Below are 212,350 nucleotides of genomic sequence, written 5' to 3'. Positions count from 1 at the left end.
AGATTATTCCCTACTCCTGCTCTTTCACGTGGGTACCAACAAAGTTGCAGCAAGAAGTCTGCGTTCAATCAAAATAAATTTCAGGGCCCTGGGAAGATAGCTAAAGGATTCAGAAGCACGGGTTATCGTCTAGCATTTTGGGATATATTAAACACAGCGTAGCCAGCTGGTCAAAAGAGGTGATTCTCCCACTGTATTTAGCGTTGGCGAAGCCTCTCCTTCAATATTGTGTGCGATTCTGGGCTCTACAATATAAAAAGAACGTTAAGATCCCTGAAAGCGTACAGAGGAGGGCAACAAAGCCGGTAAAAGGACTGGAAGGCACGCCCTGTGTGGACGCTACGGTACTTCTGCTAGCTCCTCGGAATTGTATATAGTCATGAGTAACACTCCTGATTCTAAATAGATAGTCTTTCCCTGCATATAAGCCGAACGCTATTCTACAATCGTTTGCTTCTTCCGGCAGTGGATTCTGTCTTTCAGTGATTTATGGGTACTTTACATGTCCTGGATATTGCTTTCCAGATACCTGGAGCTTGCTAGCTTTTCTGTCTCCCAGACGTGTGGCTGATAGTGGTCTAGTCTTGTGAGCTGTGCTGCCGTGAAGTCTGTCACCTGTTGATGCTGAAGGTACTTTTCTAGAAAGAGGAAGGTGGTAGGTACAGTTTCACACCAGGCCATCAACAAAATCACGTACTCTTTTTATCATCTCCAGACGTGTTTCCTTCGGTGGCTTCTGGACTTTGGTCCGTATTGTAGGCCCCGAGAAGGAAGGAGGAGGTTGGCTTTTCATAACCACAGTTTCTTCCAGCTGTTTCAGATGGATTTCATGGTTGATTCTAGTTGAAATGACTGCCTCAGGAAAAAAAACAACAAAAATGATAGAAACTGTTCCAAAAGTTTGGCGATCCCTGTTTCTCTTGGCTGAAACTGTTTTTATTCTACTGTGACCTTTTTAAGATAGGCAAAAATAAAATTCTGTGTAGCATCCAAGATGCAAATGAACCTTCAGTTTATGAGATAGCAAGGCTAACTTTGAGTTTTGATCAGACTGGTGATGTTTCTTGTTGCCTTTCCTAGGCCTTTTCCAAAAGCTTAAACGTGTAAGTTGCTCTTCGACGCTGATGAGCATTGGGGTGATGTTTTCATAGGATTATGTGCAGTACCGAGGCCTGATTTCCCCTTTTGCCTCTGCATTTCTTCACGTTTATCTGCTTTGAATTGTGCTTGCTATTTGGTTGCATAGCGGCTGCAAAGGAATCACAGGCTGGTTGAGGTCGGAAGGACCTCCAGAGGTCACCCGGTCCAACACCCCTGCTCAAGCAGAGCCACCCAGATCTGGTTTTCCAGGACCACGTCCAGACAGGTTTTGAAACCTCACAAAGACCGTGACTCCACGACCTCCCTGGGCAGCCTACGCTAGTGCTCAGTCACCCTCACAGCGAAAAAGTATTTACTGATGTTCAGGAAACCACAGGAGGGGAACATCCTATGTTTCGGCCTGTGTCTGTTGCCTCCTTTTTTTGTTCCTTGGGTACCAGTTAGAAAAGTCTGGCTTTGTCTTCCTTCCACCCTCCCTTCGTGTATTTACAGACATCGATGAGATCCCCTCCAAGCCTCCTCTTCTCCAGGCCGAACGGTCCCAGCTCTCCCAGCCTGTCCTCATAGGAAAGGTGCTTCAGTCCCTTACCGTCCTCGTGGCCCTCCGTTGGACTCTTCGCAGTGTGTCCAGGTCCCTCCTGTACTGGGAGGCCCAGGCCCAGCACTCCAGGTGCGGCCTCACCGTTCCTGAGCAGAGGCGGAGGATCGCCTTTCTTGACCTGCTGGCAATACTTTGCCTAATGCCACCCAGGATACCCTCAGCTGCTTTTGCAGCAAAGGCACATTGCTGTTTCGTGTTCAAGTTGGCGTCCACCAGGAAACTTAGCTCCTTTTCCGAGAAGTTCCTTTCTGGGAAAAAGTGCGATATCAGCGCTTTTCACTTTGTCCTACTGCAATAAATTTGTATCAGCTATAAAGCTTTTCATCTTGTAACCCCACGTCTCAGACGATTACAAATATGGTGAACAGCAAAAGTAAAGGTGAAATCTTACTGCGACCCTTCCTCTACCATGGAACGTGGTTACTCCCATTCTTTCTTTTGTCTTCTGTCTTCCAAAACACGCTTGAAATAGTCAGGTAACTTTTTAAAATGAACTCTTATCTCCTCGCGTGTGTCACTTTTTTTCGAAGAACACGAAAATACGCTCTACTTTATAAAGTATGACCTCGCTTTAAAAAGCTGTTTTAACGCTCCTTAATTAAGTCTTCTTAATCAAGTGTCCGCTAGTTCTTTTCTTACTTCCTGTTATTTTCCTTAATGTGGGAATTCCTGCTCTGGCAATTTCTGTAGGACGCTTCTGAAATAGAAGTCCGGGCCTATTAGTCACATTTCAAGTCATCTGTCCTACAGACAATTTCAAGAGAGTTAAAAATGAAAACGTAGCTTATCCGTGAGCTACTTGAGAACTCCTTAGTGAAATGCTGCGTGAGCCTTTTGACTTGTTACTTCTGCTTCTGTTTCAAAACTTGTTCTGTATCGTTTCAGTTTGAGACAGGTTCTTTGATATCCACGCCAAGAAGAAAACCTTTCTTCCGTAGGAACCCTTCAGTGTGCACAGGGAGAGGCGTGGAGAGAGCAGCTATTCTGCAAGCTGTTACTCAGGCCGCTTTTGGCTTCCAGCGCTGTTTGTACATTCCCGTGTTGTTTTGCAATCTTTTCTCTTTTCGTTAGTTGTCTAATTAAACTTTTTCAAAGGATGCCTCCCTGTTTTCAGTTTTCTCCTACGCCCTGAGATTTAGCCGTCCTTGTATTCTTTTGCTCTTTGTCAAGTCTCTTTGATACAAGCTGTGTGCAGCTTTGATACGAGCTTGTTTGTCCCCTATGACCTGGATGATCTTGCTGAATCTCCGTGATGCCTTGAAAAGGGCTGTGCTCGGGGACCGTGGCAGCATTTTGGTATCTGATACAGATTTTCCTGTTCTGGCATACAGTGAATTTCTTTGATATGTCTATTAGGACCGTACCTGTTTTCCTGCTTTGAGTAAAGAGTTGGAAGATGAAAGGTTAGCGTTCGTTTCCTCCCACATGGGCTGTAACCTTTGTCTGCGTGTCTTGTGGTTGTGTTTTGTTTGTTTGTTTGTTTTGGCAGGCCCTCCAGCAGAGCAGCAGGGTGAAAGGGCTCGAGCTGGTGGCAGGACCCTGGCAGCTCTGCAGCCTGAGCAGGTGAGAGAACAGTATGTGCTCACTCTTTAAGGTTGGGAACACGTGGCAAGCCTTAAAATACAGGTTTATAACACAAATGGGTCCTGGAAAAAATCAGCTGGCTCCAAGCATCCAGGGAGTCAAGACGGCGAGAAGATGTGTCAGTAGAAATGAGCTGAAGTGAGCCAGATGTCAAACACCACGGACTTCATATAAGGATGCAGTTGAGAAACTTTTCTCTTTCAGAGAGCGGAGATTGATTGTTGTCTTGCTGACTTGTTACGTGATCAGAGAGAAGAAATTCTCTTGGCAAACGAGAAGGACTTAGAAGAAGCTGAAAATAAAGGTAATATTATGGGTCCTTTCATGGTACTCCTGTTGTCATGAGCTTTTCTGGGCCTCAAAGGAAATGAGCAGAACTAGAATATTCCGTCACCTGCAATTGGATATTGCGGCTGTCACAGGTTAGTGAGCCCAGGACTTTGAGAGCTTGTCAGTGGAAACAGCTGCAGCTTCCATAATTACATGAGAGATGTCTTCATCAGAGAAGACAGAGAGGCCTTTGAAAACAGCAACCCACGGCATTGTTTAAAAAAAAATAATAAAAAAATCTAAATAAATAAATAAATAGCGTTTTCTTTTGCCAAAGGAGGCTCGCTTTAGGAATTGAATATAGCAAGTATCTGCCCTGTTATCGTCATGTATGAAATAGCATGAGTATCTCCTGGGCTGGTTAACGTGATGTTTGGCCCCTGTGGGGAAGGTTGTTACTGAAAAATGATGCTTTCCGGAACGAACCATATTACCTTCTGACTGAGGAAAGTACAGTTCAGGCAGCATAGACTAAATCCGTTCTCTTGCGTTCGAGGGGTGCATCGAGAAGCTGGTCTTGGGTTAGAAAATGTGTGAAACTGGCACGTCGCAAACTGTAATGCAGAGAGGTCTTTGATAACAAAAGCGTATTTCTGTTGGTGAGTTACTGGAAGGCTGCAAGAAGTCTTGCCTCAAAAGACTCTTCTGAAATGAATTCTGTTGCCATCCCAATTTTTTTTCCTCTACGGGCACATTCTTGGGACTTGCTTCTGCAATGTCGAGAGTTATTCAGGGTTGGTTTTTGATACCCAGCGTAGAGAAGGAGTTAGCTTACGTTCAGGTGCTGCGGTTTCTGCACGTGTCTTATAACGTAGGTTCCCTGCTTAACTTGCAATTTATGAGGTTCCTACCAATGAGCACTTTCCTGTCCATGCCGAACGCAGCTGAGTTGCAGGCTACCATTAAACATCAAATGTTTGATATAGATTGCTAATAGCAAATCGCAACTGTTAAGAATATATGCTAAAAAAAAAAATTAGCACAGAAAGTAGAAGCTCTAGGCTGTGAGTGGTCTGTCCCATACTGATACTGCATGTTTGCACCGAGGCAGAATGATTGCTTTCACTCGCTTGTGGAGCGATGAGTCTAGGCTCTCACTGCTAGTATTTTTAGCAAGACTGATTGAGCATTTCTCTAACGTATGAGCAAGTGTTTGAGGAGCAAGTGATGGGTATGGGCACTTAGAAAGAGACTGCCAAAGGGCAGCTTCCTATTTTATAACTGAATTTTGTGAGCGTTGGTCCTCGTTTCATACTGAAGGGGAGTAGGCTCTAGTGAAGGGAGTATGTTCACGTGAAAGGAAAAGGCACTAGTCTCCCTCGTCTGCCATTATTACTTCCTTGCTGCTAGCTCTGTTCTTCATAGAAAGCCAGCATGTTTCCTCGTCACATTCTAGTCTGCCTGCCTAGACTTCAGCCTTTGCCTCCTGGGTCTCTTGCCTTGCATAGACAATCTCTCCCCTTCTCCTCTTCTTCTTCATCTCATTTGTAAACCTTTTATCAGGCTGATTCTTACTGCCTTCCCACCCCCACCCTCCGACCTTTTTCTATTTTTTCCTTTTTTTCTATTTTTTTTTACAGACTTAGGATGGCTTGTCTTGTTAGTTACTTTTTTTCCTGCCAGCCCCCAGCCTCAAGTTCTCCGATGCGACTTCAGAGGATCATCTTTGATACCTCCGCATCTGAATAATACGGTTTCTGTCCCATGCTGTAGCTGACGGCAGGACGGACTCTGAGTGCAGAGGAGAGGTTGCTTCCTCCCTGGTTTCCTATTGCGTCCCATACTGGTTTGGGTAAGCAATTTCAGAGGAAATTTGACTTCTCCGTGGAGCAGCGTGCGCCTGACAGCTAGCTGGAGACAGCACACACGGCATTGAGTCAGCGCTCCGAGTGCGGTCCTGAGTTGCAGTAAAGGTAAAACAATTGCAGACTGACAGTTTAGCTTCTAAGGAGCACATACAAATAGCAGGTTTGCCTCTAATGCTTAAAAGGCGAGGTTCCGAGATCATATTTCACGGACTGCTTCCTATAGATTTCAAGAAATGCAATCGTTCTGAAGCACAGCCGCCCTCTGTTATTGTTTAAAGGGAACAAACTACCTTGAGACCCGTTACCTGCGAGGGAACCGAGGGCGGAAGTGACGTCAGGGCGTGCCTTCCCTGAGGGCCAAAACGGCTCCGTGATTGGCTGGACCGTGAGGGCGGATGTGGTGTCCTGGCGAGCCGTCATTGAGGGCGGATACGCTTCATGATTGGCTGGGAACCCAGGGCGGAAGCGGCGTCACGGCTAGCCTTAACTCAGGGCGGAAACGCTCCGTGATTGGCTCGGAGGAACCCAGGGCGGAGGTGCCGTGCAGGGCTTGCCGGCACTATGGGCGGAAGCTGTCGGGCCGGGCCGCGCCGGGCTCAGCTCGGGTCGGGCCGCCGCGGCGCGGTGCCGCAACGAGGTTGGTGGTCGGCGCCGGGCCGGGAGGGGGCCAGGCGGCGGGCGGTTGGGGCGCCACGCGGTCGGCGGCTTCTGCGGAAACGGCCCTTGTGCGGGGCGGGGGCGGCGTCGGAGCGGAGCGGAGCGGACCGGGCGTGCGGCGGGGTCTGCACTGCGCGGGGCTTCGGAGGGCTGGGGGAGAGGGGGGCGAAGCGGCGCGGGGGGGGGGCGGTTGCGTGCGCTTGGCCGACTCCCCTCTGGGTCGGATGGACTGCTCCGTCCCGCGGCATGCTGGGAGCTGTAGTTCTGTGGCGCGCGGCCGGTCTTTCCCCGAGCCGGGGCCGGGGCCGGGGCCGGGCCGTGCGCGCCGGGAGGCGCAGGTTGCCGCTGGCTGCGAGCGCGGCTGCCGGCGGTGAGGCGAGCGAGAGCCTTCGGGGGCGCTTCCCCGGAGCGTCGGGCCGGGAGGGGTGGGGGCTGCGGCGGCCGGGCGCGGGTCCTCGCTGCGCTCGATCGTCGGGCTGCGCCTCGGAGGTTTTCCTCCCCCCGCGCGCTGACGGCCGGCTCTCTCCTTTCCCTGCGGCTCACCAGGGCAGAAGCAGCTCCCCGCCGCTGGGACCCCCGCGGGGTTTGTCGCCGAGCGAAGGTGGCGCGGCAGCTGAAGGGAGGAAAGCTGCAGCTGGCGTGCTGCAGTCGCAGGTTTCCCAGGAGAAAGAGCAGCCCGTCTGTCCCAGCTGTCCGGGTAAGTCGCAGCGACCTCCGGGTGAAATCCAGGCGTGAAGGGGATTTTGGTGGCTCTCTTAGACGGCTAGCCCTACCAAAGGTCGCATCGGTTACAAAAGGTAGTAGTAACCTTGCAGTTTGTGTGTTCTGTAACGTCTGTAGCACAATAAACTGGCAGGTGAAGAAATGAGCGGGTACAAATACACGTGACTCTACAGCTGAGATTAAATAACGTGCAGGTTCTTCTGCGTTTTGTCTTTCAAAGCGCGTTGTTTGACTCGGTGGTCCTTAACGATGATCCTCGGTGGTCCCTTCCAACTCAGGATATTCTACGATTCTGTTGTTGCCGAGCGCCTGAACTTTTTGCTCACATTACTGAGGAAAGGAATGGCTGTGCTTCTTCCCCACCCCCCTCTCTTTTTCTTTTTTTTTCCTCTCCTCTTCTCCCTCGATGACGGGGACTCGAAATGTTTTTCTCAGATGTCCATGTGGAAATTTTAAAAAAAAAAAAAAAAAAAAAGAAGCTGATGGTGAACACTGACAGAATTGGGTGACACTTTCAAGGTAGAGGGCAAAGAACGTGGAAATTCCTAGTACGTTAGTGTTACTCTGTTAGCAAAACCGACGTACACGCCGCTTGCTGTTCCTAGTTTTTTGGTTTGGCCTGGTTTTCCTTTCAGAAGTCTCCCCGAAGGCCTTTGTGGACAAAACTTTGTCCCGCTTCAGCTTTAAGAATTATCCTAGAAGTAATGAACAAGTGCTTGCAGGGCTTTATGGAACGCTAGTTGCGGTCAGTCAAGAACGACTTGGGAGGCAATTCCTTTCGTGGAATTGTAGAGTGATCGAGAGATCAAGGCCAGCGTTGTGAAGAAATAGTGCCAGGTTATAGTCACAGGTGACTGCCTTCTGAAGGGAACAGAGGCTCCCATCTGCAGACCAGACCATCTTTACCGAGAGCTTTTCTACCTGCCTGGGGCTTGGATCAGGGACATTGCTAGCGAGCTTACGAGCTTAGTTCAAACTTCAGATTATTCCCTACTCCTGCTCTTTCACGTGGGTACCAACAAGTTTGCAGCAAGAAGTCTGTGTTCAATCAAAATAAATTTCAGGGCCCTGGGAAGATAGCTAGAGGATTCAGAAGCACGGGTTATCGTCTAGCATTTTGGGATACATTAAACACAGTGTAGCCAGCTGGTCAAAAGAGGTGATTCTCCCACTGTATTTAGCGTTGGCGAAGCCTCTCCTTCAATATTGTGTGCGATTCTGGGCTCTACAATATAAAAAGAACGTTAAGATCCCTGAAAGCGTACAGAGGAGGGCAACAAAGCCGGTAAAAGGATTGGAAGGCACGCCCTGTGTGGACGCTACGGTACTTTTGCTAGCTCCTCGGAATTGTATATAGTCATGAGTAACGCTCCTGATTCTAAATACATAGTCTTTCCCTGCATATAAGCCGAACGCTATTCTACAATCGTTTGCTTCTTCCGGCAGTGGATTCTGTCTTTCAGTGATTTATGGGTACTTTACATGTCCTGGATATTGCTTTCCAGATACCTGGAGCTTGCTAGCTTTTCTGTCTCCCAGACGTGTGGCTGGTAGTGGTCTAGTCTTGTGAGCTGTGCTGCCGTGAAGTCTGTCACCTGTTGATGTTGAAGGTACTTTTCTGGAAAGAGGAAGGTGGTTGGTACAGTTTCACACCAGGCCATCAACAAAATCACGTACTCTTTTTATCATCTCCAGACGTGTTTCCTTCGGTGGCTTCTGGACTTTGGTCCATATTGTAGGCCCCGAGAAGGAAGGAGGTTGGCTTTTCATAACCACAGTTTCTTCCAGCTGTTTCAGATGGATTTCATGGTTGATTCTAGTTGAAATGACTGCCTCAGGAAAAAAAAATAACAAAAATGGTAGTCCAAACAACTTATAAAAAAATAAAAATAAAAAACAAACGAAAACACCGCTCCCATTTCCTCACAGCTTATTCATTTGCTGTGGTATCTTCTTTATGGAAAGAAGTGTCCTTTCCTTCCCAAGCTGTAAAGGAAGAGTTCAGGTACTCTTCACTTGTGCGCTTTAATCTGTGACGTGTTTGTTCGCATAGAACTTCTGGGAAGTTTGGCGGTAGAGTTTAGGGTTTACATGTTAGGTAAACAGAAGTATCGCTCAACTCAGAACATAGTTAAATAAAAGTACAATATTTATTTAAAATGAATAAGTGTGTGTCTATAGTCTTGTGTCCTTTCTTTGCAGAACTCAATAGTTAGCCTTTATACATATTTCTAAGTTGCCCGGTTTATCAGTGTACAACACAGCATTCGGGAATATCATCTGAGATTTTAGGTGAAGAGGACTGTCCTTTGTTCAGTTGTGCACTCTTGTGTGTCAGCCCTGATTCTGAACCGTATAAAAGCTGGAAACTTCTTTCCGGTTTTCTCTCTAACCTCACTGAAGTGTGGGTACTTCCCAGCGTACGTGATGCTATTCAGCATGTGGATATTCTGTTTCCTCACACTAGCTACAATTCCGGTGAAGTTACGCATCTTGAGCCTGCATGTTAGTGTTTCATCCTTTCAGTTCCACAAAAGGAGGGTTCAGTGGAAGTTTTGAATCCTGTAGAGTGGAATACAGGATTTTAGCCTCAAAGGCTTTAGTTATTTTTCCCTGGTGAGCTTTGGAACAGAAGATATGTAACATTAACAATTTTTTATTATTCATTTCAGGACTCTTTGACAGCCCTCCTGGATCCGATGATGCAAAGCTCACTGACATATCCTACCCAGGAGACCAACAATCGGTGACGTTTGGAACCAAATCCCAGGTGGGAAACATAAGTGATCAAAGTGGAGCAAGAATTCGTGTTGAGCATGGGGATTCAAATAACAAGTGCATTTTCGGGAACTGGCTCTATCCTTCATCGCAGGTGAAAGCAGCTCTGTGGGCCCTCCAAGGAGGCACCTCTGCAGTGATTGCAAGTGGAACCCACCCAAAGATCTCGGGTCGTGTCATCACAGGTGTTGTGGAAGGGAAGAAAGTTGGAACTTTTTTTTCAGAGGTAAAACCTGCAGGTGAGTACGGAAGTAACATGTACATTGGGAGCTGTAGAGATTTCCTGGAAGTTTAGGGTCAAAATTTGGCTAGGCCTGCCTGTTCAACAAATGGGAAACTACGCTCTGCTTGACAAACGGCTTTTGAAAGGTAACTTTTAATGTTGGAATAGAACATCTTGAATCCTCTGCTCGGGTTCCTTCCAGCTGATGACTTGCTGCATCAGACTTGCATTCAAAGAACTAGGTAGAATTTGTATTGCTTTTAGTCTTAGAGGTTATCATCTATTATTGAAGATTCCAGGGTGAAAGCGTGCATATAGAATGTACGGCTGAACTAAGATAGTGTGTAGTTTGGGTTTTTGTCGTAAGTTCTTTTAATGACTCGGTCTTTTGTTACCGTATGCAGGAATGTTTTCCTGCCTCTGTGTTGCTGTGACAATGTAACAAGGGCCGCAGAAAGTCAGACCAAAGATCGGTGGTCTTAGCAGAATGGAACGAGTATAGAGCGATACTTGTGACTTGCACTTTAAGACAAGCCAATGCCTTTGAGTATAAAAACGCTTAATGTGTTTCTTGTAAAAATCGGCCATATCCTTTGAACCCATGTAAACACTTAGCATCCGTGGGTCACAGCAGTCACGAGCCTTAACTAGGTATTGTGCGTAAACTCTGGAGCTAGCACTATGTGGAGAACTGCTTCCTTTATTTTGTGTGTGTTTGTGGGCAGGAGGAGCGTTGAAGTTTGCTTCCTGCTAGCTTTTGATGCCCCCGCCTTCTGTATGGAAAGAGAACACGGGTGATCGATCTCTGTTCAACTTCTATGATATGAGACATCGTCTTTTCCCTCATCGTCTCTTTGTCACATGAAAAAGGTTTTTTCTTAGTCCTTTTCTACAGAAACTGTTCCAAAAGTTTGGTGATCCCTGTTTCTCTTGGCTGAAACTGTTTTTATTCTACTGTGACCTTTTTAAGATAGGCAAAAATAAAATTCTGTGTAGCATCCAAGATGCAAATGAACCTTCAGTTTATGAGATAGCAAGGCTAACTTTGAGTTTTGATTAGACTGGTGATGTTTCTTGTTGCCTTTCCTAGGCCTTTTCCAAAAGCTTAAACGTGTAAGTTGCTCTTCGACGCTGATGAGCATTGGGGTGATGTTTTCATAGGATTATGTGCAGTACCGAGGCCTGATTTCCCCTTTTGCCTCTGCATTTCTTCACGTTTATCTGCTTTGAATTGTGCTTGCTATTTGGTTGCATAGCGGCTGCAAAGGAATCACAGGCTGGTTGAGGTCGGAAGGACCTCCAGAGGTCACCCGGTCCAACACCCCTGCTCAAGCAGAGCCACCCAGATCTGGTTTTCCAGGACCACGTCCAGACAGGTTTTGAAACCTCACAAAGACCGTGACTCCACGACCTCCCTGGGCAGCCTACGCTAGTGCTCAGTCACCCTCACAGCGAAAAAGTATTTACTGATGTTCAGGAAACCACAGGAGGGGAACATCCTATGTTTCGGCCTGTGTCTGTTGCCTCCTTTTTTGTTCCTTGGGTACCAGTTAGAAAAGTCTGGCTTTGTCTTCCTTCCACCCTCCCTTCGTGTATTTACAGACATCGATGAGATCCCCTCCAAGCCTCCTCTTCTCCAGGCCGAGCGGTCCCAGCTCTCCCAGCCTGTCCTCATAGGAAAGGTGCTTCAGTCCCTTACCGTCCTCGTGGCCCTCCGTTGGACTCTTCGCAGTGTGTCCAGGTCTCTCCTGTACTGGGAGGCCCAGGCCCAGCACTCCAGGTGCGGCCTCACCGTTCCTGAGCAGAGGCGGAGGATCGCCTTTCTTGACCTGCTGGCAATACTTTGCCTAATGCCACCCAGGATACCCTCAGCTGCTTTTGCAGCAAAGGCACATTGCTGTTTCGTGTTCAAGTTGGCGTCCACCAGGAAACTTAGCTCCTTTTCCGAGAAGTTCCTTTCTGGGAAAAAGTGCGATATCAGCGCTTTTCACTTTGTCCTACTGCAATAAATTTGTATCAGCTATAAAGCTTTTCATCTTGTAACCCCACGTCTCAGACTATTACAAGTATGGTGAACAGCAAAAGTAAAGGTGAAATCTTACTGCGACCCTTCCTCTACCATGGAACGTGGTTACTCCCATTCTTTCTTTTGTCTTCTGTCTTCCAAAACACACTTGAAATAGTCAGGTAACTTTTTAAAATGAACTCTTATCTCCTCGCGTGTGTCACTTTTTTTCAAAGAACACGAAAATACGCTCTACTTTATAAAGTATGACCTCGCTTTAAAAAGCTGTTTTAACGCTCCTTAATTAAGTCTTCTTAATCAAGTGTCCGCTAGTTCTTTTCTTACTTCCTGTTATTTTCCTTAATGTGGGAATTCCTGCTCTGGCAATTTCTGTAGGACGCTTCTGAAATAGAAGTCCGGGCCTATTAGTCACATTTCAAGTCATCTGTCCTACAGACAATTTCAAGAGAGTTAAAAATGAAAACGTAGCTTATCCGTGAGCTACTTGAGAACTCCTTAGTGAAATGCTGCGTGAGCCTTTTGACTTGTTACTTCTGCTTCTGTTTCAAAACTTGTTCTGTATCGTTTCAGTTTGAGACAGGTTCTTTGATATCCACGCCAAGAAGAAAACCTTTCTTCCGTAGGAACCCTTCAGTGTGCACAGGGAGAGGCGTGGAGAGAGCAGCTATTCTGCAAGCTGTTACTCAGGCCGCTTTCGGCTTCCAGCGCTGTTTGTACATTCCCGTGTTGTTTTGCAATCTTTTCTCTTTTCGTTAGTTGTCTAATTAAACTTTTTCAAAGGATGCCTCCCTGTTTTCAGTTTTCTCCTACGCCCTGAGATTTAGCCGTCCTTGTATTCTTTTGCTCTTTGTCAAGTCTCTTTGATACAAGCTGTGTGCAGCTTTGATACGAGCTTGTTTGTCCCCTATGACCTGGATGATCTTGCTGAATCTCCGTGATGCCTTGAAAAGGGCTGTGCTCGGGGACCGTGGCAGCATTTTGGTATCTGATACAGATTTTCCTGTTCTGGCATACAGTGAATTTCTTTGATATGTCTATTAGGACCGTACCTGTTTTCCTGCTTTGAGTAAAGAGTTGGAAGATGAAAGGTTAGCGTTCGTTTCCTCCCACATGGGCTGTAACCTTTGTCTGCGTGTCTTGTGGTTGTGTTTTGTTTGTTTGTTTGTTTTGGCAGGCCCTCCAGCAGAGCAGCAGGGTGAAAGGGCTCGAGCTGGTGGCAGGACCCTGGCAGCTCTGCAGCCTGAGCAGGTGAGAGAACAGTATGTGCTCACTCTTTAAGGTTGGGAACACGTGGCAAGCCTTAAAATACAGGTTTATAACACAAATGGGTCCTGGAAAAAATCAGCTGGCTCCAAGCATCCAGGGAGTCAAGACGGCGAGAAGATGTGTCAGTAGAAATGAGCTGAAGTGAGCCAGATGTCAAACACCACGGACTTCATATAAGGATGCAGTTGAGAAACTTTTCTCTTTCAGAGAGCGGAGATTGATTGTTGTCTTGCTGACTTGTTACGTGATCAGAGAGAAGAAATTCTCTTGGCAAACGAGAAGGACTTAGAAGAAGCTGAAAATAAAGGTAATATTATGGGTCCTTTCATGGTACTCCTGTTGTCATGAGCTTTTCTGGGCCTCAAAGGAAATGAGCAGAACTAGAATATTCCGTCACCTGCAATTGGATATTGCGGCTGTCACAGGTTAGTGAGCCCAGGACTTTGAGAGCTTGTCAGTGGAAACAGCTGCAGCTTCCATAATTACATGAGAGATGTCTTCATCAGAGAAGACAGAGAGGCCTTTGAAAACAGCAACCCACGGCATTGTTTAAAAAAAAATAATAAAAAAATCTAAATAAATAAATAAATAGCGTTTTCTTTTGCCAAAGGAGGCTCGCTTTAGGAATTGAATATAGCAAGTATCTGCCCTGTTATCGTCATGTATGAAATAGCATGAGTATCTCCTGGGCTGGTTAACGTGATGTTTGGCCCCTGTGGGGAAGGTTGTTACTGAAAAATGATGCTTTCCGGAACGAACCATATTACCTTCTGACCGAGGAAAGTACAGTTCAGGCAGCATAGACTAAATCCGTTCTCTTGCGTTCGAGGGGTGCATCGAGAAGCTGGTCTTGGGTTAGAAAATGTGTGAAACTGGCACGTCGCAAACTGTAATGCAGAGAGGTCTTTGATAACAAAAGCGTATTTCTGTTGGTGAGTTACTGGAAGGCTGCAAGAAGTCTTGCCTCAAAAGACTCTTCTGAAATGAATTCTGTTGCCATCCCAATTTTTTTTCCTCTACGGGCACATTCTTGGGACTTGCTTCTGCAATGTCGAGAGTTATTCAGGGTTGGTTTTTGATACCCAGCGTAGAGAAGGAGTTAGCTTACGTTCAGGTGCTGCGGTTTCTGCACGTGTCTTATAACGTAGGTTCCCTGCTTAACTTGCAATTTATGAGGTTCCTACCAATGAGCACTTTCCTGTCCATGCCGAACGCAGCTGAGTTGCAGGCTACCATTAAACATCAAATGTTTGATATAGATTGCTAATAGCAAATCGCAACTGTTAAGAATATATGCTAAAAAAAAATTAGCACAGAAAGTAGAAGCTCTAGGCTGTGAGTGGTCTGTCCCATACTGATACTGCATGTTTGCACCGAGGCAGAATGATTGCTTTCACTCGCTTGTGGAGCGATGAGTCTAGGCTCTCACTGCTAGTATTTTTAGCAAGACTGATTGAGCATTTCTCTAACATATGAGCAAGTGTTTGAGGAGCAAGTGATGGGTATGGGCACTTAGAAAGAGACTGCCAAAGGGCAGCTTCCTATTTTATAACTGAATTTTGTGAGCGTTGGTCCTCGTTTCATACTGAAGGGGAGTAGGCTCTAGTGAAGGGAGTATGTTCACGTGAAAGGAAAAGGCACTAGTCTCCCTCGTCTGCCATTATTACTTCCTTGCTGCTAGCTCTGTTCTTCATAGAAAGCCAGCATGTTTCCTCGTCACATTCTAGTCTGCCTGCCTAGACTTCAGCCTTTGCCTCCTGGGTCTCTTGCCTTGCATAGACAATCTCTCCCCTTGTCCTCTTCTTCTTCATCTCATTTGTAAACCTTTTATCAGGCTGATTCTTACTGCCTTCCCACCCCCACCCTCCGACCTTTTTCTATTTTTTCCTTTTTTTCTATTTTTTTTTACAGACTTAGGATGGCTTGTCTTGTTAGTTACTTTTTTTCCTGCCAGCCCCCAGCCTCAAGTTCTCCGATGCGACTTCAGAGGATCATCTTTGATACCTCCGCATCTGAATAATACGGTTTCTGTCCCATGCTGTAGCTGACGGCAGGACGGACTCTGAGTGCAGAGGAGAGGTTGCTTCCTCCCTGGTTTCCTATTGCGTCCCATACTGGTTTGGGTAAGCAATTTCAGAGGAAATTTGACTTCTCCGTGGAGCAGCGTGCGCCTGACAGCTAGCTGGAGACAGCACACACGGCATTGAGTCAGCGCTCCGAGTGCGGTCCTGAGTTGCAGTAAAGGTAAAACAATTGCAGACTGACAGTTTAGCTTCTAAGGAGCACATACAAATAGCAGGTTTGCCTCTAATGCTTAAAAGGCGAGGTTCCGAGATCATATTTCACGGACTGCTTCCTATAGATTTCAAGAAATGCAATCGTTCTGAAGCACAGCCGCCCTCTGTTATTGTTTAAAGGGAACAAACTACCTTGAGACCCGTTACCTGCGAGGGAACCGAGGGCGGAAGTGACGTCAGGGCGTGCCTTCCCTGAGGGCCAAAACGGCTCCGTGATTGGCTGGACCGTGAGGGCGGATGTGGTGTCCTGGCGAGCCGTCATTGAGGGCGGATACGCTTCATGATTGGCTGGGAACCCAGGGCGGAAGCGGCGTCACGGCTAGCCTTAACTCAGGGCGGAAACGCTCCGTGATTGGCTCGGAGGAACCCAGGGCGGAGGTGCCGTGCAGGGCTTGCCGGCACTATGGGCGGAAGCTGTCGGGCCGGGCCGCGCCGGGCTCAGCTCGGGTCGGGCCGCCGCGGCGCGGTGCCGCAACGAGGTTGGTGGTCGGCGCCGCCCCGGGCCGGGCTGGGCCGGGAGGGGGCCAGGCGGCGGGCGGTTGGGGCGCCACGCGGTCGGCGGCTTCTGCGGAAACGGCCCTTGTGCGGGGCGGGGGCGGCGTCGGAGCGGAGCGGAGCGGACCGGGCGTGCGGCGGGGTCTGCACTGCGCGGGGCTTCGGAGGGCTGGGGGAGAGGGGGGCGAAGCGGCGCGGGGGGGGGCGGCTGCGTGCGCTTGGCCGACTCCCCTCTGGGTCGGATGGACTGCTCCGTCCCGCGGCATGCTGGGAGCTGTAGTTCTGTGGCGCGCGGCCGGTCTTTCCCCGAGCCGGGGCCGGGGCCGGGGCCGGGCCGTGCGCGCCGGGAGGCGCAGGTTGCCGCTGGCTGCGAGCGCGGCTGCCGGCGGTGAGGCGAGCGAGAGCCTTCGGGGGCGCTTCCCCGGAGCGTCGGGCCGGGAGGGGTGGGGGCTGCGGCGGCCGGGCGCGGGTCCTCGCTGCGCTCGATCGTCGGGCTGCGCCTCGGAGGTTTTCCTCCCCCCGCGCGCTGACGGCCGGCTCTCTCCTTTCCCTGCGGCTCACCAGGGCAGAAGCAGCTCCCCGCCGCTGGGACCCCCGCGGGGTTTGTCGCCGAGCGAAGGTGGCGCGGCAGCTGAAGGGAGGAAAGCTGCAGCTGGCGTGCTGCAGTCGCAGGTTTCCCAGGAGAAAGAGCAGCCCGTCTGTCCCAGCTGTCCGGGTAAGTCGCAGCAACCTTTGGGTGAAACCGAGGCGTGCTCATAAACTTCCTGCAGCCCAGGCTCAAAGGCTTAATCAAATTTGCAGAAGCGCGAACTGCTCGGCGTGGGAAGCGCAAAGGAAAGCCACGTAGTGCCTGCCAAGCTGTAGTAGCTTCTTAGACCTAGAACGAATTGGCCTGTTGAGCTCTGTCTCTTTGTTGCTCAGTCTGTGGTACAAGAGGCTAACCTTTGTCCCGCCTCAGCTTTCAGAGTTGTCCTAGAAATACACCGGTGCTTGCGGGGCTTTCCAGAACGCTGGTTGTGGTCGGTCAAGACAGACGTGAGAGGTGATTTCTGCCTGTCTGTCTGTCTGTTGGTTATGTCCCGAGAGTTTTGCTTGAACTGTGTGCAACAAAAGAGGCCTTGAGCCCGTACTGAGCAGCGAGAGAAAGCAAAACTCCAGGTAAGCGCTGGCCGTGGCAAAGTTGCTTGGGAATTGAGCGGCTGGGGGCTTTCCAGCAGAACTCGGTACGCAGACAGAAACGTGACCTTCGAGGTCTGCCTTGCGTTGAAGCTGTGGTATTTGACCCATAACTGTATGGAGCTGCTAAATCCTAGAGGGGATGATAGAGACGTCCCTGGTTCAGCCTTTTTTGCCACAGTCATTGCAGAAATGTTGGAAAAGTGAGTATCATCCCTCTCTTTAAATTCATCTTTTAAAGCGTTCTTTCTGCAGACTCCTGTCTGTGGTTAGGTACTTGATTTGCGTGAAACAGAGCCAGACTTTCCTATTAACTAGCGCCCCGATTGAAATTCCCTGTCATCGGAGGACAGGAACTATAAATGGTGCTTGGCAGTTTAAAATCTCTTGGCTTCTATGGAGGCTAACTTGCCAAAGCGAATAGGAAGTAGCCTAAAGTTCGGTAAAGACGCTGAATAGAAAAGGTCCTCTTCTTGACGGGAAAAGAGCTTTGCAGAACACAAGCTCTGTTTCCCGTAGGGCTCCCTACTTACCCACCCGCTCAGCGATTATTGCAGGCTTTGACTGGTCCCCTCAGGTCCAATATCGCACAAGCGTTGTGCCGCAGACGGTACCTTAGCTTACTTTCCATCTCGTGCTGCGTTACTTATACCCACAGAAGACTTACTTCAGCGTCAAATAAACCCCGTGCGAAGCGTCCCTGACTCATGCCAGTGGGACCATCCTGTTGTGGCTGGTAAAATCCAGGAACAGGACGATGCTTGGAAGAATGTAACCTGTGGAGGAGCAGGCAACAGTCTCCTGTTAGGCAACAGGTTTTCGAGACTGGTTTTCCCACCGCCCTGTGCGTTTTGAAGGAGGCAGTCCCTAAGCTGATGCAATCCAACTGCATCTAAGCTGTAGGTTGGTACTTCCATAAGCTATAAAGGAACTTAACGTGTTGGGTTTTTTTGTTTGTTTGTTTGTTTTTTAATCGAGGCTCGTGTGCGTGCGTTTGGCTTGTCCCAATGGCTGGTGTAGATGATCACTCACATGCCCCAAAGCTCCTTGTGCTGATGTTGGATCTGCCCCTTGGCAAAGGACTGCATCCCGTGTGTTCAGCTTTTCTTCCTTACCGTCTCGTATGTATGTATGTATTTATTTACTTTTCTGAAAGAAAGGGTGGATTTTTCATGGGTCTCTCTGTGAGCGTATCGAACCAGGCTGTTCAGATGGCTGTCGACGAAGGGGATTTTGTTGGCTCTTTTAGATAGCTATTCCTACCAAAGATTGCATCGGTTACAAAAGGTTGTAGTAACCTCGCAGTCTCTACGTTCTGTAGCGTCTGTAGCAAAATAAACTGGCAGATGAATAAATGAGCAGGTACAAATACACGTGACTCTACAGCTGAGATTAAATAACGTGCTGTTTCTTCTGTGTTTTGTCTTTCAAAGCGCATTGTTGCCGAGCGCCTGAGCTTTTTGCTCGTGTTACCGAGGCAAGGAATGGCTGTGCTTCTTCCCCCCTCATCCCTCTCTTTTTTTTTTCTCCTCCTCTCCCTTGATGACAGGGACTCAAAATGTTTTCCTCGGATGTCCACGTGAAAATTTAAAAAAAAAAAAAAAAAAAAAGGCGACGGTGAACACTGACAGAATTGGGTGACTTTTTTAAGGCAGAGGGCAAAGAACGTGGAAATTTCTAGTATGTTAGTGTCACTCTGTTAACAGAACCAACGTACACGCCGCTTGCTGTCCCTGGTTTTTTGGTTTGGTTTTCCTTTCAGTAGTCTCCCCAAAGGCTCCACAAAGGACACCTTGTGTATCTTTTCTGTTCTTCCAGGATTCATTTGTCAGGAAAGACAACCATGAAATCCAAGGGCTGTGGACAACCATCTACCAGATGGTTGTTGCAGTTGCCTTTGGTCACGTCATTCGTCCTTTTAGCTCGCCCTTTCCTTTACCTTGAGTGGAATTTTTCTTGCCGCGCTGTTTGCAGTGGTAACATTGCTGCCGAGGTGTTTTTTGACTAAAAATGATCTTAACTGTAGTAGTGAATTCACAGATTGTGGCTTTGTGTAATGACTCCCATGATCGCAACTTTTTTTTTTTCCTTTGTCACAGATAGGAGAAAAGCTCTTTCCAGAGAGATGGAGAAGGAATTAATTATACCTCTGCCTCATTCTGTGAGACCGGAAGACAGTGAGTGACTAACTGTAAGCTGCGATTCTCAGGAGTTGCATAGCTAAGAGTCTCGGGTTCCTTCTCTGCCTGACCCCTAGGGCCTTAGGCATGGGAAATCTTAGGCTTAATGTTTTTCCCTATGAAATACTGTCACGTTAAGGGGCATAGCTGAGTAACTGTTACAGTTGCGGTCGGATTCAGGGTACTGACCTATCATGGTCACGGATTCACCTAAATAATGTAGCACGCCCTTGGTCTAGTCACGTTTAATGAGAACTGTCACGGCTGGGAACAATGCAATGAAGGGCAGTGTTCAAATGTTACCCCACAGAGTCCCAGTGCGGAGGGTGGCAGGGGGAAGAGAGGCTCAGCCCGTCGACTGATCCCAGAAGTCAGAAAGGTATCCTTCGTGATGGTATCTTCCCTAACATCCCCTTTCACTTCAGACAGTTTACATTATTTTCTCTCCTTTAGGTGGGGCTTGAGTGACTCTCGTCAGGCATACCTTGGTTATGATTGGTGAAAAGTTTTCTTGCTTTTGTTTAAAGGTAAGGGGTCTGAGAAATTCATAGCACGCCCTCAGTGAGGGGTGGTCGTCCCTTGGAGGCACGGACCTTTTGGGATGGAGGTGTGTTTTGGTATTATGACGATACTAGAATGAGCAAAAGTTCCCTAGAGTACAGTGTTTTGTTAAAAACATGACAGGTCCTTGGCTCAGGGTAGCAAAGGTGCAGCTTATCAGTGTGTCTCAGCTTATCAGTGGGTCTCAGTGTGCACGAGAGCATCGGATCCCCATCTGGTTGCAGAGCCTATCCGTGGTGTTTCCACTCCGCTTTACGCTCCCTCCCCTTCCTTGGAGTCAGCACACCGAGTTCCCCTAGTGCGATAGCACGTAAAGTTGGAGGCCTAGGGAACGCTTAGGTAGCGCAGCTGCCCTCCACCCTGAAAGCTTCGATGCTGTACGCTTTCTTTAAAAGGTGAATATGAGTTTAATTTGCCTAGTTACTTCAGGCAATTACTCTGCAACTACCCAAAGCAGCGACAGTGAGAAGCCCACTTCCAGCATCCGCTCCCCACGCAGGGACGGACAGACGGACGCCGCTCTTTGCCTTGCCCGCCAGGGGAAGGGGAGAACGACCGGGCAGGGAGCCCCACCGCAGCCCCCCTCCCCGGAGTCCTGCACAGCAGTTTAATAAAGTTTGCTTTCTGGCCCGTGCCCCCTTTGGTGGTTGCCATCCCAGGAAGTGGCTTTCGCCGTCTGTGTGTGGGTGCAGGTTCCGTAGCGGGGTGGGTATGGAGGGGGGGTGGCCCCGTGTCTGTCGGCCGGAGTGCGGGGCCAGCCCTGCCAGGTGGGGGGGCAGCTGCCTATTGTGGGACGGGGAGGGCAGCTCGCTGCTGTCTTTGCTCCCTGGGGTGGGGAGACTGCTCTGTGGGGTGGGGGCTGCTTGCAGAGGCGCAAGTGGGGAGGGGGCTGGGGGTTCCCGGCAGGACCCCCAGGGCAGGCGATGGCGTTGTGGAGGCCGGGTCCCGGGGGATTGCCGGCTGGGGCAAGGAAAGCCCAGGCGGGGGTGGCATGGGGTGGCAGGCACAGGTCTGCGGGTGCTGGGCTGCAGGTGGGGAAGCCTGGGGCTGGCTCCATGGTGTCTGCAGTGTCAAGCCGCCAGGAGCACCATTCCCCCAGCAAGCCGGGAGTTGTGGTCGTTGGGCTCAGAGCATCCCGTTGCCCGCGTTGGGTTCGTTGTTATTATCTCCCTGCCTTTTTTGTCCCGATAAAAAAGGTACTGTTACAGCTTGCCGCCGCTCAGCTTCCCAGCCGTGAGCGGCACGTTGCTCAAGGCAGACCCTTCCTCCCTGAGGCGGCGCGGGGTGCAAATTTCTGCTGTTTTCGTTTGTGCTTTCTCTGGGAAAATGGTCTGGGAAGCCGTCCCTGCTGCCCTCAGGACGCATCCTGCCGGCGAGAAGCGGGTACTGCAGGCGGCGGGGCCACGCATGCGCGGTGGCGCCTTTGGATGCCCCCTTCCGCCACCTGCTGGTGAAAATCCGGTACTGCAGGCGCCTTGGGTCAGCGCATACGCTGTGGTGCCCCCTGGCGCCCTCTGCGCCACCTGGTGGCCAAAAGTGGGTACTGCAGGCGCCTCGGGGCCGCGCATACGCTGTGGCGCCCTCTGCCGCCGCCTGGTGGCGAAAAGTGGGTACTGCAGGCGCCCCGGGGCCGCGCATGCGCGGTGGCGCCCCCCGGCGCCCTCTGCCGCCGCCTGGTGGCCAAAAGTGGGTACTGCAGGCGCCCCGGGGCCGCGCATGCGCGGTGGCGCCCCCTGGCGCCCTCTGCCGCCGCCTGGTGGCGAAAAGTGGGTACTGCAGGCGCCCCGGGGCCGCGCATGCGCGGTGGCGCCCCCTGGCGCCCTCTGCCGCCGCCTGGTGGCGAAAAGTGGGTACTGCAGGCGCCCCGGGGCCGCGCATGCGCGGTGGCGCCCCCTGGCGCCCTCTGCCGCCGCCTGGTGGCGAAAAGTGGGTACTGCAGGCGCCCCGGGGCCGCGCATGCGCGGTGGCGCCCCCTGGCGCCCTCTGCCGCCGCCTGGTGGCGAAAAGTGGGTACTGCAGGCGCCCCGGGGCCGCGCATGCGCGGTGGCGCCCCCTTGCGCCCTCTGCCGCCGCCTGGTGGCGAAAAGTGGGTACTGCAGGCGCCCCGGGGCCGCGCATGCGCGGTGGCGCCCCCTGGCGCCCTCTGCCGCCGCCTGGTGGCGAAAAGTGGGTACTGCAGGCGCCCCGGGGCCGCGCATGCGCGGTGGCGCCCCCTGGCGCCCTCTGCCGCCGCCTGGTGGCGAAAAGTGGGTACTGCAGGCGCCCCGGGGCCGCGCATGCGCGGTGGCGCCCCCTGGCGCCCTCTGCCGCCGCCTGGTGGCGAAAAGTGGGTACTGCAGGCGCCCCGGGGCCGCGCATGCGCGGTGGCGCCCCCTGGCGCCCTCTGCCGCCGCCTGGTGGCGAAAAGTGGGTACTGCAGGCGCCCCGGGGCCGCGCATGCGCGGTGGCGCCCCCCGGCGCCCTCTGCCGCCGCCTGGTGGCGAAAAGTGGGTACTGCAGGCGCCCCGGGGCCGCGCATGCGCGGTGGCGCCCCCTTGCGCCCTCTGCCGCCGCCTGGTGGCGAAAAGTGGGTACTGCAGGCGCCCCGGCGCCGCGCATGCGCGGTGCCGGCTTTCAATGCCCTCTTCCGCCACCTGCTGGTGAAAATCCGGTACTGCAGGCGCCTTCGGTCAGCGCATACCCTGTGGCGCCCCCTGGCGCCCTCTTCGCCACCTGGTGGCGAAAAGTGGGTACTGCAGGCGCCTCGGGGCCACGAGTGATGTTACTACATCATTTACTACATTTTTTCCTGCGAGTGATGTTACTACATTGATTTTGGTTTTGGGGTGTAATCTGTTATGCTGCTAGATTTTTCTTCCTGTGCAGAAGAAAAGTTGAGCTAATTCCAGTTAGCTTCAGTAACTTGCTTTCTCATATTGTCATTTCAATATTCAAAGCTGAAGCAAAAGCATTGGTATTGTTGCTTCTAGAGAGACGCCAGTTCTCCGGTCTGCACTCTGCATGCTGTTCAGATAAGCTAGAAAAAAATAAAGGAAAAGAAAAACAGCTGCTGCTTCTCCTGCTCTCTTTCTGCTTTCTACTTTCTTGTGCTTTGCCCCTCCCCTTTCCCAGGTGATTGGCTTTGGGTTCCAGGCAGGGCCTAATGGTAATTGAGTCACAGGCATCCCATCAGAGAGCTCATTCTGCCTGGGCTGCAGTTTGGGGTAAGTGCTTTGTTTTTGCTTCAGTCAGTTGCAGGGGTCTTTAGGTGGGTCAGAGTCTATGGACTGATGCGTTTCCAAGTAGAGATCGGTACGTCCTTCTTTGTGAGGTAACAACTAGTAGGATCCTTGCTGATCCTGGCTGGAATAATAATAATGCACAACACAGAAATCATATGAGAGATTTGGGGTCAGAATGGGAAAGTACTCGTGGATGAATCCCAAGGACCTGGTATCCCAAGGTCTCTTGAAAGTTCATTTTGTGATTAAAGCCTGGCAAGATACACAGAAAAAGCTCCAGAAGGTGGGGGTTGTAGTGAACAGTCACTGTGGGGGGCCCTCCTGCGGGAGGCCCTGGAGGTGTATATCGGGAGGGGAGATGAGAAGGAAAAGCAGAGAGCGAAACTAATGGTATTGACAGTGTAGCAGGTAGTGAGGCAGAGGGTTAGAGAGAGAGGAAGAAAATCATCTGGGGGAGTCAGGGCCAGGATGGAAAGGAGAGGAAGAGAGATGAAGGAATAGCAGGCAAGGAAAGACAGGCTTTGAAGTGTGGCCAGGCTGGCCGTTTCAAATAGGAATATCCAGAGTGGAAGAAGGAGGAGAGAAGGAAAATGGGAAAGTACAGGCTGGAGAAAGATAGAAGTGTTAAAAAGGGTTATTGAAGGTGTTAAAGGTGGGGTATGTAGTGTTTGACAGAGCTGTTTGAAGTTGAATGAGCAGGGAAAGAGGATGAAGGCATTATCTAAGTAACAGTCTAGAAGTTTTGGTATATTTGCTGTGATGTTTGGTCAGTTTCCCAAGTATGGGGGGGGGGGGGGGGGGGGGCAGCCTGCTCCACCCCCCCTCTCCCCCCCCAAACCTTGGTATGTGAACCCAATACACTGGGGCAGCTAGATCATTACTGGCTTGTAAAGTATCAGGGATTAAATTAACTAATGAAACCCTAAAAGTGATGGGGGTAGAAGGGGCTGGGATAACAGCCCCACTTTTGGGGGATACCAGGCTGAGAGTAGGGGATAAAATGATTACTGGGCAATTACTGTATGTACCAAAGGCAGGGACTAACTTGTAGGGAAGGGATTTGATGATGAAATTGGGCATTCAAATAGCAAATTGTTAGACTGGAATAACAGTGTTATTAATGGAGTGCTCTCAGGTCCTGAGAGCAAAGATCTATTCACCTCTGACTGGAAAGACCCTGAAATGGGGGCGGAAGCAACAATACAGATGGACAGTTTTACCTCAGGGGTTTACAGGGCCACCAATTTATTTGGGCAAGTTCTAGAACAGATTTTGGAGCAATTACAACCTCCCGAGGAGGTATTACTGTTACAAATATGTAGATGATCATTTATTGTCAGGACAGGAGAAAAGAGTTGTGAAGGAAGCTACTGACAAGCTATTCGGCTCGGGAGTATTGAAAAAGAAATTACAATATGTAGAAGGAGAAGTCAGGTATTTAAGGCATCTAATGTCTGAGGGAAAACAAAGAATAAATCCAGAGAGGATTCAGGGAATTGTTGAAAACTAAGAAAGAATTAAAAAGTTTTGAGAGATTTTTTTTTTTTTTTAAGGAATCAGGCACCACGAAGTCTGAGGGAAAATGGATACTCCCTGATGGGAGAGAAATGCTGAATAAAGCACCAATGAGGCAAATATTAACTGTTTTACATCAAGAGAGTCACTGGGAGGTGCAAGCAATGTGTGATGTTGTGCTAAGAAAGTATGTCTGTGTAGGAGTATACACTGTAGCGAAGCAAATATGCAGAGGATGTACCGTATGTCAAAAGGTAAATAAAAAGGTCATCCGTAACCCATCTAGAGGGGGACGGGAGCCAGGGATTTGACCTTTCCAAAGCATACAGGTAGACTTTACCGAGTTACCTAAAGTAGGGAGACTAAAGTACTTGTTTGTCCTAGTTGACCGGATGGGTGTAAGCTTTCCCCTCGGTATCTGCCACTGCGAACACGGTGGCTAAGGTATCACCGGAGCAAATAGTCCCTAGATATGGGATAGTTGAAAACATTGATTCAGGTCACGGAAGTCATCTCGCTTCACGAGTACTGCAAGGGCTAATGCAGGCCTTAGAGATTCAATGGAATTTTCACACCCCCTGGCACCCCTCCTCTTCTGGGAAGGTAGAGTGAATGAACCAGACATTAAAGAAGCAATTAACTAAGTTAGTGTTAGAAACCCAACTTCCTTGGGTAGAATGATTACCTTTAGCACTCCTCCAGGTTCAAACAGCACCAAGAAACGATATAGGAATTTCACCGTATGAGATGCTGTTCGGATTCCCCTATCTGGGCAGAAGGGATGAGATACCACAATTCAAAACAAGAGAAGTTTCCTAAGAACTGTATTCTGGGGTTGTCCTCTTCTTTGTCATCTCTCAGGACCCGTGGGTTGTTGGCTCAAACCCCACCTTTGGAATTCCCCATTCTCCACCATCAACCAGGAAATTGGGTCCTGATTCGGACCTGGAAAGAATCAAAACTCCAGCCTGAATGGGAAGGACTATTCCAAGTACTACTAACCACTGAAACAGCCGTAAGAACTGCACAAAAAGGCTGGACTCACTATACTCGAGTGAAGGCATCCGTCGACCCTAGTACCTGGGAAGCTGTTCCTACAGAAGACTTGTTGGAAGTTGAAATCGAAGAGAAAAATCTTGTAGTGGACTGTGAGCAGGATAAAAGCTTACAGTTGTAAACTAACCTTTTATTTTCACAGGTAACTAATGAGTGTGACTTGTGATTGAGAGAAGGGACTGGCCTATAGCGAATCAAAGTGCTCCCAAGGGGTTTTTGTTCTAGTAGTAGGGTACATATATCTTACTCTTTGTATTGGTAATTATTTGGAAACCTAAGGGTTAAAAATAATGACCGGGAAAAATCAACTATTAATTTTGTTTCTAGTGACTGTAGGCCTCAGAGAAGGCCTTGGTCAATTGGCAACTTGGAAAAGGCATGACCAGATAATAGTAAGATGGGATACCCCGTCAAAATAGGGGTGAATGTGACAGAGGGTTATGTACCACAATCTGTCATGTTTGATGCTTGTGAGGTGTTAGCTTGTGGAGATTTAAATGCCCAATGACAACTGAGCAGAGAGAACAAGTAACTGGGAGACACCCAACAGCCAGATTGAGAGCAGCTGTATGGAAACGATCCTCTATTGCCATCAGAGAAAGGGAGAAACTCAAGGAGAAAACAGGAGAGAAAACAGGAGGCTCTCTTTGAAATGTGGCAGTTCAAACATTTGAGATTGAAACAGGGTATGGGGATGTGAATGCCTGGATAGAATGGGTCAAATATGCTGTCCAGAGTCTCAACCGTAGCACTTGCTATGCTTGTGCCTCGGGACGACGGATTGCCCGGATAGTGCCCTTCCCATTGGGGTGGACCAGGGATTCCCAGGGGATGCGATGTATGATTGCATTGTACCAAGAAAAGACTGCCTGGGGAAATGAGGCCTGTAAGTCTCTCTCTTTGCTGTTCCCTTCCTTGCGTGATAGCAATATCAGGGTTCCCCCTGCATTCTCTACAGCTACAGGTGACCATGCAGCTTGCCTCTCACGGCAGGGTGTGAGCGCTACCCGGCATCTGGGAGAATTTGCCTTGTGCACAAGGACCTTGAATGCTACCAAGGACCTGATGGGAAACTGCTCAAGACTTGAGATCCCCAGGGCAGATCTGTGGTGGTACTGCAGAGGGAAGATCTTATGGTCCACCCTACCATCTAATTGGGGAGGCACTTTTGCACTTGTTCAATTAGCTATACCCTTCACCCTGGCATTTGAAAGAGAAACATCACAAATACACAGAAGAAGTAAAAGAGGCTCAGGAATGTCATTTGATGATAGAGTGTACATAGATTCTGTTGGGGTGCCTAGAGGAGTTCCCGATGAACAGAAAGCCAGGAATCACATTGCTGCAGGGTTTGAGTCGCTGTTCTGGTGGGTAACAATCAATAAGAGTATTTATTATAGTCAGCAGATATTCATAAATCATACAAGGGATGTGATAAGAGAAATCGCTGAACAACTAGATGCCACCAGCAAAATGGCTTGGGAAAACAGAATAGCATTAGATATGTTGATCGCGGAGAAAGGAGGGGTGTGTGTGTGTGTGATACTGAGCAACCATTGTTGCACTTTTATACCCAACAATACTGCCCCAGATGGCACAGTAACTAGAGCGTTGCAAGGGCTTCCCGCCCTTGCCAGTGAATTGGCAGAGTAATTAGGAACCGGCCCTTCCTTCGCGGGATGTTCGGAATCTTGGTTTGGTAAATGGAAAGGGATCCTAGCGTCCGTATCTGCGTCCTTGATCGTAGTATCAGGAGTTTTGACGGCCCTTGGTTGTTGCATTATCCCCTGTGTAAAAGGACTAGTACAGCGGCTCACTGAAACTGCACTATCGAAAGAAATGACCGTGGAGCCACCACCTTACTCACGTAAGGCGATGATATTAGAGGGGATGGAAAGCAAAGAAGGTGAAGAAGAGGAAGAGATCTACCAAATTACACCGCAGAGAAAAGTTTTGCAAAAATCAACAGTTTATAAAGAAGAAAAGGGGGGAATTGTGGGAATAAAAATGTTGTTTTTGCAGAGTTACGTTGTTTAGAGGGAAGGAATGCGGTGTTGAGATAGGCTCGCAGTGATAAGAAAGCTTAACGGACAACCTTGTAAAATGCAGACAACCGGACCCCTCAGAGCAGCTAGGTGAAAATCACGGCGTCAAGTCAGATCAGTGAAGAAACATTACCGCTTCAAACAGTAAAAAAGTCAAAAGAAATTTGAAATTGAACAGGCCGGCAACTGAAGGCCACGTAGTGTCTGTGAAGCGTCGGATAGGTTGTGAACCTGGAATACCCAGTCAGTGGGGAAACAGGGGAGGGTCCCGGTCGTCGAGAAAGAAAGTACATAAACCGTACTGTGTGACTAGTAGGCGCGCTCCTGCTTGTTGGACGCGTGCCATTGCGATCGCGAATAAATTACTACTTCACTGAGATCCTCGCCTGAGCCTAAGCTACTGGCTACGGAGTGTTTCTCACGCTCCCTGCGCGTAATCCTGGCTACAATATACCGCGTTATCGAAGGTGCCTTTTAAACAACAGTGATAGAAACTCAGGGGGCGATAGTACTGACCCTGGGTGTGGAATTATCCACGCAGGGAATAATCCACGCTGCACCAAATATGGTAGCCACAGGAGCGCTAATATACATAGCGCGTGCCAGATGCGACGTGAGAATCCTGCACCTGGATGGCCTGTCCCAAATGGCGAGAGGTGGTACTGGCTACGTGGCAATAAAGCCAGGAAGGTGTTGCCCCTGGGATGGAAGGGAGCTTGCACCCTGGAGGCAGTAATTCCAAACGTGACTATTATTGAAGACCCACAAAGCCAAAGCCCCCTTGAGACCACACGCAGGATTAAGCGGACTCCAGACAATTCTCTAGTAAAATTCTCTAGTATTTCACAGCTTTGCAAGGTGGTTTTTACCTCGGTGAGGGGTGGGTGAATTAGAAAAAGCTATTGTAAATATCTCCGCTATAACTGAAGAACTAGAAAATAAGTTTGATAAGTTTGCAAAAATAGCACCGTAGAATCGAATAGTATTCGATTCATTAATAACCTCATAAGGAGGAGCGTGCACTGTAATTAATGCTAGTTGCTGTATAGATGTAGATCAAACGGGACGGATTTGACTGATATTTGGGGGGAAAAAAAGGTATACTGGGGGGCGTGGGGGGGGAAAGATCCTACATAGAGTAGCTCAAGATGACAGTTCCTGGGCATTTAGAAACATGTGGGAGAAACTAACTTCGTGGTTACCTGAACAGAATTGGCTCAAACAACTATTTGTTGGTATTGTAAAAATAATGGCGTTGTACGCCTCCCATCCCCCGTGACATCCGAAGAAGACTATTGCGCCTTAACGTTGGAGAAACTCAAGAGCGCGGTACGTGAAGAGGTGCAAAAACAACAGTAGGAGTAAGGAAAGGAGAGGAGGGAGCTGTGAGAAACTAAGTTGTGTTTTTGCAGTAGAGAACTAATTTTCTGTATTCCGAGGTAGTTGTGCAGTCATAATGAGGAGAAACGCCACGTGGGTAAGCGGACAGTAGGCGGCCTCACTGTTCCGAAATAAGGCAGAAGCTTGAGGAAAAACAGGTTGAGCAGCGTGGGCACGGTAAAACAAAGATCACAGGTTCCTGAAACATAAGAAAGGGGAAAAAAAAAAAAAAGGAAATAAGAAGGGAGAAATTAAAGGGTTGAAAAAGAAGTAAAATTGTACATACATGGTACATACAGGGGAGGGGATCAGGTGTCGGGGAACAGGGACTAAAAGTTGATGCTGTGCTTACTGCAATGCGCTCCTGATCGGCAGGACGCCCGCCACTGCAACCGCGAATAAAATAGCCTCAGAGAAGATCGCGTGTCAAGAAAATTATTTGAGATGTTTCTCGCAGACAGACTTGACGAGAGAGGACCAAGAACACCCGCGCCTTCTTTAAAAATAAATAAATAAATAAATAAATAAAAAGGCAGCACGGGGGCAGCCTCAGGGTCGCCTTCCCACAGGGAAGCGGCGCCGTGATTGGCTGGACCGTGAGGGCGGATGTGGCGTCACGGCTAGCCTTAACTCAGGGCGGAAACGCTCCGTGATCGGCTCGGAGGAACGCAGGGCGGAGGTGCCGTGCAGGGCTTGCCGGCACTATGGGCGGAAGCTGTCGGGCCGGGCCGGGCCGCCGCGGCGCGGTGCCGCAACGAGGTTGGTGGTCGGCGCCGCCCCGGGCCGGGCCGGGCCGGGCCGGGAGGGGGCGAGGCGGCGGGCGGTTGGGGCGCCACGCGGTCGGCGGCTTCTGCGGAAACGGCCCTTGTGCGGGGCGGGGGCGGCGCCGGAGCGGAGCGGAGCGGGCCGGGCGTGCGGCGGGGTCTGCACTGCGCGGGGCTTCGGAGGGCTGGGGGAGAGGGGGGCGAAGCGGCGCGGGGGGGGGCGGCTGCGTGCGCTTGGCCGACTCCCCTCTGGGTCGGATGGACTGCTCCGTCCCGCGGCATGCTGGGAGCTGTAGTTCTGTGGCGCGCGGCCGGTCTTTCCCCGAGCCGGGGCCGGGGCCGGGGCCGGGCCGTGCGCGCCGGGAGGCGCAGGTTGCCGCTGGCTGCGAGCGCGGCTGCCGGCGGTGAGGCGAGCGAGAGCCTTCGGGGGCGCTTCCCCGGAGCGTCGGGCCGGGAGGGGTGGGGGCTGCGGCGGCCGGGCGCGGGTCCTCGCTGCGCTCGATCGTCGGGCTGCGCCTCGGAGGTTTTCCTCCCCCCGCGCGCTGACGGCCGGCTCTCTCCTTTCCCTGCGGCTCACCAGGGCAGAAGCAGCTCCCCGCCGCTGGGACCCCCGCGGGGTTTGTCGCCGAGCGAAGGTGGCGCGGCAGCTGAAGGGAGGAAAGCTGCAGCTGGCGTGCTGCAGTCGCAGGTTTCCCAGGAGAAAGAGCAGCCCGTCTGTCCCAGCTGTCCGGGTAAGTCGCAGCGACCTCCGGGTGAAATCCAGGCGTGAAGGGGATTTTGGTGGCTCTCTTAGACGGCTAGCCCTACCAAAGGTCGCATCGGTTACAAAAGGTAGTAGTAACCTTGCAGTTTGTGTGTTCTGTAACGTCTGTAGCACAATAAACTGGCAGGTGAAGGAATGAGCGGGTACAAATACACGTGACTCTACAGCTGAGATTAAATAACGTGCAGGTTCTTCTGTGTTTTGTCTTTCAAAGCGCGTTGTTTGACTCGGTGGTCCTTAACGATGATCCTCGGTGGTCCCTTCCAACTCAGGATATTCTACGATTCTGTTGTTGCCGAGCGCCTGAGCTTTTTGCTCACATTACTGAAGAAAGGAATGGCTGTGCTTCTTCCCCACCCCCCTCTCTTTTTCTTTTTTTTTCCTCTCCTCTTCTCCCTCGATGACGGGGACTCGAAATGTTTTTCTCAGATGTCCATGTGGAAATTTTAAAAAAAAAAAAAAAAAGAAGCTGATGGTGAACACTGACAGAATTGGGTGACACTTTCAAGGTAGAGGGCAAAGAACGTGGAAATTCCTAGTACGTTAGTGTTACTCTGTTAGCAAAACCGACGTACACGCCGCTTGCTGTTCCTAGTTTTTTGGTTTGGCCTGGTTTTCCTTTCAGAAGTCTCCCCGAAGGCCTTTGTGGACAAAACTTTGTCCCGCTTCAGCTTTAAGAATTATCCTAGAAACAATGAACAAGTGCTTGCAGGGCTTTATGGAACGCTAGTTGCGGTCAGTCAAGAACGACTTGGGAGGCAATTCCTTTCGTGGAATTGTAGAGTGATCGAGAGATCAAGGCCAGCGTTGTGAAGAAATAGTGCCAGGTTATAGTCACAGGTGACTGCCTTCTGAAGGGAACAGAGGCTCCCATCTGCAGACCAGACCATCTTTACCGAGAGCTTTTCTACCTGCCTGGGGCTTGGATCAGGGACATTGCTAGCGAGCTTACGAGCTTAGTTCAAACTTCAGATTATTCCCTACTCCTGCTCTTTCACGTGGGTACCAACAAGTTTGCAGCAAGAAGTCTGCGTTCAATCAAAATAAATTTCAGGGCCCTGGGAAGATAGCTAGAGGATTCAGAAGCACGGGTTATCGTCTAGCATTTTGGGATATATTAAACACAGTGTAGGCAGCTGGTCAAAAGAGGTGATTCTCCCACTGTATTTAGCGTTGGCGAAGCCTCTCCTTCAATATTGTGTGCGATTCTGGGCTCTACAATATAAAAAGAACGTTAAGATCCCTGAAAGCGTACAGAGGAGGGCAACAAAGCCGGTAAAAGGATTGGAAGGCACGCCCTGTGTGGACGCTACGGTACTTCTGCTAGCTCCTCGGAATTGTATATAGTCATGAGTAACGCTCCTGATTCTAAATACATAGTCTTTCCCTGCATATAAGCCGAACGCTATTCTACAATCGTTTGCTTCTTCCGGCAGTGGATTCTGTCTTTCAGTGATTTATGGGTACTTTACATGTCCTGGATATTGCTTTCCAGATACCTGGAGCTTGCTAGCTTTTCTGTCTCCCAGACGTGTGGCTGATAGTGGTCTAGTCTTGTGAGCTGTGCTGCCGTGAAGTCTGTCACCTGTTGATGTTGAAGGTACTTTTCTGGAAAGAGGAAGGTGGTAGGTACAGTTTCACACCAGGCCATCAACAAAATCACTTACTCTTTTTATCATCTCCAGACGTGTTTCCTTCGGTGGCTTCTGGACTTTGGTCCATATTGTAGGCCCCGAGAAGGAAGGAGGTTGGCTTTTCATAACCACAATTTCTTCCAGCTGTTTCAGATGGATTTCATGGTTGATTCTAGTTGAAATGACTGCCTCAGGAAAAAAAAATAACAAAAATGGTAGTCCAAACAACTTATAAAAAAATAAAAATAAAAAACAAACGAAAACACCGCTCCCATTTCCTCACAGCTTATTCATTTGCTGTGGTATCTTCTTTATGGAAAGAAGTGTCCTTTCCTTCCCAAGCTGTAAAGGAAGAGTTCAGGTACTCTTCACTTGTGCGCTTTAATCTGTGACGTGTTTGTTCGCATAGAACTTCTGGGAAGTTTGGCGGTAGAGTTTAGGGTTTACATGTTAGGTAAACAGAAGTATCGCTCAACTCAGAACATAGTTAAATAAAAGTACAATATTTATTTAAAATGAATAAGTGTGTGTCTATAGTCTTGTGTCCTTTCTTTGCAGAACTCAATAGTTAGCCTTTATACATATTTCTAAGTTGCCTGGTTTATCAGTGTACAACACAGCATTCGGGAATATCATCTGAGATTTTAGGTGAAGAGGACTGTCCTTTGTTCAGTTGTGCACTCTTGTGTGTCAGCCCTGATTCTGAACCGTATAAAAGCTGGAAACTTCTTTCCGGTTTTCTCTCTAACCTCACTGAAGTGTGGGTACTTCCCAGCGTACGTGATACTATTCAGCATGTGGATATTCTGTTTCCTCACACTAGCTACAATTCCGGTGAAGTTACGCATCTTGAGCCTGCATGTTAGTGTTTCATCCTTTCAGTTCCACAAAAGGAGGGTTCAGTGGAAGTTTTGAATCCTGTAGAGTGGAATACAGGTTTTTAGCCTCAAAGGCTTTAGTTATTTTTCCCTGGTGAGCTTTGGAACAGAAGATATGTAACATTAACAATTTTTTATTATTCATTTCAGGACTCTTTGACAGCCCTCCTGGATCCGATGATGCAAAGCTCACTGACATATCCTACCCAGGAGACCAACAATCGGTGACGTTTGGAACCAAATCCCAGGTGGGAAACATAAGTGATCAAAGTGGAGCAAGAATTCGTGTTGAGCATGGGGATTCAAATAACAAATGCATTTTCGGGAACTGGCTCTATCCTTCATCGCAGGTGAAAGCAGCTCTGTGGGCCCTCCAAGGAGGCACCTCTGCAGTGATTGCAAGTGGAACCCACCCAAAGATCTCGGGTCGTGTCATCACAGGTGTTGTGGAAGGGAAGAAAGTTGGAACTTTTTTTTCAGAGGTAAAACCTGCAGGTGAGTACGGAAGTAACATGTACATTGGGAGCTGTAGAGATTTCCTGGAAGTTTAGGGTCAAAATTTGGCTAGGCCTGCCTGTTCAACAAATGGGAAACTACGCTCTGCTTGACAAACGGCTTTTGAAAGGTAACTTTTAATGTTGGAATAGAACATCTTGAATCCTCTGCTCGGGTTCCTTCCAGCTGATGACTTGCTGCATCAGACTTGCATTCAAAGAACTGGGTAGAATTTGTATTGCTTTTAGTCTTAGAGGTTATCATCTATTATTGAAGATTCCAGGGTGAAAGCGTGCATATAGAATGTACGGCTGAACTAAGATAGTGTGTAGTTTGGGTTTTTGTCGTAAGTTCTTTTAATGACTCGGTCTTTTGTTACCGTATGCAGGAATGTTTTCCTGCCTCTGTGTTGCTGTGACAATGTAACAAGGGCCGCAGAAAGTCAGACCAAAGATCGGTGGTCTTAGCAGAATGGAACGAGTATAGAGCGATACTTGTGACTTGCACTTTAAGACAAGCCAATGCCTTTGAGTATAAAAACGCTTAATGTGTTTCTTGTAAAAATCGGCCATATCCTTTGAACCCATGTAAACACTTAGCATCCGTGGGTCACAGCAGTCACGAGCCTTAACTAGGTATTGTGCGTAAACTCTGGAGCTAGCACTATGTGGAGAACTGCTTCCTTTATTTTGTGTGTGTTTGTGGGCAGGAGGAGCGTTGAAGTTTGCTTCCTGCTAGCTTTTGATGCCCCCGCCTTCTGTATGGAAAGAGAACACGGGTGATCGATCTCTGTTCAACTTCTATGATATGAGACATCGTCTTTTCCCTCATCGTCTCTTTGTCACATGAAAAAGGTTTTTTCTTAGTCCTTTTCTACAGAAACTGTTCCAAAAGTTTGGCGATCCCTGTTTCTCTTGGCTGAAACTGTTTTTATTCTACTGTGACCTTTTTAAGATAGGCAAAAATAAAATTCTGTGTAGCATCCAAGATGCAAATGAACCTTCAGTTTATGAGATAGCAAGGCTAACTTTGAGTTTTGATTAGACTGGTGATGTTTCTTGTTGCCTTTCCTAGGCCTTTTCCAAAAGCTTAAACGTGTAAGTTGCTCTTCGACGCTGATGAGCATTGGGGTGATGTTTTCATAGGATTATGTGCAGTACCGAGGCCTGATTTCCCCTTTTGCCTCTGCATTTCTTCACGTTTATCTGCTTTGAATTGTGCTTGCTATTTGGTTGCATAGCGGCTGCAAAGGAATCACAGGCTGGTTGAGGTCGGAAGGACCTCCAGAGGTCACCCGGTCCAACACCCCTGCTCAAGCAGAGCCACCCAGATCTGGTTTTCCAGGACCACGTCCAGACAGGTTTTGAAACCTCACAAAGACCGTGACTCCACGACCTCCCTGGGCAGCCTACGCTAGTGCTCAGTCACCCTCACAGCGAAAAAGTATTTACTGATGTTCAGGAAACCACAGGAGGGGAACATCCTATGTTTCGGCCTGTGTCTGTTGCCTCCTTTTTTGTTCCTTGGGTACCAGTTAGAAAAGTCTGGCTTTGTCTTCCTTCCACCCTCCCTTCGTGTATTTACAGACATCGATGAGATCCCCTCCAAGCCTCCTCTTCTCCAGGCCGAGCGGTCCCAGCTCTCCCAGCCTGTCCTCATAGGAAAGGTGCTTCAGTCCCTTACCGTCCTCGTGGCCCTCCGTTGGACTCTTCGCAGTGTGTCCAGGTCTCTCCTGTACTGGGAGGCCCAGGCCCAGCACTCCAGGTGCGGCCTCACCGTTCCTGAGCAGAGGCGGAGGATCGCCTTTCTTGACCTGCTGGCAATACTTTGCCTAATGCCACCCAGGATACCCTCAGCTGCTTTTGCAGCAAAGGCACATTGCTGTTTCGTGTTCAAGTTGGCGTCCACCAGGAAACTTAGCTCCTTTTCCGAGAAGTTCCTTTCTGGGAAAAAGTGCGATATCAGCGCTTTTCACTTTGTCCTACTGCAATAAATTTGTATCAGCTATAAAGCTTTTCATCTTGTAACCCCACGTCTCAGACTATTACAAGTATGGTGAACAGCAAAAGTAAAGGTGAAATCTTACTGCGACCCTTCCTCTACCATGGAACGTGGTTACTCCCATTCTTTCTTTTGTCTTCTGTCTTCCAAAACACACTTGAAATAGTCAGGTAACTTTTTAAAATGAACTCTTATCTCCTCGCGTGTGTCACTTTTTTTCAAAGAACACGAAAATACGCTCTACTTTATAAAGTATGACCTCGCTTTAAAAAGCTGTTTTAACGCTCCTTAATTAAGCCTTCTTAATCAAGTGTCCGCTAGTTCTTTTCTTACTTCCTGTTATTTTCCTTAATGTGGGAATTCCTGCTCTGGCAATTTCTGTAGGACGCTTCTGAAATAGAAGTCCGGGCCTATTAGTCACATTTCAAGTCATCTGTCCTACAGACAATTTCAAGAGAGTTAAAAATGAAAACGTAGCCTATCCGTGAGCTACTTGAGAACTCCTTAGTGAAATGCTGCGTGAGCCTTTTGACTTGTTACTTCTGCTTCTGTTTCAAAACTTGTTCTGTATCGTTTCAGTTTGAGACAGGTTCTTTGATATCCACGCCAAGAAGAAAACCTTTCTTCCGTAGGAACCCTTCAGTGTGCACAGGGAGAGGCGTGGAGAGAGCAGCTATTCTGCAAGCTGTTACTCAGGCCGCTTTTGGCTTCCAGCGCTGTTTGTATATTCCCGTGTTGTTTTGCAATCTTTTCTCTTTTCGTTAGTTGTCTAATTAAACTTTTTCAAAGGATGCCTCCCTGTTTTCAGTTTTCTCCTAAATCTCTCCTGAGATTTAGCCGTCCTTGTATTCTTTTGCTCTTTGTCAAGTCTCTTTGATACAAGCTGTGTGCAGCTTTGATACGAGCTTGTTTGTCCCCTATGACCTGGATGATCTTGCTGAATCTCCGTGATGCCTTGAAAAGGGCTGTGCTCGGGGACCGTGGCAGCATTTTGGTATCTGATACAGATTTTCCTGTTCTGGCATACAGTGAATTTCTTTGATATGTCTGTTAGGACCGTACCTGTTTTCCTGCTTTGAGTAAAGAGTTGGAAGATGAAAGGTTAGCGTTCGTTTCCTCCCACATGGGCTGTAACCTTTGTCTGCGTGTCTTGTGGTTGTGTTTTGTTTGTTTGTTTGTTTTGGCAGGCCCTCCAGCAGAGCAGCAGGGTGAAAGGGCTCGAGCTGGTGGCAGGACCCTGGCAGCTCTGCAGCCTGAGCAGGTGAGAGAACAGTATGTGCTCACTCTTTAAGGTTGGGAACACGTGGCAAGCCTTAAAATACAGGTTTATAACACAAATGGGTCCTGGAAAAAATCAGCTGGCTCCAAGCATCCAGGGAGTCAAGACGGCGAGAAGATGTGTCAGTAGAAATGAGCTGAAGTGAGCCAGATGTCAAACACCACGGACTTCATATAAGGATGCAGTTGAGAAACTTTTCTCTTTCAGAGAGCGGAGATTGATTGTTGTCTTGCTGACTTGTTACGTGATCAGAGAGAAGAAATTCTCTTGGCAAACGAGAAGGACTTAGAAGAAGCTGAAAATAAAGGTAATATTATGGGTCCTTTCATGGTACTCCTGTTGTCATGAGCTTTTCTGGGCCTCAAAGGAAATGAGCAGAACTAGAATATTCCGTCACCTGCAATTGGATATTGCGGCTGTCACAGGTTAGTGAGCCCAGGACTTTGAGAGCTTGTCAGTGGAAACAGCTGCAGCTTCCATAATTACATGAGAGATGTCTTCATCAGAGAAGACAGAGAGGCCTTTGAAAACAGCAACCCACGGCATTGTTTAAAAAAAAAAAATAAAAAAATCTAAATAAATAAATAAATAGCGTTTTCTTTTGCCAAAGGAGGCTCGCTTTAGGAATTGAATATAGCAAGTATCTGCCCTGTTATCGTCATGTATGAAATAGCATGAGTATCTCCTGGGCTGGTTAACGTGATGTTTGGCCCCTGTGGGGAAGGTTGTTACTGAAAAATGATGCTTTCCGGAACGAACCATATTACCTTCTGACCGAGGAAAGTACAGTTCAGGCAGCATAGACTAAATCCGTTCTCTTGCGTTCGAGGGGTGCATCGAGAAGCTGGTCTTGGGTTAGAAAATGTGTGAAACTGGCACGTCGCAAACTGTAATGCAGAGAGGTCTTTGATAACAAAAGCGTATTTCTGTTGGTGAGTTACTGGAAGGCTGCAAGAAGTCTTGCCTCAAAAGACTCTTCTGAAATGAATTCTGTTGCCATCCCAATTTTTTTTCCTCTACGGGCACATTCTTGGGACTTGCTTCTGCAATGTCGAGAGTTATTCAGGGTTGGTTTTTGATACCCAGCGTAGAGAAGGAGTTAGCTTACGTTCAGGTGCTGCGGTTTCTGCACGTGTCTTATAACGTAGGTTCCCTGCTTAACTTGCAATTTATGAGGTTCCTACCAATGAGCACTTTCCTGTCCATGCCGAACGCAGCTGAGTTGCAGGCTACCATTAAACATCAAATGTTTGATATAGATTGCTAATAGCAAATCGCAACTGTTAAGAATATATGCTAAAAAAAAATTAGCACAGAAAGTAGAAGCTCTAGGCTGTGAGTGGTCTGTCCCATACTGATACTGCATGTTTGCACCGAGGCAGAATGATTGCTTTCACTCGCTTGTGGAGCGATGAGTCTAGGCTCTCACTGCTAGTATTTTTAGCAAGACTGATTGAGCATTTCTCTAACGTATGAGCAAGTGTTTGAGGAGCAAGTGATGGGTATGGGCACTTAGAAAGAGACTGCCAAAGGGCAGCTTCCTATTTTATAACTGAATTTTGTGAGCGTTGGTCCTCGTTTCATACTGAAGGGGAGTAGGCTCTAGTGAAGGGAGTATGTTCACGTGAAAGGAAAAGGCACTAGTCTCCCTCGTCTGCCATTATTACTTCCTTGCTGCTAGCTCTGTTCTTCATAGAAAGCCAGCATGTTTCCTCGTCACATTCTAGTCTGCCTGCCTAGACTTCAGCCTTTGCCTCCTGGGTCTCTTGCCTTGCATAGACAATCTCTCCCCTTCTCCTCTTCTTCTTCATCTCATTTGTAAACCTTTTATCAGGCTGATTCTTACTGCCTTCCCACCCCCACCCTCCGACCTTTTTCTATTTTTTCCTTTTTTTCTATTTTTTTTACAGACTTAGGATGGCTTGTCTTGTTAGTTACTTTTTTTCCTGCCAGCCCCCAGCCTCAAGTTCTCCGATGCGACTTCAGAGGATCATCTTTGATACCTCCGCATCTGAATAATACGGTTTCTGTCCCATGCTGTAGCTGACGGCAGGACGGACTCTGAGTGCAGAGGAGAGGTTGCTTCCTCCCTGGTTTCCTATTGCGTCCCATACTGGTTTGGGTAAGCAATTTCAGAGGAAATTTGACTTCTCCGTGGAGCAGCGTGCGCCTGACAGCTAGCTGGAGACAGCACACACGGCATTGAGTCAGCGCTCCGAGTGCGGTCCTGAGTTGCAGTAAAGGTAAAACAATTGCAGACTGACAGTTTAGCTTCTAAGGAGCACATACAAATAGCAGGTTTGCCTCTAATGCTTAAAAGGCGAGGTTCCGAGATCATATTTCACGGACTGCTTCCTATAGATTTCAAGAAATGCCATCGTTCTGAAGCACAGCCGCCCTCTGTTATTGTTTAAAGGGAACAAACTGCCTTGAGACCCGTTACCTGCGAGGGAACCGAGGGCGGAAGTGACGTCAGGGCGTGCCTTCCCTGAGGGCCAAAACGGCTCCGTGATTGGCTGGACCGTGAGGGCGGATGTGGTGTCCTGGCGAGCCGTCATTGAGGGCGGATACGCTTCATGATTGGCTGGGAACCCAGGGCGGAAGCGGCGTCACGGCTAGCCTTAACTCAGGGCGGAAACGCTCCGTGATTGGCTCGGAGGAACCCAGGGCGGAGGTGCCGTGCAGGGCCTGCCGGCACTATGGGCGGAAGCTGTCGGGCCGGGCCGCGCCGGGCTCAGCTCGGGTCGGGCCGCCGCGGCGCGGTGCCGCAACGAGGTTGGTGGTCGGCGCCGCCCCGGGCCGGGCCGGGCCGGGAGGGGGCCAGGCGGCGGGCGGTTGGGGCGCCACGCGGTCGGCGGCTTCTGCGGAAACGGCCCTTGTGCGGGGCGGGGGCGGCGCCGCGCCGGAGCGGAGCGGAGCGGGCGTGCGGCGGGGTCTGCACTGCGCGGGGCTTCGGAGGGCTGGGGGAGAGGGGGGCGAAGCGGCGCGGGGGGGGGCGGCTGCGTGCGCTTGGCCGACTCCCCTCTGGGTCGGATGGACTGCTCCGTCCCGCGGCATGCTGGGAGCTGTAGTTCTGTGGCGCGCGGCCGGTCTTTCCCCGAGCCGGGGCCGGGGCCGGGGCCGGGCCGTGCGCGCCGGGAGGCGCAGGTTGCCGCTGGCTGCGAGCGCGGCTGCCGGCGGTGAGGCGAGCGAGAGCCTTCGGGGGCGCTTCCCCGGAGCGTCGGGCCGGGAGGGGTGGGGGCTGCGGCGGCCGGGCGCGGGTCCTCGCTGCGCTCGATCGTCGGGCTGCGCCTCGGAGGTTTTCCTCCCCCCGCGCGCTGACGGCCGGCTCTCTCCTTTCCCTGCGGCTCACCAGGGCAGAAGCAGCTCCCCGCCGCTGGGACCCCCGCGGGGTTTGTCGCCGAGCGAAGGTGGCGCGGCAGCTGAAGGGAGGAAAGCTGCAGCTGGCGTGCTGCAGTCGCAGGTTTCCCAGGAGAAAGAGCAGCCCGTCTGTCCCAGCTGTCCGGGTAAGTCGCAGCGACCTCCGGGTGAAATCCAGGCGTGAAGGGGATTTTGGTGGCTCTCTTAGACGGCTAGCCCTACCAAAGGTCGCATCGGTTACAAAAGGTAGTAGTAACCTTGCAGTTTGTGTGTTCTGTAACGTCTGTAGCACAATAAACTGGCAGGTGAAGAAATGAGCGGGTACAAATACACGTGACTCTACAGCTGAGATTAAATAACGTGCAGGTTCTTCTGCGTTTTGTCTTTCAAAGCGCGTTGTTTGACTCGGTGGTCCTTAACGATGATCCTCGGTGGTCCCTTCCAACTCAGGATATTCTACGATTCTGTTGTTGCCGAGCGCCTGAACTTTTTGCTCACATTACTGAGGAAAGGAATGGCTGTGCTTCTTCCCCACCCCCCTCTCTTTTTCTTTTTTTTTCCTCTCCTCTCCTCCCTCGATGACGGGGACTCGAAATGTTTTTCTCAGATGTCCATGTGGAAATTTTTAAAAAAAAAAAAAAAGAAGCTGATGGTGAACACTGACAGAATTGGGTGACACTTTCAAGGTAGAGGGCAAAGAACGTGGAAATTCCTAGTACGTTAGTGTTACTCTGTTAGCAAAACCGACGTACACGCCGCTTGCTGTTCCTAGTTTTTTGGTTTGGCCTGGTTTTCCTTTCAGAAGTCTCCCCGAAGGCCTTTGTGGACAAAACTTTGTCCCGCTTCAGCTTTAAGAATTATCCTAGAAGTAATGAACAAGTGCTTGCAGGGCTTTATGGAACGCTAGTTGCGGTCAGTCAAGAACGACTTGGGAGGCAATTCCTTTCGTGGAATTGTAGAGTGATCGAGAGATCAAGGCCAGCGTTGTGAAGAAATAGTGCCAGGTTATAGTCACAGGTGACTGCCTTCTGAAGGGAACAGAGGCTCCCATCTGCAGACCAGACCATCTTTACTGAGAGCTTTTCTACCTGCCTGGGGCTTGGATCAGGGACGTTGCTAGCGAGCTTACGAGCTTAGTTCAAACTTCAGATTATTCCCTACTCCTGCTCTTTCACGTGGGTACCAACAAAGTTGCAGCAAGAAGTCTGCGTTCAATCAAAATAAATTTCAGGGCCCTGGGAAGATAGCTAGAGGATTCAGAAGCACGGGTTATCGTCTAGCATTTTGGGATATATTAAACACAGCGTAGCCAGCTGGTCAAAAGAGGTGATTCTCCCACTGTATTTAGCGTTGGCGAAGCCTCTCCTTCAATATTGTGTGCGATTCTGGGCTCTACAATATAAAAAGAACGTTAAGATCCCTGAAAGCGTACAGAGGAGGGCAACAAAGCCGGTAAAAGGACTGGAAGGCACGCCCTGTGTGGACGCTACGGTACTTCTGCTAGCTCCTCGGAATTGTATATAGTCATGAGTAACACTCCTGATTCTAAATAGATAGTCTTTCCCTGCATATAAGCCGAACGCTATTCTACAATCGTTTGCTTCTTCCGGCAGTGGATTCTGTCTTTCAGTGATTTATGGGTACTTTACATGTCCTGGATATTGCTTTCCAGATACCTGGAGCTTGCTAGCTTTTCTGTCTCCCAGACGTGTGGCTGATAGTGGTCTAGTCTTGTGAGCTGTGCTGCCGTGAAGTCTGTCACCTGTTGATGCTGAAGGTACTTTTCTAGAAAGAGGAAGGTGGTAGGTACAGTTTCACACCAGGACATCAACAAAATCACGTACTCTTTTTATCATCTCCAGACGTGTTTCCTTCGGTGGCTTCTGGACTTTGGTCCGTATTGTAGGCCCCGAGAAGGAAGGAGGAGGTTGGCTTTTCATAACCACAGTTTCTTCCAGCTGTTTCAGATGGATTTCATGGTTGATTCTAGTTGAAATGACTGCCTCAGGAAAAAAAACAACAAAAATGATAGAAACTGTTCCAAAAGTTTGGCGATCCCTGTTTCTCTTGGCTGAAACTGTTTTTATTCTACTGTGACCTTTTTAAGATAGGCAAAAATAAAATTCTGTGTAGCATCCAAGATGCAAATGAACCTTCAGTTTATGAGATAGCAAGGCTAACTTTGAGTTTTGATCAGACTGGTGATGTTTCTTGTTGCCTTTCCTAGGCCTTTTCCAAAAGCTTAAACGTGTAAGTTGCTCTTCGACGCTGATGAGCATTGGGGTGATGTTTTCATAGGATTATGTGCAGTACCGAGGCCTGATTTCCCCTTTTGCCTCTGCATTTCTTCACGTTTATCTGCTTTGAATTGTGCTTGCTATTTGGTTGCATAGCGGCTGCAAAGGAATCACAGGCTGGTTGAGGTCGGAAGGACCTCCAGAGGTCACCCGGTCCAACACCCCTGCTCAAGCAGAGCCACCCAGATCTGGTTTTCCAGGACCACGTCCAGACAGGTTTTGAAACCTCACAAAGACCGTGACTCCACGACCTCCCTGGGCAGCCTACGCTAGTGCTCAGTCACCCTCACAGCGAAAAAGTATTTACTGATGTTCAGGAAACCACAGGAGGGGAACATCCTATGTTTTGGCCTGTGTCTGTTGCCTCCTTTTTTTGTTCCTTGGGTACCAGTTAGAAAAGTCTGGCTTTGTCTTCCTTCCACCCTCCCTTCGTGTATTTACAGACATCGATGAGATCCCCTCCAAGCCTCCTCTTCTCCAGGCCGAACGGTCCCAGCTCTCCCAGCCTGTCCTCATAGGAAAGGTGCTTCAGTCCCTTACCGTCCTCGTGGCCCTCCGTTGGACTCTTTGCAGTGTGTCCAGGTCCCTCCTGTACTGGGAGGCCCAGGCCCAGCACTCCAGGTGCGGCCTCACCGTTCCTGAGCAGAGGCGGAGGATCGCCTTTCTTGACCTGCTGGCAATACTTTGCCTAATGCCACCCAGGATACCCTCAGCTGCTTTTGCAGCAAAGGCACATTGCTGTTTCGTGTTCAAGTTGGCGTCCACCAGGAAACTTAGCTCCTTTTCCGAGAAGTTCCTTTCTGGGAAAAAGTGCGATATCAGCGCTTTTCACTTTGTCCTACTGCAATAAATTTGTATCAGCTATAAAGCTTTTCATCTTGTAACCCCACGTCTCAGACGATTACAAATATGGTGAACAGCAAAAGTAAAGGTGAAATCTTACTGCGACCCTTCCTCTACCATGGAACGTGGTTACTCCCATTCTTTCTTTTGTCTTCTGTCTTCCAAAACACGCTTGAAATAGTCAGGTACCTTTTTAAAATGAACTCTTATCTCCTCGCGTGTGTCACTTTTTTTCGAAGAACACGAAAATACGCTCTACTTTATAAAGTATGACCTCGCTTTAAAAAGCTGTTTTAACGCTCCTTAATTAAGTCTTCTTAATCAAGTGTCCGCTAGTTCTTTTCTTACCTCCTGTTATTTTCCTTAACGTGGGAATTCCTGCTCTGGCAATTTCTGTAGGACGCTTCTGAAATAGAAGTCCGGGCCTATTAGTCACATTTCAAGTCATCTGTCCTACAGACAATTTCAAGAGAGTTAAAAATGAAAACGTAGCTTATCCGTGAGCTACTTGAGAACTCCTTAGTGAAATGCTGCGTGAGCCTTTTGACTTGTTACTTCTGCTTCTGTTTCAAAACTTGTTCTGTATCGTTTCAGTTTGAGACAGGTTCTTTGATATCCACGCCAAGAAGAAAACCTTTCTTCCGTAGGAACCCTTCAGTGTGCACAGGGAGAGGCGTGGAGAGAGCAGCTATTCTGCAAGCTGTTACTCAGGCCGCTTTTGGCTTCCAGCGCTGTTTGTACATTCCCGTGTTGTTTTGCAATCTTTTCTCTTTTCGTTAGTTGTCTAATTAAACTTTTTCAAAGGATGCCTCCCTGTTTTCAGTTTTCTCCTACGCCCTGAGATTTAGCCGTCCTTGTATTCTTTTGCTCTTTGTCAAGTCTCTTTGATACAAGCTGTGTGCAGCTTTGATACGAGCTTGTTTGTCCCCTATGACCTGGATGATCTTGCTGAATCTCCGTGATGCCTTGAAAAGGGCTGTGCTCGGGGACCGTGGCAGCATTTTGGTATCTGATACAGATTTTCCTGTTCTGGCATACAGTGAATTTCTTTGATATGTCTATTAGGACCGTACCTGTTTTCCTGCTTTGAGTAAAGAGTTGGAAGATGAAAGGTTAGCGTTCGTTTCCTCCCACATGGGCTGTAACCTTTGTCTGCGTGTCTTGTGGTTGTGTTTTGTTTGTTTGTTTTGGCAGGCCCTCCAGCAGAGCAGCAGGGTGAAAGGGCTCGAGCTGGTGGCAGGACCCTGGCAGCTCTGCAGCCTGAGCAGGTGAGAGAACAGTATGTGCTCACTCTTTAAGGTTGGGAACACGTGGCAAGCCTTAAAATACAGGTTTATAACACAAATGGGTCCTGGAAAAAATCAGCTGGCTCCAAGCATCCAGGGAGTCAAGACGGCGAGAAGATGTGTCAGTAGAAATGAGCTGAAGTGAGCCAGATGTCAAACACCACGGACTTCATATAAGGATGCAGTTGAGAAACTTTTCTCTTTCAGAGAGCGGAGATTGATTGTTGTCTTGCTGACTTGTTACGTGATCAGAGAGAAGAAATTCTCTTGGCAAACGAGAAGGACTTAGAAGAAGCTGAAAATAAAGGTAATATTATGGGTCCTTTCATGGTACTCCTGTTGTCATGAGCTTTTCTGGGCCTCAAAGGAAATGAGCAGAACTAGAATATTCCGTCACCTGCAATTGGATATTGCGGCTGTCACAGGTTAGTGAGCCCAGGACTTTGAGAGCTTGTCAGTGGAAACAGCTGCAGCTTCCATAATTACATGAGAGATGTCTTCATCAGAGAAGACAGAGAGGCCTTTGAAAACAGCAACCCACGGCATTGTTTAAAAAAAAATAATAAAAAAATCTAAATAAATAAATAAATAGCGTTTTCTTTTGCCAAAGGAGGCTCGCTTTAGGAATTGAATATAGCAAGTATCTGCCCTGTTATCGTCATGTATGAAATAGCATGAGTATCTCCTGGGCTGGTTAACGTGATGTTTGGCCCCTGTGGGGAAGGTTGTTACTGAAAAATGATGCTTTCCGGAACGAACCATATTACCTTCTGACCGAGGAAAGTACAGTTCAGGCAGCATAGACTAAATCCGTTCTCTTGCGTTCGAGGGGTGCATCGAGAAGCTGGTCTTGGGTTAGAAAATGTGTGAAACTGGCACGTCGCAAACTGTAATGCAGAGAGGTCTTTGATAACAAAAGCGTATTTCTGTTGGTGAGTTACTGGAAGGCTGCAAGAAGTCTTGCCTCAAAAGACTCTTCTGAAATGAATTCTGTTGCCATCCCAATTTTTTTTCCTCTACGGGCACATTCTTGGGACTTGCTTCTGCAATGTCGAGAGTTATTCAGGGTTGGTTTTTGATACCCAGCGTAGAGAAGGAGTTAGCTTACGTTCAGGTGCTGCGGTTTCTGCACGTGTCTTATAACGTAGGTTCCCTGCTTAACTTGCAATTTATGAGGTTCCTACCAATGAGCACTTTCCTGTCCATGCCGAACGCAGCTGAGTTGCAGGCTACCATTAAACATCAAATGTTTGATATAGATTGCTAATAGCAAATCGCAACTGTTAAGAATATATGCTAAAAAAAAATTAGCACAGAAAGTAGAAGCTCTAGGCTGTGAGTGGTCTGTCCCATACTGATACTGCATGTTTGCACCGAGGCAGAATGATTGCTTTCACTCGCTTGTGGAGCGATGAGTCTAGGCTCTCACTGCTAGTATTTTTAGCAAGACTGATTGAGCATTTCTCTAACGTATGAGCAAGTGTTTGAGGAGCAAGTGATGGGTATGGGCACTTAGAAAGAGACTGCCAAAGGGCAGCTTCCTATTTTATAACTGAATTTTGTGAGCGTTGGTCCTCGTTTCATACTGAAGGGGAGTAGGCTCTAGTGAAGGGAGTATGTTCACGTGAAAGGAAAAGGCACTAGTCTCCCTCGTCTGCCATTATTACTTCCTTGCTGCTAGCTCTGTTCTTCATAGAAAGCCAGCATGTTTCCTCGTCACATTCTAGTCTGCCTGCCTAGACTTCAGCCTTTGCCTCCTGGGTCTCTTGCCTTGCATAGACAATCTCTCCCCTTCTCCTCTTCTTCTTCATCTCATTTGTAAACCTTTTATCAGGCTGATTCTTACTGCCTTCCCACCCCCACCCTCCGACCTTTTTCTATTTTTTCCTTTTTTTCTATTTTTTTTACAGACTTAGGATGGCTTGTCTTGTTAGTTACTTTTTTTCCTGCCAGCCCCCAGCCTCAAGTTCTCCGATGCGACTTCAGAGGATCATCTTTGATACCTCCGCATCTGAATAATACGGTTTCTGTCCCATGCTGTAGCTGACGGCAGGACGGACTCTGAGTGCAGAGGAGAGGTTGCTTCCTCCCTGGTTTCCTATTGCGTCCCATACTGGTTTGGGTAAGCAATTTCAGAGGAAATTTGACTTCTCCGTGGAGCAGCGTGCGCCTGACAGCTAGCTGGAGACAGCACACACGGCATTGAGTCAGCGCTCCGAGTGCGGTCCTGAGTTGCAGTAAAGGTAAAACAATTGCAGACTGACAGTTTAGCTTCTAAGGAGCACATACAAATAGCAGGTTTGCCTCTAATGCTTAAAAGGCGAGGTTCCGAGATCATATTTCACGGACTGCTTCCTATAGATTTCAAGAAATGCCATCGTTCTGAAGCACAGCCGCCCTCTGTTATTGTTTAAAGGGAACAAACTGCCTTGAGACCCGTTACCTGCGAGGGAACCGAGGGCGGAAGTGACGTCAGGGCGTGCCTTCCCTGAGGGCCAAAACGGCTCCGTGATTGGCTGGACCGTGAGGGCGGATGTGGTGTCCTGGCGAGCCGTCATTGAGGGCGGATACGCTTCATGATTGGCTGGGAACCCAGGGCGGAAGCGGCGTCACGGCTAGCCTTAACTCAGGGCGGAAACGCTCCGTGATTGGCTCGGAGGAACCCAGGGCGGAGGTGCCGTGCAGGGCCTGCCGGCACTATGGGCGGAAGCTGTCGGGCCGGGCCGCGCCGGGCTCAGCTCGGGTCGGGCCGCCGCGGCGCGGTGCCGCAACGAGGTTGGTGGTCGGCGCCGCCCCGGGCCGGGCCGGGCCGGGAGGGGGCCAGGCGGCGGGCGGTTGGGGCGCCACGCGGTCGGCGGCTTCTGCGGAAACGGCCCTTGTGCGGGGCGGGGGCGGCGCCGCGCCGGAGCGGAGCGGAGCGGGCGTGCGGCGGGGTCTGCACTGCGCGGGGCTTCGGAGGGCTGGGGGAGAGGGGGGCGAAGCGGCGCGGGGGGGGGCGGCTGCGTGCGCTTGGCCGACTCCCCTCTGGGTCGGATGGACTGCTCCGTCCCGCGGCATGCTGGGAGCTGTAGTTCTGTGGCGCGCGGCCGGTCTTTCCCCGAGCCGGGGCCGGGGCCGGGGCCGGGCCGTGCGCGCCGGGAGGCGCAGGTTGCCGCTGGCTGCGAGCGCGGCTGCCGGCGGTGAGGCGAGCGAGAGCCTTCGGGGGCGCTTCCCCGGAGCGTCGGGCCGGGAGGGGTGGGGGCTGCGGCGGCCGGGCGCGGGTCCTCGCTGCGCTCGATCGTCGGGCTGCGCCTCGGAGGTTTTCCTCCCCCCGCGCGCTGACGGCCGGCTCTCTCCTTTCCCTGCGGCTCACCAGGGCAGAAGCAGCTCCCCGCCGCTGGGACCCCCGCGGGGTTTGTCGCCGAGCGAAGGTGGCGCGGCAGCTGAAGGGAGGAAAGCTGCAGCTGGCGTGCTGCAGTCGCAGGTTTCCCAGGAGAAAGAGCAGCCCGTCTGTCCCAGCTGTCCGGGTAAGTCGCAGCGACCTCCGGGTGAAATCCAGGCGTGAAGGGGATTTTGGTGGCTCTCTTAGACGGCTAGCCCTACCAAAGGTCGCATCGGTTACAAAAGGTAGTAGTAACCTTGCAGTTTGTGTGTTCTGTAACGTCTGTAGCACAATAAACTGGCAGGTGAAGAAATGAGCGGGTACAAATACACGTGACTCTACAGCTGAGATTAAATAACGTGCAGGTTCTTCTGCGTTTTGTCTTTCAAAGCGCGTTGTTTGACTCGGTGGTCCTTAACGATGATCCTCGGTGGTCCCTTCCAACTCAGGATATTCTACGATTCTGTTGTTGCCGAGCGCCTGAACTTTTTGCTCACATTACTGAGGAAAGGAATGGCTGTGCTTCTTCCCCACCCCCCTCTCTTTTTCTTTTTTTTTCCTCTCCTCTCCTCCCTCGATGACGGGGACTCGAAATGTTTTTCTCAGATGTCCATGTGGAAATTTTTAAAAAAAAAAAAAAAGAAGCTGATGGTGAACACTGACAGAATTGGGTGACACTTTCAAGGTAGAGGGCAAAGAACGTGGAAATTCCTAGTACGTTAGTGTTACTCTGTTAGCAAAACCGACGTACACGCCGCTTGCTGTTCCTAGTTTTTTGGTTTGGCCTGGTTTTCCTTTCAGAAGTCTCCCCGAAGGCCTTTGTGGACAAAACTTTGTCCCGCTTCAGCTTTAAGAATTATCCTAGAAGTAATGAACAAGTGCTTGCAGGGCTTTATGGAACGCTAGTTGCGGTCAGTCAAGAACGACTTGGGAGGCAATTCCTTTCGTGGAATTGTAGAGTGATCGAGAGATCAAGGCCAGCGTTGTGAAGAAATAGTGCCAGGTTATAGTCACAGGTGACTGCCTTCTGAAGGGAACAGAGGCTCCCATCTGCAGACCAGACCATCTTTACTGAGAGCTTTTCTACCTGCCTGGGGCTTGGATCAGGGACGTTGCTAGCGAGCTTACGAGCTTAGTTCAAACTTCAGATTATTCCCTACTCCTGCTCTTTCACGTGGGTACCAACAAAGTTGCAGCAAGAAGTCTGCGTTCAATCAAAATAAATTTCAGGGCCCTGGGAAGATAGCTAGAGGATTCAGAAGCACGGGTTATCGTCTAGCATTTTGGGATATATTAAACACAGCGTAGCCAGCTGGTCAAAAGAGGTGATTCTCCCACTGTATTTAGCGTTGGCGAAGCCTCTCCTTCAATATTGTGTGCGATTCTGGGCTCTACAATATAAAAAGAACGTTAAGATCCCTGAAAGCGTACAGAGGAGGGCAACAAAGCCGGTAAAAGGACTGGAAGGCACGCCCTGTGTGGACGCTACGGTACTTCTGCTAGCTCCTCGGAATTGTATATAGTCATGAGTAACACTCCTGATTCTAAATAGATAGTCTTTCCCTGCATATAAGCCGAACGCTATTCTACAATCGTTTGCTTCTTCCGGCAGTGGATTCTGTCTTTCAGTGATTTATGGGTACTTTACATGTCCTGGATATTGCTTTCCAGATACCTGGAGCTTGCTAGCTTTTCTGTCTCCCAGACGTGTGGCTGATAGTGGTCTAGTCTTGTGAGCTGTGCTGCCGTGAAGTCTGTCACCTGTTGATGCTGAAGGTACTTTTCTAGAAAGAGGAAGGTGGTAGGTACAGTTTCACACCAGGACATCAACAAAATCACGTACTCTTTTTATCATCTCCAGACGTGTTTCCTTCGGTGGCTTCTGGACTTTGGTCCGTATTGTAGGCCCCGAGAAGGAAGGAGGAGGTTGGCTTTTCATAACCACAGTTTCTTCCAGCTGTTTCAGATGGATTTCATGGTTGATTCTAGTTGAAATGACTGCCTCAGGAAAAAAAACAACAAAAATGATAGAAACTGTTCCAAAAGTTTGGCGATCCCTGTTTCTCTTGGCTGAAACTGTTTTTATTCTACTGTGACCTTTTTAAGATAGGCAAAAATAAAATTCTGTGTAGCATCCAAGATGCAAATGAACCTTCAGTTTATGAGATAGCAAGGCTAACTTTGAGTTTTGATCAGACTGGTGATGTTTCTTGTTGCCTTTCCTAGGCCTTTTCCAAAAGCTTAAACGTGTAAGTTGCTCTTCGACGCTGATGAGCATTGGGGTGATGTTTTCATAGGATTATGTGCAGTACCGAGGCCTGATTTCCCCTTTTGCCTCTGCATTTCTTCACGTTTATCTGCTTTGAATTGTGCTTGCTATTTGGTTGCATAGCGGCTGCAAAGGAATCACAGGCTGGTTGAGGTCGGAAGGACCTCCAGAGGTCACCCGGTCCAACACCCCTGCTCAAGCAGAGCCACCCAGATCTGGTTTTCCAGGACCACGTCCAGACAGGTTTTGAAACCTCACAAAGACCGTGACTCCACGACCTCCCTGGGCAGCCTACGCTAGTGCTCAGTCACCCTCACAGCGAAAAAGTATTTACTGATGTTCAGGAAACCACAGGAGGGGAACATCCTATGTTTTGGCCTGTGTCTGTTGCCTCCTTTTTTTGTTCCTTGGGTACCAGTTAGAAAAGTCTGGCTTTGTCTTCCTTCCACCCTCCCTTCGTGTATTTACAGACATCGATGAGATCCCCTCCAAGCCTCCTCTTCTCCAGGCCGAACGGTCCCAGCTCTCCCAGCCTGTCCTCATAGGAAAGGTGCTTCAGTCCCTTACCGTCCTCGTGGCCCTCCGTTGGACTCTTTGCAGTGTGTCCAGGTCCCTCCTGTACTGGGAGGCCCAGGCCCAGCACTCCAGGTGCGGCCTCACCGTTCCTGAGCAGAGGCGGAGGATCGCCTTTCTTGACCTGCTGGCAATACTTTGCCTAATGCCACCCAGGATACCCTCAGCTGCTTTTGCAGCAAAGGCACATTGCTGTTTCGTGTTCAAGTTGGCGTCCACCAGGAAACTTAGCTCCTTTTCCGAGAAGTTCCTTTCTGGGAAAAAGTGCGATATCAGCGCTTTTCACTTTGTCCTACTGCAATAAATTTGTATCAGCTATAAAGCTTTTCATCTTGTAACCCCACGTCTCAGACGATTACAAATATGGTGAACAGCAAAAGTAAAGGTGAAATCTTACTGCGACCCTTCCTCTACCATGGAACGTGGTTACTCCCATTCTTTCTTTTGTCTTCTGTCTTCCAAAACACACTTGAAATAGTCAGGTACCTTTTTAAAATGAACTCTTATCTCCTCGCGTGTGTCACTTTTTTTCGAAGAACACGAAAATACGCTCTACTTTATAAAGTATGACCTCGCTTTAAAAAGCTGTTTTAACGCTCCTTAATTAAGTCTTCTTAATCAAGTGTCCGCTAGTTCTTTTCTTACCTCCTGTTATTTTCCTTAACGTGGGAATTCCTGCTCTGGCAATTTCTGTAGGACGCTTCTGAAATAGAAGTCCGGGCCTATTAGTCACATTTCAAGTCATCTGTCCTACAGACAATTTCAAGAGAGTTAAAAATGAAAACGTAGCTTATCCGTGAGCTACTTGAGAACTCCTTAGTGAAATGCTGCGTGAGCCTTTTGACTTGTTACTTCTGCTTCTGTTTCAAAACTTGTTCTGTATCGTTTCAGTTTGAGACAGGTTCTTTGATATCCACGCCAAGAAGAAAACCTTTCTTCCGTAGGAACCCTTCAGTGTGCACAGGGAGAGGCGTGGAGAGAGCAGCTATTCTGCAAGCTGTTACTCAGGCCGCTTTTGGCTTCCAGCGCTGTTTGTACATTCCCGTGTTGTTTTGCAATCTTTTCTCTTTTCGTTAGTTGTCTAATTAAACTTTTTCAAAGGATGCCTCCCTGTTTTCAGTTTTCTCCTACGCCCTGAGATTTAGCCGTCCTTGTATTCTTTTGCTCTTTGTCAAGTCTCTTTGATACAAGCTGTGTGCAGCTTTGATACGAGCTTGTTTGTCCCCTATGACCTGGATGATCTTGCTGAATCTCCGTGATGCCTTGAAAAGGGCTGTGCTCGGGGACCGTGGCAGCATTTTGGTATCTGATACAGATTTTCCTGTTCTGGCATACAGTGAATTTCTTTGATATGTCTATTAGGACCGTACCTGTTTTCCTGCTTTGAGTAAAGAGTTGGAAGATGAAAGGTTAGCGTTCGTTTCCTCCCACATGGGCTGTAACCTTTGTCTGCGTGTCTTGTGGTTGTGTTTTGTTTGTTTGTTTGTTTGTTTTGGCAGGCCCTCCAGCAGAGCAGCAGGGTGAAAGGGCTCGAGCTGGTGGCAGGACCCTGGCAGCTCTGCAGCCTGAGCAGGTGAGAGAACAGTATGTGCTCACTCTTTAAGGTTGGGAACACGTGGCAAGCCTTAAAATACAGGTTTATAACACAAATGGGTCCTGGAAAAAATCAGCTGGCTCCAAGCATCCAGGGAGTCAAGACGGCGAGAAGATGTGTCAGTAGAAATGAGCTGAAGTGAGCCAGATGTCAAACACCACGGACTTCATATAAGGATGCAGTTGAGAAACTTTTCTCTTTCAGAGAGCGGAGATTGATTGTTGTCTTGCTGACTTGTTACGTGATCAGAGAGAAGAAATTCTCTTGGCAAACGAGAAGGACTTAGAAGAAGCTGAAAATAAAGGTAATATTATGGGTCCTTTCATGGTACTCCTGTTGTCATGAGCTTTTCTGGGCCTCAAAGGAAATGAGCAGAACTAGAATATTCCGTCACCTGCAATTGGATATTGCGGCTGTCACAGGTTAGTGAGCCCAGGACTTTGAGAGCTTGTCAGTGGAAACAGCTGCAGCTTCCATAATTACATGAGAGATGTCTTCATCAGAGAAGACAGAGAGGCCTTTGAAAACAGCAACCCACGGCATTGTTTAAAAAAAAAAAATAAAAAAATCTAAATAAATAAATAAATAGCGTTTTCTTTTGCCAAAGGAGGCTCGCTTTAGGAATTGAATATAGCAAGTATCTGCCCTGTTATCGTCATGTATGAAATAGCATGAGTATCTCCCGGGCTGGTTAACGTGATGTTTGGCCCCTGTGGGGAAGGTTGTTACTGAAAAATGATGCTTTCCGGAACGAACCATATTACCTTCTGACCGAGGAAAGTACAGTTCAGGCAGCATAGACTAAATCCGTTCTCTTGCGTTCGAGGGGTGCATCGAGAAGCTGGTCTTGGGTTAGAAAATGTGTGAAACTGGCACGTCGCAAACTGTAATGCAGAGAGGTCTTTGATAACAAAAGCGTATTTCTGTTGGTGAGTTACTGGAAGGCTGCAAGAAGTCTTGCCTCAAAAGACTCTTCTGAAATGAATTCTGTTGCCATCCCAATTTTTTTTCCTCTACGGGCACATTCTTGGGACTTGCTTCTGCAATGTCGAGAGTTATTCAGGGTTGGTTTTTGATACCCAGCGTAGAGAAGGAGTTAGCTTACGTTCAGGTGCTGCGGTTTCTGCACGTGTCTTATAACGTAGGTTCCCTGCTTAACTTGCAATTTATGAGGTTCCTACCAATGAGCACTTTCCTGTCCATGCCGAACGCAGCTGAGTTGCAGGCTACCATTAAACATCAAATGTTTGATATAGATTGCTAATAGCAAATCGCAACTGTTAAGAATATATGCTAAAAAAAAATTAGCACAGAAAGTAGAAGCTCTAGGCTGTGAGTGGTCTGTCCCATACTGATACTGCATGTTTGCACCGAGGCAGAATGATTGCTTTCACTCGCTTGTGGAGCGATGAGTCTAGGCTCTCACTGCTAGTATTTTTAGCAAGACTGATTGAGCATTTCTCTAACGTATGAGCAAGTGTTTGAGGAGCAAGTGATGGGTATGGGCACTTAGAAAGAGACTGCCAAAGGGCAGCTTCCTATTTTATAACTGAATTTTGTGAGCGTTGGTCCTCGTTTCATACTGAAGGGGAGTAGGCTCTAGTGAAGGGAGTATGTTCACGTGAAAGGAAAAGGCACTAGTCTCCCTCGTCTGCCATTATTACTTCCTTGCTGCTAGCTCTGTTCTTCATAGAAAGCCAGCATGTTTCCTCGTCACATTCTAGTCTGCCTGCCTAGACTTCAGCCTTTGCCTCCTGGGTCTCTTGCCTTGCATAGACAATCTCTCCCCTTCTCCTCTTCTTCTTCATCTCATTTGTAAACCTTTTATCAGGCTGATTCTTACTGCCTTCCCACCCCCACCCTCCGACCTTTTTCTATTTTTTCCTTTTTTTCTATTTTTTTTTACAGACTTAGGATGGCTTGTCTTGTTAGTTACTTTTTTTCCTGCCAGCCCCCAGCCTCAAGTTCTCCGATGCGACTTCAGAGGATCATCTTTGATACCTCCGCATCTGAATAATACGGTTTCTGTCCCATGCTGTAGCTGACGGCAGGACGGACTCTGAGTGCAGAGGAGAGGTTGCTTCCTCCCTGGTTTCCTATTGCGTCCCATACTGGTTTGGGTAAGCAATTTCAGAGGAAATTTGACTTCTCCGTGGAGCAGCGTGCGCCTGACAGCTAGCTGGAGACAGCACACACGGCATTGAGTCAGCGCTCCGAGTGCGGTCCTGAGTTGCAGTAAAGGTAAAACAATTGCAGACTGACAGTTTAGCTTCTAAGGAGCACATACAAATAGCAGGTTTGCCTCTAATGCTTAAAAGGCGAGGTTCCGAGATCATATTTCACGGACTGCTTCCTATAGATTTCAAGAAATGCCATCGTTCTGAAGCACAGCCGCCCTCTGTTATTGTTTAAAGGGAACAAACTGCCTTGAGACCCGTTACCTGCGAGGGAACCGAGGGCGGAAGTGACGTCAGGGCGTGCCTTCCCTGAGGGCCAAAACGGCTCCGTGATTGGCTGGACCGTGAGGGCGGATGTGGTGTCCTGGCGAGCCGTCATTGAGGGCGGATACGCTTCATGATTGGCTGGGAACCCAGGGCGGAAGCGGCGTCACGGCTAGCCTTAACTCAGGGCGGAAACGCTCCGTGATTGGCTCGGAGGAACCCAGGGCGGAGGTGCCGTGCAGGGCCTGCCGGCACTATGGGCGGAAGCTGTCGGGCCGGGCCGCGCCGGGCTCAGCTCGGGTCGGGCCGCCGCGGCGCGGTGCCGCAACGAGGTTGGTGGTCGGCGCCGCCCCGGGCCGGGCCGGGCCGGGAGGGGGCCAGGCGGCGGGCGGTTGGGGCGCCACGCGGTCGGCGGCTTCTGCGGAAACGGCCCTTGTGCGGGGCGGGGGCGGCGCCGCGCCGGAGCGGAGCGGAGCGGGCGTGCGGCGGGGTCTGCACTGCGCGGGGCTTCGGAGGGCTGGGGGAGAGGGGGGCGAAGCGGCGCGGGGGGGGGCGGCTGCGTGCGCTTGGCCGACTCCCCTCTGGGTCGGATGGACTGCTCCGTCCCGCGGCATGCTGGGAGCTGTAGTTCTGTGGCGCGCGGCCGGTCTTTCCCCGAGCCGGGGCCGGGGCCGGGGCCGGGCCGTGCGCGCCGGGAGGCGCAGGTTGCCGCTGGCTGCGAGCGCGGCTGCCGGCGGTGAGGCGAGCGAGAGCCTTCGGGGGCGCTTCCCCGGAGCGTCGGGCCGGGAGGGGTGGGGGCTGCGGCGGCCGGGCGCGGGTCCTCGCTGCGCTCGATCGTCGGGCTGCGCCTCGGAGGTTTTCCTCCCCCCGCGCGCTGACGGCCGGCTCTCTCCTTTCCCTGCGGCTCACCAGGGCAGAAGCAGCTCCCCGCCGCTGGGACCCCCGCGGGGTTTGTCGCCGAGCGAAGGTGGCGCGGCAGCTGAAGGGAGGAAAGCTGCAGCTGGCGTGCTGCAGTCGCAGGTTTCCCAGGAGAAAGAGCAGCCCGTCTGTCCCAGCTGTCCGGGTAAGTCGCAGCGACCTCCGGGTGAAATCCAGGCGTGAAGGGGATTTTGGTGGCTCTCTTAGACGGCTAGCCCTACCAAAGGTCGCATCGGTTACAAAAGGTAGTAGTAACCTTGCAGTTTGTGTGTTCTGTAACGTCTGTAGCACAATAAACTGGCAGGTGAAGAAATGAGCGGGTACAAATACACGTGACTCTACAGCTGAGATTAAATAACGTGCAGGTTCTTCTGCGTTTTGTCTTTCAAAGCGCGTTGTTTGACTCGGTGGTCCTTAACGATGATCCTCGGTGGTCCCTTCCAACTCAGGATATTCTACGATTCTGTTGTTGCCGAGCGCCTGAACTTTTTGCTCACATTACTGAGGAAAGGAATGGCTGTGCTTCTTCCCCACCCCCCTCTCTTTTTCTTTTTTTTTCCTCTCCTCTCCTCCCTCGATGACGGGGACTCGAAATGTTTTTCTCAGATGTCCATGTGGAAATTTTTAAAAAAAAAAAAAAAGAAGCTGATGGTGAACACTGACAGAATTGGGTGACACTTTCAAGGTAGAGGGCAAAGAACGTGGAAATTCCTAGTACGTTAGTGTTACTCTGTTAGCAAAACCGACGTACACGCCGCTTGCTGTTCCTAGTTTTTTGGTTTGGCCTGGTTTTCCTTTCAGAAGTCTCCCCGAAGGCCTTTGTGGACAAAACTTTGTCCCGCTTCAGCTTTAAGAATTATCCTAGAAGTAATGAACAAGTGCTTGCAGGGCTTTATGGAACGCTAGTTGCGGTCAGTCAAGAACGACTTGGGAGGCAATTCCTTTCGTGGAATTGTAGAGTGATCGAGAGATCAAGGCCAGCGTTGTGAAGAAATAGTGCCAGGTTATAGTCACAGGTGACTGCCTTCTGAAGGGAACAGAGGCTCCCATCTGCAGACCAGACCATCTTTACTGAGAGCTTTTCTACCTGCCTGGGGCTTGGATCAGGGACGTTGCTAGCGAGCTTACGAGCTTAGTTCAAACTTCAGATTATTCCCTACTCCTGCTCTTTCACGTGGGTACCAACAAAGTTGCAGCAAGAAGTCTGCGTTCAATCAAAATAAATTTCAGGGCCCTGGGAAGATAGCTAGAGGATTCAGAAGCACGGGTTATCGTCTAGCATTTTGGGATATATTAAACACAGCGTAGCCAGCTGGTCAAAAGAGGTGATTCTCCCACTGTATTTAGCGTTGGCGAAGCCTCTCCTTCAATATTGTGTGCGATTCTGGGCTCTACAATATAAAAAGAACGTTAAGATCCCTGAAAGCGTACAGAGGAGGGCAACAAAGCCGGTAAAAGGACTGGAAGGCACGCCCTGTGTGGACGCTACGGTACTTCTGCTAGCTCCTCGGAATTGTATATAGTCATGAGTAACACTCCTGATTCTAAATAGATAGTCTTTCCCTGCATATAAGCCGAACGCTATTCTACAATCGTTTGCTTCTTCCGGCAGTGGATTCTGTCTTTCAGTGATTTATGGGTACTTTACATGTCCTGGATATTGCTTTCCAGATACCTGGAGCTTGCTAGCTTTTCTGTCTCCCAGACGTGTGGCTGATAGTGGTCTAGTCTTGTGAGCTGTGCTGCCGTGAAGTCTGTCACCTGTTGATGCTGAAGGTACTTTTCTAGAAAGAGGAAGGTGGTAGGTACAGTTTCACACCAGGACATCAACAAAATCACGTACTCTTTTTATCATCTCCAGACGTGTTTCCTTCGGTGGCTTCTGGACTTTGGTCCGTATTGTAGGCCCCGAGAAGGAAGGAGGAGGTTGGCTTTTCATAACCACAGTTTCTTCCAGCTGTTTCAGATGGATTTCATGGTTGATTCTAGTTGAAATGACTGCCTCAGGAAAAAAAACAACAAAAATGATAGAAACTGTTCCAAAAGTTTGGCGATCCCTGTTTCTCTTGGCTGAAACTGTTTTTATTCTACTGTGACCTTTTTAAGATAGGCAAAAATAAAATTCTGTGTAGCATCCAAGATGCAAATGAACCTTCAGTTTATGAGATAGCAAGGCTAACTTTGAGTTTTGATCAGACTGGTGATGTTTCTTGTTGCCTTTCCTAGGCCTTTTCCAAAAGCTTAAACGTGTAAGTTGCTCTTCGACGCTGATGAGCATTGGGGTGATGTTTTCATAGGATTATGTGCAGTACCGAGGCCTGATTTCCCCTTTTGCCTCTGCATTTCTTCACGTTTATCTGCTTTGAATTGTGCTTGCTATTTGGTTGCATAGCGGCTGCAAAGGAATCACAGGCTGGTTGAGGTCGGAAGGACCTCCAGAGGTCACCCGGTCCAACACCCCTGCTCAAGCAGAGCCACCCAGATCTGGTTTTCCAGGACCACGTCCAGACAGGTTTTGAAACCTCACAAAGACCGTGACTCCACGACCTCCCTGGGCAGCCTACGCTAGTGCTCAGTCACCCTCACAGCGAAAAAGTATTTACTGATGTTCAGGAAACCACAGGAGGGGAACATCCTATGTTTTGGCCTGTGTCTGTTGCCTCCTTTTTTTGTTCCTTGGGTACCAGTTAGAAAAGTCTGGCTTTGTCTTCCTTCCACCCTCCCTTCGTGTATTTACAGACATCGATGAGATCCCCTCCAAGCCTCCTCTTCTCCAGGCCGAACGGTCCCAGCTCTCCCAGCCTGTCCTCATAGGAAAGGTGCTTCAGTCCCTTACCGTCCTCGTGGCCCTCCGTTGGACTCTTTGCAGTGTGTCCAGGTCCCTCCTGTACTGGGAGGCCCAGGCCCAGCACTCCAGGTGCGGCCTCACCGTTCCTGAGCAGAGGCGGAGGATCGCCTTTCTTGACCTGCTGGCAATACTTTGCCTAATGCCACCCAGGATACCCTCAGCTGCTTTTGCAGCAAAGGCACATTGCTGTTTCGTGTTCAAGTTGGCGTCCACCAGGAAACTTAGCTCCTTTTCCGAGAAGTTCCTTTCTGGGAAAAAGTGCGATATCAGCGCTTTTCACTTTGTCCTACTGCAATAAATTTGTATCAGCTATAAAGCTTTTCATCTTGTAACCCCACGTCTCAGACGATTACAAATATGGTGAACAGCAAAAGTAAAGGTGAAATCTTACTGCGACCCTTCCTCTACCATGGAACGTGGTTACTCCCATTCTTTCTTTTGTCTTCTGTCTTCCAAAACACACTTGAAATAGTCAGGTACCTTTTTAAAATGAACTCTTATCTCCTCGCGTGTGTCACTTTTTTTCGAAGAACACGAAAATACGCTCTACTTTATAAAGTATGACCTCGCTTTAAAAAGCTGTTTTAACGCTCCTTAATTAAGTCTTCTTAATCAAGTGTCCGCTAGTTCTTTTCTTACCTCCTGTTATTTTCCTTAACGTGGGAATTCCTGCTCTGGCAATTTCTGTAGGACGCTTCTGAAATAGAAGTCCGGGCCTATTAGTCACATTTCAAGTCATCTGTCCTACAGACAATTTCAAGAGAGTTAAAAATGAAAACGTAGCTTATCCGTGAGCTACTTGAGAACTCCTTAGTGAAATGCTGCGTGAGCCTTTTGACTTGTTACTTCTGCTTCTGTTTCAAAACTTGTTCTGTATCGTTTCAGTTTGAGACAGGTTCTTTGATATCCACGCCAAGAAGAAAACCTTTCTTCCGTAGGAACCCTTCAGTGTGCACAGGGAGAGGCGTGGAGAGAGCAGCTATTCTGCAAGCTGTTACTCAGGCCGCTTTTGGCTTCCAGCGCTGTTTGTACATTCCCGTGTTGTTTTGCAATCTTTTCTCTTTTCGTTAGTTGTCTAATTAAACTTTTTCAAAGGATGCCTCCCTGTTTTCAGTTTTCTCCTACGCCCTGAGATTTAGCCGTCCTTGTATTCTTTTGCTCTTTGTCAAGTCTCTTTGATACAAGCTGTGTGCAGCTTTGATACGAGCTTGTTTGTCCCCTATGACCTGGATGATCTTGCTGAATCTCCGTGATGCCTTGAAAAGGGCTGTGCTCGGGGACCGTGGCAGCATTTTGGTATCTGATACAGATTTTCCTGTTCTGGCATACAGTGAATTTCTTTGATATGTCTATTAGGACCGTACCTGTTTTCCTGCTTTGAGTAAAGAGTTGGAAGATGAAAGGTTAGCGTTCGTTTCCTCCCACATGGGCTGTAACCTTTGTCTGCGTGTCTTGTGGTTGTGTTTTGTTTGTTTGTTTGTTTGTTTTGGCAGGCCCTCCAGCAGAGCAGCAGGGTGAAAGGGCTCGAGCTGGTGGCAGGACCCTGGCAGCTCTGCAGCCTGAGCAGGTGAGAGAACAGTATGTGCTCACTCTTTAAGGTTGGGAACACGTGGCAAGCCTTAAAATACAGGTTTATAACACAAATGGGTCCTGGAAAAAATCAGCTGGCTCCAAGCATCCAGGGAGTCAAGACGGCGAGAAGATGTGTCAGTAGAAATGAGCTGAAGTGAGCCAGATGTCAAACACCACGGACTTCATATAAGGATGCAGTTGAGAAACTTTTCTCTTTCAGAGAGCGGAGATTGATTGTTGTCTTGCTGACTTGTTACGTGATCAGAGAGAAGAAATTCTCTTGGCAAACGAGAAGGACTTAGAAGAAGCTGAAAATAAAGGTAATATTATGGGTCCTTTCATGGTACTCCTGTTGTCATGAGCTTTTCTGGGCCTCAAAGGAAATGAGCAGAACTAGAATATTCCGTCACCTGCAATTGGATATTGCGGCTGTCACAGGTTAGTGAGCCCAGGACTTTGAGAGCTTGTCAGTGGAAACAGCTGCAGCTTCCATAATTACATGAGAGATGTCTTCATCAGAGAAGACAGAGAGGCCTTTGAAAACAGCAACCCACGGCATTGTTTAAAAAAAAATAATAAAAAAATCTAAATAAATAAATAAATAGCGTTTTCTTTTGCCAAAGGAGGCTCGCTTTAGGAATTGAATATAGCAAGTATCTGCCCTGTTATCGTCATGTATGAAATAGCATGAGTATCTCCCGGGCTGGTTAACGTGATGTTTGGCCCCTGTGGGGAAGGTTGTTACTGAAAAATGATGCTTTCCGGAACGAACCATATTACCTTCTGACCGAGGAAAGTACAGTTCAGGCAGCATAGACTAAATCCGTTCTCTTGCGTTCGAGGGGTGCATCGAGAAGCTGGTCTTGGGTTAGAAAATGTGTGAAACTGGCACGTCGCAAACTGTAATGCAGAGAGGTCTTTGATAACAAAAGCGTATTTCTGTTGGTGAGTTACTGGAAGGCTGCAAGAAGTCTTGCCTCAAAAGACTCTTCTGAAATGAATTCTGTTGCCATCCCAATTTTTTTTCCTCTACGGGCACATTCTTGGGACTTGCTTCTGCAATGTCGAGAGTTATTCAGGGTTGGTTTTTGATACCCAGCGTAGAGAAGGAGTTAGCTTACGTTCAGGTGCTGCGGTTTCTGCACGTGTCTTATAACGTAGGTTCCCTGCTTAACTTGCAATTTATGAGGTTCCTACCAATGAGCACTTTCCTGTCCATGCCGAACGCAGCTGAGTTGCAGGCTACCATTAAACATCAAATGTTTGATATAGATTGCTAATAGCAAATCGCAACTGTTAAGAATATATGCTAAAAAAAAATTAGCACAGAAAGTAGAAGCTCTAGGCTGTGAGTGGTCTGTCCCATACTGATACTGCATGTTTGCACCGAGGCAGAATGATTGCTTTCACTCGCTTGTGGAGCGATGAGTCTAGGCTCTCACTGCTAGTATTTTTAGCAAGACTGATTGAGCATTTCTCTAACGTATGAGCAAGTGTTTGAGGAGCAAGTGATGGGTATGGGCACTTAGAAAGAGACTGCCAAAGGGCAGCTTCCTATTTTATAACTGAATTTTGTGAGCGTTGGTCCTCGTTTCATACTGAAGGGGAGTAGGCTCTAGTGAAGGGAGTATGTTCACGTGAAAGGAAAAGGCACTAGTCTCCCTCGTCTGCCATTATTACTTCCTTGCTGCTAGCTCTGTTCTTCATAGAAAGCCAGCATGTTTCCTCGTCACATTCTAGTCTGCCTGCCTAGACTTCAGCCTTTGCCTCCTGGGTCTCTTGCCTTGCATAGACAATCTCTCCCCTTCTCCTCTTCTTCTTCATCTCATTTGTAAACCTTTTATCAGGCTGATTCTTACTGCCTTCCCACCCCCACCCTCCGACCTTTTTCTATTTTTTCCTTTTTTTCTATTTTTTTTTACAGACTTAGGATGGCTTGTCTTGTTAGTTACTTTTTTTCCTGCCAGCCCCCAGCCTCAAGTTCTCCGATGCGACTTCAGAGGATCATCTTTGATACCTCCGCATCTGAATAATACGGTTTCTGTCCCATGCTGTAGCTGACGGCAGGACGGACTCTGAGTGCAGAGGAGAGGTTGCTTCCTCCCTGGTTTCCTATTGCGTCCCATACTGGTTTGGGTAAGCAATTTCAGAGGAAATTTGACTTCTCCGTGGAGCAGCGTGCGCCTGACAGCTAGCTGGAGACAGCACACACGGCATTGAGTCAGCGCTCCGAGTGCGGTCCTGAGTTGCAGTAAAGGTAAAACAATTGCAGACTGACAGTTTAGCTTCTAAGGAGCACATACAAATAGCAGGTTTGCCTCTAATGCTTAAAAGGCGAGGTTCCGAGATCATATTTCACGGACTGCTTCCTATAGATTTCAAGAAATGCCATCGTTCTGAAGCACAGCCGCCCTCTGTTATTGTTTAAAGGGAACAAACTGCCTTGAGACCCGTTACCTGCGAGGGAACCGAGGGCGGAAGTGACGTCAGGGCGTGCCTTCCCTGAGGGCCAAAACGGCTCCGTGATTGGCTGGACCGTGAGGGCGGATGTGGTGTCCTGGCGAGCCGTCATTGAGGGCGGATACGCTTCATGATTGGCTGGGAACCCAGGGCGGAAGCGCTGGAAAAAAAAATAACAAAAATGGTAGTCCAAACAACTTATAAAAAAATAAAAATAAAAAACAAACGAAAACACCGCTCCCATTTCCTCACAGCTTATTCATTTGCTGTGGTATCTTCTTTATGGAAAGAAGTGTCCTTTCCTTCCCAAGCTGTAAAGGAAGAGTTCAGGTACTCTTCACTTGTGCGCTTTAATCTGTGACGTGTTTGTTCGCATAGAACTTCTGGGAAGTTTGGCGGTAGAGTTTAGGGTTTACATGTTAGGTAAACAGAAGTATCGCTCAACTCAGAACATAGTTAAATAAAAGTACAATATTTATTTAAAATGAATAAGTGTGTGTCTATAGTCTTGTGTCCTTTCTTTGCAGAACTCAATAGTTAGCCTTTATACATATTTCTAAGTTGCCCGGTTTATCAGTGTACAACACAGCATTCGGGAATATCATCTGAGATTTTAGGTGAAGAGGACTGTCCTTTGTTCAGTTGTGCACTCTTGTGTGTCAGCCCTGATTCTGAACCGTATAAAAGCTGGAAACTTCTTTCCGGTTTTCTCTCTAACCTCACTGAAGTGTGGGTACTTCCCAGCGTACGTGATGCTATTCAGCATGTGGATATTCTGTTTCCTCACACTAGCTACAATTCCGGTGAAGTTACGCATCTTGAGCCTGCATGTTAGTGTTTCATCCTTTCAGTTCCACAAAAGGAGGGTTCAGTGGAAGTTTTGAATCCTGTAGAGTGGAATACAGGATTTTAGCCTCAAAGGCTTTAGTTATTTTTCCCTGGTGAGCTTTGGAACAGAAGATATGTAACATTAACAATTTTTTATTATTCATTTCAGGACTCTTTGACAGCCCTCCTGGATCCGATGATGCAAAGCTCACTGACATATCCTACCCAGGAGACCAACAATCGGTGACGTTTGGAACCAAATCCCAGGTGGGAAACATAAGTGATCAAAGTGGAGCAAGAATTCGTGTTGAGCATGGGGATTCAAATAACAAGTGCATTTTCGGGAACTGGCTCTATCCTTCATCGCAGGTGAAAGCAGCTCTGTGGGCCCTCCAAGGAGGCACCTCTGCAGTGATTGCAAGTGGAACCCACCCAAAGATCTCGGGTCGTGTCATCACAGGTGTTGTGGAAGGGAAGAAAGTTGGAACTTTTTTTTCAGAGGTAAAACCTGCAGGTGAGTACGGAAGTAACATGTACATTGGGAGCTGTAGAGATTTCCTGGAAGTTTAGGGTCAAAATTTGGCTAGGCCTGCCTGTTCAACAAATGGGAAACTACGCTCTGCTTGACAAACGGCTTTTGAAAGGTAACTTTTAATGTTGGAATAGAACATCTTGAATCCTCTGCTCGGGTTCCTTCCAGCTGATGACTTGCTGCATCAGACTTGCATTCAAAGAACTAGGTAGAATTTGTATTGCTTTTAGTCTTAGAGGTTATCATCTATTATTGAAGATTCCAGGGTGAAAGCGTGCATATAGAATGTACGGCTGAACTAAGATAGTGTGTAGTTTGGGTTTTTGTCGTAAGTTCTTTTAATGACTCGGTCTTTTGTTACCGTATGCAGGAATGTTTTCCTGCCTCTGTGTTGCTGTGACAATGTAACAAGGGCCGCAGAAAGTCAGACCAAAGATCGGTGGTCTTAGCAGAATGGAACGAGTATAGAGCGATACTTGTGACTTGCACTTTAAGACAAGCCAATGCCTTTGAGTATAAAAACGCTTAATGTGTTTCTTGTAAAAATCGGCCATATCCTTTGAACCCATGTAAACACTTAGCATCCGTGGGTCACAGCAGTCACGAGCCTTAACTAGGTATTGTGCGTAAACTCTGGAGCTAGCACTATGTGGAGAACTGCTTCCTTTATTTTGTGTGTGTTTGTGGGCAGGAGGAGCGTTGAAGTTTGCTTCCTGCTAGCTTTTGATGCCCCCGCCTTCTGTATGGAAAGAGAACACGGGTGATCGATCTCTGTTCAACTTCTATGATATGAGACATCGTCTTTTCCCTCATCGTCTCTTTGTCACATGAAAAAGGTTTTTTCTTAGTCCTTTTCTACAGAAACTGTTCCAAAAGTTTGGCGATCCCTGTTTCTCTTGGCTGAAACTGTTTTTATTCTACTGTGACCTTTTTAAGATAGGCAAAAATAAAATTCTGTGTAGCATCCAAGATGCAAATGAACCTTCAGTTTATGAGATAGCAAGGCTAACTTTGAGTTTTGATTAGACTGGTGATGTTTCTTGTTGCCTTTCCTAGGCCTTTTCCAAAAGCTTAAACGTGTAAGTTGCTCTTCGACGCTGATGAGCATTGGGGTGATGTTTTCATAGGATTATGTGCAGTACCGAGGCCTGATTTCCCCTTTTGCCTCTGCATTTCTTCACGTTTATCTGCTTTGAATTGTGCTTGCTATTTGGTTGCATAGCGGCTGCAAAGGAATCACAGGCTGGTTGAGGTCGGAAGGACCTCCAGAGGTCACCCGGTCCAACACCCCTGCTCAAGCAGAGCCACCCAGATCTGGTTTTCCAGGACCACGTCCAGACAGGTTTTGAAACCTCACAAAGACCGTGACTCCACGACCTCCCTGGGCAGCCTACGCTAGTGCTCAGTCACCCTCACAGCGAAAAAGTATTTACTGATGTTCAGGAAACCACAGGAGGGGAACATCCTATGTTTCGGCCTGTGTCTGTTGCCTCCTTTTTTGTTCCTTGGGTACCAGTTAGAAAAGTCTGGCTTTGTCTTCCTTCCACCCTCCCTTCGTGTATTTACAGACATCGATGAGATCCCCTCCAAGCCTCCTCTTCTCCAGGCCGAGCGGTCCCAGCTCTCCCAGCCTGTCCTCATAGGAAAGGTGCTTCAGTCCCTTACCGTCCTCGTGGCCCTCCGTTGGACTCTTCGCAGTGTGTCCAGGTCTCTCCTGTACTGGGAGGCCCAGGCCCAGCACTCCAGGTGCGGCCTCACCGTTCCTGAGCAGAGGCGGAGGATCGCCTTTCTTGACCTGCTGGCAATACTTTGCCTAATGCCACCCAGGATACCCTCAGCTGCTTTTGCAGCAAAGGCACATTGCTGTTTCGTGTTCAAGTTGGCGTCCACCAGGAAACTTAGCTCCTTTTCCGAGAAGTTCCTTTCTGGGAAAAAGTGCGATATCAGCGCTTTTCACTTTGTCCTACTGCAATAAATTTGTATCAGCTATAAAGCTTTTCATCTTGTAACCCCACGTCTCAGACTATTACAAGTATGGTGAACAGCAAAAGTAAAGGTGAAATCTTACTGCGACCCTTCCTCTACCATGGAACGTGGTTACTCCCATTCTTTCTTTTGTCTTCTGTCTTCCAAAACACACTTGAAATAGTCAGGTAACTTTTTAAAATGAACTCTTATCTCCTCGCGTGTGTCACTTTTTTTCAAAGAACACGAAAATACGCTCTACTTTATAAAGTATGACCTCGCTTTAAAAAGCTGTTTTAACGCTCCTTAATTAAGTCTTCTTAATCAAGTGTCCGCTAGTTCTTTTCTTACTTCCTGTTATTTTCCTTAATGTGGGAATTCCTGCTCTGGCAATTTCTGTAGGACGCTTCTGAAATAGAAGTCCGGGCCTATTAGTCACATTTCAAGTCATCTGTCCTACAGACAATTTCAAGAGAGTTAAAAATGAAAACGTAGCTTATCCGTGAGCTACTTGAGAACTCCTTAGTGAAATGCTGCGTGAGCCTTTTGACTTGTTACTTCTGCTTCTGTTTCAAAACTTGTTCTGTATCGTTTCAGTTTGAGACAGGTTCTTTGATATCCACGCCAAGAAGAAAACCTTTCTTCCGTAGGAACCCTTCAGTGTGCACAGGGAGAGGCGTGGAGAGAGCAGCTATTCTGCAAGCTGTTACTCAGGCCGCTTTTGGCTTCCAGCGCTGTTTGTACATTCCCGTGTTGTTTTGCAATCTTTTCTCTTTTCGTTAGTTGTCTAATTAAACTTTTTCAAAGGATGCCTCCCTGTTTTCAGTTTTCTCCTAAATCTCTCCTGAGATTTAGCCGTCCTTGTATTCTTTTGCTCTTTGTCAAGTCTCTTTGATACAAGCTGTGTGCAGCTTTGATACGAGCTTGTTTGTCCCCTATGACCTGGATGATCTTGCTGAATCTCCGTGATGCCTTGAAAAGGGCTGTGCTCGGGGACCGTGGCAGCATTTTGGTATCTGATACAGATTTTCCTGTTCTGGCATACAGTGAATTTCTTTGATATGTCTATTAGGACCGTACCTGTTTTCCTGCTTTGAGTAAAGAGTTGGAAGATGAAAGGTTAGCGTTCGTTTCCTCCCACATGGGCTGTAACCTTTGTCTGCGTGTCTTGTGGTTGTGTTTTGTTTGTTTGTTTGTTTTGGCAGGCCCTCCAGCAGAGCAGCAGGGTGAAAGGGCTCGAGCTGGTGGCAGGACCCTGGCAGCTCTGCAGCCTGAGCAGGTGAGAGAACAGTATGTGCTCACTCTTTAAGGTTGGGAACACGTGGCAAGCCTTAAAATACAGGTTTATAACACAAATGGGTCCTGGAAAAAATCAGCTGGCTCCAAGCATCCAGGGAGTCAAGATGGCGAGAAGATGTGTCAGTAGAAATGAGCTGAAGTGAGCCAGATGTCAAACACCACGGACTTCATATAAGGATGCAGTTGAGAAACTTTTCTCTTTCAGAGAGCGGAGATTGATTGTTGTCTTGCTGACTTGTTACGTGATCAGAGAGAAGAAATTCTCTTGGCAAACGAGAAGGACTTAGAAGAAGCTGAAAATAAAGGTAATATTATGGGTCCTTTCATGGTACTCCTGTTGTCATGAGCTTTTCTGGGCCTCAAAGGAAATGAGCAGAACTAGAATATTCCGTCACCTGCAATTGGATATTGCGGCTGTCACAGGTTAGTGAGCCCAGGACTTTGAGAGCTTGTCAGTGGAAACAGCTGCAGCTTCCATAATTACATGAGAGATGTCTTCATCAGAGAAGACAGAGAGGCCTTTGAAAACAGCAACCCACGGCATTGTTTAAAAAAAAATAATAAAAAAATCTAAATAAATAAATAAATAGCGTTTTCTTTTGCCAAAGGAGGCTCGCTTTAGGAATTGAATATAGCAAGTATCTGCCCTGTTATCGTCATGTATGAAATAGCATGAGTATCTCCTGGGCTGGTTAACGTGATGTTTGGCCCCTGTGGGGAAGGTTGTTACTGAAAAATGATGCTTTCCGGAACGAACCATATTACCTTCTGACCGAGGAAAGTACAGTTCAGGCAGCATAGACTAAATCCGTTCTCTTGCGTTCGAGGGGTGCATCGAGAAGCTGGTCTTGGGTTAGAAAATGTGTGAAACTGGCACGTCGCAAACTGTAATGCAGAGAGGTCTTTGATAACAAAAGCGTATTTCTGTTGGTGAGTTACTGGAAGGCTGCAAGAAGTCTTGCCTCAAAAGACTCTTCTGAAATGAATTCTGTTGCCATCCCAATTTTTTTTCCTCTACGGGCACATTCTTGGGACTTGCTTCTGCAATGTCGAGAGTTATTCAGGGTTGGTTTTTGATACCCAGCGTAGAGAAGGAGTTAGCTTACGTTCAGGTGCTGCGGTTTCTGCACGTGTCTTATAACGTAGGTTCCCTGCTTAACTTGCAATTTATGAGGTTCCTACCAATGAGCACTTTCCTGTCCATGCCGAACGCAGCTGAGTTGCAGGCTACCATTAAACATCAAATGTTTGATATAGATTGCTAATAGCAAATCGCAACTGTTAAGAATATATGCTAAAAAAAAATTAGCACAGAAAGTAGAAGCTCTAGGCTGTGAGTGGTCTGTCCCATACTGATACTGCATGTTTGCACCGAGGCAGAATGATTGCTTTCACTCGCTTGTGGAGCGATGAGTCTAGGCTCTCACTGCTAGTATTTTTAGCAAGACTGATTGAGCATTTCTCTAACGTATGAGCAAGTGTTTGAGGAGCAAGTGATGGGTATGGGCACTTAGAAAGAGACTGCCAAAGGGCAGCTTCCTATTTTATAACTGAATTTTGTGAGCGTTGGTCCTCGTTTCATACTGAAGGGGAGTAGGCTCTAGTGAAGGGAGTATGTTCACGTGAAAGGAAAAGGCACTAGTCTCCCTCGTCTGCCATTATTACTTCCTTGCTGCTAGCTCTGTTCTTCATAGAAAGCCAGCATGTTTCCTCGTCACATTCTAGTCTGCCTGCCTAGACTTCAGCCTTTGCCTCCTGGGTCTCTTGCCTTGCATAGACAATCTCTCCCCTTCTCCTCTTCTTCTTCATCTCATTTGTAAACCTTTTATCAGGCTGATTCTTACTGCCTTCCCACCCCCACCCTCCGACCTTTTTCTATTTTTTCCTTTTTTTCTATTTTTTTTTACAGACTTAGGATGGCTTGTCTTGTTAGTTACTTTTTTTCCTGCCAGCCCCCAGCCTCAAGTTCTCCGATGCGACTTCAGAGGATCATCTTTGATACCTCCGCATCTGAATAATACGGTTTCTGTCCCATGCTGTAGCTGACGGCAGGACGGACTCTGAGTGCAGAGGAGAGGTTGCTTCCTCCCTGGTTTCCTATTGCGTCCCATACTGGTTTGGGTAAGCAATTTCAGAGGAAATTTGACTTCTCCGTGGAGCAGCGTGCGCCTGACAGCTAGCTGGAGACAGCACACACGGCATTGAGTCAGCGCTCCGAGTGCGGTCCTGAGTTGCAGTAAAGGTAAAACAATTGCAGACTGACAGTTTAGCTTCTAAGGAGCACATACAAATAGCAGGTTTGCCTCTAATGCTTAAAAGGCGAGGTTCCGAGATCATATTTCACGGACTGCTTCCTATAGATTTCAAGAAATGCAATCGTTCTGAAGCACAGCCGCCCTCTGTTATTGTTTAAAGGGAACAAACTACCTTGAGACCCGTTACCTGCGAGGGAACCGAGGGCGGAAGTGACGTCAGGGCGTGCCTTCCCTGAGGGCCAAAACGGCTCCGTGATTGGCTGGACCGTGAGGGCGGATGTGGTGTCCTGGCGAGCCGTCATTGAGGGCGGATACGCTTCATGATTGGCTGGGAACCCAGGGCGGAAGCGGCGTCACGGCTAGCCTTAACTCAGGGCGGAAACGCTCCGTGATTGGCTCGGAGGAACCCAGGGCGGAGGTGCCGTGCAGGGCTTGCCGGCACTATGGGCGGAAGCTGTCGGGCCGGGCCGCGCCGGGCTCAGCTCGGGTCGGGCCGCCGCGGCGCGGTGCCGCAACGAGGTTGGTGGTCGGCGCCGCCCCGGGCCGGGCCGGGCCGGGAGGGGGCCAGGCGGCGGGCGGTTGGGGCGCCACGCGGTCGGCGGCTTCTGCGGAAACGGCCCTTGTGCGGGGCGGGGGCGGCGTCGGAGCGGAGCGGAGCGGACCGGGCGTGCGGCGGGGTCTGCACTGCGCGGGGCTTCGGAGGGCTGGGGGAGAGGGGGGCGAAGCGGCGCGGGGGGGGGGGCGGCTGCGTGCGCTTGGCCGACTCCCCTCTGGGTCGGATGGACTGCTCCGTCCCGCGGCATGCTGGGAGCTGTAGTTCTGTGGCGCGCGGCCGGTCTTTCCCCGAGCCGGGGCCGGGGCCGGGGCCGGGCCGTGCGCGCCGGGAGGCGCAGGTTGCCGCTGGCTGCGAGCGCGGCTGCCGGCGGTGAGGCGAGCGAGAGCCTTCGGGGGCGCTTCCCCGGAGCGTCGGGCCGGGAGGGGTGGGGGCTGCGGCGGCCGGGCGCGGGTCCTCGCTGCGCTCGATCGTCGGGCTGCGCCTCGGAGGTTTTCCTCCCCCCGCGCGCTGACGGCCGGCTCTCTCCTTTCCCTGCGGCTCACCAGGGCAGAAGCAGCTCCCCGCCGCTGGGACCCCCGCGGGGTTTGTCGCCGAGCGAAGGTGGCGCGGCAGCTGAAGGGAGGAAAGCTGCAGCTGGCGTGCTGCAGTCGCAGGTTTCCCAGGAGAAAGAGCAGCCCGTCTGTCCCAGCTGTCCGGGTAAGTCGCAGCAACCTTTGGGTGAAACCGAGGCGTGCTCATAAACTTCCTGCAGCCCAGGCTCAAAGGCTTAATCAAATTTGCAGAAGCGCGAACTGCTCGGCGTGGGAAGCGCAAAGGAAAGCCACGTAGTGCCTGCCAAGCTGTAGTAGCTTCTTAGACCTAGAACGAATTGGCCTGTTGAGCTCTGTCTCTTTGTTGCTCAGTCTGTGGTACAAGAGGCTAACCTTTGTCCCGCCTCAGCTTTCAGAGTTGTCCTAGAAATACACCGGTGCTTGCGGGGCTTTCCAGAACGCTGGTTGTGGTCGGTCAAGACAGACGTGAGAGGTGATTTCTGCCTGTCTGTCTGTCTGTTGGTTATGTCCCGAGAGTTTTGCTTGAACTGTGTGCAACAAAAGAGGCCTTGAGCCCGTACTGAGCAGCGAGAGAAAGCAAAACTCCAGGTAAGCGCTGGCCGTGGCAAAGTTGCTTGGGAATTGAGCGGCTGGGGGCTTTCCAGCAGAACTCGGTACGCAGACAGAAACGTGACCTTCGAGGTCTGCCTTGCGTTGAAGCTGTGGTATTTGACCCATAACTGTATGGAGCTGCTAAATCCTAGAGGGGATGATAGAGACGTCCCTGGTTCAGCCTTTTTTGCCACAGTCATTGCAGAAATGTTGGAAAAGTGAGTATCATCCCTCTCTTTAAATTCATCTTTTAAAGCGTTCTTTCTGCAGACTCCTGTCTGTGGTTAGGTACTTGATTTGCGTGAAACAGAGCCAGACTTTCCTATTAACTAGCGCCCCGATTGAAATTCCCTGTCATCGGAGGACAGGAACTATAAATGGTGCTTGGCAGTTTAAAATCTCTTGGCTTCTATGGAGGCTAACTTGCCAAAGCGAATAGGAAGTAGCCTAAAGTTCGGTAAAGACGCTGAATAGAAAAGGTCCTCTTCTTGACGGGAAAAGAGCTTTGCAGAACACAAGCTCTGTTTCCCGTAGGGCTCCCTACTTACCCACCCACTCAGCGATTATTGCAGGCTTTGACTGGTCCCCTCAGGTCCAATATCGCACAAGCGTTGTGCCGCAGACGGTACCTTAGCTTACTTTCCATCTCGTGCTGCGTTACTTATACCCACAGAAGACTTACTTCAGCATCAAATAAACCCCGTGCGAAGCGTCCCTGACTCATGCCAGTGGGACCATCCTGTTGTGGCTGGTAAAATCCAGGAACAGGACGATGCTTGGAAGAATGTAACCTGTGGAGGAGCAGGCAACAGTCTCCTGTTAGGCAACAGGTTTTCGAGACTGGTTTTCCCACCGCCCTGTGCGTTTTGAAGGAGGCAGTCCCTAAGCTGATGCAATCCAACTGCATCTAAGCTGTAGGTTGGTACTTCCATAAGCTATAAAGGAACTTAACGTGTTGGGTTTTTTTGTTTGTTTGTTTGTTTTTTAATCGAGGCTCGTGTGCGTGCGTTTGGCTTGTCCCGATGGCTGGTGTAGATGATCACTCACATGCCCCAAAGCTCCTTGTGCTGATGTTGGATCTGCCCCTTGGCAAAGGACTGCATCCCGTGTGTTCAGCTTTTCTTCCTTACCGTCTCGTATGTATGTATGTATTTATTTACTTTTCTGAAAGAAAGGGTGGATTTTTCATGGGTCTCTCTGTGAGCGTATCGAACCAGGCTGTTCAGATGGCTGTCGACGAAGGGGATTTTGTTGGCTCTTTTAGATAGCTATTCCTACCAAAGATTGCATCGGTTACAAAAGGTTGTAGTAACCTCGCAGTCTCTACGTTCTGTAGCGTCTGTAGCAAAATAAACTGGCAGATGAATAAATGAGCAGGTACAAATACACGTGACTCTACAGCTGAGATTAAATAACGTGCTGTTTCTTCTGTGTTTTGTCTTTCAAAGCGCATTGTTGCCGAGCGCCTGAGCTTTTTGCTCGTGTTACCGAGGCAAGGAATGGCTGTGCTTCTTCCCCCCTCATCCCTCTCTTTTTTTTTTCTCCTCCTCTCCCTTGATGACAGGGACTCAAAATGTTTTCCTCGGATGTCCATGTGAAAATTTAAAAAAAAAAAAAAAAAAAAAGGCGACGGTGAACACTGACAGAATTGGGTGACTTTTTTAAGGCAGAGGGCAAAGAACGTGGAAATTTCTAGTATGTTAGTGTCACTCTGTTAACAGAACCAACGTACACGCCGCTTGCTGTACCTGGTTTTTTGGTTTGGTTTTCCTTTCAGTAGTCTCCCCAAAGGCTCCACAAAGGACACCTTGTGTATCTTTTCTGTTCTTCCAGGATTCATTTGTCAGGAAAGACAACCATGAAATCCAAGGGCTGTGGACAACCATCTACCAGATGGTTGTTGCAGTTGCCTTTGGTCACGTCATTCGTCCTTTTAGCTCGCCCTTTCCTTTACCTTGAGTGGAATTTTTCTTGCCGCGCTGTTTGCAGTGGTAACATTGCTGCCGAGGTGTTTTTTGACTAAAAATGATCTTAACTGTAGTAGTGAATTCACAGATTGTGGCTTTGTGTAATGACTCCCATGATCGCAACTTTTTTTTTTTCCTTTGTCACAGATAGGAGAAAAGCTCTTTCCAGAGAGATGGAGAAGGAATTAATTATACCTCTGCCTCATTCTGTGAGACCGGAAGACAGTGAGTGACTAACTGTAAGCTGCGATTCTCAGGAGTTGCATAGCTAAGAGTCTCGGGTTCCTTCTCTGCCTGACCCCTAGGGCCTTAGGCATGGGAAATCTTAGGCTTAATGTTTTTCCCTATGAAATACTGTCACGTTAAGGGGCATAGCTGAGTAACTGTTACAGTTGCGGTCGGATTCAGGGTACTGACCTATCATGGTCACGGATTCACCTAAATAATGTAGCACGCCCTTGGTCTAGTCACGTTTAATGAGAACTGTCACGGCTGGGAACAATGCAATGAAGGGCAGTGTTCAAATGTTACCCCACAGAGTCCCAGTGCGGAGGGTGGCAGGGGGAAGAGAGGCTCAGCCCGTCGACTGATCCCAGAAGTCAGAAAGGTATCCTTCGTGATGGTATCTTCCCTAACATCCCCTTTCACTTCAGACAGTTTACATTATTTTCTCTCCTTTAGGTGGGGCTTGAGTGACTCTCGTCAGGCATACCTTGGTTATGATTGGTGAAAAGTTTTCTTGCTTTTGTTTAAAGGTAAGGGGTCTGAGAAATTCATAGCACGCCCTCAGTGAGGGGTGGTCGTCCCTTGGAGGCACGGACCTTTTGGGATGGAGGTGTGTTTTGGTATTATGACGATACTAGAATGAGCAAAAGTTCCCTAGAGTACAGTGTTTTGTTAAAAACATGACAGGTCCTTGGCTCAGGGTAGCAAAGGTGCAGCTTATCAGTGTGTCTCAGCTTATCAGTGGGTCTCAGTGTGCACGAGAGCATCGGATCCCCATCTGGTTGCAGAGCCTATCCGTGGTGTTTCCACTCCGCTTTACGCTCCCTCCCCTTCCTTGGAGTCAGCACACCGAGTTCCCCTAGTGCGATAGCACGTAAAGTTGGAGGCCTAGGGAACGCTTAGGTAGCGCAGCTGCCCTCCACCCTGAAAGCTTCGATGCTGTACGCTTTCTTTAAAAGGTGAATATGAGTTTAATTTGCCTAGTTACTTCAGGCAATTACTCTGCAACTACCCAAAGCAGCGACAGTGAGAAGCCCACTTCCAGCATCCGCTCCCCACGCAGGGACGGACAGACGGACGCCGCTCTTTGCCTTGCCCGCCAGGGGAAGGGGAGAACGACCGGGCAGGGAGCCCCACCGCAGCCCCCCTCCCCGGAGTCCTGCACAGCAGTTTAATAAAGTTTGCTTTCTGGCCCGTGCCCCCTTTGGTGGTTGCCATCCCAGGAAGTGGCTTTCGCCGTCTGTGTGTGGGTGCAGGTTCCGTAGCGGGGTGGGTATGGAGGGGGGGTGGCCCCGTGTCTGTCGGCCGGAGTGCGGGGCCAGCCCTGCCAGGTGGGGGGGCAGCTGCCTATTGTGGGACGGGGAGGGCAGCTCGCTGCTGTCTTTGCTCCCTGGGGTGGGGAGACTGCTCTGTGGGGTGGGGGCTGCTTGCAGAGGCGCAAGTGGGGAGGGGGCTGGGGGTTCCCGGCAGGACCCCCAGGGCAGGCGATGGCGTTGTGGAGGCCGGGTCCCGGGGGATTGCCGGCTGGGGCAAGGAAAGCCCAGGCGGGGGTGGCATGGGGTGGCAGGCACAGGTCTGCGGGTGCTGGGCTGCAGGTGGGGAAGCCTGGGGCTGGCTCCATGGTGTCTGCAGTGTCAAGCCGCCAGGAGCACCATTCCCCCAGCAAGCCGGGAGTTGTGGTCGTTGGGCTCAGAGCATCCCGTTGCCCGCGTTGGGTTCGTTGTTATTATCTCCCTGCCTTTTTTGTCCCGATAAAAAAGGTACTGTTACAGCTTGCCGCCGCTCAGCTTCCCAGCCGTGAGCGGCACGTTGCTCAAGGCAGACCCTTCCTCCCTGAGGCGGCGCGGGGTGCAAATTTCTGCTGTTTTCGTTTGTGCTTTCTCTGGGAAAATGGTCTGGGAAGCCGTCCCTGCTGCCCTCAGGACGCATCCTGCCGGCGAGAAGCGGGTACTGCAGGCGGCGGGGCCACGCATGCGCGGTGGCGCCTTTGGATGCCCCCTTCCGCCACCTGCTGGTGAAAATCCGGTACTGCAGGCGCCTTGGGTCAGCGCATACGCTGTGGTGCCCCCTGGCGCCCTCTGCGCCACCTGGTGGCCAAAAGTGGGTACTGCAGGCGCCTCGGGGCCGCGCATACGCTGTGGCGCCCTCTGCCGCCGCCTGGTGGCGAAAAGTGGGTACTGCAGGCGCCCCGGGGCCGCGCATGCGCGGTGGCGCCCCCCGGCGCCCTCTGCCGCCGCCTGGTGGCGAAAAGTGGGTGCTGCAGGCGCCCCGGGGCCGCGCATGCGCGGTGGTGCCCCCTGGCGCCCTCTGCCGCCGCCTGGTGGCCAAAAGTGGGTACTGCAGGCGCCCCGGGGCCGCGCATGCGCGGTGGCGCCCCCTGGCGCCCTCTGCCGCCGCCTGGTGACGAAAAGTGGGTACTGCAGGCGCCCCGGGGCCGCGCATGCGCGGTGGCGCCCCCTGGCGCCCTCTGCCGCCGCCTGGTGGCGAAAAGTGGGTACTGCAGGCGCCCCGGGGCCGCGCATGCGCGGTGGTGCCCCCTGGCGCCCTCTGCCGCCGCCTGGTGGCGAAAAGTGGGTACTGCAGGCGCCCCGGGGCCGCGCATGCGCGGTGGCGCCCCCTGGCGCCCTCTGCCGCCGCCTGGTGGCGAAAAGTGGGTACTGCAGGCGCCCCGGGGCCGCGCATGCGCGGTGGCGCCCCCTGGCGCCCTCTGCCGCCGCCTGGTGGCGAAAAGTGGGTACTGCAGGCGCCCCGGGGCCGCGCATGCGCGGTGGCGCCCCCTGGCGCCCTCTGCCGCCGCCTGGTGGCCAAAAGTGGGTACTGCAGGCGCCCCGGGGCCGCGCATGCGCGGTGGCGCCCCCTGGCGCCCTCTGCCGCCGCCTGGTGGCGAAAAGTGGGTACTGCAGGCGCCCCGGGGCCGCGCATGCGCGGTGGCGCCCCCTGGCGCCCTCTGCCGCCGCCTGGTGGCGAAAAGTGGGTACTGCAGGCGCCCCGGGGCCGCGCATGCGCGGTGGCGCCCCCTGGCGCCCTCTGCCGCCGCCTGGTGGCGAAAAGTGGGTACTGCAGGCGCCCCGGGGCCGCGCATGCGCGGTGGCGCCCCCCGGCGCCCTCTGCCGCCGCCTGGTGGCGAAAAGTGGGTACTGCAGGCGCCCCGGGGCCGCGCATGCGCGGTGGCGCCCCCTTGCGCCCTCTGCCGCCGCCTGGTGGCGAAAAGTGGGTACTGCAGGCGCCCCGGCGCCGCGCATGCGCGGTGCCGGCTTTCAATGCCCTCTTCCGCCACCTGCTGGTGAAAATCCGGTACTGCAGGCGCCTTCGGTCAGCGCATACCCTGTGGCGCCCCCTGGCGCCCTCTTCGCCACCTGGTGGCGAAAAGTGGGTACTGCAGGCGCCTCGGGGCCACGAGTGATGTTACTACATCATTTACTACATTTTTTCCTGCGAGTGATGTTACTACATTGATTTTGGTTTTGGGGTGTAATCTGTTATGCTGCTAGATTTTTCTTCCTGTGCAGAAGAAAAGTTGAGCTAATTCCAGTTAGCTTCAGTAACTTGCTTTCTCATATTGTCATTTCAATATTCAAAGCTGAAGCAAAAGCATTGGTATTGTTGCTTCTAGAGAGACGCCAGTTCTCCGGTCTGCACTCTGCATGCTGTTCAGATAAGCTAGAAAAAAATAAAGGAAAAGAAAAACAGCTGCTGCTTCTCCTGCTCTCTTTCTGCTTTCTACTTTCTTGTGCTTTGCCCCTCCCCTTTCCCAGGTGATTGGCTTTGGGTTCCAGGCAGGGCCTAATGGTAATTGAGTCACAGGCATCCCATCAGAGAGCTCATTCTGCCTGGGCTGCAGTTTGGGGTAAGTGCTTTGTTTTTGCTTCAGTCAGTTGCAGGGGTCTTTAGGTGGGTCAGAGTCTATGGACTGATGCGTTTCCAAGTAGAGATCGGTACGTCCTTCTTTGTGAGGTAACAACTAGTAGGATCCTTGCTGATCCTGGCTGGAATAATAATAATGCACAACACAGAAATCATATGAGAGATTTGGGGTCAGAATGGGAAAGTACTCGTGGATGAATCCCAAGGACCTGGTATCCCAAGGTCTCTTGAAAGTTCATTTTGTGATTAAAGCCTGGCAAGATACACAGAAAAAGCTCCAGAAGGTGGGGGTTGTAGTGAACAGTCACTGTGGGGGGCCCTCCTGCGGGAGGCCCTGGAGGTGTATATCGGGAGGGGAGATGAGAAGGAAAAGCAGAGAGCGAAACTAATGGTATTGACAGTGTAGCAGGTAGTGAGGCAGAGGGTTGGAGAGAGAGGAAGAAAATCATCTGGGGGAGTCAGGGCCAGGATGGAAAGGAGAGGAAGAGAGATGAAGGAATAGCAGGCAAGGAAAGACAGGCTTTGAAGTGTGGCCAGGCTGGCCGTTTCAAATAGGAATATCCAGAGTGGAAGAAGGAGGAGAGAAGGAAAATGGGAAAGTACAGGCTGGAGAAAGATAGAAGTGTTAAAAAGGGTTATTGAAGGTGTTAAAGGTGGGGTATGTAGTGTTTGACAGAGCTGTTTGAAGTTGAATGAGCAGGGAAAGAGGATGAAGGCATTATCTAAGTAACAGTCTAGAAGTTTTGGTATATTTGCTGTGATGTTTGGTCAGTTTCCCAAGTATGGGGGGGGGGGGGGGGGGGGGCAGCCTGCTCCACCCCCCCTCTCCCCCCCCAAACCTTGGTATGTGAACCCAATACACTGGGGCAGCTAGATCATTACTGGCTTGTAAAGTATCAGGGATTAAATTAACTAATGAAACCCTAAAAGTGATGGGGGTAGAAGGGGCTGGGATAACAGCCCCACTTTTGGGGGATACCAGGCTGAGAGTAGGGGATAAAATGATTACTGGGCAATTACTGTATGTACCAAAGGCAGGGACTAACTTGTAGGGAAGGGATTTGATGATGAAATTGGGCATTCAAATAGCAAATTGTTAGACTGGAATAACAGTGTTATTAATGGAGTGCTCTCAGGTCCTGAGAGCAAAGATCTATTCACCTCTGACTGGAAAGACCCTGAAATGGGGGCGGAAGCAACAATACAGATGGACAGTTTTACCTCAGGGGTTTACAGGGCCACCAATTTATTTGGGCAAGTTCTAGAACAGATTTTGGAGCAATTACAACCTCCCGAGGAGGTATTACTCTTACAAATATGTAGATGATCATTTATTGTCAGGACAGGAGAAAAGAGTTGTGAAGGAAGCTACTGACAAGCTATTCGGCTCGGGAGTATTGAAAAAGAAATTACAATATGTAGAAGGAGAAGTCAGGTATTTAAGGCATCTAATGTCTGAGGGAAAACAAAGAATAAATCCAGAGAGGATTCAGGGAATTGTTGAAAACTAAGAAAGAATTAAAAAGTTTTGAGAGATTTTTTTTTTTTTTTAAGGAATCAGGCACCACGAAGTCTGAGGGAAAATGGATACTCCCTGATGGGAGAGAAATGCTGAATAAAGCACCAATGAGGCAAATATTAACTGTTTTACATCAAGAGAGTCACTGGGAGGTGCAAGCAATGTGTGATGTTGTGCTAAGAAAGTATGTCTGTGTAGGAGTATACACTGTAGCGAAGCAAATATGCAGAGGATGTACCGTATGTCAAAAGGTAAATAAAAAGGTCATCCGTAACCCATCTAGAGGGGGACGGGAGCCAGGGATTTGACCTTTCCAAAGCATACAGGTAGACTTTACCGAGTTACCTAAAGTAGGGAGACTAAAGTACTTGTTTGTCCTAGTTGACCGGATGGGTGTAAGCTTTCCCCTCGGTATCTGCCACTGCGAACACGGTGGCTAAGGTATCACCGGAGCAAATAGTCCCTAGATATGGGATAGTTGAAAACATTGATTCAGGTCACGGAAGTCATCTCGCTTCACGAGTACTGCAAGGGCTAATGCAGGCCTTAGAGATTCAATGGAATTTTCACACCCCCTGGCACCCCTCCTCTTCTGGGAAGGTAGAGTGAATGAACCAGACATTAAAGAAGCAATTAACTAAGTTAGTGTTAGAAACCCAACTTCCTTGGGTAGAATGATTACCTTTAGCACTCCTCCAGGTTCAAACAGCACCAAGAAACGATATAGGAATTTCACCGTATGAGATGCTGTTCGGATTCCCCTATCTGGGCAGAAGGGATGAGATACCACAATTCAAAACAAGAGAAGTTTCCTAAGAACTGTATTCTGGGGTTGTCCTCTTCTTTGTCATCTCTCAGGACCCGTGGGTTGTTGGCTCAAACCCCACCTTTGGAATTCCCCATTCTCCACCATCAACCAGGAAATTGGGTCCTGATTCGGACCTGGAAAGAATCAAAACTCCAGCCTGAATGGGAAGGACTATTCCAAGTACTACTAACCACTGAAACAGCCGTAAGAACTGCACAAAAAGGCTGGACTCACTATACTCGAGTGAAGGCATCCGTCGACCCTAGTACCTGGGAAGCTGTTCCTACAGAAGACTTGTTGGAAGTTGAAATCGAAGAGAAAAATCTTGTAGTGGACTGTGAGCAGGATAAAAGCTTACAGTTGTAAACTAACCTTTTATTTTCACAGGTAACTAATGAGTGTGACTTGTGATTGAGAGAAGGGACTGGCCTATAGCGAATCAAAGTGCTCCCAAGGGGTTTTTGTTCTAGTAGTAGGGTACATATATCTTACTCTTTGTATTGGTAATTATTTGGAAACCTAAGGGTTAAAAATAATGACCGGGAAAAATCAACTATTAATTTTGTTTCTAGTGACTGTAGGCCTCAGAGAAGGCCTTGGTCAATTGGCAACTTGGAAAAGGCATGACCAGATAATAGTAAGATGGGATACCCCGTCAAAATAGGGGTGAATGTGACAGAGGGTTATGTACCACAATCTGTCATGTTTGATGCTTGTGAGGTGTTAGCTTGTGGAGATTTAAATGCCCAATGACAACTGAGCAGAGAGAACAAGTAACTGGGAGACACCCAACAGCCAGATTGAGAGCAGCTGTATGGAAACGATCCTCTATTGCCATCAGAGAAAGGGAGAAACTCAAGGAGAAAACAGGAGAGAAAACAGGAGGCTCTCTTTGAAATGTGGCAGTTCAAACATTTGAGATTGAAACAGGGTATGGGGATGTGAATGCCTGGATAGAATGGGTCAAATATGCTGTCCAGAGTCTCAACCGTAGCACTTGCTATGCTTGTGCCTCGGGACGACGGATTGCCCGGATAGTGCCCTTCCCATTGGGGTGGACCAGGGATTCCCAGGGGATGCGATGTATGATTGCATTGTACCAAGAAAAGACTGCCTGGGGAAATGAGGCCTGTAAGTCTCTCTCTTTGCTGTTCCCTTCCTTGCGTGATAGCAATATCAGGGTTCCCCCTGCATTCTCTACAGCTACAGGTGACCATGCAGCTTGCCTCTCACGGCAGGGTGTGAGCGCTACCCGGCATCTGGGAGAATTTGCCTTGTGCACAAGGACCTTGAATGCTACCAAGGACCTGATGGGAAACTGCTCAAGACTTGAGATCCCCAGGGCAGATCTGTGGTGGTACTGCAGAGGGAAGATCTTATGGTCCACCCTACCATCTAATTGGGGAGGCACTTTTGCACTTGTTCAATTAGCTATACCCTTCACCCTGGCATTTGAAAGAGAAACATCACAAATACACAGAAGAAGTAAAAGAGGCTCAGGAATGTCATTTGATGATAGAGTGTACATAGATTCTGTTGGGGTGCCTAGAGGAGTTCCCGATGAACAGAAAGCCAGGAATCACATTGCTGCAGGGTTTGAGTCGCTGTTCTGGTGGGTAACAATCAATAAGAGTATTTATTATAGTCAGCAGATATTCATAAATCATACAAGGGATGTGATAAGAGAAATCGCTGAACAACTAGATGCCACCAGCAAAATGGCTTGGGAAAACAGAATAGCATTAGATATGTTGATCGCGGAGAAAGGAGGGGTGTGTGTGTGTGTGATACTGAGCAACCATTGTTGCACTTTTATACCCAACAATACTGCCCCAGATGGCACAGTAACTAGAGCGTTGCAAGGGCTTCCCGCCCTTGCCAGTGAATTGGCAGAGTAATTAGGAACCGGCCCTTCCTTCGCGGGATGTTCGGAATCTTGGTTTGGTAAATGGAAAGGGATCCTAGCGTCCGTATCTGCGTCCTTGATCGTAGTATCAGGAGTTTTGACGGCCCTTGGTTGTTGCATTATCCCCTGTGTAAAAGGACTAGTACAGCGGCTCACTGAAACTGCACTATCGAAAGAAATGACCGTGGAGCCACCACCTTACTCACGTAAGGCGATGATATTAGAGGGGATGGAAAGCAAAGAAGGTGAAGAAGAGGAAGAGATCTACCAAATTACACCGCAGAGAAAAGTTTTGCAAAAATCAACAGTTTATAAAGAAGAAAAGGGGGGAATTGTGGGAATAAAAATGTTGTTTTTGCAGAGTTACGTTGTTTAGAGGGAAGGAATGCGGTGTTGAGATAGGCTCGCAGTGATAAGAAAGCTTAACGGACAACCTTGTAAAATGCAGACAACCGGACCCCTCAGAGCAGCTAGGTGAAAATCACGGCGTCAAGTCAGATCAGTGAAGAAACATTACCGCTTCAAACAGTAAAAAAGTCAAAAGAAATTTGAAATTGAACAGGCCGGCAACTGAAGGCCACGTAGTGTCTGTGAAGCGTCGGATAGGTTGTGAACCTGGAATACCCAGTCAGTGGGGAAACAGGGGAGGGTCCCGGTCGTCGAGAAAGAAAGTACATAAACCGTACTGTGTGACTAGTAGGCGCGCTCCTGCTTGTTGGACGCGTGCCATTGCGATCGCGAATAAATTACTACTTCACTGAGATCCTCGCCTGAGCCTAAGCTACTGGCTACGGAGTGTTTCTCACGCTCCCTGCGCGTAATCCTGGCTACAATATACCGCGTTATCGAAGGTGCCTTTTAAACAACAGTGATAGAAACTCAGGGGGCGATAGTACTGACCCTGGGTGTGGAATTATCCACGCAGGGAATAATCCACGCTGCACCAAATATGGTAGCCACAGGAGCGCTAATATACATAGCGCGTGCCAGATGCGACGTGAGAATCCTGCACCTGGATGGCCTGTCCCAAATGGCGAGAGGTGGTACTGGCTACGTGGCAATAAAGCCAGGAAGGTGTTGCCCCTGGGATGGAAGGGAGCTTGCACCCTGGAGGCAGTAATTCCAAACGTGACTATTATTGAAGACCCACAAAGCCAAAGCCCCCTTGAGACCACACGCAGGATTAAGCGGACTCCAGACAATTCTCTAGTAAAATTCTCTAGTATTTCACAGCTTTGCAAGGTGGTTTTTACCTCGGTGAGGGGTGGGTGAATTAGAAAAAGCTATTGTAAATATCTCCGCTATAACTGAAGAACTAGAAAATAAGTTTGATAAGTTTGCAAAAATAGCACCGTAGAATCGAATAGTATTCGATTCATTAATAACCTCATAAGGAGGAGCGTGCACTGTAATTAATGCTAGTTGCTGTATAGATGTAGATCAAACGGGACGGATTTGACTGATATTTGGGGGGAAAAAAAGGTATACTGGGGGGCGTGGGGGGGGAAAGATCCTACATAGAGTAGCTCAAGATGACAGTTCCTGGGCATTTAGAAACATGTGGGAGAAACTAACTTCGTGGTTACCTGAACAGAATTGGCTCAAACAACTATTTGTTGGTATTGTAAAAATAATGGCGTTGTACGCCTCCCATCCCCCGTGACATCCGAAGAAGACTATTGCGCCTTAACGTTGGAGAAACTCAAGAGCGCGGTACGTGAAGAGGTGCAAAAACAACAGTAGGAGTAAGGAAAGGAGAGGAGGGAGCTGTGAGAAACTAAGTTGTGTTTTTGCAGTAGAGAACTAATTTTCTGTATTCCGAGGTAGTTGTGCAGTCATAATGAGGAGAAACGCCACGTGGGTAAGCGGACAGTAGGCGGCCTCACTGTTCCGAAATAAGGCAGAAGCTTGAGGAAAAACAGGTTGAGCAGCGTGGGCACGGTAAAACAAAGATCACAGGTTCCTGAAACATAAGAAAGGGGAAAAAAAAAAAAAAGGAAATAAGAAGGGAGAAATTAAAGGGTTGAAAAAGAAGTAAAATTGTACATACATGGTACATACAGGGGAGGGGATCAGGTGTCGGGGAACAGGGACTAAAAGTTGATGCTGTGCTTACTGCAATGCGCTCCTGATCGGCAGGACGCCCGCCACTGCAACCGCGAATAAAATAGCCTCAGAGAAGATCGCGTGTCAAGAAAATTATTTGAGATGTTTCTCGCAGACAGACTTGACGAGAGAGGACCAAGAACACCCGCGCCTTCTTTAAAAATAAATAAATAAATAAATAAATAAAAAGGCAGCACGGGGGCAGCCTCAGGGTCGCCTTCCCACAGGGAAGCGGCGCCGTGATTGGCTGGACCGTGAGGGCGGATGTGGCGTCACGGCTACCCTTAACTCAGGGCGGAAACGCTCCGTGATCGGCTCGGAGGAACGCAGGGCGGAGGTGCCGTGCAGGGCTTGCCGGCACTATGGGCGGAAGCTGTCGGGCCGGGCCGGGCCGCCGCGGCGCGGTGCCGCAACGAGGTTGGTGGTCGGCGCCGCCCCGGGCCGGGCCGGGCCGGGCCGGGAGGGGGCGAGGCGGCGGGCGGTTGGGGCGCCACGCGGTCGGCGGCTTCTGCGGAAACGGCCCTTGTGCGGGGCGGGGGCGGCGCCGGAGCGGAGCGGACCGGGCCGGGCGTGCGGCGGGGTCTGCACTGCGCGGGGCTTCGGAGGGCTGGGGGAGAGGGGGGCGAAGCGGCGCGGGGGGGGGCGGCTGCGTGCGCTTGGCCGACTCCCCTCTGGGTCGGATGGACTGCTCCGTCCCGCGGCATGCTGGGAGCTGTAGTTCTGTGGCGCGCGGCCGGTCTTTCCCCGAGCCGGGGCCGGGGCCGGGGCCGGGCCGTGCGCGCCGGGAGGCGCAGGTTGCCGCTGGCTGCGAGCGCGGCTGCCGGCGGTGAGGCGAGCGAGAGCCTTCGGGGGCGCTTCCCCGGAGCGTCGGGCCGGGAGGGGTGGGGGCTGCGGCGGCCGGGCGCGGGTCCTCGCTGCGCTCGATCGTCGGGCTGCGCCTCGGAGGTTTTCCTCCCCCCGCGCGCTGACGGCCGGCTCTCTCCTTTCCCTGCGGCTCACCAGGGCAGAAGCAGCTCCCCGCCGCTGGGACCCCCGCGGGGTTTGTCGCCGAGCGAAGGTGGCGCGGCAGCTGAAGGGAGGAAAGCTGCAGCTGGCGTGCTGCAGTCGCAGGTTTCCCAGGAGAAAGAGCAGCCCGTCTGTCCCAGCTGTCCGGGTAAGTCGCAGCGACCTCCGGGTGAAATCCGGGCGTGAAGGGGATTTTGGTGGCTCTCTTAGACGGCTAGCCCTACCAAAGGTCGCATCGGTTACAAAAGGTAGTAGTAACCTTGCAGTTTGTGTGTTCTGTAACGTCTGTAGCACAATAAACTGGCAGGTGAAGGAATGAGCGGGTACAAATACACGTGACTCTACAGCTGAGATTAAATAACGTGCAGGTTCTTCTGTGTTTTGTCTTTCAAAGCGCGTTGTTTGACTCGGTGGTCCTTAACGATGATCCTCGGTGGTCCCTTCCAACTCAGGATATTCTACGATTCTGTTGTTGCCGAGCGCCTGAGCTTTTTGCTCACATTACTGAAGAAAGGAATGGCTGTGCTTCTTCCCCACCCCCCTCTCTTTTTCTTTTTTTTTCCTCTCCTCTTCTCCCTCGATGACGGGGACTCGAAATGTTTTTCTCAGATGTCCATGTGGAAATTTTTAAAAAAAAAAAAAAAAAAGAAGCTGATGGTGAACACTGACAGAATTGGGTGACACTTTCAAGGTAGAGGGCAAAGAACGTGGAAATTCCTAGTACGTTAGTGTTACTCTGTTAGCAAAACCGACGTACACGCCGCTTGCTGTTCCTAGTTTTTTGGTTTGGCCTGGTTTTCCTTTCAGAAGTCTCCCCGAAGGCCTTTGTGGACAAAACTTTGTCCCGCTTCAGCTTTAAGAATTATCCTAGAAACAATGAACAAGTGCTTGCAGGGCTTTATGGAACGCTAGTTGCGGTCAGTCAAGAACGACTTGGGAGGCAATTCCTTTCGTGGAATTGTAGAGTGATCGAGAGATCAAGGCCAGCGTTGTGAAGAAATAGTGCCAGGTTATAGTCACAGGTGACTGCCTTCTGAAGGGAACAGAGGCTCCCATCTGCAGACCAGACCATCTTTACTGAGAGCTTTTCTACCTGCCTGGGGCTTGGATCAGGGACATTGCTAGCGAGCTTACGAGCTTAGTTCAAACTTCAGATTATTCCCTACTCCTGCTCTTTCACGTGGGTACCAACAAGTTTGCAGCAAGAAGTCTGCGTTCAATCAAAATAAATTTCAGGGCCCTGGGAAGATAGCTAGAGGATTCAGAAGCACGGGTTATCGTCTAGCATTTTGGGATATATTAAACACAGTGTAGGCAGCTGGTCAAAAGAGGTGATTCTCCCACTGTATTTAGCGTTGGCGAAGCCTCTCCTTCAATATTGTGTGCGATTCTGGGCTCTACAATATAAAAAGAACGTTAAGATCCCTGAAAGCGTACAGAGGAGGGCAACAAAGCCGGTAAAAGGATTGGAAGGCACGCCCTGTGTGGACGCTACGGTACTTCTGCTAGCTCCTCGGAATTGTATATAGTCATGAGTAACGCTCCTGATTCTAAATACATAGTCTTTCCCTGCATATAAGCCGAACGCTATTCTACAATCGTTTGCTTCTTCCGGCAGTGGATTCTGTCTTTCAGTGATTTATGGGTACTTTACATGTCCTGGATATTGCTTTCCAGATACCTGGAGCTTGCTAGCTTTTCTGTCTCCCAGACGTGTGGCTGATAGTGGTCTAGTCTTGTGAGCTGTGCTGCCGTGAAGTCTGTCACCTGTTGATGTTGAAGGTACTTTTCTGGAAAGAGGAAGGTGGTAGGTACAGTTTCACACCAGGCCATCAACAAAATCACTTACTCTTTTTATCATCTCCAGACGTGTTTCCTTCGGTGGCTTCTGGACTTTGGTCCATATTGTAGGCCCCGAGAAGGAAGGAGGTTGGCTTTTCATAACCACAATTTCTTCCAGCTGTTTCAGATGGATTTCATGGTTGATTCTAGTTGAAATGACTGCCTCAGGAAAAAAAAATAACAAAAATGGTAGTCCAAACAACTTATAAAAAAATAAAAATAAAAAACAAACGAAAACACCGCTCCCATTTCCTCACAGCTTATTCATTTGCTGTGGTATCTTCTTTATGGAAAGAAGTGTCCTTTCCTTCCCAAGCTGTAAAGGAAGAGTTCAGGTACTCTTCACTTGTGCGCTTTAATCTGTGACGTGTTTGTTCGCATAGAACTTCTGGGAAGTTTGGCGGTAGAGTTTAGGGTTTACATGTTAGGTAAACAGAAGTATCGCTCAACTCAGAACATAGTTAAATAAAAGTACAATATTTATTTAAAATGAATAAGTGTGTGTCTATAGTCTTGTGTCCTTTCTTTGCAGAACTCAATAGTTAGCCTTTATACATATTTCTAAGTTGCCCGGTTTATCAGTGTACAACACAGCATTCGGGAATATCATCTGAGATTTTAGGTGAAGAGGACTGTCCTTTGTTCAGTTGTGCACTCTTGTGTGTCAGCCCTGATTCTGAACCGTATAAAAGCTGGAAACTTCTTTCCGGTTTTCTCTCTAACCTCACTGAAGTGTGGGTACTTCCCAGCGTACGTGATACTATTCAGCATGTGGATATTCTGTTTCCTCACACTAGCTACAATTCCGGTGAAGTTACGCATCTTGAGCCTGCATGTTAGTGTTTCATCCTTTCAGTTCCACAAAAGGAGGGTTCAGTGGAAGTTTTGAATCCTGTAGAGTGGAATACAGGTTTTTAGCCTCAAAGGCTTTAGTTATTTTTCCCTGGTGAGCTTTGGAACAGAAGATATGTAACATTAACAATTTTTTATTATTCATTTCAGGACTCTTTGACAGCCCTCCTGGATCCGATGATGCAAAGCTCACTGACATATCCTACCCAGGAGACCAACAATCGGTGACGTTTGGAACCAAATCCCAGGTGGGAAACATAAGTGATCAAAGTGGAGCAAGAATTCGTGTTGAGCATGGGGATTCAAATAACAAATGCATTTTCGGGAACTGGCTCTATCCTTCATCGCAGGTGAAAGCAGCTCTGTGGGCCCTCCAAGGAGGCACCTCTGCAGTGATTGCAAGTGGAACCCACCCAAAGATCTCGGGTCGTGTCATCACAGGTGTTGTGGAAGGGAAGAAAGTTGGAACTTTTTTTTCAGAGGTAAAACCTGCAGGTGAGTACGGAAGTAACATGTACATTGGGAGCTGTAGAGATTTCCTGGAAGTTTAGGGTCAAAATTTGGCTAGGCCTGCCTGTTCAACAAATGGGAAACTACGCTCTGCTTGACAAACAGCTTTTGAAAGGTAACTTTTAATGTTGGAATAGAACATCTTGAATCCTCTGCTCGGGTTCCTTCCAGCTGATGACTTGCTGCATCAGACTTGCATTCAAAGAACTGGGTAGAATTTGTATTGCTTTTAGTCTTAGAGGTTATCATCTATTATTGAAGATTCCAGGGTGAAAGCGTGCATATAGAATGTACGGCTGAACTAAGATAGTGTGTAGTTTGGGTTTTTGTCGTAAGTTCTTTTAATGACTCGGTCTTTTGTTACCGTATGCAGGAATGTTTTCCTGCCTCTGTGTTGCTGTGACAATGTAACAAGGGCCGCAGAAAGTCAGACCAAAGATCGGTGGTCTTAGCAGAATGGAACGAGTATAGAGCGATACTTGTGACTTGCACTTTAAGACAAGCCAATGCCTTTGAGTATAAAAACGCTTAATGTGTTTCTTGTAAAAATCGGCCATATCCTTTGAACCCATGTAAACACTTAGCATCCGTGGGTCACAGCAGTCACGAGCCTTAACTAGGTATTGTGCGTAAACTCTGGAGCTAGCACTATGTGGAGAACTGCTTCCTTTATTTTGTGTGTGTTTGTGGGCAGGAGGAGCGTTGAAGTTTGCTTCCTGCTAGCTTTTGATGCCCCCGCCTTCTGTATGGAAAGAGAACACGGGTGATCGATCTCTGTTCAACTTCTATGATATGAGACATCGTCTTTTCCCTCATCGTCTCTTTGTCACATGAAAAAGGTTTTTTCTTAGTCCTTTTCTACAGAAACTGTTCCAAAAGTTTGGCGATCCCTGTTTCTCTTGGCTGAAACTGTTTTTATTCTACTGTGACCTTTTTAAGATAGGCAAAAATAAAATTCTGTGTAGCATCCAAGATGCAAATGAACCTTCAGTTTATGAGATAGCAAGGCTAACTTTGAGTTTTGATCAGACTGGTGATGTTTCTTGTTGCCTTTCCTAGGCCTTTTCCAAAAGCTTAAACGTGTAAGTTGCTCTTCGACGCTGATGAGCATTGGGGTGATGTTTTCATAGGATTATGTGCAGTACCGAGACCTGATTTCCCCTTTTGCCTCTGCATTTCTTCACGTTTATCTGCTTTGAATTGTGCTTGCTATTTGGTTGCATAGCGGCTGCAAAGGAATCACAGGCTGGTTGAGGTCGGAAGGACCTCCAGAGGTCACCCGGTCCAACACCCCTGCTCAAGCAGAGCCACCCAGATCTGGTTTTCCAGGACCACGTCCAGACAGGTTTTGAAACCTCACAAAGACCGTGACTCCACGACCTCCCTGGGCAGCCTACGCTAGTGCTCAGTCACCCTCACAGCGAAAAAGTATTTACTGATGTTCAGGAAACCACAGGAGGGGAACATCCTATGTTTCGGCCTGTGTCTGTTGCCTCCTTTTTTTGTTCCTTGGGTACCAGTTAGAAAAGTCTGGCTTTGTCTTCCTTCCACCCTCCCTTCGTGTATTTACAGACATCGATGAGATCCCCTCCAAGCCTCCTCTTCTCCAGGCCGAACGGTCCCAGCTCTCCCAGCCTGTCCTCATAGGAAAGGTGCTTCAGTCCCTTACCGTCCTCGTGGCCCTCCGTTGGACTCTTTGCAGTGTGTCCAGGTCCCTCCTGTACTGGGAGGCCCAGGCCCAGCACTCCAGGTGCGGCCTCACCGTTCCTGAGCAGAGGCGGAGGATCGCCTTTCTTGACCTGCTGGCAATACTTTGCCTAATGCCACCCAGGATACCCTCAGCTGCTTTTGCAGCAAAGGCACATTGCTGTTTCGTGTTCAAGTTGGCGTCCACCAGGAAACTTAGCTCCTTTTCCGAGAAGTTCCTTTCTGGGAAAAAGTGCGATATCAGCGCTTTTCACTTTGTCCTACTGCAATAAATTTGTATCAGCTATAAAGCTTTTCATCTTGTAACCCCACGTCTCAGACGATTACAAATATGGTGAACAGCAAAAGTAAAGGTGAAATCTTACTGCGACCCTTCCTCTACCATGGAACGTGGTTACTCCCATTCTTTCTTTTGTCTTCTGTCTTCCAAAACACGCTTGAAATACTCAGGTACCTTTTTAAAATGAACTCTTATCTCCTCGCGTGTGTCACTTTTTTTCGAAGAACACGAAAATACGCTCTACTTTATAAAGTATGACCTCGCTTTAAAAAGCTGTTTTAACGCTCCTTAATTAAGTCTTCTTAATCAAGTGTCCGCTAGTTCTTTTCTTACCTCCTGTTATTTTCCTTAACGTGGGAATTCCTGCTCTGGCAATTTCTGTAGGACGCTTCTGAAATAGAAGTCCGGGCCTATTAGTCACATTTCAAGTCATCTGTCCTACAGACAATTTCAAGAGAGTTAAAAATGAAAACGTAGCTTATCCGTGAGCTACTTGAGAACTCCTTAGTGAAATGCTGCGTGAGCCTTTTGACTTGTTACTTCTGCTTCTGTTTCAAAACTTGTTCTGTATCGTTTCAGTTTGAGACAGGTTCTTTGATATCCACGCCAAGAAGAAAACCTTTCTTCCGTAGGAACCCTTCAGTGTGCACAGGGAGAGGCGTGGAGAGAGCAGCTATTCTGCAAGCTGTTACTCAGGCCGCTTTTGGCTTCCAGCGCTGTTTGTACATTCCCGTGTTGTTTTGCAATCTTTTCTCTTTTCGTTAGTTGTCTAATTAAACTTTTTCAAAGGATGCCTCCCTGTTTTCAGTTTTCTCCTACGCCCTGAGATTTAGCCGTCCTTGTATTCTTTTGCTCTTTGTCAAGTCTCTTTGATACAAGCTGTGTGCAGCTTTGATACGAGCTTGTTTGTCCCCTATGACCTGGATGATCTTGCTGAATCTCCGTGATGCCTTGAAAAGGGCTGTGCTCGGGGACCGTGGCAGCATTTTGGTATCTGATACAGATTTTCCTGTTCTGGCATACAGTGAATTTCTTTGATATGTCTATTAGGACCGTACCTGTTTTCCTGCTTTGAGTAAAGAGTTGGAAGATGAAAGGTTAGCGTTCGTTTCCTCCCACATGGGCTGTAACCTTTGTCTGCGTGTCTTGTGGTTGTGTTTTGTTTGTTTGTTTGTTTGTTTTGGCAGGCCCTCCAGCAGAGCAGCAGGGTGAAAGGGCTCGAGCTGGTGGCAGGACCCTGGCAGCTCTGCAGCCTGAGCAGGTGAGAGAACAGTATGTGCTCACTCTTTAAGGTTGGGAACACGTGGCAAGTCTTAAAATACAGGTTTATAACACAAATGGGTCCTGGAAAAAATCAGCTGGCTCCAAGCATCCAGGGAGTCAAGACAGTGAGAAGATGTGTCAGTAGAAATGAGCTGAAGTGAGCCAGATGTCAAACACCACGGACTTCATATAAGGATGCAGTTCAGAAACTTTTCTCTTTCAGAGAGCGGAGATTGATTATCGTCTTGCTGACTTGTTACCTGATCAGAGAGAAGAAATTCTCTTGGCAAACGAGAAGGACTTAGAAGAAGCTGAAAATAAAGGTAATATTATGGGTCCTTTCATGGTACTCCTGTTGTCATGAGCTTTTCTGGGCCTCAAAGGAAATGAGCAGAACTAGAATATTCCGTCACCTGCAATTGGATATTACGGCTGTCACAGGTTAGTGAGCCCAGGACTTTGAGAGCTTGTCAGTGGAAACAGCTGCAGCTTCCATAATTACATGAGAGATGTCTTCATCAGAGAAGACAGAGAGGCCTTTGAAAACAGCAACCCACGGCATTGTTTAAAAAAAAAAATAAAAATCTAAATAAATAAATAAATAGCGTTTTCTTTTGCCAAAGGAGGCTCGCTTTAGGAATTGAATATAGCAAGTATCTGCCCTGTTATCGTCATGTATGAAATAGCATGAGTATCTCCTGGGCTGGTTAACGTGATGTTTGGCCCCTGTGGGGAAGGTTGTTACTGAAAAATGATGCTTTCCGGAACGAACCATGTTACCTTCTGACCGAGGAAAGTACAGTTCAGGCAGCATAGACTAAATCCGTTCTCTTGCGTTCGAGGGGTGCATCGAGAAGCTGGTCTTGGGTTAGAAAATGTGTGAAACTGGCACGTCACAAACTGTAATGCAGAGAGGTCTTTGATAACAAAAGCGTATTTCTGTTGGTGAGTTACTGGAAGGCTGCAAGAAGTCTTGCCTCAAAAGACTCTTCTGAAATGAATTCTGTTGCCATCCCAATTTTTTTTCCTCTACGGGCACATTCTTGGGACTTGCTTCTGCAATGTCGAGAGTTATTCAGGGTTGGTTTTTGATACCCAGCGTAGAGAAGGAGTTAGCTTACGTTCAGGTGCTGCGGTTTCTGCACGTGTCTTATAACGTAGGTTCCCTGCTTAACTTGCAATTTATGAGGTTCCTACCAATGAGCACTTTCCTGTCCATGCCGAACGCAGCTGAGTTGCAGGCTACCATTAAACATCAAATGTTTGATATAGATTGCTAATAGCAAATCGCAACTGTTAAGAATATATGCTAAAAAAAAATTAGCACAGAAAGTAGAAGCTCTAGGCTGTGAGTGGTCTGTCCCATACTGATACTGCATGTTTGCACCGAGGCAGAATGATTGCTTTCACTCGCTTGTGGAGCGATGAGTCTAGGCTCTCACTGCTAGTATTTTTAGCAAGACTGATTGAGCATTTCTCTAACGTATGAGCAAGTGTTTGAGGAGCAAGTGATGGGTATGGGCACTTAGAAAGAGACTGCCAAAGGGCAGCTTCCTATTTTATAACTGAATTTTGTGAGCGTTGGTCCTCGTTTCATACTGAAGGGGAGTAGGCTCTAGTGAAGGGAGTATGTTCACGTGAAAGGAAAAGGCACTAGTCTCCCTCGTCTGGCATTATTACTTCCTTGCTGCTAGCTCTGTTCTTCATAGAAAGCCAGCATGTTTCCTCGTCACATTCTAGTCTGCCTGCCTAGACTTCAGCCTTTGCCTCCTGGGTCTCTTGCCTTGCATAGACAATCTCTCCCCTTCTCCTCTTCTTCTTCATCTCATTTGTAAACCTTTTATCAGGCTGATTCTTACTGGCTCCCCACCCCCACCCTCCGACCTTTTTCTATTTTTTCCTTTTTTTCTATTTTTTTTTACAGACTTAGGATGGCTTGTCTTGTTAGTTACTTTTTTTCCTGCCAGCCCCCAGCCTCAAGTTCTCCGATGCGACTTCAGAGGATCATCTTTGATACCTCCGCATCTGAATAATACGGTTTCTGTCCCATGCTGTAGCTGACGGCAGGACGGACTCTGAGTGCAGAGGAGAGGTTGCTTCCTCCCTGGTTTCCTATTGCGTCCCATACTGGTTTGGGTAAGCAATTACAGAGGAAATTTGACTTCTCCGTGGAGCAGCGTGCGCCTGACAGCTAGCTGGAGACAGCACACACGGCATTGAGTCAGCGCTCCGAGTGCGGTCCTGAGTTGCAGTAAAGGTAAAACAATTGCAGACTGACAGTTTAGCTTCTAAGGAGCACATACAAATAGCAGGTTTGCCTCTAATGCTTAAAAGGCGAGGTTCCGAGATCATATTTCACGGACTGCTTCCTATAGATTTCAAGAAATGCCATCGTTCTGAAGCACAGCCGCCCTCTGTTATTGTTTAAAGGGAACAAACTGCCTTGAGACCCGTTACGTGGGAGGGAACCGGGGGCGGAAGTGACGTCAGGGCGTGCCCTCACCGAGGGCCAAAACGGCTCCGTGATTGGCTGGACCGTGAGGGCGGATGTGGTGTCCTGGCGAGCCGTCATTGAGGGCGGATACGCTTCATGATTGGCTGGGAACCCAGGGCGGAAGCGGCGTCACGGCTAGCCTTAACTCAGGGCGGAAACGCTCCGTGATTGGCTCGGAGGAACCCAGGGCGGAGGTGCCGTGCAGGGCTTGCCGGCACTATGGGCGGAAGCTGTCGGGCCGGGCCGCGCCGGGCTCAGCTCGGGTCGGGCCGCCGCGGCGCGGTGCCGCAACGAGGTTGGTGGTCGGCGCCGCCCCGGGCCGGGCCGGGCCGGGAGGGGGCCAGGCGGCGGGCGGTTGGGGCGCCACGCGGTCGGCGGCTTCTGCGGAAACGGCCCTTGTGCGGGGCGGGGGCGGCGTCGGAGCGGAGCGGACCGGGCGTGCGGCGGGGTCTGCACTGCGCGGGGCTTCGGAGGGCTGGGGGAGAGGGGGGCGAAGCGGCGCGGGGGGGGGCGGCTGCGTGCGCTTGGCCGACTCCCCTCTGGGTCGGATGGACTGCTCCGTCCCGCGGCATGCTGGGAGCTGTAGTTCTGTGGCGCGCGGCCGGTCTTTCCCCGAGCCGGGGCCGGGGCCGGGGCCGGGCCGTGCGCGCCGGGAGGCGCAGGTTGCCGCTGGCTGCGAGCGCGGCTGCCGGCGGTGAGGCGAGCGAGAGCCTTCGGGGGCGCTTCCCCGGAGCGTCGGGCCGGGAGGGGTGGGGGCTGCGGCGGCCGGGCGCGGGTCCTCGCTGCGCTCGATCGTCGGGCTGCGCCTCGGAGGTTTTCCTCCCCCCGCGCGCTGACGGCCGGCTCTCTCCTTTCCCTGCGGCTCACCAGGGCAGAAGCAGCTCCCCGCCGCTGGGACCCCCGCGGGGTTTGTCGCCGAGCGAAGGTGGCGCGGCAGCTGAAGGGAGGAAAGCTGCAGCTGGCGTGCTGCAGTCGCAGGTTTCCCAGGAGAAAGAGCAGCCCGTCTGTCCCAGCTGTCCGGGTAAGTCGCAGCGACCTCCGGGTGAAATCCGGGCGTGAAGGGGATTTTGGTGGCTCTCTTAGACGGCTAGCCCTACCAAAGGTCGCATCGGTTACAAAAGGTAGTAGTAACCTTGCAGTTTGTGTGTTCCGTAGCGTCTGTAGCACAATAAACTGGCAGGTGAAGGAATGAGCGGGTACAAATACACGTGACTCTACAGCTGAGCTTTTCTACCTGCCTGGGGCTTGGATCAGGGACATTGCTAGCGAGCTTACGAGCTTAGTTCAAACTTCAGATTATTCCCTACTCCTGCTCTTTCACGTGGGTACCAACAAAGTTGCAGCAAGAAGTCTGTGTTCAATCAAAATAAATTTCAGGGCCCTGGGAAGATAGCTAAAGGATTCAGAAGCACGGGTTATCGTCTAGCATTTTGGGATATATTAAACACAGCGTAGCCAGCTGGTCAAAAGAGGTGATTCTCCCACTGTATTTAGCGTTGGCGAAGCCTCTCCTTCAATATTGTGTGCGATTCTGGGCTCTACAATATAAAAAGAACGTTAAGATCCCTGAAAGCGTACAGAGGAGGGCAACAAAGCCGGTAAAAGGATTGGAAGGCACGCCCTGTGTGGACGCTACGGTACTTCTGCTAGCTCCTCGGAATTGTATATAGTCATGAGTAACGCTCCTGATTCTAAATACATAGTCTTTCCCTGCATATAAGCCGAACGCTATTCTACAATCGTTTGCTTCTTCCGGCAGTGGATTCTGTCTTTCAGTGATTTATGGGTACTTTACATGTCCTGGATATTGCTTTCCAGATACCTGGAGCTTGCTAGCTTTTCTGTCTCCCAGACGTGTGGCTGGTAGTGGTCTAGTCTTGTGAGCTGTGCTGCCGTGAAGTCTGTCACCTGTTGATGCTGAAGGTACTTTTCTAGAAAGAGGAAGGTGGTAGGTACAGTTTCACACCAGGCCATCAACAAAATCACGTACTCTTTTTATCATCTCCAGACGTGTTTCCTTCGGTGGCTTCTGGACTTTGGTCCATATTGTAGGCCCCGAGAAGGAAGGAGGAGGTTGGCTTTTCATAACCACAGTTTCTTCCAGCTGTTTCAGATGGATTTCATGGTTGATTCTAGTTGAAATGACTGCCTCAGGAAAAAAAAACAACAAAAATGATAGAAACTGTTCCAAAAGTTTGGCGATCCCTGTTTCTCTTGGCTGAAACTGTTTTTATTCTACTGTGACCTTTTTAAGATAGGCAAAAATAAAATTCTGTGTAGCATCCAAGATGCAAATGAACCTTCAGTTTATGAGATAGCAAGGCTAACTTTGAGTTTTGATCAGACTGGTGATGTTTCTTGTTGCCTTTCCTAGGCCTTTTCCAAAAGCTTAAACGTGTAAGTTGCTCTTCGACGCTGATGAGCATTGGGGTGATGTTTTCATAGGATTATGTGCAGTACCGAGGCCTGATTTCCCCTTTTGCCTCTGCATTTCTTCACGTTTATCTGCTTTGAATTGTGCTTGCTATTTGGTTGCATAGCGGCTGCAAAGGAATCACAGGCTGGTTGAGGTCGGAAGGACCTCCAGAGGTCACCCGGTCCAACACCCCTGCTCAAGCAGAGCCACCCAGATCTGGTTTTCCAGGACCACGTCCAGACAGGTTTTGAAACCTCACAAAGACCGTGACTCCACGACCTCCCTGGGCAGCCTACGCTAGTGCTCAGTCACCCTCACAGCGAAAAAGTATTTACTGATGTTCAGGAAACCACAGGAGGGGAACATCCTATGTTTTGGCCTGTGTCTGTTGCCTCCTTTTTTTGTTCCTTGGGTACCAGTTAGAAAAGTCTGGCTTTGTCTTCCTTCCACCCTCCCTTCGTGTATTTACAGACATCGATGAGATCCCCTCCAAGCCTCCTCTTCTCCAGGCCGAGCGGTCCCAGCTCTCCCAGCCTGTCCTCATAGGAAAGGTGCTTCAGTCCCTTACCGTCCTCGTGGCCCTCCGTTGGACTCTTTGCAGTGTGTCCAGGTCCCTCCTGTACTGGGAGGCCCAGGCCCAGCACTCCAGGTGCGGCCTCACCGTTCCTGAGCAGAGGCGGAGGATCGCCTTTCTTGACCTGCTGGCAATACTTTGCCTAATGCCACCCAGGATACCCTCAGCTGCTTTTGCAGCAAAGGCACATTGCTGTTTCGTGTTCAAGTTGGCGTCCACCAGGAAACTTAGCTCCTTTTCCGAGAAGTTCCTTTCTGGGAAAAAGTGCGATATCAGCGCTTTTCACTTTGTCCTACTGCAATAAATTTGTATCAGCTATAAAGCTTTTCATCTTGTAACCCCACGTCTCAGACGATTACAAATATGGTGAACAGCAAAAGTAAAGGTGAAATCTTACTGCGACCCTTCCTCTACCATGGAACGTGGTTACTCCCATTCTTTCTTTTGTCTTCTGTCTTCCAAAACACGCTTGAAATACTCAGGTACCTTTTTAAAATGAACTCTTATCTCCTCGCGTGTGTCACTTTTTTTCGAAGAACACGAAAATACGCTCTACTTTATAAAGTATGACCTCGCTTTAAAAAGCTGTTTTAACGCTCCTTAATTAAGTCTTCTTAATCAAGTGTCCGCTAGTTCTTTTCTTACCTCCTGTTATTTTCCTTAACGTGGGAATTCCTGCTCTGGCAATTTCTGTAGGACGCTTCTGAAATAGAAGTCCGGGCCTATTAGTCACATTTCAAGTCATCTGTCCTACAGACAATTTCAAGAGAGTTAAAAATGAAAACGTAGCTTATCCGTGAGCTACTTGAGAACTCCTTAGTGAAATGCTGCGTGAGCCTTTTGACTTGTTACTTCTGCTTCTGTTTCAAAACTTGTTCTGTATCGTTTCAGTTTGAGACAGGTTCTTTGATATCCACGCCAAGAAGAAAACCTTTCTTCCGTAGGAACCCTTCAGTGTGCACAGGGAGAGGCGTGGAGAGAGCAGCTATTCTGCAAGCTGTTACTCAGGCCGCTTTTGGCTTCCAGCGCTGTTTGTACATTCCCGTGTTGTTTTGCAATCTTTTCTCTTTTCGTTAGTTGTCTAATTAAACTTTTTCAAAGGATGCCTCCCTGTTTTCAGTTTTCTCCTACGCCCTGAGATTTAGCCGTCCTTGTATTCTTTTGCTCTTTGTCAAGTCTCTTTGATACAAGCTGTGTGCAGCTTTGATACGAGCTTGTTTGTCCCCTATGACCTGGATGATCTTGCTGAATCTCCGTGATGCCTTGAAAAGGGCTGTGCTCGGGGACCGTGGCAGCATTTTGGTATCTGATACAGATTTTCCTGTTCTGGCATACAGTGAATTTCTTTGATATGTCTATTAGGACCGTACCTGTTTTCCTGCTTTGAGTAAAGAGTTGGAAGATGAAAGGTTAGCGTTCGTTTCCTCCCACATGGGCTGTAACCTTTGTCTGCGTGTCTTGTGGTTGTGTTTTGTTTGTTTGTTTGTTTGTTTTGGCAGGCCCTCCAGCAGAGCAGCAGGGTGAAAGGTCTCGAGCTGGTGGCAGGACCCTGGCAGCTCTGCAGCCTGAGCAGGTGAGAGAACAGTATGTGCTCACTCTTTAAGGTTGGGAACACGTGGCAAGTCTTAAAATACAGGTTTATAACACAAATGGGTCCTGGAAAAAATCAGCTGGCTCCAAGCATCCAGGGAGTCAAGACAGTGAGAAGATGTGTCAGTAGAAATGAGCTGAAGTGAGCCAGATGTCAAACACCACGGACTTCATATAAGGATGCAGTTCAGAAACTTTTCTCTTTCAGAGAGCGGAGATTGATTATCGTCTTGCTGACTTGTTACCTGATCAGAGAGAAGAAATTCTCTTGGCAAACGAGAAGGACTTAGAAGAAGCTGAAAATAAAGGTAATATTATGGGTCCTTTCATGGTACTCCTGTTGTCATGAGCTTTTCTGGGCCTCAAAGGAAATGAGCAGAACTAGAATATTCCGTCACCTGCAATTGGATATTACGGCTGTCACAGGTTAGTGAGCCCAGGACTTTGAGAGCTTGTCAGTGGAAACAGCTGCAGCTTCCATAATTACATGAGAGATGTCTTCATCAGAGAAGACAGAGAGGCCTTTGAAAACAGCAACCCACGGCATTGTTTAAAAAAAAAAATAAAAATCTAAATAAATAAATAAATAGCGTTTTCTTTTGCCAAAGGAGGCTCGCTTTAGGAATTGAATATAGCAAGTATCTGCCCTGTTATCGTCATGTATGAAATAGCATGAGTATCTCCTGGGCTGGTTAACGTGATGTTTGGCCCCTGTGGGGAAGGTTGTTACTGAAAAATGATGCTTTCCGGAACGAACCATGTTACCTTCTGACCGAGGAAAGTACAGTTCAGGCAGCATAGACTAAATCCGTTCTCTTGCGTTCGAGGGGTGCATCGAGAAGCTGGTCTTGGGTTAGAAAATGTGTGAAACTGGCACGTCACAAACTGTAATGCAGAGAGGTCTTTGATAACAAAAGCGTATTTCTGTTGGTGAGTTACTGGAAGGCTGCAAGAAGTCTTGCCTCAAAAGACTCTTCTGAAATGAATTCTGTTGCCATCCCAATTTTTTTTCCTCTACGGGCACATTCTTGGGACTTGCTTCTGCAATGTCGAGAGTTATTCAGGGTTGGTTTTTGATACCCAGCGTAGAGAAGGAGTTAGCTTACGTTCAGGTGCTGCGGTTTCTGCACGTGTCTTATAACGTAGGTTCCCTGCTTAACTTGCAATTTATGAGGTTCCTACCAATGAGCACTTTCCTGTCCATGCCGAACGCAGCTGAGTTGCAGGCTACCATTAAACATCAAATGTTTGATATAGATTGCTAATAGCAAATCGCAACTGTTAAGAATATATGCTAAAAAAAAATTAGCACAGAAAGTAGAAGCTCTAGGCTGTGAGTGGTCTGTCCCATACTGATACTGCATGTTTGCACCGAGGCAGAATGATTGCTTTCACTCGCTTGTGGAGCGATGAGTCTAGGCTCTCACTGCTAGTATTTTTAGCAAGACTGATTGAGCATTTCTCTAACGTATGAGCAAGTGTTTGAGGAGCAAGTGATGGGTATGGGCACTTAGAAAGAGACTGCCAAAGGGCAGCTTCCTATTTTATAACTGAATTTTGTGAGCGTTGGTCCTCGTTTCATACTGAAGGGGAGTAGGCTCTAGTGAAGGGAGTATGTTCACGTGAAAGGAAAAGGCACTAGTCTCCCTCGTCTGGCATTATTACTTCCTTGCTGCTAGCTCTGTTCTTCATAGAAAGCCAGCATGTTTCCTCGTCACATTCTAGTCTGCCTGCCTAGACTTCAGCCTTTGCCTCCTGGGTCTCTTGCCTTGCATAGACAATCTCTCCCCTTCTCCTCTTCTTCTTCATCTCATTTGTAAACCTTTTATCAGGCTGATTCTTACTGGCTCCCCACCCCCACCCTCCGACCTTTTTCTATTTTTTCCTTTTTTTCTATTTTTTTTTACAGACTTAGGATGGCTTGTCTTGTTAGTTACTTTTTTTCCTGCCAGCCCCCAGCCTCAAGTTCTCCGATGCGACTTCAGAGGATCATCTTTGATACCTCCGCATCTGAATAATACGGTTTCTGTCCCATGCTGTAGCTGACGGCAGGACGGACTCTGAGTGCAGAGGAGAGGTTGCTTCCTCCCTGGTTTCCTATTGCGTCCCATACTGGTTTGGGTAAGCAATTACAGAGGAAATTTGACTTCTCCGTGGAGCAGCGTGCGCCTGACAGCTAGCTGGAGACAGCACACACGGCATTGAGTCAGCGCTCCGAGTGCGGTCCTGAGTTGCAGTAAAGGTAAAACAATTGCAGACTGACAGTTTAGCTTCTAAGGAGCACATACAAATAGCAGGTTTGCCTCTAATGCTTAAAAGGCGAGGTTCCGAGATCATATTTCACGGACTGCTTCCTATAGATTTCAAGAAATGCCATCGTTCTGAAGCACAGCCGCCCTCTGTTATTGTTTAAAGGGAACAAACTGCCTTGAGACCCGTTACGTGGGAGGGAACCGGGGGCGGAAGTGACGTCAGGGCGTGCCCTCACCGAGGGCCAAAACGGCTCCGTGATTGGCTGGACCGTGAGGGCGGATGTGGTGTCCTGGCGAGCCGTCATTGAGGGCGGATACGCTTCATGATTGGCTGGGAACCCAGGGCGGAAGCGGCGTCACGGCTAGCCTTAACTCAGGGCGGAAACGCTCCGTGATTGGCTCGGAGGAACCCAGGGCGGAGGTGCCGTGCAGGGCTTGCCGGCACTATGGGCGGAAGCTGTCGGGCCGGGCCGCGCCGGGCTCAGCTCGGGTCGGGCCGCCGCGGCGCGGTGCCGCAACGAGGTTGGTGGTCGGCGCCGCCCCGGGCCGGGCCGGGCCGGGAGGGGGCCAGGCGGCGGGCGGTTGGGGCGCCACGCGGTCGGCGGCTTCTGCGGAAACGGCCCTTGTGCGGGGCGGGGGCGGCGTCGGAGCGGAGCGGAGCGGACCGGGCGTGCGGCGGGGTCTGCACTGCGCGGGGCTTCGGAGGGCTGGGGGAGAGGGGGGCGAAGCGGCGCGGGGGGGGGCGGCTGCGTGCGCTTGGCCGACTCCCCTCTGGGTCGGATGGACTGCTCCGTCCCGCGGCATGCTGGGAGCTGTAGTTCTGTGGCGCGCGGCCGGTCTTTCCCCGAGCCGGGGGCCGCGGCCGGGGCCGGGCCGTGCGCGCCGGGAGGCGCAGGTTGCCGCTGGCTGCGAGCGCGGCTGCCGGCGGTGAGGCGAGCGAGAGCCTTCGGGGGCGCTTCCCCGGAGCGTCGGGCCGGGAGGGGTGGGGGCTGCGGCGGCCGGGCGCGGGTCCTCGCTGCGCTCGATCGTCGGGCTGCGCCTCGGAGGTTTTCCTCCCCCCGCGCGCTGACGGCCGGCTCTCTCCTTTCCCTGCGGCTCACCAGGGCAGAAGCAGCTCCCCGCCGCTGGGACCCCCGCGGGGTTTGTCGCCGAGCGAAGGTGGCGCGGCAGCTGAAGGGAGGAAAGCTGCAGCTGGCGTGCTGCAGTCGCAGGTTTCCCAGGAGAAAGAGCAGCCCGTCTGTCCCAGCTGTCCGGGTAAGTCGCAGCAACCTTTGGGTGAAACCGAGGCGTGCTCATAAACTTCCTGCAGCCCAGGCTCAAAGGCTTAATCAAATTTGCAGAAGCGCGAACTGCTCGGCGTGGGAAGCGCAAAGGAAAGCCACGTAGTGCCTGCCAAGCTGTAGTAGCTTCTTAGACCTAGAACGAATTGGCCTGTTGAGCTCTGTCTCTTTGTTGCTCAGTCTGTGGTACAAGAGGCTAACCTTTGTCCCGCCTCAGCTTTCAGAGTTGTCCTAGAAATACACCGGTGCTTGCGGGGCTTTCCAGAACGCTGGTTGTGGTCGGTCAAGACAGACGTGAGAGGTGATTTCTGCCTGTCTGTCTGTCTGTTGGTTATGTCCCGAGAGTTTTGCTTGAACTGTGTGCAACAAAAGAGGCCTTGAGCCCGTACTGAGCAGCGAGAGAAAGCAAAACTCCAGGTAAGCGCTGGCCGTGGCAAAGTTGCTTGGGAATTGAGCGGCTGGGGGCTTTCCAGCAGAACTCGGTACGCAGACAGAAACGTGACCTTCGAGGTCTGCCTTGCGTTGAAGCTGTGGTATTTGACCCATAACTGTATGGAGCTGCTAAATCCTAGAGGGGATGATAGAGACGTCCCTGGTTCAGCCTTTTTTGCCACAGTCATTGCAGAAATGTTGGAAAAGTGAGTATCATCCCTCTCTTTAAATTCATCTTTTAAAGCGTTCTTTCTGCAGACTCCTGTCTGTGGTTAGGTACTTGATTTGCGTGAAACAGAGCCAGACTTTCCTATTAACTAGCGCCCCGATTGAAATTCCCTGTCATCGGAGGACAGGAACTATAAATGGTGCTTGGCAGTTTAAAATCTCTTGGCTTCTATGGAGGCTAACTTGCCAAAGCGAATAGGAAGTAGCCTAAAGTTCGGTAAAGACGCTGAATAGAAAAGGTCCTCTTCTTGACGGGAAAAGAGCTTTGCAGAACACAAGCTCTGTTTCCCGTAGGGCTCCCTACTTACCCACCCGCTCAGCGATTATTGCAGGCTTTGACTAGTCCCCTCAGGTCCAATATCGCACAAGCGTTGTGCCGCAGACGGTACCTTAGCTTACTTTCCATCTCGTGCTGCGTTACTTATACCCACAGAAGACTTACTTCAGCGTCAAATAAACCCCGTGCGAAGCGTCCCCGACTCATGCCAGTGGGACCATCCTGTTGTGGCTGGTAAAATCCAGGAACAGGACGATGCTTGGAAGAATGTAACCTGTGGAGGAGCAGGCAACAGTCTCCTGTTAGGCAACAGGTTTTCGAGACTGGTTTTCCCACCGCCCTGTGCGTTTTGAAGGAGGCAGTCCCTAAGCTGATGCAATCCAACTGCATCTAAGCTGTAGGTTGGTACTTCCATAAGCTATAAAGGAACTTAACGTGTTGGGTTTTTTTGTTTGTTTGTTTGTTTTTTAATCGAGGCTCGTGTGCGTGCGTTTGGCTTGTCCCGATGGCTGGTGTAGATGATCACTCACATGCCCCAAAGCTCCTTGTGCTGATGTTGGATCTGCCCCTTGGCAAAGGACTGCATCCCGTGTGTTCAGCTTTTCTTCCTTACCGTCTCGTATGTATGTATGTATTTATTTACTTTTCTGAAAGAAAGGGTGGATTTTTCATGGGTCTCTCTGTGAGCGTATCGAACCAGGCTGTTCAGATGGCTGTCGACGAAGGGGATTTTGTTGGCTCTTTTAGATAGCTATTCCTACCAAAGATTGCATCGGTTACAAAAGGTTGTAGTAACCTCGCAGTCTCTACGTTCTGTAGCGTCTGTAGCAAAATAAACTGGCAGATGAATAAATGAGCAGGTACAAATACACGTGACTCTACAGCTGAGATTAAATAACGTGCTGTTTCTTCTGTGTTTTGTCTTTCAAAGCGCATTGTTGCCGAGCGCCTGAGCTTTTTGCTCGTGTTACCGAGGCAAGGAATGGCTGTGCTTCTTCCCCCCTCATCCCTCTCTTTTTTTTTTCTCCTCCTCTCCCTTGATGACAGGGACTCAAAATGTTTTCCTCGGATGTCCACGTGAAAATTTAAAAAAAAAAAAAAAAAAAAAAGGCGACGGTGAACACTGACAGAATTGGGTGACTTTTTTAAGGCAGAGGGCAAAGAACGTGGAAATTTCTAGTATGTTAGTGTCACTCTGTTAACAGAACCAACGTACACGCCGCTTGCTGTCCCTGGTTTTTTGGTTTGGTTTTCCTTTCAGTAGTCTCCCCAAAGGCTCCACAAAGGACACCTTGTGTATCTTTTCTGTTCTTCCAGGATTCATTTGTCAGGAAAGACAACCATGAAATCCAAGGGCTGTGGACAACCATCTACCAGATGGTTGTTGCAGTTGCCTTTGGTCACGTCATTCGTCCTTTTAGCTCGCCCTTTCCTTTACCTTGAGTGGAATTTTTCTTGCCGCGCTGTTTGCAGTGGTAACATTGCTGCCGAGGTGTTTTTTGACTAAAAATGATCTTAACTGTAGTAGTGAATTCACAGATTGTGGCTTTGTGTAATGACTCCCATGATCGCAACTTTTTTTTTTTCCTTTGTCACAGATAGGAGAAAAGCTCTTTCCAGAGAGATGGAGAAGGAATTAATTATACCTCTGCCTCATTCTGTGAGACCGGAAGACAGTGAGTGACTAACTGTAAGCTGCGATTCTCAGGAGTTGCATAGCTAAGAGTCTCGGGTTCCTTCTCTGCCTGACCCCTAGGGCCTTAGGCATGGGAAATCTTAGGCTTAATGTTTTTCCCTATGAAATACTGTCACGTTAAGGGGCATAGCTGAGTAACTGTTACAGTTGCGGTCGGATTCAGGGTACTGACCTATCATGGTCACGGATTCACCTAAATAATGTAGCACGCCCTTGGTCTAGTCACGTTTAATGAGAACTGTCACGGCTGGGAACAATGCAATGAAGGGCAGTGTTCAAATGTTACCCCACAGAGTCCCAGTGCGGAGGGTGGCAGGGGGAAGAGAGGCTCAGCCCGTCGACTGATCCCAGAAGTCAGAAAGGTATCCTTCGTGATGGTATCTTCCCTAACATCCCCTTTCACTTCAGACAGTTTACATTATTTTCTCTCCTTTAGGTGGGGCTTGAGTGACTCTCGTCAGGCATACCTTGGTTATGATTGGTGAAAAGTTTTCTTGCTTTTGTTTAAAGGTAAGGGGTCTGAGAAATTCATAGCACGCCCTCAGTGAGGGGTGGTCGTCCCTTGGAGGCACGGACCTTTTGGGATGGAGGTGTGTTTTGGTATTATGACGATACTAGAATGAGCAAAAGTTCCCTAGAGTACAGTGTTTTGTTAAAAACATGACAGGTCCTTGGCTCAGGGTAGCAAAGGTGCAGCTTATCAGTGTGTCTCAGCTTATCAGTGGGTCTCAGTGTGCACGAGAGCATCGGATCCCCATCTGGTTGCAGAGCCTATCCGTGGTGTTTCCACTCCGCTTTACGCTCCCTCCCCTTCCTTGGAGTCAGCACACCGAGTTCCCCTAGTGCGATAGCACGTAAAGTTGGAGGCCTAGGGAACGCTTAGGTAGCGCAGCTGCCCTCCACCCTGAAAGCTTCGATGCTGTACGCTTTCTTTAAAAGGTGAATATGAGTTTAATTTGCCTAGTTACTTCAGGCAATTACTCTGCAACTACCCAAAGCAGCGACAGTGAGAAGCCCACTTCCAGCATCCGCTCCCCACGCAGGGACGGACAGACGGACGCCGCTCTTTGCCTTGCCCGCCAGGGGAAGGGGAGAACGACCGGGCAGGGAGCCCCACCGCAGCCCCCCTCCCCGGAGTCCTGCACAGCAGTTTAATAAAGTTTGCTTTCTGGCCCGTGCCCCCTTTGGTGGTTGCCATCCCAGGAAGTGGCTTTCGCCGTCTGTGTGTGGGTGCAGGTTCCGTAGCGGGGTGGGTATGGAGGGGGGGTGGCCCCGTGTCTGTCGGCCGGAGTGCGGGGCCAGCCCTGCCAGGTGGGGGGGCAGCTGCCTATTGTGGGACGGGGAGGGCAGCTCGCTGCTGTCTTTGCTCCCTGGGGTGGGGAGACTGCTCTGTGGGGTGGGGGCTGCTTGCAGAGGCGCAAGTGGGGAGGGGGCTGGGGGTTCCCGGCAGGACCCCCAGGGCAGGCGATGGCGTTGTGGAGGCCGGGTCCCGGGGGATTGCCGGCTGGGGCAAGGAAAGCCCAGGCAGGGGTGGCATGGGGTGGCAGGCACAGGTCTGCGGGTGCTGGGCTGCAGGTGGGGAAGCCTGGGGCTGGCTCCATGGTGTCTGCAGTGTCAAGCCGCCAGGAGCACCATTCCCCCAGCAAGCCGGGAGTTGTGGTCGTTGGGCTCAGAGCATCCCGTTGCCCGCGTTGGGTTCGTTGTTATTATCTCCCTGCCTTTTTTGTCCCGATAAAAAAGGTACTGTTACAGCTTGCCGCCGCTCAGCTTCCCAGCCGTGAGCGGCACGTTGCTCAAGGCAGACCCTTCCTCCCTGAGGCGGCGCGGGGTGCAAATTTCTGCTGTTTTCGTTTGTGCTTTCTCTGGGAAAATGGTCTGGGAAGCCGTCCCTGCTGCCCTCAGGACGCATCCTGCCGGCGAGAAGCGGGTACTGCAGGCGGCGGGGCCACGCATGCGCGGTGGCGCCTTTGGATGCCCCCTTCCGCCACCTGCTGGTGAAAATCCGGTACTGCAGGCGCCTTGGGTCAGCGCATACGCTGTGGTGCCCCCTGGCGCCCTCTGCGCCACCTGGTGGCCAAAAGTGGGTACTGCAGGCGCCTCGGGGCCGCGCATACGCTGTGGCGCCCTCTGCCGCCGCCTGGTGGCGAAAAGTGGGTACTGCAGGCGCCCCGGGGCCGCGCATGCGCGGTGGCGCCCCCCGGCGCCCTCTGCCGCCGCCTGGTGGCGAAAAGTGGGTACTGCAGGCGCCCCGGGGCCGCGCATGCGCGGTGGTGCCCCCTGGCGCCCTCTGCCGCCGCCTGGTGGCCAAAAGTGGGTACTGCAGGCGCCCCGGGGCCGCGCATGCGCGGTGGCGCCCCCTGGCGCCCTCTGCCGCCGCCTGGTGGCGAAAAGTGGGTACTGCAGGCGCCCCGGGGCCGCGCATGCGCGGTGGCGCCCCCTGGCGCCCTCTGCCGCCGCCTGGTGGCGAAAAGTGGGTACTGCAGGCGCCCCGGGGCCGCGCATGCGCGGTGGCGCCCCCTGGCGCCCTCTGCCGCCGCCTGGTGGCGAAAAGTGGGTACTGCAGGCGCCCCGGGGCCGCGCATGCGCGGTGGCGCCCCCTGGCGCCCTCTGCCGCCGCCTGGTGGCGAAAAGTGGGTACTGCAGGCGCCCCGGGGCCGCGCATGCGCGGTGGCGCCCCCTTGCGCCCTCTGCCGCCGCCTGGTGGCGAAAAGTGGGTACTGCAGGCGCCCCGGGGCCGCGCATGCGCGGTGGCGCCCCCTGGCGCCCTCTGCCGCCGCCTGGTGGCGAAAAGTGGGTACTGCAGGCGCCCCGGGGCCGCGCATGCGCGGTGGCGCCCCCTGGCGCCCTCTGCCGCCGCCTGGTGGCGAAAAGTGGGTACTGCAGGCGCCCCGGGGCCGCGCATGCGCGGTGGCGCCCCCTGGCGCCCTCTGCCGCCGCCTGGTGGCCAAAAGTGGGTACTGCAGGCGCCCCGGGGCCGCGCATGCGCGGTGGCGCCCCCTGGCGCCCTCTGCCGCCGCCTGGTGGCGAAAAGTGGGTACTGCAGGCGCCCCGGGGCCGCGCATGCGCGGTGGCGCCCCCTGGCGCCCTCTGCCGCCGCCTGGTGGCGAAAAGTGGGTACTGCAGGCGCCCCGGGGCCGCGCATGCGCGGTGGCGCCCCCTGGCGCCCTCTGCCGCCGCCTGGTGGCGAAAAGTGGGTACTGCAGGCGCCCCGGGGCCGCGCATGCGCGGTGGCGCCCCCTGGCGCCCTCTGCCGCCGCCTGGTGGCGAAAAGTGGGTACTGCAGGCGCCCCGGGGCCGCGCATGCGCGGTGGCGCCCCCTTGCGCCCTCTGCCGCCGCCTGGTGGCGAAAAGTGGGTACTGCAGGCGCCCCGGCGCCGCGCATGCGCGGTGCCGGCTTTCAATGCCCTCTTCCGCCACCTGCTGGTGAAAATCCGGTACTGCAGGCGCCTTCGGTCAGCGCATACCCTGTGGCGCCCCCTGGCGCCCTCTTCGCCACCTGGTGGCGAAAAGTGGGTACTGCAGGCGCCTCGGGGCCACGAGTGATGTTACTACATCATTTACTACATTTTTTCCTGCGAGTGATGTTACTACATTGATTTTGGTTTTGGGGTGTAATCTGTTATGCTGCTAGATTTTTCTTCCTGTGCAGAAGAAAAGTTGAGCTAATTCCAGTTAGCTTCAGTAACTTGCTTTCTCATATTGTCATTTCAATATTCAAAGCTGAAGCAAAAGCATTGGTATTGTTGCTTCTAGAGAGACGCCAGTTCTCCGGTCTGCACTCTGCATGCTGTTCAGATAAGCTAGAAAAAAATAAAGGAAAAGAAAAACAGCTGCTGCTTCTCCTGCTCTCTTTCTGCTTTCTACTTTCTTGTGCTTTGCCCCTCCCCTTTCCCAGGTGATTGGCTTTGGGTTCCAGGCAGGGCCTAATGGTAATTGAGTCACAGGCATCCCATCAGAGAGCTCATTCTGCCTGGGCTGCAGTTTGGGGTAAGTGCTTTGTTTTTGCTTCAGTCAGTTGCAGGGGTCTTTAGGTGGGTCAGAGTCTATGGACTGATGCGTTTCCAAGTAGAGATCGGTACGTCCTTCTTTGTGAGGTAACAACTAGTAGGATCCTTGCTGATCCTGGCTGGAATAATAATAATGCACAACACAGAAATCATATGAGAGATTTGGGGTCAGAATGGGAAAGTACTCGTGGATGAATCCCAAGGACCTGGTATCCCAAGGTCTCTTGAAAGTTCATTTTGTGATTAAAGCCTGGCAAGATACACAGAAAAAGCTCCAGAAGGTGGGGGTTGTAGTGAACAGTCACTGTGGGGGGCCCTCCTGCGGGAGGCCCTGGAGGTGTATATCGGGAGGGGAGATGAGAAGGAAAAGCAGAGAGCGAAACTAATGGTATTGACAGTGTAGCAGGTAGTGAGGCAGAGGGTTGGAGAGAGAGGAAGAAAATCATCTGGGGGAGTCAGGGCCAGGATGGAAAGGAGAGGAAGAGAGATGAAGGAATAGCAGGCAAGGAAAGACAGGCTTTGAAGTGTGGCCAGGCTGGCCGTTTCAAATAGGAATATCCAGAGTGGAAGAAGGAGGAGAGAAGGAAAATGGGAAAGTACAGGCTGGAGAAAGATAGAAGTGTTAAAAAGGGTTATTGAAGGTGTTAAAGGTGGGGTATGTAGTGTTTGACAGAGCTGTTTGAAGTTGAATGAGCAGGGAAAGAGGATGAAGGCATTATCTAAGTAACAGTCTAGAAGTTTTGGTATATTTGCTGTGATGTTTGGTCAGTTTCCCAAGTATGGGGGGGGGGGGGGGGGCAGCCTGCTCCACCCCCCCTCTCCCCCCCCAAACCTTGGTATGTGAACCCAATACACTGGGGCAGCTAGATCATTACTGGCTTGTAAAGTATCAGGGATTAAATTAACTAATGAAACCCTAAAAGTGATGGGGGTAGAAGGGGCTGGGATAACAGCCCCACTTTTGGGGGATACCAGGCTGAGAGTAGGGGATAAAATGATTACTGGGCAATTACTGTATGTACCAAAGGCAGGGACTAACTTGTAGGGAAGGGATTTGATGATGAAATTGGGCATTCAAATAGCAAATTGTTAGACTGGAATAACAGTGTTATTAATGGAGTGCTCTCAGGTCCTGAGAGCAAAGATCTATTCACCTCTGACTGGAAAGACCCTGAAATGGGGGCGGAAGCAACAATACAGATGGACAGTTTTACCTCAGGGGTTTACAGGGCCACCAATTTATTTGGGCAAGTTCTAGAACAGATTTTGGAGCAATTACAACCTCCCGAGGAGGTATTACTGTTACAAATATGTAGATGATCATTTATTGTCAGGACAGGAGAAAAGAGTTGTGAAGGAAGCTACTGACAAGCTATTCGGCTCGGGAGTATTGAAAAAGAAATTACAATATGTAGAAGGAGAAGTCAGGTATTTAAGGCATCTAATGTCTGAGGGAAAACAAAGAATAAATCCAGAGAGGATTCAGGGAATTGTTGAAAACTAAGAAAGAATTAAAAAGTTTTGAGAGATTTTTTTTTTTTTTTAAGGAATCAGGCACCACGAAGTCTGAGGGAAAATGGATACTCCCTGATGGGAGAGAAATGCTGAATAAAGCACCAATGAGGCAAATATTAACTGTTTTACATCAAGAGAGTCACTGGGAGGTGCAAGCAATGTGTGATGTTGTGCTAAGAAAGTATGTCTGTGTAGGAGTATACACTGTAGCGAAGCAAATATGCAGAGGATGTACCGTATGTCAAAACGTAAATAAAAAGGTCATCCGTAACCCATCTAGAGGGGGACGGGAGCCAGGGATTTGACCTTTCCAAAGCATACAGGTAGACTTTACCGAGTTACCTAAAGTAGGGAGACTAAAGTACTTGTTTGTCCTAGTTGACCGGATGGGTGTAAGCTTTCCCCTCGGTATCTGCCACTGCGAACACGGTGGCTAAGGTATCACCGGAGCAAATAGTCCCTAGATATGGGATAGTTGAAAACATTGATTCAGGTCACGGAAGTCATCTCGCTTCACGAGTACTGCAAGGGCTAATGCAGGCCTTAGAGATTCAATGGAATTTTCACACCCCCTGGCACCCCTCCTCTTCTGGGAAGGTAGAGTGAATGAACCAGACATTAAAGAAGCAATTAACTAAGTTAGTGTTAGAAACCCAACTTCCTTGGGTAGAATGATTACCTTTAGCACTCCTCCAGGTTCAAACAGCACCAAGAAACGATATAGGAATTTCACCGTATGAGATGCTGTTCGGATTCCCCTATCTGGGCAGAAGGGATGAGATACCACAATTCAAAACAAGAGAAGTTTCCTAAGAACTGTATTCTGGGGTTGTCCTCTTCTTTGTCATCTCTCAGGACCCGTGGGTTGTTGGCTCAAACCCCACCTTTGGAATTCCCCATTCTCCACCATCAACCAGGAAATTGGGTCCTGATTCGGACCTGGAAAGAATCAAAACTCCAGCCTGAATGGGAAGGACTATTCCAAGTACTACTAACCACTGAAACAGCCGTAAGAACTGCACAAAAAGGCTGGACTCACTATACTCGAGTGAAGGCATCCGTCGACCCTAGTACCTGGGAAGCTGTTCCTACAGAAGACTTGTTGGAAGTTGAAATCGAAGAGAAAAATCTTGTAGTGGACTGTGAGCAGGATAAAAGCTTACAGTTGTAAACTAACCTTTTATTTTCACAGGTAACTAATGAGTGTGACTTGTGATTGAGAGAAGGGACTGGCCTATAGCGAATCAAAGTGCTCCCAAGGGGTTTTTGTTCTAGTAGTAGGGTACATATATCTTACTCTTTGTATTGGTAATTATTTGGAAACCTAAGGGTTAAAAATAATGACCGGGAAAAATCAACTATTAATTTTGTTTCTAGTGACTGTAGGCCTCAGAGAAGGCCTTGGTCAATTGGCAACTTGGAAAAGGCATGACCAGATAATAGTAAGATGGGATACCCCGTCAAAATAGGGGTGAATGTGACAGAGGGTTATGTACCACAATCTGTCATGTTTGATGCTTGTGAGGTGTTAGCTTGTGGAGATTTAAATGCCCAATGACAACTGAGCAGAGAGAACAAGTAACTGGGAGACACCCAACAGCCAGATTGAGAGCAGCTGTATGGAAACGATCCTCTATTGCCATCAGAGAAAGGGAGAAACTCAAGGAGAAAACAGGAGAGAAAACAGGAGGCTCTCTTTGAAATGTGGCAGTTCAAACATTTGAGATTGAAACAGGGTATGGGGATGTGAATGCCTGGATAGAATGGGTCAAATATGCTGTCCAGAGTCTCAACCGTAGCACTTGCTATGCTTGTGCCTCGGGACGACGGATTGCCCGGATAGTGCCCTTCCCATTGGGGTGGACCAGGGATTCCCAGGGGATGCGATGTATGATTGCATTGTACCAAGAAAAGACTGCCTGGGGAAATGAGGCCTGTAAGTCTCTCTCTTTGCTGTTCCCTTCCTTGCGTGATAGCAATATCAGGGTTCCCCCTGCATTCTCTACAGCTACAGGTGACCATGCAGCTTGCCTCTCACGGCAGGGTGTGAGCGCTACCCGGCATCTGGGAGAATTTGCCTTGTGCACAAGGACCTTGAATGCTACCAAGGACCTGATGGGAAACTGCTCAAGACTTGAGATCCCCAGGGCAGATCTGTGGTGGTACTGCAGAGGGAAGATCTTATGGTCCACCCTACCATCTAATTGGGGAGGCACTTTTGCACTTGTTCAATTAGCTATACCCTTCACCCTGGCATTTGAAAGAGAAACATCACAAATACACAGAAGAAGTAAAAGAGGCTCAGGAATGTCATTTGATGATAGAGTGTACATAGATTCTGTTGGGGTGCCTAGAGGAGTTCCCGATGAACAGAAAGCCAGGAATCACATTGCTGCAGGGTTTGAGTCGCTGTTCTGGTGGGTAACAATCAATAAGAGTATTTATTATAGTCAGCAGATATTCATAAATCATACAAGGGATGTGATAAGAGAAATCGCTGAACAACTAGATGCCACCAGCAAAATGGCTTGGGAAAACAGAATAGCATTAGATATGTTGATCGCGGAGAAAGGAGGGGTGTGTGTGTGTGTGATACTGAGCAACCATTGTTGCACTTTTATACCCAACAATACTGCCCCAGATGGCACAGTAACTAGAGCGTTGCAAGGGCTTCCCGCCCTTGCCAGTGAATTGGCAGAGTAATTAGGAACCGGCCCTTCCTTCGCGGGATGTTCGGAATCTTGGTTTGGTAAATGGAAAGGGATCCTAGCGTCCGTATCTGCGTCCTTGATCGTAGTATCAGGAGTTTTGACGGCCCTTGGTTGTTGCATTATCCCCTGTGTAAAAGGACTAGTACAGCGGCTCACTGAAACTGCACTATCGAAAGAAATGACCGTGGAGCCACCACCTTACTCACGTAAGGCGATGATATTAGAGGGGATGGAAAGCAAAGAAGGTGAAGAAGAGGAAGAGATCTACCAAATTACACCGCAGAGAAAAGTTTTGCAAAAATCAACAGTTTATAAAGAAGAAAAGGGGGGAATTGTGGGAATAAAAATGTTGTTTTTGCAGAGTTACGTTGTTTAGAGGGAAGGAATGCGGTGTTGAGATAGGCTCGCAGTGATAAGAAAGCTTAACGGACAACCTTGTAAAATGCAGACAACCGGACCCCTCAGAGCAGCTAGGTGAAAATCACGGCGTCAAGTCAGATCAGTGAAGAAACATTACCGCTTCAAACAGTAAAAAAGTCAAAAGAAATTTGAAATTGAACAGGCCGGCAACTGAAGGCCACGTAGTGTCTGTGAAGCGTCGGATAGGTTGTGAACCTGGAATACCCAGTCAGTGGGGAAACAGGGGAGGGTCCCGGTCGTCGAGAAAGAAAGTACATAAACCGTACTGTGTGACTAGTAGGCGCGCTCCTGCTTGTTGGACGCGTGCCATTGCGATCGCGAATAAATTACTACTTCACTGAGATCCTCGCCTGAGCCTAAGCTACTGGCTACGGAGTGTTTCTCACGCTCCCTGCGCGTAATCCTGGCTACAATATACCGCGTTATCGAAGGTGCCTTTTAAACAACAGTGATAGAAACTCAGGGGGCGATAGTACTGACCCTGGGTGTGGAATTATCCACGCAGGGAATAATCCACGCTGCACCAAATATGGTAGCCACAGGAGCGCTAATATACATAGCGCGTGCCAGATGCGACGTGAGAATCCTGCACCTGGATGGCCTGTCCCAAATGGCGAGAGGTGGTACTGGCTACGTGGCAATAAAGCCAGGAAGGTGTTGCCCCTGGGATGGAAGGGAGCTTGCACCCTGGAGGCAGTAATTCCAAACGTGACTATTATTGAAGACCCACAAAGCCAAAGCCCCCTTGAGACCACACGCAGGATTAAGCGGACTCCAGACAATTCTCTAGTAAAATTCTCTAGTATTTCACAGCTTTGCAAGGTGGTTTTTACCTCGGTGAGGGGTGGGTGAATTAGAAAAAGCTATTGTAAATATCTCCGCTATAACTGAAGAACTAGAAAATAAGTTTGATAAGTTTGCAAAAATAGCACCGTAGAATCGAATAGTATTCGATTCATTAATAACCTCATAAGGAGGAGCGTGCACTGTAATTAATGCTAGTTGCTGTATAGATGTAGATCAAACGGGACGGATTTGACTGATATTTGGGGGGAAAAAAAGGTATACTGGGGGGCGTGGGGGGGGAAAGATCCTACATAGAGTAGCTCAAGATGACAGTTCCTGGGCATTTAGAAACATGTGGGAGAAACTAACTTCGTGGTTACCTGAACAGAATTGGCTCAAACAACTATTTGTTGGTATTGTAAAAATAATGGCGTTGTACGCCTCCCATCCCCCGTGACATCCGAAGAAGACTATTGCGCCTTAACGTTGGAGAAACTCAAGAGCGCGGTACGTGAAGAGGTGCAAAAACAACAGTAGGAGTAAGGAAAGGAGAGGAGGGAGCTGTGAGAAACTAAGTTGTGTTTTTGCAGTAGAGAACTAATTTTCTGTATTCCGAGGTAGTTGTGCAGTCATAATGAGGAGAAACGCCACGTGGGTAAGCGGACAGTAGGCGGCCTCACTGTTCCGAAATAAGGCAGAAGCTTGAGGAAAAACAGGTTGAGCAGCGTGGGCACGGTAAAACAAAGATCACAGGTTCCTGAAACATAAGAAAGGAAAAAAAAAAAAAAGGAAATAAGAAGGGAGAAATTAAAGGGTTGAAAAAGAAGTAAAATTGTACATACATGGTACATACAGGGGAGGGGATCAGGTGTCGGGGAACAGGGACTAAAAGTTGATGCTGTGCTTACTGCAATGCGCTCCTGATCGGCAGGACGCCCGCCACTGCAACCGCGAATAAAATAGCCTCAGAGAAGATCGCGTGTCAAGAAAATTATTTGAGATGTTTCTCGCAGACAGACTTGACGAGAGAGGACCAAGAACACCCGCGCCTTCTTTAAAAATAAATAAATAAATAAATAAATAAAAAGGCAGCACGGGGGCAGCCTCAGGGTCGCCTTCCCACAGGGAAGCGGCGCCGTGATTGGCTGGACCGTGAGGGCGGATGTGGCGTCACGGCTAGCCTTAACTCAGGGCGGAAACGCTCCGTGATCGGCTCGGAGGAACGCAGGGCGGAGGTGCCGTGCAGGGCTTGCCGGCACTATGGGCGGAAGCTGTCGGGCCGGGCCGGGCCGCCGCGGCGCGGTGCCGCAACGAGGTTGGTGGTCGGCGCCGCCCCGGGCCGGGCCGGGCCGGGCCGGGAGGGGGCGAGGCGGCGGGCGGTTGGGGCGCCACGCGGTCGGCGGCTTCTGCGGAAACGGCCCTTGTGCGGGGCGGGGGCGGCGCCGGAGCGGAGCGGACCGGGCCGGGCGTGCGGCGGGGTCTGCACTGCGCGGGGCTTCGGAGGGCTGGGGGAGAGGGGGGCGAAGCGGCGCGGGGGGGGGCGGCTGCGTGCGCTTGGCCGACTCCCCTCTGGGTCGGATGGACTGCTCCGTCCCGCGGCATGCTGGGAGCTGTAGTTCTGTGGCGCGCGGCCGGTCTTTCCCCGAGCCGGGGCCGGGGCCGGGGCCGGGCCGTGCGCGCCGGGAGGCGCAGGTTGCCGCTGGCTGCGAGCGCGGCTGCCGGCGGTGAGGCGAGCGAGAGCCTTCGGGGGCGCTTCCCCGGAGCGTCGGGCCGGGAGGGGTGGGGGCTGCGGCGGCCGGGCGCGGGTCCTCGCTGCGCTCGATCGTCGGGCTGCGCCTCGGAGGTTTTCCTCCCCCCGCGCGCTGACGGCCGGCTCTCTCCTTTCCCTGCGGCTCACCAGGGCAGAAGCAGCTCCCCGCCGCTGGGACCCCCGCGGGGTTTGTCGCCGAGCGAAGGTGGCGCGGCAGCTGAAGGGAGGAAAGCTGCAGCTGGCGTGCTGCAGTCGCAGGTTTCCCAGGAGAAAGAGCAGCCCGTCTGTCCCAGCTGTCCGGGTAAGTCGCAGCGACCTCCGGGTGAAATCCGGGCGTGAAGGGGATTTTGGTGGCTCTCTTAGACGGCTAGCCCTACCAAAGGTCGCATCGGTTACAAAAGGTAGTAGTAACCTTGCAGTTTGTGTGTTCTGTAACGTCTGTAGCACAATAAACTGGCAGGTGAAGGAATGAGCGGGTACAAATACACGTGACTCTACAGCTGAGATTAAATAACGTGCAGGTTCTTCTGTGTTTTGTCTTTCAAAGCGCGTTGTTTGACTCGGTGGTCCTTAACGATGATCCTCGGTGGTCCCTTCCAACTCAGGATATTCTACGATTCTGTTGTTGCCGAGCGCCTGAGCTTTTTGCTCACATTACTGAAGAAAGGAATGGCTGTGCTTCTTCCCCACCCCCCTCTCTTTTTCTTTTTTTTTCCTCTCCTCTTCTCCCTCGATGACGGGGACTCGAAATGTTTTTCTCAGATGTCCATGTGGAAATTTTAAAAAAAAAAAAAAAAAGAAGCTGATGGTGAACACTGACAGAATTGGGTGACACTTTCAAGGTAGAGGGCAAAGAACGTGGAAATTCCTAGTACGTTAGTGTTACTCTGTTAGCAAAACCGACGTACACGCCGCTTGCTGTTCCTAGTTTTTTGGTTTGGCCTGGTTTTCCTTTCAGAAGTCTCCCCGAAGGCCTTTGTGGACAAAACTTTGTCCCGCTTCAGCTTTAAGAATTATCCTAGAAACAATGAACAAGTGCTTGCAGGGCTTTATGGAACGCTAGTTGCGGTCAGTCAAGAACGACTTGGGAGGCAATTCCTTTCGTGGAATTGTAGAGTGATCGAGAGATCAAGGCCAGCGTTGTGAAGAAATAGTGCCAGGTTATAGTCACAGGTGACTGCCTTCTGAAGGGAACAGAGGCTCCCATCTGCAGACCAGACCATCTTTACTGAGAGCTTTTCTACCTGCCTGGGGCTTGGATCAGGGACATTGCTAGCGAGCTTACGAGCTTAGTTCAAACTTCAGATTATTCCCTACTCCTGCTCTTTCACGTGGGTACCAACAAGTTTGCAGCAAGAAGTCTGCGTTCAATCAAAATAAATTTCAGGGCCCTGGGAAGATAGCTAGAGGATTCAGAAGCACGGGTTATCGTCTAGCATTTTGGGATATATTAAACACAGTGTAGGCAGCTGGTCAAAAGAGGTGATTCTCCCACTGTATTTAGCGTTGGCGAAGCCTCTCCTTCAATATTGTGTGCGATTCTGGGCTCTACAATATAAAAAGAACGTTAAGATCCCTGAAAGCGTACAGAGGAGGGCAACAAAGCCGGTAAAAGGATTGGAAGGCACGCCCTGTGTGGACGCTACGGTACTTCTGCTAGCTCCTCGGAATTGTATATAGTCATGAGTAACGCTCCTGATTCTAAATACATAGTCTTTCCCTGCATATAAGCCGAACGCTATTCTACAATCGTTTGCTTCTTCCGGCAGTGGATTCTGTCTTTCAGTGATTTATGGGTACTTTACATGTCCTGGATATTGCTTTCCAGATACCTGGAGCTTGCTAGCTTTTCTGTCTCCCAGACGTGTGGCTGATAGTGGTCTAGTCTTGTGAGCTGTGCTGCCGTGAAGTCTGTCACCTGTTGATGTTGAAGGTACTTTTCTGGAAAGAGGAAGGTGGTAGGTACAGTTTCACACCAGGCCATCAACAAAATCACTTACTCTTTTTATCATCTCCAGACGTGTTTCCTTCGGTGGCTTCTGGACTTTGGTCCATATTGTAGGCCCCGAGAAGGAAGGAGGTTGGCTTTTCATAACCACAATTTCTTCCAGCTGTTTCAGATGGATTTCATGGTTGATTCTAGTTGAAATGACTGCCTCAGGAAAAAAAAATAACAAAAATGGTAGTCCAAACAACTTATAAAAAAAATAAAAATAAAAAACAAACGAAAACACCGCTCCCATTTCCTCACAGCTTATTCATTTGCTGTGGTATCTTCTTTATGGAAAGAAGTGTCCTTTCCTTCCCAAGCTGTAAAGGAAGAGTTCAGGTACTCTTCACTTGTGCGCTTTAATCTGTGACGTGTTTGTTCGCATAGAACTTCTGGGAAGTTTGGCGGTAGAGTTTAGGGTTTACATGTTAGGTAAACAGAAGTATCGCTCAACTCAGAACATAGTTAAATAAAAGTACAATATTTATTTAAAATGAATAAGTGTGTGTCTATAGTCTTGTGTCCTTTCTTTGCAGAACTCAATAGTTAGCCTTTATACATATTTCTAAGTTGCCCGGTTTATCAGTGTACAACACAGCATTCGGGAATATCATCTGAGATTTTAGGTGAAGAGGACTGTCCTTTGTTCAGTTGTGCACTCTTGTGTGTCAGCCCTGATTCTGAACCGTATAAAAGCTGGAAACTTCTTTCCGGTTTTCTCTCTAACCTCACTGAAGTGTGGGTACTTCCCAGCGTACGTGATACTATTCAGCATGTGGATATTCTGTTTCCTCACACTAGCTACAATTCCGGTGAAGTTACGCATCTTGAGCCTGCATGTTAGTGTTTCATCCTTTCAGTTCCACAAAAGGAGGGTTCAGTGGAAGTTTTGAATCCTGTAGAGTGGAATACAGGTTTTTAGCCTCAAAGGCTTTAGTTATTTTTCCCTGGTGAGCTTTGGAACAGAAGATATGTAACATTAACAATTTTTTATTATTCATTTCAGGACTCTTTGACAGCCCTCCTGGATCCGATGATGCAAAGCTCACTGACATATCCTACCCAGGAGACCAACAATCGGTGACGTTTGGAACCAAATCCCAGGTGGGAAACATAAGTGATCAAAGTGGAGCAAGAATTCGTGTTGAGCATGGGGATTCAAATAACAAATGCATTTTCGGGAACTGGCTCTATCCTTCATCGCAGGTGAAAGCAGCTCTGTGGGCCCTCCAAGGAGGCACCTCTGCAGTGATTGCAAGTGGAACCCACCCAAAGATCTCGGGTCGTGTCATCACAGGTGTTGTGGAAGGGAAGAAAGTTGGAACTTTTTTTTCAGAGGTAAAACCTGCAGGTGAGTACGGAAGTAACATGTACATTGGGAGCTGTAGAGATTTCCTGGAAGTTTAGGGTCAAAATTTGGCTAGGCCTGCCTGTTCAACAAATGGGAAACTACGCTCTGCTTGACAAACGGCTTTTGAAAGGTAACTTTTAATGTTGGAATAGAACATCTTGAATCGTCTGCTCGGGTTCCTTCCAGCTGATGACTTGCTGCATCAGACTTGCATTCAAAGAACTGGGTAGAATTTGTATTGCTTTTAGTCTTAGAGGTTATCATCTATTATTGAAGATTCCAGGGTGAAAGCGTGCATATAGAATGTACGGCTGAACTAAGATAGTGTGTAGTTTGGGTTTTTGTCGTAAGTTCTTTTAATGACTCGGTCTTTTGTTACCGTATGCAGGAATGTTTTCCTGCCTCTGTGTTGCTGTGACAATGTAACAAGGGCCGCAGAAAGTCAGACCAAAGATCGGTGGTCTTAGCAGAATGGAACGAGTATAGAGCGATACTTGTGACTTGCACTTTAAGACAAGCCAATGCCTTTGAGTATAAAAACGCTTAATGTGTTTCTTGTAAAAATCGGCCATATCCTTTGAACCCATGTAAACACTTAGCATCCGTGGGTCACAGCAGTCACGAGCCTTAACTAGGTATTGTGCGTAAACTCTGGAGCTAGCACTATGTGGAGAACTGCTTCCTTTATTTTGTGTGTGTTTGTGGGCAGGAGGAGCGTTGAAGTTTGCTTCCTGCTAGCTTTTGATGCCCCCGCCTTCTGTATGGAAAGAGAACACGGGTGATCGATCTCTGTTCAACTTCTATGATATGAGACATCGTCTTTTCCCTCATCGTCTCTTTGTCACATGAAAAAGGTTTTTTCTTAGTCCTTTTCTACAGAAACTGTTCCAAAAGTTTGGCGATCCCTGTTTCTCTTGGCTGAAACTGTTTTTATTCTACTGTGACCTTTTTAAGATAGGCAAAAATAAAATTCTGTGTAGCATCCAAGATGCAAATGAACCTTCAGTTTATGAGATAGCAAGGCTAACTTTGAGTTTTGATCAGACTGGTGATGTTTCTTGTTGCCTTTCCTAGGCCTTTTCCAAAAGCTTAAACGTGTAAGTTGCTCTTCGACGCTGATGAGCATTGGGGTGATGTTTTCATAGGATTATGTGCAGTACCGAGGCCTGATTTCCCCTTTTGCCTCTGCATTTCTTCACGTTTATCTGCTTTGAATTGTGCTTGCTATTTGGTTGCATAGCGGCTGCAAAGGAATCACAGGCTGGTTGAGGTCGGAAGGACCTCCAGAGGTCACCCGGTCCAACACCCCTGCTCAAGCAGAGCCACCCAGATCTGGTTTTCCAGGACCACGTCCAGACAGGTTTTGAAACCTCACAAAGACCGTGACTCCACGACCTCCCTGGGCAGCCTACGCTAGTGCTCAGTCACCCTCACAGCGAAAAAGTATTTACTGATGTTCAGGAAACCACAGGAGGGGAACATCCTATGTTTCGGCCTGTGTCTGTTGCCTCCTTTTTTTGTTCCTTGGGTACCAGTTAGAAAAGTCTGGCTTTGTCTTCCTTCCACCCTCCCTTCGTGTATTTACAGACATCGATGAGATCCCCTCCAAGCCTCCTCTTCTCCAGGCCGAACGGTCCCAGCTCTCCCAGCCTGTCCTCATAGGAAAGGTGCTTCAGTCCCTTACCGTCCTCGTGGCCCTCCGTTGGACTCTTTGCAGTGTGTCCAGGTCCCTCCTGTACTGGGAGGCCCAGGCCCAGCACTCCAGGTGCGGCCTCACCGTTCCTGAGCAGAGGCGGAGGATCGCCTTTCTTGACCTGCTGGCAATACTTTGCCTAATGCCACCCAGGATACCCTCAGCTGCTTTTGCAGCAAAGGCACATTGCTGTTTCGTGTTCAAGTTGGCGTCCACCAGGAAACTTAGCTCCTTTTCCGAGAAGTTCCTTTCTGGGAAAAAGTGCGATATCAGCGCTTTTCACTTTGTCCTACTGCAATAAATTTGTATCAGCTATAAAGCTTTTCATCTTGTAACCCCACGTCTCAGACGATTACAAATATGGTGAACAGCAAAAGTAAAGGTGAAATCTTACTGCGACCCTTCCTCTACCATGGAACGTGGTTACTCCCATTCTTTCTTTTGTCTTCTGTCTTCCAAAACACGCTTGAAATAGTCAGGTACCTTTTTAAAATGAACTCTTATCTCCTCGCGTGTGTCACTTTTTTTCGAAGAACACGAAAATACGCTCTACTTTATAAAGTATGACCTCGCTTTAAAAAGCTGTTTTAACGCTCCTTAATTAAGTCTTCTTAATCAAGTGTCCGCTAGTTCTTTTCTTACCTCCTGTTATTTTCCTTAACGTGGGAATTCCTGCTCTGGCAATTTCTGTAGGACGCTTCTGAAATAGAAGTCCGGGCCTATTAGTCACATTTCAAGTCATCTGTCCTACAGACAATTTCAAGAGAGTTAAAAATGAAAACGTAGCTTATCCGTGAGCTACTTGAGAACTCCTTAGTGAAATGCTGCGTGAGCCTTTTGACTTGTTACTTCTGCTTCTGTTTCAAAACTTGTTCTGTATCGTTTCAGTTTGAGACAGGTTCTTTGATATCCACGCCAAGAAGAAAACCTTTCTTCTGTAGGAACCCTTCAGTGTGCACAGGGAGAGGCGTGGAGAGAGCAGCTATTCTGCAAGCTGTTACTCAGGCCGCTTTTGGCTTCCAGCGCTGTTTGTACATTCCCGTGTTGTTTTGCAATCTTTTCTCTTTTCGTTAGTTGTCTAATTAAACTTTTTCAAAGGATGCCTCCCTGTTTTCAGTTTTCTCCTAAATCTCTCCTGAGATTTAGCCGTCCTTGTATTCTTTTGCTCTTTGTCAAGTCTCTTTGATACAAGCTGTGTGCAGCTTTGATACGAGCTTGTTTGTCCCCTGTGACCTGGATGATCTTGCTGAATCTCCGTGATGCCTTGAAAAGGGCTGTGCTCGGGGACCGTGGCAGCATTTTGGTATCTGATACAGATTTTCCTGTTCTGGCATACAGTGAATTTCTTTGATATGTCTATTAGGACCGTACCTGTTTTCCTGCTTTGAGTAAAGAGTTGGAAGATGAAAGGTTAGCGTTCGTTTCCTCCCACATGGGCTGTAACCTTTGTCTGCGTGTCTTGTGGTTGTGTTTTGTTTGTTTGTTTGTTTGTTTTGGCAGGCCCTCCAGCAGAGCAGCAGGGTGAAAGGGCTCGAGCTGGTGGCAGGACCCTGGCAGCTCTGCAGCCTGAGCAGGTGAGAGAACAGTATGTGCTCACTCTTTAAGGTTGGGAACACGTGGCAAGCCTTAAAATACAGGTTTATAACACAAATGGGTCCTGGAAAAAATCAGCTGGCTCCAAGCATCCAGGGAGTCAAGACGGCGGGAAGATGTGTCAGTAGAAATGAGCTGAAGTGAGCCAGATGTCAAACACCACGGACTTCATATAAGGATGCAGTTCAGAAACTTTTCTCTTTCAGAGAGCGGAGATTGATTATCGTCTTGCTGACTTGGTACCTGATCAGAGAGAAGAAATTCTCTTGGCAAACGAGAAGGACTTAGAAGAAGCTGAAAATAAAGGTAATATTATGGGTCCTTTCATGGTACTCCTGTTGTCGTGAGCTTTTCTGGGCCTCAAAGGAAATGAGCAGAACTAGAATATTCCGTCACCTGCAATTGGATATTACGGCTGTCACAGGTTAGTGAGCCCAGGACTTTGAGAGCTTGTCGGTGGAAACAGCTGCAGCTTCCATAATTACATGAGAGATGTCTTCATCAGAGAAGACAGAGAGGCCTTTGAAAACAGCAACCCACGGCATTGTTTAAAAAAAAAAAAAAAATCTAAATAAATAAATAAATAGCGTTTCCTTTTGCCAAAGGAGGCTCGCTTTAGGAATTGAATATAGCAAGTATCTGCCCTGTTATCGTCATGTATGAAATAGCATGAGTATCTCCCGGGCTGGTTAACGTGATGTTTGGCCCCTGTGGGGAAGGTTGTTACTGAAAAATGATGCTTTCCGGAACGAACCATATTACCTTCTGACCGAGGAAAGTACAGTTCAGGCAGCATAGACTAAATCCGTTCTCTTGCGTTCGAGGGGTGCATCGAGAAGCTGGTCTTGGGTTAGAAAATGTGTGAAACTGGCACGTCACAAACTGTAATGCAGAGAGGTCTTTGATAACAAAAGCGTATTTCTGTTGGTGAGTTACTGGAAGGCTGCAAGAAGTCTTGCCTCAAAAGACTCTTCTGAAATGAATTCTGTTGCCATCCCAATTTTTTTTCCTCTACGGGCACATTCTTGGGACTTGCTTCTGCAATGTCGAGAGTTATTCAGGGTTGGTTTTTGATACCCAGCGTAGAGAAGGAGTTAGCTTACGTTCAGGTGCTGCGGTTTCTGCACGTGTCTTATAACGTAGGTTCCCTGCTTAACTTGCAATTTATGAGGTTCCTACCAATGAGCACTTTCCTGTCCATGCCGAACGCAGCTGAGTTGCAGGCTACCATTAAACATCAAATGTTTGATATAGATTGCTAATAGCAAATCGCAACTGTTAAGAATATATGCTAAAAAAAAATTAGCACAGAAAGTAGAAGCTCTAGGCTGTGAGTGGTCTGTCCCATACTGATACTGCATGTTTGCACCGAGGCAGAATGATTGCTTTCACTCGCTTGTGGAGCGATGAGTCTAGGCTCTCACTGCTAGTATTTTTAGCAAGACTGATTGAGCATTTCTCTAACATATGAGCAAGTGTTTGAGGAGCAAGTGATGGGTATGGGCACTTAGAAAGAGACTGCCAAAGGGCAGCTTCCTATTTTATAACTGAATTTTGTGAGCGTTGGTCCTCGTTTCATACTGAAGGGGAGTAGGCTCTAGTGAAGGGAGTATGTTCACGTGAAAGGAAAAGGCACTAGTCTCCCTCGTCTGCCATTATTACTTCCTTGCTGCTAGCTCTGTTCTTCATAGAAAGCCAGCATGTTTCCTCGTCACATTCTAGTCTGCCTGCCTAGACTTCAGCCTTTGCCTCCTGGGTCTCTTGCCTTGCATAGACAATCTCTCCCCTTCTCCTCTTCTTCTTCATCTCATTTGTAAACCTTTTATCAGGCTGATTCTTACTGGCTCCCCACCCCCCGACCTTTTTCTTTTTTTTCTATTTTTTTTCTATTTCTATTTTTTCCTTTTTTCTATTTTTTTTTTTTACAGACTTAGGATGGCTTGTCTTGTTAGTTACTTTTCTTCCTGCCAGCCCCCAGCCTCAAGTTCTCCGATGCGACTTCAGAGGATCATCTTTGATACCTCCGCATCTGAATAATACGGTTTCTGTCCCATGCTGTAGCTGACGGCAGGACGGACTCTGAGTGCAGAGGAGAGGTTGCTTCCTCCCTGGTTTCCTATTGCGTCCCATACTGGTTTGGGTAAGCAATTACAGAGGAAATTTGACTTCTCCGTGGAGCAGCGTGCGCCTGACAGCTAGCTGGAGACAGCACACACGGCATTGAGTCAGCGCTCCGAGTGCGGTCCTGAGTTGCAGTAAAGGTAAAACAATTGCAGACTGACAGTTTAGCTTCTAAGGAGCACATACAAATAGCAGGTTTGCCTCTAATGCTTAAAAGGCGAGGTTCCGAGATCATATTTCACGGACTGCTTCCTATAGATTTCAAGAAATGCCATCGTTCTGAAGCACAGCCGCCCTCTGTTATTGTTTAAAGGGAACAAACTGCCTTGAGACCCGTTACGTGGGAGGGAACCGGGGGCGGAAGTGACGTCAGGGCGTGCCCTCACCGAGGGCCAAAACGGCTCCGTGATTGGCTGGACCGTGAGGGCGGATGTGGTGTCCTGGCGAGCCGTCATTGAGGGCGGATACGCTTCATGATTGGCTGGGAACCCAGGGCGGAAGCGGCGTCACGGCTAGCCTTAACTCAGGGCGGAAACGCTCCGTGATTGGCTCGGAGGAGCCCAGGGCGGAGGTGCCGTGCAGGGCTTGCCGGCGCTATGGGCGGCAGCGGCCGGGTCGGGCCGCCGAGGCGCGGTGCCGGTGCCGCCCCGGGCACGGAGTAGCGCGCACCCCGAGCACACGGCGCTTGCCAGCTTTACGGGAGCAGGTTATGTAGCGGGGCTACATAACACAGAACAGCTTCAGCTGTCGGGGGAGGGGAAGGCGACGGGGTCTGGCCGCGATGCCGGGGCAGCGGGAGCCTCTCCGGCTGCCGAGCTTCAACCTGCCGCACAGCTCAGCTCAGCGCCGCGCAGCCGTTTCCTCGCCGCCTGAGTCCCCCCCCTCCGGGAAAGGCGGGAGAATCGGGGGTGGGGTGGGTAAAGCGTGCGCGTTGAGATAAAGACAGTTTAATAGGACAGCAAATTAAGAGAAAGTAACGACAACAGCGTGTACGCACACGCAAAGCTACCGCCGCGCGCGTGTCCGGTTGCCCGGCCGGTTCCTGAGCAGCGGCCGTCCTTCCCAGTTCCGGACGCCCCTTCGCGGCCAGCTCGGGTCGCCGTCCCGGTCGCGTCTCCTCCCGGCTCCCGGAGCAGACAAAGCGTCTCCCCTCCGGCCCGAGCGCGCTCAGCGCTCGCAGCCCCTCCTCGTGCGGCGGCTCCGCTCCCCCTTCTGCCGCGCCCGGCCGGCCGCCCGGGCCTTCCTTGCCGACGAGAGCGGCCCGGCCCGGCCCGGCCGGCCGCGCGCAGGTCCCGCGGCGCTGCTCGGTGCCGCCGGGGCGGGCGGCCCGGGGCCCCGGCCAATGAGGCGGCGGGCGGCGGCGCGGCTCCGGGGAGAGGGGCGGGGCATGCAAATCACGCCGGAGGGGAGGGGAGGGGAGGGAGGGCGGGCGGGCGAAGGGGCGGGGCGAACGCCCAGAGGAGGCCGAGCTGCGCCAATCAGCGCGGAGCGGAGGTCGGGCGCAGGGGCTCGGTGGGCGGGGCACGCGGGCGGCGAGCCGCGGGGAGGGAGAGGCGGTGCCGGGGGCGGGGCATGCAAATTCCGCGCGGGGCCGAGCGAATCGGGCGCGCGGGGGCCCGAAGGGGCCGCTGGGAGGCCCCGGCGACGCGGCGGCGGGGCGCTCGGGGGTCGCGGCTGCGAGCGGAGCGCCCGAGAGTGGGCGAGGGCGGCGGGTTGAGCCCCGGGAGGGCGGGGGCGGGCGGTGGAGCAGCGGCCGTGAGGTGGGGGCGGTGGGCGCGGGAGGGGGTGCGTGTGTGCGAGGGTGAGTGAGCGCCGCTGCGCTTCAATGGCCGGCAGTAGTGGCGCGGAGGGTGGCGCAGTAAGCGGGGCGTTGCAGGGGCTTCCGGCGCCTGCCAGTGAATCGGCAGAGTAATTAGGCCCGGGCCCTTCCGTCACGGGATGTTCGCAGTTTCGGTTGGCTAGATGGAAAGGGACCCTGGCGTCCGTATCTGCATCCTTGATCGTAGTAGCAGGAGTTTTGACGGCCCTTGGTTGTTGCATTATCCCCTGTGTAAAAGGACTGGTACAGCGGCTCACTGAAACTGCACTATCGAAAGAAATGACCGTGGAGCCACCACCTTACTCACGTAAGGCGATGATATTAGAGGGGATGGAAAGCAAAGAAGGTGAAGAAGAGGAAGAGATCTACCAAATTACACCGCAGAGAAAAGTTTTGCAAAAATCAACAGTTTATAAAGAAGAAAAGGGGGGAATTGTGGGAATAAAAATGTTGTTTTTGCAGAGTTACGTTGTTTAGAGGGAAGGAATGCGGTGTTGAGATAGGCTCGCAGTGATAAGAAAGCTTAACGGACAACCTTGTAAAATGCAGACAACCGGACCCCTCAGAGCAGCTAGGTGAAAATCACGGCGTCAAGTCAGATCAGTGAAGAAACATTACCGCTTCAAACAGTAAAAAAGTCAAAAGAAATTTGAAATTGAACAGGCCGGCAACTGAAGGCCACGTAGTGTCTGTGAAGCGTCGGATAGGTTGTGAACCCGGAATACCCAGTCAGTGGGGAAACAGGGGAGGGTCCCGGTCGTCGAGAAAGAAAGTACACAAACCGTACTGTGTGACTAGTAGGCGCGCTCCTGCTTGTGGGACGCGTGCCATTGCGACCGCGAATAAATTACTGCTTCACTGAGACCCTCGCCTGAGCCTAAGCTACTGGCTACGGAGTGTTTCTCACGCTCCCTGCGCGTAATCCTGGCTACAATATACCGCGTTATCGAAGGTGCCTTTTAAACAACAGTGATAGAAACTCAGGGGGCGATAGTACTGACCCTGGGTGTGGAATTATCCACGCAGGGAATAATCCACGCTGCACCAAATATGGTAGCCACAGGAACGCTAATATACATAGCGCGTGCCAGATGCGACGTGAGAATCCTGCACCTGGATGGCCTGTCCCAAATGGCGAGAGGTGGTACTGGCTACGTGGCAATAAAGCCAGGAAGGTGTTGCCCCTGGGATGGAAGGGAGCTTGCACCCTGGAGGCAGTAATTCCAAACGTGACTATTATTGAAGACCCACAAAGCCAAAGCCCCCTTGAGACCACACGCAGGATTAAGCGGACTCCAGACAATTCTCTAGTAAAATTCTCTAGTATTTCACAGCTTTGCAAGGTGGTTTTTACCTCGGTGAGGGGTGGGTGAATTAGAAAAAGCTATTGCAAATATCTCCGCTATAACTGAAGAACTAGAAAATAAGTTTGATAAGTTTGCAAAAATAGCACCGTAGAATCGAATAGTATTAGATTCATTAATAACCTCATAAGGAGGAGCGTGCACTGTAATTAATGCTAGTTGCTGTATAGATGTAGATCAAACGGGACGGATTTGACTGATATTTGGGGGGAAAAAAAGGTATACTGGGGGGGCGTGGGGGGGGGGGGGGAAAGATCCTACATAGAGTAGCTCAATGTGACAGTTCCTGGGCATTTAGAAACATGTGGGAGAAACTAACTTCGTGGTTACCTGAACAGAATTGGCTCAAACAACTATTTGTTGGTATTGTAAAAATAATGGCGTTGTACGCCTCCCATCCCCCGTGACATCCGAAGAAGACTATTGCGCCTTAACGTTGGAGAAACTCAAGAGCGCGGTACGTGAAGAGGTGCAAAAACAACAGTAGGAGTAAGGAAAGGAGAGGAGGGAGCTGTGAGAAACTAAGTTGTGTTTTTGCAGTAGAGAACTAATTTTCTGTATTCCGAGGTAGTTGTGCAGTCATAATGAGGAGAAACGCCACGTGGGTAAGCGGACAGTAGGCGGCCTCACTGTTCCGAAATAAGGCAGAAGCTTGAGGAAAAACAGGTTGAGCAGCGTGGGCACGGTAAAACAAAGATCACAGGTTCCTGAAACATAAGAAAGGGGAAAAAAAAAAAAAAGGAAATAAGAAGGGAGAAATTAAAGGGTTGAAAAAGAAGTAAAATTGTACATACATGGTACATACAGGGGAGGGGATCAGGTGTCGGGGAACAGGGACTAAAAGTTGATGCTGTGCTTACTGCAATGCGCTCCTGATCGGCAGGACGCCCGCCACTGCAACCGCGAATAAAATAGCCTCAGAGAAGATCGCGTGTCAAGAAAATTATTTGAGATGTTTCTCGCAGACAGACTTGACGAGAGAGGACCAAGAACACCCGCGCCTTCTTTAAAAAAAAAATAAACAAACAAACAAACAAAAAAAAAGGCAGCACAGGGGCAGCCTCAGGGTCGCCTTCCCACAGGGAAGCGGCGCCGTGATTGGCTGGACCGCGAGGGCGGATGTGGCGTCACGGCTAGCCTTAACTCAGGGCGGAAACGCTCCGTGATTGGCTCGGAGGAACGCAGGGCGGAGGTGCCGTGCAGGGCTTGCCGGCACTATGGGCGGAAGCTGTCGGGCCGGGCCGGGCCGCCGCGGCGCGGTGCCGCAACGAGGTTGGTGGTCGGTGCCGCCCCGGGCCGAGCCGGGCCGGGCCGGGAGGGGGCGAGGCGGCGGGCGGTTGGGGCGCCACGCGGTCGGCGGCTTCTGCGGAAACGGCCCTTGTGCGGGGCGGGGGCGGCGCCGCGCCGGAGCGGAGCGGAGCGGGCGTGCGGCGGGGTCCGCACTGCGCGGGGCTTCGGAGGGCTGGGGGAGAGGGGGGCGAAGCGGCGCGGGGGGGGGCGGCTGCGTGCGCTTGGCCGACTCCCCTCTGGGTCGGATGGACTGCTCCGTCCCGCGGCATGCTGGGAGCTGTAGTTCTGTGGTGCGCGGCCGGTCTTTCCCCGAGCCGGGGCCGGGGCCGGGCCGTGCGCGCCGGGAGGCGCAGGTTGCCGCTGGCTGCGAGCGCGGCTGCCGGCGGTGAGGCGAGCGAGAGCCTTCGGGGGCGCTTCCCCGGAGCGTCGGGCCGGGAGGGGTGGGGGCTGCGGCGGCCGGGCGCGGGTCCTCGCTGCGCTCGATCGTCGGGCTGCGCCTCGGAGGTTTTCCTCCCCCCGCGCGCTGACGGCCGGCTCTCTCCTTTCCCTGCGGCTCACCAGGGCAGAAGCAGCTCCCCGCCGCTGGGACCCCCGCGGGGTTTGTCGCCGAGCGAAGGTGGCGCGGCAGCTGAAGGGAGGAAAGCTGCAGCTGGCGTGCTGCAGTCGCAGGTTTCCCAGGAGAAAGAGCAGCCCGTCTGTCCCAGCTGTCCGGGTAAGTCGCAGCAACCTTTGGGTGAAACCGAGGCGTGCTCATAAACTTCCTGCAGCCCAGGCTCAAAGGCTTAATCAAATTTGCAGAAGCGCGAACTGCTCGGCGTGGGAAGCGCAAAGGAAAGCCACGTAGTGCCTGCCAAGCTGTAGTAGCTTCTTAGACCTAGAACGAATTGGCCTGTTGAGCTCTGTCTCTTTGTTGCTCAGTCTGTGGTACAAGAGGCTAACCTTTGTCCCGCCTCAGCTTTCAGAGTTGTCCTAGAAATACACCGGTGCTTGCGGGGCTTTCCAGAACGCTGGTTGTGGTCGGTCAAGACAGACGTGAGAGGTGATTTCTGCCTGTCTGTCTGTCTGTTGGTTATGTCCCGAGAGTTTTGCTTGAACTGTGTGCAACAAAAGAGGCCTTGAGCCCGTACTGAGCAGCGAGAGAAAGCAAAACTCCAGGTAAGCGCTGGCCGTGGCAAAGTTGCTTGGGAATTGAGCGGCTGGGGGCTTTCCAGCAGAACTCGGTACGCAGACAGAAACGTGACCTTCGAGGTCTGCCTTGCGTTGAAGCTGTGGTATTTGACCCATAACTGTATGGAGCTGCTAAATCCTAGAGGGGATGATAGAGACGTCCCTGGTTCAGCCTTTTTTGCCACAGTCATTGCAGAAATGTTGGAAAAGTGAGTATCATCCCTCTCTTTAAATTCATCTTTTAAAGCGTTCTTTCTGCAGACTCCTGTCTGTGGTTAGGTACTTGATTTGCGTGAAACAGAGCCAGACTTTCCTATTAACTAGCGCCCCGATTGAAATTCCCTGTCATCGGAGGACAGGAACTATAAATGGTGCTTGGCAGTTTAAAATCTCTTGGCTTCTATGGAGGCTAACTTGCCAAAGCGAATAGGAAGTAGCCTAAAGTTCGGTAAAGACGCTGAATAGAAAAGGTCCTCTTCTTGACGGGAAAAGAGCTTTGCAGAACACAAGCTCTGTTTCCCGTAGGGCTCCCTACTTACCCACCCGCTCAGCGATTATTGCAGGCTTTGACTGGTCCCCTCAGGTCCAATATCGCACAAGCGTTGTGCCGCAGACGGTACCTTAGCTTACTTTCCATCTCGTGCTGCGTTACTTATACCCACAGAAGACTTACTTCAGCGTCAAATAAACCCCGTGCGAAGCGTCCCCGACTCATGCCAGTGGGACCATCCTGTTGTGGCTGGTAAAATCCAGGAACAGGACGATGCTTGGAAGAATGTAACCTGTGGAGGAGCAGGCAACAGTCTCCTGTTAGGCAACAGGTTTTCGAGACTGGTTTTCCCACCGCCCTGTGCGTTTTGAAGGAGGCAGTCCCTAAGCTGATGCAATCCAACTGCATCTAAGCTGTAGGTTGGTACTTCCATAAGCTATAAAGGAACTTAACGTGTTGGGTTTTTTTGTTTGTTTGTTTGTTTTTTAATCGAGGCTCGTGTGCGTGCGTTTGGCTTGTCCCGATGGCTGGTGTAGATGATCACTCACATGCCCCAAAGCTCCTTGTGCTGATGTTGGATCTGCCCCTTGGCAAAGGACTGCATCCCGTGTGTTCAGCTTTTCTTCCTTACCGTCTCGTATGTATGTATGTATTTATTTACTTTTCTGAAAGAAAGGGTGGATTTTTCATGGGTCTCTCTGTGAGCGTATCGAACCAGGCTGTTCAGATGGCTGTCGACGAAGGGGATTTTGTTGGCTCTTTTAGATAGCTATTCCTACCAAAGATTGCATCGGTTACAAAAGGTTGTAGTAACCTCGCAGTCTCTACGTTCTGTAGCGTCTGTAGCAAAATAAACTGGCAGATGAATAAATGAGCAGGTACAAATACACGTGACTCTACAGCTGAGATTAAATAACGTGCTGTTTCTTCTGTGTTTTGTCTTTCAAAGCGCATTGTTGCCGAGCGCCTGAGCTTTTTGCTCGTGTTACCGAGGCAAGGAATGGCTGTGCTTCTTCCCCCCTCATCCCTCTCTTTTTTTTTTCTCCTCCTCTCCCTTGATGACAGGGACTCAAAATGTTTTCCTCGGATGTCCACGTGAAAATTTAAAAAAAAAAAAAAAAAAAAAGGCGACGGTGAACACTGACAGAATTGGGTGACTTTTTTAAGGCAGAGGGCAAAGAACGTGGAAATTTCTAGTATGTTAGTGTCACTCTGTTAACAGAACCAACGTACACGCCGCTTGCTGTCCCTGGTTTTTTGGTTTGGTTTTCCTTTCAGTAGTCTCCCCAAAGGCTCCACAAAGGACACCTTGTGTATCTTTTCTGTTCTTCCAGGATTCATTTGTCAGGAAAGACAACCATGAAATCCAAGGGCTGTGGACAACCATCTACCAGATGGTTGTTGCAGTTGCCTTTGGTCACGTCATTCGTCCTTTTAGCTCGCCCTTTCCTTTACCTTGAGTGGAATTTTTCTTGCCGCGCTGTTTGCAGTGGTAACATTGCTGCCGAGGTGTTTTTTGACTAAAAATGATCTTAACTGTAGTAGTGAATTCACAGATTGTGGCTTTGTGTAATGACTCCCATGATCGCAACTTTTTTTTTTTCCTTTGTCACAGATAGGAGAAAAGCTCTTTCCAGAGAGATGGAGAAGGAATTAATTATACCTCTGCCTCATTCTGTGAGACCGGAAGACAGTGAGTGACTAACTGTAAGCTGCGATTCTCAGGAGTTGCATAGCTAAGAGTCTCGGGTTCCTTCTCTGCCTGACCCCTAGGGCCTTAGGCATGGGAAATCTTAGGCTTAATGTTTTTCCCTATGAAATACTGTCACGTTAAGGGGCATAGCTGAGTAACTGTTACAGTTGCGGTCGGATTCAGGGTACTGACCTATCATGGTCACGGATTCACCTAAATAATGTAGCACGCCCTTGGTCTAGTCACGTTTAATGAGAACTGTCACGGCTGGGAACAATGCAATGAAGGGCAGTGTTCAAATGTTACCCCACAGAGTCCCAGTGCGGAGGGTGGCAGGGGGAAGAGAGGCTCAGCCCGTCGACTGATCCCAGAAGTCAGAAAGGTATCCTTCGTGATGGTATCTTCCCTAACATCCCCTTTCACTTCAGACAGTTTACATTATTTTCTCTCCTTTAGGTGGGGCTTGAGTGACTCTCGTCAGGCATACCTTGGTTATGATTGGTGAAAAGTTTTCTTGCTTTTGTTTAAAGGTAAGGGGTCTGAGAAATTCATAGCACGCCCTCAGTGAGGGGTGGTCGTCCCTTGGAGGCACGGACCTTTTGGGATGGAGGTGTGTTTTGGTATTATGACGATACTAGAATGAGCAAAAGTTCCCTAGAGTACAGTGTTTTGTTAAAAACATGACAGGTCCTTGGCTCAGGGTAGCAAAGGTGCAGCTTATCAGTGTGTCTCAGCTTATCAGTGGGTCTCAGTGTGCACGAGAGCATCGGATCCCCATCTGGTTGCAGAGCCTATCCGTGGTGTTTCCACTCCGCTTTACGCTCCCTCCCCTTCCTTGGAGTCAGCACACCGAGTTCCCCTAGTGCGATAGCACGTAAAGTTGGAGGCCTAGGGAACGCTTAGGTAGCGCAGCTGCCCTCCACCCTGAAAGCTTCGATGCTGTACGCTTTCTTTAAAAGGTGAATATGAGTTTAATTTGCCTAGTTACTTCAGGCAATTACTCTGCAACTACCCAAAGCAGCGACAGTGAGAAGCCCACTTCCAGCATCCGCTCCCCACGCAGGGACGGACAGACGGACGCCGCTCTTTGCCTTGCCCGCCAGGGGAAGGGGAGAACGACCGGGCAGGGAGCCCCACCGCAGCCCCCCTCCCCGGAGTCCTGCACAGCAGTTTAATAAAGTTTGCTTTCTGGCCCGTGCCCCCTTTGGTGGTTGCCATCCCAGGAAGTGGCTTTCGCCGTCTGTGTGTGGGTGCAGGTTCCGTAGCGGGGTGGGTATGGAGGGGGGGTGGCCCCGTGTCTGTCGGCCGGAGTGCGGGGCCAGCCCTGCCAGGTGGGGGGGCAGCTGCCTATTGTGGGACGGGGAGGGCAGCTCGCTGCTGTCTTTGCTCCCTGGGGTGGGGAGACTGCTCTGTGGGGTGGGGGCTGCTTGCAGAGGCGCAAGTGGGGAGGGGGCTGGGGGTTCCCGGCAGGACCCCCAGGGCAGGCGATGGCGTTGTGGAGGCCGGGTCCCGGGGGATTGCCGGCTGGGGCAAGGAAAGCCCAGGCGGGGGTGGCATGGGGTGGCAGGCACAGGTCTGCGGGTGCTGGGCTGCAGGTGGGGAAGCCTGGGGCTGGCTCCATGGTGTCTGCAGTGTCAAGCCGCCAGGAGCACCATTCCCCCAGCAAGCCGGGAGTTGTGGTCGTTGGGCTCAGAGCATCCCGTTGCCCGCGTTGGGTTCGTTGTTATTATCTCCCTGCCTTTTTTGTCCCGATAAAAAAGGTACTGTTACAGCTTGCCGCCGCTCAGCTTCCCAGCCGTGAGCGGCACGTTGCTCAAGGCAGACCCTTCCTCCCTGAGGCGGCGCGGGGTGCAAATTTCTGCTGTTTTCGTTTGTGCTTTCTCTGGGAAAATGGTCTGGGAAGCCGTCCCTGCTGCCCTCAGGACGCATCCTGCCGGCGAGAAGCGGGTACTGCAGGCGGCGGGGCCACGCATGCGCGGTGGCGCCTTTGGATGCCCCCTTCCGCCACCTGCTGGTGAAAATCCGGTACTGCAGGCGCCTTGGGTCAGCGCATACGCTGTGGTGCCCCCTGGCGCCCTCTGCGCCACCTGGTGGCCAAAAGTGGGTACTGCAGGCGCCTCGGGGCCGCGCATACGCTGTGGCGCCCTCTGCCGCCGCCTGGTGGCGAAAAGTGGGTACTGCAGGCGCCCCGGGGCCGCGCATGCGCGGTGGCGCCCCCCGGCGCCCTCTGCCGCCGCCTGGTGGCGAAAAGTGGGTACTGCAGGCGCCCCGGGGCCGCGCATGCGCGGTGGCGCCCCCTGGCGCCCTCTGCCGCCGCCTGGTGGCCAAAACTGGGTACTACAGGCGCCCCGGGGCCGCGCATGCGCGGTGGCGCCCCCGGCGCCCTCTGCCGCCGCCTGGTGGCGAAAAGTGGGTACTGCAGGCGCCCCGGGGCCGCGCATGCGCGGTGGCGCCCCCTGGCGCCCTCTGCCGCCGCCTGGTGGCGAAAAGTGGGTACTGCAGGCGCCCCGGGGCCGCGCATGCGCGGTGGCGCCCCCTGGCGCCCTCTGCCGCCGCCTGGTGGCGAAAAGTGGGTACTGCAGGCGCCCCGGGGCCGCGCATGCGCGGTGGCGCCCCCTGGCGCCCTCTGCCGCCGCCTGGTGGCCAAAAGTGGGTACTGCAGGCGCCCCGGGGCCGCGCATGCGCGGTGGCGCCCCCGGCGCCCTCTGCCGCCGCCTGGTGGCGAAAAGTGGGTACTGCAGGCGCCCCGGGGCCGCGCATGCGCGGTGGCGCCCCCTTGCGCCCTCTGCCGCCGCCTGGTGGCGAAAAGTGGGTACTGCAGGCGCCCCGGCGCCGCGCATGCGCGGTGCCGCCTTTCAATGCCCTCTTCCGCCACCTGCTGGTGAAAATCCGGTACTGCAGGCGCCTTCGGTCAGCGCATACCCTGTGGCGCCCCCTGGCGCCCTCTTCGCCACCTGGTGGCGAAAAGTGGGTACTGCAGGCGCCTCGGGGCCACGAGTGATGTTACTACATCATTTACTACATTTTTTCCTGCGAGTGATGTTACTACATTGATTTTGGTTTTGGGGTGTAATCTGTTATGCTGCTAGATTTTTCTTCCTGTGCAGAAGAAAAGTTGAGCTAATTCCAGTTAGCTTCAGTAACTTGCTTTCTCATATTGTCATTTCAATATTCAAAGCTGAAGCAAAAGCATTGGTATTGTTGCTTCTAGAGAGACGCCAGTTCTCCGGTCTGCACTCTGCATGCTGTTCAGATAAGCTAGAAAAAAATAAAGGAAAAGAAAAACAGCTGCTGCTTCTCCTGCTCTCTTTCTGCTTTCTACTTTCTTGTGCTTTGCCCCTCCCCTTTCCCAGGTGATTGGCTTTGGGTTCCAGGCAGGGCCTAATGGTAATTGAGTCACAGGCATCCCATCAGAGAGCTCATTCTGCCTGGGCTGCAGTTTGGGGTAAGTGCTTTGTTTTTGCTTCAGTCAGTTGCAGGGGTCTTTAGGTGGGTCAGAGTCTATGGACTGATGCGTTTCCAAGTAGAGATAGGTACGTCCTTCTTTGTGAGGTAACAACTAGTAGGATCCTTGCTGATCCTGGCTGGAATAATAATAATGCACAACACAGAAATCATATGAGAGATTTGGGGTCAGAATGGGAAAGTACTCGTGGATGAATCCCAAGGACCTGGTATCCCAAGGTCTCTTGAAAGTTCATTTTGTGATTAAAGCCTGGCAAGATACACAGAAAAAGCTCCAGAAGGTGGGGGTTGTAGTGAACAGTCACTGTGGGGGGCCCTCCTGCGGGAGGCCCTGGAGGTGTATATCGGGAGGGGAGATGAGAAGGAAAAGCAGAGAGCGAAACTAATGGTATTGACAGTGTAGCAGGTAGTGAGGCAGAGGGTTGGAGAGAGAGGAAGAAAATCATCTGGGGGAGTCAGGGCCAGGATGGAAAGGAGAGGAAGAGAGATGAAGGAATAGCAGGCAAGGAAAGACAGGCTTTGAAGTGTGGCCAGGCTGGCCGTTTCAAATAGGAATATCCAGAGTGGAAGAAGGAGGAGAGAAGGAAAATGGGAAAGTACAGGCTGGAGAAAGATAGAAGTGTTAAAAAGGGTTATTGAAGGTGTTAAAGGTGGGGTATGTAGTGTTTGACAGAGCTGTTTGAAGTTGAATGAGCAGGGAAAGAGGATGAAGGCATTATCTAAGTAACAGTCTAGAAGTTTTGGTATATTTGCTGTGATGTTTGGTCAGTTTCCCAAGTATGGGGGGGGGGGGGGGGGGGGCAGCCTGCTCCACCCCCCCTCTCCCCCCCCAAACCTTGGTATGTGAACCCAATACACTGGGGCAGCTAGATCATTACTGGCTTGTAAAGTATCAGGGATTAAATTAACTAATGAAACCCTAAAAGTGATGGGGGTAGAAGGGGCTGGGATAACAGCCCCACTTTTGGGGGATACCAGGCTGAGAGTAGGGGATAAAATGATTACTGGGCAATTACTGTATGTACCAAAGGCAGGGACTAACTTGTAGGGAAGGGATTTGATGATGAAATTGGGCATTCAAATAGCAAATTGTTAGACTGGAATAACAGTGTTATTAATGGAGTGCTCTCAGGCCCTGAGAGCAAAGATCTATTCACCTCTGACTGGAAAGACCCTGAAATGGGGGCGGAAGCAACAATACAGATGGACAGTTTTACCTCAGGGGTTTACAGGGCCACCAATTTATTTGGGCAAGTTCTAGAACAGATTTTGGAGCAATTACAACCTCCCGAGGAGGTATTACTGTTACAAATATGTAGATGATCATTTATTGTCAGGACAGGAGAAAAGAGTTGTGAAGGAAGCTACTGACAAGCTATTCGGCTCGGGAGTATTGAAAAAGAAATTACAATATGTAGAAGGAGAAGTCAGGTATTTAAGGCATCTAATGTCTGAGGGAAAACAAAGAATAAATCCAGAGAGGATTCAGGGAATTGTTGAAAACTAAGAAAGAATTAAAAAGTTTTGAGAGATTTTTTTTTTTTTTTAAGGAATCAGGCACCACGAAGTCTGAGGGAAAATGGATACTCCCTGATGGGAGAGAAATGCTGAATAAAGCACCAATGAGGCAAATATTAACTGTTTTACATCAAGAGAGTCACTGGGAGGTGCAAGCAATGTGTGATGTTGTGCTAAGAAAGTATGTCTGTGTAGGAGTATACACTGTAGCGAAGCAAATATGCAGAGGATGTACCGTATGTCAAAAGGTAAATAAAAAGGTCATCCGTAACCCATCTAGAGGGGGACGGGAGCCAGGGATTTGACCTTTCCAAAGCATACAGGTAGACTTTACCGAGTTACCTAAAGTAGGGAGACTAAAGTACTTGTTTGTCCTAGTTGACCGGATGGGTGTAAGCTTTCCCCTCGGTATCTGCCACTGCGAACACGGTGGCTAAGGTATCACCGGAGCAAATAGTCCCTAGATATGGGATAGTTGAAAACATTGATTCAGGTCACGGAAGTCATCTCGCTTCACGAGTACTGCAAGGGCTAATGCAGGCCTTAGAGATTCAATGGAATTTTCACACCCCCTGGCACCCCTCCTCTTCTGGGAAGGTAGAGTGAATGAACCAGACATTAAAGAAGCAATTAACTAAGTTAGTGTTAGAAACCCAACTTCCTTGGGTAGAATGATTACCTTTAGCACTCCTCCAGGTTCAAACAGCACCAAGAAACGATATAGGAATTTCACCGTATGAGATGCTGTTCGGATTCCCCTATCTGGGCAGAAGGGATGAGATACCACAATTCAAAACAAGAGAAGTTTCCTAAGAACTGTATTCTGGGGTTGTCCTCTTCTTTGTCATCTCTCAGGACCCGTGGGTTGTTGGCTCAAACCCCACCTTTGGAATTCCCCATTCTCCACCATCAACCAGGAAATTGGGTCCTGATTCGGACCTGGAAAGAATCAAAACTCCAGCCTGAATGGGAAGGACTATTCCAAGTACTACTAACCACTGAAACAGCCGTAAGAACTGCACAAAAAGGCTGGACTCACTATACTCGAGTGAAGGCATCCGTCGACCCTAGTACCTGGGAAGCTGTTCCTACAGAAGACTTGTTGGAAGTTGAAATCGAAGAGAAAAATCTTGTAGTGGACTGTGAGCAGGATAAAAGCTTACAGTTGTAAACTAACCTTTTATTTTCACAGGTAACTAATGAGTGTGACTTGTGATTGAGAGAAGGGACTGGCCTATAGCGAATCAAAGTGCTCCCAAGGGGTTTTTGTTCTAGTAGTAGGGTACATATATCTTACTCTTTGTATTGGTAATTATTTGGAAACCTAAGGGTTAAAAATAATGACCGGGAAAAATCAACTATTAATTTTGTTTCTAGTGACTGTAGGCCTCAGAGAAGGCCTTGGTCAATTGGCAACTTGGAAAAGGCATGACCAGATAATAGTAAGATGGGATACCCCGTCAAAATAGGGGTGAATGTGACAGAGGGTTATGTACCACAATCTGTCATGTTTGATGCTTGTGAGGTGTTAGCTTGTGGAGATTTAAATGCCCAATGACAACTGAGCAGAGAGAACAAGTAACTGGGAGACACCCAACAGCCAGATTGAGAGCAGCTGTATGGAAACGATCCTCTATTGCCATCAGAGAAAGGGAGAAACTCAAGGAGAAAACAGGAGAGAAAACAGGAGGCTCTCTTTGAAATGTGGCAGTTCAAACATTTGAGATTGAAACAGGGTATGGGGATGTGAATGCCTGGATAGAATGGGTCAAATATGCTGTCCAGAGTCTCAACCGTAGCACTTGCTATGCTTGTGCCTCGGGACGACGGATTGCCCGGATAGTGCCCTTCCCATTGGGGTGGACCAGGGATTCCCAGGGGATGCGATGTATGATTGCATTGTACCAAGAAAAGACTGCCTGGGGAAATGAGGCCTGTAAGTCTCTCTCTTTGCTGTTCCCTTCCTTGCGTGATAGCAATATCAGGGTTCCCCCTGCATTCTCTACAGCTACAGGTGACCATGCAGCTTGCCTCTCACGGCAGGGTGTGAGCGCTACCCGGCATCTGGGAGAATTTGCCTTGTGCACAAGGACCTTGAATGCTACCAAGGACCTGATGGGAAACTGCTCAAGACTTGAGATCCCCAGGGCAGATCTGTGGTGGTACTGCAGAGGGAAGATCTTATGGTCCACCCTACCATCTAATTGGGGAGGCACTTTTGCACTTGTTCAATTAGCTATACCCTTCACCCTGGCATTTGAAAGAGAAACATCACAAATACACAGAAGAAGTAAAAGAGGCTCAGGAATGTCATTTGATGATAGAGTGTACATAGATTCTGTTGGGGTGCCTAGAGGAGTTCCCGATGAACAGAAAGCCAGGAATCACATTGCTGCAGGGTTTGAGTCGCTGTTCTGGTGGGTAACAATCAATAAGAGTATTTATTATAGTCAGCAGATATTCATAAATCATACAAGGGATGTGATAAGAGAAATCGCTGAACAACTAGATGCCACCAGCAAAATGGCTTGGGAAAACAGAATAGCATTAGATATGTTGATCGCGGAGAAAGGAGGGGTGTGTGTGTGTGTGATACTGAGCAACCATTGTTGCACTTTTATACCCAACAATACTGCCCCAGATGGCACAGTAACTAGAGCGTTGCAAGGGCTTCCCGCCCTTGCCAGTGAATTGGCAGAGTAATTAGGAACCGGCCCTTCCTTCGCGGGATGTTCGGAATCTTGGTTTGGTAAATGGAAAGGGATCCTAGCGTCCGTATCTGCGTCCTTGATCGTAGTATCAGGAGTTTTGACGGCCCTTGGTTGTTGCATTATCCCCTGTGTAAAAGGACTAGTACAGCGGCTCACTGAAACTGCACTATCGAAAGAAATGACCGTGGAGCCACCACCTTACTCACGTAAGGCGATGATATTAGAGGGGATGGAAAGCAAAGAAGGTGAAGAAGAGGAAGAGATCTACCAAATTACACCGCAGAGAAAAGTTTTGCAAAAATCAACAGTTTATAAAGAAGAAAAGGGGGGAATTGTGGGAATAAAAATGTTGTTTTTGCAGAGTTACGTTGTTTAGAGGGAAGGAATGCGGTGTTGAGATAGGCTCGCAGTGATAAGAAAGCTTAACGGACAACCTTGTAAAATGCAGACAACCGGACCCCTCAGAGCAGCTAGGTGAAAATCACGGCGTCAAGTCAGATCAGTGAAGAAACATTACCGCTTCAAACAGTAAAAAAGTCAAAAGAAATTTGAAATTGAACAGGCCGGCAACTGAAGGCCACGTAGTGTCTGTGAAGCGTCGGATAGGTTGTGAACCTGGAATACCCAGTCAGTGGGGAAACAGGGGAGGGTCCCGGTCGTCGAGAAAGAAAGTACATAAACCGTACTGTGTGACTAGTAGGCGCGCTCCTGCTTGTTGGACGCGTGCCATTGCGATCGCGAATAAATTACTGCTTCACTGAGATCCTCGCCTGAGCCTAAGCTACTGGCTACGGAGTGTTTCTCACGCTCCCTGCGCGTAATCCTGGCTACAATATACCGTGTTATCGAAGGTGCCTTTTAAACAACAGTGATAGAAACTCAGGGGGCGATAGTACTGACCCTGGGTGTGGAATTATCCACGCAGGGAATAATCCACGCTGCACCAAATATGGTAGCCACAGGAACGCTAATATACATAGCGCGTGCCAGATGCGACGTGAGAATCCTGCACCTGGATGGCCTGTCCCAAATGGCGAGAGGTGGTACTGGCTACGTGGCAATAAAGCCAGGAAGGTGTTGCCCCTGGGATGGAAGGGAGCTTGCACCCTGGAGGCAATAATTCCAAACGTGACTATTATTGAAGACCCACAAAGCCAAAGCCCCCTTGAGACCACACGCAGGATTAAGCGGACTCCAGACAATTCTCTAGTAAAATTCTCTAGTATTTCACAGCTTTGCAAGGTGGTTTTTACCTCGGTGAGGGGTGGGTGAATTAGAAAAAGCTATTGTAAATATCTCCGCTATAACTGAAGAACTAGAAAATAAGTTTGATAAGTTTGCAAAAATAGTACCGTAGAATCGAATAGTATTCGATTCATTAATAACCTCATAAGGAGGAGCGTGCACTGTAATTAATGCTAGTTGCTGTATAGATGTAGATCAAACGGGACGAATTTGACTGATATTTGGGGGGAAAAAAAGGTATACTGGGGGGCGTGGGGGGGGAAAGATCCTACATAGAGTAGCTCAAGATGACAGTTCCTGGGCATTTAGAAACATGTGGGAGAAACTAACTTCGTGGTTACCTGAACAGAATTGGCTCAAACAACTATTTGTTGGTATTGTAAAAATAATGGCGTTGTACGCCTCCCATCCCCCGTGACATCCGAAGAAGACTATTGCGCCTTAACGTTGGAGAAACTCAAGAGCGCGGTACGTGAAGAGGTGCAAAAACAACAGTAGGAGTAAGGAAAGGAGAGGAGGGAGCTGTGAGAAACTAAGTTGTGTTTTTGCAGTAGAGAACTAATTTTCTGTATTCCGAGGTAGTTGTGCAGTCATAATGAGGAGAAACGCCACGTGGGTAAGCGGACAGTAGGCGGCCTCACTGTTCCGAAATAAGGCAGAAGCTTGAGGAAAAACAGGTTGAGCAGCGTGGGCACGGTAAAACAAAGATCACAGGTTCCTGAAACATAAGAAAGGGGAAAAAAAAAAAAAAGGAAATAAGAAGGGAGAAATTAAAGGGTTGAAAAAGAAGTAAAATTGTACATACATGGTACATACAGGGGAGGGGATCAGGTGTCGGGGAACAGGGACTAAAAGTTGATGCTGTGCTTACTGCAATGCGCTCCTGATCGGCAGGACGCCCGCCACTGCAACCGCGAATAAAATAGCCTCAGAGAAGATCGCGTGTCAAGAAAATTATTTGAGATGTTTCTCGCAGACAGACTTGACGAGAGAGGACCAAGAACACCCGCGCCTTCTTTAAAAATAAATAAATAAATAAATAAATAAAAAGGCAGCACGGGGGCAGCCTCAGGGTCGCCTTCCCACAGGGAAGCGGCGCCGTGATTGGCTGGACCGTGAGGGCGGATGTGGCGTCACGGCTAGCCTTAACTCAGGGCGGAAACGCTCCGTGATCGGCTCGGAGGAACGCAGGGCGGAGGTGCCGTGCAGGGCTTGCCGGCACTATGGGCGGAAGCTGTCGGGCCGGGCCGGGCCGCCGCGGCGCGGTGCCGCAACGAGGTTGGTGGTCGGCGCCGCCCCGGGCCGGGCCGGGCCGGGCCGGGAGGGGGCGAGGCGGCGGGCGGTTGGGGCGCCACGCGGTCGGCGGCTTCTGCGGAAACGGCCCTTGTGCGGGGCGGGGGCGGCGCCGCGCCGGAGCGGAGCGGAGCGGGCGTGCGGCGGGGTCCGCACTGCGCGGGGCTTCGGAGGGCTGGGGGAGAGGGGGGCGAAGCGGCGCGGGGGGGGGCGGCTGCGTGCGCTTGGCCGACTCCCCTCTGGGTCGGATGGACTGCTCCGTCCCGCGGCATGCTGGGAGCTGTAGTTCTGTGGCGCGCGGCCGGTCTTTCCCCGAGCCGGGGCCGGGGCCGGGCCGTGCGCGCCGGGAGGCGCAGGTTGCCGCTGGCTGCGAGCGCGGCTGCCGGCGGTGAGGCGAGCGAGAGCCTTCGGGGGCGCTTCCCCGGAGCGTCGGGCCGGGAGGGGTGGGGGCTGCGGCGGCCGGGCGCGGGTCCTCGCTGCGCTCGATCGTCGGGCTGCGCCTCGGAGGTTTTCCTCCCCCCGCGCGCTGACGGCCGGCTCTCTCCTTTCCCTGCGGCTCACCAGGGCAGAAGCAGCTCCCCGCCGCTGGGACCCCCGCGGGGTTTGTCGCCGAGCGAAGGTGGCGCGGCAGCTGAAGGGAGGAAAGCTGCAGCTGGCGTGCTGCAGTCGCAGGTTTCCCAGGAGAAAGAGCAGCCCGTCTGTCCCAGCTGTCCGGGTAAGTCGCAGCGACCTCCGGGTGAAATCCGGGCGTGAAGGGGATTTTGGTGGCTCTCTTAGACGGCTAGCCCTACCAAAGGTCGCATCGGTTACAAAAGGTAGTAGTAACCTTGCAGTTTGTGTGTTCCGTAGCGTCTGTAGCACAATAAACTGGCAGGTGAAGGAATGAGCGGGTACAAATACACGTGACTCTACAGCTGAGATTAAATAACGTGCAGGTTCTTCTGCGTTTTGTCTTTCAAAGCGCGTTGTTTGACTCGGTGGTCCTTAACGATGATCCTCGGTGGTCCCTTCCAACTCAGGATATTCTACGATTCTGTTGTTGCCGAGCGCCTGAGCTTTTTGCTCACATTACTGAAGAAAGGAATGGCTGTGCTTCTTCCCCACCCCCCTCTCTTTTTCTTTTTTTTTCCTCTCCTCTTCTCCCTCGATGACGGGGACTCGAAATGTTTTTCTCAGATGTCCATGTGAAAATTTAAAAAAAAAAAAAAAAAAAAAGAAGCTGATGGTGAACACTGACAGAATTGGGTGACACTTTCAAGGTAGAGGGCAAAGAACGTGGAAATTCCTAGTACGTTAGTGTTACTCTGTTAGCAAAACCGACGTACACGCCGCTTGCTGTTCCTAGTTTTTTGGTTTGGCCTGGTTTTCCTTTCAGAAGTCTCCCCGAAGGCCTTTGTGGACAAAACTTTGTCCCGCTTCAGCTTTAAGAATTATCCTAGAAGTAATGAACAAGTGCTTGCAGGGCTTTATGGAACGCTAGTTGTGGTCAGTCAAGAACGACTTGGGAGGCAATTCCTTTCGTGGAATTGTAGAGTGATCGAGAGATCAAGGCCAGCGTTGTGAAGAAATAGTGCCAGGTTATAGTCACAGGTGACTGCCTTCTGAAGGGAACAGAGGCTCCCATCTGCAGACCAGACCATCTTTACTGAGAGCTTTTCTACCTGCCTGGGGCTTGGATCAGGGACGTTGCTAGCGAGCTTACGAGCTTAGTTCAAACTTCAGATTATTCCCTACTCCTGCTCTTTCACGTGGGTACCAACAAGTTTGCAGCAAGAAGTCTGTGTTCAATCAAAATAAATTTCAGGGCCCTGGGAAGATAGCTAGAGGATTCAGAAGCAGGGGTTATCGTCTAGCATTTTGGGATATATTAAACACAGCGTAGCCAGCTGGTCAAAAGAGGTGATTCTCCCACTGTATTTAGCGTTGGCGAAGCCTCTCCTTCAATATTGTGTGCGATTCTGGGCTCTACGATATAAAAAGAACGTTAAGATCCCTGAAAGCGTACAGAGGAGGGCAACAAAGCCGGTAAAAGGATTGGAAGGCACGCCCTGTGTGGACGCTACGGTACTTCTGCTAGCTCCTCGGAATTGTATATAGTCATGAGTAACGCTCCTGATTCTAAATACATAGTCTTTCCCTGCATATAAGCCGAACGCTATTCTACAATCGTTTGCTTCTTCCGGCAGTGGATTCTGTCTTTCAGTGATTTATGGGTACTTTACATGTCCTGGATATTGCTTTCCAGATACCTGGAGCTTGCTAGCTTTTCTGTCTCCCAGACGTGTGGCTGATAGTGGTCTAGTCTTGTGAGCTGTGCTGCCGTGAAGTCTGTCACCTGTTGATGTTGAAGGTACTTTTCTGGAAAGAGGAAGGTGGTTGGTACAGTTTCACACCAGGCCATCAACAAAATCACGTACTCTTTTTATCATCTCCAGACGTGTTTCCTTCGGTGGCTTCTGGACTTTGGTCCATATTGTAGGCCCCGAGAAGGAAGGAGGTTGGCTTTTCATAACCACAGTTTCTTCCAGCTGTTTCAGATGGATTTCATGGTTGATTCTAGTTGAAATGACTGCCTCAGGAAAAAAAAATAACAAAAATGGTAGTCCAAACAACTTATAAAAAAAATAAAAATAAAAAACAAACGAAAACACCGCTCCCATTTCCTCACAGCTTATTCATTTGCTGTGGTATCTTCTTTATGGAAAGAAGTGTCCTTTCCTTCCCAAGCTGTAAAGGAAGAGTTCAGGTACTCTTCACTTGTGCGCTTTAATCTGTGACGTGTTTGTTCGCATAGAACTTCTGGGAAGTTTGGCGGTAGAGTTTAGGGTTTACATGTTAGGTAAACAGAAGTATCGCTCAACTCAGAACATAGTTAAATAAAAGTACAATATTTATTTAAAATGAATAAGTGTGTGTCTATAGTCTTGTGTCCTTTCTTTGCAGAACTCAATAGTTAGCCTTTATACATATTTCTAAGTTGCCCGGTTTATCAGTGTACAACACAGCATTCGGGAATATCATCTGAGATTTTAGGTGAAGAGGACTGTCCTTTGTTCAGTTGTGCACTCTTGTGTGTCAGCCCTGATTCTGAACCGTATAAAAGCTGGAAACTTCTTTCCGGTTTTCTCTCTAACCTCACTGAAGTGTGGGTACTTCCCAGCGTACGTGATGCTATTCAGCATGTGGATATTCTGTTTCCTCACACTAGCTACAATTCCGGTGAAGTTACGCATCTTGAGCCTGCATGTTAGTGTTTCATCCTTTCAGTTCCACAAAAGGAGGGTTCAGTGGAAGTTTTGAATCCTGTAGAGTGGAATACAGGTTTTTAGCCTCAAAGGCTTTAGTTCTTTTTCCCTGGTGAGCTTTGGAACAGAAGATATGTAACATTAACAGTTTTTTATTATTCATTTCAGGACTCTTTGACAGCCCTCCTGGATCCGATGATGCAAAGCTCACTGACATATCCTACCCAGGAGACCAACAATCGGTGACGTTTGGAACCAAATCCCAGGTGGGAAACATAAGTGATCAAAGTGGAGCAAGAATTCGTGTTGAGCATGGGGATTCAAATAACAAGTGCATTTTCGGGAACTGGCTCTATCCTTCATCGCAGGTGAAAGCAGCTCTGTGGGCCCTCCAAGGAGGCACCTCTGCAGTGATTGCAAGTGGAACCCACCCAAAGATCTCGGGTCGTGTCATCACAGGTGTTGTGGAAGGGAAGAAAGTTGGAACTTTTTTTTCAGAGGTAAAACCTGCAGGTGAGTACGGAAGTAACATGTACATTGGGAGCTGTAGAGATTTCCTGGAAGTTTAGGGTCAAAATTTGGCTAGGCCTGCCTGTTCAACAAATGGGAAACTACGCTCTGCTTGACAAACAGCTTTTGAAAGGTAACTTTTAATGTTGGAATAGAACATCTTGAATCGTCTGCTCGGGTTCCTTCCAGCTGATGACTTGCTGCATCAGACTTGCATTCAAAGAACTGGGTAGAATTTGTATTGCTTTTAGTCTTAGAGGTTATCATCTATTATTGAAGATTCCAGGGTGAAAGCGTGCATATAGAATGTACGGCTGAACTAAGATAGTGTGTAGTTTGGGTTTTTGTCGTAAGTTCTTTTAATGACTCGGTCTTTTGTTACCGTATGCAGGAATGTTTTCCTGCCTCTGTGTTGCTGTGACAATGTAACAAGGGCCGCAGAAAGTCAGACCAAAGATCGGTGGTCTTAGCAGAATGGAACGAGTATAGAGCGATACTTGTGACTTGCACTTTAAGACAAGCCAATGCCTTTGAGTATAAAAACGCTTAATGTGTTTCTTGTAAAAATCGGCCATATCCTTTGAACCCATGTAAACACTTAGCATCCGTGGGTCACAGCAGTCACGAGCCTTAACTAGGTATTGTGCGTAAACTCTGGAGCTAGCACTATGTGGAGAACTGCTTCCTTTATTTTGTGTGTGTTTGTGGGCAGGAGGAGCGTTGAAGTTTGCTTCCTGCTAGCTTTTGATGCCCCCGCCTTCTGTATGGAAAGAGAACACGGGTGATCGATCTCTGTTCAACTTCTATGATATGAGACATCGTCTTTTCCCTCATCGTCTCTTTGTCACATGAAAAAGGTTTTTTCTTAGTCCTTTTCTACAGAAACTGTTCCAAAAGTTTGGCGATCCCTGTTTCTCTTGGCTGAAACTGTTTTTATTCTACTGTGACCTTTTTAAGATAGGCAAAAATAAAATTCTGTGTAGCATCCAAGATGCAAATGAACCTTCAGTTTATGAGATAGCAAGGCTAACTTTGAGTTTTGATCAGACTGGTGATGTTTCTTGTTGCCTTTCCTAGGCCTTTTCCAAAAGCTTAAACGTGTAAGTTGCTCTTCGACGCTGATGAGCACTGAGGTGATGTTTTCATAGGATTATGTGCAGTACCGAGGCCTGATTTCCCCTTTTGCCTCTGCATTTCTTCACGTTTATCTGCTTTGAATTGTGCTTGCTATTTGGTTGCATAGCGGCTGCAAAGGAATCACAGGCTGGTTGAGGTCGGAAGGACCTCCAGAGGTCACCCGGTCCAACACCCCTGCTCAAGCAGAGCCACCCAGATCTGGTTTTCCAGGACCACGTCCAGACAGGTTTTGAAACCTCACAAAGACCGTGACTCCACGACCTCCCTGGGCAGCCTACGCTAGTGCTCAGTCACCCTCACAGCGAAAAAGTATTTACTGATGTTCAGGAAACCACAGGAGGGGAACATCCTATGTTTCGGCCTGTGTCTGTTGCCTCCTTTTTTGTTCCTTGGGTACCAGTTAGAAAAGTCTGGCTTTGTCTTCCTTCCACCCTCCCTTCGTGTATTTACAGACATCGATGAGATCCCCTCCAAGCCTCCTCTTCTCCAGGCCGAACGGTCCCAGCTCTCCCAGCCTGTCCTCATAGGAAAGGTGCTTCAGTCCCTTACCGTCCTCGTGGCCCTCCGTTGGACTCTTTGCAGTGTGTCCAGGTCCCTCCTGTACTGGGAGGCCCAGGCCCAGCACTCCAGGTGCGGCCTCACCGTTCCTGAGCAGAGGCGGAGGATCGCCTTTCTTGACCTGCTGGCAATACTTTGCCTAATGCCACCCAGGATACCCTCAGCTGCTTTTGCAGCAAAGGCACATTGCTGTTTCGTGTTCAAGTTGGCGTCCACCAGGAAACTTAGCTCCTTTTCCGAGAAGTTCCTTTCTGGGAAAAAGTGCGATATCAGCGCTTTTCACTTTGTCCTACTGCAATAAATTTGTATCAGCTATAAAGCTTTTCATCTTGTAACCCCACGTCTCAGACTATTACAAGTATGGTGAACAGCAAAAGTAAAGGTGAAATCTTACTGCGACCCTTCCTCTACCATGGAACGTGGTTACTCCCATTCTTTCTTTTGTCTTCTGTCTTCCAAAACACACTTGAAATAGTCAGGTAACTTTTTAAAATGAACTCTTATCTCCTCGCGTGTGTCACTTTTTTTCAAAGAACACGAAAATACGCTCTACTTTATAAAGTATGACCTCGCTTTAAAAAGCTGTTTTAACGCTCCTTAATTAAGCCTTCTTAATCAAGTGTCCGCTAGTTCTTTTCTTACCTCCTGTTATTTTCCTTAATGTGGGAATTCCTGCTCTGGCAATTTCTGTAGGACGCTTCTGAAATAGAAGTCCGGGCCTATTAGTCACATTTCAAGTCATCTGTCCTACAGACAATTTCAAGAGAGTTAAAAATGAAAACGTAGCTTATCCGTGAGCTACTTGAGAACTCCTTAGTGAAATGCTGCGTGAGCCTTTTGACTTGTTACTTCTGCTTCTGTTTCAAAACTTGTTCTGTATCGTTTCAGTTTGAGACAGGTTCTTTGATATCCACGCCAAGAAGAAAACCTTTCTTCTGTAGGAACCCTTCAGTGTGCACAGGGAGAGGCGTGGAGAGAGCAGCTATTCTGCAAGCTGTTACTCAGGCCGCTTTTGGCTTCCAGCGCTGTTTGTACATTCCCGTGTTGTTTTGCAATCTTTTCTCTTTTCGTTAGTTGTCTAATTAAACTTTTTCAAAGGATGCCTCCCTGTTTTCAGTTTTCTCCTAAATCTCTCCTGAGATTTAGCCGTCCTTGTATTCTTTTGCTCTTTGTCAAGTCTCTTTGATACAAGCTGTGTGCAGCTTTGATACGAGCTTGTTTGTCCCCTGTGACCTGGATGATCTTGCTGAATCTCCGTGATGCCTTGAAAAGGGCTGTGCTCGGGGACCGTGGCAGCATTTTGGTATCTGATACAGATTTTCCTGTTCTGGCATACAGTGAATTTCTTTGATATGTCTATTAGGACCGTACCTGTTTTCCTGCTTTGAGTAAAGAGTTGGAAGATGAAAGGTTAGCGTTCGTTTCCTCCCACATGGGCTGTAACCTTTGTCTGCGTGTCTTGTGGTTGTGTTTTGTTTGTTTGTTTGTTTGTTTTGGCAGGCCCTCCAGCAGAGCAGCAGGGTGAAAGGGCTCGAGCTGGTGGCAGGACCCTGGCAGCTCTGCAGCCTGAGCAGGTGAGAGAACAGTATGTGCTCACTCTTTAAGGTTGGGAACACGTGGCAAGCCTTAAAATACAGGTTTATAACACAAATGGGTCCTGGAAAAAATCAGCTGGCTCCAAGCATCCAGGGAGTCAAGACGGCGGGAAGATGTGTCAGTAGAAATGAGCTGAAGTGAGCCAGATGTCAAACACCACGGACTTCATATAAGGATGCAGTTCAGAAACTTTTCTCTTTCAGAGAGCGGAGATTGATTATCGTCTTGCTGACTTGTTACCTGATCAGAGAGAAGAAATTCTCTTGGCAAACGAGAAGGACTTAGAAGAAGCTGAAAATAAAGGTAATATTATGGGTCCTTTCATGGTACTCCTGTTGTCGTGAGCTTTTCTGGGCCTCAAAGGAAATGAGCAGAACTAGAATATTCCGTCACCTGCAATTGGATATTACGGCTGTCACAGGTTAGTGAGCCCAGGACTTTGAGAGCTTGTCGGTGGAAACAGCTGCAGCTTCCATAATTACATGAGAGATGTCTTCATCAGAGAAGACAGAGAGGCCTTTGAAAACAGCAACCCACGGCATTGTTTAAAAAAAAAAAAAAAATCTAAATAAATAAATAAATAGCGTTTCCTTTTGCCAAAGGAGGCTCGCTTTAGGAATTGAATATAGCAAGTATCTGCCCTGTTATCGTCATGTATGAAATAGCATGAGTATCTCCCGGGCTGGTTAACGTGATGTTTGGCCCCTGTGGGGAAGGTTGTTACTGAAAAATGATGCTTTCCGGAACGAACCATATTACCTTCTGACCGAGGAAAGTACAGTTCAGGCAGCATAGACTAAATCCGTTCTCTTGCGTTCGAGGGGTGCATCGAGAAGCTGGTCTTGGGTTAGAAAATGTGTGAAACTGGCACGTCGCAAACTGTAATGCAGAGAGATCTTTGATAACAAAAGCGTATTTCTGTTGGTGAGTTACTGGAAGGCTGCAAGAAGTCTTGCCTCAAAAGACTCTTCTGAAATGAATTCTGTTGCCATCCCAGTTTTTTTTTTTTCTACGGGCACATTCTTGGGACTTGCTTCTGCAATGTCGAGAGTTATTCAGGGTTGGTTTTTGATACCCAGCGTAGAGAAGGAGTTAGCTTACGTTCAGGTGCTGCGGTTTCTGCACGTGTCTTATAACGTAGGTTCCCTGCTTAACTTGCAATTTATGAGGTTCCTACCAATGAGCACTTTCCTGTCCATGCCGAACGCAGCTGAGTTGCAGGCTACCATTAAACATCAAATGTTTGATATAGATTGCTAATAGCAAATCGCAACTGTTAAGAATATATGCTAAAAAAAATTAGCACAGAAAGTAGAAGCTCTAGGCTGTGAGTGGTCTGTCCCATACTGATACTGCATGTTTGCACCGAGGCAGAATGATTGCTTTCACTCGCTTGTGGAGCGATGAGTCTAGGCTCTCACTGCTAGTATTTTTAGCAAGACTGATTGAGCATTTCTCTAACATATGAGCAAGTGTTTGAGGAGCAAGTGATGGGTATGGGCACTTAGAAAGAGACTGCCAAAGGGCAGCTTCCTATTTTATAACTGAATTTTGTGAGCGTTGGTCCTCGTTTCATACTGAAGGGGAGTAGGCTCTAGTGAAGGGAGTATGTTCACGTGAAAGGAAAAGGCACTAGTCTCCCTCGTCTGCCATTATTACTTCCTTGCTGCTAGCTCTGTTCTTCATAGAAAGCCAGCATGTTTCCTCGTCACATTCTAGTCTGCCTGCCTAGACTTCAGCCTTTGCCTCCTGGGTCTCTTGCCTTGCATAGACAATCTCTCCCCTTCTCCTCTTCTTCTTCATCTCATTTGTAAACCTTTTATCAGGCTGATTCTTACTGGCTCCCCACCCCCCGACCTTTTTCTTTTTTTTCTATTTTTTTTCTATTTCTATTTTTTCCTTTTTTCTATTTTTTTTTTTTTACAGACTTAGGATGGCTTGTCTTGTTAGTTACTTTTCTTCCTGCCAGCCCCCAGCCTCAAGTTCTCCGATGCGACTTCAGAGGATCATCTTTGATACCTCCGCATCTGAATAATACGGTTTCTGTCCCATGCTGTAGCTGACGGCAGGACGGACTCTGAGTGCAGAGGAGAGGTTGCTTCCTCCCTGGTTTCCTATTGCGTCCCATACTGGTTTGGGTAAGCAATTTCAGAGGAAATTTGACTTCTCCGTGGAGCAGCGTGCGCCTGACAGCTAGCTGGAGACAGCACACACGGCATTGAGTCAGCGCTCCGAGTGCGGTCCTGAGTTGCAGTAAAGGTAAAACAATTGCAGACTGACAGTTTAGGTTCTAAGGAGCATCTACAGATAGCACGTTTGCCTCTGATGCTTAAAAGGCGAGGGTCCGAGATCACATTTCACGGACTGCTTCCTAGAGATTTCAAGAATTGCAATCGTTCTGAAGCACAGCCGCGCTCCGTTATTGTTTAAAGGGAACAACTGCCTTGAGACCCGTTACGTGGGAGGGAACCGGGGGCGGAAGTGACGTCAGGGCGTGCCCTCACCGAGGGCCAAAACGGCTCCGTGATTGGCTGGACCGTGAGGGCGGATGCGGTGTCCGAGCGAGCCGTCAGTGAGGGCGGGAGCATTCCGTGATTGGCTGGGAACCCAGGGCGGAAGCGGCGTCACGGCTAGCCTTCACTCAGGGCGGAAACGCTCCGTGATTGGCTCGGAGGAGCCCAGGGCGGAGGTGCCGTGCAGGGCTTGCCGGCGCTATGGGCGGCAGCGGCCGGGTCGGGCCGCCGAGGCGCGGTGCCGGTGCCGCCCCGGGCACGGAGTAGCGCGCACCCCGAGCACACGGCGCTTGCCAGCTTTACGGGAGCAGGTTATGTAGCGGGGCTACATAACACAGAACAGCTTCAGCTGTCGGGGGAGGGGAAGGCGACGGGGTCTGGCCGCGATGCCGGGGCAGCGGGAGCCTCTCCGGCTGCCGAGCTTCAACCTGCCGCACAGCTCAGCTCAGCGCCGCGCAGCCGTTTCCTCGCCGCCTGAGTCCCCCCCCTCCGGGAAAGGCGGGAGAATCGGGGGTGGGGTGGGTAAAGCGTGCGCGTTGAGATAAAGACAGTTTAATAGGACAGCAAATTAAGAGAAAGTAACGACAACAGCGTGTACGCACACGCAAAGCTACCGCCGCGCGCGTGTCCGGTTGCCCGGCCGGTTCCTGAGCAGCGGCCGTCCTTCCCAGTTCCGGACGCCCCTTCGCGGCCAGCTCGGGTCGCCGTCCCGGTCGCGTCTCCTCCCGGCTCCCGGAGCAGACAAAGCGTCTCCCCTCCGGCCCGAGCGCGCTCAGCGCTCGCAGCCCCTCCTCGTGCGGCGGCTCCGCTCCCCCTTCTGCCGCGCCCGGCCGGCCGCCCGGGCCTTCCTTGCCGACGAGAGCGGCCCGGCCGGCCGCGCGCAGGTCCCGCGGCGCTGCTCGGTGCCGCCGGGGCGGGCGGCCCGGGGCCCCGGCCAATGAGGCGGCGGGCGGCGGCGCGGCTCCGGGGAGAGGGGCGGGGCATGCAAATCACGCCGGAGGGGAGGGGAGGGGAGGGAGGGCGGGCGGGCGAAGGGGCGGGGCGAACGCCCAGAGGAGGCCGAGCTGCGCCAATCAGCGCGGAGCGGAGGTCGGGCGCAGGGGCTCGGTGGGCGGGGCACGCGGGCGGCGAGCCGCGGGGAGGGAGAGGCGGTGCCGGGGGCGGGGCATGCAAATTCCGCGCGGGGCCGAGCGAATCGGGCGCGCGGGGGCCCGAAGGGGCCGCTGGGAGGCCCCGGCGACGCGGCGGCGGGGCGCTCGGGGGTCGCGGCTGCGAGCGGAGCGCCCGAGAGTGGGCGAGGGCGGCGGGTTGAGCCCCGGGAGGGCGGGGGCGGGCGGTGGAGCAGCGGCCGTGAGGTGGGGGCGGTGGGCGCGGGAGGGGGTGCGTGTGTGCGAGGGTGAGTGAGCGCCGCTGCGCTTCAATGGCCGGCAGTAGTGGCGCGGAGGGTGGCGCAGTAAGCGGGGCGTTGCAGGGGCTTCCGGCGCCTGCCAGTGAATCGGCAGAGTAATTAGGCCCGGGCCCTTCCGTCACGGGATGTTCGCAGTTTCGGTTGGCTAGATGGAAAGGGACCCTGGCGTCCGTATCTGCATCCTTGATCGTAGTAGCAGGAGTTTTGACGGCCCTTGGTTGTTGCATTATCCCCTGTGTAAAAGGACTGGTACAGCGGCTCACTGAAACTGCACTATCGAAAGAAATGACCGTGGAGCCACCACCTTACTCACGTAAGGCGATGATATTAGAGGGGATGGAAAGCAAAGAAGGTGAAGAAGAGGAAGAGATCTACCAAATTACACCGCAGAGAAAAGTTTTGCAAAAATCAACAGTTTATAAAGAAGAAAAGGGGGGAATTGTGGGAATAAAAATGTTGTTTTTGCAGAGTTACGTTGTTTAGAGGGAAGGAATGCGGTGTTGAGATAGGCTCGCAGTGATAAGAAAGCTTAACGGACAACCTTGTAAAATGCAGACAACCGGACCCCTCAGAGCAGCTAGGTGAAAATCACGGCGTCAAGTCAGATCAGTGAAGAAACATTACCGCTTCAAACAGTAAAAAAGTCAAAAGAAATTTGAAATTGAACAGGCCGGCAACTGAAGGCCACGTAGTGTCTGTGAAGCGTCGGATAGGTTGTGAACCCGGAATACCCAGTCAGTGGGGAAACAGGGGAGGGTCCCGGTCGTCGAGAAAGAAAGTACACAAACCGCACTGTGTGACTAGTAGGCGCGCTCCTGCTTGTGGGACGCGTGCCATTGCGACCGCGAATAAATTACTGCTTCACTGAGACCCTCGCCTGAGCCTAAGCTACTGGCTACGGAGTGTTTCTCACGCTCCCTGCGCGTAATCCTGGCTACAATATACCGCGTTATCGAAGGTGCCTTTTAAACAACAGTGATAGAAACTCAGGGGGCGATAGTACTGACCCTGGGTGTGGAATTATCCACGCAGGGAATAATCCACGCTGCACCAAATATGGTAGCCACAGGAACGCTAATATACATAGCGCGTGCCAGATGCGACGTGAGAATCCTGCACCTGGATGGCCTGTCCCAAATGGCGAGAGGTGGTACTGGCTACGTGGCAATAAAGCCAGGAAGGTGTTGCCCCTGGGATGGAAGGGAGCTTGCACCCTGGAGGCAGTAATTCCAAACGTGACTATTATTGAAGACCCACAAAGCCAAAGCCCCCTTGAGACCACACGCAGGATTAAGCGGACTCCAGACAATTCTCTAGTAAAATTCTCTAGTATTTCACAGCTTTGCAAGGTGGTTTTTACCTCGGTGAGGGGTGGGTGAATTAGAAAAAGCTATTGCAAATATCTCCGCTATAACTGAAGAACTAGAAAATAAGTTTGATAAGTTTGCAAAAATAGCACCGTAGAATCGAATAGTATTAGATTCATTAATAACCTCATAAGGAGGAGCGTGCACTGTAATTAATGCTAGTTGCTGTATAGATGTAGATCAAACGGGACGGATTTGACTGATATTTGGGGGGAAAAAAAGGTATACTGGGGGGGCGTGGGGGGGGGGGGGAAAGATCCTACATAGAGTAGCTCAATGTGACAGTTCCTGGGCATTTAGAAACATGTGGGAGAAACTAACTTCGTGGTTACCTGAACAGAATTGGCTCAAACAACTATTTGTTGGTATTGTAAAAATAATGGCGTTGTACGCCTCCCATCCCCCGTGACATCCGAAGAAGACTATTGCGCCTTAACGTTGGAGAAACTCAAGAGCGCGGTACGTGAAGAGGTGCAAAAACAACAGTAGGAGTAAGGAAAGGAGAGGAGGGAGCTGTGAGAAACTAAGTTGTGTTTTTGCAGTAGAGAACTAATTTTCTGTATTCCGAGGTAGTTGTGCAGTCATAATGAGGAGAAACGCCACGTGGGTAAGCGGACAGTAGGCGGCCTCACTGTTCCGAAATAAGGCAGAAGCTTGAGGAAAAACAGGTTGAGCAGCGTGGGCACGGTAAAACAAAGATCACAGGTTCCTGAAACATAAGAAAGGAAAAAAAAAAAAAAGGAAATAAGAAGGGAGAAATTAAAGGGTTGAAAAAGAAGTAAAATTGTACATACATGGTACATACAGGGGAGGGGATCAGGTGTCGGGGAACAGGGACTAAAAGTTGATGCTGTGCTTACTGCAATGCGCTCCTGATCGGCAGGACGCCCGCCACTGCAACCGCGAATAAAATAGCCTCAGAGAAGATCGCGTGTCAAGAAAATTATTTGAGATGTTTCTCGCAGACAGACTTGACGAGAGAGGACCAAGAACACCCGCGCCTTCTTTAAAAAAAAAATAAACAAACAAACAAACAAAAAAAAAGGCAGCACAGGGGCAGCCTCAGGGTCGCCTTCCCACAGGGAAGCGGCGCCGTGATTGGCTGGACCGCGAGGGCGGATGTGGCGTCACGGCTAGCCTTAACTCAGGGCGGAAACGCTCCGTGATTGGCTCGGAGGAACGCAGGGCGGAGGTGCCGTGCAGGGCTTGCCGGCACTATGGGCGGAAGCTGTCGGGCCGGGCCGGGCCGCCGCGGCGCGGTGCCGCAACGAGGTTGGTGGTCGGCGCCGCCCCGGGCCGAGCCGGGCCGGGCCGGGAGGGGGCGAGGCGGCGGGCGGTTGGGGCGCCACGCGGTCGGCGGCTTCTGCGGAAACGGCCCTTGTGCGGGGCGGGGGCGGCGCCGCGCCGGAGCGGAGCGGAGCGGGCGTGCGGCGGGGTCCGCACTGCGCGGGGCTTCGGAGGGCTGGGGGAGAGGGGGGCGAAGCGGCGCGGGGGGGGGCGGCTGCGTGCGCTTGGCCGACTCCCCTCTGGGTCGGATGGACTGCTCCGTCCCGCGGCATGCTGGGAGCTGTAGTTCTGTGGCGCGCGGCCGGTCTTTCCCCGAGCCGGGGCCGGGGCCGGGGCCGGGCCGTGCGCGCCGGGAGGCGCAGGTTGCCGCTGGCTGCGAGCGCGGCTGCCGGCGGTGAGGCGAGCGAGAGCCTTCGGGGGCGCTTCCCCGGAGCGTCGGGCCGGGAGGGGTGGGGGCTGCGGCGGCCGGGCGCGGGTCCTCGCTGCGCTCGATCGTCGGGCTGCGCCTCGGAGGTTTTCCTCCCCCCGCGCGCTGACGGCCGGCTCTCTCCTTTCCCTGCGGCTCACCAGGGCAGAAGCAGCTCCCCGCCGCTGGGACCCCCGCGGGGTTTGTCGCCGAGCGAAGGTGGCGCGGCAGCTGAAGGGAGGAAAGCTGCAGCTGGCGTGCTGCAGTCGCAGGTTTCCCAGGAGAAAGAGCAGCCCGTCTGTCCCAGCTGTCCGGGTAAGTCGCAGCGACCTCCGGGTGAAATCCGGGCGTGAAGGGGATTTTGGTGGCTCTCTTAGACGGCTAGCCCTACCAAAGGTCGCATCGGTTACAAAAGGTAGTAGTAACCTTGCAGTTTGTGTGTTCCGTAGCGTCTGTAGCACAATAAACTGGCAGGTGAAGGAATGAGCGGGTACAAATACACGTGACTCTACAGCTGAGCTTTTCTACCTGCCTGGGGCTTGGATCAGGGACATTGCTAGCGAGCTTACGAGCTTAGTTCAAACTTCAGATTATTCCCTACTCCTGCTCTTTCACGTGGGTACCAACAAAGTTGCAGCAAGAAGTCTGTGTTCAATCAAAATAAATTTCAGGGCCCTGGGAAGATAGCTAAAGGATTCAGAAGCACGGGTTATCGTCTAGCATTTTGGGATATATTAAACACAGCGTAGCCAGCTGGTCAAAAGAGGTGATTCTCCCACTGTATTTAGCGTTGGCGAAGCCTCTCCTTCAATATTGTGTGCGATTCTGGGCTCTACAATATAAAAAGAACGTTAAGATCCCTGAAAGCGTACAGAGGAGGGCAACAAAGCCGGTAAAAGGATTGGAAGGCACGCCCTGTGTGGACGCTACGGTACTTCTGCTAGCTCCTCGGAATTGTATATAGTCATGAGTAACGCTCCTGATTCTAAATACATAGTCTTTCCCTGCATATAAGCCGAACGCTATTCTACAATCGTTTGCTTCTTCCGGCAGTGGATTCTGTCTTTCAGTGATTTATGGGTACTTTACATGTCCTGGATATTGCTTTCCAGATACCTGGAGCTTGCTAGCTTTTCTGTCTCCCAGACGTGTGGCTGGTAGTGGTCTAGTCTTGTGAGCTGTGCTGCCGTGAAGTCTGTCACCTGTTGATGCTGAAGGTACTTTTCTAGAAAGAGGAAGGTGGTAGGTACAGTTTCACACCAGGCCATCAACAAAATCACGTACTCTTTTTATCATCTCCAGACGTGTTTCCTTCGGTGGCTTCTGGACTTTGGTCCATATTGTAGGCCCCGAGAAGGAAGGAGGAGGTTGGCTTTTCATAACCACAGTTTCTTCCAGCTGTTTCAGATGGATTTCATGGTTGATTCTAGTTGAAATGACTGCCTCAGGAAAAAAAAACAACAAAAATGATAGAAACTGTTCCAAAAGTTTGGCGATCCCTGTTTCTCTTGGCTGAAACTGTTTTTATTCTACTGTGACCTTTTTAAGATAGGCAAAAATAAAATTCTGTGTAGCATCCAAGATGCAAATGAACCTTCAGTTTATGAGATAGCAAGGCTAACTTTGAGTTTTGATCAGACTGGTGATGTTTCTTGTTGCCTTTCCTAGGCCTTTTCTAAAAGCTTAAACGTGTAAGTTGCTCTTCGACGCTGATGAGCATTGGGGTGATGTTTTCATAGGATTATGTGCAGTACCGAGGCCTGATTTCCCCTTTTGCCTCTGCATTTCTTCACGTTTATCTGCTTTGAATTGTGCTTGCTATTTGGTTGCATAGCGGCTGCAAAGGAATCACAGGCTGGTTGAGGTCGGAAGGACCTCCAGAGGTCACCCGGTCCAACACCCCTGCTCAAGCAGAGCCACCCAGATCTGGTTTTCCAGGACCACGTCCAGACAGGTTTTGAAACCTCACAAAGACTGTGACTCCACGACCTCCCTGGGCAGCCTACGCTAGTGCTCAGTCACCCTCACAGCGAAAAAGTATTTACTGATGTTCAGGAAACCACAGGAGGGGAACATCCTATGTTTCGGCCTGTGTCTGTTGCCTCCTTTTTTGTTCCTTGGGTACCAGTTAGAAAAGTCTGGCTTTGTCTTCCTTCCACCCTCCCTTCGTGTATTTACAGACATCGATGAGATCCCCTCCAAGCCTCCTCTTCTCCAGGCCGAACGGTCCCAGCTCTCCCAGCCTGTCCTCATAGGAAAGGTGCTTCAGTCCCTTACCGTCCTCGTGGCCCTCCGTTGGACTCTTCGCAGTGTGTCCAGGTCTCTCCTGTACTGGGAGGCCCAGGCCCAGCACTCCAGGTGCGGCCTCACCGTTCCTGAGCAGAGGCGGAGGATCGCCTTTCTTGACCTGCTGGCAATACTTTGCCTAATGCCACCCAGGATACCCTCAGCTGCTTTTGCAGCAAAGGCACATTGCTGTTTCGTGTTCAAGTTGGCGTCCACCAGGAAACTTAGCTCCTTTTCCGAGAAGTTCCTTTCTGGGAAAAAGTGCGATATCAGCGCTTTTCACTTTGTCCTACTGCAATAAATTTGTATCAGCTATAAAGCTTTTCATCTTGTAACCCCACGTCTCAGACAATTACAAGTATGGTGAACAGCAAAAGTAAAGGTGAAATCTTACTGCGACCCTTCCTCTACCATGGAACGTGGTTACTCCCATTCTTTCTTTTGTCTTCTGTCTTCCAAAACACACTTGAAATAGTCAGGTAACTTTTTAAAATGAACTCTTATCTCCTCGCGTGTGTCACTTTTTTTCAAAGAACACGAAAATACGCTCTACTTTATAAAGTATGACCTCGCTTTAAAAAGCTGTTTTAACGCTCCTTAATTAAGCCTTCTTAATCAAGTGTCCGCTAGTTCTTTTCTTACCTCCTGTTATTTTCCTTAACGTGGGAATTCCTGCTCTGGCAATTTCTGTAGGACGCTTCTGAAATAGAAGTCCGGGCCTATTAGTCACATTTCAAGTCATCTGTCCTACAGACAATTTCAAGAGAGTTAAAAATGAAAACGTAGCTTATCCGTGAGCTACTTGAGAACTCCTTAGTGAAATGCTGCGTGAGCCTTTTGACTTGTTACTTCTGCTTCTGTTTCAAAACTTGTTCTGTATCGTTTCAGTTTGAGACAGGTTCTTTGATATCCACGCCAAGAAGAAAACCTTTCTTCTGTAGGAACCCTTCAGTGTGCACAGGGAGAGGCGTGGAGAGAGCAGCTATTCTGCAAGCTGTTACTCAGGCCGCTTTTGGCTTCCAGCGCTGTTTGTACATTCCCGTGTTGTTTTGCAATCTTTTCTCTTTTCGTTAGTTGTCTAATTAAACTTTTTCAAAGGATGCCTCCCTGTTTTCAGTTTTCTCCTAAATCTCTCCTGAGATTTAGCCGTCCTTGTATTCTTTTGCTCTTTGTCAAGTCTCTTTGATACAAGCTGTGTGCAGCTTTGATACGAGCTTGTTTGTCCCCTGTGACCTGGATGATCTTGCTGAATCTCCGTGATGCCTTGAAAAGGGCTGTGCTCGGGGACCGTGGCAGCATTTTGGTATCTGATACAGATTTTCCTGTTCTGGCATACAGTGAATTTCTTTGATATGTCTATTAGGACCGTACCTGTTTTCCTGCTTTGAGTAAAGAGTTGGAAGATGAAAGGTTAGCGTTCGTTTCCTCCCACATGGGCTGTAACCTTTGTCTGCGTGTCTTGTGGTTGTGTTTTGTTTGTTTGTTTGTTTGTTTTGGCAGGCCCTCCAGCAGAGCAGCAGGGTGAAAGGTCTCGAGCTGGTGGCAGGACCCTGGCAGCTCTGCAGCCTGAGCAGGTGAGAGAACAGTATGTGCTCACTCTTTAAGGTTGGGAACACGTGGCAAGCCTTAAAATACAGGTTTATAACACAAATGGGTCCTGGAAAAAATCAGCTGGCTCCAAGCATCCAGGGAGTCAAGACGGCGGGAAGATGTGTCAGTAGAAATGAGCTGAAGTGAGCCAGATGTCAAACACCACGGACTTCATATAAGGATGCAGTTCAGAAACTTTTCTCTTTCAGAGAGCGGAGATTGATTATCGTCTTGCTGACTTGTTACCTGATCAGAGAGAAGAAATTCTCTTGGCAAACGAGAAGGACTTAGAAGAAGCTGAAAATAAAGGTAATATTATGGGTCCTTTCATGGTACTCCTGTTGTCGTGAGCTTTTCTGGGCCTCAAAGGAAATGAGCAGAACTAGAATATTCCGTCACCTGCAATTGGATATTACGGCTGTCACAGGTTAGTGAGCCCAGGACTTTGAGAGCTTGTCGGTGGAAACAGCTGCAGCTTCCATAATTACATGAGAGATGTCTTCATCAGAGAAGACAGAGAGGCCTTTGAAAACAGCAACCCACGGCATTGTTTAAAAAAAAAAAAAAAAAATCTAAATAAATAAATAAATAGCGTTTCCTTTTGCCAAAGGAGGCTCGCTTTAGGAATTGAATATAGCAAGTATCTGCCCTGTTATCGTCATGTATGAAATAGCATGAGTATCTCCCGGGCTGGTTAACGTGATGTTTGGCCCCTGTGGGGAAGGTTGTTACTGAAAAATGATGCTTTCCGGAACGAACCATATTACCTTCTGACCGAGGAAAGTACAGTTCAGGCAGCATAGACTAAATCCGTTCTCTTGCGTTCGAGGGGTGCATCGAGAAGCTGGTCTTGGGTTAGAAAATGTGTGAAACTGGCACGTCGCAAACTGTAATGCAGAGAGATCTTTGATAACAAAAGCGTATTTCTGTTGGTGAGTTACTGGAAGGCTGCAAGAAGTCTTGCCTCAAAAGACTCTTCTGAAATGAATTCTGTTGCCATCCCAGTTTTTTTTTTTTCTACGGGCACATTCTTGGGACTTGCTTCTGCAATGTCGAGAGTTATTCAGGGTTGGTTTTTGATACCCAGCGTAGAGAAGGAGTTAGCTTACGTTCAGGTGCTGCGGTTTCTGCACGTGTCTTATAACGTAGGTTCCCTGCTTAACTTGCAATTTATGAGGTTCCTACCAATGAGCACTTTCCTGTCCATGCCGAACGCAGCTGAGTTGCAGGCTACCATTAAACATCAAATGTTTGATATAGATTGCTAATAGCAAATCGCAACTGTTAAGAATATATGCTAAAAAAAAATTAGCACAGAAAGTAGAAGCTCTAGGCTGTGAGTGGTCTGTCCCATACTGATACTGCATGTTTGCACCGAGGCAGAATGATTGCTTTCACTCGCTTGTGGAGTGATGAGTCTAGGCTCTCACTGCTAGTATTTTTAGCAAGACTGATTGAGCATTTCTCTAACATATGAGCAAGTGTTTGAGGAGCAAGTGATGGGTATGGGCACTTAGAAAGAGACTGCCAAAGGGCAGCTTCCTATTTTATAACTGAATTTTGTGAGCGTTGGTCCTCGTTTCATACTGAAGGGGAGTAGGCTCTAGTGAAGGGAGTATGTTCACGTGAAAGGAAAAGGCACTAGTCTCCCTCGTCTGCCATTATTACTTCCTTGCTGCTAGCTCTGTTCTTCATAGAAAGCCAGCATGTTTCCTCGTCACATTCTAGTCTGCCTGCCTAGACTTCAGCCTTTGCCTCCTGGGTCTCTTGCCTTGCATAGACAATCTCTCCCCTTCTCCTCTTCTTCTTCATCTCATTTGTAAACCTTTTATCAGGCTGATTCTTACTGGCTCCCCACCCCCCGACCTTTTTCTTTTTTTTCTATTTTTTTTCTATTTCTATTTTTTCCTTTTTTCTATTTTTTTTTTTTACAGACTTAGGATGGCTTGTCTTGTTAGTTACTTTTCTTCCTGCCAGCCCCCAGCCTCAAGTTCTCCGATGCGACTTCAGAGGATCATCTTTGATACCTCCGCATCTGAATAATACGGTTTCTGTCCCATGCTGTAGCTGACGGCAGGACGGACTCTGAGTGCAGAGGAGAGGTTGCTTCCTCCCTGGTTTCCTATTGCGTCCCATACTGGTTTGGGTAAGCAATTTCAGAGGAAATTTGACTTCTCCGTGGAGCAGCGTGCGCCTGACAGCTAGCTGGAGACAGCACACACGGCATTGAGTCAGCGCTCCGAGTGCGGTCCTGAGTTGCAGTAAAGGTAAAACAATTGCAGACTGACAGTTTAGGTTCTAAGGAGCACATACAAATAGCACGTTTGCCTCTGATGCTTAAAAGGCGAGGGTCCGAGATCACATTTCACGGACTGCTTCCTAGAGATTTCAAGAAATGCCATCGTTCTGAAGCACAGCCGCCCTCTGTTATTGTTTAAAGGGAACAAACTGCCTTGAGACCCGTTACGTGGGAGGGAACCGGGGGCGGAAGTGACGTCAGGGCGTGCCCTCACCGAGGGCCAAAACGGCTCCGTGATTGGCTGGACCGTGAGGGCGGATGCGGTGTCCGAGCGAGCCGTCAGTGAGGGCGGGAGCATTCCGTGATTGGCTGGGAACCCAGGGCGGAAGCGGCGTCACGGCTAGCCTTAACTCAGGGCGGAAACGCTCCGTGATTGGCTCGGAGGAGCCCAGGGCGGAGGTGCCGTGCAGGGCTTGCCGGCGCTATGGGCGGCAGCGGCCGGGTCGGGGCGCTGAGGCGCGGTGCCGGTGCCGCCCCGGGCACGGAGTAGCGCGCACCCCGAGCACACGGCGCTTGCCAGCTTTACGGGAGCAGGTTATGTAGCGGGGCTACATAACACAGAACAGCTTCAGCTGTCGGGGGAGGGGAAGGCGACGGGGTCTGGCCGCGATGCCGGGGCAGCGGGAGCCTCTCCGGCTGCCGAGCTTCAACCTGCCGCACAGCTCAGCTCAGCGCCGCGCAGCCGTTTCCTCGCCGCCTGAGTCCCCCCCCTCCGGGAAAGGCGGGAGAATCGGGGGTGGGGTGGGTAAAGCGTGCGCGTTGAGATAAAGACAGTTTAATAGGACAGCAAATTAAGAGAAAGTAACGACAACAGCGTGTACGCACACGCAAAGCTACCGCCGCGCGCGTGTCCGGTTGCCCGGCCGGTTCCTGAGCAGCGGCCGTCCTTCCCAGTTCCGGACGCCCCTTCGCGGCCAGCTCGGGTCGCCGTCCCGGTCGCGTCTCCTCCCGGCTCCCGGAGCAGACAAAGCGTCTCCCCTCCGGCCCGAGCGCGCTCAGCGCTCGCAGCCCCTCCTCGTGCGGCGGCTCCGCTCCCCCTTCTGCCGCGCCCGGCCGGCCGCCCGGGCCTTCCTTGCCGACGAGAGCGGCCCGGCCCGGCCCGGCCGGCCGCGCGCAGGTCCCGCGGCGCTGCTCGGTGCCGCCGGGGCGGGCGGCCCGGGGCCCCGGCCAATGAGGCGGCGGGCGGCGGCGCGGCTCCGGGGAGAGGGGCGGGGCATGCAAATCACGCCGGAGGGGAGGGGAGGGGAGGGAGGGCGGGCGGGCGAAGGGGCGGGGCGAACGCCCAGAGGAGGCCGAGCTGCGCCAATCAGCGCGGAGCGGAGGTCGGGCGCAGGGGCTCGGTGGGCGGGGCACGCGGGCGGCGAGCCGCGGGGAGGGAGAGGCGGTGCCGGGGGCGGGGCATGCAAATTCCGCGCGGGGCCGAGCGAATCGGGCGCGCGGGGGCCCGAAGGGGCCGCTGGGAGGCCCCGGCGACGCGGCGGCGGGGCGCTCGGGGGTCGCGGCTGCGAGCGGAGCGCCCGAGAGTGGGCGAGGGCGGCGGGTTGAGCCCCGGGAGGGCGGGGGCGGGCGGTGGAGCAGCGGCCGTGAGGTGGGGGCGGTGGGCGCGGGAGGGGGTGCGTGTGTGCGAGGGTGAGTGAGCGCCGCTGCGCTTCAATGGCCGGCAGTAGTGGCGCGGAGGGTGGCGCAGTAAGCGGGGCGTTGCAGGGGCTTCCGGCGCTTGCCAGTGAATCGGCAGAGTAATTAGGCCCGGGCCCTTCCGTCACGGGATGTTCGCAGTTTCGGTTGGCTAGACGGAAAGGGACCCTGGCGTCCGTATCTGCATCCTTGATCGTAGTAGCAGGAGTTTTGACGGCCCTTGGTTGTTGCATTATCCCCTGTGTAAAAGGACTGGTACAGCGGCTCACTGAAACTGCACTATCGAAAGAAATGACCGTGGAGCCACCACCTTACTCACGTAAGGCGATGATATTAGAGGGGATGGAAAGCAAAGAAGGTGAAGAAGAGGAAGAGATCTACCAAATTACACCGCAGAGAAAAGTTTTGCAAAAATCAACAGTTTATAAAGAAGAAAAGGGGGGAATTGTGGGAATAAAAATGTTGTTTTTGCAGAGTTACGTTGTTTAGAGGGAAGGAATGCGGTGTTGAGATAGGCTCGCAGTGATAAGAAAGCTTAACGGACAACCTTGTAAAATGCAGACAACCGGACCCCTCAGAGCAGCTAGGTGAAAATCACGGCGTCAAGTCAGATCAGTGAAGAAACATTACCGCTTCAAACAGTAAAAAAGTCAAAAGAAATTTGAAATTGAACAGGCCGGCAACTGAAGGCCACGTAGTGTCTGTGAAGCGTCGGATAGGTTGTGAACCCGGAATACCCAGTCAGTGGGGAAACAGGGGAGGGTCCCGGTCGTCGAGAAAGAAAGTACACAAACCGTACTGTGTGACTAGTAGGCGCGCTCCTGCTTGTGGGACGCGTGCCATTGCGACCGCGAATAAATTACTGCTTCACTGAGACCCTCGCCTGAGCCTAAGCTACTGGCTACGGAGTGTTTCTCACGCTCCCTGCGCGTAATCCTGGCTACAATATACCGCGTTATCGAAGGTGCCTTTTAAACAACAGTGATAGAAACTCAGGGGGCGATAGTACTGACCCTGGGTGTGGAATTATCCACGCAGGGAATAATCCACGCTGCACCAAATATGGTAGCCACAGGAGCGCTAATATACATAGCGCGTGCCAGATGCGACGTGAGAATCCTGCACCTGGATGGCCTGTCCCAAATGGCGAGAGGTGGTACTGGCTACGTGGCAATAAAGCCAGGAAGGTGTTGCCCCTGGGATGGAAGGGAGCTTGCACCCTGGAGGCAGTAATTCCAAACGTGACTATTATTGAAGACCCACAAAGCCAAAGCCCCCTTGAGACCACACGCAGGATTAAGCGGACTCCAGACAATTCTCTAGTAAAATTCTCTAGTATTTCACAGCTTTGCAAGGTGGTTTTTACCTCGGTGAGGGGTGGGTGAATTAGAAAAAGCTATTGCAAATATCTCCGCTATAACTGAAGAACTAGAAAATAAGTTTGATAAGTTTGCAAAAATAGCACCGTAGAATCGAATAGTATTCGATTCATTAATAACCTCATAAGGAGGAGCGTGCACTGTAATTAATGCTAGTTGCTGTATAGATGTAGATCAAACGGGACGGATTTGACTGATATTTGGGGGGAAAAAAAGGTATACTGGGGGGGCGTGGGGGGGGGGGGGGAAAGATCCTACATAGAGTAGCTCAATGTGACAGTTCCTGGGCATTTAGAAACATGTGGGAGAAACTAACTTCGTGGTTACCTGAACAGAATTGGCTCAAACAACTATTTGTTGGTATTGTAAAAATAATGGCGTTGTACGCCTCCCATCCCCCGTGACATCCGAAGAAGACTATTGCGCCTTAACGTTGGAGAAACTCAAGAGCGCGGTACGTGAAGAGGTGCAAAAACAACAGTAGGAGTAAGGAAAGGAGAGGAGGGAGCTGTGAGAAACTAAGTTGTGTTTTTGCAGTAGAGAACTAATTTTCTGTATTCCGAGGTAGTTGTGCAGTCATAATGAGGAGAAACGCCACGTGGGTAAGCGGACAGTAGGCGGCCTCACTGTTCCGAAATAAGGCAGAAGCTTGAGGAAAAACAGGTTGAGCAGCGTGGGCACGGTAAAACAAAGATCACAGGTTCCTGAAACATAAGAAAGGGGAAAAAAAAAAAAAAGGAAATAAGAAGGGAGAAATTAAAGGGTTGAAAAAGAAGTAAAATTGTACATACATGGTACATACAGGGGAGGGGATCAGGTGTCGGGGAACAGGGACTAAAAGTTGATGCTGTGCTTACTGCAATGCGCTCCTGATCGGCAGGACGCCCGCCACTGCAACCGCGAATAAAATAGCCTCAGAGAAGATCGCGTGTCAAGAAAATTATTTGAGATGTTTCTCGCAGACAGACTTGACGAGAGAGGACCAAGAACACCCGCGCCTTCTTTAAAAAAAAAATAAACAAACAAACAAACAAAAAAAAAGGCAGCACAGGGGCAGCCTCAGGGTCGCCTTCCCACAGGGAAGCGGCGCCGTGATTGGCTGGACCGCGAGGGCGGATGTGGCGTCACGGCTAGCCTTAACTCAGGGCGGAAACGCTCCGTGATTGGCTCGGAGGAACGCAGGGCGGAGGTGCCGTGCAGGGCTTGCCGGCACTATGGGCGGAAGCTGTCGGGCCGGGCCGGGCCGCCGCGGCGCGGTGCCGCAACGAGGTTGGTGGTCGGTGCCGCCCCGCCCCGGGCCGGGCCGGGCCGGGCCGGGAGGGGGCCAGGCGGCGGGCGGTTGGGGCGCCACGCGGTCGGCGGCTTCTGCGGAAACGGCCCTTGTGCGGGGCGGGGGCGGCGCCGCGCCGGAGCGGAGCGGAGCGGGCGTGCGGCGGGGTCCGCACTGCGCGGGGCTTCGGAGGGCTGGGGGAGAGGGGGGCGAAGCGGCGCGGGGGGGGGCGGCTGCGTGCGCTTGGCCGACTCCCCTCTGGGTCGGATGGACTGCTCCGTCCCGCGGCATGCTGGGAGCTGTAGTTCTGTGGCGCGCGGCCGGTCTTTCCCCGAGCCGGGGCCGGGGCCGGGCCGTGCGCGCCGGGAGGCGCAGGTTGCCGCTGGCTGCGAGCGCGGCTGCCGGCGGTGAGGCGAGCGAGAGCCTTCGGGGGCGCTTCCCCGGAGCGTCGGGCCGGGAGGGGTGGGGGCTGCGGCGGCCGGGCGCGGGTCCTCGCTGCGCTCGATCGTCGGGCTGCGCCTCGGAGGTTTTCCTCCCCCCGCGCGCTGACGGCCGGCTCTCTCCTTTCCCTGCGGCTCACCAGGGCAGAAGCAGCTCCCCGCCGCTGGGACCCCCGCGGGGTTTGTCGCCGAGCGAAGGTGGCGCGGCAGCTGAAGGGAGGAAAGCTGCAGCTGGCGTGCTGCAGTCGCAGGTTTCCCAGGAGAAAGAGCAGCCCGTCTGTCCCAGCTGTCCGGGTAAGTCGCAGCGACCTCCGGGTGAAATCCAGGTGTGCTCTAGTAACTTTCCTGCACCTCAGGCTCAAAGGCCTATTTGAATTTGCAGAACTGTGAACAGATGAACAGATTGGAGGATTTTTTTTTTTTTTTTGGAAGGAGGCAGTCCCTAAACCGATGCAGTCTAACTGCATCTAAGATGTAGGTTGTTACTTCCATAAGCTATAACGGAACTTTACATGTTTTTTAAATGGAGTCTCATGTGCGTGCGTTTGGCTTGTCCTGATGGCTGGTGTAGGTGATTGCTCACATGACCAAAAACTCCTTGTGCTGATGTTGGATCTGCCCGTTGGTAAAGGACCGCATCCTATATGTTCAGCTTTTTTTCCTTACTGTGTCGTAGTTATTTTATTATTATTTTTTTTTCTGAAAGAAAGGGTGGATTTTTCATTGGTTTCTCTGTGAGCATATCGAACCAGATTGCAGTAAATACACATAAGCGAGTAGGCTGCAGCGCGTACTGGTCAGTATCAGAGTACTACTCTGCTAGCAGAGGAGAGCCAGATGAAGATGTTCAGGGTAAGGGCTTGTTCTGCCTCAAGTTGAATGGAAAGATGCTGAAGTTGAGCATCCCGGGGAATGTTTGTAGGACTATTTTTAGACGACGAAAGTTCAAATGGCTGTCGATGAAGGGGATTTTGTTGGCTCTTTTAGACAGCTATTCCTACCGAAGATCCCATCGGTTACAAAAGGTGGTAACCTTGCAGTTTCTACGGTCTGTAGCAAAATAAACTGGCAGATGAATAAATGAGCAGGCACAAATACAAGTGACTCTATAGCCATGTTGTGGTTTAACGTAGCTGGCAGCTAAGCACCACATAGCCGTTGGCTTGTCCTCCCCTCTCCCTCTCTGGGATGGGGGAGAGAAATGGGAAAGTGAAGCCTGTGGGTTGAGATAAAGACAGCTTATAAAAACAGGAAAATAATAATGATAATAGTACTACTAATAATAATGTGCACAAACAAGTGATGCGCAATGCAATTGCTCACCACCTGCTGACCGATGCCCAGCCTATCCCCAAGCAGCTGGTCCCCCCAGTCCTGCTAGCCACCCCTATATATTGTTTAGCATGACCCCAGATGGTATGGAATACCCCTTTGGCCAGTTTGGGTCAGCTGTCCTGGGTCTGTCCCCTCCCAGCTCCTGCTGCACCCCCAGCCTGCCCGCTGGCAGGACAGAACGAGAAGCTGGAAAGTCCTTGGCCTGGTGTAAACACTGCTCTGCAACAATTAAAACATCAGCATGTTATCAACACTTTCCTCAGCCTAATCCAAAACATAGCACCCTACCAGCTACTAGGAGGAAAATTAACTCTATACTAGCTGAAACCAGGACAAGCTGAGGTTAAATAACCTGCAGTTTCTTCTGTTTTATCTTTCAAAGAATGTTCTTGCTGAGCGCCTGAGCTTTTTGCTCACCTTACCGAGGAAAGGAATGGCTGTGCTTCTTCCCCCCTCATCCCTGTTTTTTTCCTCTTCTCCCTCGATGACAGGGACTTGAAATGTTTTTCTCAGATGTCCATGTGAAAGTTTTAAAGAATGCTAATGGTGAACACTGACAGAATTGGGTGACTTTTTAAAGGTGGAGGGTAAAGAACGTGGAAATTCCTAGTACGTTAATGTTACTTTGTTAACAAAACTGATGTAATAGCCACTTGCTGTTTCTGTTTTTTTGGTTTGGCTTGGTTTTCCTTTCAGTAGTCTCCCGAAAGGCTTTTGTTGACAAAACTTTGTCCTGCTTCAGCTTTAAGAATTATCCTAGAAATAATGAACAAGTGCTTGCAGGGCTTTCCAGAATGCTAATTGTAGTCAGTCAAGAATGACTTGGGAGGCAATTCCTTTCACGTAATCGTAGAGTGGTTTGGGTTGGAAGGGACGCTTAAAGATCATCTAGTCCATCCCCCCTGCCTCGATCAGTGGCGTCTTGCACTAGGTCAGGTTGCTCAAAGCCCCATCCAGCCCAGCTTTGAGTACCTCCAGTAATGAGGCCTCTACAACTTCTCTGGGCAGCCTGTTTCAGTGTCTTACTACCCTCATTGAGAAGAACTTCTTCCTTTTGTTCAATCTAAATCTATCTTCCTTCAGTTTAAAACTTGTCTTGCCTTGTCGCTACAGGCCCTGGTAACAAGTCCTTGCCTGTCTCTTTTGTAAGTCCACTATACGTGTTTAAAGGTAGTAATGAGGTCTCCCCAGAGCCTTCTCTTCTCCGGGCCGAAGTGTGACACAGCCCTTCTCCTGGTGCTGGCTTGCAGGTCAGTGCCGAGCTACCGGAAGGAGGTTTTTATGTACTTTGCTACTTCCTTCAAAGGGAAGTTGAAGTACAGACAAGCTGACTGAGAACACTCCAAAGTGGTAGACGCGAGACGTTTTGTAGGACGCCAGCTCTTTTCCTCTGTGAGCGGAAGGAAAGCTTGTTCGGGCACAGGTATCTAGCACAGAGGGATGCAGCTCTCTCGTTACCACTTTTGCTGACTCCTGAAGTGTTCTATGCGCTGGTCTGATATCCCTGCCCATCTGTGGCAGAAGAGTTTGTCCCTCAGATTGCAGAAGCAGCATTGTGGAATTTAGGTTTTGGAATGTATTGAGATTGTACTCCTGAAATCTGATCTATTTCAAGATACTACCTATCCTTTCAAACCTTGCTTCTCTGAAATCCAAGTCGTTGTCATTACCCCAGAAATACCGAAGGGAGAAATGCTCCATTGAGCAAATTATCAGAAAGACAGAATCAATTTAGGCAAGCCTCTCTCCCGTGGAATTTGTGGATTCCTTAAACTGGCCTGGCAGGAGTATTTGAAGTAAATACTATCCAAGAAAAAATTATTCTCACGTGTCCCCTCAAGACTAGGAGATGGTTACCCAGCAAAATGCTTGCTCGAGGCACGGGCTCAACAGCTGATTAAATAATTGGAGTGTGTGGGATAAAATACTGCAGACAGCACAGTCCACGCGTTTGGTTGTTTAATGCCACTGAGATATGGTTTTATAGCAGAAATGTGTCAGAATTAACAGTAATACAAGGAAACGATGCAAACCTGGAGGTAGGCAGTGAGCTTTGTGAGCAGGGAGTGCTGGTGTGGCCCTGTTCCTCTGACTACACCTGTGCGAATCAAGTAGGGGAAGTGAGTATGGATGTGGTATTTCAGCCCTTTCAGGGAGCTGAACGTCACCTGAAAAGATGACGACATCCCTGCCCTGAAGGACCTGCCCACCACAGTCTGTAGCATTGTGTGCATTTGTAGATTGCTGGGCCTGAGAGTAGGGGACTATGGGATGTTGGGGCTGGGATTTGATTTGGGGATTCCCCCCAGCCCCACAAGCTTAGCTTTTAAGTTAAAGCTTGGAAGTAGAAGAGGGAGTGAGGGAAGAAAAAAGCAAAGCCTTACAGAGCCTCAGCTCCATTGAGGAACGAATAACAGTCTGTCTGCTTCTGGAAGAACTTCCCACTGCTGAGGATAGATGGGGTGGACCCCAAAAACTAGATGGGATTCTGTGTGAGCTGGTAATACTGCCAGCAGGACTCCATAGCTGACGAGAGACATTATTTGTTTTGATGTCCGTCACAATGAAAAATGCTTGTTTCATCCAACCTGGGGAAGTATTATCAAACTCACAGACAGAAACAATATTAGTAAGACTCTATTATACAGTCATTGTGAAAGTTTAGCATAGCGAAGAAACTGTGTGTATAAGGTGAAAAATGGAGTCATACCTCCGAGAAGTCCCAGTTTGTGGTCTTTAATCTTTTTTCTTGTTTTTTTTTGGGGGGGGGGAGGGGAGGGAAGGGGGGTAATGAGGGAGAGAGACGAACATTACCCAAAAAGGTGACAAAATCCGTGCCTAAAAAGCTCACCTGCTACAGCTTTTATAAATGATCTTTGCACTGCAAGTTTCAGTTTTCATGAAGCCAAATTGACATAAATCTGAAAATTTCCATGGGTTTAAAAGAACGCTTACTGAAATATTCTTGTCATTCACAGTAATAATGGAGTGGGTGAACTTGTTCCGCATAGTGACCTTACTTTATTGTTTTTGTATTCCAGCAAACCTGTGCAATCCCAGGAGTGTAAGTACAGTCTTGTGTAGCATTGTCATTCTGCCCCACCACTCTGATATCTAACAAGGTAATACTTTCTGGATGTTGTCTACAAATTCTTTCCTTTCTTATGTAAGAGGTAGATGCATGTATTGCCTAGTTTGTCATAGATTGTTGCTGAAGTACTGTTTTATGTGTATTTGTGAAGACAGCAGAATCAAAGATAGCAGCTCGGCGCCTTCCACCGAGATGGTCATTAAGATAAAACAGTGAAGTTTCTAGCATATATTTAAAAAGCCTGGAGGAGTTAGCATAGCTTGCAGGAAATCGTGCTGGAAAGAGATGATATTTGACAGCAAACATGAAAATGTTGTCTTTTTACCAAGAATGATGAGAACTGCTGCGTCTGCCCTGTGTTTGGATGGGTAAGTGGGGTGAGTGAGTTAAGAGGAGCTGAGCGTAGAGTTTGTGGCGGAATTGAGAAACGAATAAGATAATTTAACCTCTTTTCCGTGCATGTTTTTTTTTTAAATCCCATACTTTTGTTATTATCCAGAATTTTTAATGTAACTCTCTATTTTAACTGGTTTGGTTTTGTGGATAGCAGCTAACTATAGAAAGGACTAAGATCCTGAAGTGTCCTTGGAGCCGCTGACTCTACTTCTTTATCTCTTCCCTAAGAAGACGCCCTGGATTTAAAGACGGTGTGTATTAAATGAAGTATGAGAAGAAACAGCTTCTTCAGACACTTGCGCTCCTCTTCTTCAGCTCGTGCAGAAGGCTGACAGTCTGTCTCACTCTTGTCAGTGCTATCCCACCAGCTCCTGTAGGAGCTCAGCACCGTGTTTGGCCTGTTGTGATCTTCCCGCTCCCCTCATTTCTGTGCTGCAACGCCACCATCCACGAGAAGTCAGGTAGGATCTGAAGACCTTTGAAATTGCTAAAGAATCAAACCTCAGCTGTCAGTTTTAGCCCATTGTATTCCAGACGTTTGCTTTGCTGGATGATGGTTTCGTTTTTGATTTTGTAATACGTTCTTTGTAGAGGTTATTTTAAGCAGACAAGTAGGTAGCCTCCTTCCTTCGGTGGATTTGTGCAGGTTTTAGCTGAGCTTTGCACATCTGAGCGATTGCCCAGGGGCTGTTCTGGTCTTGATGCGTCCCTAAAACCTTTGTCCGCCTCGCCCCTCCTCTTTGTGTATTAAGATGCATGTTTGCGCAAAAATTATGTACACCGTGCATAAGCCCCCCAGTGGTTATGGGGCATTTTCAGCATTTCACAGGTAAGAGTCTGTGTTCACTTAATCACTTAGGCATAGTCCTGGCTTTCAGCGTAGGCATAGCTAATGATTGTTACTCAAGTGGTTATGAAGTTCCCAACGTTTGTTTGTTTATATATATATATACATAGAGAGAGAGAGAGAGAGATACATACACATATGTATATGTATGTATATACATAAATGAAACTGAGTCTGTGGAGTAAAAGACTTGTCTGCTTGCTGTATATACTCACGTATCAGCAGACTCATACGCAAGCTGATCCAAACTGGGTGCCAAGCTGTGCCTTTTTTGTCGCATGGAATATGCAATCTGTGCACCTCAGGTGTACCTTGTCTATTAACTATCTCTTACATTGTGCCACCCCATTAATATCAGTGGATGTACCCAGCACCACCTTGGGGCTACATAGAATGTGGAAATTTCTAGTATGTTAATGTTACTCTGTTAACAAAACTGACGTACTAGCTGCATGCTGTTTCTGTTTTTTTGTTTTTCTTTTCAGTAGCCTCCCCAAAAGTTTTTGTGGACATGTTGTGTATCTTTTCTTGTTCTTCCAGGATTCATTTGGCAGGAAAGACGACCATGGAATCCAAGGGCTGTGGACAACCATCTACCAGATGGTTGTTGCAGATGCCTTCGGTCACGTCATTTGTCCTTTTAGCTCGCCCTTTCCTTTGATCCTTTCATCTTGAGTTGAATTTTTGTGCAGCGCTATGTTTGCAGTGGTAACACTGCTGCTGAGGTGTTTTCGATTAAAAACGATCTTAACTGTAATAGTGAATTCACTGAGCGTGGCTTTGTATAACGACTTCCACGACCATAACATTTTTCTCCTTTGTCACAGATAGGAGGAAAACTCTTTCCAGAGAGATGGAGAAGGAATTAATTATACCTCTGCCTCATCCCGTGAGACCAGAAGATGTGGAGTAACTGTAAGCTGCGATTCTCAGGAGACATACTAAGCATCTCTGGTTCCTTCTCGGCCTGCCCCCCTAAGGCCTTAGGGATGAGAAATCTTAGGCTTGATGTTTTTCCCTATGAAATACTATCGTGTTAAGGGGCGTAGCTGACTAACTGTTACGGGTCTGGTCGGATTCGGGGTACTGAACTACCACGGTCACGGATTCACCAATAACGTAGCACACCCTTGCTCTAGTTGTGTTCAATGAGAACTGTCACGGCTAGGAACAATGCAACGAAGGGCAGTTTATTACAGCAACAGGGACACAGGTTCTTTGGAATTGCCGGCGATAAATTCAGTGTCCGCAAAAGCAAGCGAGCACCCATGAAATACACAGGTAGTCGTCCTGGCTATTAACGCATTAAAAGGCACAAAGGCTCTAGAGAGTTCTGAGTTTCTACGGAGACGCCTGGTACAACCAAGCATTCAAATCTTACCCCATGACATCCCAGTGCGGGGGGAAGAGAGGCTCAGCCCATCGACTGATCCCAGAAGTCAGAAAGGTATCCTTCGTGATGGTATCTTCCCTAACATCCCCTTTCACTTAAGCCAATTTACATTATCCACCAATCTGTTCTCTTTAGAGACCAGTGATAGGACCCGTGGGAATGGTGTCAACCTGCAGCAGGAGAGGTTCAGGCTAGACATCAGGAAGAGGTTCTTCACTGAGAGGGTTGTTGAGCACTGGAACAGTCTCCCCAGGGCGGTAGTCGCTTCACCAAGTCTGCCGGAGTTTAAGAAGCATTTGGACTGTGCACTTAGTCATATGGTCTGAATTTTTGGGTTGACCTGTGTGATGCCGGGAGTTGGGCTCGATGATCCTTGTGGATCCCTTCCAATTCGGGATATTCTATGATTCTGTGATTATTTTCTGTCCCTTTTAGGTGGAGCTTGAGTGACTCTAGTCAGGCATATCTTGGTTATGATTTGTAAAGTTTTCTTGCTTTCGTTTAAAGCTATAGGGGTCTGAGAAATTCAGAGCGTGTGCTCAGTGAGGGGTGGTCGCAGCTTGGAGGCATGGAGCTTTTGGGATGGAGGTGTGTTTTGGTATTATAGTGATGATATAATGAGCAAAAGTTCACTAGAGTACAACGTTCTGTCAAAACCATGACAGGTGGTTGGCTCAGGGTGTGAGAAACAAAGTTGTGTTTTTGCAGTAGAGAATTACTTTTCTGTATTCCAAGGTAATCGTGTAGTCATAATAAGGAGAAATGCTAAGTAGATAAGTGAAGGGAATGAGGACACAGACTCCAAGATAGTCGAGAAATGGAGACCCTTTATTGTTCCAATGCCAGATATTATATAGCTTTCTGAACCAGCTACATGCACTGCACGCAGCTAGCGTGCGTAGTTACAGACTTCTGATTAGTGCATTCCTTTTGATCATGCATAGCCCTCTATAGGCCCGTCCGAGCCTAGCAACTTCTTACTGGTTCCCACTTTCTCTTACTCTAGCCTGGTTACCACTCTATGCCTGTGAGTAACCTTCTTCTTAACCCTTAGTGCACCGCTGTATCAATCAGCTCCAGTTTATCACCGAATGGGTCACCTGTAGATAAGTGGACAGTAGAAGGCCTCACTGTTCCAAAATAAGGTAGAAGCTTGAGAAAAACAAGATGAGCAGTGTGAGAACAGTAAAACAAAGATCACAAGTTCTCAAAACATAAGAAAGGAGAAATTAAAGGGTTGAAAAAACAGAAAAATTGTACATACATGGTATAGAGGAGCGTCGAGTTGCTTGTGAACCTGTAGTACTTAGCCAATGAGGAAACAGGGGAGGTGATCAGGCGTCGGGTAATAGGGAATAAAAGGTTATGATTTGTTTACTAAAATGCGTTCCTGATTGACACGGCGCCCGCCATTGCAATCACGAATAAAATAGCCTCACAGAAGATCCTGTCTGAAGAAAATTATTTGAGATTTTTCTCACAAGGATGGTAAACATGCAGCTTATCAGTCTTGGTGCGCATAAGAGCATCAGGTCCCCGTCTCATCACAGAGCCTATCCGTGGTGTCTCCACTCTGCTCTACGCTCTGTACTGTTCCTTAGAGTCAGCAGACCAAGTTCCCCTAGTGCAATAGCATGTAAAGTTGGAGGCCTAGGGAACGCTTAGGTAGCGCAGCTACCCTGCACCCTGAAAGCTTTTTCAATGCTGCACATTTTCTTTAAAATGTGAATATTAGTTTAATTTGCCTAGTTACTTAAGGCAATTACTCCACAAGTACCAAAAGCGATATGGAGAAGCCTACTTCCAGCATCTCTGTTGGTAATAATAGCTTCATACTTGTGTGCTTATCCTCATGCCTTTTCCTTTCAAATACTGGAAAGGCAGAGACTGTTCAACAGAGTCATCTCTGATCCAAAAACCAAAACTCTGATTTCATCCCAAACTAATGCTGTCTGATGTCAGTAAAACTGCTATTACTCTCGGTCATCCTGGCTGTCGCAATTGTGCCTCTGTTGGACTCTCTGTCCAACCCCGTTGATCACCCCTGTCCCGCTCCCTGCCCCCCCGGTGGTTCTTCTGTCCCTCTGCCCTGCTGTCTGTCTGTCCACCCAGTTCCTCTCTTGCTGCTTGTATCCCACTTGTGCCCTTTTCCTTTTTCTTCCTCCTTCTGTGCCTCACAGCCCATTTCTGCAGGAGGCAGCTGTTCCCCAGGGCATGGATGCTGAGACGGACGGATGGACCTGCTGGATGCCTGAGCCCCGCAGCCCCCCAGGGGAAGGGGAGAATGTCTGGGAGGGAGTTGTGCCGCAGTCTCCCTCCCAGGAGTCCTGCATAAGAGTTTAATAAAGTTTGCTTTCTGGCTTGTGCTGCCCTCTGTGTTTGTGGACACTGTAAGTGGCCGTGGCTGTGCTGCTGGGTGCAGGTTCCTGGGTGTGGAGGGGGCAGGGGCTGGGGTGTTGGCCCCGTGTTTATTGTCCATGGGGGAGCCAATGGACACAGACAAGCGATCTGGGTGTGGGGGGCACCCTGCTGGGGAGGCTGCAGGCGGGGGGGGGCAAGGGCAGCAATGGTGGGGGTAGGCCTGTGCTGTCTTTGCTCCCTGGGCCAGGTGTGCTGGGGCTGGTCTGCGCAGAGGGAGTGATTGGCGAGCGTGACCTGGGCTGTGGCTGCTGCGGAGGAGCAGGTGAGGGAGGGCCTGGGCGTCCGTGGCAGAGGGGAGGGAAGGGTGTTGGGGCGGCTGGGTCCTGCGGGACCCTTGGCTGGGGTAGTAGGCGGCGGATCAGAAAGCACGGGTTTGACTCTGGGGCGGGGCGTCAGCTGGGTCAGGTGGCTGGGAGCGTCTTGCCCCACAGCATGCCGGGAGTTGTGGTCTTTGGGCTCCGGGCTTTTGATCGGCCACATTGGTTTCCAGAGCATGCTGCGAACTGTAGTTTCACGTTGCCGCTCAGCACGGGGCCATTTAGGATGGGCAGTTGCTTCCTCCGTGCCAGTGGAGCGGGGTGCTTTTTCTTGCCGTTCTTGTGTGGTGTTCCACGCGGCTCCCGCCGCTTCCCTGAACGAGCAGACGGCCTGGGAAGCCGTGCCTGCCGTTCTGTTTCCGCCCATGCATGGAGCAGGGTGGCGCGGCGGCGCCTGGTGTCACCTGGTGGCCGAACAGCGAGCGGTGCTGTAGGCGAAGAGGCGCTGCGGTGACGCGTCGCTCTCTGCTCCCACCTGCTGGCGAAAGGGAGGTACTGCAGACGGAGGAGATGCGCATGCGCTGTAGCAACTGCCAGGCTTCGTGCCCCGCAGCATGCCGGGAGTTGTGGTCTTTGGGTTTTGAGCTTCCTGCCGGCCATGTTGGTTTCCGTGGCATGCCGGGAAATGTAGTTTTTCACATTGCCGCTCAGCTTCCTAGTGGGTAAGGGCACGTTGCTCAGGATAGTTACTTCCTCCCTGAGACGACATGTAAAAGTAATTCTTGAAAAAGTAATTCATGAAAAGTAATTCTTTTCCCATGTTTTGTTCATGATGTTTGTAGTGTGCCTTTTTACGTGTGTGTTTGGCCTGGAGCTGTCCTGCCTGGCAATTAGTGATGGTAGCTAACATGGTGGTCCAACAGTGCAATAATACATTGTCCTGACTCTTTTGGGAAAGACATCTGGTCTGTCTCTGGGCGAATACTCAAGCTCTGGGTGAGTACTTAAGGGCAGCTGGCACAGAGTCTTTTTTTCTTTTTTTTCCAGCAGTAGGTAAACCTTAGGAGGAGCCGGTCAAAGGAAACAGCACTTTCTGGAACTGTCAAGTTCTTGTTTGGCAACTTGGTGACTGGCTTGATCTGCCTTTTCAGATGTAAAGGCAAGCGGACTGCTGTTTTGAAATGATAAAATTAAAAACATGAAGTTTGTCAAATGTGGCAGTGCCTGTTTGCAGTCTGTTTATTGCTTTTGCTAGTGGTAGGTAACACTTCTGAGGAATCGGTCGAATGAAAGAGCACCTTCTGGAACTGTGAAGCTCTGCGTTGGCAACTCGGTGACTGGCTTGACCTACTGTCCATTTCCAGAGGGAAGCGGAAAGCTGTTTTGAAGGGAAGCTGTTCTGAAATTAAAAAAGAAAAAAAATAATGGCGCTGCTCTATGGCACCTGGAGGACCACCGCTCTGTGTGACAGTTAAAAGAATGTGATTTGGAGATGGAGAGCAGCAGAGGTAAAGCAGCTGGGAAGAGAGGTATAAGTATTGCAGAGGTATTGCAGTAGGTAGGTAGGCTGTGGTTATGAGGTGCCTCAGGGTGTGCTTTGTCTTGTTTCTGCAGTTCCCTCGTGCAGCTGTGGAGAGGTGAATTCCCCATGTTGTGGAGTGGTACAAAAAGGTGAGAGGGTTGTCAGCCCGGTCAGTTTCCTTCACCAAAGCTAAGGTAAGTCTTTCAGGAGAAACAGGCTGATTGCCTGTGCTGCACTCTACACGCAGTTAACCTAAGCCAGACCAAAACCAGGGCTGCTGTTCCTCCTGCTCTCTTTATCTCTTCTCATGCACGGCCCCTCCCATTTTCCACATGATTAGGGCAGGCATTCTGCCTGGGCTGCTCTTTGGGGGTAGGGGCTTTGTTTTTCCTTCAGTCAGTTGCAGGGTTCTGTAGGTGGGTCAGAGCCTATGGACTGATGCATTTCAAATTGAGACCGGTAAGCCCATCTTTTTGAGGTAACTAGTAGGGTCTGTTAGAGCAAAGCTGCCAGGTGCCCCCCCACCTTGCAGGTGGCTGCCAAATGCCCCCCCCCGGCCTTGCAGTTGGCTGCGTTTGAGCTTGGATCTACTTTCCAGGTACAGAGGCAAGTGGACTGGTCTTTTGAAATGATAAAATTAAATATAGGGTCACCTGTGGTGTTGAAGGGTGGGTGGTAATGCTGGCAGCTGAATGTTTATCTTTTGACCGTGTTTTCCTTTGTTCAAGCTGAAACGCAGTGCGCAATACAGGACGTCGCGAGCCGAGCTACCTCAGGCAAGGTGAGCAATGAACAGAGGTAGCAGTTATTTTTGGGGTGCGGTTGTCACTGCAGTTAGGTTATTACAAAAAGTAGAATAAAAATCCATTTTGCCTTTTAGAGGTGCTTTAGGTGGCTTGAGAGCAGATGGAAACATCTGTCTCGGGGGTTAGGTGAGTGGGTGAAGTAAAAGAGCGGTTGAGAGTAACTGTCCTAGGGGTGCTGTGGCTTGTATTGCTGTGGTTGCTTTCTCTTCTGTTTATCAGGTGCCACAGGCAAGGTGGGCTGTGATAGTCTTTAGAATAGGAGCAAAGCAGGCCACTGGAATACTGTTTGGTTCCTGAGAAAGGTGTTGCAGAGGAAAAAGGTGGTCTGGCGTGGCAGCTCCTGATGGTGGTCTTCTTCAGTAGGTGAAGAGGTGCCTGAAGCCCCATCCCGTGTAGCCTGAAATGGTGTGTCTGTGTTTGGGTTGGGGTTGCACCTTGGTGAGTGTAGGGATAGGATTTAAGCTGGTGCAGCAGAGGGCCAGGCTCCATTGTCCTGTAGTGTGTTTTGACCCATCAGCATAGCCTTTTGGTTTTCAGATAGCCTACTCAAGTACGTGATTTATGCTGCGAGTGATGTTATTACATGGAATTGATCTTTTTTTCTGGTGTGTAATCTGCTATGCTCCTAGATTTTTTTTCCTGTATAAAAACAACGGTTTGAGCTGCTTGCAGTTGAAAAAAACTTCAGTTACTTGCTTGGTCATATTGTCCTTTCAATATTCAAAGCTGAAGCAAAAGCATGGGTATTGTTGCTTCTAGAATCACCCCAGTTCTCTTGTCTGCAGTCTGCATGCTGTTGAGCTAAAACAGATTTAAAAAAAAAACAACACAGTAAACAGAAACAAGAAACAAACCACCACAGCTGTTGCTCCTGCTCTCTTTCTACTTTCTTGTGCTTTGCCCCTCCCCTTTCCCAGGTAATTGGGTTTGGGTGCTGGGCGGGGCCAAATGGTATATGAGCCCCAGGTATGCCATTAGGGAGTTCATTGTGCCTGGGCTGCTCTTTGGGGTAAGTGCTTTGTTTTTCCTTCAGTCAGTTGCAGGGTTCTTTGGGCAGGTTGGTGTCTATGGATTTCTAGATTTTAAGTGCTTGGAAATCATTTACTAGAGGGATATTTAGCAGAGGTTGCTGGCTCACTTGTTTTTGGGATGGTGGGATCCACTTGTGTTTTTGGGTTATATTTGAATCTCTACACACTTGCGTAACTCTCCAGAGGACTAAAAAGAGCTTGATTACACACTGCAAGCGGCTTGACCACGTAGGTGCAGTACTACCAAGAGACTGAGCAGGGTTGTATCAGAGTTACCTTTTTCATCTGTAAAAGGTAAGTCTGTGATTAGCCCTGCTGGGGCTGCTGTGTGTGCATGGCTTTTTGGCATTTGTGGAGCTCAGTTGTTTTTTTGTGTGTGTATGTTCTTTTTTTTTTTTTTTTAAGGCCAAGTAGTGTGTGCACTGAGCGTGGTTGGCAGGAGGAGGTGGGGAATTGTCTGGCAGGGGAGCTGTTCAGGACTGGTAGGTTTGGTTTCTAGGAGCGTGCGGCATCCTTCCTGTGCGATGCCGCTGATTGTTGGGCAGGAATGTTCCAGCTCGTGTGTCTTAAACAACGTAGCTTGTGCAGTGTGTGTTGTGTGGCCCGGGCAGAGTTTGCCGCGGCGCTGTGAGCGAAGAATCTCAGCTCGAGCTGGTGAGCAGCTGAAGTAAAGGAGCTGGGAAGAGAGAGGTATTGCAGCAGGTACGCTGTGGCTGTGAGGTGCCTCAGGGTGTGCTTTTCTCTTGTCTCTGCAGGGGCTTCATGAAGTCTTGGACAGGGAAATCCCCGTGTCACGGAGCAGTGAGGGAAGGTGGGAGTTTTATCAGCCTGGTGATCCCTTATCTGAAGCGAAGGGAAAGACATTCAGGTGTTTCCCTCTGAGGGTCTGAGGTGAGGCTGTTTGGGACAGAGGAGTAATGTGCAGGTGGTCGCTTGCAAGCACAGTGGTCATTTTGTCCTTCTGTGTTCCCAGGTGGCATGGGTGATGGTGGCCGTTCCTTTCGAGCTTGGATCTAACTTGCAGGTACAGAGGCAAGTGGACTGCTGTTTTGAAACGAAAACATTAAATATGGGGTGACTTCTGTTGTTGAGGGATGGGTGCTAATGCTGTCAGCTGAATGTTTGTCTTCTGACTGTGTTTTCCTTTGTTCAGGCTGAAACGCAGTGTGCAGTACAGGATGTCACGGCGCGAGCTACCTCTGGAGTGACTCTGGTGAGTGATGAACAGAGGTAGGTGTTATTTTTGGGGTGCGGTTGTCGCTGCAGTTTTTTTAACTACATCCAATAGAGTAAAATTCCAGTTTCTCTTTTGGAGGTGCTCTAGGTGGCTTCAGAGAACGGGTGGAAGCATCTGCCACGTGGGGTAGGTAAGCGGCTGAGGTAAAGGAGGGGATGAGAGTAACTGTCCTGAGGGTGCAGTGGCTTTTCTTGCTGTGGTTGCTTTCTGTTCTGCTTATCAGGTGCCACAGGCAAGGTGGTGGGCTGTGATAGTCTTTGGAATAGGAGCAAAGCAGGTCACTGGAATGCTGTTTGGTTCCTGAGACAGGAGTTGCAGAGGAGAAAAGCTTTCAATATTCAAAGCTGAAGCAAAAAAAATAAACCACAGCTGCTGCTTCTCCTCTTTCTACTTTCTTGTGTTTTGCCCCTCCCCTTTCCCAGGTGATTGGCTTTGGGTTCCAGGGAGGGCCTGGTGGTCATTGAGTCACAGGCATCCCATCAGAGAGCTCATTCTGCCTGGGCTGCTCTTTGGGGTAAGTGCTTTGTCTTTCCTTCAGTGAGTTGCAGGTTTCTTTAGGTGGTTAAGAGTCTATGGACTGATGCGTTTCCAAGTAGAGACCGGTACGCCCATCTTTGTGAGGTAACAACTGGTAGGATCTGTTAGAGTAAACCAATCTAGTAATAGGTGCCTGTATTGCGTGCAGCTCTTCTTCAGGTGAGTAATTGTTATAGCGTGTTTACGGATAGGATGGCAGTGTTACTCTGTGTGTTTGCTTTGTGGTTCTGGGTCCGTTATGATTTTTGCCGAATTGCGGGGCTTACTTGTGAGTCTTTGCCTGTATGTCAAATATTATCAAAGTTACAACCTCGGTGGTAAAGTGATGGAGCAGGGTTTAGGAGATAAGTATCATCGAGGCTCCCTGTGTAAGCATGTGTCTGCAAAGAGCAGCAGTAGGCGTGTAAGGGGTAGTCTTTTTCAGGGTTAGGGACAGTTTGTTATAGTTTTGGAGCTTTTGCCTGTGGTTTGTGTGGCTGTAGAGTCTTTAGACGTTGCAGCCTTCTAGATTTTCAGTGCTTGGAATTCACGTAATAGAGGCGTGCTTAGGATGTGTTGCCGGCTAACTCGTTTTTAAGAAATGGTGGGGTACGGTTCCTCGACCGCATAAGCACGGTAGCATTACCAAGAGACTGAGCAGGGACCCCTTTTTCATCTGTAAAGGGTAAGTCTGTGATTGCTGCCATCTGGGCACATTTTTGTGCCCATCACTGCAGTTAGTTTACTACATCAATTAGCGTAAAATTCCAGTTTCTCTTTTGGAGGTGCTCTAGGTGGCTTCAGAGAACGGGTGGAAGCATCTGCCACGTGGGGTAGGTAAGTGGCTGAGGTAAAGGAGGGGATGAGAGTAACTGTCCTGAGGGTGCAGTGGCTTTTCTTGCTGTGGTTGCTTTCTCTTCTGTTTATCAGGTGCCACAGGCAAGGTGGGCTGTGATAGTCTTTAGAATAGGAGCAAAGGAGGTCACTGGAATGCTGTTTGGTTCCTGAGAAAGGTGTTGCAGAGGAAAAAGGTGGTCTGGCGTGGCAGCTCCTGATGATGGTGGTCGTCTTCAGTAGGTGAAGCGGTGCCTGAAGCCCCATGCCGTGGAGCCTGAGCACGCCTCGCTGAGGATGAAGCCTGCTTTCCAGCAGTTCCCAAAACTGCGTTGAGGCTGAAATAGTGTGTCTGTGTTTGGGCTGGGGTTGCACCTTGGTGAGTGTAGGGATGAGTTTTAAGTTGGTACAGCAGAGGGCCAGGCTCCGTTGTCCTGTAGTGTGTTTTGACCCATCAGCATAGCCTTTTGGTTTTCAGATAGCCTACTCAAGTACGTGATTTTTCCTGCAAGTGATGTTATTATATGGAATTTATTTTTTTTTGTTTTGGTGTGTGATCTGTTATGCTCCCAGATTTGTCTTTCTATATAAATAAAGGTTTGAGCTAATTCTAGCTGGAAAAATTTCAGTTACTTGCTTGGTCATATTGTCCTTTCAATATTCGAAGCGGCAGCAAAAGCATGGGTATTGTTGCTCTTAGAATCACCCCAGTTCTCTTGTCTGCAGTCTGCATGCTCTTGAGCTAAACCAGATTAAAGAAAAAACAAAAGAAAAACAAAAAACAAACAAAACACAAAACCAAAAAAAAAACATCAAAAAACCCCACAGCTGCTGTGCTGCTTGTGCTCTTTCTACTTTCTTGTGCTTTGCCCCTCCCCTTTCCCAGGTGATTGGGTTTGGGTGCTGGGCGGGGCCAAATGGTATATGAGCCCCAGGTATGCCATTAGGGAGTTCATTGTGCCTGGGCTGCTCTTTGGGGTAAGTGCTTTGTTTTTCCTTCAGTCAGTTGCAGGGTTCTTTGGGCAGGTTGGAGTCTATGGATTTCTAGATTTTAAGTGCTTGGAAATCACTTACTAGAGGGATATTTAGCAGAGGTTGCTGGCTCACTTGTTTTTGGGATGGTGGGATCCACTTGTGTTTTTGGGTTATATTTGAATCTCTAGACGTATGAAGCCACTTGTGTAACTCTCCAGAGGACTAAAAAGAGCTTGATTACACACTGCAAGAGGCTTGACCACGTAGGCGCAGTATTACCAAGAGACTGAGCGGGGTCGTATCAGAGTTACCTTTTTCATCTGTAAAGGGTAGGTCTGTGGTCGGCGCCGCCCGGGCACATTTTGGCGCGGCGCCGCCCGGGCACATTTTGGCGCGGCGCCGCCCGGGCACATTTTGGCGCGGCGCCGCCCGGGCACATTTTGGCGCGGCGCCGCCCGGGCACATTTTGGCGCGGCGCCGCCCGGGCACATTTTGGCGCGGCGCCGCCCGGGCACATTTTGGCGCGGCGCCGCCCGGGCACATTTTGGCGCGGCGCCGCCCGGGCACATTTTGGCGCGGCGCCGCCCGGGCACATTTTGGCGCGGCGCCGCCCGGGCACATTTTGGCGCGGCGCCGCCCGGGCACATTTTGGCGCGGCGCCGCCCGGGCACATTTTGGCGCGGCGCCGCCCGGGCACATTTTGGCGCGGCGCCGCCCGGGCACATTTTGGCGCGGCGCCGCCCGGGCACATTTTGGCGCGGCGCCGCCCGGGCACATTTTGGCGCGGCGCCGCCCGGGCACATTTTGGCGCGGCGCCGCCCGGGCACATTTTGGCGCGGCGCCGCCCGGGCACATTTTGGCGCGGCGCCGCCCGGGCACATTTTGGCGCGGCGCCGCCCGGGCACATTTTGGCGCGGCGCCGCCCGGGCACATTTTGGCGCGGCGCCGCCCGGGCACATTTTGGCGCGGCGCCGCCCGGGCACATTTTGGCGCGGCGCCGCCCGGGCACATTTTGGCGCGGCGCCGCCCGGGCACATTTTGGCGCGGCGCCGCCCGGGCACATTTTGGCGCGGCGCCGCCCGGGCACATTTTGGCGCGGCGCCGCCCGGGCACATTTTGGCGCGGCGCCGCCCGGGCACATTTTGGCGCGGCGCCGCCCGGGCACATTTTGGCGCGGCGCCGCCCGGGCACATTTTGGCGCGGCGCCGCCCGGGCACATTTTGGCGCGGCGCCGCCCGGGCACATTTTGGCGCGGCGCCGCCCGGGCACATTTTGGCGCGGCGCCGCCCGGGCACATTTTGGCGCGGCGCCGCCCGGGCACATTTTGGCGCGGCGCCGCCCGGGCACATTTTGGCGCGGCGCCGCCCGGGCACATTTTGGCGCGGCGCCGCCCGGGCACATTTTGGCGCGGCGCCGCCCGGGCACATTTTGGCGCGGCGCCGCCCGGGCACATTTTGGCGCGGCGCCGCCCGGGCACATTTTGGCGCGGCGCCGCCCGGGCACATTTTGGCGCGGCGCCGCCCGGGCACATTTTGGCGCGGCGCCGCCCGGGCACATTTTGGCGCGGCGCCGCCCGGGCACATTTTGGCGCGGCGCCGCCCGGGCACATTTTGGCGCGGCGCCGCCCGGGCACATTTTGGCGCGGCGCCGCCCGGGCACATTTTGGCGCGGCGCCGCCCGGGCACATTTTGGCGCGGCGCCGCCCGGGCACATTTTGGCGCGGCGCCGCCCGGGCACATTTTGGCGCGGCGCCGCCCGGGCACATTTTGGCGCGGCGCCGCCCGGGCACATTTTGGCGCGGCGCCGCCCGGGCACATTTTGGCGCGGCGCCGCCCGGGCACATTTTGGCGCGGCGCCGCCCGGGCACATTTTGGCGCGGCGCCGCCCGGGCACATTTTGGCGCGGCGCCGCCCGGGCACATTTTGGCGCGGCGCCGCCCGGGCACATTTTGGCGCGGCGCCGCCCGGGCACATTTTGGCGCGGCGCCGCCCGGGCACATTTATCTTAGATGGAGCTAACGAGCAGCTGAAGTAAAGCAACTGGGAAGAGAGGTATTGCAGCAGGTACGCTGTGGCTGTGAGGTGCCTCAGGGGGTGCTTTTCTCTCGTCCCTGCAGGTGCTTGGTGCAGTCTTGGACAGGGAAATCCGCGTGTCACGGAGCAGTGAGGGAAGGTGAGCGTGTTGTCAGCCTGGTCGTCCCTTAACCAAAGTGAAGGGACGTAGTGGGTTTATGTGGCAAGGTTTTGGTAGCAGGGGGCTCTAGGGGTGGCTTCTGTGCGAAGAATCTAGAAGCTGCCCCATGTTAGGTAATGGCCCCGCTGCTGAGCCAAGCCAATAAGTGATGTTGTTTGCGCGTCTGTGAGAGCATATTTAAGACAGGAAAAAAAAAAAAAAAACAAAGACGCCGTGCCATGCAGCAACTGGGAGAGCAAGAGGAGTGAGGAACAGCCTTGCAGGCGCCAAGGTCAGTGAAGAAGGAGGGGGAGAGGTACTCCTGGTGCCGGAGCAGAAGTCCCCTGCGGCCTGTGGCGAGGACCATGGTGAAGCAGGCTGTCCCCCTGCAGCCCACGGAGTACCACGGTGGAGCAGGGTTCCATGCTGCAGCTGGTGGAGGAGGCCACGGTGGAGCAGGTGGACCTGCACTGATGGAGGCTGCGGCCTGTGGAAGACCCTTGCCGGAGCAGATTCCGGGCCGGACCTGTAGACCGTGGAGAGGAGACCACGCAGGAGCAGGTGAGCTGGCAGGAGCTGCTGCCCGTGGGGGACCCAGGTTGGAGCAGTTTGCTCCTGAGGGATGGACCCCGTGGTATGGACCTACATCTGGAACAGTTCTGGAAGAGCTGCTGCCTGTGGGAAGGCCATGCCAGATCAGTTGACCAAGGACTGCATCCTGTGGGAGGAACCCCACAGCGCAGGGGATGAGGGCGTCCGAGGAGGAGTGGCGGCAAAGAAGCGCTATAGACTGACCATAAACATCGATCACCTGCACCGCTGGGGGGGAGAAGGTGGAAGAGGGTGGCTGGGGGGGAAGGTGCTTTTGGTTGCTTTCGTTTGTTTCTCGCTTCTCTACATTGCGTAGTAATAAGCAATAAATCTTTCTGTCTTTCTATGCTGAGTGTGTTTTGCTTATCACGATATTTACTGTGTAATCTCCTCATCCTTATCTCAACCCTTGAGCCCTTTTTCCTTGTATTTTCTCCCTGTCCTTCTTTGAGGAGGGAGAGGGAGAGAGCGGTTTTGGTGGAGCTCGGTCGCCTACCCCTGTAAAACCACCACAGGGGAAGATGTTCAGGTGTTTCCCTCTGAGGGTCTGAGGTGAGGCTGTTTGTCGCTGCAGTTGTCGCTGGCTGGTTGTCGCTGCAGTTTTTTTAACTACATCCAATAGAGTAAAATTCCAGTTTCTCTTTTAGAGGTGCTCTAGGTGGCTTCAGAGAACGGGTGGAAGCATCTGCCACGTGGGGTAGGTAAGCGGCTGAGGTAAAGGAGGGGATGAGAGTAACTGTCCTGAGGGTGCAGTGGCTTTTATTGCTGTGGTTGCTTTCTGTTCTGCTTATCAGGTGCCACAGGCAAGGTGGGCTGTGATAGTCTTTAGAATAGGAGCAAAGCAGGTCACTGGAATGCTGTTTGGTTCCTGAGAAAGGTGTTGCAGAGGAAAAAGGTGGTCTGGCGTGGCAGCTCCTGATGATGGTGGTCGTCTTCAGTAGGTGAAGCGGTGCCTGAAGCCCCATGCCGTGGAGCCTGAGCACGCCTCGCTGAGGATGAAGCCTGCTTTCCAGCAGTTCCCAAAACTGTGTTGAGGCTGAAATGGTGTGTCTGTGTTTGGGCTGGGGTTGCACCTTGGTGAGTGTAGGGATGAGTTTTAAGTTGGTACAGCAGAGGGCCAGGCTCCATTGTCCTGTAGTGTGTTTTGACCCATCAGCATAGCCTTTTGGTTTTCAGATAGCCTACTCAAGTACGTGATTTTTCCTGCGAGTGATGTTATTACATGGAATTGATTTTTTTTTTGTTGTTTTGGCGTGTGATCTGTTATGCTCCCAGATTTTTCTTTCTTTGTAAAGAAAGGTTTGAGCTAATTCCAGCTGAAAAAAATTCAGTTGCTTGGTCGTATTGTCCTTTCAATATTCAAAGCGGCAGCAAAAGCATGGGTATTGTTGCTTCTAGAATCACCCCAGTTCTCTTGTCTGCAGTCTGCATGCTATTGAGCTAAACCAGATTTAAAAAAAAAAACACACAGTAAACAGAAACAAGAAACAAACCACCACAGCTGTTGCTCCTGCTCTCTTTCTACTTTCTTGTGCTTTGCCCCTCCCCTTTCCCAGGTGATTGGGTTTGGGTGCTGGGCGGGGCCAAATGGTATATGAGCCCCGGGTATGCCATTAGAGAGTTCATTGTGCCTGGGCTGCTCTTTGGGGTAAGTGCTTTGTTTTTCCTTCAGTCAGTTGCAGGGTTCTTTGGGCAGGTTGGAGTCTATGGATTTCTAGATTTTAAGTGCTTGGAAATCACTTACTAGAGGGATATTTAGCAGAGGTTGCTGGCTCACTTGTTTTTGGGATGGTGGGATCCACTTGTGTTTTTGGGTTATATTTGAATCTCTAGACGTATGAAGCCACTTGTGTAACTCTCCAGAGGACTAAAAAGAGCTTGATTACACACTACAAGAGGCTTGACCACGTAGGTGCAGTACTACCAAGAGACTGAGCAGGGTCGTATCAGAGTTACCTTTTTCATCTGTAAAGGGTAAGTCTGTGATTAGCCCTGCTGGGGCTGCTGTGTGTGCATGGCTTTTTGGCATTTGTGGAGCTCAGTTGTTTTTTTTGTGTGTGTATGGTATTACTTTTTTTTTTTTTTCTTTTGAGAGCCAAATAGTGTGTGCGCTGAGCGTGGTTGGCAGGAGGAGGTGGGGAATTGTCTGGCAGGGGAGCTGTTCAGGACTGGTAGGTTTGGTTTCTAGGAGCGTGCGGCATCCTTCCTGTGCGATGCCACTGATTGTTGGGCAGGAACGTTCCAGCTCGTGCGTCTTAAACAACGTAGCTTGTGCAGTGTGTGTTGTGTGGCCCGGGCAGAGTTTGCCGCGGCGCTGTGAGCGAAGAATCTCAGCTCGAGCTGGTGAGCAGCTGAAGTAAAGGAGCTGGGAAGAGAGAGGTATTGCAGCAGGTACGCTGTGGCTGTGAGGTGCCTCAGGGTGTGCTTTTCTCTTGTCTCTGCAGGGGCTTCATGAAGTCTTGGACAGGGAAATCCCCGTGTCACGGAGCAGTGAGGGAAGGTGGGAGTTTTATCAGCCTGGTGATCCCTTATCTGAAGCGAAGGGAAAGACATTCAGGTGTTTCCCTCTGAGGGTCTGAGGTGAGGCTGTTTGGGACAGAGGAGTAATGTGCAGGTGGTCGCTTGCAAGCACAGTGGTCATTTTGTCCTTCTGTGTTCCCAGGTGGCATGGGTGATGGTGGCCGTTCCTTTCGAGCTTGGATCTAACTTGCAGGTACAGAGGCAAGTGGACTGCTGTTTTGAAACGAAAACATTAAATATGGGGTGACTTCTGTTGTTGAGGGATGGGTGCTAATGCTGTCAGCTGAATGTTTGTCTTCTGACTGTGTTTTCCTTTGTTCAGGCTGAAACGCAGTGTGCAGTACAGGACGTCACGGCGCGAGCTACCTCTGGAGTGACTCTGGTGAGTGATGAACAGAGGTAGGTGTTATTTTTGGGGTGCGGTTGTCGCTGCAGTTTTTTTAACTACATCCAATAGAGTAAAATTCCAGTTTCTCTTTTGGAGGTGCTCTAGGTGGCTTCAGAGAACGGGTGGAAGCATCTGCCACGTGGGGTAGGTAAGCGGCTGAGGTAAAGGAGGGGATGAGAGTAACTGTCCTGAGGGTGCAGTGGCTTTTCTTGCTGTGGTTGCTTTCTGTTCTGCTTATCAGGTGCCACAGGCAAGGTGGTGGGCTGTGATAGTCTTTGGAATAGGAGCAAAGCAGGTCACTGGAATGCTGTTTGGTTCCTGAGACAGGAGTTGCAGAGGAGAAAAGCTTTCAATATTCAAAGCTGAAGCAAAAAAAATAAACCACAGCTGCTGCTTCTCCTCTTTCTACTTTCTTGTGTTTTGCCCCTCCCCTTTCCCAGGTGATTGGCTTTGGGTTCCAGGGAGGGCCTGGTGGTCATTGAGTCACAGGCATCCCATCAGAGAGCTCATTCTGCCTGGGCTGCTCTTTGGGGTAAGTGCTTTGTCTTTCCTTCAGTGAGTTGCAGGTTTCTTTAGGTGGTTAAGAGTCTATGGACTGATGCGTTTCCAAGTAGAGACCGGTACGCCCATCTTTGTGAGGTAACAACTGGTAGGATCTGTTAGAGTAAACCAATCTAGTAATAGGTGCCTGTATTGCGTGCAGCTCTTCTTCAGGTGAGTAATTGTTATAGCGTGTTTACGGATAGGATGGCAGTGTTACTCTGTGTGTTTGCTTTGTGGTTCTGGGTCCGTTATGATTTTTGCCGAATTGCGGGGCTTACTTGTGAGTCTTTGCCTGTATGTCAAATATTATCAAAGTTACAACCTCGGTGGTAAAGTGATGGAGCAGGGTTTAGGAGATAAGTATCATCGAGGCTCCCTGTGTAAGCATGTGTCTGCAAAGAGCAGCAGTAGGCGTGTAAGGGGTAGTCTTTTTCAGGGTTAGGGACAGTTTGTTATAGTTTTGGAGCTTTTGCCTGTGGTTTGTGTGGCTGTAGAGTCTTTAGACGTTGCAGCCTTCTAGATTTTCAGTGCTTGGAATTCACGTAATAGAGGCGTGCTTAGGATGTGTTGCCGGCTAACTCGTTTTTAAGAAATGGTGGGGTACGGTTCCTCGACCGCATAAGCACGGTAGCATTACCAAGAGACTGAGCAGGGACCCCTTTTTCATCTGTAAAGGGTAAGTCTGTGATTGCTGCCATCTGGGCACATTTTTGTGCCCATCACTGCAGTTAGTTTACTACATCAATTAGCGTAAAATTCCAGTTTCTCTTTTGGAGGTGCTCTAGGTGGCTTCAGAGAACGGGTGGAAGCATCTGCCACGTGGGGTAGGTAAGTGGCTGAGGTAAAGGAGGGGATGAGAGTAACTGTCCTGAGGGTGCAGTGGCTTTTCTTGCTGTGGTTGCTTTCTCTTCTGTTTATCAGGTGCCACAGGCAAGGTGGGCTGTGATAGTCTTTAGAATAGGAGCAAAGGAGGTCACTGGAATGCTGTTTGGTTCCTGAGAAAGGTGTTGCAGAGGAAAAAGGTGGTCTGGCGTGGCAGCTCCTGATGATGGTGGTCGTCTTCAGTAGGTGAAGCGGTGCCTGAAGCCCCATGCCGTGGAGCCTGAGCACGCCTCGCTGAGGATGAAGCCTGCTTTCCAGCAGTTCCCAAAACTGCGTTGAGGCTGAAATAGTGTGTCTGTGTTTGGGCTGGGGTTGCACCTTGGTGAGTGTAGGGATGAGTTTTAAGTTGGTACAGCAGAGGGCCAGGCTCCGTTGTCCTGTAGTGTGTTTTGACCCATCAGCATAGCCTTTTGGTTTTCAGATAGCCTACTCAAGTACGTGATTTTTCCTGCAAGTGATGTTATTATATGGAATTTATTTTTTTTTGTTTTGGTGTGTGATCTGTTATGCTCCCAGATTTGTCTTTCTATATAAATAAAGGTTTGAGCTAATTCTAGCTGGAAAAATTTCAGTTACTTGCTTGGTCATATTGTCCTTTCAATATTCGAAGCGGCAGCAAAAGCATGGGTATTGTTGCTCTTAGAATCACCCCAGTTCTCTTGTCTGCAGTCTGCATGCTCTTGAGCTAAACCAGATTAAAGAAAAAACAAAAGAAAAACAAAAAACAAACAAAACACAAAACCAAAAAAAAAACATCAAAAAACCCCACAGCTGCTGTGCTGCTTGTGCTCTTTCTACTTTCTTGTGCTTTGCCCCTCCCCTTTCCCAGGTGATTGGGTTTGGGTGCTGGGCGGGGCCAAATGGTATATGAGCCCCAGGTATGCCATTAGGGAGTTCATTGTGCCTGGGCTGCTCTTTGGGGTAAGTGCTTTGTTTTTCCTTCAGTCAGTTGCAGGGTTCTTTGGGCAGGTTGGAGTCTATGGATTTCTAGATTTTAAGTGCTTGGAAATCATTTACTAGAGGGATATTTAGCAGAGGTTGCTGGCTCACTTGTTTTTGGGATGGTGGGATCCACTTGTGTTTTTGGGTTATATTTGAATCTCTAGACGTATGAAGCCACTTGTGTAACTCTCCAGAGGACTAAAAAGAGCTTGATTACACACTACAAGAGGCTTGACCACGTAGGCGCAGTATTACCAAGAGACTGAGCGGGGTCGTATCAGAGTTACCTTTTTCATCTGTAAAGGGTAGGTCTGTGGTCGGCGCCGCCCGGGCACATTTTCGCGCGGCGCCGCCCGGGCACATTTTCGCGCGGCGCCGCCCGGGCACATTTTCGCGCGGCGCCGCCCGGGCACATTTTCGCGCGGCGCCGCCCGGGCACATTTTCGCGCGGCGCCGCCCGGGCACATTTTCGCGCGGCGCCGCCCGGGCACATTTTCGCGCGGCGCCGCCCGGGCACATTTTCGCGCGGCGCCGCCCGGGCACATTTTCGCGCGGCGCCGCCCGGGCACATTTTCGCGCGGCGCCGCCCGGGCACATTTTCGCGCGGCGCCGCCCGGGCACATTTTCGCGCGGCGCCGCCCGGGCACATTTTCGCGCGGCGCCGCCCGGGCACATTTTCGCGCGGCGCCGCCCGGGCACATTTTCGCGCGGCGCCGCCCGGGCACATTTTCGCGCGGCGCCGCCCGGGCACATTTTCGCGCGGCGCCGCCCGGGCACATTTTCGCGCGGCGCCGCCCGGGCACATTTTCGCGCGGCGCCGCCCGGGCACATTTTCGCGCGGCGCCGCCCGGGCACATTTTCGCGCGGCGCCGCCCGGGCACATTTTCGCGCGGCGCCGCCCGGGCACATTTTCGCGCGGCGCCGCCCGGGCACATTTTCGCGCGGCGCCGCCCGGGCACATTTTCGCGCGGCGCCGCCCGGGCACATTTTCGCGCGGCGCCGCCCGGGCACATTTTCGCGCGGCGCCGCCCGGGCACATTTTCGCGCGGCGCCGCCCGGGCACATTTTCGCGCGGCGCCGCCCGGGCACATTTTCGCGCGGCGCCGCCCGGGCACATTTTCGCGCGGCGCCGCCCGGGCACATTTTCGCGCGGCGCCGCCCGGGCACATTTTCGCGCGGCGCCGCCCGGGCACATTTATCTTAGATGGAGCTAACGAGCAGCTGAAGTAAAGCAACTGGGAAGAGAGGTATTGCAGCAGGTACGCTGTGGCTGTGAGGTGCCTCAGGGGGTGCTTTTCTCTCCTCCCTGCAGGTGCTTGGTGCAGTCTTGGACAGGGAAATCCCCGTGTCACGGAGCAGTGAGGGAAGGTGAGCGTGTTGTCAGCCTGGTCGTCCCTTAACCAAAGTGAAGGGACGTAGTGGGTTTATGTGGCAAGGTTTTGGTAGCAGGGGGCTCTAGGGGTGGCTTCTGTGCGAAGAATCTAGAAGCTGCCCCATGTTAGGTAATGGCCCCGCTGCTGAGCCGAGCCAATAAGTGATGTTGTTTGCGCGTCTGTGAGAGCATATTTAAGACAGGAAAAAAAAAAAAAAAAACAAAGACGCTGTGCCATGCAGCAGCTGGGAGAGCAAGAGGAGTGAGGAACAGCCTTGCAGGCGCCAAGGTCAGTGAAGAAGGAGGGGGAGAGGTACTCCTGGTGCCGGAGCAGAAGTCCCCTGCGGCCTGTGGCGAGGACCATGGTGAAGCAGGCTGTCCCCCTGCAGCCCACGGAGTACCACGGTGGAGCAGGGTTCCATGCTGCAGCTGGTGGAGGAGGCCACGGTGGAGCAGGTGGACCTGCACTGATGGAGGCTGCGGCCTGTGGAAGACCCTTGCCGGAGCAGATTCCGGGCCGGACCTGTAGACCGTGGAGAGGAGACCACGCAGGAGCAGGTGAGCTGGCAGGAGCTGCTGCCCGTGGGGGACCCAGGTTGGAGCAGTTTGCTCCTGAGGGATGGACCCCGTGGTATGGACCTACATCTGGAACAGTTCTGGAAGAGCTGCTGCCTGTGGGAAGGCCATGCCAGATCAGTTGACCAAGGACTGCATCCTGTGGGAGGAACCCCACAGCGCAGGGGATGAGGGCGTCCGAGGAGGAGTGGCGGCAAAGAAGCGCTATAGACTGACCATAAACATCGATCACCTGCACCGCTGGGGGGGAGAAGGTGGAAGAGGGTGGCTGGGGGTGTTAGTAATAGAAGAAGAAATAATACAATATTGTTTAGTATGCTACATTTGCGATGTACTGTTCCGAGGCTGCGCTTGGAAGATACAAAATATATGTGCAAGGGTAACATGAGAATGCACCAATTCATGATGAGGAGTAAGGAGGATTAAAAGAATGCTCAATTTGCAAGACGTCTAGATAACTGGGGCTTCTTGGACTCTGGGAACTGGGTCAAACCAACCTTGCGGTTTGGACTGAGACCAAGGGCTCAGAGAGCATGCGTGAGAAGGAAAGGTTAAAAAGTTCAACTCTGATGAAGACATCTTACTTCATCCCGACAACCACCCGGACGACCACCAGAGAGTGATACGCAAGCGCAGAAGGACTGATAAGATAATTAGCATACGAAGCGAGGCTAGGTGGAGCTAGGAAATGAATATGCATAGATGAGTTGTGAAACCTAATGCATATGTAGTATCTTAGGAGATAAAAGAGAACTAAGAAAACAAATCAGACGAAGTTAGATTTGGGCAGGCATGCCCCTAACTTCCGGCGCCTAATAAAGCACCTTCATATAATCACTTTGTGGATTATGTGTCTTCATGAACGCCAACATTTTGGCGACCCAGGTGGGACCTCGTGGGCACTGCTGAGGCGGCTCGCAAACTGATCACGCTCCAGCCGGCACCGAGGAGTTTCTCGGGGAGCCATCGGCCGCGACTGACCCCCGCTGCTCACAACGTACCTCTGAAAGGGTAAGAAAAAGGTGCTTTCTGGTAATCGGTACCGATCTGGTCTGGGAGCCTGCCGGTCAGACGCGGCGAAAGCCACGCACGGTTGGGCTAGGGAATTCCCGTGGTAAGCCTAGGCGCCGTCCGTCAGACAGTCGCGAAAGCGCTGCAGGTTCGGCATCAGTGGTCTGGTTTTGCTGCAGGCTCAGCATCTGGTTCGGTTCGGTAAAAGCTATAGCTGATAATGTAAAAACTTAAAAGTATTCTGGGCGGTAATGCTTCGGGACCGCGATCCTCCCCTTTGGGCTGTTTACTAGCACACTGGAAGGAGGGGTGTTTCGGGCAGGAGTTACGAAAGGGTAAACTGGTTGATTACTGTAATGTTTGGTGGCCACAGTATGAACTAGAAGATCAAGAAAGTTGGCCAGAAAACGGAACCTTACAGTACAATACTATCTTACAATTAATGTTATTTTGTGAGCGAGAGTGCAAGGTGCCTCTCTGTGTGACTGCGTGATTGTGTTGTGAGTGAGACGCAGCATCGCTGCGAAGCGAGTGCGGAGTTCCGATCCGCGGTTCCGTATTCTCCGCGAGGGGAGCGGCCGGAGATGAACGAAGCGCATGACAGACCGAAAAGAAGTGCTGCTTTATCCAAATGTTGATTGGTGGTGCCCAATACACGGGCCCGGCCGTGCATCTTGTAATCCTATTTCGTTCTTAAATGTTTTGAGTGTGACAAGGAGGAAGGTGGGAGCATTATCTAAGTAACAGTTTAAAAGTTTCGGTATATTCGCGGTGGTGTTTGGTCGGTTTCCCAAGTATCGGGGGAGGGGGGCTGACTGATTATCAAAGCGGTAGAACGGAGAGCCACTTCTTTGGTGGTTCGGGCCTGAGCCCTGGGAATTTGGTAAGAAGGGGGAGAGCGAATTTATTTAGGCCTCAATACCTTTTAAACCCCCGTCTTGATGGATACACAGGAGTGATTCCTTGTTTTGTGTAGGCTTACTAACAAAGTGCATGAGAAAAATTAGCATTCGGCTTGAAATTCGGCCTTGTTGAAATGTAAATTTTGTGGAAAAGGTGGTATTGTTTGTCTAGAAGACGGAAGGCTGAGTGCTTCAGGTGTTTTTCCGGAAGTCCTGTGGATTTACGATTGGAACGGGGCTCATTAATAATCTGAAATAGTGAAGTTTGTATGTGGAGTTTAATCCCAGAGAATTGGGACATTTGAGAAGACTAGGAAAACATAGTAAAAACCTGCAATAAAAAGGTTTGCGTGGAAATTGAAACAAGGGACAGTAATTAATATAAATAAATAAAAGGGAATGGGAAATCAAGGAAATGGGTAATATCCAAAACAAAGACGTTTTAAAGAAAGCCTCCTTGGGTGTATATTGGCACAGTGCAAGGATATTGTCGGAAGGGGGAGTGGGGGGGGGGGCGCGGAAAGCGAGAGGATTTCCACTAAGTATTGCAATCAATTGTGGCCACTATATAAACTAAATGGCCGCTTTATGGATCAATCGACTATAACAGTGTCTTGCAATTAATGTTGTTTGTGAGGAGAGAAGGAAAATAGGATGAAATGTTGTATACTGATATGTTGTTTCAGCATCTTGGAGGGAAAAGGTATGGAATTAAGTTGGTCCCTGACTGAGCCTTTGGTGTTGGCATTAGAAAAGTACAGGCTGGAAGAAGATAAAGGAAGTGTTAAAAGGGTTGTTGAAGGTGTTAAAGGCTGTGTGGCATGTAGTATTTAACAGAGCTGTTTGAAGTTGAATGAGCAGGGGAAGAGGATGTAGGAATGTTAATAGTTCCGTCTCAACCCGAGGCTGAGATCTCTAAATCGTGGTGTGAGCCCTCTGGGGCAGGGGGACCGTGATGGGTCCGGGAGAGAGTTGTCATGGAAACAGAAAAGCAGCTAACTCTTAAAACAACCTGAGTTCCTGTGTGAGCTCAGATTGCCAATGGGACCGCTCAGGGAACTTTCAACCACTGCATTCCCCTGACCGACCCCCCCCCCCCCCCGAGACCCTTACCACCCCGGAAATTATGTAAATACCAAAATCTGGTTAAATTGGGAATTGAGAATCTGTTCCAACAAGGTCCAAAAGAAAACCCTATGGAATTTTTGAATTTTTGGACCAACTTTGAAATGCAATGGAAAAAAAAAAAAAAAAAAGACAGAAAATTTGGACCTGGCTTCAGAAAACAAACAGAGGCAATTGGCTAGCCTCTTTCTAGGGCAATCGGCCCCTGATATCAGAAAGAATTTGTCTTAGGCTGCAGGATAAACTTACAACAGTCAGAAATGACGGGGACCTGGGGCATCTGCCCTAGCAGGTCCACTAGTTGAAATAAAGCTAGGAAACGAAGAGAGAGGCTTGAATTTTTTGTTGTTGTTGGTTACAGGAGCTTCTTTCTCTGTGTTAATTAATCTGTAAATGTAATAGGAGCAACATATTCAGTGTTAAATAGTTTAAAAGGACGATTGGGAACTAAGACAACTACAATAATTGGAGCCACAGGGAAGGGGGAGGGACGGCCATTCTTACAACCCCTTGATTTGCATTTTGGGGGTAAGGAACTAACCCATGAATTCTTGTATGTACCAGAATGCCCGATTCCACTCTTGGGACGGGATCTATTAGCTAAATTAGATGCAACAATAACCTTTGAGGATGGAGAATTAATAATGAAGGTACCTGAGTCCAAAGTAGGACAAATCCTAATGATCAAAGATAAACCCTTTGTTAATATTCCAAGAGAAGTAGAAAATGCAGTTATACCAACAGTATGGGAAACAGATGTACCAGGGAAGTCGAAACTGGCACAACCGGTAAAGGTGGAATTAAAGGAAGGAGCCAAACCTGTTCGAATCAAACAATATCCACTTAAGATAGAAGCTAGGCAGGGGACAGTGAAAATTATTGACAAATTTCTCAAACATCAGATTCTGGAAGAATGTAAATCGGAATACAATACTCCAATTTTTCCAGTAAGGAAGCCGAATGGTGAGTATAGATTGGTACAAGATCTTAGAGCAATAAATGAAATAACAAAGGACATTCACCCAGTAGTGGCTAATCCTTATACATTGTTAACATCTGTGAGAGAGATATATAAATGGTTTACTGTGATAGATTTAAAGGATGCCTTCTTTTGCATACCTCTTGATAAAGATAGTAGAAAATTATTTGCCTTCAAATGGGAAAACATATTGAAGTTTTTGTACCACATATGGTAACAACTGTTTTAGAACAAAAGGGGGGCCACTGGCTATCACCCAGCCGAATGATGAAATATCAGGCAATACTAACTGAACAAGATGACGTAACCTTGAAAACAACTAACCTGTTAAATTCAGCAGTATTTCTAGGAACTGTTCCAGAAGAAGGACCGTTGGAACACAATTGTGTGGAAATAATCGAACATAACCATGCGAGCCGCGAGGATTTGAAGGATGTACCCCTTGAAAGGTATGACTGGAAACTTTTTACTGATGGTAGTAGTTTTGCGGAGAATGGAACACGATATGCAGGGTATGCAGTAACAACCCTGAAGACAGTAATCGAAGCAAAACCTTTACCACCTGAAACATCAGCACAGCGAGCGGAACTGATAGCCCTACCTCGAGCACTGGAACTGAGTAAAGGGAAGATGGTAAATATTTGGACAGATTCAAAGTATGCTTTTGGAGTAGTCCATGTTCATGGAACATTATGGAAAGAAAGAGGGCTGTTGTCCTCACAAGGAGCCAATATAAGATATCAAGAGGAGGTGTTAAATTTGATAAATGCGGTACAAAAACCAAAACAAGTGGCTATTATGCACTGTAAAGCTCATCAAGGAGGAACCTTGAAAATATCAGAAGGGAATCGGCTGGCAGATCGAGCAGCTCGACAAATTGCTCGGGAGGTGTGGAATGTAATGGCTTTGGTACCACTCAAGGTAGGCCCCACTTGTCTTAATCTTCCCAAGGAACCAAGATATTCACCAGAGGATGAGAAATTAGCACATCTCCTAAAGGCCCGAAAGAACTCTGATGGACGGTATGTAACTGCTATGGGCCAGGTAGTAATACCCCCCTTGGTGATGCGAGAAATACTTCAGACAAGACATAACGAGTGTCACTGGGGTGCAGAGGCAATGGTAACATTTTAAAACGTAGCATTATCTCTACACATATGTTAACAATGGCAAAATCAGTAATGTCAAAGTGTGAGATTTGTCTGAAAAATAATCCAGTAGCAAGAAAACATGCTGAAATGGGAAGAGTTAGAGTAGGAATAGAACCAGGAGATTACTGGCAAGTTGATTTTGTAGAGTTACCTAGGACTAGGGGATATAGGTATTTGTTAGTAGGGGTTGACACCTTTTTCAGATGGCCAGAAGCCCTTCCCTGTCGCACCAATCAAGCTAAAGAGACAGTAAAATGGTTATATAGTGGAAAACCATTCCGAGGTTTGGGGTACCATTAGGAATATCCTCGGATAGGGGACCCCACTTTGTTGCATCTGTGGTTAAAGACGTAAGTCGGCTATTAGGAATTTCTTGGAATTTACATACTGCATGGAGACCCCAATCTAGTGGACAGGTAGAAAGGATGAACCAAACTCTAAAGGGACAGATCAGTAAAATCTGCCAGGAAGCCAAAATACAATGGCCACAAGCTTTCCCTATAGCTTTACTGAGAATAAGGATAAAGCCAAGGAGTGGAATGTCAGTAAGCCCATATGAGATTACATATGGAAAGCCTTATGAATCCCCAGAACCAAATCCTAATATGCATATAACAGGGAACCAGGATGTTTATAATTATGTATTGTCTCTTGGTAAAACTTTAGCTCAACTTCGAAGTGTTCTGGTGTGGAACCGACCGTTGGCACTGGAAAATCCTGTCCACGACATTCAGCCAGGTGACCAAGTGTACATTAAAAACTGGAATGAAGAACCCCTGAGAGAACAGTGGGCCGGACCTTATCAAGTATTATTGACTACTTTTACAGCTGTAAAGGTAGAAGGGGTGGATGCTTGGATTCATTATACTCGGGTGAAAAAGGTTCCTGAATTTTGGTCAGTGCGAGCAATCGGAGATATAAAACTACAGATGAAGCGTGTATAACCATACAATGTTGGGGTTCTTGACAACAGTAACGATAACAGTAATTGTTTTGTGTAAATACCTTGTAATTGGGTTCCTAGAAATACCAGAAAAATATAAGAAAGAGGAAATATTCAGAGGAGAAAATGTTACTTTGGAATGTGGAATGCACAACGATAAACCAATAACAATTAGCTCTCTACAGGTGGTCTGGGAAAAAATAAATGACTCCGGACAGAGCCAGGAAATATACGTAGACACAACCAGGGACAATACAGGATTGAAGGCTGGATGGGAGGGGAAGGCGTACGTAAGTATAACCATAGAATTGGGCCAACAACTGAGAGGAGCTACCACCTTAACCCTGTTTAGTGTTACTAAAGTCAACAAAGGAAATTACCGGTGCGTGGTAACACATGAAAATAGCACAGATTACGGGATAAGAGAGATATTGGTATATCCGAAATTGGATAAAGGAATATTGGTAGCCCACTGAAAAGGATCTAGAAGAAAAAGAGAGGGCCAGGTACCATGGACACAAGTGGTACAGATCCCACACAGGCAACCATCAGAGAATTTACTGGTAGGATTGATTAAAGATTTTGCCATAATGAAAGGAACTGATAGAATTACTGCTTGTTTGCCCATTCCAAAAGCAACAGGGGACCCGCTTGAGTGGGGTATAATAACCTCCCCACTGCCCCAAGTAAAAGGAAATGGAACAATTCAATGTAAAGAAGTGAAAGTTTTAGAGAGGATAAATGTTACACAATACTATAGGAAACTGAGCCCCCCAACATCGAGGTCTGAATGTGAAAAGAAGAAGAACTACCATTTCATAACGATAGGCAGATTTAAGAATGTGGGACAGTGTTATTACGACGAACTATGTGTAGTAGAAGGAGTTAGAGAAAAGATTGTTTGGGAATGTCAAGAGAAAAATAAGCCAAAAGGAATGAAAGGGTGGGATAGTGATTGGACAGTAAGTTTATTGCAGAAATTCCAGTATGGAGGGAATACATCATGGTGTATTAAATGGCAGGGAAAGCAGAATGGAACTGATCAGTTTTATACAGTAAGCCGGGTTGACAGTAGTGGTAGACAAGAGTCAACAAAGGTAGCTTGGTGGACTTGTGAGAAGAAATATACTTGCGACAGTAATAATGAAGATGTTGAGCACTTACTTCCGGTATTGATAGCTCTTAGGGCAGGATGTGCTTGCCGAGGAATTAAGTACAATTCGGAAAGAAATAGCCAGGCTAGTCAAGTCGCAGTGGATTGTAGCTATAGTACCATAAAAAGTCCAGGACAATTTGTATGGGCAGCCAGTAATGGAACTTGGACTGCACACCCACCGATAGATGAGGAAGTAAAAGAAATAACTCTAGGACTCCCTCCCCACGCTGCGTCCAATATCGAAAAAGTCTCCTTTTAAGGGAAAGTTGGAAACCCTACAAATTAGTAGGGCAAAAAGAAGTTTAGAAGAAGGGGCAGATGAAGATATATGGCATGAACTCTCGGATGGAGTAAAATTCAATTGGGCATTAGAACCTCTATTTGCAAAGGTAGCTACTTATTGAAATAGGGAAATGATTTATAAACTTACAGGACAAGTGAGTAGGCTTGCGAAAGCCACAAAAGAAGGCTTTAGAGACCTTAATATCCAACTACAAGCTACAACTAAAATGGCTACAGAATCAATTAGCATTAGATACACTGTTATTAAAGGAACATGGAGTATGTGGATTTCTAAAAGATCATATTGATCATTGCTGCATCCACATTCCAAATGTGACTATTGATGTAGAACATGACATAGAACAACTGGCTCGAGTGGAACAAGATGCAGAACAGGAAGAGAAAGATATGACAACAAGCTGGTTGGATAAAATTTTTAGTGGATGGAATATTAGTAATTGGGTTAAGTCCTTACTGGAGACAATAATTATATTGGTGATTGTAGGGGTACTAATTTGGTTAACATTTATAATGCTGAAAAGTCTGATTCTAAGGAAGACAACCTGGAACCGGACAGTGATGCAAACTATTGCTCGGTAAATGGAACCACATCCTCAATATCCTCCACCGGCATCTAACAACTTTGGATTTCAGAGAAAGAATCTGAGGAACCCAGGAGGTGAAATGGAATGAAAACCGAATAGACAAGATCAGTTTCAGATCAAGTGAACCCAACCAAAAGAGCGAATGTAACATAAAGCAGAAGTGGTGGACTTATGAAATGTTGTGACAATCCTAATCTTTGTAATTTCCTTGATTCTTAATGATGTAATTTTCCGTGGTTATATTATTGGTGAGCACTGAGTGTAAAATATTTTAGTTAGTTAGTGAAAGCATTTGCCCTCCTCGAAAGGAGTGAAATGCTTTCAAAGGGGGGAAATGTTAGTAATAGAAGAAGAAATAATACAATATTGTTTAGTATGCTACATTTGCGATGTACTGTTCCGAGGCTGCGCTTGGAAGATACAAAATATATGTGCAAGGGTAACATGAGAATGCACCAATTCATGATGAGGAGTAAGGAGGATTAAAAGAATGCTCAATTTGCAAGACGTCTAGATAACTGGGGCTTCTTGGACTCTGGGAACTGGGTCAAACCAACCTTGCGGTTTGGACTGAGACCAAGGGCTCAGAGAGCATGCGTGAGAAGGAAAGGTTAAAAAGTTCAACTCTGATGAAGACATCTTACTTCATCCCGACAACCACCCGGACGACCACCAGAGAGTGATACGCAAGCGCAGAAGGACTGATAAGATAATTAGCATACGAAGCGAGGCTAGGTGGAGCTAGGAAATGAATATGCATAGATGAGTTGTGAAACCTAATGCATATGTAGTATCTTAGGAGATAAAAGAGAACTAAGAAAACAAATCAGACGAAGTTAGATTTGGGCAGGCATGCCCCTAACTTCCGGCGCCTAATAAAGCACCTTCATATAATCACTTTGTGGATTATGTGTCTTCATGAACGCCAACAGGGGGGAAGGTGCTTTTGGTTGCTTTCGTTTGTTTCTCGCTTCTCTACATTGCGTAGTAATAAGCAATAAATCTTTCTGTCTTTCTATGCTGAGTGTGTTTTGCTTATCACGATATTTACTGTGTAATCTCCTCATCCTTATCTCAACCCTTGAGCCCTTTTTCCTTGTATTTTCTCCCTGTCCTTCTTTGAGGAGGGAGAGGGAGAGAGCGGTTTTGGTGGAGCTCGGTCGCCTACCCCTGTAAAACCACCACAGGGGAAGATGTTCAGGTGTTTCCCTCTGAGGGTCTGAGGTGAGGCTGTTTGTCGCTGCAGTTGTCGCTGGCTGGTTGTCGCTGCAGTTTTTTTAACTACATCCAATAGAGTAAAATTCCAGTTTCTCTTTTAGAGGTGCTCTAGGTGGCTTCAGAGAACGGGTGGAAGCATCTGCCACGTGGGGTAGGTAAGCGGCTGAGGTAAAGGAGGGGATGAGAGTAACTGTCCTGAGGGTGCAGTGGCTTTTCTTGCTGTGGTTGCTTTCTGTTCTGCTTATCAGGTGCCACAGGCAAGGTGGGCTGTGATAGTCTTTGGAATAGGAGCAAAGCAGGTCACTGGAATGCTGTTTGGTTCCTGAGAAAGGTGTTGCAGAGGAAAAAGGTGGTCTGGCGTGGCAGCTCCTGATGATGGTGGTCGTCTTCAGTAGGTGAAGCGGTGCCTGAAGCCCCATGCCGTGGAGCCTGAGCACGCCTCGCTGAGGATGAAGCCTGCTTTCCAGCAGTTCCCAAAACTGTGTTGAGGCTGAAATGGTGTGTCTGTGTTTGGGCTGGGGTTGCACCTTGGTGAGTGTAGGGATGAGTTTTAAGTTGGTACAGCAGAGGGCCAGGCTCCATTGTCCTGTAGTGTGTTTTGACCCATCAGCATAGCCTTTTGGTTTTCAGATAGCCTACTCAAGTACGTGATTTTTCCTGCGAGTGATGTTATTACATGGAATTGATTTTTTTTTTTGTTGTTTTGGCGTGTGATCTGTTATGCTCCCAGATTTTTCTTTCTTTGTAAAGAAAGGTTTGAGCTAATTCCAGCTGAAAAAAATTCAGTTGCTTGGTCGTATTGGGTCGTATTGTCCTTTCAATATTCAAAGCGGCAGCAAAAGCATGGGTATTGTTGCTTCTAGAATCACCCCAGTTCTCTTGTCTGCAGTCTGCATGCTATTGAGCTAAACCAGATTTAAAAAAAACAACACACAGTAAACAGAAACAAGAAACAAACCACCACAGCTGTTGCTCCTGCTCTCTTTCTACTTTCTTGTGCTTTGCCCCTCCCCTTTCCCAGGTGATTGGGTTTGGGTGCTGGGCGGGGCCAAATGGTATATGAGCCCCGGGTATGCCATTAGAGAGTTCATTGTGCCTGGGCTGCTCTTTGGGGTAAGTGCTTTGTTTTTCCTTCAGTCAGTTGCAGGGTTCTTTGGGCAGGTTGGAGTCTATGGATTTCTAGATTTTAAGTGCTTGGAAATCACTTACTAGAGGGATATTTAGCAGAGGTTGCTGGCTCACTTGTTTTTGGGATGGTGGGATCCACTTGTGTTTTTGGGTTATATTTGAATCTCTAGACGTATGAAGCCACTTGTGTAACTCTCCAGAGGACTAAAAAGAGCTTGATTACACACTACAAGAGGCTTGACCACGTAGGCGCAGTACTACCAAGAGACTGAGCAGGGTCGTATCAGAGTTACCTTTTTCATCTGTAAAGGGTAAGTCTGTGATTAGCCCTGCTGGGGCTGCTGTGTGTGCATGGCTTTTTGGCATTTGTGGAGCTCAGTTGTTTTTTTTGTGTGTGTATGGTATTACTTTTTTTTTTTTCTTTTGAGAGCCAAATAGTGTGTGCGCTGAGCGTGGTTGGCAGGAGGAGGTGGGGAATTGTCTGGCAGGGGAGCTGTTCAGGACTGGTAGGTTTGGTTTCTAGGAGCGTGCGGCATCCTTCCTGTGCGATGCCACTGATTGTTGGGCAGGAAGGTTCCAGCTCGTGTGTCTTAAACAACGTAGCTTGTGCAGTGTGTGTTGTGTGGCCCGGGCAGAGTTTGCCGCGGCGCTGTGAGCGAAGAATCTCAGCTCGAGCTGGTGAGCAGCTGAAGTAAAGGAGCTGGGAAGAGAGAGGTATTGCAGCAGGTACGCTGTGGCTGTGAGGTGCCTCAGGGTGTGCTTTTCTCTTGTCTCTGCAGGGGCTTCATGAAGTCTTGGACAGGGAAATCCCCGTGTCACGGAGCAGTGAGGGAAGGTGGGAGTTTTATCAGCCTGGTGATCCCTTATCTGAAGCGAAGGGAAGACATTCAGGTGTTTCCCTCTGAGGGTCTGAGGTGAGGCTGTTTGGGACAGAGGAGTAATGTGGCAGGTGGTCGCTTGCAAGCACAGTGGTCATTTTGTCCTTCTGTGTTCCCAGGTGGCATGGGTGATGGTGGCCGTTCCTTTCGAGCTTGGATCTAACTTGCAGGTACAGAGGCAAGTGGACTGCTGTTTTGAAACGAAAACATTAAATATGGGGTGACTTCTGTTGTTGAGGGATGGGTGCTAATGCTGTCAGCTGAATGTTTGTCTTCTGACTGTGTTTTCCTTTGTTCAGGCTGAAACGCAGTGTGCAGTACAGGACGTCACGGCGCGAGCTACCTCTGGAGTGACTCTGGTGAGTGATGAACAGAGGTAGGTGTTATTTTTGGGGTGCGGTTGTCGCTGCAGTTTTTTTAACTACATCCAATAGAGTAAAATTCCAGTTTCTCTTTTGGAGGTGCTCTAGGTGGCTTCAGAGAACGGGTGGAAGCATCTGCCACGTGGGGTAGGTAAGCGGCTGAGGTAAAGGAGGGGATGAGAGTAACTGTCCTGAGGGTGCAGTGGCTTTTCTTGCTGTGGTTGCTTTCTGTTCTGCTTATCAGGTGCCACAGGCAAGGTGGTGGGCTGTGATAGTCTTTGGAATAGGAGCAAAGCAGGTCACTGGAATGCTGTTTGGTTCCTGAGACAGGAGTTGTAGAGGAGAAAAGCTTTCAATATTCAAAGCTGAAGCAAAAAAAATAAACCACAGCTGCTGCTTCTCCTCTTTCTACTTTCTTGTGTTTTGCCCCTCCCCTTTCCCAGGTGATTGGCTTTGGGTTCCAGGGAGGGCCTGGTGGTCATTGAGTCACAGGCATCCCATCAGAGAGCTCATTCTGCCTGGGCTGCTCTTTGGGGTAAGTGCTTTGTCTTTCCTTCAGTGAGTTGCAGGTTTCTTTAGGTGGTTAAGAGTCTATGGACTGATGCGTTTCCAAGTAGAGACCGGTACGCCCATCTTTGTGAGGTAACAACTGGTAGGATCTGTTAGAGTAAACCAATCTAGTAATAGGTGCCTGTATTGCATGCAGCTCTTCTTCAGGTGAGTAATTGTTATAGCGTGTTTACGGATAGGATGGCAGTGTTACTCTGTGTGTTTGCTTTGTGGTTCTGGGTCCGTTATGATTTTTGCCGAATTGCGGGGCTTACTTGTGAGTCTTTGCCTGTATGTCAAATATTATCAAAGTTACAACCTCGGTGGTAAAGTGATGGAGCAGGGTTTAGGAGATAAGTATCATCGAGGCTCCCTGTGTAAGCATGTGTCTGCAAAGAGCAGCAGTAGGCGTGTAAGGGGTAGTCTTTTTCAGGGTTAGGGACAGTTTGTTATAGTTTTGGAGCTTTTGCCTGTGGTTTGTGTGGCTGTAGAGTCTTTAGACGTTGCAGCCTTCTAGATTTTCAGTGCTTGGAATTCACGTAATAGAGGCGTGCTTAGGATGTGTTGCCGGCTAACTCGTTTTTAAGAAATGGTGGGGTACGGTTCCTCGACCGCATAAGCACGGTAGCATTACCAAGAGACTGAGCAGGGACCCCTTTTTCATCTGTAAAGGGTAAGTCTGTGATTGCTGCCATCTGGGCACATTTTTGTGCCCATCACTGCAGTTAGTTTACTACATCAATTAGAGTAAAATTCCAGTTTCTCTTTTGGAGGTGCTCTAGGTGGCTTCAGAGAACGGGTGGAAGCATCTGCCACGTGGGGTAGGTAAGCGGCTGAGGTAAAGGAGGGGATGAGAGTAACTGTCCTGAGGGTGCAGTGGCTTTTCTTGCTGTGGTTGCTTTCTGTTCTGCTTATCAGGTGCCACAGGCAAGGTGGTGGGCTGTGATAGTCTTTGGAATAGGAGCAAAGCAGGTCACTGGAATGCTGTTTGGTTCCTGAGACAGGAGTTGTAGAGGAGAAAAGCTTTCAATATTCAAAGCTGAAGCAAAAAAAATAAACCACAGCTGCTGCTTCTCCTCTTTCTACTTTCTTGTGCTTTGCCCCTCCCCTTTCCCAGGTGATTGGCTTTGGGTTCCAGGGAGGGCCTGGTGGTCATTGAGTCACAGGCATCCCATCAGAGAGCTCATTCTGCCTGGGCTGCTCTTTGGGGTAAGTGCTTTGTTTTTCCTTCAGTGAGTTGCAGGTTTCTTTAGGTGGTTAAGAGTCTATGGACTGATGCGTTTCCAAGTAGAGACCGGTACGCCCATCTTTGTGAGGTAACAACTGGTAGGATCTGTTAGAGTAAACCAATCTAGTAATAGGTGCCTGTATTGCGTGCAGCTCTTCTTCAGGTGAGTAATTGTTATAGCGTGTTTACGGATAGGATGGCAGTGTTACTCTGTGTGTTTGCTTTGTGGTTCTGGGTCCGTTATGATTTTTGCCGAATTGCGGGGCTTACTTGTGAGTCTTTGCCTGTATGTCAAATATTATCAAAGTTACAACCTCGGTGGTAAAGTGATGGAGCAGGGTTTAGGAGATAAGTATCATCGAGGCTCCCTGTGTAAGCATGTGTCTGCAAAGAGCAGCAGTAGGCGTGTAAGGGGTAGTCTTTTTCAGGGTTAGGGACAGTTTGTTATAGTTTTGGAGCTTTTGCCTGTGGTTTGTGTGGCTGTAGAGTCTTTAGACGTTGCAGCCTTCTAGATTTTCAGTGCTTGGAATTCACGTAATAGAGGCGTGCTTAGGATGTGTTGCCGGCTAACTCGTTTTTAAGAAATGGTGGGGTACGGTTCCTCGACCGCATAAGCACGGTAGCATTACCAAGAGACTGAGCAGGGACCCCTTTTTCATCTGTAAAGGGTAAGTCTGTGATTGCTGCCATCTGGGCACATTTTTGTGCCCATCACTGCAGTTAGTTTACTACATCAATTAGAGTAAAATTCCAGTTTCTCTTTTGGAGGTGCTCTAGGTGGCTTCAGAGAACGGGTGGAAGCATCTGCCACGTGGGGTAGGTAAGTGGCTGAGGTAAAGGAGGGGATGAGAGTAACTGTCCTGAGGGTGCAGTGGCTTTTCTTGCTGTGGTTGCTTTCTGTTCTGTTTATCAGGTGCCACAGGCAAGGTGGGCTGTGATAGTCTTTAGAATAGGAGCAAAGGAGGTCACTGGAATGCTGTTTGGTTCCTGAGAAAGGTGTTGCAGAGGAAAAAGGTGGTCTGGCGTGGCAGCTCCTGATGATGGTGGTCGTCTTCAGTAGGTGAAGCGGTGCCTGAAGCCCCATGCCGTGGAGCCTGAGCACGCCTCGCTGAGGATGAAGCCTGCTTTCCAGCAGTTCCCAAAACTGCGTTGAGGCTGAAATAGTGTGTCTGTGTTTGGGCTGGGGTTGCACCTTGGTGAGTGTAGGGATGAGTTTTAAGTTGGTACAGCAGAGGGCCAGGCTCCGTTGTCCTGTAGTGTGTTTTGACCCATCAGCATAGCCTTTTGGTTTTCAGATAGCCTACTCAAGTACGTGATTTTTCCTGCAAGTGATGTTATTATATGGAATTTATTTTTTTTTGTTTTGGTGTGTGATCTGTTATGCTCCCAGATTTGTCTTTCTATATAAATAAAGGTTTGAGCTAATTCTAGCTGGAAAAATTTCAGTTACTTGCTTGGTCATATTGTCCTTTCAATATTCGAAGCGGCAGCAAAAGCATGGGTATTGTTGCTCTTAGAATCACCACAGTTCTCTTGTCTGCAGTCTGCATGCTCTTGAGCTAAACCAGATTAAAGAAAAAACAAAAGAAAAACAAAAAACAAACAAAACACAAAACCAAAAAAAAAACATCAAAAAACCCCACAGCTGCTGTGCTGCTTGTGCTCTTTCTACTTTCTTGTGCTTTGCCCCTCCCCTTTCCCAGGTGATTGGGTTTGGGTGCTGGGCGGGGCCAAATGGTATATGAGCCCCAGGTATGCCATTAGGGAGTTCATTGTGCCTGGGCTGCTCTTTGGGGTAAGTGCTTTGTTTTTCCTTCAGTCAGTTGCAGGGTTCTTTGGGCAGGTTGGAGTCTATGGATTTCTAGATTTTAAGTGCTTGGAAATCACTTACTAGAGGGATATTTAGCAGAGGTTGCTGGCTCACTTGTTTTTGGGATGGTGGGATCCACTTGTGTTTTTGGGTTATATTTGAATCTCTAGACGTATGAAGCCACTTGTGTAACTCTCCAGAGGACTAAAAAGAGCTTGATTACACACTGCAAGAGGCTTGACCACGTAGGCGCAGTATTACCAAGAGACTGAGCGGGGTCGTATCAGAGTTACCTTTTTCATCTGTAAAGGGTAGGTCTGTGGTCGGCGCCGCCCGGGCACATTTTCGCGCGGCGCCGCCCGGGCACATTTTCGCGCGGCGCCGCCCGGGCACATTTTCGCGCGGCGCCGCCCGGGCACATTTTCGCGCGGCGCCGCCCGGGCACATTTTCGCGCGGCGCCGCCCGGGCACATTTTCGCGCGGCGCCGCCCGGGCACATTTTCGCGCGGCGCCGCCCGGGCACATTTTCGCGCGGCGCCGCCCGGGCACATTTTCGCGCGGCGCCGCCCGGGCACATTTTCGCGCGGCGCCGCCCGGGCACATTTTCGCGCGGCGCCGCCCGGGCACATTTTCGCGCGGCGCCGCCCGGGCACATTTTCGCGCGGCGCCGCCCGGGCACATTTTCGCGCGGCGCCGCCCGGGCACATTTTCGCGCGGCGCCGCCCGGGCACATTTTCGCGCGGCGCCGCCCGGGCACATTTTCGCGCGGCGCCGCCCGGGCACATTTTCGCGCGGCGCCGCCCGGGCACATTTTCGCGCGGCGCCGCCCGGGCACATTTTCGCGCGGCGCCGCCCGGGCACATTTTCGCGCGGCGCCGCCCGGGCACATTTTCGCGCGGCGCCGCCCGGGCACATTTTCGCGCGGCGCCGCCCGGGCACATTTTCGCGCGGCGCCGCCCGGGCACATTTTCGCGCGGCGCCGCCCGGGCACATTTTCGCGCGGCGCCGCCCGGGCACATTTTCGCGCGGCGCCGCCCGGGCACATTTTCGCGCGGCGCCGCCCGGGCACATTTTCGCGCGGCGCCGCCCGGGCACATTTTCGCGCGGCGCCGCCCGGGCACATTTTCGCGCGGCGCCGCCCGGGCACATTTTCGCGCGGCGCCGCCCGGGCACATTTTCGCGCGGCGCCGCCCGGGCACATTTTCGCGCGGCGCCGCCCGGGCACATTTTCGCGCGGCGCCGCCCGGGCACATTTTCGCGCGGCGCCGCCCGGGCACATTTTCGCGCGGCGCCGCCCGGGCACATTTTCGCGCGGCGCCGCCCGGGCACATTTTCGCGCGGCGCCGCCCGGGCACATTTTCGCGCGGCGCCGCCCGGGCACATTTTCGCGCGGCGCCGCCCGGGCACATTTTCGCGCGGCGCCGCCCGGGCACATTTTCGCGCGGCGCCGCCCGGGCACATTTTCGCGCGGCGCCGCCCGGGCACATTTATCTTAGATGGAGCTAACGAGCAGCTGAAGTAAAGCAACTGGGAAGAGAGGTATTGCAGCAGGTACGCTGTGGCTGTGAGGTGCCTCAGGGGGTGCTTTTCTCTCGTCCCTGCAGGTGCTTGGTGCAGTCTTGGACAGGGAAATCCCCGTGTCACGGAGCAGTGAGGGAAGGTGAGCGTGTTGTCAGCCTGGTCGTCCCTTAACCAAAGTGAAGGGACGTAGTGGGTTTATGTGGCAAGGTTTTGGTAGCAGGGGGCTCTAGGGGTGGCTTCTGTGCGAAGAATCTAGAAGCTGCCCCATGTTAGGTAATGGCCCCGCTGCTGAGCCGAGCCAATAAGTGATGTTGTTTGCGCGTCTGTGAGAGCATATTTAAGACAGGAAAAAAAAAAAAAAAACAAAGACGCTGTGCCATGCAGCAGCTGGGAGAGCAAGAGGAGTGAGGAACAGCCTTGCAGGCGCCAAGGTCAGTGAAGAAGGAGGGGGAGAGGTACTCCTGGTGCCGGAGCAGAAGTCCCCTGCGGCCTGTGGCGAGGACCATGGTGAAGCAGGCTGTCCCCCTGCAGCCCACGGAGTACCACGGTGGAGCAGGGTTCCATGCTGCAGCTGGTGGAGGAGGCCACGGTGGAGCAGGTGGACCTGCACTGATGGAGGCTGCGGCCTGTGGAAGACCCTTGCCGGAGCAGATTCCGGGCCGGACCTGTAGACCGTGGAGAGGAGACCACGCAGGAGCAGGTGAGCTGGCAGGAGCTGCTGCCCGTGGGGGACCCAGGTTGGAGCAGTTTGCTCCTGAGGGATGGACCCCGTGGTATGGACCTACATCTGGAACAGTTCTGGAAGAGCTGCTGCCTGTGGGAAGGCCATGCCAGATCAGTTGACCAAGGACTGCATCCTGTGGGAGGAACCCCACAGCGCAGGGGATGAGGGCGTCCGAGGAGGAGTGGCGGCAAAGAAGCGCTATAGACTGACCATAAACATCGATCACCTGCACCGCTGGGGGGGAGAAGGTGGAAGAGGGTGGCTGGGGGGGAAGGTGCTTTTGGTTGCTTTCGTTTGTTTCTCGCTTCTCTACATTGCGTAGTAATAAGCAATAAATCTTTCTGTCTTTCTATGCTGAGTGTGTTTTGCTTATCACGATATTTACTGTGTAATCTCCTCATCCTTATCTCAACCCTTGAGCCCTTTTTCCTTGTATTTTCTCCCTGTCCTTCTTTGAGGAGGGAGAGGGAGAGAGCGGTTTTGGTGGAGCTCGGTCGCCTACCCCTGTAAAACCACCACAGGGGAAGATGTTCAGGTGTTTCCCTCTGAGGGTCTGAGGTGAGGCTGTTTGTCGCTGCAGTTGTCGCTGGCTGGTTGTCGCTGCAGTTTTTTTAACTACATCCAATAGAGTAAAATTCCAGTTTCTCTTTTAGAGGTGCTCTAGGTGGCTTCAGAGAACGGGTGGAAGTATCTGCCACGTGGGGTAGGTAAGGGGCTGAGGTAAAGGAGGGGATGAGAGTAACTGTCCTGAGGGTGCAGTGGCTTTTCTTGCTGTGGTTGCTTTCTGTTCTGCTTATCAGGTGCCACAGGCAAGGTGGGCTGTGATAGTCTTTAGAATAGGAGCAAAGGAGGTCACTGGAATGCTGTTTGGTTCCTGAGAAAGG

The 212,350-nt window shown here is 50.0% G+C and overlaps 6 protein-coding genes and 6 long non-coding RNA genes across 52 annotated transcripts; 7 read left to right on the top strand and 5 right to left on the bottom strand.

Moving 5' to 3' along the window:
• Window positions 1-4,783: 4,783 nt before the first annotated feature.
• On the top strand, window positions 4,784-36,725 carry LOC310899438 (uncharacterized protein; the record flags this gene model as incomplete). The annotated part of the gene is made up of 8 exons (XM_083835790.1): window positions 4,784-4,787; window positions 5,330-5,408; window positions 5,917-6,061; window positions 6,628-6,778; window positions 9,477-9,574; window positions 9,677-9,821; window positions 33,213-33,557; window positions 35,144-36,725. 8 exons carry the CDS (start codon window positions 4,784-4,786, stop codon window positions 35,548-35,550), a joined length of 1,374 nt encoding a protein of 457 aa, XP_083691916.1. The 3' UTR covers window positions 35,551-36,725.
• LOC310898768 (uncharacterized protein) lies at window positions 13,453-20,440 on the top strand. 25 transcript variants are annotated; one of them, XR_014583654.1, is made up of 6 exons: window positions 14,895-15,873; window positions 16,454-16,604; window positions 18,044-18,190; window positions 19,165-19,256; window positions 19,556-19,624; window positions 19,699-20,440. XR_014583654.1 is itself a non-coding variant. In XM_083834220.1 (5 exons), exons 1-5 carry the CDS (start codon window positions 16,154-16,156, stop codon window positions 19,707-19,709), a joined length of 756 nt encoding a protein of 251 aa, XP_083690346.1. In that variant the 5' UTR covers window positions 16,090-16,153; the 3' UTR covers window positions 19,710-20,440. The 25 variants fall into 25 exon arrangements, 2 of the variants coding, with proteins under 2 accessions (XP_083690347.1, XP_083690346.1); XR_014583655.1 differs by having other exon boundaries at window positions 14,898-15,873; window positions 18,044-18,186; XR_014583668.1 differs by lacking the exon at window positions 14,895-15,873 and having other exon boundaries at window positions 15,910-16,604; window positions 19,165-19,242; window positions 19,699-19,772; window positions 20,236-20,440.
• A 7,816-nt stretch (window positions 36,726-44,541) lies between the features above and the next one.
• On the top strand, window positions 44,542-100,938 carry LOC310898758 (uncharacterized protein). Of its 11 annotated transcripts, XM_083834194.1 has the most exons (10): window positions 44,542-47,398; window positions 47,979-48,129; window positions 55,774-55,924; window positions 63,657-63,754; window positions 63,857-64,001; window positions 87,481-87,578; window positions 87,681-87,825; window positions 98,074-98,147; window positions 98,373-98,472; window positions 100,074-100,938. In XM_083834194.1, exons 1-10 carry the CDS (start codon window positions 47,157-47,159, stop codon window positions 100,208-100,210), a joined length of 1,341 nt encoding a protein of 446 aa, XP_083690320.1. In that variant the 5' UTR covers window positions 44,542-47,156; the 3' UTR covers window positions 100,211-100,938. The 11 variants fall into 11 exon arrangements, 1 of the variants encoding a protein (XP_083690320.1); XR_014583625.1 differs by lacking the exons at window positions 44,542-47,398; window positions 47,979-48,129; window positions 55,774-55,924; ... (5 more) ...; window positions 98,373-98,472; window positions 100,074-100,938 and adding exons at window positions 70,361-70,463; window positions 70,640-70,790; window positions 72,230-72,372; ... (2 more) ...; window positions 73,885-73,958; window positions 74,413-74,626; XR_014583622.1 differs by lacking the exons at window positions 44,542-47,398; window positions 47,979-48,129; window positions 55,774-55,924; ... (5 more) ...; window positions 98,373-98,472; window positions 100,074-100,938 and adding exons at window positions 70,359-70,463; window positions 70,640-70,790; window positions 72,230-72,376; ... (1 more) ...; window positions 73,742-73,810; window positions 73,885-74,626.
• On the bottom strand, window positions 55,774-70,945 carry LOC310898778. The gene is made up of 2 exons (XR_014583704.1): window positions 70,806-70,945; window positions 55,774-56,822 (listed from the first exon to the last, which is right to left on the bottom strand). It is a non-coding gene; the product is annotated as an uncharacterized lncRNA (long non-coding RNA).
• On the bottom strand, window positions 85,258-106,777 carry LOC310898777. Its single transcript, XR_014583703.1, has 2 exons — window positions 101,686-106,777; window positions 85,258-85,685 (listed from the first exon to the last, which is right to left on the bottom strand). It is a non-coding gene; the product is annotated as an uncharacterized lncRNA (long non-coding RNA).
• Window positions 100,697-176,671, top strand: LOC310898764 (uncharacterized protein; the record flags this gene model as incomplete). The annotated part of the gene is made up of 11 exons (XM_083834211.1): window positions 100,697-100,938; window positions 101,520-101,670; window positions 115,669-115,819; window positions 118,515-118,612; window positions 118,715-118,859; window positions 122,053-122,126; window positions 122,352-122,451; window positions 124,074-126,026; window positions 129,301-132,471; window positions 174,445-176,127; window positions 176,490-176,671. 8 exons carry the CDS (start codon window positions 100,697-100,699, stop codon window positions 124,208-124,210), a joined length of 1,098 nt encoding a protein of 365 aa, XP_083690337.1. The 3' UTR covers window positions 124,211-126,026; window positions 129,301-132,471; window positions 174,445-176,127; window positions 176,490-176,671.
• LOC310898783 lies at window positions 126,550-128,721 on the bottom strand. Its single transcript, XR_014583710.1, has 2 exons — window positions 128,310-128,721; window positions 126,550-128,156 (listed from the first exon to the last, which is right to left on the bottom strand). It is a non-coding gene; the product is annotated as an uncharacterized lncRNA (long non-coding RNA).
• LOC310898769 (uncharacterized protein) lies at window positions 128,961-139,326 on the top strand. Of its 6 annotated transcripts, XR_014583674.1 has the most exons (6): window positions 128,961-129,451; window positions 130,891-131,037; window positions 132,012-132,089; window positions 132,546-132,619; window positions 135,443-135,534; window positions 137,105-139,326. XR_014583674.1 is itself a non-coding variant. In XM_083834222.1 (4 exons), exons 1-4 carry the CDS (start codon window positions 129,007-129,009, stop codon window positions 132,554-132,556), a joined length of 681 nt encoding a protein of 226 aa, XP_083690348.1. In that variant the 5' UTR covers window positions 128,961-129,006; the 3' UTR covers window positions 132,557-133,287. The 6 variants fall into 6 exon arrangements, 1 of the variants encoding a protein (XP_083690348.1); XR_014583675.1 differs by lacking the exons at window positions 135,443-135,534; window positions 137,105-139,326 and adding an exon at window positions 133,153-133,287; XR_014583676.1 differs by lacking the exons at window positions 135,443-135,534; window positions 137,105-139,326 and adding an exon at window positions 133,083-133,287.
• On the bottom strand, window positions 139,465-142,305 carry LOC310898784. Its single transcript, XR_014583711.1, has 2 exons — window positions 141,900-142,305; window positions 139,465-141,746 (listed from the first exon to the last, which is right to left on the bottom strand). It is a non-coding gene; the product is annotated as an uncharacterized lncRNA (long non-coding RNA).
• LOC310898770 (delta-1-pyrroline-5-carboxylate synthase-like) lies at window positions 144,196-162,296 on the top strand. Of its 2 annotated transcripts, XM_083834223.1 has the most exons (6): window positions 144,196-144,696; window positions 145,735-145,832; window positions 145,935-146,079; window positions 160,135-160,208; window positions 160,434-160,533; window positions 162,159-162,296. In XM_083834223.1, exons 1-6 carry the CDS (start codon window positions 144,663-144,665, stop codon window positions 162,293-162,295), a joined length of 588 nt encoding a protein of 195 aa, XP_083690349.1. In that variant the 5' UTR covers window positions 144,196-144,662; the 3' UTR covers window position 162,296. The 2 variants fall into 2 exon arrangements, with proteins under 2 accessions (XP_083690349.1, XP_083690350.1); XM_083834224.1 differs by lacking the exons at window positions 160,135-160,208; window positions 160,434-160,533; window positions 162,159-162,296 and adding exons at window positions 149,272-149,345; window positions 149,571-151,285 and having other exon boundaries at window positions 144,197-144,696.
• LOC310898780 lies at window positions 153,759-155,927 on the bottom strand. The gene is made up of 2 exons (XR_014583707.1): window positions 155,516-155,927; window positions 153,759-155,364 (listed from the first exon to the last, which is right to left on the bottom strand). It is a non-coding gene; the product is annotated as an uncharacterized lncRNA (long non-coding RNA).
• Window positions 176,672-177,992: 1,321 nt separating the features above from the next.
• LOC310898774 lies at window positions 177,993-184,084 on the top strand. The gene is made up of 4 exons (XR_014583695.1): window positions 177,993-179,290; window positions 181,102-181,237; window positions 181,320-181,370; window positions 181,500-184,084. It is a non-coding gene; the product is annotated as an uncharacterized lncRNA (long non-coding RNA).
• Window positions 184,085-212,350: the final 28,266 nt, after the last annotated feature.

The sequence above is a fragment of the Anser anser genome, assembly GCF_964211835.1.
Source record: "Anser anser genome assembly, chromosome: 4".
NCBI classification, from domain to species: Eukaryota; Metazoa; Chordata; class Aves; order Anseriformes; family Anatidae; genus Anser; species Anser anser.
The sequence above is the reverse complement of the archived record's forward strand: the minus strand, read 5'-3'. Positions and strand labels throughout refer to the sequence as shown.

What these genes read in the sequence shown, in the direction of transcription:
- LOC310898768 (XM_083834220.1), top strand. Translation starts at nt 16,154, where the DNA reads ATGCTGGGAGCTGTAGTTCTGTGGCGCGCGGCCGGTCTTTCCCCGAGC. An exon ending in CGTCTGTCCCAGCTGTCCGG is followed by an intron (nt 16,605 to 18,043) that starts GTAAGTCGCAGC and finishes TTTTTAATCGAG; the next exon opens with GCTCGTGTGCGTGCGTTTGG. An exon ending in TTCTGTGAGACCGGAAGACA is followed by an intron (nt 19,243 to 19,555) that starts GTGAGTGACTAA and finishes GTTACCCCACAG; the next exon opens with AGTCCCAGTGCGGAGGGTGG.
- LOC310898758 (XM_083834194.1), top strand. Translation starts at nt 47,157, where the DNA reads ATGTGGTGTCCTGGCGAGCCGTCATTGAGGGCGGATACGCTTCATGAT. An exon ending in TTCAGAGGTAAAACCTGCAG is followed by an intron (nt 87,826 to 98,073) that starts GTGAGTACGGAA and finishes TTGTTTTGGCAG; the next exon opens with GCCCTCCAGCAGAGCAGCAG. An exon ending in AGAAGAAGCTGAAAATAAAG is followed by an intron (nt 98,473 to 100,073) that starts GTAATATTATGG and finishes TTTTTTTTACAG; the next exon opens with ACTTAGGATGGCTTGTCTTG.
- LOC310898769 (XM_083834222.1), top strand. Translation starts at nt 129,007, where the DNA reads ATGCTGGGAGCTGTAGTTCTGTGGTGCGCGGCCGGTCTTTCCCCGAGC. An exon ending in CGTCTGTCCCAGCTGTCCGG is followed by an intron (nt 129,452 to 130,890) that starts GTAAGTCGCAGC and finishes TTTTTAATCGAG; the next exon opens with GCTCGTGTGCGTGCGTTTGG. An exon ending in TCTTCCTTACCGTCTCGTAT is followed by an intron (nt 131,038 to 132,011) that starts GTATGTATGTAT and finishes CCTTTGTCACAG; the next exon opens with ATAGGAGAAAAGCTCTTTCC.
- LOC310898770 (XM_083834223.1), top strand. Translation starts at nt 144,663, where the DNA reads ATGTTGAAGGTACTTTTCTGGAAAGAGGAAGGTG. An exon ending in TTTCTGGAAAGAGGAAGGTG is followed by an intron (nt 144,697 to 145,734) that starts GTTGGTACAGTT and finishes TATTCATTTCAG; the next exon opens with GACTCTTTGACAGCCCTCCT. An exon ending in TTCAGAGGTAAAACCTGCAG is followed by an intron (nt 146,080 to 160,134) that starts GTGAGTACGGAA and finishes TTGTTTTGGCAG; the next exon opens with GCCCTCCAGCAGAGCAGCAG.